The following is a 268,464-nucleotide window of genomic DNA, read 5'->3' on the forward strand; positions in this document are numbered from 1 at the left end:
TATTATATATAGCTGGTATGGCTGGAGTGATTCGGTGCGTGTGATAAGCGAAGATAAACGGCGTGCAAGACGTCAGCTTCCGTTAACTTCCGAAAGGGTAGATATCAAACAGCGCAATCAAAGAAAAAAATCGTTTTTAATTTAAATTCGATAAAATAGTAATAAGTCGCCCGAGCCGAGGCTCCCCAAACCTTCGAGCTTTGTTACCTTAAAAGATGTCTTAGGTTAGGTGCACTCTACGCCCTACAACCTTATACCCACGGAATCTGCAAATGCCATTTGGGCAGCAGTGATAGTCCTATAACAAAAACTTTTAATTTTCTGGTTTTCTCTAAAATAATCGACAAATTTTTATTATTTTTTTAGTAAAAAACTTTAAGATAAAGAACTTTAAAGTTATCAAATTACACTCTTCTTGTGCGCAGTTAGACCAAAGAATGAATTAAGTGATTGACGGTATCCCAATATAAAATATCCATGATGTATACGCTCTAGCCGCGAGACTCATGTGGTGATGTATATTTTACTGTAAAAAAGCATGCGCTATGCGCTATCAGCAAATTCTGTGAAGTATTAAATACCAATGGGCAAACGAAATAAAAAAAAATATATAGATCTTTAAGTGACGGCACAGATATTTTTTATTGTACCTTAGCAAGCAAATGTCGCGACTATTCAGCCACTGCTAAGAAAAAATGTATTTTATAATAAGATTTTCAATAGAACCGTTTTGAAACAGCCTACATGAAACGTTTCTAGATGACCTTAATAAAGTCGTCCGTACACCTTACGTGTGGACGTCAAGCGTTGCGCTTGTCGGTCTGTGGTCACCACTGCAACACCATAAGACCTCAGGGACCCCCTCTTCTGCGCTATAGGGTCTGTCCACTGCCACTTCAACTTGCCACTTCGACCTAGTAAAGAAATCCCGAGCATAGCTCTCATGCTTTGATGAGCGACTGAGAATCCGTCAAAGTCAGAGACCATATTTCATAGCCATTACTGAAAACACAAATGAAGTCAATCATTTATTGGTAATATGTCGATTACGTATCACATTCCTTGACAGTATATATACGATACGTTTTACTTATTTTATTATTTAAATGCTCGTTCCCTCTGCTCTGTTTGGGGCAGGGACGTTACAATGCTGGTGCAAATTTATTTTTAAATTTTTTATTTCTATTGCTCTCTTCCTTTTCTGTCCTCGCATCTTCCTTCCGTTCCTAAAATCCTTCATCTTTCATTTCTTCACATTCTGATCTTCCTTCATACGTCACCTTTCTTTCCCCGTCTACATTACTGATTCATTTGGTTTTTATTTCGCAGCATATATTTACTAGTTTTTTACAAATTTTTTTTACCCGACCTTTTTATATAAACCTTGTTCCCATTCCGAGTAATGGTCTGCTGCATAATCTCTGCAGAACTTTAGAAATGCATGACGATGTCTGACGTCGCCCATAAGGGAGGTGATACTTTTCTCTTCTACTTTCTTATCCACCTCAACCTGGAGATCAAGGCTGAAGCTTTTGCTTATTGGCGTTTGACAAATATACATATTTTTTTAAATAGAATCAATAGTTTTCTATTGTAAAGACTTATTTTAAATGATTATGTTGGAAACAATTGCAAAATATATTGTCTTTAAATTGCCACATTTAGTAAGATTTATATTTTCCTGTGAATTAAATTTGTATTGACAATAAAGAACACGCAGCAGGAAATATACTTTTTTAATTTTATTGTCTGCGTTCTAAAACTATTTGATCTACTGAATATCAAACTTTTATAGTTCCATTAATAGTCCATACATCCTGTTGTCGTGGCGGTCGATGCACCTGTCTGGGAAATCCTGTGTTTGAAACTTTGCCAAATCGAGACTTGCGTTCGGTAATAAGTTTACAAATCTATCAGGTACACTACTATACATTATAACCTAGTAGTGAAGGATTTCGACTTATAGTAGTAGGTCCCTAGTTCGAATCCGGGCAGACAGCCGTCTGTGTACTATATAACATTGCCAGATTACAAAAGGACACTGTCATTAGAAACTAGCACGTTATATTTAAAAAATTGTTTTTTTTTTCGCGCTATCTTCGCTATGTTTAAAACAACTCCATATTTATTTGAGATCTGTTTATTTACTGAATATTTAGAAAAAGTAAACAAAGCTTATTACAACAATTCTTTCTGAATTAAAGAGACAAAAAAAATTAGAAACAATCTTTATAAATTAACTGAATTCCGTTCAATAAGGACTGTATTTATTGATTATAGGTTTCCAGTAGCAAAATTGGTTTTCAAAATTGAATAAGCCATACCTTTATTTTGATTAATATTATTAAAATGAATTTTGATAGAGGCGCAAATTTCTTAATAAATTTTGACCGCTTTATAAGACACTATTGAAGTCTTGTCCGTCGAAATGCCTTTAGTTTAACCATGAACTTTATTGTTGTAGTGCTAATATAGTCCCTAAGTTTGTTGTTAAGGTAACCCCATAAAAAGTCCATAGGGATGAGGTCCCAGGCGGCCAAATGTGACTGAAACAGCTTCATGGTCTCTGGTAGTATAGAGTGACGCCATCTTGTTAAAACCATGTGTGTAAATTGAAGGCAGCATAAATACTACTGCTACTGCTGAACATTTGTGTGACTGCCACTGATTATTTAAGTGTTATTGGTGTTAATAACCCGTAATCGCTATCATATCTTCATCATTTCAACCGTCCGCATCATTCCGTTGCCGGCATACAGCAACCTTCTTGACTATGTAGTTGGTCTACCTAGTATGATACCACCCGCGCCGCGTCTTATTTTGAACTAAATCGGTTGGATATATCAAAGCCAGGTTCAAATATAATTACCAGCAACTTTCAATTTATGATTCTAATTATAACTTTTTATTTATTAAACGAGGTCTTTTGAAAACAATCAGACATTTAAAATTAATTTTTGTGAACCCAAAAACTTTTTACAAGCAATTATTACATTAAAATCAAGGCTCCCGCAAATACCGCTCATAATTGCAATGTAAGTATTACCCTCGCCTTAGGTATGCGCGCGGCAGCCTGCCGTCAAGGCCATCATTGCTAGCTAGCTATTATTGTCAAACGCACATGAGATAAATATACCAAGATCACTATATTGTATTAAAACAAGTAAAATATTAGGTACACTGATTTAATTTCTAGGTCTGTTTATCCATACGGCGGGTTTTACGCTTGAAATTATTACATATGGATATTACAAAAATTCGATAATTTTAGAAATTACACATCAGTCATAGCTTTAAAATTTTGCAAATCGATATCGTAAGATCTGTCCGACAATATCAATCTCATGTAGATGAGTTTACTGGCCTTTACTTCGGTCCCATCTTCTCTTTTTGTTATAGTTTACAATGATTCATATTTCAATTTGAGTGCCTGATTTTCAACTTTCTTTTTTTATTTTGATACACGGCAATTCATACGTGAGAACATAATATTTTATTTATGACACTCTTTAGAGACTACATAATAGAGTTGCAAGAGGAAATAAAAAAAAACTCCTCGTACAACCATCTAAGACTTCATTATCAACGAAGGAACCCACTTACTGACCTTACCACAAGACCTTACCGACCTTACCGAAGACAATTTATTAGATTTAGACTGAAGACTTTTTTGTCGTTTCTGAGGCAAAGGTAAAAACAATAAAACATACACAATTACAGATCACACTTCTAATGTTTTAATTTCACAATAAAAACTAACTATGTTATAAACAAAACGGGTGTACATTTTATATCAGTCTACTTTACAGTGCATTTTTTAAATATATTATATCTTTCTCTATTTATAAATAAACTTTTTAATCAACACATTCCGAGTACTTAGTTTAGATAATAATAATAAAAAAAAACCTATTAATATTAAAATTAAAAAATGGTTATGCGGCGGTGAACGTTTCGTATAGGAAAGTAAATAAGTACAGAATAAAGCGAAATATTTATAAAGCGTTAATTTTTTTTTAATTTATATTTTTACACAATTTTTGGACAATGCCTTATTTTAATTCATCTCATGAATTTTAAATACGGTGGTTCTTCTAATCAATTGTATTAAACAAAGTTAATTAAATCTACAAACACCTCTTCTGTAATCACTCGATACACTTTACAATTTAAAGTGGAAAAATGACTAATAGTGTTGTACACTGAAAACCGAAAAACACGTTCTAAATTTAGTTATTTGAAAAGTTAATTTTTGGTGTCAATAAAATCAACCTTAATACTAATGGCGTTTTAATTTTAGTTCAATCACAAAATTTCACCTTTTTATGAACAGAAAATTAAAACCAAAGTACTGTGCCATGACAAGCGAAATGACGAGAAGAATTTACGTCAAAAGAAAAGTTTAACATTAGTTGAAACTAAAGAAAGGTTAAGTTAAAAATTTTGCGCGGGAAAACTAATCGAGCTGTCAAATCGAATCGTCATGGCACGGGACTCGCATGTAACATAGATAATAAACCTACCTACATTGCACAAATCCAATTACGGCTCTTCAATTATCACTAATAGGATACGGGGCAATATTACTAGAGGGTACCTCGAAAACTTAACAGCGATCTATACTGCGTAAATTATGTACCTGAAATTTTAAATAATTAATTTTACAGATAAAAAAAATTACCGCTTCGGTATTGTCTTGGCAATACAGTGTTTTAAACGAAAAAATAAACATTACGAATAATTTTACACCTCAATACAACTATAATTAATTTTTGAACGTCTGCCATTAGTGAGATCATAAGAGGCACCTCCATATACAGTATAGAAGATTTAGTACGTTAAATTACTTGAAAGAGAAATTTCCGACTTCCTTCCTTATACTAGTAAATGCCTATAAAGTACAAGTTAATTCAAAGGAAGTTCAGAAAGAAAATCGGAAACGAAACAAAATCACAATAGAATTACACTAATAAAAGACCTATGTTAACCTAAATCTATGTAATCTAAAAAAATTATGCTACAAACCTTGTTAGACGCTACGTTTTATCGAATCTCGAAATAAATGTTTAGAAGATTTTAAATAAAACCTTTTTTTTGGTACCGATTTCGTTCGGAAATTTAAACAGGAAAGTAATTTACTTTCTGAAAGCATAATACTCAGGATTTTGTTTGTATCTTGTAAGGAAACATTCGAGATTCAAAGTAAACTATAGCAAATTAAATTAGTTACGCCATTTGTTGCATTTCTCCTACTCAGGGATTGCGAGATGGCATTTTTAAAAATATGATCAATAATACCATCTCTCAGTATTATGCAGGGTGTGTTAAAAAGTTGCGCGAATTTTAATTTGAAGTAATTTTTTCTTTTCATAAGGGAATAATTTTGAATACTACATAAGCAGATCACAGTACCAAGATGACGCGAGGATCAAAAGCCTCTAGCATATCTAAACGAAATGTTTAATGCAAAAATGATATCGTGTTGAGAACCCAGACCTCACATTGCTGGATTCTTCTTCAAGGTTGCCTCAAAAGCCGTGTGCCTCGAGAGTTGGGCATTCGTCGTCGCTTTATAGACTTCAAACTCTTTAACAACATTCATAAAGAAATAACCGCTAAGTCACGAGCAATATGTCTGCGAATTTCACGAATTTGCGGTTTAGATTCTAGTGAAGGGTATGTTTAGATGACACACCTCATTGATGTTAGTTTTTTTTTTAAAATCCAATGTTTTTAGTATGTCATAAAAATTAGTTTATTTTTAAAAATATTTTTTTTTGTGATTTTTAAAATTCTTCTAACTTAATGACCCACCCTACATTAAAACATACACCCTAATTACAAGCTGGAACAGAAAAAAAAACAATTAGTAATGTTGCCAGAAAAAACAATTTGATTTTCGAAAGCGTCACAAGAGAACAATCATGCAAAAGTACGTACATTCTCAAAAACTATAAAGCACTTTCGTAAATGATTCCGAAGAAAAAAATTCATCAATAAAATTAGTCAAATTGTAAAAAAGTAAAGACAAGCATCGAAGACAGTGAAGATAGACAACACTTTTAAAGTCTATAGCAAAAATGCAAAAAATATGTCATGATTCCTAACATCAATGCTTCTGCAGAATAAATTCTGTCAAATATTTTCAACTAAAGGTTTTACGCTATTTCAATATTTTGTAGTGGTGGAAGACACATTTAATGTAGTAGTGTTGCCATGTTAACCGTATTCATGCCTGTCAAAAATCTTTAAGAATAAAATTGATGATTTGTGGTCTAGAACGTTACAAACAAATATATACGAGATACACAAACTTGTGTATATTCATACAAAACCTTTTTTAAAATTTTCACAAATATCTCACAGTTTCTGATTGTATTACAATAACAATCAGAAAAAACATGTAGAAAAACTTACGAAAATATAATTGCTGAAATAAAAACTACACGATTATGCGAAAATATAAAATCTAACATTTCATATAACCAGCATGTTTTGATAATCCAGCCTTTATGGAAATATCTTAAACAAAAACTAATCGTAAGACATATCGACGATCATTATAACAAATCAACAAGCGAATTGCGCCGAACGAATTTTTTAAAAGAATAATAATAATTTGACAGGTGACAGTGCAAAAGGCGGGAAATCAAATGTCAAATTATTAATTTTTTAAGAAATCCATCCGAAAAAGTAAAACTGTCTACGATATTCAACAGCTCTTCAAGTCTGATATAAACTTGATAAAAATAAATAGTTCTCTTTTATATAAGACAGGTTAAATACACAAAACTATTCTACAGATGTATAACTAGACGCATGCTAAACCGATATAAATAACATAATAATCCGTAGTTTCAATATATTAGACATCTGATAACTTAATTATAATTTTTCACACTGCGGTTAAGAACCGCCTTTACACAATGTGTAGAGTGCATAAATATATATGTATATGTTACAGTTAAAACCATTTTTTAAAGAACTAGAATTAACTAACGCTCAAAATTGAATGCCAGTTAAAACTTTTTCATTCCGATCGCAGTTGCATTTCATAGAGACTATAACCAAAAAGGTGACTAAAAAGTCCCGCTAGTCTGGATTGGTTTAATTCATGCCTATTCCCATAGTAAATATTTTCTAAAAAAAAATTTGACGCAAATCAACATAGTGCAATGTTTAACAATATCATTAAACAAAATCGGAAGTTTAGTACAAAAAATGATATTTTCATCAGATCTGATCACACGATAATTCATTTTTTTGCACAACAGCAAATACACAATTCGAAAGAGAAATTATAAATAAACATACTTAATGAGCTAGTTATATTACTATTAATTGGAACTACTATTTTTTTAATTGCACAAAGGCAAAGTAGTCTCTGGTTTTTGACCTTTTGTGAAAAGTTAGACATCGTCGAATTATCATGTCTTGTATACTCCATTAGGAGTAAAAAGGATTAGATCCGACTAAAGTGTTAACAAAGGCATTTAATAAAATCTAATTCTAACGAAAAACAGGTTTTAACTGTGACATATAGATGGCGCACATGTCGAACGTATTTGGTTTACGTTTGACTCGTTGGGTTGGGCGTGTGAGTTCATCTGAGCGCGGTGTAGAGGTTGAGCACGCTCTTGTTCTCCTTGTGGGAGGGCGTCTTGGAGAAGACGTTCCAGAAGCGCAGCGTCTCGTCTCCGGCACCCGTCACTATGGCCTCACCGTCCGGTGATAACGCCAGGTATAGAACGCGATACGAGTGCCCGGTTAGCTTCGCCACCTGCAAGTAAAATTTATTTATTTTAAATAGGCACGCCAACAGCTATAAATAAGTTTACATTAGTTTCAATAGAACATATTTTATATTTTGCCTATTGTTGATTCTGACAGTATATGTCATCGCGTTCAAACGAGCGCCTAGGAACTTGACACTTGCTTTTTTCAAAAATCTAAAACGTTTCATTAATTTTCCTTATTAAATATCTCGAGATATTTGCCAATTATTCTCAAGAACCTGTCATTCAATTATTAAACCTTCAGCAAGTATATATATGGCTGTTAACAAATTTTTAAACATTTATAATATTTATTTAAAACATATATAATGAAAACGTGTAGTCAACTCGGCGAAGGCACATATATTTATTATTAGTCCACGTTATTTTCATCCTGCATTCACCCACTACTCTATTACTCTATTCTCCTTATCCACCAGCATCTGTACTGAAGTCATTGGTTCAAGCTTACTATACAATTTCGTTTTTCCTGCTCCAAGAATTTCCTTGCCCTCCCTTCACTAACGTGATAAATATGATTAAATTCTAAGTATAGCATTCGACATCACTCGCTGTATGATTTTAATCAGTATAATATTTTATTAGTAATATGTGCCTATATTTGTGACATAATTTTAATACAGTCCATATGGGACACATACACCAAAGTGCACAAATTTGTGACTACCTACACCCAATGCTTTGAAAAACACTACGGTAATAATATCAACCCAGACAGCTTCTTTACAGAGTTATTGTCATTAGACAACCATTGTTATTGGAAATTCATGAGAGAGGTACATATATGTCAAGTAGTGGACATCTTTTGGCTGAAACTATGTAAAAATGTTATTAAAAATTACAATTTGTTACGAAAAAATACCTGAGTCAACGATGGATACTTCCAAACGAGGATCTGGTTCTGCGAGTAGCCGTGGGTGGAGACCAGCTCGCTCGAGTGTTTGGACCACGCTAGATTGCACACCTGCGAACCTGTACATTAAAATAATATTAGTTGGTAACTTATTTATAATTAAAACAATAAATTTATATATAACAAATATTTTTTTATAAATTATGATTGTTTCAATGATGAACTAAAATATATAGTAATTCAAGTTTTTTTACTGTTAAGTTATACCACGAACTAAAAAGAATCGTGAAGACTTTTTGGTGTGTACCAGATTTAATCTTAAGGTTTATTTATTTCAAACATTCGCGCCAACTGCATCGCCTAAGTTTACATTAGTTTCATTTAACGAAGTACAGATTCAAATATTGTAATGAGCATTTTTGAGGACTAGTCAATATATCCAATAATTTAAAATAGAATCGTAAATTGGAAACGTAACCAGCATAAAAAATTATTACATACTCTGTTTATAATATATACTGCTAATAAAATGTTGGTAAAAAATCTCCTGTCCAAAACTAACTTTGAGTCAATTTTGAAAGTAATGCCGACAACTAAAATTTCAATATAGAAATGTACTATCAGAGAAGACATGTCAAGTATCAGGACGTAAATAATAATTTAACTTTATACATATGTATTACAATGTACAAGTCAAAATAAAAATACATGTTTAAATGAAGATTGATTTTCTTGCGGCCTACCTATAGTTAAGTATAAATTAAGCCAAGTTAGCTTTTAAGTGTGACAGCCCTCGCCATAATTATTCTTATATATCTAAGTTAGTAAAACTATTAGAGGGATAATAACATGTGTAAGTGCCTGGACGTACCTGTGTCGACGCACTGCATGGGCTGCGAGGTGAGCGTGTTCCAGAAGCGGATGCAGCGGTCGGCTGTACCGCCGCCCGACGCCAGCAGCCCGTGCTGGTGCGGGGACCACGCGATCGCCTTCACGGCAGCCACGTGCGCTGAATATGTCTGCACCGGCGATGTAGAGTGCTGCCGACGAACAAAAATATTGACTAACAGCTGATTCACTTCGTTATATCAAAAGTTATCGGTTTGTCATAGAGTAGTTTTTTTTGAGCATGAAAAGGACCAATATTTAGCCACTTCCGCACATGCATACCCGATGTAGTTTGGTTAATTTGATGTATAAACGCGCTTGTTCAGCTTGGCATGCTGATCTTAAATATTTAATGGAATCAGGCGTTACCTTGCGGAAGTCCATCCTAAGCAAGAAAGAAAAAAAAGAAAGCCTTTTCTTGCTAACGATGGACTTCCGCGAGGTAACGCCTGATTCCATTAAATAGTTTTTTTTGAACTGGAACTTCACTATTGTCCAGGGTGTAATGTGTAGGGGTAGAGGGCGCTTAGCCTCGAGCTCTTTTAAGGTAGCGGAGATCGAGGGCTCCCGGGAGAACCAAGGCTCGGGCCGCTACATACTACTACTTCACCAGACTGCGACATAGGAGCCCATCGCGCTCTTATATCGTTTTGATTGACGCTCCATGGATTGACTAGGCTCGACTTGGGCAGTTACTATATAATAATATATAAACACGATATAAGCTGATTGGCAAGCTAGAAGTTCTGGTTTTTGCGCTATAAGGTCTGCACATAGCGCAAAAACCGAAGTTCTGGAGAAAAGACCACGAACCGACAAGCAAAGCATAGACCGTCCACCAATAAGGCTAACAGAGGACGTATTTTAGTTCGTCGGAAGACGATGTTAGCCGCTTCCAACTCGTCCTACGGGACCATCTTACGTTACACCTAAAATGATGATGATGAATGATTAGGATTATAAATGTACCACCTCCTACTCCTAGACATTCTAAATTCAAAATATTTCGCATAATGTCACTCTCACCATGGACGTAAGTTGATAGGTCTAAAAATTTTAATACACATAATACAGGGTATAAAAGTGTGGACTTTGTTAAAATTGCACATTCATTTCGAGATCAGTAATTTGCAACTTTTATGTAATTCGATACCATCGGTGACTGAATGTTTAATTTAAATTCCGACGAGCGTTATAAAGACGCATTTACAGTAGCAATAAGTTATGTCGTGCTGAGAAAAAGTGTTTCAAATCTAGAAAATAATATTCAAGTAAAACTGAAACGCGCCATCATAACAGTTGATTATTATTCATTACATATATGATAAGCGATAAAGCGAGGTAACCAAGTGGGTTTCGCGGAATTTATTTCTACAAACAGTTTGAAAAACATCATTGATACTAAAAACTATTAAGTTAATAAAAGTTAAGAATAAGAAACGAAGAGATCCGTTAAAGAAAGAAAGTAATAGCGACATAGCCCAGCGTATTAGCAAGTTCAAGTGGCAGTGCACATAAGCACGCGGGTCAGAGGACCGCTGGTGCGTCAGGAGTGAAGACCACGGTTGTGGTGCAACATGAGGCTTCCACCTTGTAAAAGGTAGTAGTAAAAGCACTATTGGCAAGCCAAAGAATAATTCACCATATTATCCCCAATTATTACTTATTACTATATTGTTTCTGATACGTGTCCTCGGGGTCACGCTCCACAGGGAGGCCATTTTTGGGCAATTCCAATATAAACTCGACAAGAGTTTAACCCTTTCATTTCGGCCCATTTAAATACAGAAAAAAACAAATTCCTAAATAATTGCGTTAAATAATTATTCCAATGAGAATTTGAATTGCAGCTTTACATTATGTTTTCTAAATTTATTTATTGTGATTGTTAACAACTTTCTAGTAGTTTCTTCCTTTAATGTATCATTAAATTTCTTAACTAAAAACTGTTTTTTTTATGTGTTTTTTAATTTCTCGTAACTCCCCTGTCATGGATTGACAGAGACTTTTTACAGTAATAATTTTGTTCACAGGCTTTCATTCTTTGCATTCTCGTCTTTTTTCCTTCTCAACGTCATTCACCAACTCTTTTATACGTCACTCTTTCATGTCTTTTATTTCTATTGGCATTTTCTTTCGCATCAAAATACTACGGATGTTAAATTGTTTTGTTTTGTTACATTTTTATTTATTCGGCTTTCTGATATTTATTTAATCGTGTATATAATTCTATTTTGAGGGGGAGCATAAACATTTTATACAGATAACGACGTGTCATAACATAAAAAAGGTTGGTAAACACTCATACGTGTCTATTTAACATTTTCTTCAAGTTAGAATACAGATTTGCGTAAAAAAAAAAAAAACTTAAATGGCTTACCATAGACCAGACGAATAGTTTGTTGTCGTTGCCGCCCGATGCCAACGACTGGCCGTCCGGCGACCACTTCAGACCACAAACCTCTTGTCTATGACCTTGAAGTACGCGAGATGATTGTTGCGCTGGAAAACATATTATAACATAACTAATTGCACGCTATATGCTAAATAGAATGAACATTAGCTTCTCTCTATAAACATTTTATATGTATATGTGTATAGTAATTTATGTATATGTATGTACGTACACCCTTAACTGCCCTCTCCTTCATGTCTTTCATCTACATCCAAAGATTGTCTGTTAGAGATAGCCTAGAGCGATAAGACCACCTCTTCTAACATATGAATTGTATCTATTTTTTTTTTCCTTTTTTCCTCTATTTACTGTGTATGGTGTACAAAAAAATGTAAATAAATAAATAAAATTTCTGGTTAGAAATAAGTAGTGCCTGTTGTGTCAGTTATATTTGTATTGTTACTTTAATGTTTTTATTGTGTACAATAAACTGTTAAATAAAATAAATAAAATAAATAATTATAATTATAATGAATATTTATACAGGTACAATTTATCGACGTCTTCGGTGTCCCTTCCTAATTCTTAATTTTTGCCCTATATTTCTCCATAAAAAGAGAGCGTACAGGCCTTAATACATTACTAGAGCTTAGCGTTGACTAGGGTATACCTCTATACAATTTTTCTCCTTCGCCATTTGAAATAAGAAAAGTAATTATTTATTTATTTAGTCATTCAGTTATTTATTATTTTATACGTCCAAAGGGAAAAACACTACAAGTGACTAATATTATTAACATCCTTTATCCTTGTACAAGAACAATAGAAGAAAAAATATGAAAATAATTTATAGTTTCTGTAATTTAATTTTTAAATCCCGTAATCAAAGGTTTTATTTAGATACACATAGCTTTTTTTAATGCACATAACCTGTCCTATAGTAACTAAGATCGGAGTACCCTTCTTTAGACTACACGTACCATTAGATAAAAATCTAGAAGGAATGTCCATATTATTATAAACATGTCACGTATAATATTAAAAAAAAACATATTCCAATAATCGCCCCACCAATTTGTGTTACTGACATTAACGTGAATTGGAGAAGTTAAAATGACAATTGAGAATGTCATTATATCCTCAATATGTTAATACGTAGCTAATGTGTTCATAATAAAATTATTTAAAGCAGAGATGTCCTTTTGTGTGAGAGATCGGATCGTCCAGCGCTTGACCCACGCTGGATCGCGAGCGCAATGAGCATTTCCTGCTCGTAATCAGATGTCAATGGGTCCCTATACAGAGTTGCATAGACTGCACTTTATGCAACTGCAAGTTAAATACTCAAGAGATAACTAATATATTATTAAACAATTGATTTTATTTAAATTTATGACTTTAATTTAAATATGGAATAAAGCATGTACAAATTATGTAAATATTAGATATGTTCCTGTAGTCGATAAAAATATTATCGATAAAATCGTAAACCATTATGAAGTATTTATAAATATCCGTTTACTTTAATAAGTTCCTGTCCATGTCTGTCAACCTTAATATATCTACAGTGTTACTTTAATAACATAGTAACATTATTTTACTTTATATCAAATGATTTAATAATAAATACACAAAAATGATTTTTTTTTTTTAGAATTTTCCAAAGACACGTCTCCGGATATCCGATCTTAAAACAAGTCTTAAGAAGAGACTCTGTGTTTGGCACTAATCGGTGTAACATAGCTCCTGAAGATGCCCCGCGGAGGGATGAAACACGTGTTGAGTGTTTTGGTGGTGGCGGTTGTATGATTCGCATTGTTTGCCGCATGCGCATTTATCAGCGGGTTGGCGGGCGGTGCATTTCATTGCACGACTACCACTGCATGTGCGGAAGTGGCTAAATATTGGTCCTTTTCTTACTTAAGTCTTAAGAATTAAATAATAAAAACTAACGTGGTGTTCTCGTGTCGCGCTGCCTTATGTGTCGGTCCCTCGAGCCGGAGCTGAGCATATCTCCATTCCAAGCTAATGCCCCGACCCTGGCGATGTGTCCTTGCAATTTCGTAACCTGTTCACAAATGACATTCGCATAAAATAAAAAAAATCAGAAAATATGTATTATTACGATTTCACGACTAAATGTAAGAATATATTTGAATAAAGATTTAACATAAGGGATAGGTTTGAACATGTTAAATAATGGACAATACGAACAATGTGCCAGTTGACAGTTTATCTAGGACAGTGTGTAGGTGATTTGATGAACGAGGCGAGTCGTTCTATTTATGATGCAGCGACGTTTACCTTGCAGTATTAACCATTGGAGTATTTCCTAATATTACTGAATATACGATACACTTTATAAATATATTAAAAAGAAAATTTTTTTTTATTTAAATGTATTAATTGATCTTCCTTGGTAATAAATTGTATCTAGACTTAAAATTTCTGAATTCAGGAGGGCAGAGGCAGCATCATGGCAGTCGATAGACGGCCAATACAAGGCTGACAAAGCTGGCCACGATGACCAGTCTTGTGCTTCCCGTGTCCAGGAAGTTCCCTCGACTTTCCTTGTCTTTGTCGTCGGTCCACCAAGGAAAACGTGTTTTATTACATTTACTTTCAGGACATACTTATTATCTGACCGTATTCTATTCAAGAGATACAGTGCATTTTTATGGCCATTATACAATAAATATATTCTTTTACTAAATTCCACGTGTAAGCGGGATTGATGAATGTACGTTAAAAATACATCTTTTCAAAGTAGCTTTTATAGTTATAAAACATAAAATATTTCATTGGGCATGCTAAAAAGGCGTTACGAAATTACACTCACAAGACTGTTTTTTTTATTTATTTACAGATATAATAACTCAGTCTTAAATCTAGAAATTTAACGTTAACTTAACCTAGAATTAGACTGGTATTAATTGAGTGATCATTTGAAGGCCAAGTTAGATCAGCTTGGGCTGATTACACTTATCCCGAGAGACGCAGACCCCTCACTAAAGGCATTGCAAGCCACGCGGCAGAGAAAAGCTAGTGACTTATATACTATTACAGATTACTCAGGAACTCACTAGAGAACTGTAAGAACTAAAACATAGCGGCGTCGATTTCCGGTAACCCTACTGGCTGCAATGTTAACAACTTACCTCTTTGTTAGCGGCCACATCCCACACGCTGATGTGACCCTTTTGTGTGCCCACTGCCACGAGGTGGCCACGCTCGCTCCACGCCACCGACGTGACGGCGTTGCCCTCCGACGACAGATCACATAGCCGCGTCACCTGCAATAACCATAAGTCCGGATAAACTAACATCTACAATACATTCCTTATTAGCAAATGATATAATAATCAAGATTTGTTATTTCAATTGTCGTGGAAATTAAATACAAATGTAACAAGAATTACAATTCTTCTGACCCCAACACAAGAAGACCATGAGTTGGATTGAACCATTAACATTTAAAAAAAAATTAAAAACACAAAATGAAAAACCCCAAATCACACGCTAAAAGTATGACGAACTCCATTTATTGGCAGGAACATATACAAATGAGCGGTGCATTCAAATACCTAAATTGTATTTTGAATGTGACGTGACATGAATCTGGTATCTCACTTCGGACGTCATTGGTATGGAAAGGAGTATGTTTGGGACTTCTCTACAAGATCGAATTAGGAATGAAGAGATCCGTATACGAACTAAAGTAATCGACTTTGCCAAGCGGATTGGCAAGTTGTAGCGCCAGTGGCGCTCAACACAGCGCGCAGAACAATGGCAGCAGATGTCACCCACACAGTCCAACAACGAAGTGGAAAAATGACCTCGTTAAGGTCAACGGAAAACGGAACTATAGCCTCTCCCTTAAAGTTTTAATAGTACCTGTAGCGGCCCCTATGCAGTGTTATCCAACAACCATTATATACACATTCACATACATAGTTACAAAAAAAATTCTAAATTCTCATGAAGATGACAATTTTACAAAGACTAATATTATCTATATTTCGACAATGGAAATTAGTACCTAGGCATCTAAACATAGGTGTCATATTATCTAAAGCATAGAATCGATGGGAAGGAATTCAAATCTTTCCAGACTGGCGACCCCACGCTGGCGTATTGCGTTACCGTCTGAACAAAAACAAGCGTGCTAATTGATCTCTAGTAATAATCTGCAACCCATTCCCAAGCACTTTAACACTTTAAGAAAAATCACTTCGTCATTCAACCGTTTATATTATCTTTTTTAACGACAACTTGATTTAAATGTCATTGTACACTGGTAATCCAATCTTTGAAAATGAGAACATCTTTATTATTGAAAAAAAAAAAACAGTTACGCGGCAGTAAATTCAAAACGCCTTAGTTTCGCGAATGGTGGGGTGACATGTTGCGGTACATTGCAAATCCCATTTGAACAGCAGTGTTGTCCAGATAAAAAATCAAAATACTACACTTAACCTTAATACGACCGTAACAAGGTGCATAATGAAACTTTAGCTTCGTACAGAATGTCGTGAAAAACAAACTCTTAAGAAAAAGACGTTCAAAACAGAGAGAAGTAGAGGAATAAAAGTATAAAATAGTAGTAGTATCCCGTCATCACATGGAATATACCCTAGGCAGTGAAAAGAGAAAGAGTTTGATAGTAAATTACTTAGGCTGTAAAGAAACAGCGCATCGATTTAATGTAACTCCGAGTATTCACTCGCCTTTTCATTATATGCACAAAGCGGATTGAGTATTTAGGCCACATAGCCAGAAATATAGATAGCGACCACGAGGCCGCAACCTCATGCGCTGGTGCTATCAGGTCCGGACCACGATCGATGCTAAAGTAGCCTGAAGACCGGCACAGATGACGTAACATAGTGCGTTATAAACTGTTCAAAACGTAACGTTCTGTAGTAAGGAGTAAAGATCTCACCTGGCTCGTACAGGCGCTCCATAGATACACACAGCTACCAAGGCCAACGCTGAGCACATTCTGCGCAGACCAGTCTACCAAGTTTAGATAAAAGTCGTCCTGCAACTCCGGCGCATCCAGGACCTTGAAGGGTATTCGGGAGATCTTCCGCGTCGCTTTACGTGGTGAACGGAGAAGCTTCTGCGACTTTGCCGACACCGGCGACAGGCTGTAGGGCGAAGGATCAATGTTCTCCTACGACAAACATAAATACATACAATTAAAATGTTCAAAATTAGATAGAAACTGTTTTAAAGTAATAACACAGGTTAAAATATTATTTTTGAATCTAATAATCTCGCCCATGTAATGTAAGGATTGCACAAGTGTATGTATATATATATTATCAGTTTCAATGCATAATGCCAGATTATGCATTGATTTTTGTAAGCATCTTTTTATTTATTATATCTTTGTATTAGTTGTCCCTATGACGGGGGGCCGTGACATGTTTCTCCTGGTTTTTTTGTTTTATGGCGCCGTGCACGGTGGTGTTGCAACACTATAGCGAGTACGTAATCGTGCTCTAGGCCTCTTACCTTCTACATGGCCAACATCTATAAGCTTTTCTACTTTTTTTTTTACCTCGCCCGTGCTATATGGCCGATGTCATGTAATGTAATATTACAGAATATTTCATTAACTATTAATATAGTCAAAATATATATTAAAGAACAAATAAAAGTAAGTTACTAACGGTTATAGCCTAATCTAAGCTAGACTTTCTTTCAATATAAATAGGCAAAACGATACCGTTATAGACCAAACCGTAATACGACATTACTAGAATTTGAATTTAGAATCACTAACAATGCCCAGCTATTATAATTACCAATGAACGGTTACATTGTGAGAATCTACCTGATAAAGCTAGCCATAGACGTTACATATAATTCTCAGATTAAATTTGGTGCATTCACGTTGTATGTAAAATGTTTTAAAAAGTTTTCAAATTTCTTATAGCTAATTTATTCGCAAAGTAAATTTCATATAAATTGTCTCGTCAAAGTCATCCTGACTTGTTGCGCGGACGCATCATCGATACGAGATGCTACCAGTGTCGTTTGCGATCCGGATCACTTAATCAAAAGATATATGCAAGGAATTGGACCAATAGAGCTAATTCAGCATTAAATAATCGTAGTCGTATCGTAAAAGCTTTACAGGAGTCGCTGTCAAATAATATTTAATGCACCTTTATCCAAAATATAGAAATAAATGATGTAATGATAATACAGTATGCTAAAACTTTTTTAAAATTTGCCATATATGAAGAAATTAAATATTGTTTACTACCTGTCCATGCTGATTTTGTACCGCTAGAAATTATTGGCCAGTCGTATTCATATTAAAAACACAAAATTATCGCAAAATTATAGGTCGACAAAGCCTTAATTAAGTTCGACGGAAAATTGTGATAAAATCGTACAAATTGAGTAATATTATAAATTAAAGGTAAAACTGTACCTGTTACATTTTGGGACACGTGGCGTGGAACGGAAATTGATGCATGCAAGAAGCAAGAATGAAATGAAATAAGAGATTACATGAAGAATAAAAAGGGAATATAAAAACATAACGAAATGTGAAAAAAATTAAGTATTAGTAGTCTATGTCCTCATTATAAGGGGGTACGATAAGTCCAAAAAACAGGTCCAAAAATATTTAACTAAAACTAAAAGTTATTAACACACGTCTGCCATTATTGTTATTGTATTGATTGGATTCAAAAACTAACATGGAATCCACTTAATAGACTCTTGGTATATATCTCTTGATAACTAAAAAAAATAATTATCTTTACCATATCTAATGGATTCAGGCGTTATTTTGCGGAAGTCCATCCTAAAAGAGTGCTCTGTGTTTGGCACTAATCGGTGTAACATTACTCCTGAGGATGCCCCGTGGAGGGGTGAAACACGTGTTGAGTGATTTAACGGTGGTAGTTGTGTAATTCGCATTGTTTGCCGCGTGCGCATTTTTTATCAGCGGGCTGGCGGGCGGTGCACTTTATTGCACGACTGCTGCTGCATGGCCGAAGTAGCTATATATTGAACCTTTTCTTACTTAAATATCTTTACGGTATAATAAATAATAATGTAAATTGCAAGTAACATCGAGGTAGACAATATAACACATAAAACCTTAACTAAGAGTATAAATTAGATTGACTGTGTAAAACATAACAAATAAGAGTTATTTATAAAATTTCATCAACTTCTTATCTTTAAATACTCCAAAGCCGCACCGAAATTAGGCACTAGGAAGGTATAAATACTGGCCATAATTAGCGACAAAATTAAGAAATAAATGCGCACAGATCCGATTAGCAGTAATAGAATTCTGAAGACATCAAGCAAATCCCGCTACCGGCACAGAGGCGGCCAAATAAAGGAACTCGCAGCCCGCTGATTAAGTTCCCGTCCAAACTGGAGCGGCTGATGACCGAGATAAGCTCAAGATGGAACGCTGCGCGTAATTCGACGATTTTTCACGATTTCACCCGAGTCGGGCGCTGTTAGAAGTCGCCTTAGTTTTGTTTGAACGTCGAGTTAATGTACAACCTTTATTGCGTCCAAAAATAACGTAATTAAAAGGGAAATTTAAAATGTAAAAGAAGATCAAGGTCTTTTTTCTAAGTGTCACCACACACGCGATCCCATTAGCGAACAGGTTTGGTCGTGCCTGAAATTTGACCAGTTATCAACTGCGCTAAATCAAATACGCAATACGTAAAAGTTTTACTTTTATTTCCTTTATCGGCCGTTGTGAAGTGCTTACGTTACTCCCTGCACCGTGAGTTGTTGAAGTTTGCCGGACAAATTATTAAAACATCAATACAGTTGGGCATATAACGCAACAGTTATATTTAATTACATTAATAAGCAAATATGAAAAAACAAGGCGTAGAAATAAAAATTAGAAACGGTGCTAAAGTTACAAATGATCGTGCACTCATTAGGCACGGCGATATTAAAATGAACAAATTGCTTTCGAGCTGAATAGAAAACAAAAAAGTTTTGATAAATTGAAACTACTAATCTTTGGACGCTTTAGGAATTATATTCTTCGTTTGCGTGTCCAAATAAAATGTAAGCGAATAAACTTTTGACAAAATAGAGGTTCTCAATTATTCAACGTTCTGTATGGCTATTGGCAACTCACTTAGTCTGTTATATATTTCTGGCGTCAAACAGTACGAGAACGCTATGTTCATATTTCAAGTACTTAAAAACATCGATAACTCCTGCTTATTAGACATATTATACAGATCACAGGTGTAAAAGGGTGTATGCATAGCTCAGTTCTCACGAAACAGCTTTTAAGCTTTCATATCTATTTACACACAGCCTACATAAATCACTCTGAAATCATAGACCAATAAATTCTGTCAATAATTCTGCAGGGACAAATAGTAAACTATAATTTATTTTAATACGCTTTAATGCGAAGTATAAAAACGTATTTTTTACTGTGTTATCACTAGGTTATTTATTATTATTGAATACATTAATTTTTTGATAGAGAATAACTACACAACAATTTACAGCAAATTGGCTATTTGCTGTTAAATGATGTACGGAATATTCGTATAATACATTAACTCCTTTAAAGCTTTTACAGCGATAACCCGACGTCGTGTATAAACATTGTACTGTACCGCAATTTATAATTTAAAGCAGTCTTAGGCGAGACATATATTTATTATTATTATGTTATTTATCTATATATAAAGAATCAGCTAATTCGTCAGCGCAAAGAGGAAATGTTTGAAGCACCTGAAGCGTAACAGCGCAGTCCTTGAAGGTTCGCCTACCCGGTGTCTTTTGTGCGAGCTGAGCAGAAAAAAACAACTGAAAAAAAAACTGCGCCTCGAGCTCAGCCCGTGCGTTCGATAGCGTCTCGATTTGTCAGCGATTTTTTTCGCAACTCTTCAATTAATCATAGTCGTACAATTTCTATAAAACGCACTTGTCCAACTCTTTCTAAAACAAATAAATAGCACCTGATAAAGAATTTGGATCATCGAAGACCAGTGCAGAAAACGTAATATAGTGTGCCATAAATTACCAAAAAAAGTTCACGCTCCTCTCAGTAGTGAGTGATATGACGAAAGGAAGAAGAAGGAATTGGAACAATTCCGTGCGGTACCTTTGCAATGCATTCCAATTGTCAATTTTGAGTCTGTCCGGCACAGGTGTTTGCTAAAATAACACGAAGAACAATTATTTATGGAGACATAAAACTTGTGCACACGACATGTTTTGTTTATTGTCGTCTAAAACGACGTTACGTTGACAATTTGGACGTTAATTTTCGCACCGTCAAACCCGCCGGTAAATTCCGAGTAATTTACTGCAAAAAGTGCACAATTCTCGTTATGTCCGACCATCGAGCTGTCCGTGAACCCGCGTTTACGGCAGTTCCTAAGTAATCTAGATGAATAACACCTTCATAAAACTGCCGCGAATTTCGTGGATACGACGTGGGTTGCCGTCGCCTTATGCGTCCCGGACTAATACGCTCGACCTTTACCGACTCGAATGGAATACGTAAGCGTGGGTGAAAAGATCGGAGATGCCGCGAACAGTTGCCTTGTTTAAAGAAAACAACAAGTTGAAAGAATCGACCCGTCGCAGTGGGTGCGCATATTAGTTCGATTCAAATGCAAACAGAATTGGGGCGTGACGCCTACGTACTCCGAAAACACAAGATACGTGTACAATAAACATGAAAGCTGAACGTACAATAAATATCGCAGATAAAAAAGGGACTGTATAATCAGAGCAACAAGAAACCGAGATGTAAACCTCTAAAACGAATGTGTTTTAATCTGTGGATGGCAAAAACCCGAGATGCGATCGTGATACGGCTAAGAAGTCTATGAATGGTGAGAGTAACGGGACAGATATGAAGATGAAAGTGCATCAAGCGGTGCACGGTGATTAATTCTCGGCTGCCACTTAAGATATTGACTCACTAAACGCCCCGCCCCCACGTGGTCGATGGCACAGCGACCTTGGACCGTGGTTGAAAACGAATGCATATCATCATATTACGTAAGACGGAATTAGCCTGCAGGGAACTGCAACTGGTTTTGAAGATTCGCGAGCAGGTCCGTAAGCCGAGATCGAGGCGATAGCGACGGTTGGAGATGTGACTGTTTTGAGAAAACGGCACGGCGTATACACTTCTCATCGTAAAGAATAAATAATGCGAAAGTCTAGACAGTTTACGATGATCTTTATCGCGATGATGACTTTTAGGAATCTAAAGAATCAGTAATTACGCGGCAAGGTTAATTTCATTGTATAGGAAAATGATCACGATTCGAAAGCATTCACTGGTGATAACATACGATGTTATGACACTGAATAACCTAAACATTCGCCGGTTACAACATCCCGAATGCTTGCCTACAATTTGTTTGACTAATGTTGTTTTGATTAGGCGAATAGTGATTTTTTACACAATCTCATCTCAAATAAATTGCGTAGAGAACATTTTGAGTCATTAAATGTTAGTCACGTTGTCCGCTTTTAGAATCATCCGGGCGCTCACCTACGTGGTACGCTGGTTGCGGTGCTCTCGTGACAAAAAAAAAACTTAATGAGCTAGCTGCACTTAATTTCGGACAAGAGAACTATGATAAATGTTATTGACAGTCGTTCGTGGCGTGACGTTCGTCATCTTCGTACCTTCGCGGTGTTCCGCGGACAATGTCTTTCAAAACAAATTGCCCACTTCCCGAGTTACGAATGCTTTATTCACACGTAATAGACAAAAAAGTCCGCTCGAATAGACCGCACAATAGCACAATCGGTGGCGACGACACCTAGGCCACTATAATAGATTTCACTACTAACTCGGATAATTTATGCATGCAGGAATGAAACGAGTTCGTCTATTTATATTAATATTAATTATACGAAATATTTACTTATATTAACTCCGCAGACGAGAATATGTAACCAGTTTTCAAATAATTAAACAATTTTACGGTAAAGATTCGATAAATAAGATCTGAAGTAGATTTTAAAATATGTAACCTAAATTATTAAATAAGCCGTTATTGTGAATAGCACTATATTAAAAAAATCCGTACCATTGACTGTTGTTTCTTAATACAAAGATATGTATTTAATAGACAGAGACATTAGTGCAATAGTAAAAAATAAATGTAATAAAACGAGATTAGATTTGAATTGAGGCGTACAAAATGCATTAGGAGAATATTAAAGTAATGACACGACAGCGTTTTGAGAAAAGGTAAAAGAAAAATTTGAATACGACCAAAACCACAATGATGTAAGATGAATGAGCAATCAGATTCACAGTTCAACGACCGCGGAGAGCAGACGCATAAAAAGCTAGAAATCCACCAACTAGTGACTAGATCGGAGATAACAGATTGATTGGCGCTATAAATGAATGGCAGATTTTGTGACCTGGATGGTTCCGTAAGCAGGTCACGTTGGAGGTGTTGCAATAAAAAATAAACCACTGCAGATGTTCTCAAGACTCCTTTCAGGCGCGCGGTGCGGGGAGAATACAAAATCTCAAACACGGAACTCGTTTGAAATTAAACAAAACTTTTACGTCCCATACAAACAATGATAATGAATTCAAATGGCTGAGACGGACATAAGTCATCGGCGACTTGCATATTAGCATAGAAGAATGGCACTCGAGTTGTATTCAAACACGATTTTTTTAGTGTCTTGGTATCAGTGTACGGAAAATGCGTCTGTACTTGAGGAGGTCGGCGACCTCTTCTTATCATCGGCTTCCGTGTAACAGACACTTTCTTCTCGTCCCTCAAATGATCGCGTAACAAAAAATGTTCGGACCGTCATCTGTCGCAATGGCAGTTTTTTGATACGTTCACTCTCTCGCTGCGGTACTGGAGACCTTAAAAAACTTTCTTTCACCATCGCAATTACCGAAGCTTTACACTTCGACACCAGAGTGACGATGCAAGTAAATTTAAATACATCAAATTTATAAGATCTCGCATATCCGACTTCAAAATCGATTGACACAACAATGTCAACACACGCAACCCTATGGGGCCTCGGCAGCGAAGAGGATTCACAAATAAAGAGGTTGTGTAAATAGACACAAAAATTACGGCCATGTAGATGCCTCTCGCAAAATTCTCTCGCGTACCAGTAGATGTTGTTTCTGTAAACAAGACACTGAGTGAACACGGATGAGCACTTCTGATGACCGGTTCCACAGCTGATGAGGGCACGGGAGCCGCGCCGTTAGTACATTATTCAAACAGGTTGTATACCATTCGCTATTTCAAATCCAAATAAATATTCGCAAACCATTTAGCCAAAAAAAAACTACGAGTTTTGGTAAAAAAAAAATGGTCATAAAAATGCAAATACATTGTGCAGCAACATTCAGTTTTTGAAATATATTGACGTCCTAATCGAAAATGTTCATCGTCAAATATCAAATTAACTAAAATATAAAGGATATCAAAGCAGTCGGTGTTATTTATAACCTGCATATCTAGAATTCTTAAGTCAATTCAAAAATAATTTATTACACTGGGCACATTTGTGTGCATATATCTTGATATAAACTAAGCATCATTACGATGCAAATATTATGACAAGTTTTTTTTGGTAATGGCAACAATAATGATTGACAAACGAACATTTGTGAAGCAAAAGGCAGGTCGCTAGATGCAGATGGTGCTGGTCGTTAACGTCTAACAATCTTGCGATGCAAGATTATAATGTCATGATATTATGTCGCAGCTTACTGCTCAGTACATAACTGTAAATGAAAAATTTCACGCATCAAACCGCTGATAACAGAGAGACATCTGTGTATTGATAATACATTTGTTAACGTCACTCAGCAAACGTTTGGTCTGTGTCAATAGAAATTAAATACACGCCCATAGTAAGCGACGAGTTGCAGAAAAAAAATATTCGATGTAATTAACGCTACATATAGATAGAATTGTCTGTGGATAGTATGCTATTCAGACAATGGAATCCAAAACGTGACCGTGCAGCAATTCAGAGGACAATCTAAGACATAATCTAGATTATAAAAACACAACGGCAGCTAGTCAGTGTGTTCAAAAACAACCTACAAAGGAATCGATTTTACCAACTCGACAGTCGAAATGAAAAAATGCATTCATAGAAACAGATAATGCAAAAGTTACGAATCATCCCCTGCCAATGACCGTCGCCTAGACTGTACTTTTGTGTCTGTTTGGGCCGCGGCGCGCGCGCCAAAAAACTTTGATAATAACTTTTTGATGAGCAAACACGAATTATCGGCGCGCTGTATCATTTGGGTACGTTATTATCATAGATCATTCTTAAGTGTTACTTTGCGCATGTTTTAAGAGCTCTAATGTACGCTAACGTTTGAAATAATTACCGTCTATGTCCGTCGGTAGCGGAGCGATGTTGCTCCGGTTTTTGTTATACTTTTATTGCTATCGTGCACAGTGGACGCAATTTACCTTGGTTCGCATTGGCACGCCAAACCATTAACCTAATCAATTCCCTTGAGATTTGTTTCTCGTAGGAACCTTGATCGGAACCGTGAACCGATTATATTAAGAAACAGTTAAATTTGCCATGATAGTTCCCGATTAACATTAGAAGGCGAGCGGGGCCGCAATCACTTTTGGCACCGATGCAAAAATACGTCACGGTGTACTATTCGTGCGTTGAAAATTTCAATCACGGACCTGGTCCTGGCTGATCTCGAAGGGGATAATAATAAACGAGGCAGCATCGACACAAACCGACCAATGAACCCCGCGCCGCACGAATCATTGAAATGCGCGGCCGAGAAATTCGTAAATTGCAAAACGTCTAGACTTTTATCCGCTCAAGGACTGGCAAAAAGCGTTAGATGAACCCGCGAGCTGATTCGTCGCGCCTGCGCAGCGGCATGTCCGCGCTTTAATGTAATTGCAGGCGATATCGAAGCAGGCGCATTTGATTAATTTGTTATTACAATCGCGAGCATTGGTATTCAAATGCAGAAACTAATCTCCGTTTTTTGCACTTATTAATTAATCCAAGAACCGAACGAGTTGATACGGTTTTTATTCAATCAATGCGCACGGTAATTGAGAGTTGATTTTCCCCGTAATGTGTAAAAGAGGGGATAGTGGAAAAAAATGTTGGCGCGTGTTGATAACCTAAAGTTTTTATGGCCTGCTCGACACAGGTGCCGTAAAGTTTATAAACTGTCTTAAATGCAAAAACTGCTTTGATCACTTACTTAACGTGGAGTTTTATAATCTATTTATTGTTATATGGGTTTAATTAAAATGATAGTACATAAAAACGGAACCACGCATTCACTCAACACAGGTCTCTGGGAGTGTTTTATAATCGTACATCGTAACATTTTCAGACATCATATATTTTTTGCTTGTATTAATGATCTTCGGCAAAGGTTAATCACGTATCGTTAGGATTTATTAATTCCGGTGCCAAAACAAAGTGTCATTTGTTTAGAAATCACTTCATAATTCGATTGTTCGTTATAAATATCGACGATTGTTGTAACAAAAATGTTGCAAATTTAAATAATTCGTATTGCACGCAGGACGTTGTTTTGGATTCAAAGTATGCGCCGGCGGGTGCGGAGTTTATATGACAGGTATGGAGAATTGAGTCAGAAATGTCGATGCATTCTAAAACGAACCGAAATTTGTATTCAGATGTTAGTGCTCGTGTAATACTGTGGGTGGCACCTCTACGACAGATATAGAATTTCATGAATAGTTTTAATAGTTTTTGTTTTTTCGTCAGCTATCTGGCATAAAACTTTTCTTTCCTTGTGCCAAACATTTTTACTAGTATATACAACACTTGACGACCTGTATTTCCTTATCTGACATAATGATTTGTATAAATAAATGATTATACAATATTCATATTTTTTATGATTTAATTTAAATCGATTTAACTTTTTAAATTGCTGTAGTATATTAAACATAAATTATTATAAATATAATATTTAAATTACAACTTCAAATTTCTAGTACATAAGTCGATAACCTATAAATTGTTTTTAAACTATAAATTAGTAAATAATTTAAGAGATAGTGGACAGGATGTGCAGGATGCGCGTGCATTCACTGTCGTGATCTTGAAATAGCGTTCCTGATTTAGTTTTAAAAGGCCAATGGCAGCGGTATACGTGTAAATATTTGGTTAACGTCTTATTAATTGCAGCATGCGCTATTGCTTTGGGGAGCTATTTATAAATACCAATGAAATCATACAAGTATCTGCTCTTAGAAAAGGTGATAAGCTATGTCTAATGTATACGATGCCTAAGGTACGAGGACGATGTTACTTTCAGTCAAAAACTGAAAAAAGTTACTACAAAATTAGAAAATTTGAATGTAATATTACATGTCATAAGTGACTGTTTTTACTAGTTCTCTGAGATTCGAGTTAATTTTTTTATTGTTTCAATGTTCTGACCATCGCTGAACATCGGTGACTAACTAATCTGTATCAGGCGAGATATCAAACTGTAGTCCATAACATCTCATTTCTATTAATGCTCGACAAATGGAATAACCTAACATTTCAAAGGACTTTAATTTATAGATATAACTATACATTTTTTGATAGTAAAAATTAAAAATTAAAAACCTATTGTATTATGTGTTTTATATAAGGAGCAAAATATAACAATACTGATATAACAAAACAAAACAGACACATAAAAACGAAATAAATACATAAATCGAGTTAAAAGGCTTTATTACAGTTTATATACCACATGAATGATTTTTAATTTAATTAACAGAACGTACTTTGTTACAACTCATTTATGAAGGGTAAATAAAAAGTAATCCAAATAAAGTTTATTCGTTAACAATAAAATTGGAATTAATTTTTAGATTGGATTTTTATTTTTAACACTATGCTAACATGGGCGTCATTTTACGTTCATTATTCGTACTGGGAATCGCGCTCGAATCCACTTCTAGAGGCTTGCTGCTTGTATTTCAAAAATTGGAACATTACAGGCTTAACACCTTCAGAGATTTTTTATTACTTGCCTGCTTCAATGTTTTAATACATAAAACCTCAGCTAAACCTACCTCTCCGGTAAGGATATTATAGCACTGCGGTATGTCATTTTAACTGCAGGACCTCCTTACTGAGAACTTATCGCGTAATCTTCTCATCGGATTAGGAAAGGCGACGCACGGCGGTCTCTGTTTGCGCGTATATCGCTGTATAAGTACCATACACGTCACTGTCAATTCTAATTTCAAAAAATTAAGTTGTTGTTGACTTGTGATTATCAGTGGTGAGATTACCTAATAATACTTACAAGATTCATAATAGTAAACCAAAAACTAGTCGCTCAACGAGTCATGTTAAGGGCTTTAGTCGGGATTTTTCTACTAAATCGAATAAGAAATGATCGGCAAGTTGATATGTCAGTGAGGAGACCTCATAGGTTGTTGAGTGGAGACCACGGACTGATAAGTTCAGCGTAAGAAGTCCACCAAGACATCATCTAGATACATATGTATGAAAATGAAATTAAAAAAAATCTTTAAATGATACGTTGGGTAATAAATATAAAGTAAATTTCATGTCAATTCATTCTTTTTTTACAGTTTATTTCGTTTGAAACTGTTTTTAATTGTTTGTTAAAATATAAAACTTATAATTAACACTATAAATATATTAAAAGGACACTTACGTATATTATACTTAAAATTTGCGAAATAAAATACTAAATCATAAAATAGATGTTTTTTTTTCAGTTGCTAGTTATAAATACAGATAATAGTTAAGAGAAATCTGACATAATTTATGATTATAACTTTGCGAAAAATAGTTAAGAAAGTAAGTGAAACGTTAAGTTTTTTTTTCAGAGGAATCGACAGCATCGCGATCCTGTGATTGGCAACCTGCCAAGATCTCTAAAACAATTTCATATTTTAATGAACTCGTTGGCAGAGCATTAGACGACCTATCACCTCCGACACGGTTCCGACGCGGTTAGTTAAAGTTTTTACCACCGGCTTGACTTTTTCTATTAGCTCGAACATGTCGACAGCCGGCAGCAGAGCGAGTGAGCCGCAATCAACACGCGGCAGAGTGACGTGCGGCTAATGCATTCGGATGTTGGATTGATAAAAAAAAAACGCTAATTAAAAAAAAAACACGCGAATGTGAATGTTCCTTTACTTTTTTTTTCGCAATTCAATCAATTCCGATAAACTCGAATACCTAGAATCGATATCGACTTTTTATTTTCGGTACACGTTCGTTTTGATGCAATTTGTTGGAATTACACGGTCAATTAAAATTTGCGTTTTGGTAAAATTAAAGAAGAAAAAACTGTACATTTTATTTAAATGTATTCGTGTAAAAAATGCACTTACATTGCACTAAGTTTTATGTATAAACAGATATTGCTTAATATCCATACTGACTTGATTCTTTCATTGAATCTCCTGAAAAAATCATCATAGAATTACCACGCATAGAAAAGTCCGTTATTTTCGTCAGTTAGGTATACAGGCTAATTGGTTTAAAGTGGTGAATATATACTTCATTGACCAGCAAAAAGCTTAAAAGCTTTTACATCTTTTTCGAAACACCTTATGGTACCAATATTTTTATATAAGAATGCGACAAATCAATAACTTCTGTTAGTACAATGCCCACAGTGACAGACTGTAAACGTTAATTAATTATAATATGTAATATTTCGAATATTGTTAAAACATTTTCTTACTAAATTATCATTACGATTTTTGATTATTTTTATGTGGCTTCTAAAATATTGTGTAGCATTTTTTAATTAATCCGTAATTAAGTTTTCCACGTAAATATATACATGCACATATTTCTACATATACATATATTTAAATGTATATATAAAAAATTGTATATGTGTATGTGTGTATAGTAATTTATGTACACCCTAAACTGCCCTTACCTTCACGTCTCTCATCTCCATCTAAAGTTTGTCTGGTATAGATCACCTCAAGCGATAAGACCGCCTTTTGTACCTCTATATAAATAGTTTCTTTTATTTACTATCTATGGTATACAATAAAGTATAAATAAATAAATATGTCTGCCACCATTGATTTTGGGACAGGGTGTACTATACGTTAATTGAGAGCAAATAAAGTGTTCATCACCGTTTTAAGGCTTTTAGTAAATATATAACATTGGAAAGTCATCGGTTCTTAGTTCGAAAGGTTATTTAAAATTCACATCCATCAAATGATCATTGACATCGTATTAAAATATTCTCTTTTCCACGCGAAACGGGGTATATGGAGTTTAGCCTGTTATCGTCCAATCAGACTTATTAGGTCCCAAACTTGATTAAGGTAGATCCAGTTCTACGTTCACTGGTTCGACAGACACATTATGTTAATATTCGATTTCAAATCAACATGAAATGTAAAAAATTAAGTATTATCTAGTTGTCAACGCGCATGGCTGGTATAAGAGTCACAGAATGCCGATAAATACATTAAAATAATACCCATTACAGTTACATGGGTCCGGATATTATTAACGACGAATAAAAAAAGTATACAACACTCGATTAAGATTGTAAAACAACTCACAGCGCATTTTTTTTACGCTTCAAAAATGGAAAGACAAATGTAATAACACGAAGTGAAAAAACGACTATTTCAAATATTAAAAAAAAAAAACAAGTTTTTCTGCTGTCAATACTAAAGGTGTTAAAACTGATATTTCTCATATTTACCTGTCAAAAGTTAATGCACCGTTAATGATCGGTTACCATTAATATTAGATAAAAATTCTTTTACGTTTCATACATACGCCATCTTTACCATTGTGATATCAAAAACTCTCGACCTTCTAAAATTGTTAGTTTCCAATAAGTATTTATATATTTAACAATTAATTATAATTATTTGTTTAAAATGTTATTATTTGTTAAAACAAGCTACTATAGTTTAAAATTGACAATAATGAAATGATCGAATCAAAAATCATCGCAAAACATCTAACGCCTTCGATTTCAAGCTAATTATGCAAGCAAGCCCGACACGTCTCCGAATCGTAAAACGGAGCCCAATCGTTGCTGCATAACATTCGTTATTCTAAACGTTTGACCGTAAAATTTCAATAATTTATTATTTTAGGTCGTTGTCACCGGTCGAGTGATGTCAGGCGAACAGACAAATGACTGGACAGAAATCGTGTTGCGACGTTGAGGAGTGTAAAAAAAAAACAATGGCATTGTATCGCTCCAACGCGTAATGGACGTACGAAAAAAGATGCACACAGGTCTATCTATAAACATTCAAAATTAGGCAAAAAAAAAACGACGAGATTTGCATTCCGTGGAAAGAGGCGCATAAAAAGTACCGCGGCGTCTATTAGCATATCCTCATTGTCACCGCTGCGCTAAACGCCCCGCGCCGCGATAATTGACGCGCCGAATATTTTTGCACCGCGCCGGCAGGTTTTCTGTTTATTGACGCTAACTCGATTCTCAAAGTTTTTTTTTTTTTTTTTTAATAAATTATGAGTGAAGGGAAAAATCTTCAGACGTGCAAACTCACACGGGGACAGAATCCCGGACCATCCCAATATGCTTACACAGGCACTAATGGGCTATTCTCGTGCCTGCGCAAAAATCGAAAATTCCTCAATATATGCTGCAATCATAAACGCCCATAGATATATAATTGGGACGAGTGATCGCTCCTAATTTATGACCCGGTACAACATTATACATACAGCTGTCCCTTTTGACGCGACAGGCTACAGACCAGGAAGGAACGCGTAGTACGACCACGCACAATGTGGATACACCAAAGTTCTTTGAAAGACTGGCCGCTTCCATCCGGTCCTTGTGGACCATTTAGTAGAGGCATATATCCACCAGATGACGTTTTACGACGGAGATGAAATGGTAATGACAATAACTATTTTATTATTTTTTCAACACCCTAATATTCCCGATGAAACCACAAGCATCCTAACAGGATATAACCTGCAACCTACCACGCGGGTCTAGTGCGGATTGACAGACGTCACGCGAATATACCGGTTCTCTCGCAATCTTTTCCTTCTTCGTTTACAACGATGATGTTATATAATCCACACGAAATACATCGAGCAAGCAGAGTAAGTCATAGTAACCACTAGACAAGTGATCTACAATTTATGGTATACGTGGTTTTATTAGGGTTACTTAAAATTATATTGTTTATGATGATAATATTGTTCCTACAAAATTAATATAAATTATTAAAACAACTTCTATTTTAGTCTTTATATAAAGAGAGGTGTGACCTCTCTTCAGTATTGTTTTTCAAATGTTGTGATAGATTTTAAAAAACGATCCACATTCTTAAGATTATAGCGTTACCAAAACCGCTTTGCCGCGCCTTAGGTATGCACGCGGAGAGAAGAGGGGGAGATATACCCCGCCGCTCCGTTAGGTCAGTCCACCGTCAGTGTACGCAGCGACGACGCTCATGTTCTTTTTACCCGGCCCCCACCACGCCGCTCGTTCCTAAGACGCGACACAGCGGTTTCGCTAGCACCAAGGTTTGAAACCAAAGCATTGGTTGAAAGTTGAAAGGTTGCTTATGGTAGTGCTATGGTGTTGTTCTCCACTAGACAAAGTGCATATGCGGAAAATGCCTCACTTGAAATCTTGTGGCTTGACTTGCACCTGATAAGTACAAAATTATGATATCAAAGTTAAAAAAAAAATTAAATCTTATTTCGCACTGCTTGCGCTATTCACATTTAAATATTAAATATCTCGTCACGTTTTTACCAATAATTAAATAATTAATTAACAAACCGGACCATAGTAATGTTTGTATGGATAACAGACGCTTATGTAATCACCTAGACAGCCTACTGCCGAGGCATCCTACCTATAATCAGTATTCATACGATATTTATTCGTACGGTAACAATTTTCAGTTTTATCATTATCATTTTGAATTAAGAACGCGACAAATAGTAAGATTACTTTCTACTTGTGATAATATACATTTTAATCGCGAGGTAAACATAAAGAAGACCGACTTATATATATACTGGTAATAGATATCAGTCAATACAGCTCTTAGTTCAAACCTAGACACACATGACGACGGATACTTTATCTTACATTCGAGTTTATAAACTTTTTATCATTTTAGAGCACGTGGAAAAAGGAAAAAGGAGGAGTATAATCGTAAAAATATGTGAATTATTATAATATTTATACTATAAAAATTATATTCTAATAAAGTTTTTAATTATAGCATAATAGCAAAGTAACGGAAAAAATTTTAGATAAATGAATTCGCAAAGTTCACATTTAAACATGATGTCTCTAATTATGTTAATTGAACATCCTGCTACTACGAAAATTAGCGCTATTTGAGGCAACCGTTTTTTAGCAAACAACTCACATACTTTCACATACATAAATACAAACACATACAATCATACATGCATACACATTCACAATACTGTATGAACTTTACGACCTAGTTACTGAAAGAACTAGTAATAAATTCATAGTGAATTTGTATGCGGTGGAGGTAGGATTGACTGGAATAACTACGAAATTTCTCTTTCACCTGCTGAAGGATTTAGACCGGTGAAAAGTGAACATTACCTCATTTCTGAAGCAATATTAGTAGGATAATTTTGAATTTGGCTAGGCAGAAAGAGGAATCTGGTCGATTAAGGTGAATGCCAGTGTAAACACAAACTTGCTACACTGGCACTGTACCAGGCTTTGCTTCCTACGCAATGTAGCCCGCAAACTTCACTGTGATTCCGTGAAGTGATAAGAAGCTACGTGAAATTGTAAAATGGCATTACCAGAACATTCAAACCATGCACATAGAGGGATATAGCTACTGTGAAGAATAAATGAATTGCACATTCATCACATAGGACAAAAAACAAAAATATTGCATTAATAATTGAACCAAAGTATCACGCCGATTTCAAATAATGGTAAGAGATATATGATCTCTTTATGCAATGGAGATATTTGGAGGTGGACAGAGCAATAAAGAGTGAGCTCGAGACTCCGCTGCAAGATCGAATGATAAATTGGAAAAACTACAGAAGAACCAAGGTAACCAAAGTTTTGAAATGCCAGTGCAACTGACGGTTGTTGGAGCCGAATTGCTCTCGACTGGCAAATACGAGCCGCTAGATGCAGCAAGGATAGGCCCTCCATTAGGAGAACCGAAGACAAAGTCAAGGTCGCTGGATGCAAGCAGCGCAAGACCAGTCAACATGGAGATCTTTGAGGAAGGCTATCGGCCGACATTATGATAATGATATGCTTATAACAGTGTGTTGAACATAATTTTGTGAAACAAAATGTTTTGCAACACATGTATTTCGGCACCCGTAATTTCTTTACCAATGACGTCTTTAAATCGGGACAGAGGAAATTTCACAAAGTACAATTTATTTGGCGATGTATTGTGTGCAGATACTAAACATTATTATTATTTTTATTTAATTATTATAAGTAAATAAATATATATAAACCGTAATTATATTACTCATATTTACTAAGAATTGATCCAGGCAAGTAGTCTTGAAAGGTAACTTAGATGAGCGACTAAGTCCGAAATGTGTAAACATTACTGTATTAGCTTTGTAGACGTAGCAAACAATTCACTCGATTACCTACCTTATGTCACAGGGCGAGGGACGCAAATCCTATGGCCACATATCCTGTACATTGCCACGTTGTTACGGGTTGAGTGTACCATTTACCGTCAGGTGAATGTTCTCATCGCTTAATAGCATAAAAATATTACCAATTATAATGAATGTTGAAAAAACTTATAAATATTTATGAACTACGCTAGATAAACTTAATTTTGCCACGTGCCGGCTACTATATACATGTATTACGAGTTGCAATAATCCGAGTCGACGGCGTTTTGATAAACAATACATTACATTGAATGCTTATTAATACGTGCCGGGTTACTGAATAATGTGCAAATGAACAAAACAAACAATGGACATTCAATTTATGTCGTCGTGTTACAATCGCCACCGCACTCTTTCTGCTGCATAGGCAATATAGTACACCTAAGCCTTAAAAACAAAGGAAGCGTGCCGCTTTGTAACTTAGAAGGGTATATAACAACATTTCCGTATCGTATAGACTATCCGCAGATCGCATTCGCTGTTTGATGTAAGTCAGGGGTGTCAAACTCAAAAGCTGACTTGGCCGCAAAAAAAAACAATATTCATAGAAACAATTATCTTTATTTTCACTTATTACATTTAAAAAAATATAAAGTCAAAATATTGTTTACGTTCTGATATTTGACATGTTTTCTTTGATAATATCGTTCTAATATGGGGAGAAAATTTTTGACTGAGATTATTTTCAAAATAAACGTAACGTATGCATTGACTGGGCATAAATGTTACCACCGGCTTACGGGCTGAGAGTTTAACACCCCTGACGTAAATGAAACCGGAGTGGCAGACAGTATACGATATTGGTGCAGAAATTCTATCGAATAGCCGTGTTATATCGTAATGACTAGCGTTTCGCTGACACAGACTTCATTAGTGCCTTTTGGCATATTAACATTAGATTTCAGCACGCGCGACATACTCGGGTAGCAATAATACTAAGCGTAATTTTAGAAATGCACACTAATATACATATTTACAAGATAACTTAGACCTTCCTTTTTTAGTTTTGAATCTTGAATTAAAAATAACCGTTCAAAAGATTTTAGTTGATCGAAATGTATGGAACTTGGTAAGTGGATTAATCCACTTTTGCAGCGTTCATCTATGTTATATCATTTTCCTCTGCTTCTCAGATCAGCATTTAGGGCTAGTGGTAATTTACTCACAAACTGACTATTATGACCTTAATAAAATGTTCAAAATCATTGACAAATAAAAAGTGCGTGTAAATGATTTGAATATTGAATTTACGTTTTTAAAAATCCAAGTCACTCGGATATTTCTGAGAAATAAATTCTGAAGGAAAAATATTTTACAGTCAAATGATTCAACAGGATGTTTAATTTTTTATTAAAATTTTACTCCGGTTAATATTAATAACCGGACAAAGTACCGTACGCCGATTATTGCGTAAGATATCTTACATTAATTTCGCTTTATTTCATGCATAAACGCGGTCGGAAATATGCCAATCACGTCACAATGTTTATTCCGCATAAAAAACAAACGTCACGCGTTATACTCGGCCGTCAGTCGCGCAGGGCAAGTGCACGGAGAAAAAAACCGCTTGCACCTTCGGCCCGCAGTTACATTACGCACTAATTATATTCGCCGCGCTCTTCAATCTTTCCGAATCGGAAACGTTAATTAAAAAAAAAAACGTAAAATTCAAGTTCAAGTAACATTGACTTAAATTAACTGATTCGCATTGGACAGGTTAAGACGTCACGCTCTCTCCGGTCCGCATACGTGTCCAGTTTAATTTCTGTGATACAGATTAAAAAAGGGCGCACGGGCCGTATCACCCCATCGCGGTCCCTCGCAGTGTCCCGGAGTGAGAGTAAAACCGGCGCTTTACGATCAGGGCCGGATCGGAGACGAGAGCGAAACCGAGCCCCGACAACGAAACGACAAACACCGATAATAATTTAAACATGGGGTATGAATATTTTTCAATCTTTAGGGGCGACCTAAGCAAATATTTTCCCTAAAAAAATAACCAACTTTATCCGCTGCCGATGAACTTTGCGATAGAAAAACGAGGATGCAAAAACGGAATCAAAATAAACGCCTCGCATTAAAGATATTGCCGAGCTTTAAGCTCGCATACTGGCACCGCGCGTTCACATACTAATTTGACCCTAAAATAAAATCGAATGAAACAGCCTCGTTCCGAACTTTTATTTCTTTAGAATCGATACATCGCACCAAGATAATGTTAACAAGAGATTCGGCTCAAATTACAAGCATCACTTCACAGAACAAACTCAACTCGCAAAATAAGCCGATGCATTTAAAAAACCAATACGGTAGAGGTTAAAAAGGTCATGCTGGATTTGTAAAATGTATAACAGGTCATACCGTTTTAATTTCGCTACGTTATCGGTACGATCTTGGTGGGAGACCGGTAATAATCGTAAATTCGACTAAACTAAGCAGATCGAATACGAACGTATGATATGCAAAGTGGTTTTATTGCCTATGCAGAAAGGGTTCGCTAAGCTCACTTAAATGACTTATCAAGTTGTTAAAAGAAGGCATTTAACATCAGCGCGACGTGGCCGTAAATAACGTGCTGGCATCAAAAGCCGGTCCACAACGTCCGCCATTCAAATCCCGAAACAAAATTTATCGTCACAGCTCCATGATCCGCATGAAGGTATAAATCAAATGTGGAATATAAAAAAAAACCTCCTCGCCCCGCGGATTCGAGAGAAACGTGCAAATTACTAATTATTTTTTATTCGTTTTATTGGTTGCGGACTAAAATCGAGGCGCAATTAGACACAGCCAAATATGCACAGCGCATCGCATACCGTCCGTTAGTTTCAATAAAACCCGCTAATTACACATGCAATTCTATTCTCGTATTAGTATGTAAGAACGTATCGCACGCGGACCGGAGTTAAGGATCTTTCGAATTCTTTATTTGAAATTCGGTAACGCAACAGACCAAACGCCACCTTCATATCTATACAGGTTGATTGGTTTTAGGTGTAAAGGCATTAAAGAGGTATAGCTTGTTAGCAAAAAGCTTTTACGGCTATTTTCAATACTAATTTCTCGATTATTCTGAAAGATTTGACTTAAATTTATTTCTATTTAAATTCGACATGCTAATATCTTCCGGTAGTAGCAATCTGCAGAGATGGATAATAAACAATTATTAATTTAAAGTAAACCAAATTGTAAACACGCTTTTTAGTAATTGACAGCAATACATGGTGAATGTATGTTCCTTTAAAGTTTTTACACCAGTAAGCAATCATCCTGTATATCTGTGGTCCATCAACAAACCAAGGATTATGATTGTATAAAGACGAGAATGCAAATTTTATCACAGATTGCCGCATCTAATTAAATTTTAAGAATTAAAATATTCATAATATTCGATGATTAAAATGTGGGATTACAACCCAATTTCACTGTAACGCGTACGTAAAAAAATATGACGATAGAACGAATAAATTTTCGTTGAACACCAATTTAGTTTTTGGACAACTAATTTGAACTTTTATAGCTTGAGTTCAAACTAGAATTCTCGCAATTAGATATGGATTGACTCCTTGTCACCTAAGAGTTATTTAATCGATCATTAGCATTTTATAACTCAGGACGAAACACCGCCGTCATCGTCAAAGTATTTATTCTTTTTTTATGTACACAAATCTAGAGTAAAATAAATAGTATCTGCTACTTTTGTGAAACCGCCAATTTCCACTAATACGTATACATAAATAAAAAAAAAACTATTTCTAGTGATAAATCAACAATTTCGGGCATCGATCGAGCATTTTAATGTGATTGAAAACTGACTAAATAACACTCATTATAAATCATTATATTAATACTATCTTATTTTAGTCATAATTACCATATAAAAGGTCAATGAACGAACCACTAAAGTTATTGTAACTTCACTAAGTAAGCTGCTTAAATTTAAATGTACACCGTACAGGTAAACACAAGTGTTTACGCCCTTAAGGTAGGTAAAATATTGCTATAATTTTAAGAGCAGGCGCTCAAAGGGTTTTTTTATAGAAAATAACTTTTACCAAGGTCTTCTCTGACAATTGTTTTTAACAGAACAGTGCCACGTGTCGTTTACCTAACGAACGAATTTTCCGATAGCGTAATATTTTTTTACACAAAACTCAGCTGTTTCGGAATGTTAAATGGATGTCACTTAATGAAAATGCGATTTAACAACACAGTAATATTTTTTGTAAAGCTATATTAAATATATAGTCTCCACTGAACTAATCCAGTCGACTATCGACTTTAAATTCTAAATACAACGTGGTTAACATAACGGACTTGTTTACCAAAAAATATCAAAATAAATAACTAAAATTTTACATAGTAAACAAAAGAATTTGATATTTTCATAATCGCGAACCATTAAATTAGTTAATACAATAATTTTAATGTTTTTCATATAAACAGTTTGTTTTGTTTTAATTGTAAAACAAATTCTAGTTTAGTTAAGTCATAATTATAGAATAATTTTTATTGTGTTTTATTTCTCGACATACAGAGCTTTCGTGATTAGAATAAAGTTTTTTTTTTGTTATAATAAGAATGGGATACTAACCTCGGCACTGTGCACGGGGGCTCTAAACTTGAAGACCCGCGGTGAGTATGCCAGGGCAGCCATGGCGGCGGAGGCAAGCTGCACGGCGCCCAGCGCCGCTCGATTGCCGTCCGCGCAGCTTGCCGGCGGGCCCCGCAGCTCGTCGATCTGCGCGCCCAGCAGCTCATTGCGCAAGAGGCACGTATACGCGAGATGCTCGCGCCCACCGCCTCCGCCGTCATTGGCGCCACCCTCAGCCCGCGCTTTCTTCGCTGGCTGATTCTCCGAGCCCCGTCTTATTGCTGTAAATAAAAAATCATAACTATAAAATATGCAAAGCATGTATACCATCGAATGGTAGTTATTTTGTTTGTGGGGGAATTTTTTTAGTGACACTGCCTTATAACGATGAACATTGAGCATCGGGTCGTCTACTTAGGCTTAAAAGCGATTTACGTTTACCATATTGCTTTCAGTTCAAAAGCACTACTTACGCACATACATAATTCCCACTTAAAACGTTAAACGCCGCGGGGATCACCGGTGACCCCTAGCAAAAAAAACGTTCAGCTCTTCTTTTATGGTGTTAAAGACTTTTTTAACACTTAATACCGTGTGTCACTTGTGATTTTAATTAAAAAAAACTGTCTAAACCTCCTATTATGAAGTTATAGACCTTTTAAAAAGATATTTAAAAACGATTTACTTAACAGAACAAAAACCTGAAAAGGCGTGTAGGTCAATTTTAGTCAAAAACCCGCGGCGTTTAACGTGTTAACAGATGCCACCTGAGATACTCATCAAAGTGTCTCTGGGACGACATTATTTTAATTTTATATTGATTTAGTCTATACAAATTAATAAAATTGGAGTGTTTTTTGTAATAAATGAATATATATACGGTACGTTTACCACATTAACTTCTTTTCTAATTTTGGTCATTTATCTGTCTATTTGTACACACTATATCTCTGGAATGGTTGGACAGATTTTAACGGGACCTTTTCTGGCAGGTAGCTCATGTTATAATAAGTAACCTTGGTCACTTTTATTCATGAAATATTCTTAAACGAAAAAAAACTAAATCAACTAAATATTTTTTTGGTTAAATTCCACGCGGACGAAAGCGCGTGAACATGCTTCTGCTTCTATTTTACTTTCATTAACGCTAAATTTTTAAGAAGAAGAATAGATGTTTCCATTTACTCCGTTAATTGTATGGGAAAAGAAAAGTTCTATTTTTAATTTCCATGCACATTTTTTTCTATTTTTTCTTTTTGTAACAACATTCCTTGACAAAATTATTTAAAAAAGTTAATTTCGTTCTACCGACCTCTTTTTTGCGCTTAGCAACACATTGGGCGATACAATTTTATTTCTCTATATATTTTGAACTATAGATATCTTTGTGTCTTATGAACGGGTATCACTTAATATCAGGTGAATGACCTACTCGTCTCGTCACTTACTGGTATAAAAAAAATTACTTTTGTAATTTTACAGTTATACCTATATGTTGACTTTTGAGAAAAAAAAATTAGGTATGTTCCCAAAATCATAGTTTAGGTAATACTGTTGCAATTGAGAAAAAATGTATTTGTAGGAATATTTCAAAGAAAAATGGCTGGCTTAAATATACATACTTTTATATCCAGCCAATAGCACAAATATTATTAGTCTAAATAATCCCCCCAGTTTTACAAATTTGTATGTACATTTTTTTTAATTATTGTATATGTAAAAATAAAATTAAAACAATCACCATAAAGGTTATTTATGAAAAGTACGCCACTAACTAGACCACTTTTGTAATAATTTTTAAAAAATAAAAATATTTCAACGATTTCTTCTGATGTTGACTGTACTTCAAGAATTCTAACGAAATTATAAAATTATTGAATAATGCAGGGAAAACGAGTAATTTAATCTAGAGCGACTGAATGTTCAACATGTTACAAAATATTTATAAAAATGCAACCGAATTTTCTAGAAGGCGTGTACACTCATTAAGAGAACATTTAACGAGAATGTTTAACCTGACAGCTTACACAGTTCTTTTGAGATAAAACAAAATCATTGGAACTGGGTAGGAAATAGGTGTGTATTAACAGCAATGAACTAACGTAGTCCATAAATAGTATATTAACGCGCAGACGGCTTCGTCCGAGTACTGTCAGCGCCATATGCGATGGAACGTGCCGGCTGATTCATTGTGAGAGATATTCATCAACGGCATATAAACACCGTAGTTTCGTTACATATTTATAATTCTTTGTGTACTTTCCTTATCTGGTAAAAAGAGGACAAAACGTCAAATATAACAACAAAGAACGAAAGTAATTGAAGTAGCAGAAGCAGGCCGCTGGGTCCTTAAAGTTTCGGAGTGGAGACCATAGACCGACAAGCCCAGCGTAAGACGTTCACCTGTAAGATGCTCAATTGATTTTGTTAAGGTCTAAGTTTAGAATGCGTTGGATGTATACCTCTTCTAGCCGATCCTTTTGTTTATCTGTGGTTGCGGCCTATGTCCTGCAATGGATGAACAGACGATGAACCATTCCATTTTTAAAGAATTTCTTTACGTTGTCCAATATATTATATTTCAAACACGACTGACGAGCTTAAACTTATATAATAAATAAGTATGATTTTTTTTTTATGTCGGGATTCCACGTTATAAATTTAAATAATATTGATCAACTTTATATTTCCTTATTCTGTTTATGTTAATTTTTCCAGTGTTGCCACTATTATAATAAAATTACATTCTTTGACATAATGTCATTTTGCGAGTAACCAGCGCCATGTTGGTACCGGCTTGTAGAACAGTCCCCACCTTCTCCTCTTTTGTTCACCAGATGCAGGCTACCAACCGGTCGTATTCGAAATCTATGGGGCCCATATCCAGAAGTAGACTTCATACGAATGCAAAGATGATACAAAGTCATTTCTATTTAATAACGAGACGGATAGACCGAAAGTGTCCGTGTTGACCAAACATGTAATAAAATCAAATATTAAAATGTAGATTCGAAACTAGATGAATTAATTATTAGGCTTCAAAAATAGATCCAAATTCCAACTTTACGCAACAGAATATAGCGTTAATTACAACATTAATAATCATTTAAGATTTATTACAAATTACCTATAGTAGATTTTTTTTTTAAATCGTATAAATTCATATACAAATATATGTCAAAATCCTAACATAGTAAAATCTAATATATAAAATTCTCGTGTCACGGTGTTCGAACTTGAACTCCTCCGTAACGGCTTGACCGATTTTTACCAAATTTTACATGCGTATTCAGTATATCTGAGAATCGGCTACTATCTATTTTCCATACCCCTAAGTGATAAGGGTGGTCCACCCCTAAATTTTATTTTTAATTTTTTAGACAATTTTTTTGGTTTTTATTTCATTATGATACAGCATACAAAAATACATACAAACCTAAATTTTCACCCCTCTACGATCAACCCTTATCTTACATTTGTTAATTAAAAACTTTAATTTTTTTTGCAAAACAATGTTTGCGGGATCAGCTAGTATTATTATAATATTCCACTACTCCAGAATATATTTTTGTACAAATTGTACATTACTAAAATATCCATACAATATGGTAACACTATTGCAAATTATTTATCATTTAATTTATTTATCAATTAAAAATTATTTATCACTATCTGTAGCGATCGACACCGTAGCGCTATAAGTTATAACCTTGTCGCAGTTCAATAGAAAAATAAATAATACATATTTCAAAACGATCACTTTACTTATATTATTCATTATGAACAAAGTTTGCTAGGCAAGACTATTAAAAATGTAATAATATTTTCTTTGTACTGCTTTATGGCCATACGATATTTTTTCTTTGATTAGATCCTAACACATCTTTATTTGGTTTTAATTGACGTCAAATTTTTGAGAGCTGGAGACAGGTTTACTTGTTTAGATGTAAATATGATTATTTTTTTTTTATATACATAGCGAATCGTAGAACGTAGAATTCTATAGATTTATCTAATATATAAAATTATCGTGTCACGGTGTACGAACTTGAACTCCTCTGAAACGGCTTGACCGATTTTTACCAAATTTTATATGCGTATTTAGTAGGTCTGAGAATCGGCTACTATCCATTTTTTATACCCCTAAGTAATGAGGGTTGTTCACCCTTAAAATTTTTTTTTATTTTTTTGACGAAATTTTTTGTTTTTATTTTTTTATGATACAACATACAAAAATACATACAACCCTAAATTTTCACCCCTCTGCGATCAACCCTTATTTTTAAATTGAAAATTAAAAATATTTTTTTTTTTTTGCAAAACAACGTTTGCGGGATCAGCTAGTATATATTTATAAAGGTATGAAGATCTAACATAGCACATTATAATATGTTACAATTAAAAATATGTTTCGGTATGAATAGTACCACTACTTAAAATAAATATTTAAATTATTCAGGATTTCTCTGTTGCAAATATTATTTAGGTAAAGATGACAATATTAAAAAAAGTATCTTTGTAAAAGTTACCATAATGTAACCGTTTAAAAATATCAATCACAGGGAGTTGGGACAGTTCGGTGGCGACCCGGGAGACATTGCCAAAAATACCGGAGCGTGGTGACCACCACCACCGTCCACGAGTCGATTCGATGAATCATTGCATAATGTAAAATCACTGCGTGCTGATTCACCCCGCTTAGTTACTTGAACCAGGGGCTTATTGAATTAACGAATACATTTGCAAATGTTAAAGGAAAAAACATTTTTAATACAAAGCAACTAATGACGCTTACACGATTACGTGTTATTCGTCCTGTCTATAGTAATATATCTAGAATTTCATCAACCGAGTCGTCTTCTGCTTTACATAGAACTCTCCCAAAAAATTTCAAAAGACCGAATGTAAACAGCCTGCATCTCAACGAACTTATATCATTTGATACTGCGCTTACCGATCTGCAGTTTCCACTATAGTCCGCAAAAACATTCAAAATTATAAAAAGAAAAACTATAATAGATTACATGTTAATACAAGGAATAAAAATTTTATATGATATAAACTTCTAGTTTATATCTTCAAAAGTTAAATAAATCGTTTACGACACAAGTTATACGCGTGTATCATAAAATTTCACAATCAATTTCAGATCTGCCACTGGAGAGATTTACAACCAATATTCTATATTATTAAGAAAAGCATATTGTTTTATGCAAGAATACTATACTGATGTGTAGAATTAAATGTCAATGCTCACTCAAGAAGCTAATCATTGTCAAGCACTCTTTATAAAATTTGTAAAGAGCAACTGTTGAGTTTCTCGCCGGCTCTTCTGAGCAGAACTACCTTCAGAGTCGGTGGTAGCTTCCTGGAGACTACAATGTCGACATTTTATGTTGATCGACGGTTAGAAAGTGCTTGTGATAGCCTATTCGAATAAAGAATAATATGATATTGAATCTTAAGCCATGTGGCCTGACCACTACCACTTCAAGTGACCAGTCCGCTGGGTATATAGGTTATTTTCAGTCGTCTACGAATCTCCTCAAGGCACAGCCCTTTCCTTAGCTCGATAAACGACTGTGGACTTGCCAATGAGAGAATCAAAGTGAATAACCACATTTCTGTGCCGTTGGTTGTAGATCTTCGTATTTTGACTATGAATATTAAACGTGAAGTTATTTCTTACACCAACTTGATTCTTTACACCAACCCAGTAAAAAAGTTAGAAGAAAAACACAAAAGTTATACAAATCTATTGTTATATTAAATTTAAAACATCCTTAAAACATTAAAACGCGATATTTTTATTGTTATGTTACCAACGTTAGAAGCGTTTTTCAACACCTACTCATTAAATGAAATGGGACTGAGCAACATCTCAGTCGTACGTCGATATGACATTGTTATTCTGAAGTACCTTCAAACTTGTTGGTACAATCTACACAGAATCATGAAATGTTAGTCTTACAATACCTGCATTACGATAAACACGTAAAAAAAAAGTTAATTTCATGTGTAAAATACTAATAATTTTAAACACTTGAGTTAGACTTTTTATTAGCAAATTATAAATACTAACACTTCAATTTTATAACCGGTGTATAGCAACGCCTACACCGAAGTCAGAAATAGTCGCGATTGAACCTTATACAGGCTTCTATAACATAAATACGTCCATGCAAATTGTCAATGTAGTTCCAACTTCTTATAGCAGAAGGCGTTATCTCATTTTGTTATCGAGTACAAACTCGGATGTCAGACCCACTATATCAACGGTGGTGTTTCATGCAAAGTAGACTGGATTAGATTTAGGTGTATGCTAGTTTATGACCGTTTGAGAGTTGTTACCATCTATATTCCAGTCATGTTCCTAACAGTGTATATAGACGGTGAGTAATCCGAATCAAATCACAAATAATGTTCAGAAAATTTCTGATATTTAAAAAAAAAACTCAAATATCGTTTATGTGCTGGGGGTTCTTACAGTGTAAATAACTTTAGAGAAATAGCACACTTTGAGAATGATGTGTTCGCCTCAAGGCCATATCAATGTTTATTAAATATGTCATTTAATATATATTTATATATGGATGGTTTTAAGCATTTTAATATAGACAGCAAAAGTTTCAAAATATTTTTTTAATAAACGACTCGTCTGGTAATAAGAGTTCTTTGTCGAATGAATTTTTCCAAAACACATTAATATCTGACCATAATGTAATAATCCTACATAGAAATAAAATAATAAACATGTAAAAGAGTAATGAGGGATGTAGAAAAGGCGTTACAGAGCAAAAGGGAAAGACAGAAAAATTGTGGCAAGAATGAAAAGAACGAAAGATCATACGATGTATGAAAGACGATAATGAAAATAACAAGTATGTGAATAAATTAAATAATGTTGAATAGTCCCTGTCCTACACAAGATAGGGGATACGAGAAAAAAAAACAATCATCGTTTCATCCTGTAGACGCCCCCACTGCACGATATAGACCTCCCCAAAAGATATATATGGATAGATATACCATAATCGCCTAGCTTTGCAGGCTGGTTGGCGATCGCAGTGTGGTATTATGGCACGCAGAGGATGCTGCTGCCCATCGGCTGGAAACTTGTTAAAGGACAATGGTAATTAATGCACAAAGCGGAAATTATATTGCACACCAGGAATCGAATCCGCGTCGTGCGAACATCAGTCCTCTACCGCTAAGCTATTAACGCTCCTAACTGTGCCAAAAGGAATATTAATACTACCAAATTTCAAGTATCTTTAGTTTTATGGTTCCTAAATTATCTTGATGACTTAGTACATAGGCGGATATCTATTTTATATATAGATAGAAAAAAATTGTGGGTTATCCGATAATAAAATTCGTCGCCTATAAATGTTTCTTACCACCACTATTTCTTTTTAATTAATAAATATTCGGTATCATTAAAACGTAAATTTACCCCAAAAATAATTTCAACACCGACAGTAAAATAAATTTACTGTCTAAACCAGTGTTTCCCATCGTAGGGCCCAGCCCCACAGGGGGACAATTTGATTATTAATTCGAAAGTGAACTCGACACGAGTTAAACCCTGTCGCTTTAATACAAAAAAATGTATGTTACATAGGGGGCGTAATAATTTTAGACAGACTTAGGTAGGGCATGGAACATAGAAGATTGAAAAATATAGGTCTAGACTATATCTATATTTAGGTCATGATAAACACAAAGAGAACAATTCAAAGTAATAATTCTGATTCACCGCAACCACACCCGATATAGCGTTAAAACTTAGAAAAATACCTACTCACACATTGTTTGTTTGAATCATGTAAAAATAATACAAATAAATAAATCATTATGTTTTGAAAAATACTGATTAGTCATAGGCAATTAATTGACTAAAAATAAACTATACACAAAACTCATAACAAACGCATAGGTCCAAATTTTAAGAATATGTCTTTTTTGGTGATGCAAGTATATTTAAAAAATATATATAAATATAAATAGTTATAAAAGCTTCAAAGGGTCGAGTTTAAAACCTTTTTTTTTTGTCAAAAACACAGTATAAAGTTATCACTATAAAATATGTATATTTTCTTTGTATTGAAATGCGACAAGCCAATAACTTCTGGTCATACAAAGTCTGAAGGGATAATAAATGAGAATTGATTTTAATATGTGGTAATCTGAATTTTGAAAACGCTTTTTCTTACTACATTATCTTTACATTATTTATTTCTGAAACTATTGATTTTTGGACTAATCAGTCTATATTATAAAGATATATGCGAATGTTCGAAAATTTTTTGTTTTACAATTGATAATATAACTATCTGAAAATTGCCTGATTCTCGTCATTGGCAACAAAGATGAATTTACATTGACTGGAAATTTTATGCTGAATTAACAAGATGCAAAAAAACTATATCCGCACAACCAATAGACATCAATTGTATTGTTTTTAACGAGCCAAAGTACCGCCAAACGATTCCCAACGAGTTCCGGTTTGTTGCCCCATGATGTAACTTCCGTTTGATCATTTCAATTTAGTTAAACTGCAAATAGTCATAAATTCAATATCAATTCTAGACCTAACATACTATAGATATATTGAAGTATCAGAAAGAAATTTTTTTCTTTAAATCTTATTTCAATTTTCAAATTTTTGGAGGTCCCAAACGTCTTAATCGCTGGCGCTTTTTATGCTTCTACAATTTCAATTCCGCACACGTACCTCGTATCGACAACAACAGATGTATGTATGCAGATTTAAACAATCGAACGGATAAATTCTAATAATGCAATGCTGATGTATTTTATGATGTTACAGGCGATAAAGGAATACATACAGGAATACAAATATTAAAAATATAAAAATACATGTTTTGAATGTTCAGTCACAAAAACACAAGTATGTTTTATCAGACTAACAACAGTTATAACCAATGATAAAATTTTGACAAAACTAAAACTAACATAACAAAGGTCGTCAACATTGTTGCTTTATAAATCAAAAAATGTATAAAAAAGGATTGGCAACAGGTGTAAAAGCTTGAAAGATTTCACATCTGTATAACTCATTTGCTGTCAATAAATGTACACATCCTACATAATCTGCCCAAAAATCAATGGTTCCACAAATCATAAATAATGTAATGATAAGAAAAATTTTATGAAAAATCATTTTCAAAATTCGAATTAGTAAGTATTAAAATTAAAAATTGTTTACTATCTGCTTTCAATGACTTTGTACTGCAATAATTTACTGGCCTGTTGCATTCCAAAAGTTTCAGAGTGATTACTTTATACATGAAGTTTTTTTTATTCTCGTGCCCCCTGTTTTATTTGAGGCAGAGACGTCACAATGCGGGTGTATATAATCTTATAATTTTTATTTCTGTTTCTCCTTTCTTTGCTCTCAGATTCTTTCTCTCTTTTCCTCACATCTTTCATTCTTCATCCATTCTTTATGTTCTGTATCTTCTTTCACACGTCACCTTTCTTTCCCCGTTTACATTCCTAATAAGAACCAATATATTCTAATTTCGCAGCACATTTTCTTTATTTACAATTTTTACTTATACTTTTTATTTATTTATTTATTCAATACCACGTATAATTGACCTTACTCTTTTTATTACCATTTTCGTTTTATTTTCTTATAGTCTGGCTCTTCCAGACCCTTTATTCCAATCCTTGCTTTTGTTCCTAGCAATTGTGTACTGCACTACTCTGCAAAACTATATATATACATAAGACGATTGAAAATAGATTTAAAAGCTTAAAAGATTTTTGCTGACAAATGAGCTATACATTCAACACATCAAATCCTTTAGCAAAAAGACCAAAGAAGTATGTATTATCTCAAATATTTTCCTGGTGTTTATAACTATTTATTTATAAAAAATCAATAAAGACTTTTATTACAAGAGTTACTGTGGTAAAATAAGCAAGAGAATATGTTTTTATTAGGTTGTATATATCGTAGTCATAGTCAAGGAACTGAATAAGCGGTCGTATCTATTCCTGGATACAACGTGGGTGTTATTGAAAGAACAGACAAGTTGCTATATCGCGTATTGCCATATAACATTTCTTTACCGCCGTTTCAATCGTGATCACACGTCATCCGATATTTCATAACAAAACTACAACATGCATAGACATGTTCAAATCAATTAAAAAAAAATACTAAAAACTGCATTACATCACCATGACATAATAATCAGCCTGTGGCTTGGTGTGCTGTAATAATGTACTAGTCTATATATACACACACATTAATAACCGGTGCCTACGTACACGTTGGACATTCTCATTATGTTCATCTCGATCAGTGCATGTTACTAGTTCCTTAATAATTATAGAACATAACTTATATCACCAGAAGCGGCAGCGTATATAATAAATGCATGGCAACCGGTGCTCGTTTCTTAGAATTTTCCGCGTAGATTTTCCACAGCAATTATGCGTAATCGAATGCGCATGAATAGTGCATGAGTGAGAAATCGATTTCGTGAAACGATTTTATCTTAAAACCGTCGCGATGAAGACAGGTCGCGTTACGGGATTTTAGATATTTAATAGAAATCGTAGACGACAACCAGACATAAAATGTAGTATATGAAGTGCTTCTTACATATTTACATAATTTTATTGATCTGTTTTATATATGTGTACTGTTTTAAGTATGTGGATAGAAAAAAATAGTTTTTTTTTTGGCATTCTTCACATGACGAATATGTTATCACAATATGATCCAAATAGAAAAATAGTTTGAATAAATGAATTATCATTTACTATATATTTTTGGATATATGATTCTACTCTACATAATTATGAAACTAGATTATTCCTTTGGATACATCGCATAAATACAGAATTTACTAATAAATCGCTAACACTTGATGCCAACATAAACCAGTTTATAGAAAACAGATGACAAACATTAACCACAAAAAACAAAAGTACCAACAGGAAACAAATGTGTCGGCTTACCAAAGAAACGGTATGATAATGTCAAAACTGCTAGCAAATGAATCGAGCTTAACAGTGACAAACAAATTGAAAGGATGTAAAGGAGGCCGTCACCTGTAAGGGATCCACAATAATTTGATAAAAATTTTATTTGTAAAATTTCTACCCTAAAAGCATTATTTGAAACGTAAAACGCTATGTAAAAATACAAAATTTTTTATATAGCATAAAACTCCAGTTATATACCCTCATAATACCCAAGGTTAGTTCACCCAAGTCCAAGCAGAGATTTAGTTCAACGCACTCGAAGTGTGATGTGACCGGACATCGGAAGTACGCACCGAAATTGCATTAGAATACAACGGGCGCAGGAATAAGTAATAACCAACAGTTGCTATCTGCTCATACCGACTACGTTTCATATTAAAGTTCGATCACACCTTTTCCTTCCTGCGCGACGGCCATACATGGATCCAGACGTTATACTTTGCCGCTTTATTTGGTGAGGTACGTGACAAACCGACAGAGGTAATTAATTCGGACCTATCGCCAAATTCGTCGACATCCTGGCGAATGCAAAATTACGTTGAATTCTAACAGCGGTAGAGTTGATTTTTGCACATTTGATTTAACAGTCTTGTTTTCTAAGTCTAACCGGCGATCGCAAGGTCGCCACCTACATGGACACTGCCCACATCCATTTCTTCAGCGCTATTGAATAGTCGCAAATTAGGACGAACTGATGTAGCGAATAGACTTCCCCGTATTATACTGTTTAATATGACCTTAGAATGACAAACATTTATAAATATGTCATTACTCTTCACGATCTTTTAAATATAACTGCGAAACATTTCTGTAAACCCAAGGATGCATATACCATATTTAAAAAAAAATTCAGTTCTACAAAAAAATGTATGGATAAGTTTTATGACAAACCGTACTCAAAATGACTAATGCAAATAAAATTACTAAAACATATGTAAAACAATACATATATTAAAAAGGACACAAAGTTGAGGGAAAATGGAAACCACATTACCGCAAAGCGACGTAGATAAAAACTAGATAGGCAAAGTTTTTAAATGGAGTGCTGATAAGGCAACATCGCCACAAATTCACACAAACTGTGAGCGTCCGTAGATTATATTTTGTTAATATCAAGTCGAAGGTGAAAAATTTAAAGAAATCACGCACGACGTAATAGTGAACCGTGACACGGACGATATAAAGTGTTATAAGACCAAACGGCAAGTGGCATCGAATAAATCTGACCCCTTGAAGTGCATACAGTAAATAAAATGGATTTATCGCACATTCGAGCGCTTACTGATAATACTTGACATATATTAAATACGGTTACGATGATATTAAACGATTTGCAGATCCAAGTCTATCCTTGTTTTAAAATTTATACCTGAAGAAATTTTTCGTTTTAATGTAGCATTAGTAAACAGTGATCATAATTGTCTCTTCTCTAACAACATAACAGAAAAACTAATAAGTATTTTTCGATTCATTATAGGAGGTCCCTTTGTAGATCAGTTTTTTAATTAACATTATCGTCATCATCTTTTCAGCCCTAGACGTCCACCGATGGATATAGGATCGGTTTGATGCGACACTATATCTAAATTATTAAATGAACCTAGTCTTAGTTGACGTAGTGTATCTAAAATAGCATTGCAACTGGAAACCGTACGAAACGCTATTTGGTCAATTTGACCGGAATACGTTGCGCAACGCCAGTTAAAGAGTAATTGAAGTGTAATTAAACCTACAGTTAGAACGGAGGCTAACAATAGATCCTTACAAGTGTAGTTTTGTATACATTACTATAGCTTAGAAAGATTCATAATTATTTTAGCAATTTATTGCGCACGATCACAGTTATTCTAAGAAAATGAATACTAACCTATTATTGCCTTTTAAAACTTTACATAGAACAGGCAGGTACAGACATTGATAAAGAACATAAAGCGATAGCAGGTGTGTGGGCTGGCTTGATAACACGACCTAGTTTCCAGTAATTACGTCAACTGGAGCTACCGTTTCACGAGGGACTTTAGACCGTAGGTTACAACTCTAATATAACCAATAAGGATCTAGTAACAATATAGAATTGACTTGAACATTAACATGCGTTGAAATGTTGTAAAAACGCTATAGTTTTTCTGACGCTTACATCATGGTTTTAAAGAAATATGTAAAGAAAAACTAGTCAACTACTTTGAACAACACGTGTCGACAATTCACCCATTAATAACTAATACAATTATTTTTTGAAAATAAAGTACACTAAACTTGATCAGTTTACGAAAGTAAATTTTTGTATGAATTCAATTTCCAACATTTATCTGTCTCGCGTTAGTATTAATTTGTTATTCAAGCCTTTGTTTCAATTAAAATTACACAAATTAGACACGAAAATTACAATGCTGGTTGTTGGTTGTTTCATTTTAAATTAAATATGTACACATGAAGCAACATGTTCAAAGTCACCTCAATTGTTTAAGTTCAGTGCTCCGGCTGTTTGTACATAGATAACGAATACTTCACGGTTAATCAATAACGAACATTTAAAGTGTACACTTATTCCATATTCATTCTACTCGAGCTCCATGGTGGAACTCCATAAGAACTCCCGTCTCAAAGCGCAGGTCGTCAAAAGTAGGAGCGATATAGCTATATTTGAAAAGCTATTTCATATTAGTTTAAAACTATATATAATATGAGACATGAACATGTCCATTAAAACTAAAAGGTTATTCAAGATAACTATAATACCAGCAATTTTTTGCGTGACAGAATGCAAATCGTATACAAGACACTTCGGTATAGCACTAATAAATAATCCACATTGGAGGAGGTTACTAGACATCCAAATTGGGAATAAAGTAAAAGAAAAATGATTGTTTTTGGTCTGATAGGCATCGTTATTCGCTTGGCCGTTGCATGTTTCAAGAAGCACCCAAGGTTATGCCAACGGTTCGACGACGTAGTGGAAATCCCCTGTACTTGATCCAGAAAGAGTGCCTTGACTGAGCGGAAGAAGCAGAAAAGAAAGCAGAGCCGAATACGATTAAAATGGACGCTAGATTTGCAAGTGTTGAATTCGATGTAGCTTTAAAAATTTATCATATACCCATCGTTAAGTTTTATATTCTTACAGGATGTGTTTAATCAAAATTCCATCACGTATAAAATTATTTGGTAGGAGTAGGTAGGTAGTCCATTTTACGGAACTATTGGACAATCGAATATTTCTACTATTCAGAGAGAAAAATGTTTAAGAGCTGAATAGACGAAAAGGTACACAGAACAGAAATCTTAAGCGAGAAATTTCCCGCAATCATTCGGCATTGAAATCTTTTATCAAGGGATAATTGAAATGGTCGTCGCTTACCCATGGGGAAATTTCAATTATGTGGATAAATGTGATTCCAAAATGAGCATGGAGCTTTAGGTATGCAATTGTGTAGACAGTCTAGTCATTTCCTCGCACTGCGCCAGTAGCAACGCTAGGTCAGTAACGGTAAACTGCGCGAGCGGATTGCAAATAGCGCAGGCGATGCATCTTGCATCATCGTGCATCGTCGGGAAGTTCCTTAACCTTAGCATCGTTATCGGGAGCTATTAGGGCCACTCGAACAACGAATGCACTTCAGAAACAATATCGCGCACAGAAGCGACGTTTCTATTTTCCGAATGCATCGCTTATCGAGTCGTTTGTTGCGTTCGGAATGTTATCGAGTGACCCGAACGTTTCGTAATCGTTACGTTAATGCAACTATTCGTGGAACGTCTTGGCGGGTTTTTGTTTGTATCCGTCATCGTAACATAGAAATATTTTGTAGAAACATTGAAAATGTGAATATCATTAAGCTTTATCAAACACCAGAGATGATGCAAAAATACCATTGATATGAATCCGCGATCGGAATGGGCATATCGATTTATGATAACCAAAACTGTGTATATTATTTATCTTATTTCAGTATGTACCCAAATCCTTCGAATACTGGTAGATTGATCTCTACAAAGCCCTTGATAAAAACATGACAACTATTTTAACACCGTTTTTTGCAATGAAAACTCTCAAAGGACGATTTTAAATAAATTTCGAAGCAATCGCTACTTATATAGAAGCAACGGTCTCCTATTATCTCAATACTTTGGAGTCTCTAAAATTATAGAATAAAACATATATTTTGGATAATCGGATGTAAACCTCTTTACCTATTTTTATTATCGATAGATAGGCCACAACACTTATATTGAAAGGTATATTAAAGAAAAGAAATAATTTTAACAAAATTGGGTAATAACAAAATACTTAATTTAAAAAATATTTGGGAATTTCACAGATTAGCTGTTTAACTCTGTTACGATTCAATTTGTTAGCAAATGTAAGCGAAATAATTGAGTGAATCCTGCAGATCCAAATACTTTCTGTTTAAAATAAAAATTGAAAAGAGCATCAAAAGAATTAAGTGCACAGTATTCGCTTCCCTGCCTACAACCGAGCACATGGGAATCGATACATCTATTCCTCCCATGCAGTGTCGTTAAAACGAACTACGACCATTTTATACAATGGCAACTCGCATACAAACTGCCACTTGTCTCCTAACACACGAATAAATGTTATCTCTTACTATCCACTGAAATAGAAAGTTCAAAAACACTGTCTTCATTGTACCCTGCATCACTTGATTTAAATGTTAATGTAATACATTGTTCTATCCGAGTTTTTATACTAAGATTTCGGTGTTTCGTCAGTATCACAGACTGTCTTTACTTCAGAAATTAATATCACTTCCACTTCCGTAAAGATAGGAGTTAAAACAAGACCGACAAACATATCGTATTAATTTTCCAAAAACATGGTTAGTAAAATTTTTGAACCAAATGTTTTATAGATCCCTAATAACCCTTATCTATTATTAAAATTAGAAATATAGTGGAAAACAAGTAAGTAAATTTTACAAAAAATTTTGGGGCGCCAATGTGTTATAGAGGTTCCGTATACTTTTGACATTGGTCAAAAGTATTAAAAACCTCAACCTACACTACAGCATTGACTGTATCATTTATCTCCGTTGTTTTACGTTGCTGTTTATCTATACGCGTTTTATATTTAGTATTAAGACAACAACGAATGAACAAATCATTTCAAGCATCGCGCCCTGACAGAGTCATTATCCGCTGTACCCTGTAAGGCAACAAACTCATATTCTGCCGTGTTTGTTACTATTGCGACTTCTATATATTCTGAGATCTAGCTAAGGCTTGCTACACTACAATCGAGTAACTGTGGGTGGTTAATTACGAGCTCCGAAGCCATAAATCGCATGAAAGGAGTGTCTTACCATCTTTGCGTTCTTGTTCTTATTTCTAGTTTGATTCAAAGTAATTACGCTCTTCAAAGTACTTCTTATTAAATATTCTAATCTCGACTATAACTAGTTTAGTTTAGATTAACAAAGATGTCAAGGTTACACATGTCCAACAATTAGATATTTTATCAATAACATGTAAACATGCGATAATGTACTTGTTAAAAACGAGTACCATGAATAATAAGAAAAGGGTTTGGTTTACGACGTCTCTCACGAGAATATGTGATGCCGGTCAACATTTCGTTATTAAACCTTACTCAAAGCTAAAAACGACATTTATGTGACAAAATAAAAACGATTGAAGGGATCTCGCATATTTATCTCAGTTTTACGGCGGGCCGCTATTGGGCCTGCTAATCAAAGAGCTCGAACTTAGGCTGCACGTACGTATGCACGTATACGTCACCGATCGATACTCTTCCTTATCGAATACATTACTCCGCGCGGATCGAGTTTTTCGCAATTCTCGAAGAGCTCCAGTTTGAGATTTAAAATTCTAAACGCGAGGGAAATTTATTGAGACAAAACAGTACATAACAAATGAGAGCAGATGAGGGTTCGTTTAAATAAATTCAGAGGCGAAGCGACTTTAAAATGAAGGTAACGTTGAGACAAGCGGTTTTACGCCGGTGTGAACGTACCCCTTGTAATAATAGCAGAGGGCGTTCGTGTAACGTGGAAAACGGAAAATGAGGCAGGAGCCCAGATAGAGTGCAATGAACTTGCACAATTGTCTGACTTCGCCGATGACACGGACGCATTAGACACGAGGTAAACGCCCACGTGGGTGTCTAATGGCGAATATCGAATTTGGGACACGTAAAATATTAATTTATTTCAATGTTCTCTCGTTTTATATGCCTTACGTTCAATATTTACTTTCAACCCAAATAAAATCGGAATTTTATGAAATAACAAACAACTGTCTCCGATTTGCATTGCAATATTATTGAATATTTTTCGTGTATTTATTAAAAAGGATACAAAATCTAGATTCTCGTTCGTGCATTCGCCGCTCGTCTAAGGTTTTAATTAGAATATGTAATCGAATTTACAAAACATAAAAATCGTGCCGGCGCTTCATACGGAATAATCAAATGAATTCATGGCATTAGGTATTCAGAAAAATCCATGATTCGTGAGTGCATTGAACCAATAACGTGGCTGTGGACTTAGCCCGGTCGGTGATAGATTCGTCGCTGCTCGCGAGGAAATGCTATTCTTATATATTCCCCGATATAATAACAATAAAATCTTTAGACATTTTATCGATTAACTTCGGCAAAACGGTTCTGTTACGACTTGTGTTACTGGACGATAATTTTAAACAGATGTATATTTAGTGTCCCATAGATAATAAAACATTTACACGCGTTCCGGCACGTTAAAATGAAACAAATACAGAGGACAAAACAAGCAGTAATTAAGTATGCAAAGTTATGGAACCGCATGACACTTGTATACACAAGATCCTGGTCAGACCGCGGGCGACGCTAGACCTGTCAAAGTTCATCAAACGTAATCGAAATAGATGATGTCAGACATATCCTAGCTATTGATGAGACCCGCCAGCCAGCCTAGGTGCGATATGTTGACAAGTGATATATGTTCCATCTCAGGTGTCAAAAGCTCGGGAACTTGAAAAAAAAAACTGTGGCAATTACACGAGACTCGCACAGGCTCGGAGTCGTCTGGGACATTTATCATCCGGTTTTAGCGCTCCGCGACAATATCAAGTCGTCAAGCAAATCGATCACGATGTCACGTAGACATAGACCAGTAATAGATGGGTGTGAGGACAAAAACATTCGTAAGCCCGACAGTGTTGTGATAAGATTTCTCCCGTTCAACGTTTGTAACGTGTACACTTTAATGAGCATTTTATCGAGACGAATTCAACAATCGAACGTCAGAGAGAGTGCGCTTTCTAACATAGATTCTATATTATTATGGAATCAATAAACTACACTGAAAGAGACAGGTGTCGACGAAGTAAGAGGAATAGCTGTCAATCGCCGAGCGTAAATCTAATGCCCCGGCCGGTCAGCTACTGGTTTTTATGTATTAATTACAACTAAGTCGCCACCAGCGACACTGTAAGCAGGCGACGAAATTATGCGCAGGTATTATTTATTTGTCGAAACGCTTATATTTATTTTCATACTTGATTACTAGTAAGAGTTTCAATTTTTATTAATATTTCTTACATTGTTTTGGGTGCTTCAAATTTAACGATGTCGTCGGTTAATTGCGGTATGTTTAATACCAATAAATACGAGCTTAGTAATAGCTGGTTTTACTCAAAATTCAATTAAATTTAATAAAAAAAAATCATTAAATATCCTTATACAGGGGGCAAAATATTAGCTTTATTTGTCGTTTGTAAGAATATTTATCTAAATGAATGCCTTTAACGTTTATAACATTAATCATTTTTTTCTTGGACTTTCTTTTAACTGGCTATATCTTCAAGACTTGAACAACGCTTGAGCGTATTCCATGCAAACCTCGTCTTATCCTTCGTTCTTCCAATCTCTTCCTGCAATTCTCGAAATATGAGAACAGCTAAATGAAATATATATATTTTAATACCCAGTTCATGGTTAGTATACAAAGATTGACAATCACAGCTCCGAGTCCTTGACACGACGATGCTAAAATTTCTTGTAACTACGAATCGCCAAGTAGACTAACTTCTGCGGGGGCCTCATTGAGGCCCGTATTGATTTAACAAATCAAACAGAGGCACGGTCGGTAACTGCGAGCAGCCGTGTGCTAAGTCACAGATAATTTGTATTGACGTTACGCATTTGAGTGTCTTAAATCTATGTTAGTATTATTAAAATGTTTCGTAGATTAGCTTACGGGGCCCCCGAATAGACTGAAAACAAACACAGACAACGATATGAATTTTATAAATTCCTTTTCAAAGCCTTTTTATCAATAACTTTGTTTTTTTAAATCAAAATTGAACAAATTTGAAATTCACTCAATTTAATTGTATTTAAAAGAGGATTATTTGGCGATTACGAGAAATATAACTAGTTTTTATCACAACCACATATACGTACAGATATAATGGATTTAAAAAAAAAATTAAATCATATTTTTTAAAATGAAATATTGTGGGCCTTAATTGTGTTACATTCTAAATTTTAAACAGTGGAACAACGCGATCAAGAAATTTGGTTTCCAATAAAATTTTCCAGTAGCTGTGACATCGTATTGAAACCACATGTCATTAATATTCATATCTGGTAGAGCTCATAGACCGTATATATCGACCAGTTCCCACATTAGAAAACAATGTCACATTTGTTTAATTCTTTATTTTATCTAAGGTACGACTAATTAGTGTTTTATCAGTATAAGTTCCGTGCACCAATGGAACAAAGTATTGGAAGGCATGGACGCAATCTACTAAAAGCATACTTGTACTTAACAATCGAGGAAGATTTGTCAACTGTCGTAATCTTCGCACGCTTCAGCGCCTTCCCGGCCGCTTCTATTTCTCTAACCTACTTTCTAAAAAGCAACTCTAAATTGTTAACCACTTTGTTAACCGTTTTCGGACGGAGCAATTTACTTCAATTCAAACTCCGATAACTCATGAGATCTATCTCGAGTTTTGAATACTCTGTGAATAATCCAATCGAATTACAATTGCGAACGTGCTGATAAACGATAAAGCAGATATGGAGGTTAGAAAACATAAAAAAAACAAGAAGCTTAAAATCATTGCACGCTGTTGTATAGTAAAATATAAAAAATAACGACTCGAAACTATTTCTACGACGAAGACAGGCACCATCGGGTCAATAAACATGAAATGCGTCGACAAAAACGGAATAAGATTATAATTCGAGTGTGGCGATGACAAGCGAGATTGAATCATATGCAGTTGTCGTATTTATGCAAAGTGACCAGCTGATCTCAGGGTGGACTCGGGGTGAAGGCTGGTCAACTGGCCGGACGAGTTTCGACTAGTTTCGCAGCGCTGACGCGGACTAAAAAAATATCCGATTCAATACCGGTCACATACTGAACGATTAAGTCAGCTGATTGATGTGTTGTATGCTTAATTCTGTTACGTTCTATGATTCAATAGATAATTCGCCTAGTTACTATTTCATCTTTAAATGTACAGCATTACACGTGCATTACCTTTACAAGGAAAATTGTTATACGAACGTGTTTTGTGTAACATGTAAAAGAAGAAATATATAATGTTGTAGTAGAATGTTTATTATAGTATATATTGTCGATCACAAAGTGTGCTACTACTATACTTGACAATTTTGAAATATCAATTAGACTTTTACACATAGCAAACTGACGAAACATTAAAAAAAAATAAACATGTTTATGTCGCTGAAGTTATACACGAAACTTACCTAAGAAGACTAAGCGAATACAGCCATTTGTTTATAGTCAATTTGTACACGTGTACGTTAATGTATTAATAAAAAAATTCATCAGGTAGAAGTCAATAAAGTGCGTTACAAAAGACACTTGGAGAGACAACGAATACGGCCGTGTATTAATCGACATGTAGATGTGTATGTTCTCTTTATAAAAGATATCCAATTTGGAGTCGCTGAAATAACAAACGAAACACACAAAAGAATAAGCTATTACGCTCGTGTTATTTTTAATCGAAGTGAACACGTGTTTGTCTAGTAGTAAAAAATATCAAAGTTGAAGTCGCCAAAATAACACACGTAATACATCCAAGAAGAAAATCATAGCCAGTACGGTCATATTAGTTTTTAATCGATGTGAACACGTGTATGTTCTAATAGTAAAAATATTCAGGTTGAAGTCGATGAAGTTACAAAAGATACGTACAAAGGAAGACTAAGCCAATACGGCCTTGGTATATTTTAATCGATATAAACACGTTTTACTAGGATACTATCAGTAAAACATATCAAGTTTGAAGTCGCTGAAGTAACATACGAAACTACAGAGACACCCTACGCCAATACGAACGTGTTGTTACGTGAGTACAACACAGAGCATTAGTTCGGTTGCGCAACTATGTTGGAAAAATTACCGCCGTCGGTCGCAAAGGAAAAATAAAAGCCTGTTGACTCAGCTGATCGGCGCAATGAACTTCCGAGAACGGGCGAAGCATTTCGTTTCTGAAAATACCGTCCGCGCACGCCCGAGTGAATCACGCCAGCTGATCGCGATGAAAACACCGGGAACGGAATGCGCTTCCTAGTCCTATTATATATTCCATTTAAGGAGGCTTTATTTGACAATTTGCACGCGCACAAAGCCGAGTCGCAAAATGTGCAATGCGATGCGATGCGATGAAACGTGACGCCGATTAAGACATCCAAATAAGCAACGCACTTGCAATCGTCCTGTGAACATACTGCATTATGTGAAACGACGAATTTCTTACAAAGATAAACCTTTACACAAATACGTGATGAAAATGCTGTATAAAGTGCGGATACAAACAGGCTTAGTGTAACAAGTCCTAAAATATTACTGAGTTTTCTCTTTCTTCGAGTCATGTCAATGTTATATCGTTCACACAAAACATACATCTGCTGCAAGTCGAAGCAGCAATTTCGTAACCCCTACTATCACTGCTTAGTAACTGATATTATTAACAAAATCGTTTTTTTTATACTTTCAAAATCACCTATTTTTCTGATACAGTGTTTCACCATATGTCAAGGAGTAATTATTCACAATTTTAATATTCTGACACGAAACGTCGAGTGTAATATGACTACAAAGTGCTTGTAACTTACAAAACCGAGAATTGTTCAAATGTATGATAGTAAAAATTAGAACCCACATTATCTATAACATTTCACCCCTCCCCCCTCTCCAATAATAGAGATTGGAAGCTGACTGCATCAAAGACGCTACTTTCGACGACCTCAACAAGGTCATCTCATCTGCTCACCGTGGACGATTGTCTGTCCTACTCTGCGTTTGCCGAGCCGTGGTTTTAACTCGAAAACCTTAAGGCTCCAACGGCTATTTTATTATTCAGCGCTTGATGTAACCTGCTCACTGGCATTTCAACCTGAAAATCTACTGGGCTGTCGATGAATTTCCTTTATCTACTACATTCTTATTGTTAGTGAAATCAGAAATTTTTCTTTGGCTCCTATAAACAAATCTATACATGGAAACCACGTTGTCTCATTAGGGCAGTAAAATCAAATCCCAATAAATTATTCTCAACATCCTCGTGTAGTTAATGCATATTCTAAAGCTATAGAAATCAAAATAATAATCAACAGTATAAAAAAATCTATCAGAAATTTTCTAATCAAACATCAAATTAAATTACCTTTATACTAAATTGAAATTAATTTACACATGTCTACGTATGAAGTTACAAAAGGTTATGCAGTCAGTGGTCGGATTACCGGCAGAGCGTGGCGATAGTTACAATGACCTCTTTCTGCTCGTGTAATTTTGAAAAGGCCTTTTCTATGCACGAGGTCGTATGCTTACTGCCTTTCACATTTCCCATGCGGCTGTGTGAAAAGTATTTCGACAATTTAATTTTCACTTCTAACGTGTTATTCCAAGTGGTCTATTTTATTTAAGTTTTATTATCTTTACTTCTCTCACGTCGTTCTGGTCCGCAGAGTCACTTAATTACTACGTACGAAAACATAATTATTAGGTATATCTCATAATATATTTCAATGTACCTATATAATCCTTAATATTTCAAAAATTCACTCTTCAAATAACTCAGTTTGTTGAAGGTTGTTCTCCATTCAGGTATTTTAAGTTTAAGTATGCTATCGTAGCGGACTTCAGTATGATTCTAGTTTCTATGAAATTCTACACTTCAGGTATTCTTTTAACACAACGACGCACAATAGTAGACGCTATATATTATCCTAAGTCGACAACAATGCGAATAAAGATTGTAAGGTTCATCATCGTTATCATATCAGCCTAGAGAAGATGACGGTTCTTGCAGTGTCTGCATGCAGCGACTACCCGCGATCTTTATTATGCCGTTGGTCCACCTAATGGCTAACCTATCCTACCTGAGGCTTGATTACACGGTTATTAATACTAAAATAAATGCTTGTAAAATAAACGTATATAGATTTTATATCTAGAAATGGTAAGCTAGCGGGTTCGATTACCGGGATACAATCTTATATATTTCACACTTTGTACATTAATTACATAGGATTACCACAAAGAAGTTTCCAGAGGATAGGCAGCAGCGTCCTCTGTGTACCATAATACTGCGATCGCCAACCCACAAGCCAAGCGAGTGGACTAAGGTGTATTCCTCCATAGACACCTTCGGGGGAGGCCTTGGCCGTGGAGTGCGGTTCGTTGTGTTAAAACGACGACGACGAGATTGTACATAAAAAATATTTGGCATCTTTTTGTACGATTGTAAAGTCCATCCGGATACGTTTGATCTAGACTATACCAAGTTGAAACACGGGTTGGTAATGTGCAAAATAAATATGTTCTGGTTTATACCTTAATTTGTATGTTACCCAAGTACTTCATGCGAAATTGTTTTAGGAAATAGTATTTTGCAATACGCGGATACAGCGCTGTGCAGTCGTGAAATTGCGTTCACGGGCATAACGCAAAAATGACACTTGCGGAGTCCTGTGGACTCCTACATGCTCTTTACGCAACAAAAAGTAGTTTAACTAATTACCCTTTTTTGTATATTACAATAGTATTTATTGTTTTAAGTCGAAATGTCATGAAGTGGTCGTAATAGAAGATCGATCAATACGCTACAATGTAAAATGCGAATGAAAATCGAAGTCGAAGATGAAGAAAAAGCAGCGGATTTTACGTCTCATGTTCCGAATGATGCGTTTACAGACAATGAAGATAGAGAAAGAGCCACAACTGATGCATCTAGCAAGTTGCATCTCTCTTCATCATCATTAGCAACTTGGAAGGCGAAACAGATGTGAGTGATATTCCAAATTAATATCATGGCAGAAATAGATTCAATTGGTCTTGTAATCAACTATCTAAAAATATTAGTACATCTTTGCATAATATTCTTTATATTCCAAGTACTAGACGTAGTAATAATTCATAATTACTTGACCGTGTTGACGCATTTCAGCTGATTTTCATGATTACATAACCGAGTACCACTCGTTCTATCTGAAATCATTTAATAGGCTCTTCCAAAGGATATCGATATAGTACAAATGAAGAAAAATTACCTTGGAAAAAAAAGTTGTTTCCTTTGCCAAGAAAAATTAAAAAGGTTAAGTTTTGACACATATATTGCAATAACAATACGTTTGTTTTGTTACAATAATAAAATTGTTATAGTAACAAGTGAATTATATTTATTTTTCAAGTTTATTAGTCTAGAAATTACTATTTTCACTATTATGTGATATTTAAGGCTGAATTTCAAATGTAAGCCTAAAACTGTTTTTAAAGAACGTTCACATGTTATGTTTGTCATTAATAGTTAATATAATAAACCATAGCACTACTAAATAAAAATTAATATTTGCAATAAAGTCTCTGGCACTTCACGTAAAAGTAAACGTAAATTTTAGTCACCATACAAATTGAGTGTTAAGGCTGTACGAGACTGGCATGGTCAGTTTCAAACGAAAATGTATCGCAAAACTTATGATTCTATTTTTCAAAAATTTTGGAAAGATTTAGCCATCAAGTTTTTTATATTATGGACATAAAGCATTTGCGTAAGGAGCACTAAATAAGCGGATCTTCATTGAGATAATATTGTACATAAAAATTTTAACACCACCCATAATTATTCCTAATTGCGTGAAATGTACACATGCAAATATTATGCCTTGCGTTTAATATGTCCGTCATTATCAACTTGTGAAATTTGTGAGCAAACATTTGAAATATTTCAGTGACATCATTGCGAACAGCTGATACTGGCGGTACGTAGATCGACCCCGAAGTGGCCCCAAGAGTCGATTCAGGTAAAAACTTTTGTTAGATGTTGTGCGTTGGAAAAAATGTAGTAAATTGATTTTTGTAAGGTAGTAACAAAACGACAACATAATAACATCTAATTTTTATTAAATAATTATTGAAGGTAGATGAATAAAAAATAGCTAGTTTTAATTTGTTTGTCAGTGCATATAAATAAGGATACATTGACGGTACAAAGTAAGCTGTTAGTTGCGAGTTGTTTCAATACATTGAATAGTATTAAATGTGTTGAAATCAACAAAATCACATTGGCGACGTCGACAATGCTGACGCCTTTTCTTTATAAAATACTATCTCAGCTATTTTTTTCTCGTATCACATTAGTTGATAATTATTTTAAAACTTCTAAGAACTCGCAAACTAATTTCTCCTGATAACGCAAACAATATTTTGAAATGACTTATCGACATCGGACAATCAATCATATCATCATGATTTAATGACTTTAACATAACCAACACCTGATAACGTATTTCATTTATTTTAATAAAATATTTCACAGTTCTGGGAATACACAGATAAAAAATAAAAATGAATTATAAGTATCACAGATAAGTTAGGAGTAATGTTTTAATCTAACGCCAGATAAATAAACGTCATTTGCACTGCGGTTGTTTTATATGCTAATTTGTCAGTTTCAAATATGCACTCGGCTTCAATAAAACTTCGCATTTGATCAGATACAAAAAATATCAATCAAGTGCAATATTAGCAACAACTTGGTTATCTTGTACTCGATATTTGCAACAGATAAGTGTAGCTATGTAAATATGAATTGCAAAAGTGGTTAAAAATATTTGCCGATTAGTTTTCTTTACGCTTTATAACGTTGTCCGTTGCTATTAAAATACAATTTCATCGAACACACAAAAAGGCTTATTAACTCAAGATTTTCTACTTATTCTCATATATTTTCCTTTAAAAAAAATGTAATATACTATTTCGTATTTAAACAATAACTATATATCAGAAAAGATAATTGTAGAGGTTTTTTGCATTATAAAAATTCAATTTTTAAAAAAAGTAGAGGTAACTACCTACTATACCGGGCCTAACAAAAGAGAGGATATTTGGGAAAAAAAGAAAAATTAAATCAGTCTCGTCTTGACGGCGGACTGACGGAACAGAGCGGCCGATACTGTCCCCCGTCACGCTACGCGCATACCTTAAGCGCGGTACAGCGGTTTTGGTAGCACTATGAATCATGACATTTCATTTACATAATAATAGACTGAATGTGATGTTGAAACAAATTTACAGTGCAATTACATGTACCTATTTTTTATTATAGAACCATTTATAGAACCAAAACTATATTTTTTATTTCACACGTACTTCACTGGCAATGTGTGAGATGGATATATTTTATACACGACCCGTCTGTAAGGTGATTAATATGTATATGTTTTATTAAAATCTGTTAACGACGGATTATAAATCATGTTTTTACGACATAGGGCTCAGTAATTGCAATTAGATATAATACTATGTAAGATTTGAATGGTCGGTAACGCTAAAAAACACTTATTACGCAAGATGAGCAATAAGAACAAAAATCGCACGCACTGTTAGCGTATGATAAGGATTTCTTATCGCAAGACAATTTGTACAAGACGTTAGTGGAGCGTACGAGGACGTTATCAGGACGTCCTACAGGTTGCAAAAGCTATCAGTCAGTGTTTTGGAATGTTGCTGTACGAGTATGATAACATTATTGGCATTTTTAAACAAGGATATAATCCTAGGGTTGTCACTACTCCAAAAAAAATATTTTTGTACAATATTCAAATTATTGAAATTATAAAATTCAAATTTTAAAATACAATGTTTATGTAGTTCATTTGCCATCAATTAATGTATGATATGTCCTATAAAAAACAAAGGTTACAAATACAATAAATAACGTAATGATAATCTACTAAAAGCATTTTCATAATTCGTATTACTACATATCTAAATGAACCTTTGTTTACGGGAAACCGGAAAGTAATGTCGCTTTCTTAAATTAAATACACACGACTACATTTTTAACAAATTTTTTTTCACCTTCATTATCAACAACCTTTTGCCATCTAGTACATATATTTTCAATGACAGAGCAGTGAAAAGCAATCGGTTTTTCTGTAAAACATGTTGATAGAAACGACATTACTTTCCGGTCCCCCTAATATTTATCAGTGCAGAAAATCTGCTTGATTTTAATAGCCTGTAGCATTCCAATCGAAAAATAAATTATTGTAACATATTCCAGAATGACAACTTTGTAACTTTTTGCTAACAAATGAGCTATATATTCATACCTTTAATGCTCTTACTGTTTTAACCAGTCTGTATGCTTTTATATATACCTTCTTGCGTCCTATACTTACTGAGGGTCGCGATCCTTTTACTTATATGATTATATCTATACTGTAATCCATTAGATAAACAATAGAATTATTATTGATGAACGTTTGAGACTTGGGCAACAATTTGACCCGGCAGCGATACATAACTACAGTTGGAATGTGCGAGACGTTTTAACGCAGCATTTCGTTAAAATTTAAGAGCTTAACTAATGGCCTTCAATAATGGAACTCTTTCTAATGGATCGATATTTTCGTTACCGTGACGAGCGAGCCACGTGCGTATTAGAATAGACGCACGAGTCCCGTGCATTGACATCTCGTACTTAGAAACGGTTGGCGCTTGAAGAGTTGTTTTTTTTTTTGTCTTTACGATGAAATATATTCATTTCAAAGTTTGTACGTTCGTTGAGCCTCTCGTGAAACATGGTACCCATATTATCCGCTACACTGCTTCACCTATTACTGCACAGTGACAGTTTTTTTTTATAAGTACCCCCGTTTTCTCCCTGCCTTGCGTGGGGCAGAGACGTTACAAATTCGGGTGACCTGAGTTATTCAGTTTTTATTTTACATTCTCTTTCGTCATTCACACGATCTTTTATTCTTCACTTGCATAGCTTTCTTGCATTTCCTTCCTTCATCTTCAGTCCTAGATATCTCTGTTATAGTTACGAATTTTCAAAGTTATTAGTATAAAAATATTTATCATGTCTACAGGGTGATTGGTGATAGGTGTAAATGCTTTAAAGGAGGGAATGTATAACTCATTTAGTATCAATAACGTAACGGAACTAAAGTAAAAACGCATTTTAAAATTCGAACTACTAAACATTAAAATTCATTATTGTTTACAATCTCTGCAGCCTTGTATTGCCAGATGTAGCTAACGCATTCAAATAGATCCAGACTGATCACTTTATATAAGGTGATTTAAAATAGTTACAAACAATTTAAAACTCTTTTCTGACAAATGTTATACATTCACTCATTAAAAAGCTAAAGCTTTTACACCTATAACCAATCAACATGTACAAGCCAGAACGCTGTTATTTCAGACAGTATCTGCAGATGGCGATAGTAGTCGATTGCTTCACGATATCGTTTAACTTCGGGTAGTCAAGAAAAGGACCAATATTTAGCCTGTCTAGTCTAGTCTGTCTGTCTGTCTGAGTCTGACTCTGTATTTGGCAATTGGTGTAACATAACTCCTGAAGATGCCCCGTGGAGGGGTGAAACACGTGTTGAGTAATTTGGTGGTGGCGGTTGTGTGATTCGCATTGTTTGCCGCATACGCATTTGTCAGCGGGCTGGCGGGAGGTGCATTTCATTGCACGACTACCACTGCATGTGCGGAAGTGGCTAAAGCTAGTAGCTGAGCTGGCTGCTGGTTAGTTGTCATAATTAATCAATTAATAAGAATGAAGTAAGACTCGATATATAAATTAAGACTACAAATTTGTTATTGTATAACATATAGTAATTGAAATTACGTCGCACTATACTGTAGATAATGAAAATTCACAAATTTGGGAAAAAATAACATTTGGGCCAACCAAGTTTTGTCATGCTATGGTTTTTCCAATTACAAAGAATTTGCTTATTGATACGTACATAGATGACGGATTATGAAACGTTGTATCGCAATAAAACCTACGAGTAAAAAAATGAGACAGAAATTTAAAAAAAATATATTAAAACTGCACAAAATTTTTATATAAAATAAAAGAAGTCAAAGGCAACTGGACCCCCGTGCCTGTAAGAATGAAATATTTAAAAAGTTGCATTGGTTTCCTCACAAATTAAATGGTCAGGTATAATTTCATTTGTAATCGTCCCAAAATTAATTAATTCCCTCTTAAATTATAATGCTAAAATAGTTAGTTTTATACTCTGTTGTATTGCCTTAATTCGTAATATTCAGTTATAATTTTTTATTATTTCAGACTATTTTTCGTAAACAATATTTTTTCTTTTTTTATTATCTGCGAATTTGGTTACTGTTTCAGCCAGATTTTTAGGAATGAGATGTTCAAGTTTTATAGCGGTAAATGCAAGTTCGTTTAATTTATAAAATTGTCGAAAGACTTAGCAATTTTAGTAAAAATAAATCCGACGGATTGATTAGATACATTACTCGTTTCTATCAGAAAGTAAATAAAGGTAGTCATCATTATCATTTCAGCCGCATGTCGTCCATTGATGCACATAGGTCTCTTTCATAGACTTCCAATAGAAACGGATTGAGGCGGCTAGCGTCAATCGACAATTTTAACAAGACCCTCTGCAAACCTTGCCGATGGACTAAACTTGCCGCTTTCTCCACTCCGGATCCTAAGACCCCAGCGGCCATACCTTCTGTACTTTATGTGCTAAGGTAATAAAGACTATTAAAATTAATTGCATTTTTACAAAATTGTGCTTCATAATTGCGCAATGACGATATAAGTTGCGAAGGTCAGGGATATGGTTAACAATAATATATTAATAGAACGGCTCTCTTTGTGCTTCGGTAAAACCGCGATAATACGACAATAAAAATTATCAATAATTTAATGTAGTCATAATAAAAATTAAATTAAACATCAACTAATTGAGGCGCCAACTACGCGTAAAGCATGATTTTTTTTTAAATTCACTAATTACTTGTGTAACAACTATAATTTTTTATATAATGTAACTTACTCAAATTATTATCATCCGTGATCGAAATAGTATATGGAGACATCTTTGTGATACGGTAATTTGAAATTAGAATTTTATTTATTGTGATTTTTCCCTTCTCTGCTTAAATGTATTATGATATGTATATTACAAATTAAATGTTATCAGATGGGTTCCGAAATATACTCGAAAAAATCTCATACCGATTACCGACTTGGGTATAATTTAAAAAAATAAATTGTTACAAATATTGAAAATTACCCAGGGCTACAATTTTAATTACACTGTAATATTTTTTTCTCTTTTAATAATAAATTTATTTTGAATTTACATATTTTTACTCTTCTAGATCATGGATGCACAGACCGCCCGCAGGTCGAATACTGGTGGCCCGCCTACAGCAAAAATAATACTCTCGTACATTCGAAAAATATTGAATTCTATTCCAGATTATAACCAAAAAAAAAATTTAATTACTTATACTTCGCTGACTCGCCATCAGTTCATGATTTGCCCGAGTGGCTCTTAGTCTTAATAAGTCTGTGCAACCATGTTCTAGATATATATTATTTCAGACGTGGGTAGGGTAGGTATTGTTATGATTATAACTGTTTTTGCATTACGTCATTTTCAAATTATAATTACCTTCATATTTTTTGTAAATGGATTTACCATCGCCTGTTATATAAACGCCAACTGCAAGGCATACACCTCTCTCAAAGATATTCATGTATACATAATCGCCACCCTTGACAGGAGGGTTGCCGATCTTAGTATAGTATTATAATACATAGAAGACGCTGCCGTCTATCCTTTTGAAACTTGTTTATGAGCAGTGGCAATCCTAATTAATGCACAAAGTGTGAATTATCTAATATATAAAATTCTCGTGTCACGGTGTTCGAACTTGAACTCCTCCTAAACGGCTTGACCGACTTTTACCAAATTTTATATGCGTATTCAGTAGGTCTGAGAATCGGCTACTATCTATTTTCCGTGCCCCTAAGTGTTAAGGGTGGTCCACCTCTAAATTATTTTTTTTTGTTTTTTAGACAAATTTTTGGTTTTTATTTTATTATGATACAGCATACAAAAATACATACAACCCTAAATTTTCACCCCTCTACGATCAACCCTTATTTTTATTTGTGTATAAAAACTTTAATTTTTTTTTGCAAAACAACGTTTGCGGGATCAGCTAGTTTAAGATAGTATTTTCGGAATCGTACCCGCAACCTACAATCGCAAGTCTCAGTCCTCTACCACTGTGCTATCATTAGATATTGGATTTATATATAAGATCGTCGTAAGCGGATATAAAATTAAAAAAAATGATATTTCAAAATTGATTTACGCACATAATATTTTAATATAAATAAACACTTCAATCGTGGGCCAGAACACTGAAGTGTTTATGAACTGATCACTTATGAGAAGCACTAAACGTCGAGACCATTACAAACATAACATCGACGTAATACGCTTAAATTTAATTTTATTCATAAGCATTCACACAACTGTAAGAAATATAAATAAATAGAATTATGTATATAAATTGTTTTCCGATGAAATCACGGTAAAAAGTGACGTGAATAAGAGACGATTGGGGTCATCCTTACGACTGCACAGACATGTACAGACTTGCTCTGTGCATGTTCGTTGAGGAAAATTTTGAGAGACCACTAAAGAGCAAAGGATATAAATAGTATTGAACATTTACGTCTTTAATGCTACCTGATATGTATACGACACGTGTAATACTTCCAACAGTATTTAATACGAACAGCAGTTATAACAGCTTCGTCAAACTCTGGTATCGAATCTAATATCCACAAACTATTTCAAATTATAGAAAAACCTACCCCGGGATATTTAGGTCTCTCATAATAATATTTGGAGATTTGTGAGAAAATGCTAGCAAAACTACATAGATATGCATCTTTTATAGATGTACCGGACGCCAGCAAAGAAAACTGTAGAAAAACGACCTACTCTGATTTTTTAAAGTTACCTAAAATCGTAATAAAATTTATATACTCGTAAAAGTACTATGTTGTATTCCAATAATTATAGCTTATACCATTTATTTTTTTATTAAAACTCTATATGTAAATACTCCTCAAACACGAAGAGAGCCTGCCTAGGTGACATCGCATTTAGGTGACATGACATCCGTTACACGACACCTAAATATGGGTGACGCGACGACGAATGTAATAAAAAGACTTTGAAACAATGCAGTGAAGTAGTGTAATTTCATCATCCTTTCAATTCAGTATATATAGATTTCTCCTATGGCACAATACTACGCCCCATATTCAATTGCTTTATCCTTTGTGCGTGTTTGTATTAAAAAATATCTAAATATAGAACACAACATAGTTAATAACTGTTAAAAAATAATACCGTATCTTAACTAAAATATCTAAGGAACGTTTTAATGTTTATGCCTCGCCTATCTACTAACGCCATCTATTGACAGATGGCGGTTTTAAATCATGCTAAATGTATAAGCATCTATTTAAAAAGCTAGAAATCCAATAAGTTGTTGTTTATTTAATATACTTTCTATAAAAATAAAAGGAGAAAATGTTTGAGAAAATAGATAGGTCTTTGTATTAACTTTCCAATGGTACATTTGTGAAAGCCGACTCAAAGTACTTGAATAGCACTTACAAGTTAAGCGTAGAAGACGAATATTTCAAATTGCAATCAAACGCCAAAGCGCTAAGGTCTAAATTACAGTTGCGTTAATAATAATTGAACATGCTACGTTGCACATTAATAACATTAAAACTCTTCATGAATGCAATTAAGACAATAGAATCGTGTTCCGCTGGAAACAGAACTAATTAGTCTTTTACGAAAGATGAACGTTACATTGCAAATACAAAATGAATCAGTATATCTTATATACAATTGAAAAACACGCAAAATCCCATACGGAAGCGATTAAACGAAATACATAATTACGTCGCTGGAAAGATTTCAATTTCAACATAATTCAATAATTACCCTGTCCTATCATTAAACGTATTAAACTTATTAACACTCCATTATTTTAAGGCTCATTAGCAAATATAAAACTAAAGGTAAACAATTTTTTGATATATTTAATGTGCTTGATTTAAAAAAATTACTTTAGGTTCTATAGAATACAAGGAAGATGAGAGGATGCCTGGACTTTCGAAAGGTCTTGGCGCCACCGGAAGAATAAATTAAAAAATTATAGAAAATGTGTTTTTAAATAAATTTTTCCGAATATTGTCAAATTGTCAACTATCCAATTGGAACTTAAACAAAACAATTCAGACTTTTTTGACAGTTTTTTAGAAACCCGTAGAGTAATATACGGTCATCGATCAAAATATGTTCTTTTTAGGCGATCGACTAATTGCAATGCATAGGCTTTCTCCAAAGATCGCCACTATGACAGGTGCTGTGCTGCCCAAATCCAGCGACGTTCCTCGACCTATGTTGTCAGCCCACCTAGCGGGGGGCCTAGGCCATTATTAATACATAAAATCAATAAAAAATCTTTTGATGTCAGTTTCAATAATTGAAATATCGATAAAAAAAGAGATCCAAAATCACGTTAGTTACGGAACATTGATTAAATTAGCGAACCGTAATTCGACAGGGAGAAATTAAATGGAGAATAATTGACTTCATTGGCATCTGACCCTGGATCCTGCGATTGGTGTAACACAATCCTAATTACCATACCTAATACACGGATATTGTTACAAAGTCCCTACAATGACGAAGTTGTAATTCGATTAGCAACTTTGATCGCTTGAAATTCAACTTGGGGCGAATAAGCTACAATTATCTTTGATCAACGCTCAATTAAAAAAAAAACATCTAAAGAACCCATTTTATAAAACTCTCACAGAATTATAATCGTCTGTTTTTTTTTAATATGAGTAAAAAGTTAAGGGTAAATTCCTTACGTATTATATTTGATCTGGCAACATTTAATACATTCCATTATAAAAATAATTCCCAATGTTAACAATTAATAAGCAATGAACTAAAATAATGCAAAAATTGCAAAAACTTTGTCCACAAAGACAAATAATTAATCCTAACAAAACGAAATAAAACTACTAACAACTAAAATACAACAAGTAAAGTCTGGGTTGAAGTATAGAATAAATTGTGGAAAACATCATCATTACTCTGTACAGTACTTGTGCTTATATTACATAGACTTTGAGCCGTTAGGACAGCGCTATATCCGTGTAGCGTTAGATAGAAAAGTGAGTACGTTTTCAATTTTTATTAAACATGTTTAATCAGATGTTTTTCATCGTGATGATCTCAAAAAAAAAACTATAGTGATACCGTTATGACCAATACAAAACTATAATTCATTTGATAATTAAAAAAAAAATACAATGCACACGAAAATTGAAATAAAAAAACAAACATCAAACACAATCTAGCCCGATGTTATGGCTAATAACCTATTGTCTAATGCCTGTTCACAACCGGTGTTTGGGATGAACGGACTAGGTTATTACTAATCGATGAATGTTGCAACTTTAATAAAATTAGATACAGACAATCTGCACAAAAATGTTTTCTTTTTTTTAAGCCATTTAGTGTCCGACTGGCAGGTTGTTCACCTGATAGTAATAGCGTCGCGCTGGTCAGGTTTTTAAAAAAAATGAAAATGCTTTGCTGCATTTTATTAAAGCTTGTGACAAAAATTTTGGTCTCAAGATATCGTATCAATTTTAATTAGCTTAATTTCACAAGCTAAGAGGCAAATTAAACATATGCCTTCAATTGCATCTTACTAAGCTAACTTACTAGTATCTAATTTAAGGTAATTAAACTCGTTTTAATTAAAACAATGCCTACAAAACCCAACACGTAATTTAATTTATCTGTATTCTAAAATCTATACAAACCAAATACTTTCTATCAATAAGTGTCGAGTAATAAACAGGAAATAATTTCTTTAGATATTCCTCCATTGCAACATTTCATATTCTAGTGAATACAAATGCAATTAACGTCAAATACATGTAGTTGCGGGTAGAGAGAGGGCTTTTATAAAAGATAGCCGTCGTGGATGAGATACCGCAGAGAACTAGACTCACACCTGAGGGGCATCGCCCGCTACGTATCAAAGGTCTATGGTCCACAGACCGCTGTTTGCAGTTGCATTATTAAATTAATTGGATCACGTTGTAACTGAGAAAAATATACCATTACTTTCCAGTTTATCGTAAATATTAAATCTGATCTTTCCAGATTTATACATATCCATTTTAATATTTTATATTCACGGTATTATTAATAACATTACTGTGCCAAAACCGGTAAATAACGGAGTCAGAAAAAATGTCGCAGCACCTGTAATAAAAATTCGAACGTTACGTAATAGCCTGCAAAGTAGAAGCAATGAGAGCGAAGTATGCAATTAGCGAAATTTTTCAACCGTATTAAAATTTCATTCATTCAAAGTTATTTTACGCATTCGATGCGTATGTTAATCAGTCTTCCGAAAACAAGTTTCGTGAAATATCATATAATATCAAGCGGCTGCCAAAAAGGAAACTAGCTCTTTCATATTCGTCGGTGAAACACAAGGAACTGAAAAAAGGTGATGGGTAAATTGCTATGGAACAAAACATTTTCAACTTTGATTTCTAAATTAAGACAAATGTTGCAAATACATTCATAGACAGGAAGTAATAAGCCATAAAGAAATATTAAAAGAGTTTGCTGAACTTGAACATATCGTTTCAAAGGTTTTACTTTGAATTTATTTCAAGGTACCGTACGGTTGGACTAAGATTTTAAAGTGTAATAATGTATGTAGTATAAATAACAAAATTTTGTATTTGTAGTACAATATATCAAAATTTCTTGAATCTCCGAGTAAAAATTTAACCTAGAAAAAATTTCTATTCAACACAAAGTAATATTAAAACAATTTGTTAGGCTTCAACGTATCGTTACAAAGGTTTACTTAGAAGTAATTTCAAGGTACCGTTCGGTTGAACCAAGATTTAAAATTGTAGCAATTGATTACTTGTACATGATTTCAATTTTATATTCGTCCATGATAATTATTGCTTATTATTATGAAACTATTTAAATGTATCCTAGCGTGTACAATTAAAAATATTAAATTAAAAAATTAGTTGAAATAAGTACTAAAATTAAAAATACAATAATTAAAAGTTACATATAGTAACTATCAAAAAAAATCTAAAACTGGAAAGCGATGAATATTATAATTGTTTTATCGAATAAAGTACATTTAAGGCGTAAATGTCCTATGCAAGATTGTATATGACCTAGAATGCGTACGCCTGGCATAGATCCAGTATAGCTAACGTAGGCTTTGTAGGAGCTGTACCTAACGGATCTAGCCGGTTGCCCTTCTCTCCGGTTCTAGGCACCGCCTTTTGCTCACGGCTTGATCTTTCCCTTTTGTAAGTTTATACCGGGCTTCGCTATTTTCTAACAAGTTACTTGTTAACTAAGATGTTTGACTAAGAAACTTGTAGAATGAAATTTACTTCGCTAGCGAATATCGTAAACAAATATTTGCATAAGCAGCCCAAAGAGAAACATTTTGTATACTTTGTTAAATAAATTTTATTATACAGGATGCAAATGCTTTAAAAGTGTAAATATATAGCTCATTTAGCTTTGAAGCTTTCACACCTATTTCCAATCAACCTGTATAAAATGATCACTCAAAAATATTTTAGATTATTTGTTTTTCTTTTAGTCTAATAACTTCTGGTAATACAAAGTCGGTAGATATTTATAGCAAACAATAATTAATTTTAATACGTAGTGATCCAAATTTTAATAACGATCTTTTTTCAGAGCTTTTAAAATTTTGACCAATCCTGTATATTAAGTGTGGAGTAGTTAGCGTATTTTTAACATCTTCATTGAGAAGTAAACAAAGCGATGTATGTATTTACATATAAATAAACAGTAGATTTCTCTATCCTATATAACCTTTTAGATTAAGTTCATTCCCCACGGGTTTGAATCATTGCGAATTCTATCTGTAGATATGGTGGAGTGATCGCTCCCATGCAATCGATTGCCTAGATGTCGTCGCCCCCAGTTGCCGGCTACTGTCGGAGCGCTCGAGGAAGTATCGTCGCGTGAACTTCACGCTCCGTAGGGCCCAACTATTGGCTCAGTACACTCACCGACGTGTATGCTCTTTTGAAAACTATAGAACCCTATCTCAGCGACATAAGGTCTACGTGTTCCCGAGGGTGAAACATTTCGTCCGCAACTGTACCCAAAGGCATCATATTGCACGGGTGACTCGACAAAAAAAATGACATACAATAAGGACATAAAGAAAAAATTGGCAATAAAATATTACGACTAATTAAATATATTCAGACATCCTTTTATCGGGTTATATTATTTTAAAATAAGGAAAACCAAATATGAGAATTGGTAATTAGTAAGGACTAATGAATAAACACGATCGTCGCCTGTCCTTTCCTTCAAATTGTTTTGGATTTTAAATGCGAGATTTTGCGCTTTGACACGATCGTGTAGGTTACTGTAGGCCATGGACCTTTTGCTTGAGATTCCCAGACGCGGCGTACGTTAAGACACTGCATTACCGCGACAGATGCATTAGCAGATATGCTCTGAACGTGCTTCAGGATTATTTTATATGCAGACTATATTACAACTGCGATAATTGCTACTTAATATAAAACTAGTTCGTGGTATTAACAGAGGTTTTAGTCTAATCGCCCCTTGCATCCTGACCTCTGGTATCTGCAAATGTTACTTGGGCAGCAATGCGAGGTCAAAAAAAATTTCAGATATCAAAAAAAGAAAAGGTTAATACTACGGTGGTTACAATACACCTCACCCTTACATTTCAAATATCACCTTCCAACGGCCTGTATCTTGAATCAACGACCTTAACAAGAGCAACTTTCCACAATTTGAATAGACATACTACGCATCATTTCCCGGCACGTGGTCTTCATTCCAGAACAATAAAGTCCCAACGGCCACCTGTTCCGCATGCCATATTGCCTGGCTATTGCCACTTCAACTTACCAATCCGCTGGACTATCTCGGTTACTTTCACTCGACTACAGATCTAATCATTCGATCTCTTTCGCTCATTAAGAATGGCGTAAACTACATTTTTTCAATCCTAAGCACCATACCTAACTTAACATTGTTCTAGATTTTTATATAATATACGTACGTATATATTTATACGTTTTTGTATATATGTAATTAATCGTCTTCTAGGCTATATGCCTAACTTATATTTTAGTTAGATGCATTTTGTCTTGATGTATCTATTTCCTTTCTCATGGATTACTAATAGAACCGGTAATCGTTATGTGAAAAATCTTTTCAGTATCAAAGTTCGGAGGAACATTGGATCATGACGAAAACAATAGCGTGTTTTATAACATAGTACATTATACCGACACAAAAACCTCAACATGTCTAAAGCGCAGGCAAGCGTTAAATGCTAAGAGCTTGTGCGAACAATGGCTGTTTTAAAATGAAACGATACCACATTTAGAGCTTGAGTAAATTAAATTATTAGAATGAATCATGAAAAGGCGGATATCCTTGGACGAACCAAAGTTGAGTACATAGACCAGTGAATTGGCACGTAAATTGGAAGCGGACAGGCTACATAGCGCGCAGGACAAATGGCTGGGGACTTAAGGTTGTGAAGAGATCACGAATCGACAAGAACACCGAAGGATGTCCATCAATAAGGTGCACTTTGTTAGAGTCGTTGGAAGATGTTGGATGAAGGCGGCTTCCAACCAGTCGTCTTATTGCAAATCTATGCAGAAGGCCTTTATCTAACTGTGGATGCTCTAGAAATACATCTAACGAAAGTCAGTTTTAAAGCAAGCATGTCGTTATTTGTACATCTATCTAACACAATACAATGTTTTTATAAGTACTGCAAATAAAAAAATAATTAGGCTAACAAAGGCATATCAATTATATAATTATCTGAATATGATAGCAAAAGCGAGAATTAGTTAAAAGGTGATATATTAGGGGGACCAGAAACTAATGTCGCTTTCTTAAGTTAAATTCAAATGACTACATTTTTAACAAGTTTTTACTTATAATCAACAATATTGTCAACCTTCGTTGTCAACAACCTTTTGCCATTTTGTATACACATTTTCAATATATGGTATTGAAAAAATCAATCGGTTTTTCTGTAAAATATACCGATAGAAATGACATTACTTTTCGGTCCCCCTAATACAAATTTATAAAGTGAAATATAGAAGTATTTTCAAAAACTTATGTTAACTTATATGGTTTCAAGCAACATTGCATAAACATCGGAAATACTGAGTAGTTTATACAAGCATAAACAGCAAACTTCATACAAAGTCGATTCAAAAGGAAAAGCTTCAGAATATTCAAAGGGAATATTTGCGTTTTACTTGAGTTTCTTTGCTTACGTCTAAGAGGGTCTTTAGCATATGCTGTGAGGTCGTGCGCGACGCTTCTATGAATTGCAAATAGTTGCCACCACTTCCAAGGGCCCTGATTTATTTGTTCCCCTCATTATAACTATGAAACCTAATTACGCTAGATCACCCGATCTACGGCAGTTAAACTCGTTTCGATACGCAAGAAGGAATAACGTACGGTGAATTTTATTGTTGGTGCGCTATGAGCTCCGTTTCAATTATACGAGAATAGATAAATATTCATAATTAAATGCGATAAAACTAGATAATTAAGGTTGAGTTTTAATAATGTATAATAACATCGGTTACACGGACCACAAAGCACTGAGCGGCTCTGCTGTGGGAAGATACGCGACTATGTAAAGCATATTTCATTATTTCAAAGGTAATATTCTTGCATATTCTCCCACGATGTATTCTTCATATACCTACGTCACCTATTCAAACCTTTTAACGCGAGTAGAGTTTGTATATGGTAAATATAATACTTTGAATCTATACTGCGGCTACTATAAATATAATTTTTGAATATAAGAATATAAATCGCCTAAGTTCTCTAGGCTCTCTGGAACATCTTGTTAGACTCGCAATCGCAACAGACCAAGTTAGATTACATGAGAAGTACATTCAATTTATTACGAGTTTTTAATTGATCCTAATGGAACTGTTTATGGACATCCACGGCAAGGTTCTGCGCTGCCCGATCCCAGCGATTTCCAGCGACTTTAACAATGTCGTTGGTCTACCTAGTGGGGGGGTGTACCGACGCCGCGTTCACAGGCACATGGTTGATATCTATTAAAATTTAACTGTTGAATTTATAGCTTGCTCTTCCAGCATTCTGCTACCGTTTCAGGTGATACTTATAATGTTAATATAATAGATGAACTAAGAAAGGAACTAATATATAGCTACTTCCGCTATGCAGCAGTAGTCGTGCAATGAAGTGCACCGCCCGCCAGCCCGCTGATAAATGCACGTGCGGCAAACAATGCGAATTACACAACTACCACCGTTAATTCACTCAACCCGTGGCATCCCCAGGTTTTGTTACACCGACCAGTGCCAAACACTGAGTCCATAATAGATGATTCAAAAATGCTTATAAATGCTTATTTGAATAAGAATATTTAGAATTAAATTACAAATTTACTTTTTGCATACAGCATATATTGGTTTGACTTTGATATGCTAGGATAAATTGGGCAATCCGTATAGAAAGAGTTGTAAAGCCTCTTCTCTCCGGAGCTCACTTCCCAGCAGTGGGAACATTGATAGACTAGCAAAAATACACTACCGTGCTAACATCATATAAAGCTATGCTCGCAATTTCTCTTAATTAGAATTAAGAATAAGGAAATAAACAGTCGAACGAAGGTAACCATAATCCAGAGGATTTGCAAGTTAAAATTGGCAGCAGACAGGCCAGACCACATATCGCGCGCAACAGGTAACCACTGTGGCTTCAAGATTCATTGTGTGTAATTTCTAATAATTATTATACCTTTTTGCATTGTGTTTTTATATTGTTAATTTTTTATTGACAATTATCATAATTTATTACGAAGGTCCATAAGTACATATAAAGTAATGCTTATTTTATATTATTATTTTTGTAGATGGTTCATGATTATTCCTCCATTAAATAAATATAAAAAAAACATTTTTCTCCGGCTCCGAATCAACAAAGTTGACCAATTACCACCTACACAAGGTTACAACAGATTACACGTACAAGAAACCTCATTTTTAGCACATTCCCAGACCACACCAATAAAAACTCATTATAAAAACTTCATGTTTTTAACAATGCGAAACATAAAACTACCTACCTACAATATATTTTCGAACAATGTTCAGATTACGTAATCAAGTCTTAAGTATTTTCAACACTTAACGCGTAATGTTATGTTAAGTAGGGTTTAACGAGCTAATGTTTGTCTATACAGAAGAATCGTAAGGCCGAAGTCCGACTTCGTCGCGCTTCAGAGACCGCGTTCTATGTGAACTGATTTTCCCGTCTGAAAAGTTATTGACCGCATCGCATGGCTATATCTAAAATTGTTTCTTTTTTTTAATTCATTCGAATTTCGAATATGATGAAGATAAAGATTTTAGCTAATAACAAATTAACGGAACGCGGCTCCATCTAGCGTTTGTAGGCAGACAAAAAAAATGTTATCGAAAAAATGTTCCACCAATCAAAAGTCAATAAGCTAAAGTTATTGTCTTTTTGCTACTGCATTGTAGTTACATTGTAATGACAATGATTGGTGAAAATTTGTAATGGTGCTTTAATGATAGCTTGTATATTTATAATGAGTTTTAGTTTTTTTTTCTATTACCACCGTACCGGACTTGATACTTCTGCGACCGCCATCGCTATATTATAAATATACTTGACTAAAATTATTATCATTACTTGTTTTCGTATTCATTTGGTTAATTTTATAAAAAACAATAAATGTCCCTAATTAAACTTAATGTAGCATGTTTTTTATCAATATACTAGCTGATCCCGCCAACGTTTTTATGCAAAAAAATTATTTTTTAATTAACAAATAAAAAATAAGGGTTGATCATAGAGATATGAAAATTTAGGTTTGTATGTATTTTTGTACGCTGTATCATAAAAAAAATTAAAACAAAAAATGTTGTCTAAAAAATAATAAAAAAATTTAGGGGTGAACCGCCCTTAACATTTAGGGGGATGAAAAATAAATATTGTCCGATTCTTCACCCTGGCCGATATGCACGCTAAGGTTGATGAAAGTCGGTCGAGCTGTTTCAGAGCAGTACAATCATGCACACCGTGACACGAGAATTTTATATATTAGATTTCACTAGTCTACCAACCATACAAAAATTATAGAACTGACATGTAAGACATGGGTGTACAATGTAAAACATATTTTTTTAGGAATGTTTAATACAAAAACTATTATCAATTATGTGATGAAGTATTTCTCTAAGAGATTAAATCAAAATCCAGTACAGCCATAAAAGAATGAAAATAACAGACATAGGCCTGCAAAATAGCAAGTTTAAGTGGCAGTGGCGATATAACATGAAGGACTGAGACCTTAAAGATCTGAGTCAATACCATGGAGCAGTAAGAGCAACAAAGGACATTCAAACAGATCCTCAAGGTAGACAGACAACATTGTTAAGGTATTCCAGAAACACCTTTAACGAAGGCAGCTTCCTTTCATGTTGAAAATATATGTATATTCAACAGCTAAACGATTATTTATTACATTTACGATGAAACAATATTTACTTGTCAATTAGGTTACTAAATATTTATATTAATACAAAATTATTTCAATTTAATTGTTTTTGTTTACCTACCTCAAATATTAAACATGACTCAAACTAATTTAACCAACTTTAATCACTTTGTGGTTATGTATAAATTTTATGATTTAATGCACCAGTAAACAATATAATAATATAAAATAATATTTTGTTATTTTATTTTGTTCTAATTTCTGAAACCATTTATTCAGAAAGAAAGTATGGCTTTACTGGTGGTATTATTATATTATAACTTTACAGATTGAATAAGTTTAAGAAGGCATGGTGCAGAAGACACTTAACGGAAATCTTTTTCTAAGAACCTAAACATGAAGCTGTGTTAACCTTTTCTTTGGCTGCTCCAAAATAGTACCTTAATTTATTTATTTGAACTTTATTTTATATTAACCAATAGTAACAATTCACATATAATAGGCAAACAATATCAATAGGGCAGTCTTATGGCAAAATGTGATTTCTGCGGTCAACCATAGTATTGTTGTGCAATTTACAAAAAAAAAAAACATGTATATTATAGCAAAATACATTAAAAATTTTGCTGCTGAAGGTAGTATAGTAAATGTGGGTAAATACATTTATTTTTTAGCACCTCTAGAATAAAGGTATATTTATTTTTATATATATTACATGCCCTAAACAGGATACAGTCAATAAAAAATAGTATAATTTTTTTTACTATAAATTAATTAAGAAGCTAATTCATATTCACACCATGATAAACAGATTTGCAAAATATATTAAAATAATCTATTAATGTTGGTTCGTAAATTTGTAAATGAAATATTTGTATCTAGGTGACCTTTGACATCTCAACTAGCTAATATCAACCTACACCCACATATTACCCTAGGATTTAATTAATGTTATGAATTAAAATAATACCAGAGAAAGAATCTTGTTTATGTACTAAAAATTAAAAATGTGGCCAACATCACATGTTGTAACAATTCTTCTATTGTGGTTAGGAAAATTTATTCAACCCATTCTTTTGGTATTATTGCTGGTGGATGTGCATTTTTTATATACTTTTTTTGTATCCATTTCGCAAAAGAGTAATCTAATAACATGATATTCCATGAGAGACTTTAAATTGAATTATTTCTAGTTGATCTGATAAAGTTCCAAAACTATATTTGACACAATAACTATAAGAAACCTATTAATTTAAATTGGACAAAAAGAAATTTTATCTAAGGTTCAATTTAAATATGAACATTGTATGCTAATCAACTGCCACAAATAACTGTTTAATAAACAATATAATTAATATTATGAAACACTAAACTAAATTGTATATTTTCATAAAAAAATTATACAAATATAACAAACAGAACTGAATATTGTCTCATATAACAATTATGACAAAAACAAACAGAATGAAAGGGGAATAATATAAATATCTAAAATTTATAATACTTCAAATATCTAAAATTTATAATACTTCAGTATATAACTATCTTATTGAATGATAATTATTTGTTAATTAATCTGGTGTAATAATCAATAACAATTGTTTTTGTAACTAGTGTATAATCATACAAGATTATATGCAACTAACCCTTATGTAAAAAGATAACTAACTAAAATAGTACTTCATTCAAATATATAGTAAGTAAACATCTAACATATTTACATTACAAACAATGGAAACATATTGGTTAAAAATACAAACAAGAAAAATGCAAAAATGATGAGGGGTTTATTAAAAACTGAGCATACCTTGAAAGCTGGTCTGCCAATTATTATCAGGACGACAAGGTATGAACCTATCCATCACTTCGGGTCGAACATGCATTGTTTCTTTTCTAGCCACTGGACTGCACTGCTGCACCAGCCTCTTCTCGTATGGCTTACTGAACATTTTGTAAGAGTCCAACTTATTTATTTATAACGTGGGTAAACTAATGGAACAAAGGACTAGAATGTTTGTCCAGATGCAGGTAGATCTTCAACGGACCATCGTATCGATTTGTTGTGCACACACAGTGTTCTGCAAGACTACCGCAACACTCGACTGCTAAGAACCATTTGACTAAATTTGACATGCCCGATAGCGCAGCAGCGCAATTGATTATCAGATAGGCACTGCATAATATCAAACACAATAAAATTAAACTAATCGCTTATTGTTTTTGTATGCCCTATGATCGATCGATATTCACACAGGATTTAAAATGACTGTTCTAGTTATTATCAAATCGAAATTTGAAACTTTTAGATAGGATAAACAAACGCTGGATAGTGATGCGCGTGAATGAACAAAACAATCGAAATGTCAAGGTGTTGCAGCATCGATACATTACTCTTAACCTATTTAAAATTTCCTACACTCTTATTATTGTTTGTATAACGTAGAAGGTTTTTTTTCTATCATCGGATTTTAGTAATAAATATAAATATTCTTTTAGATATAAGCAATATTTAGTGAGACTAGTTAAGACCAAAACGCATAATGAGCACTATATTGCTTAGTTTCGGAAGCCAGCTTGTTATATAAAGACAAAACAAGAAACATCATAATAAATTAACGTTTTGCGAGCTAAGTAACGTAGTCAACTTGTTTAAAAAAGTATATATGGACTTTGTATCATTTTTACTCATTGCTATATCCACAACTCCACGTGGAAACGCATATTTTTCTTGTTTTTTTCCTTATAATTAACTACAAAACTTATAACACAGCCAGCGGCGGTAAAAGTTATCTATATTTTTAATCAGTTTTGATATCTTAACTTTCTTACTACCGATTACTTTCATCGATTCAAAATCGATATAAATTTCTGCTAATACATTACTACATAAATGTTGCTCTTAAAAAAATATATAACATTTGAACCCAAACGGCTATTTTGATAGATCAGATCAACATGTTTTATTCTCAACTGTTTTTCAATCAAGTACTAAGTGTCTCATCATAATATTTAAGTAATTTTTTTTACGGAAATGATGTAAAAAAAGTATGGAAATACTAAAATCAGACTGGTTTCAAAGAATTTGATACTTTTTGGCCAGGCTTAATACACTGGTGAGTATATTGACTTTTTCATGTTTAATAAGAAACCACCATGAATTAAATAGTAATATTTGTGTGAATATTTAAAATTTCGATATCAGTAGTTTTGACTGAGAAAATAAATAATTGGCGGTAGCGCCAATAAGTTTCTTTTCCTGTCACAATGCAGACAGTTAGTTGTTTTAAAACTGATTCAATGACTTTAAAAATGATGATTACTCTTTTTTAACATGGTGTGGTTATAGTTATGATAAATATTAACGTTTACATTTCAGAAATCAATTATAATAAAAATTATCCAGCAATATTTTGTGTTGCGGACCATTCGGCGCCTTTTACCTCTTTCCCCTCCTCTCGCTGCGAGCCTGTGTTCAGATCCAGTCCTCATGAGTAACAAATAAGGAGTGATCAAATCAAATGTCAAATGGTAGACGAATGATTTTCAAAAGCGTTCCTATTGTTTCTGTTGATATTAATACTGGTGACTCGAAGGCTTTTGTGTATTCATCGGAAACGAATTCTCGAACTTAACGAAATAAATTACCCCGATTTCGCCAGTTGAAAGAAGACGTTTGGAACGTCGGTAGACTATATGCGTATAAATGTACAGTGTCATGAGTTTAAAAAAAAATTCTGGCACGATTAAAGTACTACTTCGTCATCCAAATTATATCTCACTCGGTTTTTTTTTAATTATCATCACACAGTATAAAAAAGACAATAAAAGATCCGAAAGTTCAAAGAAAAGTTTAAAAAAATATTGCTAACAAGGTTTGAAATATCGGTCCGTTTGATTTACTTGTGGATTTATAACACGCTACGTGTAACATAATATAAGTAAACATCAACTTGAATTTGTTGTCTTGAAAAATTCTTCGATGCATGAGATACTGGCTTACACTTCAGCCAATGCTCGCTGTCTCGCAGTTAAGACTTGTAGGTTTGCAAATGGCTGATAAAATATAAAGGTCCGAGTAGCCACCACAATACTAATTAACCGACATAGTGCCACTAGAAATGACGAACATGGTTTTCAGCTATACAAAGTAGATCTGAAAAGTCTACCACCACATTTCTTTCAAAACATTGCAAAAAAAAGACGGTGATATACATTTATTGCTATATCGTTTAATGAAATATCGCAGTGTCCTCCTAGTGTCGGACTTAGATAAGTTAGAACCAGCGACAGATAAAAAGGTGGGCAAGCCGAGCGACTGCCCAAAGCATTTAAAAAATAAAATAATTTACATTAATTTTTGGCAAAAAGCATTACAGTATTAAAATACTAGCTAGGTACACAAGTGGAATGTTTCATGTGCGCTCTTTATGCTATTCCATATTTTGTATTACATTGTATTAGCTTTTAAGCAATTTCTTTTTACAGTTTATGTAAATTATATTTTTTGCCTTTTTTACTATTTTTTATTTGCAGTAAAATTTATAACTCTTCGTATGAAAGGGCACTAATACCCACGTCAGATACAGTAGAGGTCGTTAGTATTGCAACATATATCTAATTTTTTTTGATTGACTGTTATCTAAGTCAATTCAAATGCAATGTTGCATGCAGTTGTGCACATTATGCACAGCTATGAACACACATTTTAGTTTTTCTATTAGATATCCATTATTTTAATGGGAACTTTATGATAAAATATGATGAAAAACCTATATTTTTTTATTTTGGACGTAGGTAAATTGAATTGTAGTTGTTTAATAAAAACATATTCAAATATGCATATTCTCAGAAATTAAACATTAAAAAAACATACATGATCATTTTCATTAATTCTCTACTTTTTTAATTAAATTATGTTCCTGCTTATTAATGATATCAATGTTTTATATAATATATACATTGGTATACCTATTATACTTCCATAATCTTTGAGGTGTTCATTGTTATTTATAAAGTCATTTAATATTGTTTGTATATTCATATCTAGTATTTTAATATATATTTTATGGTTATAGCCGACATAATTATGGCGCTGTATGCAACAAATTACAATTGCCTATTAAGGCATACATATTTAATATCGTACAGCATTATATACATTGATGCACTTCATTTGCCAAGATAAACATTGCATAATTAAAAAAAAGACTTCATTCCTGTTTTGTCTTTATTCAATATATCCTTATAATAATGAGCTTCTTATATCATAATTATTTTATAATACAATATTGTATTGGTATTATTATACCTAGGATTCAAGCATAGCTTGACTAAGTAAAGGCAATAACTGGTCCTTATAGAGTGGATGTCTTTCACCATGTGTGATCTTTAAAATTTTCTCAGATAGTTTCAATTGTTCCAATGCTTTATGAAGATCCATTTTATACAGTAATATTTTTCCATACTTCAAATGTAATAATCCCAGCAATGGATGTCGATCACCATAATAAAATCTGTAAATATTAAGGCTGTCACAATACATAACCTATTTTTTACACAATTATAAAGCATAATTTGTCTGGTCTTGTAAAATATAAAATTTCGACATCGCATTCATGTTCCGCACCCCGAAATTTAAAATGATATATCTCACCAATTTACACACTCTAGAGGCAATGAACTGGCCCCTTTATTTTCAAAGTATTTGCATCTTTATAAAATAGTACACAATAGATTTATGTAAGTATTGTTTATTTTCTTAATGCCGATTTTTCCCTTGTATATCATTTACAGCATTCAAAATAACTATAGTTGCCAGCACTAATATTCAACATAAACAACTGTTTTTACATAATTAAATGTATTGTATCATACAAAAACAATTAACAATGTATTTTCTATAACACATAAATAATAAATATACAGCAAGTGGTGTACAGATTTGAGTCTGGCATTGTTCTAAGATTTAATGGAACCAATATGAAGTGAATAAGTTATATACAAATTCTGCAAGTTGAATAGACAATACGCTGGCCACATTTATCATTTCAATGATGATTGTTTTAAGAAACTTGGAGTGAATTCATAAGACGAAAAGATGTAACTCCTGTACCCAGTATCGGATAATGTTAGGCTGATAATGATGTCAATATTTAGTGGATTTATATACCTAAATACTAACCGAAAACAAGGGACAAGTCTCTCTGCATAAACACAAGCAGTCTCCCACAGCTGGACTTGTATGAGAGCATCAAATGCATGGTCCAATGTCTGAGCATGCATTACATTAAGTGGATGTAAAATACCTTCTTGCTTATCTAAACAGAACTTGCACACGTCAACATCTGTGATACAGTTGTTCAGAAATTGCTTTGATAATATTGTATTACGATAAATGTCACTTGTACTTATAAATTATACATATATTATTAATGTACTAATGTTTAAATTACATTGGTAAATATTTTTAACAGTTTCTATCACATTTAAGAGATGGAGAATTGTGAGACAGTTTAGGATTACAATTCAAGGCATTGGTTTTGTAATTGTTACAAACTTGTATATGTTTATATATGTATATATAAGTATTCTTGTATTTATGTCTATCGTAATGTATATATTTGTATGTATCTTTATGTATATATGTTTTTATATATTTTACTGTACACACTTACAGTAAAGTATATATTTGTGTGTGTATACACCCTAAACTGCATCTGCAACTGCACAACATCTCCATCCATAGGTTGTCTGGTAGAGATCGCCTCAAGTGATAAGACTTTGCTTTGCTTCTTGCACCATTTGAATTGTTTCTATTTTTTCCTCTACTTTTTGTCTATGGTGTACAAAAAGTGTATATATAAGTATAAAAAGTATATAAATAAGTATAAAGTATAAAAGTAGTATATATAATAAATAAACATAAAAATAATAAAATACCTTCCTAGTTTGAAATTGAAAATATATAGACATAATATTTGTTTGTAAACAAATTTAAATAATCAATGTCTTTCAAATCAATAAAGAATTTTTAACAACAGTTTTACATTGAAAATGTTCTTGAATAAATTAAATATACATTGATTATGTTAATAAAAAGGATACATGCCACAGATGAACCTTTCATTTTCTGTAAATGCATTTCAGTAAATTCCATTGCTTTTTTAAATAACTCGACAAGTTTCTCTGTACATTGTGTCCCACATGCATTGCATTCCTTGTCTTTTTCCAATATTTTGTTAACATCACCTTGTTTTTCGTTTTCATGTTCATTTGGAATACCTCCATTTTGATTCTCAGAGTCCTTTTCTATAATAGGTTTTCTTACAAGTTCACAATTTTCTTTCCAAGGTATATTGACAGGATTATCGCATTTTGGATTAGGACATTTCGCCGCATGTAATATTTTCAGCTGTGTATCATCTAAAATTTTTTTAATCATACAACATACAATTTTTTTTATACCTTACATTTGTTTAATATTAATTTTGTCATCATCATTTCAGTCACTCTTATATGGCAGGTAAGAACCCACCTACATCCAGCATATTAGCATATTCAAATATAGAGTATATATATTGTTAAACTTCCTTACTGATCGTAGGAGTAACTTAACATGAAAAAAGAATTTTTTAATTGTAGATCATAAACAGTTATGTTATTTTATTAATAAGATTTATATGGGCATTCGAAAATACCCGAAAATGAAAGAGTTTAATGAGACCACATAACAACGCTTGCATTCGGAAACATCATGCATTTAAAAAAATTAGTATGCACATCTAAAGCATTTACCCATGCACCTGTCACATTGGCACAAGAAGTAGTAATTCTCCAACAACTCTGTTTGCCTCTCATAAGGTGTCTTTAGGAGGTCAATATATGAAATACGTATCTGAAATATAAGGTATAATTAATTAAAGTTAAAAAAAATATGGCTTTGATAAAAAATAATTAACATTTTTAATCAAAGTTTCATCTTGACAAGTGACTCTAACCTTTACAATCAAAAACAATGTACCTCATAAATAAATTATTTATATTATATCAATAAATAAATCATTTATTTTGTTCGCCTATAATACCACTGTAAGAAAAGCATAAAATATTATATAAAATTAATTTATATTAGACTGTCTTGTTTTATTACTTAGACAATCATTTAATGATTTTTTTTTATTCAGTTATTAACAATTGGATATAACCTAAAATAATTATAGGGCTGTGAATGCTCACAATAGACAAAAATATTTAACTTTGTACTATATAATACGAATCTAAATTATTATTATTTCACCGTAAAATTAGCGAAATACAAGCACAGATCATAATTAACTAACCGGCATCTTAAGCATTATTAGGAGTGCTGTCATATATGTGTGCATTTCAATAAATGTAATGTTTGAAAAAAAAATTATTCGTTTGCGTGCTTTAAATGCGTATTAAATTGTGACTCGAGAAAATTTTCAACTTTTGAACAATTGCTCGAACTGTCAAGGTGCTTCTCGCCCCTATTATAGATATTAGTGTTAAAAAATATGTTTTTGTTACCTGGTTCCAATCTAAACTTGACATGTCTTTGATAGCTCTAATATTGATAGTTTTTCCTTCGAAGGTTGCCACTGCATTAGGGTTACAACTATGATCCACAATTGATGACGCTAAGTATATACCTGTACCAATTGAATTCATGTCCACATCCAATATAGTAAAGCTGTTGATCACCATCTAGGAAAAAATTAGTAATTAAAAAAAATCAAATCTTTTTGAATAATATGCTAATGACCAGGGTTCAAATAGGAATAATACAGTGATTGCATTGTCTTCCCGATTTAAAAAAAAAATTTTTAACTTTATGATCACCGTTATGCTCACTAATAGACGCCCAAGTAGCACATAGTTCTCCTCCATAGACTGAGCTGCCTACATCCAGCGATTTTAAGGGGGAAGGCTTAGTTGTGCACACTGGCTTGTGGTCTCCTTTTCTTCAACTTTTCGACCTCAAAGGCCGTTGTTCCCCACATATTGACACTAGAGGAGCAATACTTCAAAGAACTTCAGTAACCTTGGTTTTTCTATTGATCCCCTCATTCGATCTATCAGTAAAACTCCAAGCATAACTCAGTGTGACTTTAAGCCTTCTTAAGACCCACTGTAAACATCCATGTCTTTGTAATCTGTAAACCACTGATATTACGAATAGCACTTAAGTCAAACATTCTTTGAGCTATGTAATTGAGCTTGGTTCTAATAATGAATGCAGACTGACGACTGTGAAAGTTTTTTTAACAGACAATTGAATTCAAGTAATCATGAATAAAATTAAACAGTTTTCTGGAACTTTCTACTTACTCTTCCATACATTCCCATAAGCTCAACGGTGTTAGGTAATGATATATCTCTAATAAACTCAAACAACACCATACAAAGAGATGTGAAATGGTCCATTCGTTTCTGATCCTGTTTCAAATCTGGATAATCTGAAACAAATTGATATCACATTAAATTTATTAACTTAAATCAGTTATTTAAGATGGAAATAATGTAAATTCCAAACATGATCTAATGTTTTAATGTTTACTCACGGGACATTAAATCTTTCCACATGCGAAATGATGTCTTTGAATAATAGGCACGGTATGACTGACCATCTCCACGGTTCAGCCGGTTGATGATTTTTGCCAACATTCTAGCACCGTCTGGAATAATTTTTGGTGCAACTCTTTTCAAATTGGCACACTCCCACTGAAATGTTTTGCATAAATTATTGATTACATGGTAATTGACTCTAGTATATACAGATAGTATGGTAATTAGGAAAGGCTTTTAATAATGACTAGCGAATGTTGCAAAAATTATAATATTGTAGTGACAACATTAATCATTGTCAGTGGCATATTAAAAAGGGGAATTCCACAGAAATAAAATTGTTCATTTCATTTAGTATAAATATGGGTGAAGCTTGAATTATTAACATGGACCCTTCTGTTCCTTGAACTGTCAAATAAAGTTTAAAAGCCTTAGGGCTAACAGCACCAACTTCCTCAAAACAGTACTTTGTGTTATTACAACCTCAAGAACTACCGGTCCCAGAAAGAATTCAACAATTTGCTCATACTCATTGCAATAAAATTGTTATAATTTTTTTCTGGAAACCAGTAAATTCTAGTTCCTAAGACAATTTTTTTTTATGAACACTATTTCTTTGTGCACTACAACATCCAGCTTCCTGTCTTTGAGAAAATGCTCATTTATGGCGGATTAATAGCTTCTTTCCACAATTTGATAATAGTTTCATTGACAAAGTTTTATACAAATAGACTACAACAACCATGGTAATAGATAATTTTATAAAGTTTATAATCAATTAATGCATAGTGTATTGGATGCAAGCCACTTACAATCTGTCTTATGGGAAAATTATACAGGAGGCCTATGTCCAACAATAGACATCCTACAACTGAAATGATGATAAGGAGTTGTGTACCTAAAATTTTCACACCAATAGAAACAATATCAATTATGTTATCCATTATGTAAAGGCAACTTACTTTGTGCTCACCCCATGCTTCCTTCTGACACAGGCGTCCACAATAATGCACAAACTGACACCCTGAACACTTCAGGACTTTTAGCCTGTAAAAAAATTATCTTTATAATCATGAATGCCAATGAGACATCCAATCCTAACAATTCATGTATGAAATATAAATCTCACAGTATTTTGTTACTAAGTAATTATTTTTTTATTTATGAAATTTACTTGTTTTTATTCAAGTTCTGTTATATAATTATTTCGGTTATACTGTAAGTAACAATTTGAAACAAAAATGATTTAAAAAATACCAGATTTATTTTTACATATAGGTTATGTAATGTATCATAACCTGAGAAGAAATAACACATATTGAGTGTCTTCAATACTGTTATCAATTGCTCCGTGTACCTAAGAACATTCTTTGAAAGATAGTTTAAATATATACCTACTTTTGTAAACAGTTATCACATCTTAATCCCAACTCCTTTGAAGAAAGAATATAAACAAAAGGTTTTTCAGTCAGTAAAAGTTGCCCGGCTTTTATTGCCGCTTCTGTCGACCTAAGGTTATTCTTCATGTTTTACGATTAACTAATGCCCTATTAATGTACTTTTTTTAGTGTTTATAGAAAAAAAATATTTAACAGTTAAATTTAAAGCGCGGTAAAATTAAGGGGTAAATATCGCAGAAAAAGAGTACGCTGTTGCAAAGTTCACCCAAGCCCAGTGACTGAACTGATGAATACATTATTTGTTTTTTGAAATTATTTGGCTCCGCTACCTGTTAGGCTAATTTTACATTCAACATCGATTGTTATTTTTAGTTTAGTCGCGGACACATCCGCAAGTAGAACATGAAGCGAAAAATAAACCAAAACGTCCCTATTATTAGCTTTTCTACTTCATATTATCTCTATCTAAATCATAACAACTGAAACATAAAAAAGTTTTTCAATTCTGAAACATTGACATTGCAATTCTGTCACTAAGACAGCTGTTTAATGTTTTTATGCGATTAGATATTTGTACTCCAATTATGCAATTATTTTATTAAATCTTTATTTTAACAACTGTATGATTTTTAGTAAACTTTATTTATTAGAAACAGTTAATGTAGCTCTATGTGCTATAATTGTAAAAATATGTAAAAAGGCATGTATTTACATTTCTACTTTTGAAAGTTGGTTTTTGAGCAAAAAAAAACATTTTCAATTAAAAAAACTGACTGAATTTTATATGAACAAAAAATTCACGTAATTTCATAAAATACGAATCGGTATAAAAATATTCTCAATTATAAAAAAAATAAAAAAAGTGTAAAAAAAATAATAATCAGTCAAAAAATCTTTAAATCGTAAGTTTAATAAGAATAATTATCATAAAAGTAAAAGAATGCACCGTTATAAGGATCTATGTACGTAAACGCATTTTTAACTTGTCATCACGAGAGAATACTATTAGTTGGGCAGTTTTCAATACTGTCTGTCCAGTGAAAACAATATAGTTCTAAAAATAGAACATGTTATTAAATTAGATACTACATTTTATAATATGGCAAAAAAGTTTAAATTAATTTTATGAAGCAGAGCGTTTAAGTCAAATTAATACATTTCTGCGTTAACATAATGTATATAGTAAGGCTGAATTGCAAAAAAACTGGCAAAAAAGAAATATAGGACTTCTTTTCTTCCTGTTTTTAATGATTTATTACATTTTCTTTCTTTATCTACAATAAAGAGTAATTTAAGTATGATATGAGTATAGCGTGGAGCTACATAGGTACAAAACTAATAATGATTAATGAATATTTTTTTCTAAATTTTAGTAACAATAGTTATAGATCTTATTCTCGGAGTATTTACTTAATAACTAAATCATTTTAAGAGTAACTTTAGGAAAATAATCTATATGTATAGAACTGAACGTGTCTGTCCTTTTTACGTTTTTGGTTTTTGGTGTCAACTGTCAAAACAAAAACACATGCTTTTTGTCATTTTTGCTGCAATTTATAAAATGTTATACATTTATACTTAGGAAAGTTTAGTAAATAATAGAAGCTTACTAACACGATGTCTATAGTGTTAACTAAAGCAGCCCTAGCGTTAAAAAACGCTGAGAACAATTTTAAGGTTGTTAAATATGAATCGCACAAACCGAAAACGAAACAAACTTTGGTTATAGAAGACAAAGCCGAGTTGAATAATCAATCTGTAACACATTTAAAGAAGGATTTAGACCTAAAGAAAATCCGCCATGAAGTTGTAAAGCTTGGTATGTCAGGATTTGATGGCACAAAAAAGGAAAAGGCGAAAATAGCATTGGCGGTAAGTTTAGGAGCTAAACCACCAAAAAGAGAGTACATCAATTATAAAGAGTTAATGAAGAAAAGAAAAGAAGAAAAACTTAAGAAAGAAGAAGAGAAGCAACTAATGATATCAAAGACAATACTGCAGAAAAGTGGGAAGAAAAAGAAGAAAGGTTCCAATAATGATGTGGGTCATTTCTTAGACAATTATGGAAAGGTATGTACAATTAATTTCAAACTAAAAATGTAGTACTTTTGTTTTATTGGTTATATGGTGTAAAAACACTATAATTAAATAAAAAGAAGTGTATTCATCACTACAGTGATATATTTTTTGTACATTAACAACAAAATTTAAAGTAAGTGGCATATTACATGTAGTAACTTTAGGCAAAAAAGTTATATTGGTGTGATCAAAAATTAAGGTGAATTTTTCTATAAAATGTAAATTCTTTATTTATTCTTCAAATTTTTTTTCCATGTAACTAAATAAATAGTAGTAAATAAAACACACTTTTGCCAATGCTCTTTTCAGTTCTTCAAACAGTCAGAATAGTTCTTTTTCCGGTATAGCCTTTAAGACCTTCAATTCATTCATATCTATATAGACATATCAAAGAAGCATCTTCATATTGGTCTTGTGTGTTTGCTGAATGGTTAGAAGTATCATGAAGCGAAATCAGGCAAATTCATTGGTAGTGGAACAATATGAATTGAATTCTTGACAAAATGTCTCAGTGAACTAATGTAGTATAATATGGTGCATTATTGTGATTATATAAAACATCCTTCAAAATGGTTTGGGCTCAACCAAATGATATTCAAACACCATTAGCAGTCTCCAAATGTCATTCTATGATTTGTAAACACTAAATTTTCAATTTTGTTGACATGGCCTTTGTCAGTAGATGTTGATGGTTGTCCAGAGTGCGGTTCTTCTTTAATATATTCTCTGCCCGCTTTGAACTTGTTGTATCACATACAAGCATTTTTTCATGCTACACTTTGATCAACTAAAGCCCTCTAAATTTTCAACATGTCCACACAAGAATATTCATTCTGCAGACAGTCTAATGTATTCTTTAAGAGAGATAAAGCTTTCGACTAAAAGATGCTTGGCAAATGTTATAGACTGTCCTACCATCCTAGGTCCAGTTCTATTTATAAAATTTACCTGCCTATCTAATGCCTAGGAGTTTTAAATGACAATTTCACTTTACTTTTTGAGCGAGTGACAATTATTTTAATATTGTTCGGTAATGACATTGATTGTTTTTCAACAACTTTTTGAGAGGGGGGAGCAGCATAACCTACATTTTTTAAGCAATGTCTAAAAATTGGCAAAAAAAATATCTGCATTCTATTTGTCTAAATATGTGGAAAAGCATTTTGGTTGCTAGCATTTGCTTAAATATTTGTAAACTTTAGTGAAGACTTGTAATTGCAATTAGTCTTCAGATTAACTACACTAGCTATATAGAATACAGCTGCTGGTCGTCTATATGAAAAAATAAATGTTTAACTAAAACCACTTGCTGGTACAAAATTGACTCTTGTACAGATAAGTTAACAAGTAAAACCATTTTTAGTGTCATCATTATGATTTTAGTTCTAAGATGCCCACTGCTGGACATAGGCCTCCCACATAATTTTCCAACCATTCAGAAATCGTCTGCATGTTGTCTTCTGATGACCTTTATGAATTTACTTGCAAGCACTGATACATTTGATTATATTTAAACAATAATATTTCACTTGCACAATAGTTATTTAATTAAAAAACCTATGGGTTCTTAGATTTCTCATTATGTGCATTCTATAATGATTTAATGCACCTGATCTTTAAGTAAATAAGCTCCTAAATAAAAAATAATAATTATGAGATAATCATTATGCATTATCATAATCATTATCGTGTCAACTAGACCTCTTCAAGACTTCCCCTAAAGATAACAGTGATGGTTGATCTGTATCCAATAACTTAACTATGTCATTATCTACATAGTGAGGCACCAACTTACGCTGCTCACATTGATCTTTGAATTTTCACCATGTCCATCCTTATAGTGGAAATTAATAATCATTAATTTAATTTTTTTATTACTTCAGGTGCAGAAAAAGGATTTAAAAAATAAAAATACAGGTCCAGTTAAGAAGAAAAAGAAATAAATATTTTTAGTAAAAAATGTTTTTAGTTTTGAAGACAGTGTCAAGTCAAGCGTATCCATTTGATGCCAAATAATAATTTGTGCTCATAATATTATAGTGATGAAATATTATGAGGATAGATTCCCATGAAAGAAGTTACTTATATAGGGGGTAGTGTCTATAGTACCTAATGATGGTAGCTTCTATTGGGTGCTAAACAGTATTATAATTTAATACTGTGTTCCCATTTAAAGCCTAAATAATTACTGGACTTGCAAGGCAAACCCATACCCGTCTTATGGTATTTATAGAATGTTGAGTATTACATCCCTGGTGTTTTTTGATGATTAACAATTTATTGTTGAACAAACATATTTTTTTACAGTTTCCTTTTTAAATGCTACTTATACATTTATAGACGCATTGGTAATTCAATATTTCACCATTATCATATGGACAGCTGATAGACTCCTACAGCAAGGTAAAGGCCTTCAAAAGTTCTTCAGTTTTACACTGTCCATATCCAGTGACTTCGTGAAACCTTAACTATGTCATTGGTCCACCTTTTGGGAGTCATACCTACACCACAATGTATTAAACAATTAAACAAAGAAAATATGATATTAACACAGTGTACTTAAAGTTAGCAAAGTGAAATGTTAAATAACTAGAATAGTAAAGGTTTTGTGTAGTTAAATGTATGTTTTGCTTATACATTTAAAAATGAATTAATTTGCGCATGAGAATTCTTGATACAGTTTACGTAGCATACCATTTTTGGTGTACATCTGAGAGATTTAATTAATGTCCCTGAAATATATGATAACAGTCAGATATAATTGGCTTGCCGCGTGCCTGTAGAAAAAATCAATGTATCGTATTACAAAGCGATCACTTTAATTTACTGATTAAATGCAAAATAAAAGAAGTAATCTTTTCCGAGAATAATATTGACATTGCAGTTGTTAAATGACAATATAACTGTGTAGGTCGTAAACTGTAAAATTCTAGCAAACTGTCAAACGCGTGAAGTTCATAGCGTACTGTCAAATGCATGATGTTCAAAGCGAACTGTTTAAAAACGGGATGTCTTAATAGACATTTTTTTTAAGTTTCTACCAAATACGCAATTTAACAATTTATTGTCTGATATGAACCTCCGTCAAAGTAATTGAATTAAATTTTGAACGAAACTGATAAAGTAATTATCAAGCTATGGCGGAGTTCCTTTATATAAATAAATGTAATGTAATGAAACGGTACAAAGAACGCGGGGTAGACCCAACCTACGACTCAGGTGCAAAATTCCTGTATGCTTGCTATGAATAAAGCAGCAGGCGCTAATAGACTAGGCAAAAACTTTATGGTCGACGCGAATATTTTTGTAACTTATTGCACTACATTTAATATACTTATATTTTTAATTAGTGACAAGAAAAACGAAATTATATCTTATATAAAATATTTATTTTGGTTTACATATAAAAGTATCTTTTTAAAATTACAGGTATTACTAATTTGTACAAAAAATTATAAAACCTAATATATTTACAGTAATTTTATATAATGTCGGATATTCACACTGGATTTTTAATTGTATACTATATTTCTTTTAGTTTTTTCACAATCTTGAGAAACTTCGGCCACTTTATTTCCTTTTTTGAATACAGAAAATTTCCTTTCTTTGGTTCTGAAGCAATTCCTAATTTCACTGGTTGCTCGGCTTGTTTTGTAGAAATTTCTGGAATGCTAGAATCGGGATTTAGTAATATACCATTAGATATAATTTCTTTACAGCATATTTCTTCACGATCCGATTTATTTGTGCTGTCTAAGCTATAAAAATCACTTGTTGGGGACAATCTTGTAACCGAAATGTTTGAAAACGAATCACATTTCTCTGCGCTGCAGTTTCTCCGTGTGCCCATTGAAGAATAAGACTTGAGACGATTCTGTTTTGCAATTGCTCTTAAATATTCTTCGGATGAAAATGTTGTTGTGTCCGTGTCAACTACAGCAGGGAGGCAGGTCTTCAATTCTTCAGGGGAATCCAAGTCGACGGGTTTACCCCATTTGCGATCCAAAGCACGGAAGGCAACGCTCAAGTGCAAATGTAGCTCCATTACTACTAGATCTCACTGGGATAAATGCGACTACTACGAGTGATCGATGTATGACAAATTATTTTTGAATCATCCTATTTAAAGGCGAAAGGTCATTATCCCCACTACAGCAAAAGGGTTGATAATTATCACAAAATATTTTATTTAATTGACTCTCAATTAATTATATAATGAGAAAAAAGTCATTAGTTGATTCGAAGTTCATAAAGTAAATACGGGTTTCGTTCATTAATGTAGTGTGTTAGGTTAATTTTTGTGTTATCAATAGTAATTATAATGGAATCTTGGCTCTCTAAATCAAACCTATAATATCAGAGACTGACTAGAGATCATATATTTGGGAAATATTCTATTCTTCATATCAGAGATCCCGTTATTAAAATGTAATTTTTTTTCTATCCATCAAAGGTTCTTTCGTAAAAATCGCTTCGGTGACCGGTCCTGGGCCGCCCGCATCGAGCGACTTGAACGACTTTACTATGTCTGTGGCCGTTTGGCCCAAAAGGTACTCGAAAGGTGACCACGAGCCGGTAGACGCGGCGCGGGTATCCCCCCCCCCCGCGTCTTATTGGACCAAAGACATAGTGTGTTGTACTGGATGACAAACTCACTTTCAATGTGCTCGTCTAAAGAGCGTGAAAAAAAGTTCGTCTTCGGCTCTCTGCCCATTGCTAAACAGCAGGAATAAAATGTTACCGTCAAAAGCTGTAATTAGATTCGTCCTCATCAATGAAATTCCAGTACCGAGTGAAGAAAATCAATGCAATGATTAAAATTTTAAATTCGTAAATGTTTATTCTTTATACAAAATAAGATAGTATGTTTAAAAAAAAAATTAAAGCACCGATTAGTATGAATTAACCAGCATCTAGATCATAAATTTTGGTACGAAAGCATTTCAATTCAGAACCATTCTGCATGTTTTTTTTTTTACTTAATTTAAAAGCATTTAGTCTATGAAAAACCAAAATGTGTTCCAAGCTTAAATCCCGCTCAGTTGAGGAGTGCTGTAATAAATTATTTGCCAAATTATAAAGAAAATTCAAGAGAAGTAAAATAAAAGTGTTAAATATTTGATGTCAGGATATAATTTCAGTTTCTTTTTGTATAAGTATATATGAATTTAGTAGCGGTTCGCAAAAAAATTCAAAACTTTTGTAAAACGATTCCGAGTATCCGGTAGCCTAGTCGTTCCAGAATAAATAGAAGTTCGTTAATTCTTAAAAAATGATCGTGCAAATGCTATAAATAAAATAAAAAAATTAATAATAATGGAAGAGGATATCATTAATTGATTACATTTTAATGGCATTCCAATGAATTATAGGTAGCATTACAATAATTATCATTAATCCTTTATAGCACGGGTTTAATAATTAGCAATGTTGTTTACATTATAATGTTTACACATTACTAAATTGCAAAATGACATTATAAGATTTGAGTTTGCTGAGCGTAGAGTACGTTTCACCTAGACTTACCTTACCTTACTAACTTAGGTACCTACAACTTTAAACTATCCTAAATCTATGTGGAAAGCTTGTACAACTATTTTTATACGATATTAAAAACTTCGTAGAGTTATCGTTTCTTCAGCTATTCTTATAATAATATAATATATTATAATAATTCTTATAATAATATAATTTATCCTACATTCTATAAACATGAAATTGAAACATTACAATCACAATATTGAGTTATTATATTACCGCTATTTATATCAGATAACTTTTGGAACTTAACTATGTTTTTGGTCTAATAAGTGGGGGGGGGGGGGAAGCTACCCACGCCGCGTCTACCGGCTCGTGGTCACCTCTCGAGTACCTTTTGGGCCAAACGGCCATCGCCATAGTAAAGTCGTAGAAGTCGCTGGATGCGGGCGGCGCAAGACCGGACACCGAGGCGATTTTTGGGGAAGAAGGAGAACCTTTGATGGATAGAAGAAAATTTACATTTTAATAACGGGATGTCTGACATGTAGAATAGAATCGTGTAATATATACAGAATAAAGATATAGTTAACAATGTAATTATTTTAATATACATTTGTAATTTGTATATAAATATTTCCCAAATATATGATCTCTAGTCAATTTATGACATTATTAATTTTGAGAGCCAAGATTCCATTTATTTATAATATTATTATTGATAACACAAAAAATAACCCAACACACTACATTAATGAACGAAACCCGTATTTACTTTATGAACTTCGAATCAACTAATGACTTTTCTCATTATATAATTAATTGAGAGTCAATTAAATAAAATATTTTGGGATAATTATTAACCCTTTTGCTGTAGTGGGTATAATGACCTTTCGCCTTTAAATAGAATAATTTTAAAATAATTTGTCATACATCGATCACTCGTAGAAGTAGTCGCATCAACCCCAGTGAGATCTAGTAGTAATGGAGCTTCATTTGCACTTGAGCGTTGCCTTCCGTGCTTTGGATCGCAAATGGGGTAAACCCGTCGACTTGGATTCCCCTGAAGAATTGAAGACCTGCCTCCCTGCTGTAGTTGACACGGACACAACAACATTTTCATCTGAAGAATATTTAAGAGCAATTGCAAAACAGAATCGCCTCAAGTCTTATTCTTCAATGGGCACACGGAGAAACTGCAGCGCAGAGAAATGTGATTCGTTTTCAAACATTTCAATTACAAGATTGTCTCCTACAAGTGATTTTTATGGCTCAGACAGCACAAGTGAATCGGATCGTGAAGAAATATGCTGTAAAGAAATTATATCTGATGATATATTACTAGATTTGGATTCTAGCAGTCCAGAATTTTCTACAAAACGATACGAGCGACCAGTGGAATTAGCAAACGCTTCAGAACAAAGGAAAAGAAGTTTTCTCTATTCAAAAAAGGGGATAAAGTGGCCGAAGTTTCATGAGATTGTGAAAAAACTGAAAAAATTATAGAATGAAATTAATTATCCAGTGTAAATATTAGCCATTATATAAAATTACTGTAAATATATTATGTAAAAAAGATGCTTTTATGTATAAAACCAAATAAATATATTTCTTTTAGATACAACTTCGTTTTTTCTATATTCTATCTTCTGTATATGTTGTGTAATAGATATTACACAAATATTCTTCTCGACCATGAGTCGATTAACGCCTGTTGTTTTGTTCATAGCAAATATACAGGAATATTGTATTTCTATTAAATTTACTTAAGATATTTTTGACTAATGCCATAAAACTTTTGGAAAACTCTTTGGAGAATAGATACGGATGGGTTGTTTACCTCTTGAACTTCTTAAGTGAACCCCCACATATTTCAGAGTTTTATGTTATTTGAGATTATCACAGAGAATACAACAAAATTGATGTAAAATTATCATTTTTGGCATCATCTTCAATTACCGATCGACAAAATATGACTAAACTATGTCTTAAATTAAGTCTCTCTGGATAGGTGCTTTGAGAATGTGCGAAAATTTAACAATTCCGTAGTCCATTAAGGCTGTTAGTAATCAAGATGTATTACTTTGTTATGCGTGCGGTGGGTGCATTTTGACCAAGATTTATTAGGTATTTTGTCATTATAAATAGTCCGTTCCACTATTAATAATCAGAAAATGAATGACGTGGGGTCTACGGAATGAAAGTTTGACTTATTTAAAATATGAAGAAAGCCTAGATACTATATGCCCTATGAAATGGTTTGCATAGAAATTTAAGTATTAATTTAATATACTCATAGAAAGTTTACTTTTGCGTTTTCGATTCTAGTATTTTCGATTCCTCCTTATTTCGAATGTTATTTTACCAACTTTCATTCTCTCTAACATTTTATACTTATTAGTTTTTGGTGCTCATAATTTGTTTTGAATTTTTGAACTAATTTTTATTTATTCCAATAATTGATATTTTAATTAGTTTAAAATAAAACAAACAAACGAATTTTAGAATATATTTCATACTCGAGAAACAATTAAAATAGGTAAATTATTTACAAAATACAATCTATTTAACATAAATACAATAGTAATATTATGCAGGCAAGTTCATTTTTATAATAAATAAATTTAAACATCTTAATAAGAAAATAAAACAAAACAATACATTGTAAAGTAAAATATTACACGTACGGTTCAAAATATTTAATAGCAGTAGTCATAGGTTTTTCGTTGATATTGTTCGTTGCGACAGGATTCCTAACGCGCATCTTGACGTCTTTAGGTTTTAGTACATGCTTGTGGTTGGCACTAGGAGGTCTCATACTAAGGTAGTTCCTACTAGGAGTAAATATAGACTTAGAGCTTAGACCAGAAGTTTCTAGAAAGAAATCGAAGGACCCTCTTGTCTTTGTTGTGGTAGTCTCTGGGTTATTAATGATCATTCGCGGCTCGCATTTAACTGTGTTGTAAGAACCACTGTTGCTCCCCGAGGAATTACTAGACTCTATATCGGAATTCCTAACTGATTCAGTCTCTAAATTCTCTATATTCGAAAGGAGATCAGGTTTGTTGGACAGCTTAGCATTTTTTGCAAGCCCCTTGTTCACGCCGTTTTCGTTACTGTCATGAAAATTTTCAGATTTTCCGCTATCATTATCAATCGCGTTATTATGCTGGTTGGTATTATCAGGTACAATGGTGGATATGTGCTCGGTGACTACATCGGACGCTGAACCGTCGCTGCTTCCGGAGCTTATGCGATACTCTTCAGCGACTATACTCCCAAGTTCATCGTCTATCTTAAATTCTTCAAAGTCTTGCGACAAATCAAATTTGTCAATATCATCTAAATATTCCACTTTACGTGGATCCGCGTTTGCAGCTTGTGTTTTTATTGTGCCGTGATGGGGACTAAACTGAGTGTCCAGTTCGGTAAGATTTATTTGTTTGACGCCACATTTCACTCCCCTGTTGATTTCAGACAATATTGACGACACTGTGTTACCCATTTGAATCGAAGCACGCGGATCTATTTTCGGTTGCAGAGTATGCATGTTGAAATTAGCCAAGTAACCTTCAGTAGCTTTTGAATAGGAAGAGTGATCTTCGTTAGGTTTATCATCTTCATCGGGAATGATGATTTCAGTGACGTGCGGAAGTTTAGGTATATCTTTGTCGCTGATTTTGTTTTGTATTCTCGGCAAGGATATAACTTTGGCTACGCTATTCCTATGATTGACAGCATGTATCGGGTATTGTTCGCTGTGGATCTCTACCGTCGGCTGTGTAAGTAGCAACTCCCGTTTACCATTGCTGACTACTGGAACATTTATCTCTGAAATGGAGCAGTAGTCCGGTTCTATATTTTTTACATTTGCTACTTGTCCCACTTTTCGCATCTTAACATCTGCAACCCGTTGATTAGCCGCAACGGCTTCAGAGTCTAACGGTTCAGTCGTTAGTTTGACAGTGTTGTCAGCTTTCAGCTTCGTTGACAAGTTCTTTGGCTTGGGGGGCAGTGCAGGTGGAGTTCGTGGCACTTTCTTTTTGTTGAATATTTTCATAGATCCAAGATTATTATCTAATCTTGCTTCCATTATGTTATTTCTGTTTTCAATATTAGCAGCGATATTTTTAACCATTGAGCCTCTTATCTTCGGGATAGATTTGTCGATGCTTGGTACAGTGCGTGGTAATGGAGCGGGTTTAAGCTCATGCATAGATTTCGTAATTATTGGTTCATATTCGTTGCTGTAGATACTTTGTATCTCATATTGAAACCCTTGAGCTGTGTTAGGAACTTCGTAACTATGTTCCGAGGCAGTCTCCAGGCTGAATTTGACGATTTTGTTTGCCCTTTTATCAGTCCTTGGCAGTGTATTGTGAATGCCATTGGTTCTGATTTTGTCATCATAAGAAATACTATTCAAAGTAGAAAACTGTACACGCTTAGTTGTTGCTTTGGGGCTTGGTGATTCACTTGACTTAGAATTGTCATTACTGCTATCGTCTAAAGAATTTTGCAGCAATATTTGATTTACGCATTCGAGTACGGGATTATTTTTGTAAATTTCATTCGGAGGACTATCATCGGCGTCGCTCGTGCTCGCGTACCAATTTTCACTGATTTCAGTTACAGTTGCGTGTTTTGCTAAATTGGCTTCAACGTTATTATTTTTTTCATCCAATTTAATACCGTAATTATTTGTTGGGTTATTTTTTACACCGTTTTTGCACAAAATGTCATTCTTAGCGTAAATTATTTCATTATTTCGAATTCCATTAATATCAGCGATTATAAATTCATTATTTGCATTTGATTTATCATTATCTAATGAAACTCTTTGGTCTAATCCATCAGTGTCTTGTTCTGGATCACTTACATTACAATACCATGGTTTCTCATTGCTTTCTTCGTTAAGTACATTATTGAGAAAAAGTTGTCTGTTAGCTTTGATTTCATCTGAAGCTTGTCTTTTAATGCCGTGCAATCTTTCCATTTTTGTTGAATATGTTTTGTCAGAATCACTTTGAGTGCTTTCCAGCTCTTTCTTAGCCGCTTCTCCAATAAGTTGATCAATCTTTAAAGATGCTCTTCGGATATCATTTGCAATTAAATTAACCGTGGAATCGTTGTCATCTTGATTGACTTGATAACTCATGCTAATACATTCTTCAGTGCTACTGCTGTTATTAGTCTGATGGTTGTATCCCTTCTGAAGATTATCAGTGAATTTCCCATTATTTTTCCTGCCTGAATACTTTCTCGATCTTCTGAACACGTCGCGTCTAATGAACGCTTGTTTATTTTTGATAAAAGTACCTTTGCCGCCAATACTCGCAGTATTACCCTCTTCACTAGAGCTTGTGTTCCCATAGATTACGTCACTCTTCGGCAGCTGAAAGCTTTTACTCAGTCTCGTATTCTTTTGAAATATAGGAGGAGAATTCCTTTCGCGATAGCTACAGCTCCTTATAAACGTATTAGGAAATCTGGAGTCTGTACTCTCTAAACTCTGGAATTCTGGATCTGTTTCAATATTTGTTTGTTCACTAGTAAACCCAAGGAGCTGTTGGCAATTACTGCAATACGACTTCCTGGCTTTAAGTTTGATTATTTCTTCTTGTTGTGATTTTATTATTTTGTCCTTTTGATGGAGTGATATATTGATTTGTTTTTGTTCTCTCGTTAGGCGGGATTCTAATAGGACAAGAGAGCGTAGGACTAGTGCTAGTTGGTCTTGACGTAAACGTCTCTCTTGCGTGGCTCGTTTGTCGTGGGCAGCGAGCGCTTGTCCGGCTTCGACTAGTTGATGTCGTTGTTTCAAGACAGATTCCGACTGCTGTTGCAATGCACTCTTCACTGCGTCCAGTTCTCGTCGCAGCTCCATTGCTTCTGAACTGCTATCCATCTGAAATAAAAATATAACAGTTATAGATTACAACTTCAAATGAGATATGTATCCTATTTCTATTATGACTGTCAACGAACATTGTTTTGGATAAAGGTCAAGTACGTGTAAGACACGATTAAAATAACATTAGAATTGTCGCTGTCGTATCCAATCGCGCGTAGTGCTTTAGTGGCAGTTGCAGTTTCTTTAAATAAATTTGAGATTTATATGCGATTGCGCTGGAACAAAGTCCATTATGAATTTTGTTAACGAGGTCATTGGTTGCAGGCGAGAAGGCGAAAATGTATTATGAAATAAAATGAACTTTGTTTCTTATTTTAATTGCTGATTCAAAAAACTAAACAAAATTTCGGTGAATATTTTTTTTGCAATACAGTGACCTGAGGAGCTAATGTTTATAGTAGTTAATACACTTCACTTTATCACGCGAACGTATGATGATACGGCCTCGTTACCTTAACAATTTCACTCGCTTAGACACCTTTCAAACCGGAACAGAGTTTACTATTTTTTAATTGCACATTAATGCTTTGCGGTTAAGACAGACTTAGCATGTATACCGCAAAAGCAGATACTACCACAAATAAAACTCATTTTTATTTAGATATGTCTTTTGGAATGACGTTAATATCTCTTTCAATAAAATAGCAATCAAGAAATATTGACAAAAGAAGTAAAAAATATATTAATGAAATATAACTAATGTAAATTGATATTTCCAGAATTTACGCAGTGCAAAAATGCAAGTAATCATTTCTGCGACTTTTGCCCTTTTTCGACGTCAGCAGTCGACAACACGATGCGTTTGTTTACACGCGATAAGTAATTTTACTGCTCGTTTGTCGGGAAAGTTGAATGTCACCTACATTGTAAACTAATAACATTGTACTACAATAAACATTGCGACACGACAAAGAGTTTAAAGTCCATTGCATTTTTGATTTTACTCGAGCGTCAACTCGCGTACGTTATAACGTACCAGGTCTAGTGGATAAGAACTTATAATTACATTCGCTGCTTACAAGGGTGAACGAAAATCAAGATGAAACAAACATGTCCCGAGATCAAAACTTATAGAACGCGTTTAGATCCTCTGTAGATAGTTTTGTAATTGTACATTTAACTCTTTTTGTTTCTTCTTTGAACAAATCTAGAACTTTCCATAATGTCCAATTTAAAATAAGCTCATCAAATTTTACGATTGATTAAATTCAACCTAACCACGTTCGTTATCTTAATTTATTGCAAGTTTTTTCAACATGATCCAATAAAATCAATATCTAATAAATTATCAGTTAACAAATTACGTAGCAAGTAGGCTGTTGTGGAAAATTAGTATAGGAGTGTTATAGCTTTTAGAGTATTTTCGTCCAAGAATAAAAATTGAGTCTTCAAAAGAGGAATGAATAGAAAAGAAATATTGATAATTTAGTGCGTATTAATATTAAACTGTGATTTCTATTGGTCTTAGAACCGCTGTCATACGATTCTCTATATGAATATATAAAGATGTGTAAAAGTGCATTATGGCTGATAGTTAGGCAATTAGGACAATGTCATTATCAGTACACGTTGCGGGCGCTCGCCGAGCGACTCGTGAACGTTATCAAATGACAATGACCGCCGTTTCCTCGGTTAACTATACTAGACTCTGCTCCCTGCTTCCTTTGCGAGAACATTATACTATAGTTCAACTTTACTTAAGTTTAAGGCATTAGTAACATTGAAGTTCTTTCATGCTATTATTATTTTAGGCTATGTAGTGCGCAGGAAACATGGCCACTGCGGCCTTAACGTTCTGGAGTGGAGATAGCGGACCGGCAAACTCAGCGAAGAACGTCCGAGCACAAAGTAATTAGAAGACCATGGTAATATCGTTGGTAGATACTGAATGCAGGCCCTTTTGAAACAGTCCCATTGGAAATCTAAGCCTATGTCCGGCAGTGCACTTACTGTAGACGAAATGATGACGATCATAATATTTTTAATTAAGCTAATGTAAATATAGTAAGCTAATATAATATATGCTCTCTGATCAGACCGGTTTTTATTAATCGTTTCCACAATTATTATTTTCATATTAGTAATTTAATTCCGAAGTTTAATTATCATTTTAAAAATATTTCATATCGTCACGCTCCAAGCAATTACACATTTTTTTATTCTTGACTTATTGGCATTTAGTCTAGCCGGATTTGAATTGTCTAAAAGCACGAGGGCTCCCTCCGGCGCGGGCCGTTACTTTGATCACGTTACCGGATAGAGAGTTCACCGAGCTCTTAGGTCATTTGGACGGACGCTCTATACATTCATAGACGGATATATAACAAAAATAAAATTACGTATAGATTCGAGTATGTACGCAGCTTGTCACTAAAAGGCTGCACAATTTTAAAGTCATTAATAGAACTACGAAGCTTTTAGTTACAAAGGAGTTTTCAATATTCTTATTCAGTTCCATGTTATCAAGTTATGTATAAGATCATGATAAACTTTAACAAATACTAACTTCTATACGTTTGTTAGAAAAGTGAATTAAATGTTTAATTGTAATGATGTTTTGTTAATAGAGTTAAACACATTTTCAATACACGTATTCTTATGAGATTGACTTTGAAATGAGGAGATCCTTAGAAGAACCAAAATCATCGACATGGCGCGAAGAATGGCAACTGTTAGCGGGTGGACGCGTGCCTATACCTTGCAATGCCTATACTTTGCAATGGAAGTCTATTGGTGACGTGAGGATGATGACGACACATATACTTCTATGGTGATGTGAAAGTCAACCAAACTCCTTTCTAGTCATTAACAGATGGTTACTTTCTATTGGAATTAACATCTTCAGCGGGTTTCAGATGGAAGAGCGTTGTAATAACGTCAGAGTAACAATGAACTTATCTGAGCAGTGGTAGTCCAGGGGTAAGGACTGAAACTTGACTTATATAGGATTGCTCACCAATAAGTTTCCAGAGGAATGGCAGCAGCGTCTTCTGCGTACCATTATACAACACTGCGATCGTCATGGTTTATCCCGCTCATAGACACGTCGTTGAGGGTGGAAAATCATAATAATTAAAATTGATGCGATAATCACTTACACAGTATATAAACTATTTAGTATACAACTGTCGTGATAGTAAAAAACCAGGGTCATAGACTCCGTGACGGTTATAATGCGATAACGAATCATGTGGAAACTTGTTCTTTAATATCAAATATTAATTGCTTGGATGGATTATATTGTTGAACTAGCTTGAACCCACGAGATAAGTCTATGTATCCTTTTCGTCAGCCGTGTGTTTTTATGGAAATAATAATATTAATCTACTATTCTAATGAGATATTTAATTGTAAGCGTTGAAATTATGAAGAAATACAAGGTTCTTTCTTATAAACCACACTTCTTTTTAAATTATTTTTGAATTTGCCTAAAAATAGCTGTGATATATTAGCGACTTTTTAATATTTAGAAGAGTGATTGAACGCCTGTAAAGACTGAAAGATAAGAGCAAAAATAAAAGAACACGTGGAAAATTTATTAAAAACGTAAAAGTCCATTGCCCACAATAATCTAGGGGTGTACGAAAGCTATAAAGGGGTGTAAAATAAAACGACACGCTACGTACGACATTATTATTAAACTATTACCACACTCTGTATAATAGATGGCGTTGATTTAAAATATTTATCAACATTTATAAGCTCGTAACATCATGCAACGCTGTATCAGATATTTATTAATTATTACAAAATTAATCACAAAAGCCTTATATCATAGTTTGTTTTCATCTCATGAATTTTCATATTTCTGTCTTAATATCATATTGGATTTTTAATTTATTCACAAACCAATTTATGTAAAGAAATCGAAAAGAAAGTTTCCAATCGGGTAGACGATGCACGTGGCGATATATCGTGCCCCTTGACATTGCCTATACAAACAGCCGCCCACGCGCTCTGAATCTTGTTAGATTACTTCGATCGAGTGTTACACAGTTTCTCTAATATTCCGTAGATGGGTCCGTGGGCGTTGAGCGGTTTACGTTACATTCACAAATATTTTTTCTTTGTCCGCAACATGTACTCTCATATCTCGTGTTTAGAATACAGGTTGATTGGTTATAGGTGTAAAAGCTATAAAAGGGTGAAGTTTTAACTCATTCGCTGTCATTAATGTGTGGTACACCATATTCAAAAATTATTTAAGAAGTGTTTTCAAAATTCGGATAACCCTATTTTAAAATTATTTATTGTTTGGTACCTGTTCCTGAAGACATTGTACAAAATTATGGGCCTGTCGTATTCCAATAGAGTTTCAGAGTGATCACTTTATACAGGCGATTAAAAATGGGTGAAAAAGCTTTCAAGGCTTTTGCTGTGAAATGAGCTAAACATTCAATCCTTTAAAACTTTTTTACCTATAATCAAACAACCTGTAGATTTTTGAATTTCGTAGTTAGATAAAGCAGACGAGGTGTAATAGATATAAACATTTGTACGTTATGTACGTTTTTTTAAACCCTTTATAAAAGGCTAAGTTTGTCATTGATATGACGAAAAAAAATGTTGTATTCTTTATAAAAATTCTACCGCGCTTTATTGCATGAAATAGTATCATAAATGATTGATTTATAAAACGTGTTTTTGTTTACAAACACAGTTAATTAACAATTATGCAAACTATAGACTTTGATATCAACACGGTTTCTGTTTACGTAACTTTATGCTAGTGTTGCACATAGCGATTTCAATGTTTCCGTCGTAAATAAATCATAAACACGATAAACTTTTCATCACATCGTCTGCATCGCTTATATATTTTAACGTAAACATATACAGTGATAATTGATTTTAAATCATTAGCGCCCTAAGACGTAAGATCAATTAACACTTTTGAAAAATTGTTCTTATTAAAGTAACAATAGTATCCGCGTACCACGTATCCGTATATTTTAATAAAACATAGTCGTATTATTAGCTCGTAAATTTTACTCCCATTTCTCACTATTATTTATACATTTAATATATATCGACAACTTTTGTAAATACATGTTCTAATTTATAAATAAATAAAATTGTATGTTGTATGTTGCTACAAAACTACTTGCGCATTTCGGAGTATATATATATACATATGTGTGTGTGTGTGTATATGTATATATAAAATTGTAGAACCGTGGGGTGAAGGCGATATAAAGATGGTATGTTGGAAATGGATCTAAATGTTGTGAAGGACATTAGAGAAAAAAGACAATTGGAAAGGACGAAAGATGAGTATTAGATATTTAAGTTAAAAAAATATATACATAAAGACAAGAGGTTTCAATAACGGAACTAAAAAAGTATTAAATTATTAAAACATATTTTAAAAACCTGCCTAACTTGTTTTAATTTGGCTCAGTAAATGCATCTATAACTTACTAAGGAGGTAAGGAAAATGCTTCTAAAAGGTTCTCACTATAATTTATATAAGGAGGAGGGAAGCTTTGTCCACTAATGGACGTCGTACGGGTAAAGCGATGTTTTTTTACAATAATTTTTTTATGCCTGGTTTGACTTAAGATAGGCATTTATGAACATATAATAAATAACTGTTGTGTTATCACATGGTAGAGAATTATGGTTTAAGTAGAATTTACCGTCCGTTACTAACCGAAATTAATGAAGATTAAAATGATTGTATAACGTATCATTAAACGCTTTTAAAGTAATTTGGTAACTATTATATAAACGCAACGTTAACCCTTTAGTATTCGACTTAGGTGCGGTGGTGTCGTAAAAACACTTCATTTACATACGCGTCAGTCTGTGGCGTTTATAGAGAATATACCGAACATAATGCATCTTGGGAAACTGTACTAGGATTCTTTGGAACTAAGAATATGTAGTGGTTATATTTATGTTTCATTAATTTAATTAAAATGATAGTGTAGCCAGTAACATCGGGCAGCAGATACTTTGTTATAAATTTTATCTTTTGCTACGCTTGTTTCAATTATAATTTCGTAGTACAAGAACTATTTTCCAAGATGTAATAATGATCTAGATCAATGGAAAAATGCTTGAAATTTCTACTTATTATCAATTGGATGAATAAAAAAAGTAAATCTAGCTTTAGTAACATAGATATATTTGTTTTATGTAATAATTAATTTAAAAAACAATTTGTAAATGTTTTAATGGTGTACTTAAAACAAGTAAAGCAAATATGTCTTATTTATTTATCAATTTATTGTTATTGTACAAAAAAATTGGATAAGGAAGAAGAATGGTTCAGGACGGAACGGCGGTCTTATCGAGACAATTTCTTCCAGGCAACCATTACATTGTCTTGGTTAATAACGTTAATATCGGGCTGATAGAAGGGATTAAAAATCCGATATATATAAGTATTTAAACACAGAGTTACTAGAATATGTGCCATAAAAATGATTACATAGTTAAAATACATTATTTATATACAGGATGGTTAGAAAAAGGCTTTCAAGGAGATGTATGTATAACTATATTTTCTGTCAATTGATGTTTGGTACAGCCCATTCAAAAATCAATGGTTAAAAAAATGACAAATAATGTAATTATAATGCAGTAATAAGAAGAGGTTTACATCACTACCTGTCACTGTATTATTACACTTATTTATTTTGTCAAATGTATTTTTTGTGAATTATTACAATATTTATGAATTTTAAGTAATCCGTGAAAACATTGCAGTGTATAATAATCTAATACTAATAAAATGTTGCCTGAACACTAGCTTATTCTTTTTTAAATAAAGATTAGCCTATGATTATAAGGTTACGTAAAGCATCGCGTTGGATATAGTGGGATACACCCGATATTCCATTTTAACTCCACGAAAACCAAACATAACATGGCAAATTTTAGAGATGCCATACAAAATAGTCATTAATGCACATAGATAAGAATAAATAAGGAATAAAAAATATTCATAACGCATATATGTATTAATGTCTTCAATGTCAGTAGTTGGCACGGTCAACGGGTCTGTTTAACTCGAGTCTACAGTTTGACCCTAAACTTGACTTTGAGAACTTCGCTCAGCCAAGATTGTTAGCACGTACACATTGTTTTAAAAAATATATATTATTATTAACACGGCCATTTGTTAAACAAAACATTATTTGCTTTTTTCTTAATTAGGAAAAGGGGTAAGTGGTTGTTTTATAATGTTTGTATCCTGGGTATTCTCGGAACAAACGAACTATTACGTATTAAAAGTCATCTAAGGAGTATACGAACCTAATAGCTTGACGGCCTTTAAGTGTGGCGGAATGAGTGAATTAACAATTTGAACTGAATTTCCAGAGGCAGTCCTCAAGTTAAGTTACTATGAGGAAGTTTAAGTTACGTTTGGAAATCAATGATCGTCAACTGGCGTACTCCTATACACAGTAGAACATAGGCCTCTCCTGTTGAAATATATTTTCAATAACCTTAACAAGGTTGTTTGTTTACCTGGGTGGTCGTCATACATTGCACTTACGGGTCAGCGGTACCTATTTCAGAAACTTAATGCCATATGTTTTGAGCTTTATATGGATATTTTACGAAATTAGACATGTTAAAAATTATCAAAAATGGATTTAAAAAAAATACACTTACAAAAGAGTGGTCCGCGAAGCGGGCTATGTATAGATAATGTCTAATAAAAAGATACTGTTATCTCTGTGTTAAGCTAGTCTGTGCAGTAGCGCACGCTTTCTTTTCCTTATCTCGGACCTTGAATATTCATCGGACGAGACGGCGCGGACGAGTTCTGCTTACATGCATAATTCGTTAACACGCCAGTGTTTTGTAATTTTAAACGTTTATTTTTGGTAACTACCTATTGTCAGTCTGTTCGACACTAACAACAGCAACGATATTTCCAATTATAAAAGTTGTAACAATTTTTTTTTACAAAATTTTAAGTCAGTAATTTTAAGATGAAACAATTATTAAAAAAGTTTCGCCCAACGTGGGGCTCGAACCCACGACCCTGAGATTAAGAGTCTCATGCTCTACCGACTGAGCTAGCCGGGCAGTTGTACTACGATCCAAATAAATGGTTTAGTTACGACAATGATATCTTAAAAAATATCAGTTGTATAATGTCGCCTTTTCTTCTAATTAGCTTTGACAGGAAAAAAAACTATTTTCGAAGATTTTTAAAATAGTTTAGTAATTAAAATTACGTAACACACATGTTTTTTTTATCAAATAGATTCAGGCGTTACCTCGAGGAAGTCCATCGTAACTAAGATAGGGACTAATATATAGCAACTTCCGCTATGCAACACGACTACTGCTGCATAGCGGAAGTAGCTATACATTTGTCCCTTTCGTAGTACTTGTGTTTTATCCTCTCACTCATAGTTGTATTCATATCAAGATCACAATAATTGTGAGAATAATCGATGTCAGCAAACTCTATATTTTTACTACACTTTAATTTTATAAATAAAATAAAGTTTAGTAAAGTCTTTTGATATAAGATAGTAATTATTTTATGGATATCAGTAAATAAAATAGTAACCGGAAAGATAAATTTACGATCTAAACTTCAAGGTAACATGTTAAATATGCGGCACGCAAAAATCAACTCTTATCTGTATAGCAATAAGAATTAATTATGTCTTAATTACGGGCTTAGTTTTATTTGAATAAGAATATTAATATATTATGAATTAAAATTTTTTAACGAACTAGCTTTTGTACATTTAGCGGGTAAACGTTTAACTAAACCGGTCGTTGTGTCGCGAAAGCAACAAAAAGTCGATAGCTTTCTTCGCTGCCAATTTTTGTATGTGACAGCCGGAAGTATGGAATGGAATTTACAGTATTTGTTTTTTCATCATATTGAGGAACTAACGGTGCAGTCGTATCTATCGAATAATTTATGTCTCTATAATCATAGAATTACTTTTTCTCATTTCCTTTTGGGCTAGAGAGCGATAATAAAATCGATTTTTTTCTTTAGGTTCGACTTCTACATTTCCCTCGGATGGAAATAGTTAACGCTTCGTGTGCCGCTATATGGCGCCTGTCAGCGTCAGGAATGTTTTTTAAAAAAATGATAAATGAAATATTATTGTTTATGATCCTATGGTCTGTAGTACATTCAAAGTAAGCGACTTAAAACTGTATTTTAAAGGTGATTCGATGTAACGTAGCCTGCTTTATTTCGGGCAGATCTGATCCAAACGCACACGGGTAGTTCAGACAGATATGTCTATAGGCAGTTGACAGGTTAATAACGCGATTCGAGTAACAGCTCAAAACAATACACCGGTACACGGCAGCTTGTCTTTTAGCCCCTAGATACTCAATGTAAGGCGCGCCCAAAGATATCTATGTGGGATATACTATAATCGCCACGCTTAATAGGCGGGTTTGCGATCGCACTGTGGTATTATGGTACGTAGAAGACGCTGCTGTCCATTCTTTGGAAAGTTCTATGTTAATAATAGTAATCCTGTATAATAAATGCACAAAGTGTGAATTATTTAAGATCGTATCCCGGGAATCGAATCCGCGAAATACCGTCGCAAGTCTTAGTTTTCTTTAGCTGCGTTACTAATCCTCGACGCTAACAGTTTTCTAATCGTTTAAAAATCATTTGTTCATGACTAAATATAATAAGCAATTTGTTATCTGTCGTTTTTATCTAGACAGAGCGATAAATTTAATGTCGATAAACTACACGGAAAGTCCAGTTTAGATTGGTGGTAGTAACATTTAATACAAAATCTATCTGATTTTTAATTTTAATTTGACTTCAAGACGGAAGGCACTGATAGCTGGCTGCTTTCAACTGGTATTATTGTAAATGTATGGGAGAGGCTAATGTCTAGTCAGTGAACATCCTATGGTTGAAATGATGTCATACTTATCCCAAACAGTGTACTTGTGTGGGAACGAACCTACGAACTATATAAGTTAAAGTTAACTATGTAAGTTAGTCCTTCACCACTTGTAGTTACTGTAGATATAAACGATTCTGAATCTATGCTAGTAACACTGAAAATAATTACGTAATCTTTGAGTGTTAGATTTGCGATGATTCATTTGAATCTTTACGCCTGTGTAGATAGAACGTTATAGTTGTAAGAAATAAGTATAAATCTAAATAGGCTTCGCTTTTAATGTTACGCGTAACGATTTTCTTTCAATCAAACTTTACAAGTTTATTTTATAATAACTTGTCTGTAAATTTTCACTTGTACTTTGATCTAATTCTTCGCCAAGCCAAATATGTAGCAACAAAAATCAATGTTAAAATGTATGAATCATTGTAACATATGACTTCAATTCCCAGAAACATCAGACAGGGAGATGTAAAATATTTTAACTTGACCGGTGCAGTTAGCACTAGAGTGCAAATGATGTGTAATGCGTTACATGACACACGGTGGCCGTGAAGAAGGCTCCGGTGTTTTGGTTATAAAAACTTTAATGGTTCCGTATGACGAAATATTTTCTGTCGGCTAATTATAGTGGTAGGACTATTTTTTCTTTAGCTTACGAATTAGACAATAATAAAAAACCTATTGTAATGAAGACTAATTATCTTGAGTTTAAATTTTTGGTTGTTTTTATAACACGTTTGAATGTGTCATTTAATTATTTTGCTATTGAAGGAGGAGGTCGCTGTCGGTTGTAACACAGTATAGAACTAGAACAGCTGCCAACGATATACCTTCTGGAATTAAATATCTTGTAAATTTAAATTAGTAATGAATTAACATATAATTTTTACGTTCATTGAAAGTTGCTTAGATGACTAATAAACTTTATTATTATGATCGATGATCCACAAATCTGAATTAGCATCCGTGCGTTTTACATACACTTTTATGATTTTTTTGCTCACGTTTTTCATGTTATAGTGTTTAAGTAAAAAAAGTTAGTCTCTTAAACTATGTTAACGACGCCATAACAATGTCAATGAACTCTATTATTGTTATTAAATCAAAAATCAGGATATACATGTGGGAGTGAATCACGCAGGCGAATAATAGATGTAAATCTTTTTCAAACACTTTAATTTTTTCACGTCTTACATAGTTGACATCAACCGCACGACCGCCATCTTACACGAGAATGCCCTAATCCCTTCATACTCTCCATTCATTCATCAATCAACCGCTCACTTCCTTTACTCTTACGTTCCGTTCCCACACTCGGTCATCCTGACTCATTGACTGTCCTCAGTCAAACGTCTTTCTCTTATACTATTACAAAAATAAATTTAACAAGTTACAGTATACATCTGCTAAAGTGTAAAAAACTAATCTTAAATTATACAACTTCTACAAAATAAATGAAAATAAATGATAATTGGCCACCTTTTCATAAAATCTGCAACAGAAAGAGTTTTATTTGGTCCTTCATCGGTAGTATTTACCTTTTCAACTTCGTATCTGTCTTTGCATATAACTCTTGATACACGATATGGTCCCAGAAACTTTGGTTTTAATTTCATAGCTGTTCCGAATTGTGTTCTCTTGATGGCTACTAAATCACCCTTCTTATAAATGCTACTCTTCTTTCTCTTCTTATTAAAGTTTCTCCTGTTCTCTTCTTGAATTTGAAAAATTTGCTCCTTTGCCTTTTGTCTCTTTTCTTCTCTATTTTCCATAAATATATCTCTTCCTTCTTGTAAAAGAAGTTCGCGAAGCTTTATATCTTCTTTGATTTTCATCCTACTTCCAATCATCAACTCGTACGGAGTGCATCCTATACTTCTCTGGAAGGTGCTGTTTAAGTAGCGCTGCACTCTATTCACATGCCGATACCACAGGTCTGGTTGCTCAATGCACAACTTTGTGAGGACTGATATAATGGTTCTATGGATTCGCTCGACTTGGCCGTTTCCCCTTGGTACGCCTGTTGTAATCTTGATGTGCTCAATCCCCTCTTCTTCACAGTATTGTTCAAATTCCTGGCCTGTGAAAGCTGTACCACGGTCACTTATAATCCTATTAGGGTTGCCAAAATGCTGCTGATGGATTTTTAATTTGTCTATTGCCTCTTTGCTTGTTGTACTCTTTGTAGGAAAAATCCAGACAAATTTTGTGAAGGCATCCACAATAGTCAATAAATGGTTATACATCTTCTTAGTTTCCGTCTTAGGTCCAACATGATCAATATGAATTGTATGTAGAGGTACATCTTCTTTTTCTATAGGATTCAAAAACCCTTCCTGCTTACCTTCCTTCCTGGTAGCCAGTATACAGGGGATACATGTCACAATGTAGTCTTCAATTTTCTTGGGCAAGTCTTTAATATAATAGTCTTTATTAATCAAATCTGTCATCTTTCTTTTACTAAAATGTCCAATTCCATGTACTCTTCTTAATATCTCTGTTTCCATATTCTTAGGTATTACAAGTAGTCTTTGTGCAGTTTTGTAGAGTAAACCATTTTCTACGAAATAATCTGAATATGACTCCAGTTTCAGAATGTCCATGATAGCTTTTAGTCCTTCATCATTTTCTTGTGCAATTTTAATCTGTTCGTGCATCTGCCTTGTAATTATCCCTACATATGGTGGGTTTCGACTTAATGCGTCAATGTGTCTCATTTGGGAGCCAGATCTATGCTCTACCGTGTAGTTGTATTCTTGGAGTAATAAAACCCATCGTGCCACTCGTGTCACCAAGTCCTTCTTACGCAAAGTCATTTGAAAGGCTGCACAGTCAGTCACTATCTTAAAATGTATACCAAATAAGTATTTTCTAAATTTTTTCACACCTTCAATGACTGCTAGTGCTTCCAGTTCATAACTTGTGTATTTCTTTTCACTCTCTGTTGTCTTTCTACTAGAATAATAAACAGGATGTAACTGTCCGTCATCTGAACTCCTCTGCATGAGTATAGCTGAGTGTGCATATTTAGATGCATCTGTGTGTAGTTCTGTAGGTAAATCCGGATGATAAATCTTTAGTACAGGTTGCTGACATAATCTTTGCTTCAGGATGCAAAAAGCTTCTCTCTCTATGTCGGTGAATTGGAATGTTTCATTTTTTCTCAGTAGATTCGTCAGAGGTGATGCTATTGCGGCAAAGTCTTGAATGTACTTCCTGAAATATGAGGTTAAACCAACGAAGGAATGCAGTTGTTTTAATGTTTTAGGCTCGGGGAAATTCATGACTGCGTCAACTTTATCAGACGTAGGTCTCACTGTCCCGTCTTCAATAGTGTGCCCTAGGTAGTCCACACATGTTGTCAACAACTCACATTTTTTCCAGTTAATTTCAAGCCCATATTCACTAGCTGTGTTAAGAACTTCTTTTAATCTTTGTAACCCTTCCTCGTAATTTTCCGATAATATTAATAGATCATCAATAAATATTAATAAATGTCCTTTGGCAACCAAGTCTCGGAAAATTATATTAATATATCTTGTAAAATATTTGGGACAAATTGATAACCCAAATGGAGCCCTTAAAAATTCATATTGTCCTGCATGAGTGACAAAAGAAGTATACTTAATAGACTGCTCATCTACTTTTAGGTGGAAAAATGCATTCTTCAGGTCAAGCTTTGAGAAAACTTTGGCCTTAGCTAGCTTATCGATGTGGTCATCTATTACAGGAAGTGGAAATTCATCTTTCACCATCTTACTGTTGATTTTACGGTAGTCTACACAAATCCTTACACCACCATCCTTTTTCTTTACAAGAACAAGTGGGCTACAGTATTCAGAGAAACTAGGTCGTATTATTCCATTATCTAACCACTCGCTAACTTGTTTGTCAACTTCTTTTTCCTCCATCAAAGACAATCTTCTCGGACGCTGCGCCACAGGGATGTCATCGGTTAATATGATTTTCATTTCGATTGGAGCTTCTTTCATTTTGGTCGGAACATAACTACTCACCAAATGCTCAACTTCTTTTTTTAACCGCGGATCTGTAACCAAACAATTAGGTTGCCCTATCTCGCTAATCGCACAAATTTTATTTAACCATGAATTAGTATCTGGTGACATTACTAGTACCGATCCCTTATTGATGATTATCACTGCATTAGATAAAAAATCTTGCCCTAAAAGTAAATCGTATGGCATAACGGCGTTAGGCACAATGTGAAACACAGTTTCAAAACGTTGTCCATCTAGTTCAATAATAGTAAAAAACCTTCCGCACGAACTTACGCGCTTTTCACCAAGTCCAGTTAAAGTCACATTTTCACGCTGATACGTCGTTATTCCCAGATCAAAATATAGTTTTGAAGAAATTAAGTTTAAATCGCTACCACTATCAACTAAACAGTTTATATTTCTGCCGCAAATATTAACAATTTTAACAGATTTATTCCTCGTAGCGTTGTTGTTTACATTCGAGTTGACAGCTGTCATGACGTCACTAACCAATGTCTGCTCGTTGCCGCTCATTGGTTGTCGTTTACGGTCACCATTGTTGCTTAGATTGTTTCCGCCATACTCCTTCATTTCCTGTGACGTCACGTAGAACTGTTTTCTAGAATGAGCGTTTGTTGCACCTGACCCGCTAGCGCCATTTTGCGTTTGCTGTTGCCTATTGCACTGCATACCTTTGTGCCCAAACTCGTTACAACGAAAACATTTTAGACCTTTGTTTCGATGAGGGCACGCATCAGATGTATGGTTCATTTCTCCACAGTTAAAATAGCGCACAGGCCGCCTGTTCTGGGTCTTATCACGGTGATTCGCACTACTACAACTTACACTGGATCTTCGGTGTAAATTCTCCTTGTATTTTTCATACAATTTAAGCTTCTCTTTTAATTCAGTATAAGTACTTACGCCGTATAACAAAATTTTGTTACTTTCGTGATCTGTGATGCCTTCTATTATGTATTGTATTGCAATATAATCCGCTAACTTTCCTCGTCTGCCTAATGTCTTCATTTCCAACATATAATCATAGCAATTTTCGTCTTTTTGCTTCTTACGTTTGCTCATGATTTTGTGAATTTCTTTTGCATTTATAGTTTCCGGAAATTCTTTTCCTATAGCCGTCTTGAGTTCATCGTATGTTTTAAATGTTTTCTCGGAGCGCAACCACGCCGCTGCAGTCGAGATCAACGTCCGTCTTGCTAGTAGTAATTTTTGAGCCGATGTTAAATAAAAGATTTCTGCGTTGTCCTCGATGTCTTGCGTCCATTTTGAAACCGGGTAAGTTGGGTCGGTTCCCGAGAATTTCTTTATGGAATCTTCCATGTATAGCAGGTTATGCTGTAATTTGCCTCTGGAGTCTCCTTCGCTCCCGTCTTCGGATGTCATTCTTCTTTATATTTAAATGGGCCGTACTCGTGGTGATTTCTTCGTTGTGGAAAATGCGTCGTGTATTAGTCGTCTTCGTGTGGTTGATGTGTGGCTAACTGCTGCTCGTTACAAACCTCGTTGATGTCGTTATGCGATGGGGGTTGAGGAATAAAATACCGAAATATCGGCCGTCGTCGTCGTTAATATAACCTCAATCGCCTCGCCGTCGTTGAGTAATCTTACGCCGTACGCGCACTCCTGGTGTTTATTTCTATCCCGGACGAGCCCCCAAATTGTGGGAGTGAATCACGCAGGCGAATAATAGATGTAAATCTTTTTCAAACACTTTAATTTTTTCACGTCTTACATAGTTGACATCAACCGCACGACCGCCATCTTACACGAGAATGCCCTAATCCCTTCATACTCTCCATTCATTCATCAATCAACCGCTCACTTCCTTTACTCTTACGTTCCGTTCCCACATACATATACATATTTTAACAATTTCATTTTTTTTAGTTTATTAACTACATTGTTATTAATTAAGGATCAATTTACACAACAATATGTCTCAGATTTATAATTAAGTTAACTATTTAGACCGTCTACTGGTCAACGTTTACACTTCACGAAACGCGGTCAATTTCGTTTTACCACACAAATTCTAACAAGGAACATTAACCTAGTTTTGCCAATATCTATATACGCATAGAATAGATTTAAATTAAACTCGATTGTTGTTATAATTAGGATGCAATACGTTGTATGACAGCATGCCTGCAATAAACAATTCTCATTAAAGACAAAAGTAAACCTATCTAATGTAGGTAGATACAGGCACAAAACCCTATGGGATTACCATAACCATCATTATATTAGCCGTCCCATAGCTGAACATGAATTTCCCCATAAATTTCCAATAGAACCTATTAATAGTACGAAATTTATATAATTCATTTTGTTCGTGGTGTATATAGCTTTTTCTTGACTTGTTGTATCTTGAAAACAGTTATATCAAGATACTTTAGTATCGAATATTTTAGAGGATTTTTAATTACATTGACGCCAAGTTTTTTTGTGACATTTTCCTTCACCTTAATAATCCTTAATAAATCAGAACAAAGAGCAGGTTTATTCTAGAATAAATACGCGGACGATCTTGAATTGACATTGATGATAAACTGCAGAATATAATTTCTGATAATGTCTCGAATAGATTAATCGATTCCGTCATCACACGAATAAGCTATAACTAATTTAAATCGCAGATGTATGCAAAAGGAACCCCAATTATTTCATACGGACAGATCATGTATTGACAACTCGACCGTGACCAGCTTCATCGATACGCCGCCTATGAGTCAACGCGATAGAATCACATGGAAAGATCAGACGCTGCGTCCTCTGGCGAGGTCGAATATTTCTGTCACAAGTGGGAACTTTCTCAATTAGCCGACCAGTTACTGTTGACGTGTAGTTGCTTGTCACATGTATATGTAGCGATGATTGGGATCATTCATAAATTTGAAACCGGTTGGAATGACATATCCGTAATCTTTATTAGAATTTGAATTTATAGCATTCCACGCATGTATGTTTTATACCGTGGGCAACCTACGGCTCGCGGACGACATGCTAAACTTTGAAGAATTATTTTTGACTTCCTTTATTGGAATATTCGGAACAGCGTACTCATACGAATCATTTTATTCCACTTTTAATTTATGAATTTCAAATACCAACCGGTATTAACGACATCAGCATCTGAAAGGATTACTAAGAAGTGTTGTCTCAAATTAAATATCAAATTTTAATGAATTATCAAGAGAAGTGAAATAAATATGTAATTTTTTAACATTTAAACTAATATTTTGCACTTAAATTTTTGAATTAATAGTGCTTCTAGAAAAATTATATTTTTTTGTACATATTTTAAATTAAATACGTATTCGATTTCGGTTCGAGAAAATTTTCATACTTAAAAAAGGCTAGGATTATAAAAACTTGATGATCCTTGTTGGATATATTATTAATATATACTAGATTTCTATTCCGCTCCGTGAACTCATGGCCGACGAAGCTGTAAAAACCTTAGGGCTACCAGCACAAACATCTATTAAAACAATACAATACATTTCTATCCACTATTTATATGAAATAACGACTTCAAAAAAGGGCCGAGGGCACACCCTCTGGACCAGTGTTTCCTAACGTGAGCTGTCGCCCCACAGAGGTGCTATTTGATTGTTAAAGGAGGCAATTAGAAAGTTGACTCGACACGAGTTTAACCCTTTTGCTTAAAAATTAAACTTATCACACAGGGAGGCATAAGAATTTTAGAAAGACTAAGGTGGGGCATGGCGGAAAAATGAATGCAACATACTGTTCTGTACCAAATCCTATAATCGTTAGTAATAATTCCAATATTAACTATTGCAAAGTTAAATATTCAATATCCTATAATTGATTAGCTGATGGTAGAATAGTTGCAAGCATGATCAAAGTGATATTTTAAAGTTTCAAATAATACATAAATTTGAACTACAACCAAAGTAATTGAACGTAAACCGGGTTGCGTGAGTACAATGGGAACGTGCGACAATAAACAAAACGAAACGATATTTCTCTCGAAATAGCCGAGCGTGCTTCGTAAACATTTTTGACTTTGTAATATATTCTCGTTATGTCAGAATTTTTCCTCACTTGTAATACAATATATTGAAATGAAACACTTGAACTAATACACGTATGATCGATTATTCACGCAACTCTGTACAACCGAAATTTTAACATACGTCATTACATTGTAAAGTTAAATATTTTTTGTCTACACTGTATATTATTAGTTTGGATAATAAACATATATAATAACAGTACATATACACCGCAGGTTATAATGGCAGAACCAATGGCCGCTGTGACCTTAAGGTTCTGAAGTAGAGACCACGGACTGGCAAGACCTTCGACCTTGTTAAAGTCATTAGAAGAAGATGAGGGCGTTTCCAACCAGTCCTTCTGAAAAATCTATGGTAGAGGTTTATATTTAGGGTGGATATGGGAATAGGATACATATATATTGAAACCACATTACAAAATAGTTTTATATTATATTTGTACGGAATTATATTCCAGATACAAAAAATTATAACGAAGGTTTTGACGCTGTGAAATCGATTGTGTCTGACTTATCGGATTGATTCATATAAAATTAAATATCTGATTATATTAAGCCTGTTCGTAAAATATTTTTTTAATTTAAAAAATATAACAAAAGAGTACATTACCAGTTGCTGTTAAAAATAGATTTAATACTTTTTGTTAAGGTACAGTCAGGTATAATTGCCATTGTGACCTAACAAATTAATCAAATACTTGTGACTACAATGTTATTTTAGATTTACAAAGGGTAAGTTAAAATGTATCTAATGTGGAAGCGGTAAAGTTTATTTTTGAAAAGAATTCGTTTCAGGTCGTTATACCGCGCTGGTTCACAGGCCAGTGAAAGCACAATTAATAATTTTGTCGGTCAGTGAAAACAAAATCGGACGAGAGGTTGACGTGCGGTTTAAATAGTAAAGGTACATACACACTAGTTCGTACGAAAAGTATGTACATATATTTTACGCTCAGGTTTTACAGGCTGTTTCGTAGGATGTTTAGGGAGTGACATATCTGAATTAGAAATCGAAATAAACTAAATTAGATTGTTAAAAGACAGTATGGGATCGATGTCTATGATTTAAATTAAAGTTATTACAATTTTTTTTCATTTAGGATTAAGACATATCCTCTGACTAGCTTATGGAATTACACTTGTCATGTTCTTTGTTATCCTAGTTAGAACAAATTGAAGATGCGTGTCTTGTAAACTTAAACTTGTCTAATAACCGACTTTTTGCAACGTTTTAGTCAAGACCTGTCCGAAGTATTAATTATATTTTAATGGCACAGACGTTCCGTGTAAAAGGCGTTAAAGATCTAAAATTTGACGGTAAGGCATTTTGATCACAAATTGTTAATTTAAATAAAAATTAGCATTAAATTAAACAAAATATTATAATACGTACGAGGACATTGAACGTATTCTTAGATATTTTAAAATGAAATTAACCTATTAAATAACCGGGTCAAAATTAAATTCTACTATTTATTTGTACAAACTATTACGTTTTTATGGTGTATAACAATAAGTGACATTTCACAATATATTACGAGCTAAAATAGTATAACCACAATGTGTCATTGAATCTGTTCTCTTTTACACTATGAGGGAAATATCCTTGTTGTATCTGTAAAGAAGTTTTAGCAAGTATTTCAAATACCTCAGCAAAAACTTATGTTAAACAACTAAATAAAAAGTCTATCAATATATTTAGCAGAAAGGAATGGACATTGATTTAACATATGGAGGCTGGTGGTTAAGCTTTCTTCAGGACACGTGTCATAACTAGTGATGAGATGTTTTTAAAATACCAATGACGAAGACTGTATTGGTTTTAGTGTCTTCCTTGTATAAAACAAGTATTTTTCAAATATAAATGATATATAAAAATGGTTTCGTGTAAAGAAAACATTTAGCGATACCGACAATACTTGACGCATCTATTTTATCCTCTAGTTATTAATGAATATGTATTACAATTTTTATTTCTTTTTTTTTTGTGGTTAGGCTTCTACGATTTTTTATGAAGAAGATGTGTGTTTAACTATCACTGCAAGTTTCATTTATCATAAAATAAACACATTAATTCTCTCATCATCTAATATAAGTATAAAACACTATTCTTTTAGTTTGTGTGAGTTATTTAGGGCAATAACTACTCCGGTATTCTTCGGCGGCCTTTCTAGAAGAATGCTAAGAAATCTTGTATCTTAGTAAAATGCTTTTGTCAAAATACCGAGTCATTTACATGAAATGCAATATGTAAAACGGTGTAGAAAATAAATTCGTCAAGGCAATCAGGCCCAGCGGACCGATCAAATAGCACCGATAGTGTTCCTCGTTAGCGCGCTAATAATACCGGACCGGTAAAGGTTAAAAGTTAAACGCTGATGTATTGCGGCTGTGTTATCCTCTTCTTTTGATCGGTAAAAGGAAAATTATTTAAATATAAAAACCTTAACCACAAGGTCGTTTTTTAAGTGAGACATTTTAACGAGTTCAATATGCTGGTGTTATATATTTATATTGAATTTTGGACCTTATTGGTGTTTTATTTAGCGTTTATGATAAATAAATGAAAACTGAGTTTGCACAATGGCGATGTATTAGAGCCTATTGTATCGATTGATGAAGGTCAGATGTTTGTATGCCAACGGAAGAAAGTAGGGGAAGGGCTCGAAGAATGTCGATGACCGATCGCCTTGTTGGCTGTAGTTGTGTGCAGGTTATGTTAGCAGTTAGTCGTTATACCACGGTAATGGTATATTTGTGGGCCGGAAATAGCGCCCTTAATTTAGTTCTTTGTGTCTTATGAAAAGTGGAGGCAGGAAAAAAATTAGGTTTAATAAAACGTGCGGTATCTTCAACTCTACGTAAAAAGTAACGATAGAATTCTAATTTATTTTTCCAATAAAAAAAGAATAAAAGATCATCTGTTATCGAGGTTAGGAATTAAAAAGCGTTAACCAACATTCATACGAGTGATCATAACGTATATAATATTTCTTCTTTAATTGTTAGTTATTATATTTGATACTTTCACTTTTGAATGTTTTTAGATTCATTCATATGGGTTTATGTTCGGCGCTGTCAACTTTCATGGTTTATGCGAATTCAGAACATACAAACCAAGTCTTTGCACGTACTATTTACGTGTAAGCTGGTTTAGTTCCTCTATGCATGTACATATGAGATATTACTCTTCAAAATTGTTTATCCTTTAAATGTTAGAGTAGTCCGAACGGAATTGCTGTACTGTGCGCTATGTAAGCCTTCCTTTTGAACACACGGCAAAGCGATCTCTCCATCTTTGTTTAGGTTAAAGCCTCTTTCTTCTTTTGTAATGCACAATCCCTGTGTTGCTTATAATGTAGCCTCGATCTATTAGGGGGACCAAAAAGTAATGCCGCTGTCTTAAGTTAAAATCACACGACTACATTTTTAACAAGTTTTTATTTCTAATCAACAATATATTCACCTTCGTTATCAACAAACTTTTGTCATCTAATATACAAATTTTCAATGTCGGCGCGATAAAAATCAATCAGTTTTTCTTTAAAATATGTCAACAGAAACGACATTACTTTTCCGTCTCCCTAATATTTAGATGATCTTTATACATTGAAACTTTTATATTCGTATATTTTCTGTTAACCTCAGAATTTATAGGATCTTTAGCTATTTTGAAGGTTGCTGTGGATAAATTAAATAGCTTACTTGTCCTTATTTGTTTGATTATTAAGAAATGTGATGTCATGAACTCAATGGTCATTCCGAATGCTTTTGAAATAAAATATCTGACCTGTACTGACATTGTGTTGGTCACCTTGGAATGTATACTGAAGTCTCGTTAAACATTATATATGATGTCATTAATTAATTACTATAATGATGAGTAATCGATAAGAATATTAACTTGTTTTATTACATAGATAAACGATCATATCTTACAGAAGATAACAGGAATAAATACATTTAAAAAACTTTTAAGTTAAACGGTTTTTTGATACCCATATTGTGGTGGTTGTGGAAAAATATGTACCTAGTCCGCCATACTGGAACGGCGTCCATCTTGAATTTTAAATTTTGACATAATCATTGTGTTTTACTAGAGTAGCCCATTCATTTGATACCCATATTGAGGGGGTTAAGGAAAAATATGTAATCCGCCATTTTGTATCGGCGGCCATCTTAGATTTATAATGTTATTGATTTTATTATATTGTATTGTCATCAATCTGACAACGGGAAGGTGTTTAAATTTCAATTTCTAATTTTGACCCAAATAAATAAACAAATTCCGCACGGGTCGGACTAAATAAAACCGTTTAAAAACAGAATATTCAATTACAAATTAAATTTACTTGGACGAAAGGAATTATCATTAACATATATGACGTCCACTTCAAGGAAAAGGCTTCACTCAAAGATATCTACGATGATCGGACTTGCGCTGCTCACATTCAGCTACTTGTCGCGAACTTAACTATATCGTCGGTCTATCTAATGGGGGCTTACACACGCCGCGTTTTGGCTCGCGGTTGTCACTCGAGAACCTTTTAGCTTCAATGTCCGTCAGTTGGACGAGCAATACACTCTGCCTATTGCCACTTCAGACAAGCAGTTCTTAGAGCTACATCGGTGACCTTAGTTTTTTTTAGCAGATTTCCTTCTTTCTGATTCGTTTTCCTAGGGAAATTCTTTCTTATAAGGCTCACTGTAAACGACAGTTTCTAAATAATAAAATATTTATTATTTAATTAAACAAATATAATATATTTTTTATTTTTAGTAGAATGCAATTGTTTAATCGTAATATTTATTTAGTACGAAAGCTAAGGTCGAACATTTGTACCAACAATATGTCAGGTTAGACAAACATCGAGTCCAACTTTCACGGGTGCGAAGTTCGCAAGAGCATATCTAAAGTGTCCGGGTGAATTTTATTCATGACTCACGAATGTTGATCAGCCTTGGAAAGCGAGATCAATGTCGATTAATTACATCGCTCCGATTTCATTACGGTGAATTAATGATGGTACAAGAAAACTTTTAGAGTGGAGTAAAAGTAAAGCGGTGTTCTTATTTTACTTTACATCGTGTGTGAAAGTGCGTTTCGATAATTAGTATTAATGATAAATAACAACTCGATGTTGAAACCAAATATTATTTATGTATCTGGAACCATCAACAGAGTATACAACAAATTACACATAAGTTCACATAATTACAATCGTTACGCTTTCACCGCATCTACTATTATAGATGAACACAACATATCCAAACCAAATTTTAAATTGAGTAAAAATGAAGTCTAGTGTTCCATTTCGCAGACATATACAAATAAGGAAAAGAAGTGAATGTACAGTACATTTGTTGACAATTGGTATAAGGTACATATCCTAAATATAAATGGTTTCAGAAATAAAATATCTATATAACGTAATGGTAATATAGTAATAAAAAGCAAATTTCAAAATTTGGATTACTACAAATTAACATTAATTTGTACTGTCAGAAGTCCTGCCTGTCGGATTCCTGACAGACAAAAAAAATACATTAATTTTACTTAATAGCGATCAATTTATACAGGATGATGGGAAATAGATTTAAAAGCTTTAAAGGTTTTTGTTAACAAATCAGCTTATATTCACCCGTTTAAGTTATACAAATATAACTAAATTATTGATCTTGTCGAAAATCTCATTAAGTACATTGAACGTGTAAAATGTTTTATTTCTTATACCGGCTTATTAATTATTCTTTATTAGCCTTTTATTACATATCCTTAAGACACGAGTACGCTCTTAGAAAGATCCTCTCATGCCGTGTTCACAAAATGAGTTCATTTCGGTTTGATGGATATTAATTGCTTGACTCATTGATAAGACAGTGTTTGAGAAATAAACATTAAGATAACGTTTATTTGTTATTAATTACACCACATAAAACATATTTGTTTGTTCGTGCCCTTATGACATTTTAAATCATTATGAGTATGATCAGTCGGGAAATCGGTGGCTAAGGGCAGAGCGTAAGACCATTCGTAATGTCAAACTTTAAGGCCTATGGTTTGCAGTGGGCGTCCATAGGCCGATATGACGATGAGTATGGCCGTTGTCTAAGTGTTTTAATATCAACAAGAATATTGTGATAATATATAAGGCGATACAGGGTAATTATGAAAGCTGTTTGCTTTATTGGTCTACTTTCGCTTTTTTGCTATGTGCCCGATTTTAATGAGGGCAATATGGCATGTAATTCTTAAATAATAAAATATAATTATCACGTAGAAATCGTACGCACGCTTTTACATTTTTGGGGCAGTAGAAAATGTTGGGTTTCTACCTGAGATTTATGGCATCAAAATCAACCCATTCATAAACAAGGATGATAAGTTATAGGCGTAAAAGCTTAAAAGGGGTGAACGTATAGCATAGTAGATAGCAGGTTCGATTTTCGGGATACAATCTTATATGATTCACACTTTGTGCATTAACGATATAGGACTGCCATTGCTCACAAAGGAGTTTCCAGAAGATTCTGGAAACTCGTTTGTGAGCAATGGCAGTCCATGCCCATCTGGGCAGCGTCTTCTGCCCACCATAATACCACATCGCGATCGCTAACCCACCTGCCTATCGTGGCGATTATGGTATGCGCCTCAATGTATATCTTTGGCTGAAGCGACGACGACGAAATAACAGACAGTTTGACTTGAATCTTATGAAAGAAGCAAAGATTTATTTGTAAATTTTGCCCACCAGCAATTTTATTAAGGAGCAAGTTTAATATTTAAAACTATTATTTTATGATTACCATGAAGATTAGGAAAAGAAGTTAGTGAAAAACAATTCTTGACACCACTGCATTTTAAAATATCCAAATATTTAAGTCTAGGCACTTTTATCTTTTACATCGAACACATAAGCCTCAAACAAGAGAAAGGTTTTAGCATAGAATTCTGAAGGTCGGCAACATAAAAATAAACTTCGATAAAATATCTAAAAATAACAAGTCTTATTACGTTATTGTTTCGAGTCCAAGTGCTTACCACAATTTATAAGTTTTAATTAACAATATATTACATGAACCTGTTAACCAAAACACTGTAACGGTTTAATACGAAAGTAGATATATATATATAGCCAATAACGTCGTATATGAAGGTAAATTTCAAACCTGACCTTGTTTTATGGTCAATTTATAAATACATGAAGTTTTAAAAATAATTGGTACAATAAAGAATGGCACGGATATTGAACAGTGATATGGTTTAAAAATGGAAAATGAATTAAGGATAGGATACCAGAAGAGGCACAGTTAATCTTTTTCGAGAACCGAGAGACTCAAAGTAATATTGAATACTTAATTCTTGTAAGACCTTTCTATGATATTCTTTTACATAATAACAATAGAAAAGTAAAAGATAATTTAAAATGAGTGAATTATGATTATTTATATACCCCTAATATAAATATTAAAACCACAATTCGGGGTGACGAACCACACGTAAGTCCTGGCCGTGCGGTGGCACGAGCTAATTCTTCTAGCGTTTTTATGATAAAATGTTGTTGAGCTCCACTTCTAGGGGCACTATAGGGGGCAATTTGATTGTTAATAGGGGCAACTTGGAAGTGGAGTCGACACTAGTTTAACTTTTTCACTTATGTTAAAATATATATGTTAAATAGGGAGGCGCAAAAATTTTAAAAAGGCTAAGGTGGGGTAAGCAAATAAATGTTAAAAAATACTGCTCTAGACTATCACCGTTAAAATTATGAAAGTAGATGCATGCCTTTCAGTAAGTTTGACAAAAGGCGCCAAAGACCGTGGGGTAAGCCGGCATAAACCTTATCTTGTCAACGCAACGGAAGAATATCCCATGTAGGATGTTTCTACGAGACATTGTTTATGGTGTATAGGAATAATTCCACAAGAATATCTGGAGGCTAAGATTTATTTATTTACTTTATTGGAGATAAACAGAAGCAAAAGGCAGTAAGAAAGTACAAACTTAGAAGCTTAGGAATATAAAATTAGTTACAGTTGTTACCTTATATCTATCTCACTGAGACCATATAATGATTTATAGTCAAACAATGAAAAACAACAAACAAATAAAAATAAAAACAATACTAAACAGGGATCAAAGACTATTGTTTATATATTTATATAATGTTTGTTAATATATTTATATTATGGTGTAAATTGTATTGTATGTACTCAATAACTTCGAACGAAATTGTTTTTTAAAAGATACGAAGATATATCAATATCGCTAACAAATGAATTCTGGAGGTCACACATTCTGTATAAGGGTGCCCGTTGATAAAAAAAAGAGAGATCTAGAACGCGTAAGATCATGCAAATGACAATACTGATTTGAAAAGAAACTCGTAACTGTTTCATTAACTAGGAAACCACGTTGTAATTGTTTCTAAGGATACTTTAATGATATACCATCGGATGAAGCTTGTCTGTCGTATGAATAAAAAAAAATTGTGTGTTGATAACGGTTAATGGAATCTACCACGAAGACGGACCGTTAGTAGATCAATGAGTGATCCATGTTATGTCAGACGCGAGCAAAAAGTGAGATACGCCGGGACATGCGGTAAGTAGCATTTACATTAAGTTGACATTTAATAGAGACATTGATCTATGGGCGAGACTGGTTGTTAACCGCAATCTGTTACATTCACAAATGCACTGCACTTGTTTGTACCCTTTCTATTTTTTTTTATTAATTCTAATTTGTATCGCTGGTGTTTTTTTTTTACAGTATTTATCTTTCGCTTTAACTAAACGCAGACAGTTGGGAGAGGGTTGCCGCTATTTGATACGGATCTTTCTTCTCCCAGCTGCGAGGCACGACAGCGTTTTATATTATTATTATTACTTTTTTTTTTACAATTTTTTTTTTACACAATTTTCACTTACGGGTAAATACAGCTAAAATTTATACATATTAACAATACAATTTGGAATACACAATTATATATTAGTTGCTACATTATTTTATTTAAGTCGCTGCCCAAGCGCTACAGACCGTTAAATGCCTTGAGATTTATTCAAACTTTAGGTAATATGTATCCATGAGAATTTTACATCGATACTTTAAAAATATTAAATAAATGACAGGCAAATTTTTAAAATATAACTACAATGGCTTATATAAATAGTAAATCTTTTGTGACCAATGTGTAAGGTTTTACAATAAGACCAAAAACTTGTCAGTGCAGTCTGCTAAGACTGATAGTAATCGATAATTATTTTAATATGCAGTTTATCCGAATTTTGAAAATGCTTTTTTCTTACTATATCATCAAAACTTTGTTAATTTTTTTTTGGATAGGGTGTACTATACATTAATATAAAGTGTACGCTAATAACACAGCTTAAATACTTAATACCTCTATAGCAAAGCTGGTTCGGCTGATCTTAATCGTGTAGTTACCGCATAGGCAAAGACATTCGTATTTTAAGACTAATCTTTTGTGCACGTGTGAAAAGGCTTTAAATGTAATTCGTACAGGATTTCCTCCTCTCTTGTTCGGTACATTTTTTATTATAACGACATTTGTAGCACGCTGGAACTTTTACTGTATTATGTAACGCGAAGTAATGCCGTCATTGTCACTCCATAAGCACGCAACAAGAAAGTGTCGGATTGCTTGAATTATTAAAGACAGTTGATCTGTCACTTGGGGATTATGCAATTATTTTGTTATCTTGCGTGGGTTCTTTATTATGTTTATCTGGTGGTTACGAAATTGATTTAATCCCTTTACATCTATGTGGTTGTAACGACTGTAGAAAGATCGACGTAAGATATGGCGTGGGAATGCCCCCCCTATAGGACCAACGACATAATTAGGGTCGCAGAGAGTGGGAGAGAGAGTGAAGGCCTATGTTTTGACGTTTATGGGCTGATGAGATGAAGTAAGATTTCTTTATAAACCTTGTCACGAACGCAATTTTCATTACCACGCGAAACCAGTTCGGATTTATGAATCGATAATTTATTCCAAGAACCTACAAAGATAAATCTAAAAAAGGCATACCTTATAACAATATGCGAGGTATAAATAATGTCAAATTTAAAATCATTCGTTATATAACAGTATAATATTTATATTGACTGATACTGATTAACAAAACATTTTACATTAGGCACAACTTGTCTCATAGAGTTTTACGTTAAAGTGACATTTTGGACTAGTGTACAATGGCAAGCGTAGAGTAGGATATTTACCCATAATTCTGTTTAAATTCTGTCTACCACAGAAGACCTGGTTAAAATCGTTTGGAAAGCGTTGGATGCAGGCCGCTATGGGAGAAATCTATATCCAGCAGTGGAATATGATGGTTGCAATGATGATGACGCTATATAACGTTTATTGATACGTTTTTACCAAATACCTGATATTGATAATGGTAATTAACTCAAATGTAATTACGATTTCGTAGCTTTCTTATTCCGATATTTCTCAGGGTAAGACATGGCTCATTTATACTAACTTATTTAACATAAACTTAATGTAGATTTAACTAATGATTTGATTCTCATATTATTGTCACTACTTATTTACTAATTCACGTACTAAATTGATCCATTAATAAATATTTACTGAAGATGAAAATAAAAATATTGTAGGCTTTTATTCATGGTATAAGTGTACTTCCAAAATGCACAGCAAATTAAAAAAAAAATCGACGAATTCCCTACGGCGCCGTTGCATCGGAATGTTAATTAAATCTAGTCAGCCGACGTTGTCGATGCAAAAACTAAAGGTCAAACTGGCACGCGCTAGCATGCGCGTTCAATGGAACAAATGTGCTAGGGTTGATTTTTTGCTTTAAATATTAAAAACACGCGGCGGTTGAGGGTTAAGCGGAATAATATTGTTGCTAAGCGATGAATGATAAACAGAACGTACGTAGGTATTTGCTAAAGATGAGGTATTTATGGCACGGCTTTAATATCTTAATTGATAAAGAAGTATATTTAATAGATTAGGAAATTTTTTTAAAATTTAAATAGTAAATTTTTTAGTGACATAAACTGAAAATTATTGCATACCACGAAGTGACGAAACATTTAGAGCGTTTACTTGCTGGACTTATCTTTAGCCCTGCCAGTAGTAACATAATAATATCAAGTCTTTCGAACGTCATTATTCTGTGTAACAATGCATTTTCATAGCTACACATTAAAGGCTCTTTTCATTGGCCGTTAAATGAATTACCATACAACATACGGGGAGTCCCTGTACTCAGTCTAATTATTAAGCAAAGTAATGTAACTACTTAAGTTACCAAACTATTACAACTAACGAAATCGTCTGAGGGCTCATACATTGGTCGATACAGCTCATATTCAAGGTGCTGCAGATTTCTATTCACGCGTTATATTTGGATAGCGTGCTTTAAACAATAAAAATGGTCTACGTGATAATGTATCTTCTATTATTATCCTGCACCCCTCTTCTTCTTTTCAGCCGATGGATGTCTACTACAAGGGATAGACCTCCCCCAAAGATGGTCACGATGATCAGTCCTGCGCTGCCCGCATGCAGCGATTTCCCAGTGGGAGGTCAACGCACGTCGCGTTTACCCTATCCCGTCTATCGCGCACTTTTGCCATGTACTAATAAATAATAATGGCTTCTTTTTATTGTTTGTAATGACTCACCGCATGTTTTATAACGACTTACAACGAATGAAAATGACTTTATCATCATCATATCAACCGATAAACGCTGACTTCAAGGCTTTGGCCCCTCCAAAAGATCGCCACGATGTGCGGTTTTGCGCTGTTTGCATCCAGTTGTTGTCGGTACTCGAAGTGGAGGGCCCACCTAGGCGTTTATGAAAGGGAATATATATATATATATATATATATATATATTTATATATACACACACTTCGTGCACGCACCTGTTTTGCAGGAGCGACAAAATACTTGACACTTGCAATGAGCTTATCTATAATAGTAATTTATTTACACGACTACCATAGCAAAAAAAGTCCTGCCAATGTAACCATATAAATTGCGTATTTCAAATATCAAACGAGATGTGATTTAAAATTTAATGATTAACAGCCATAGCCTTTGGACGTCTGTAAAACCAAAATAACATTTGAGTACTTTCTAGTTTTCTCTGTGCTACTAAATTGCATGTCAATTATACTTTACGCGGGTACAAACAAAAATGGTTGGAACACAAGTGTAAATTAAATAAAAAAAAACTAACGTGGGCGTCACGTGGGTAGATATCGTCAGTGTACATGATAGGCGTTATCAGCAAACTGTAGAATATAACCCTTATTCATTGCAAACAGAAGCTGCTATGCGCCAGACCGTAACTGGTACAACGACGCTATTATCACTAACGGAAAAAGGAATTAACTAAATGTTTTAAATGTATATTCAACAAATTGTAGCACAGTTTGTTCATTCATTAATGCATATTATTATTTATCTTGGATCAATTGTACGTCAAGGGAAATATTCGTAAAAACTCCAATTTCATTGAAACTAGAATCAAATTAAGCTCCATTAGTTTCTAAAACGATAAAGCTATAAGATCGAGATACCATATGAATTGTTTCTTTCCCTCTATTTATTGTTTATGGTGTACAAAAAAGTGTTAAGAAATAAATAAATAAAATAAGACGCATCTGATTTGAGATGAGCCCACAAACAAACTAGGTAGGGTTCTTTTGCGAATAGTCAATTAATAAAAATGACAAGGGTCAATTATTACACCGATCCTGAATCTAAATTACGGGTTTTTTCTAATTTTTATATGCACAATATATAAATGGATCAATAGAAACAATTTCCTTTTTTATTATTGGTTATCTGATAATCGGTTTGAATTACAGGCGTGTATGGAAATCCTTCTTATAACATCGTAGATCAACTAGTCTACCATGTTATAGGAAGAAAAAAGTTGAAACTTCACCTTTTTCGAAAACGCATTATACGTAACGTGGGGAATCACCGTTATAAGGGTGAAATACTTGTTATACGAGGTACATACAATCGCGTAATACGAAAAAGAGTTATAATTGTGCCATACCGTACTATAGCTAATTTACTGTTACTCTTGAATTTTGTACATCAACAGTGAAAACGTTATAAGCTTAACGATAAACAATACAATATTATAGTATTATAATAATTTAGTATTGTTTTTTGTATGTAATACGTTTTCAACTTGCTATATATCATGAATATAAAATGACATTGGAAATCCTGAAGTTATACTTATAAGGATATGACGTATCAGTTGTCGTATAGAAACGGATGCAACGACATCCGTAAAGGAAACGTAATAAGTCATTAAATTGTTACGAAATCGAATCAAAGACACAAAGTTATACGTTTGACATGTTAGCAAACTACTTTTATATTTTTTTTTATTACTTAGTCAACGAATGAACTTTCCGTAACGGAAATTAAGATGATAAGATACCGAGTAGCGATACGTCAATAAAGTAGATACGTAATCATCTATCCGTATCACTTGATTATCCCATGACGTAATCCAATGAAGGTATGAAGTGAAACAAGTAAATTCTTAACCTTTAATAAATAGAAAATATATAAATATCGTTTATTACATAGAATTGCTTAGCTGGTTAATAACTTTTCTTATAAAATTTATAATTAAATCGTATATAGAGAAGCGAATGCAGCAATATTCCATTGTGACATTTGAAATAATATTTATAACAATCATTATTTTGTGCAAAACATATATAACTATAGCTATGGTAGGTAGTTGCTAATTGCGGTAAGTCCTAACCGAGATCGCTTCTGGAGCTGGAACATCATAAGTCGCGGGTTCGATACCTGGGTTCGATTACTGATTTCCTTCCTAAATAAAATAATTCGAACTATGTGTGTTGATTATGTGGTATTGCCACTGATCACAAACAATTTTTCAGAGGATGAGTAGCAGCATCCTCTGCGTCATATTACCTCACTGCGATCGCTAACCAGCCTGGCGAGCGGGGCGATTATGAGCTGAAATTATATATGGGCGTGAGTATGTGCGAAACAAGAAACTACACTGTTTACAAACTCTTCTGTGCCATGTATTTGTTTATAAGCTGTTCAATTTTAAACCTTTTGCTCGTAGAAATACCAGTTATTTTTACTTTACTATTCAATGTTATTTTAAGTAACTTTATTATCAAGTTGTTATAACGTGTGCATCAATATAATATACCGTATTCACTTATTTGTATTTAAAACTTGTAAAAAATCAATAATATTGCACAACACTAAATAGTTCGTAAATGAAGTTGTTTCTTCGATAAGCAACACTAAAGTAAATAAAGCAATAGAAAAAAAATTGTTATATTTGTTAGCAATGACCTCTGGTCTTGAGTTCATTAGTAAAGTTTACATTTGCCCCCGCTTATAATTATTCCAGCATTTGATAACAACGCCATTACCAAACAGCGTTTATAAAATTACCCCACAGCGGTTTGCGTAAACTAAACTTTACGGTGTATAGCACGCGAGTGTACGTCGAGCCTTGCGCAAAACACCCACATCTCTTAATCTTTGATCGTAGATACAGAGGGTTATACGCATGATGACTGAAAGCGATAGGGGAGCGCTGCGGTGGAACTACGAGTAATATAAACACCTATTATATACTATTCTCTTTAAAATACACTACTTAATCTACAAATAGGGTCCCGCATTTACTGAATATATAGTTTTGTCGCTTCAAAACAGAATTAAATCATTAAAATAATTTTATTCGCCAAGATTTGGATCGACCTGTCTGGGTCTTTTTTTCCTGATGAATTGAACTCTTGAGCCTTTAAGAGTAGAGTGAATAGGTTTCTTTTGGATGGGCGTGTACCACCTTCGTCTTCATCTACACTTTCCATCAGGTGAGATGGAAGACAAACGCCTATTCCTTTTCAACAATTTAAAACGAATACAACTTCAAGTGTGTTACCGAAACCGCTGTACCTCGTCATATGTAAGCCAGACAGGGGAGCATCAGCCGTCAAGGCGATTGGATTGAAATATCAAAGCTTTACTATTTTTATAGGAATTTGGCAAACCAATAACAAGAAGTACAAAGTCTGCAGAGACAGATAATAAACAATCATTAATATTAATATGTAGTAATCGAAAACGCTTTATCAAAATTGATTATTAAACGTATATATACGTCATAATATCATCAAAGATAATTATTATTTTCAAAACCATTTATTTAAGTGTACTGTACATTAATTGATAACAAATAAAGTATGCATTCACCCTTTTAAACATTCACGACAATAACCAATCTCTTTATATATTAATAATAAAAAATATTGAAAGAGGGTAGTTAAATTTTTTCGATTCCTTTTTATAAATTACAGAATCTATAATAAAAAAAAATATTTCTTTTACACCAAAACATTTCAAAGAACGCATCGTAATTAATTGATAATTGAACTGGTAACATTTACACTTGAGTGATTGTTTAATGAATTATTAACAAGTGTCTAGTTTTACATTAACGTTTTTGTATCATTGTATCAATGCTCCGCATCCTGTAGCTCTGAGAATATCATTAATGATTTCTTGTGAATATGTACATATCGCATAACGCCATCCGCAGGATCCTGCAATTCGCCTGTCGTTTACTCGATCGCAAAACGCCTTTGCATTGAAAAGGCGTATCGTTCGCGACGATGCAATCTCGCTAATGACACCCGCGACGACGAGAGCCCAGTTTCCCTGTCCATCTGTATTGGCTCATTACTTAACACTGGTAATTCGATCTCATGAATATATTAAACTTTACTGTTACTGGATCGAGTTGGTATAGATTCGCGGTAGGGAAAAATTCCTCGCCCGGTAATATTTTTTTTTAAATATACAAATATTAAACTAAGCTCACATTTGTACTTATATCCTATGGTCTTCACGCGTATCTTATGTCTGGGAGACGTCATACACTTGTTTACACTTTGTTTTCCATAGTACGACTAAAGCTTTGTTTTTAAGGTAGGGAAACATTCTGTTCATTTCATTTGTTTGTATCAATGGAAGTCTCAATTACAGTATTTCGGTGAACATTATTTGCGAAACAATCGGGCAGCTAATATGCCACATTCAAGTATTTTTGTCAAATTCGTACATTCGTAAATTTTAAATATTGTCTCACCTCTAAAAAAACCACAGAGCCAGTGACTACACGACAACTTGTCCTATTTTTCCACCTTTTTCAGTTTGTATTCACCTCTGAACCTTTTACTAAGCACATGGTTTTATATTATAATGAGACTTACTATACATAAATCACAAGTAAACAATGTATATCCGCTTTCAAATCAAATGAAGCCATAAAACGAAACGAATACTTACAAAGACAGTAACATATCGATATTCTAATTGGATAACGCAACGTACGAGCTCTGAGACGTGGCTGTAGCAGATGAGCTCTACATAGACAGGCTGCGTTAGTCTACCATAATGGGTCCAGTAAAAAGTTTGTCAAACCCATCTATTCACTAAAAAGCTTAAGGAATATTCGAATGACGAAGATTCTTGAAGACGTCCGGCTTTACTTGCATCTGTTCACGATATAATGTTCTTGGCCTTTTGAAGAGCAAGTGTCAAGTTCTTTTGCTGCTTCGCATATCATTTCTCTGCGCATATCTGCCTTCCGAACGCGTGTGAGAAGAGTATATATACATATATATATATATATATATATATTTATCCCCGCTAGGTAAAAGGCGTCTATCTGCTGATATGACGATTCAAGTGGGCCTAACTTGCTCACCAGGAAGTTAGGCCCACTTGTGAAATAAAAAAAAAATATTTTTTTGCTTTCAAACGCATCGTTCGAATTCAAAAAAATAATATTGTTTGTGACTGTCCCAGTTACGTAAGTGATGGTTAAATGTATCATTCGGTTACTCTTCTATTCGGTTACCAATTGTTATCTCATATATTGTATGTTTTTAAGAATCCCTGCCACCCCGTGGTTAATGGGGTTGGGTATAATTTATCACTTACATAAGTATTCATTCGTAAAAGTTTGCACAGGTAGACTTGACAGGTAGTAAATTGCGTAGAACAGATAACTAAATAGAGATAAAAATGTTCTGTTATTTATTGAATAACCATAAAAGTTATAGTTTTATTTCGTCACTTATGTCGTAGTTAAAACTTAACTTTTGAAGGCTATATACAGGAATGATTGGTTATAGGTATAAAAGCTTTAAAGGGGTGAATGTGTACATCATTGGTTAGCAAAAAGCTTTAAAGCTTTTTCTATGAGAATCCAATAACATCTGGCAGTACAACGTCTATAATGACAGATAGCGTATAATAATTAATTTTAATGTGTAGTAAATCGAATTTTAAAAACGCTTTTATTACTACATTATTATTACATTGTTTATTATTTCTCTAACCATTAATTTTTGTATAAAGTGTACCATACATAAATTTATAGCAAATGGGCTGTAAATGCCCTTTTAAAACTTTAACTCCTGTAATTAATTCTCCTATATATTGTTTGTTTTAATATGTTGCAAATTTTCTAGTAACATCTTTCAAACAGTAATAGTTTTAAAGTAACGTATGGCGCCAAATGAACTCTGATGTTATGGACATAGGAATATAGTTATTATAATAAATCATAGGCATAGTGGTCTGACCGCTACATACTACCGTTGTGTTAATTGTAAAACTAATCAATAGAATTTTGTATGAAAATAATTTTTAATGATATTAATGTGGAATTTTCTGCGCTAGATACTCTTTTCAGAGAAGTCTTGATTGAAATTGAAAATATATTTTTACACTTGGTCGCGTCACGTGGCATTGCCCGTAGGGGTACCGTACACCGTGCATATTGCACCGTTATTAACGTATTTTGTTTCGTTCGAGCAACGAGGTTAATGATTTTCCGTTATACTTTAACGTCGACCGTTTTAGGCGCTGTACGAATGATCTTCTCGAATTGGAACGTAATTGTTATTCATAGTCATTTATTTACTGTATAGTCTAATATACAAAACAAGTTTTGATATTCATATATAAATAAATAAATCTCAACTTCCCTTGGTCGCGCTATAACTTGAGAACTACTTAAAAGATTTTATCTTTTGTCATTAACGATTTTTCCCACAAGTATTTACGGGTTTATCGTGTGTTGGTTGCTTCGTTTAGCGCTGAAGCTCAGCTTAAAACTACTTACAGTAAATAAGCCCTAGTTTTTGAGAACCTCGACTCCATACATAAGGTTTTTCATTGTTTGGCAGCGAAAGTGGTAGCGCTCATCTGAATTGGTAGTGGGCCGTTAAGACCGAAAGATACGACCATTAGCCGATAGACGCGTTGGTAGCCGTCCACTACATGTAGCTGGATGCGAGCAACACAAGTCAATGTGGCGATCTTTGGGGTAAACCTATGCCTTGCATTGGTCGATTATGGGCTAATATGATGATAACGAAGGCAAAGGCTCCCAAGAAGAAACCTCTGTTTAGGCTGACACTCGAACTGCAGTTAAGATTTCGATTAGAGGGTGACTAAAATGGTCGAACTGTGGATCAGTTGCTAAATCAAATTATACATTTCATATATACAATATCATTTATTCTTAATTATATAGCGTATTACGCAATGCAGTAATAATTTATCCAAACTTAATAATACAGTCGCGTGTCAAGTGTCACTCAAAAAGTGGACATGGAACCAGTGTCTTGTCTGATGTCTGGAAGTCTTTGGTGGAGGCCTTTGTCTAGCAAAGGGTGTTCTATGGGTGAAGTGATGATGATGTATGAAATAAATTGTTTTTGCTCATTCTTAACATTGTAAAACATAAGAGAATTCTATATCAAATTTATTAAAAAAAAAAAACTTGACGTCACGAAACTATGCGTTCGTTTTTGCACAATGTCGATTAGTTGTCTAATCGTTAATGATCCGTCGCTAATTATTCAGTCTAATCGCGGCCCGGTCGTGCTTTACGCCTTAAATGTTACAATGAATACTCCAAACGGGTCCAAGGTTCAGCTGGCTTATGTAAATCAAATGTAAGACAATTGAACAAAAAACACGAAATAATAAATACTCAAAACATAAGTAGGTTTGTCTGTAAGAAATTCCCTTGAATGATAAGACCTTTCATTATACTTTTTTATGTTATTCTGACTCCGTTTTTCTTTCTAATGATACGTATATAATAAGCAGTAATAAATATAAAAGGACATGTTCTCTAAGAAATTAAATAATTAACAATCTGTAATAAACCGTTATAATAAATGTTCAATGCTGCAATTTTACTGTGATATCCCAGCGGTAGCGGGCTAAGACTTTTAAACGCAGGTCGCGGATTCGATTTCCGGGATACATACTTATGTAATTCACATTTTGTATATCATTATATAGGATTGCCACTAACAAGTTTCCTAAGGAGTGGCATCGTTCTCTGCGTACCATAATACCACACTACCATGGCCAACTAGCTTGCCAGGCGTGACTATTATGGCACATTCCCCCATAGATATCTTTTAGGGCGGTCTATGCTGTACAGTGTGCGTCTATGGGCTGCAACGACGAATGCCACCACTATCTTCCTATATACAAGGGACAACTCTTACACCGAGTTAAGCTTAGATGGATTTTCGGTGTGACTTTAAAAAAATTACCTAAGAATGATTACGAGTTTATAAAATACAATACTTTGTCTCTCTTGCTATGCAAAGCTAGTTAAAGATATCTCTAATAAAAAGTTAGTAAAGTGAGCGTGTTGAAATGAGGTATATCCTTAAAACTATTACGCGTTGAGAAATCATATTCTGAAACGTAGAATTGATCATCAAATTGTTTGTTTCATAAGCTTCATTTGAATAGATATTCTACTATTGTTCTTTATAGTTATTGTTTCAAGGAAGTCATCGATTATACAATCGTTATGTATTGCTGTGGTAACACCTGTAAAGGCGCGTCAGTTAAACAAATGATTAAGAAAACAAAATATTTCTATATCATGACAAATTACATTCTGATTAAAAGTGAAGACGTCAGGTATATATTTTAACGCCATAAAATATATTTACATAGAAAAAATCGTATCATCGTTTTAGTTGTCGGAATGTTGGACATAAGACTTCCCCGTGTAGATTTGCTATATGACCAGTTGAAAGCGGACTGCATCCAGCGTCTTCTGGGGTACCTTTAGAAAAACATCTGGGGGAGGACGTTCTACGCTGTGTTTGCTGATCCATGGTCTTCTACCCGCTATGTGGCCTGTCCACTAATTGCTTGCTACTTCTAATTGCTAGTCTGCTAGACTGTCTGTTACTTTAGTTCGTCTAAGGGTCGCCTCTCCATAGCTGGCGTAGAGGGACTGCAACCCGAAGCGATTGCCGTCACAAGCAATACACATTGGCGGTAGAACTACGTCTTAAGGGTTAACAAGAACTAAATTCCTTTAGACAGTCCTAATATCATACACTATTTCAACATATAACGGGCCTTAAAAGCACTAAGGTAAACTATCCTAACAAGGAAATAAAAGATAAACTAAGATGTTAAGCGGCTCTTTAATATTAGTAATTTATAACTAATATTAAAAAGAAAATATTTTCTTCTTTTTTCTAGCCGATCGACACACATTACAAGATATAGGCCTCCTACAAAGATCGCCACGATGACCGATCTAACTTCCCGCGACTTTAATTACGTCGTCTATCCATCTAATGCAGGGCGTACCCACACCGCTAGAAGCTCTACAAAATGCTATTTGGCATGTTATTTTTACAACAATTATTCAGTATTTAAATATAAAATAATACAATATTGCAATAACACAGCATTTAGGCCATACTTTTAAATTATATATAGTTAGAGCTAGTCACTCGCTTGGAATTCTGAGTAACAGTTTTCATCTAATGGAGTAATTGCGGACAAAAAAGTTTACACGAAGTAGATTGCAGGAAAAGAGGTATTATTATTTATAGGTTCTTAGAAGTAACGCGAACAGACCTCGCTCCATATGTTAGCGGAGTCTCCGACCTGTCGGGTCTAGTTTCTCGCGTGGAAAATTAGTCGGACGTTTTGCTGTAAACGGGACGAGTCGACATATGAGCTGGTCTATTTTAAGAATTATGTGGAACGGATTATACACAGTACTGTTATAATTATTAAGCACGGCAGTATATGCGTAAAGGGCTTTTAAACGAGACATACCTAGTCAAGATTCACTTAGCGTCAATATGGTTAATACATCGGAGAAATGCTTTAACATGCTCGCTCTTACGTGGACAGCTTACGTTTTTTCATCATCGAATCCACAGCCGCTTCAACTACGACTAGCTCGTTCATGGAGAGTCTGCCGTAGCGACCTATGAGTTCGACAGCGCCCCAAAGCCTAAGATCTTCGCTAATTTTAAATATGTCTAAGACCAGGCGTCCTCTGTGCACCGCCACCATTAATGCGCGGAATTTACAAATGCCACTTGAATATCAGCAAAAATCCGGTCCTAAAAACTGACCTCCTACAGTAGAAAATCGATTCAATTTTACAGAGTATTAAGTTGTACGTGGAAAAAACAGGGTTAGTAAAAAACATAATCCAATTTTTGTCAAAAATCTAGCTTAAATATTTTCCCTTGTAAGCCAAGAAAGGATGATACTGAACTCATTTCTTAGGGGGCCAAAAATATTTATTGGTCATGGTGTCGCTAACTAGAAAACATTAACAGAACACACTAGATAGTACAATTACAATAGTATTGAGCGTCTTATACAGCGACAATAGTCGTTACAGCCCATAGACGTCCATTGCAAGGCATAGGGCTGCCCTAGAGATATCTATGGGAATATACGATAGTCGTCAAGCTTGGTTAGCTAGTTGGGGATCGCAGTATGGTATTATGGTATGTACAGGACGCTGCTGTCCAACCTCAGGAAATTTGCAAGTAGCGGTAATCCTATATAATTAAAATTATATGATTAAAGAGTAAATTATATGAGATTGTATTCTCGTAATCTAACCCGCAACCGACGATCACAAGTCTTATTCCTCCACCGCTGGAGTATCCTACTGCTCAAGCACTATCATGATGCAGTCTTCCGTTTCCGATGTTACTTATTGTACATGAACTTGCTTAATGATGCTTTAACTAATGAAGATGTAACTTATGATTATCTCAACTATAGACGAGATTCAGAAAAATCATCAGTGTTATTTAATATGTACGAATGAGATTATAGAACAAATATGTTCGTACAGTTTCGGGATGAGAAATTGCGTTTAATCCACCATTTGTATGTCGAATCGACACATTGCGAGTAACGAGAACAGAATAGTAGAACTATCGACCGCTTCCTGCCGGTGATGCCAATGAGACCGAATGAAATCTCGGTTGTATAAGACGGTGTAATGCAATTTATGTAACGAAATACAGGTCAACACTTGTAAATTTTATTGTTTTATTATTATAGCATTTTGCATTCGCAATATCACGATTAACTGCAATGTCTTCGTAAGCATAAATTACTGTATTTAAGTAATTATGGGTCTGGTAACACAAAATTTAAAATACAGAGTGATGCGGCGAATGTACAGCTTATTTGCCAGAAAAATATTTAAAGCTTTTATATCTATAATCAAACACCCCGTATATTCACTCAGAAAAAAATATTATTTATTTATTTTTCTATTAGATTTCGACAGGTAAATAATTTCTGACAGTACAAAGTTTGCAGAGGCTGATGGTACACAATAATTAAGTTTTAATAAGCAGTAATTAGAATGTTGAAAACGCTTGTCTTTCTATAATATCATCTTTCATTACGCTATTTTTTCTATAGAGACCGTTGATTTTGTACAGATTCAAGTAATATATTACTTCTTTAAAGGTTACACTTATAACCAATCATCCTGTATATTTGAGTCCCAAATATGTTATCGAATTCGATGAAAAACTTACATTTTAATAATACAAATAACCAATGCAACCATAGAAGGCGATAAATCAACAAGAAATCTACAGTTATCTCTTTAATAAAAGATGACCCACTTCAGACGCACAAGATACCATGCGCTGTGTTCTCTAAATCCATAAATATAATGTTCGACACCATACCGATGTGAATAGAAAGCAGAACGGTCCGCCTAAACGGCGCGAGTGGCATTAAATCGATACGTGATCGATAAGCCATCGAGACAAGTGCATATATCGATGGAGAAATAATCGGATAGCTATTTGCATGCCGGTTTCACCCGTCGCGCCGTTGCCGGAAGGCCCGCATGGTAAGCGTTAGGCTGCGGGTATCGGCTTAAAGCCGTACAACGTTACAGACGGTGGACACGTGGGCTGACACGCGCACCTTGGTGGCAAGATACGTGTGTTTGTTTAATAAACAACACCTATCAGTTACATACATCGCCACTCAACTGCATTGTTACGTTAAATTCTATGATAATCTGATGACATTAAAATTCTAATTTTAAAACTGAGTGTATTGTTTACACTAGCAATCATGACCCTAACGGACTTCGTAGTGTCATAAGCTATTAGCCATTCGCATTTCAATACAAAAATATATATATTTAAACGATTCCGAAGTGATCATTGTAATTACATATATTTGATGCCAAACGATTAGCAACAAAAATAAGTTTTCTATTTTCGCGTTTTTGGAAAATCTTTAAAAATTGCCGTGGCACGGAACGATTTAATGTTATACACAGTACGGATGGATTGGTGTTTTAATTTACTATATGGTTACACTATTTACATGTTTTTATCTTACGAATATCGGAAAAAAATTAGCCGAACTAGCCTAGTCATTCTCGAGTTTTGTGCTAAGCAACACATTTTTATTTATGTAAGCAAGGTTTGTACGTTTAATAGAATAGTAATATATTAAGTTCAATAAAATCACGAGAGGCACAATGCCACAAGTAACCATAGAAGTCTAAATGTTAAAGATGAAAGCGTCGATAACAAGGCAGTAACCGACACGTGAAAACCTGATCTCTGAACGGCGCACACATAATTGGTAATTGCAGTCTTGAAAAACATGGCAAAAGACATTGCGTCGCTAGCTGCTGGATTCACATGAAGGTTCCGAGAATTAGATACGAAGTTACCGATTCCCGGTATAACACTAAGGCGATTTAGAAACTTGAAACAATGAGAATAAATTTTACACGTGTGTGTAATGTATTCTTGTGTAAATTTTCCACACTGTAGACAGCGTTGATGTAACTGCTCGAACAGTGTGCTCGTTAGATAAAAAGTCGTGCATATGCGCACGCGCAAGGACGAACACGCGACGGTCCAAATATGTTGTTATAAACGACCTATTACCGAAATACATATAATTGGGTGGTTTAGAAATATGTCTCAGTCTGCAACGATCTCTTGTTCTCCGGTAACTAAATCAGGTCGGTCATTTGACGCAACAAATTACAAAAGAACTAGTTTTTCCACTAAGCGATTGTCATCCGACCTTCGAAACTAAATATATGGACCCTGTTTTTGGTAAGCTTAATTTTTTTTATGTAAATTTTTAGGTAGCAATTTGCAATGTATGTCCACACAATACTATTTCATAATGTTATATAGAAAGTTCTCATATCTCCTATATAAATCTCGTCAATGATAACATATCAAGCGTACTTGTATTTTATCAGATAATTCATGAAAAACATGGAAAGTAAATTTCACGAAGAAGACACGACAAAATAGAAAAGGTAAACATGTTCGATATGATATCAATAGATCAGTAAACAGACGTCTCTCTGTCGGAGAGAAGGAGAGCTGAATTAACAAACAATGAGTCGAATTGAATGCGCGCGGAACATAACGAGACGATTCTTAACCACAACCGAGCGGTAAACGGACGTGTCTCGGATTACTATAAAGTAAAAAGAGCGTAACTATACAGTCCGATAAACAGGCGGAACGAATTCGAGATTGAAGTCATCGATGATAAAACTATCATTTAAATAGGCCCTAACTTGTGTGTGTATGTTAAGTAATCTGTGAAAACATTGCAGAGCGTAAGATATTTGTAGGTAAACCTTTTTTAATATACTTCTTTGTTTTCCAAATATAATTAAAGACCCAACTAACTTAATTACTTGTGAATTACAAAAGAGAATTCTTAACGCAATTTAAAATATGCTTATATACTTAAACACTACAAGAAAAGGTTTTAAGAAGAAGAAATATGACAATAGTTAATATAATAGGTTGTCAAATATCTCCCTTCCGCCTTTTTGTCTTTTGAATTTCGCGGCTATGTACAAAGCGCTGCAGAGCTCGTATCTGGCAATACTATACATAATTTGAAAGGTCTTGACATAACCTACAAAATGACGCTATGCATGATTAGTTTGGATATTGCGTTCAACAGTTATAGACGTGTAAACATGGAGTTCACTAACGCCGAAATTCGCGCTATTTTAAAGTTTTCCTTCGTTAAAGGCAAATCCGCTAGAGAAACGTTCCGTGAGATTAATGGTGTTTTGGGGGATGGTACTCTATCACTTCGAACCGCGGAGGAATGGTTTCGACGATTCAGAGCCGGCGAAAACGACACCATGGATAAGCCAGCCGGCGGAAGACCTGTGACGACAAATACCGATCAAATCATGGACTACATCGAGTTAGACCGGCATGTGGCATCTCGTGACATCGCCCAGGAGATGGGAGTTAGTCACCAAACCATTTTAAACCATCTGCAGAAGGCTGGATACAAAAAAAGCTTGATGTTTGGGTGCCGCATGATTTGACGCAAAAAAACCTTCTGGGCCGAATCAACGCCTGCGATATGCTGCTGAAACGGAACGAACTCGACCCATTCTTGAAGCGGATGGTGACTGGCGACGAAAAATGGATCACATACGACAATATCAAGCGAAAACGGTCGTGGTCGAAGGCCGGTGAATCGTCCCAAACAGTGGCCAAGCCGGGATTGAAGACCAGGAAGGTTTTGCTGTGTGTTTGGTGGGATTGGAAGGGAATCATCCACTATGAGCTGCTCCCATATGGCCAGACGCTTAATTCTATCATCTACCGCGAACAAATGGACCGCTTGAAGCAGGCGATCGACCAGAAGCGTCCAGAATTGGCTAACAGAAAGGGTGTAGTGTTCCACCAGGTCAACGCCAGACCACACACTTCGTTGATGACTCGTCAGAAGCTACGGGAGCTCGGATGGGAGGTTTTATCACATCCACCATATAGCCCGGACATAGCGCCAAGTGATTACCACCTGTTCCTGTCCATGGCGAACGCCCTTGGTGGTGTAAAGTTGAACTCAAAAGAGGTTTGTGAAAAGTGGCTGTCCGAGTTCTTCGCAAATAAGGAGGGGGGCTTCTACGAGGGAGGTATTATGAAGTTGCCGTCTAGATGGAAACAGATTATCGAACAAAACGGCGCATATTTGAACTAAATCCGATCACTGTAACACTTTTTATAATGCATTGAATAAAGAGCAAAAAAGCGGAAGGGAGATATTTGACAACCTGTTATATGATCTTATATCTCATATCTTAAGTAATCAGCCGATATCAAAATTAAAAAACCAAAAAAATAGCGATGTATATATGTATAGGCATCTTGCTCCTTCACTAGTCTCCACAATATTAGTAACCCTTTTTGTGAATAACGGTTTCACTGTACACTCTCGTGTAATTTATCTTAGTGATCACGTGATAATTTATTAACCAAAAACTCTTAAAAAAATATAACGTAAAACTTTTAAGTTAATGCTGCATTGATTACATAAAAACCCGTCAGAGTTTGTTGCGGTGTCTTCTTAGACCTGGGTCCAAGAGCTCAATATTATTCTATAATAGTTTCTAAAAAATTAAACTTTTCTTACAATCTTTTTATGACGTACATAAAAGATGACAGTAATTTGATCGAAATGGAAAAAAATTTAAATCACAATCATAAAAAAATTCCATGGCAAAGGTATAATAAAGAATAGTTCAACCGTTTGCAGACCGTTTCCAAGGAAGATTGCAAAAGCAATAATTATTAACGATATAAAAACTGCTAGACGTACAGACAAGCACGCAAATATCAATTAAGCGTTCCGAGATCCGCGAATGGAGTCCATTAATAATACAGCTTTCGAATAACGCGGTAAAAGTTCATTAAACGTGTACGTCGGAACAATAGGGGGCAGTTAACAGTCGGCTGATCCGGTGATCGAGCGAACACCTACGTACACAACGGCGAAAGTGATCTGTCACTCGGTCGATCATCCGGAGATTATTTTTCTGTCCGACGCTGGACACCGAACGTCCCATCGAATTTCAGTTCGTTTATTAATGCGACGAGAAAAAGTGTGGATCGCGGCGTGACTCAAACGAGTCTCGAAACGAGTCGTGTGGCCAGCGAAGAATATAAAGATCGGCATTTTTTAAAGGAATTCTTTTGACAGCATTGTTTTTTATTCTTTTGCTCAACGGGATTTTTTTTAATTTGGTATTTTTTAATATGAAGATAGTGGTGACCACTAAACTCTTATGATTTACGGTCAGAGTAACAAAAAGTAAAGAAACCGATATATAACCTAAGATAAAAAAAAAACATTTGAAGTAATTGCTCTACTACCCGCATTGGGGACGCGTTGTACTTCACGATTCGAATCCTCTTCTAGGCTAACACAAATAAAAGTTATGTTTTATATATATTTATATATCGCCAAATATGTTGGATAAGCACAAAACTTAAAAATTTTTACGTCTAATTCATTTGATTTAAATTTGCATTTAAGGAACGAGGAAGGTTCTTAAGAATATAACAATACCTTTGTTTTCCCATACAAATGAGAGTACATAAACACCTATTTACAATTCTCTTAGTCTAATTTTTCCTAATACTTTTATAGTGAAAACAGCTAAGGAGTGGAAAAACCTACCGGCGTCATTATTCCAAAAGAATTGTAACCTAGGAGTATTCAAGAAAAGTGTGAATGGGTGTCTTTTAGGCTAGCATGTATCATCGTAGACCTCGTCATGGCTTAACATCAGGCGAGACAGAGGTCAAATATTTCGCAATAATCAAACCTAAGAAAAGGCGTGTTAAAATTGAATTAAACACGAGATATATCATAAAGCATTATAGTATAATCACATTATTATTGTCTTTCAGTGTACGTGATAGAAATCTTATTTTTTGGTGAAGTGTGTAATTGAATAAATCGAATATTTATTTCATTGTTCTATTAGACCTTTGACAGTGAACCTAATAAACATCTTTAACGTAAGAGTGACGTTGAAAAATGTATCCATGTAAAACATTAAAGTTGTTACAAAAGTACATGAACCTTTTAATTTGACTGATAAGAGGCAGCGACCGTTAAATTGCATTTATGCTACAATCGTGAAAGTGCAAGAGCAGATCGTCACGTGCGATAATTGAGACAATTGACGGCCTTGATACAGCGGCACGGCACGTTAGAAGACGCTCGGAACAGAGCACAATCACGAAATCCAACAAGGTATTGGCCAACATCGAAACGAGGACACGAGGGCCATTTATCCAAACGCTCTATGGGATCTCACCGTCAACATTACTTGCGCAATCATAATTAGCGATCATAGAGTCGCTGTTTACAAACACCATTTCGTAACCGTTGCAATGTCAGTAGTGATATAATGATTGTTGATCAAACACCATGGAATAATGATACGTCTATCGTCTACCCACAACCCGTCACTGCATGCGATGGTATAATTAAGTTGCCATAATTGTTTTGTATGTTATTTATTTAAGACTAGATCTGCCACAAAACACGGTGGAACTTTCCTTTATAAAATAATTTATTTATTAAAACATCTCGTGGCTCTACAGCAAGATGTTTATACAAAGTGATTGGTTATAAGTGTAAAAGCTTTAAAACGGTGAAACTGCCTCATTTGTCGGCAATAACCATTAACATTTCAACTATTTCCAATCATCTTGTATAAAGTGATCTCTCTTAAATATGTTATTTTTTACTGGAATACGTCAGGCCAAAAATTTCTGGCTCTATGTCTATAGTCTATATGTCTATAGATACAGATAGTAAAGAGTAATTAAATTTAATATGTAGTAATCCGAGTTTTGAAAACGCCTTTCCTTACTGTATTATCAATATATTATTTCTGTAAAAAATTGCTTTCTATGTATATACATATATATGTGTGTGTATATATGTATGTATATGAATATATATATATATATATATATATATATATATATATATATATTTATAAGTACTACTATATATTTACCCTTTTTAAAGGTCTTACATTTATAACCAATCAGCCTGTTGATTTAATGAGACGACATTTAAAAGGCTAAAAAGTGAAAAAGATGACACTGGCCGAATAAGGCAACGCATAATATGAACAGCTGGTTCGCTGCTGATCTCAGGCAGATGACATTGTACTTTCTCTCGGATGCTGGGCCGTACTCTCCCGTGTCCGGACACGCCGCTTTTTGCATTGTTTTGGTTAATGCGATATTATTATTATCGCCGCATGAAATTGAAAGTTAATGTGCTATACGCGCCGGTGGAAAAATCGAAAGCAAATCGTTCAGCTCCTTGAGCCGATTTAATTTTAACACAACACCACTCGATACTTTCGCTTCTCGATTCGTAATCGAATCACATAGTTTATTATTTTGCGATTATAAAGCATCTCCTCTTCATGGCAATTATACGTTCATTATACAAAATTTAATAACCAACAAGAACATTTAAATATCATTTTCGACTACATTGATTTAATTTTTTATACAGATACATTATCGTGAATGACTTCGAAATTTGAAATTGTCTAAAAATAAAGGATTTTCTTCTTAAGTAACAATGTTAAGCTCGATAAGCGAATAAAGGAGAACATATGGTATTAGATTAAAAAAGATCAAATAACATTATTTATTCATTACTCGTGATTACTCGTGTAAGTATAGAGAATGCTAGAAGTTGCTAAACTGGTAGAAATTAGTATGAAATTGAGCTTCTTTATAATGAGTTCTTTTAACTCAAGCTACGCAAATGATCTGTGAAAGTAAAATAAATAAGAAATTCATTGGAATTTTCTGTGATCACTTTGAAGTTCTTATGACAATTAAAGTAATTGATTATCAATTGAGTTTACTTAAAAGTCCTTTACCCTAAAGTTACTAAGTTTTACATTTTTTTTTAACGATTTAATGATAATTTTGAGACATTTACAAAGTTTTCATTTTCGTAGATCACTATAAAAATATGGTTGGTTCCAGTGGGTATTCTACAAATTTCTACTAAATTCCCTTTCCTTTTTCCGACACTGGCAAACAAACAAACAAATAAATAATGCTTATCCTTGGCATTCGTATTTACATCGGTGAAGACTCAAAACGTTCATGCGAGATTGCAATCACACACACCACATGTCGTATTTCTTCTCTGTGTACGTACCGTCTGAACAAGCGTACGGCCGCGGCGCTTTGTAAGTCTTAACACGTTATAATAATATGGAATATGTAAGTTTTTAAAAGTAACATTTACAGTGCATTTTAAAATATTATTTGCCTACATTATTATTTAAGTCAGTTCTTCTTCACTATCAAAAGCAAATAAGTTTTCGTTTCTCTGCTTAGGAATTGTTAACCCTCATTTTTTTGATATGCCAACGTAGACCCTCGTCGAGTATTTCTAAGACTCCAGGGGTCCACTTGGACCATTTTAGAAAACATTGGTGTACACAGTTGCCTACAATAGTGGCAAGTAGAATGGTTTGACAATTTTTTTGTAATGAAATAGATAAATTTAGTTTATTTTATGATAAAGAAAAACTCACCCTCTCGCAAGGCGGAGGCGGCATTGTGGCATCTACTTCCGTGTAGATGCACAAAGTGGATTTCCTCGACAGCGAGTCGCTGGCCAGACTGCTCGAACTCGAGCCCGTTGAGAACTTCATCGTTCCGCCGCATTCAGACCTAGCAGGTAGATCCTAGGTCTATCCGGCTCATACAAAGGGACCAATCAGGTGACCTCCAACTGCACTTCCATGTGGTGTTGCCTGCACATCACACAAGTGTCGGCCACCTAGTCCCAACACCTTTCACCTTTCGTTCGCTCGAGCCATCAATACATTCGTATCAAAGGTGACGCCAGCGTCTGTGACGATCGATGCGTTCCAAAGTTAGCCGTGAACTTTTGAGGTTTCTTCCGTTGTAGCACGTTAAGATATTCCGACGGCCAGCTTAGCCTGCAACAATGAAATTATTTTGTTGTAAAATGTGTTTGTAAAAAAATACAGAAAATAATTAGGACAAATTAAATAAAAAAATTACAGACACGTCCGAAACTGTTAACAGCCTGTGAGTTTACTGAGATTATTATTTAGCGATTTCAGCAATGAAGTAAACAAGTTTCAATATACCTATTCGTAAATAGTGCACTAAAAAATCTTGTTCGATAGCAAGATACGTTTACAGACGGCAACTGTATTTAATAATATAAATATATATTTAAACAACTATTTAATTTATTAAAGTGCACTTTTATTGGAATAAAACAACAATCACAGTCTTATTCGAGGCGAACGTGCGTCAATTTTTCAAAGCGAGATTGTTTATTATAATTCTTTTTAAGGTCTTCGTCTTTTTATATCAGCGATATACTACGCTTATACGCGGTGATATTCCACTTTTATTTTTTTATTTTACTACTGCTAGACACCGTACTCTAAAATTACCAGGAACCACCATATGTAATGCTTTAATTGGAAGGCATCTCATACAACTCAGTTTTCACAATGTAGGAGACTTGACATTTACAGAAGATTTTTTTCATAAAAGCACAAATTACTACTAATGTATGTGTATTTAAATAATGCGTCAATGCCTCTAGCGATGTACCTACCGCCTGTCATTTCCACTACCTTATGGCGGTTCTGAAAACGAGAAACCATATAAAGAGAACATTATTCATTGTTACGTCGTTAAAACGCCACCGCCGTCCAATCGAGGGCATACGTAAGGTTATCTAGGCAATATGCTGGTAGGAAACGAAGGTAAAATCTTTTTTGTATCGTATTTTGTGAAGGAAATACAATCTGATTGGTTTAGGTAAATAGCTTTAAAGGAGTATATTTCTGGCTCAATTTCTGTTAATTAAAGCGGACCATACTACTACCTGAAAATCAATGGTTTTGGAAATATTATATAATTTAATGACAATAATATTAAGAAAAAGCGCATTTATAATTCGAAATACAATACCCGGGCAAAAAATATTGCACATCGAACTTTAGAAAGAGACAATAGGCTAATTTCGGCTTCCTAGAGCGTTATCTCTATCGCACGAAATATAAACAGTCCGGTATCTATTAGGAGCTGTTAAAATAAGTATCGTTTGCTTCTTTTGATAATTATATTTATTCTTTGTATATAATACACCAATTTTTCTATAAGTGGTGGCTTTAGGTTGGGGTAAATAAAATAATAAAAAAAACATGGTCATATTATGTTTACGTATTTAATTATTTAGGAAAACTACAACTGTACATAATAAAAAATATTACAACGATTGTTAAAATGACACATTGTAATAAAATCTGACCTCTTTGAGAGCACAGGTCGTAAAATGGGAGTAAATGAGAATTAGACTAATTATTAAATATAAATAATAATAATAAAAAATAAATAGTTACATTAATGTCACATATTTGTGACAAAGTGATGCCTTGATATATGGTTATAGGAATTAGTTTTATTTTATGACAAAAGAGCTGTACATTCACCCTTTTAAATTTAATAAATGTTATCACGAAATAAATAGGCGCCATCTTGATAAAACTGTGAAGCTAAAGGTTATTACCCTATCGCCGGACATCGAAAACGAACGAAGCTTTTTTGTTCGTCCGAAAAAATATGTAACAATCTTCCATTTATAACCTATCACTTACTTTATTTGCTTTGATGTTTTGATAGATACTAAATGTTAATTTTGTATAACATTTACGTAAAGTGCATTAAATGAAATCCAGAATATAATTTATATCATTTTTAATCGTTCTCTTAATTGACATTTAAAACCTTCCATCACTGAAAATGTATTTAAAATAAGAGACAAAAATTTAAATGCAAGTAGACTATTAAGCTTTTATTTTTTTTTTAAACTGTAAAGATCAAACCGCTGTAAATATCATATTACGAGGTCACCTTTTTAAGTGGTTGTATTGCTAAGGAGCACGAACACATTTAAAAGCAGATGACTCGGTATTTATTGTAACTGAGTATATGAAATGAAAGTCTAAAGTTGTCGATGTTATAGACGAAATATATCCGTGAAACATATTTTTAAGTTAAAATATCAAGTAGCACAAATGCTAAAAATACGATGTGTTTTAATCTTTTAATTTTTCATAGGTTAAAAACAATAAATACAGGATTATTTATTTCAATAGAAATAATAACATATTAACAATAATTTGGTACCACACGGTAAAAAAAACAAATAAGGTTTTCTTAGCCTAAAGAGTAATTAATTATGTTCTGGGACTTGTTTCCATATCATTACCACTTCAGCTGTGGAACGCTCATTGCTGGACGGTCCCGTAGATTTTTAATAAGACCAATTAGCAGCCTACTCCGAGTATTTTATCTGTAACCTTAGATGTAAACGTTCTGGTCTCCAAGCCAGAACTTTAAGGCTCTAGCGGTAATCCGTTCTGCGCACTGTGTAGCCTGCCAACTGCTACTACAACCTGCCAATCCGCTGGGATATGTCGGTCACGTTCGTAGAAAAATCCTGAGCATAACGGAAATGGCAACTGTGAGCTTGCCAATATGACCAGAAGAGAGAGACTATCACGCTCTTCCTCTAGTTTTGTCCTCGTTTTTAATACCAGTTGATAAACCTAGTATATGACGAACTAATAATGAAATGATAGCACAATACATTAAGTACTATCATCACTTGTGTGTTCAAATAATTTATTTACTAGATTATGTAATAATAGATATTGTAACAATAAATAGAATAATCGTTTGAAAATATAGTCTATATTTAATGTTGCGTTGCAACAGTACCGGTTGTACAGCTAAGAAAAGGATATACAAAAGATCGATACATTGAAATTACGGTAAATTGAAAACCCACTTGAATACGAAACTTGGTGGCCATTTGAACAGCGCGATTGTAGTAGAATGCCAGTTTCGAATCACGAACAGGATTCAAGGCTCGTTTCTTGTTGTCTCTGTAGCAATGCTGGGGATGTAACAGTGACGCTAAATATCGATATTTCATTATTTTTATTTTAAACGTTTTAAAATTATTTTTTTATCTAACAGTATTATTGTTTTATTTTTATATAAATACATTTAAAAAACTTTTAAATTAAGCGGTTTTTTGATGCCCATATTGTGGTGGTTGTGGAAAAATATGTACCTAGTCCGCCATATTAGAACGGCGTCCATCTAGAATTTTAAATTTTGACATAATCATCGTGTTTTACTAATGTAGCCCTTTCATTTGATACCTATATTGAGGGGGTTAAGGAAAAATATGTAATACGCCATTTTGTATCGGCGGCCATCTTAGATTTATAATGTTATTGATTTTATTATATTGTATTGTCATCTAAATTAAATGCGTGTATCAAATTTCAGATCAATCTGACAACGGGAAGGTGCTTAAATTTCAATTTCTAATTTTGACCCAAATAAACAAATTCCGTACGGGTCGAAATAAATAAAACCGTTTAAAAACATTTTTTACAAAATAATAGTTATCAATAGCATTTACGCAAGGTGTGTTTATGATTGGTATATTAACCATAGACGTCTGCTGTAAGGTATAGGCCTCTCCCAGGGGCCGCCACAGGGACTAGACATGCGTTGCCAGCATCTGGTAATTTTTCGCGATTTTGACTCTATCGTCGGTCCACCTAGTGGGTGACCTATCCACGTCGCGACTACCGGCTTTTGGTCGCCCACTCGAGAACCTTTCGCCTCCACGAGCGTCGGTCAGTTGCACAAGCGATGTACCACGCCCACTGCCACTACAGCCGAGCAATTTATTGAGCTTGCCTAGACGTAAATCTTTAAAGTGAACCAATTATTTAATTCTGCATTTAAGACTTGCGAAAAAAATATTTAAAATAGACAAATGAAGAAGTACAAGTGTCGGTTACGTCACGTATTTAAAAATAAACTTAACGGCATTTAACTTCCTCAAAAAATTATAAAATTTAAGAGCAGTTAAACTGTGATCAGTGATGCACTTGAGTTGTAATGTTTATTATGCCGTAAAGATAATAGCTGTTATGCAATAGTTAGAAAATGCTCAGGTCCGGTGCATCGGCGCCAACGGACGGTGACCACATTGCGCAAGATGGGCGATACAAAAACTCGCAAGCTCGGCCCACCATTAACTTGCGAGGTTAGTGGAATGTAATTTTCGGCCGATTATTCGAGTTATGCAGTCCGTGAGTTTAATATACACTTTAGACCGTACGAGAGTACGCTAGGTGCAAGAGAGTATCGGTGGGTATAGATGACTCATGAGTTATTTTATTTATATTTTTAGAAGAAACATACGAATGGTTTATGTATTTCAGAGCCATGTATGATCTCTTTTCCATTGTTAATACCTTTATACTTTAGAAGAAATACTTTTGATGACTGTATAGGCTGCAGCTCCTATACTGGTTCAATCAGGTCTGAACTGCGCCTGTTTCCACAGTAGCCGAAGCCATACATACGCAACGCCGAAGGTTGGCACAGATGACGTAACATAGTCCGCCGCAAACTCACGCATGAGAAGGCATACGTTCAATCTCTAGGGAATATATTTGTGCATGATAGCCTGTGCAACATTACCACATTTTTTGATATTGACATATACTGATGCAGAAAGCATAAACCTTTTTACGGTGACCAAACTCGAGGGCTCTCTCGGGAACTTTTCTTATCATTAGTTATGTTAGGAAGTCGTTCAGAACTCTTTCGGCTACGACTCCAAAGTTATTGAAACATTGTACAATCCTAAAAAAAACAGGATTACATGCCTAAAGTTTTGCTTCCTTAACATGTAAATGTATGCAAATAGATTGCAGGTCTATTTGCTTCCCGTTAATGGTTAAAGTTTCCTCTATGCTTATTTTGTAAATTCCTATTGCCATATTGTTTCAGCTTATACAGGCAGAATTTACGTATTCATATTAAGTGTGATTACGACTTAAATAAAATTACAATCATATAAGTGGCATTTTGTAAGTTAACGTAAATCTAAAATTAAAACTAATAAACTTTAAAAATTTATTAAAAATTTATGTTACGTGCATGTAAAATTATCCTACACTAAAAAGGAAACGATAGTTTGTTTCTTTTGTTATGACTAGAAATTTTTACCTACATAATTATGCTAGCTGTACCCGTAACTTCGTCTGAGTAAAATTTAAAAAAAAAAGTTAATTAGTTAATTAAGTTTTTTTTTTCGTTTAAGAATTCTTCTAAAGTAAAAATAGCCTGCCAGTATAATTCCCGTCAACATCGGTCCAGCGATTTTATTTCATTGGCCGGAACAAACAGACACACAAAAATAAAAAAATATTTTTGATGTATGTACCGTATGTATATTCTCATAGAAATGTAATAAAAAGCGGTTATTTTAAAATAAAGATATTTCAATTTAATTTACTTAACTTTCAGTTTACCGAAATTAACCTTGCTAATGATTTTGAACTGTCTAACTATTAACCAACCGTGTTCCAAAAAATATTTTTTTTAAAATAATTTTCTGGGATTAGTCACAAACTGCCTCTGATTCCCGATTGCTGCTTGACGTTGATTTGACACAACCTGTATTTAAAACATTATTATATAAATATTCAAAAATTACAAACCTTCATGTATAACATAATACGAAAAAATATTACCTTATCATCATACCAAAGCGAGTTGTACATATACACGAAATGAGAACGCATATAGTCGACCTTCGAGTAAAACAAAGAAATTAGCAACAACAAAGCGGTACAGAGGCATGGGAAAAACCGTTGCGACAACAAAACGCACCGACGCATAAGGAGCCTGCACCACAATAGTAACACTGACGAAAGAGAAATGCATTCTTAGACGTAGGAACTAATGTAGGTCGTAACACGAAACATGATCGCGAGGAACCTTCCGCGAATCAGTGTAGTTTCATTTGTTAAATTAATTTATGAAGTAAATCTTTTAAAATACATTGACAGAATAAAACGGACTTAAAGGCTCTTTCTATTATACTTTGTGTTTGGTTGGTGTGAAAGTTTTAAAAAGATGATCATATACCTCATTTGTCAGCAAAAAGCTTTTACACTTATTTCTAAACACCCTACATAAAGTTCATCTGTTTTATTAATAGATTTTTATTCTAGAATACGTCAGTTCAATAACTCCTGTAAGTACAAAGTCTGTAGGGACAGATAGGAAGTAACAATTCATTTAAATGTCGTAATGAAATTTTGAAAACGCTTTTTCTTTCTTGGTTACCATACATTAATTGAGGGAAAATTAGCTGTACATAAATATTTAACTTGACGAATCAATCTGTATATTTGATATATGTAGTAATACACAGAGGGTATACGGACAAAAGGAAATAAACGTGATTAAATGTCACTCCCAAGGATTAGAGCCATTAATATAAATCTTTTATATCGCTTATAACCCTTGCAGCTTCAAAAAATAAATAATTTATATTCCTAATAGAAACATAGCATTATTAGACATATTGTCATGGTACGACGTTTTCTGAGCGACTCTTTGTTAGTAAAGGTGATGTGTCATAGAATCCGGTTTGTGTAGAACTTACAAACCGTTTGATTTAAATGTTCTACAACCCTTCTAATTATACAGAGTAATTGGAAATATGTATAAAAGACTTTAAAAGGGGTTATATTAATTTGTCGTCAACCCGTGTAAAGTATTGTTACAAAGCACGAGTTACAGAACCCTCTAAATAATAAACACGGAACCCTAGTATCAAGAAGTGCCGTGAACACGCGTGACCTTGAAGTTATTTTAATTTTTTATGTACGGTTCTCGGAAATTCTAACCGAGTACTATCTTGAACTTACCAGAACCTTATCCGTAGTATAAATAGGTGTACTCCCCATTTCGACAGTTTCGTGTTGTTTTTTGAGTTATAAGATTAAAATCTACGGTTAGTGATATAAAGTGACTATTTGGTAAGTTATTGGACAATGATTTCTTGAGCGATTTGGAAGCGAAGTTTGGACTAAGCAAAAGTATACTTTGTTAAAGTAGGGTGACCATCTGATTTGTGAGTAAAGGACTCTGTGAACCAGTGGTGTTTCATTCCGAGTCAGAGCCCACAGTACGTAACAGTAAATACTAGAAGCGATACCCTATAATAAAAACGACCGTTTACAAAATTTGGATTATTACATATAAAAATAATTATTGTTAACTTTTTGTCCCTGCACACTTTGTACTGAATTTATTGGCTAGTTGCATTTTAATGGAAATAATAAATTAATGTAATATGTTTCGGAGTGATCACTTTATACAGGATTGGAATTAGATGTTTTTATTATTTACATATCGAAAACATTACAAAAAAAATTGCGAATACACCGAGCCGTTTTTGAATTAAGATTAATAACACATTTGGCAATTTCGATAAGAAATAAAATATTGCAAGCAATATACGTACGCGATCGTAGTACATCGTCATTGTTCGATTACTTAGATATTTATATATTACTATATGCAGTTGTTCAAAACCCTTCTATGACACGTCACGACACTTCATTATAAAACAATTGTTCTAGTGAATACGAAGCGACCGATGTTGAAACGCGAACAATGCACACTAATGGCGAGATGGTAATGCTTCTGTATAAATATGATAAACCGCTTTTCTTTCAGGAAAACTAACATTACACGCGAACGCACTTACTGAAAAGTGATTATCATAAAGCGGTGCGTATCGCAGGAAGTGAGCAAGCAAGTCTCGTTATTGCAGTTTAAAAAAATATTAGGCACACATTTATCTTCTCACAAATACGACTTCATTTATTTCTTTTCCTGTCCAAAGAGTTCTGCTTTGGAATAAACTTTCCCTCGGAATTAAAGTCGGCAATCCGTTAGGTGATCAAAAAGAAGGTTCAAGACCTGTTTGCTGAAGAATTGTCATAACTCTCTCAACTAATTATGTACATAGCATTTTTATATATGTTTGTATGATTTTTGTATATATTATATCTTCCTATTTAAGTATGTGTTTTAAGTACGCAAATTGTAAAAAAAAGTAAATAAATAATTTTTGTAGTCACCTTTAACTGAGCAAAAACTGCTATCTCTTCTACTTTCTTCTAATAGATGTTAATACGAGTATGACATACCAGCATTGTAGCAAGTTTTCACACTAATAACTTTATTATCAAAACTTCAAAACGATATATTGTCTTTGTTTCATCACTGATTATTTCTACGTTACTTATGTTTAAAGTTTCTTTCGCGTAGATCGATTTTTTTATACTCTGCTGCCCAAGTGGCATTTTCAGATTCCGTTGTTTTGGGGAATAGAACGCACAGGGTGCTTAACCTAAAACCTATAGGAAGCTTCGACTCGGGTCGCTATTGTGAGGCCACCAAGCTCTTAGATCGCTTAAATGGATGCTCCATAGACAAAATAAGCTTAAAGGGTCTTCTTGAGAGGTCTTTAGCTTGGACTATCACTCGAGGATAATACCTTGTTTACCATTTTGATTCAAGGACACCCTAGATGGCTGAACCTCGATTGGTCGATTGCTATTACCCGGCTAACTACTAACACTTTGAAAAGCATTAGCGATGAAAGAATTTAGCGAAAGATACTCCCAGCAACGCTATCTTGAATAATCAGGGGTTAGCGACCACTGTGATACACCCAGACCTCGATTCCGACGAGGCCAGTTGGCTTTTGAACGACTGTGATACAAGTAGGAAGTACATTATTTTTTTACTTCAATGTAATGGATAGTCAAAAAGAGTCTTCAATATGTGCAAAGTAGACATAAATGGGCCATTTTTATCGTTAACATTAGTGTATCTTACTAACAGTTTAAAAGAATTATCATATTTATTTTTTACTATGCTTAGTACAATTTATATTAATATTTTGTAATGTATAATGTTGGTGAACCTCCACTAGGTGGATAGACGATATTGTCAGGGTGACGGGAAGTCTTTGGATGCGGGCAATACAACACCGGTTACATACGAATCTTATGGAAAGGCTTTTGCCGTAAAGTGGGCGTCTATATCATGAACACATGTCTAAATGTACCTGAATTTCTCTTAAAACATATATTGCATTACTTGCGAGTGATAGAACATGAAAAATAAAATAGTTTCCTGACTGAATAAATATTTGCGTAATATTTAATCGAAGTTGAGTACAAATAATACATGAATAAAACAATTTTGGATTGATTAGGCATATTAAAAGGTAATCAGCAAACAAGTACACAATAATTTCTGCCTCATCTCCGCATAACTAATCTTGCGCAATATTGCTCATTTGGGTCAGACGATCATCTCCATATGTCCTAAATACCTCGTCAGTACCGTAAATAAAAGCCGAGTATGCAAATCACAAGTGCATTTCCTCCGCACAGCTCGGTGCCATGTTGGCGTGACTGCGCCGAAGTACGCGTCCAATCGCCCGGAACAGCACGCACACATCGTAATTAACAATAATCAATCACGCAAACAAAAGTGCACATAAGAAAATTCGTGAAGACCTAACGGTTTACCCTTTCCGCTCATATACAAGCGAATGATCACAAATCGAATTACCGGCTGACGTTTTAAATTACTGACCGTTATATGTGTGAGGCCTATATCCAGCGATGAACGTCTTTCGGCTAAAATGATTAAGATGATATGAGGAATTAGATCAGAGCATCCTCTGGGAGCTAGTGGTCATCAAAGCCTTTCATGAAGGCCTTAACGGGTAAAAAGATAAATAAAGAGCATTAGGAAATATCTCCATTTTTAGGAAAAAAATCTACTTGAACGTTTACACTTTATTATTATAGCGTGATGTTTGTAAAGATAGTTTTAATTTTCTTTCTGATAAAAGAGGACGGTGTTTCCTATCACCCGTAAAAATCACAACTGAAAAACAACATTTTTTTTGGAATGCGACAGACCCAAAACTTCTGGCAATACAAGGCAGTATGCAGGGAGAGATAATAATCAATAATTTATTTTAATAAGTAGTAATCAGAATTGTTAAAACGTACTTACCATATTACCATTACGTTGTTTACGTTATTTTTATTTATGCAGCTATTAATTTTTAAATAGGGCGCAAAATGCATTACTTCACAGCAAATGTATCTACTCATCCCTTTAAAGCTTTTACGTCTATAAACAATTAGATAAAGACCAAATAAAACCATTGTAAATCGTAGGTCACATGTTCGCAGTGACGTCATAGTTTTGTTATTAATTTTAACGACCTAAATCAGTTGTTAGTAAATATGAAAACCATATAATTGGCGATAAGGCCAACGTACAGCCTTATGAGTGGGTTATAAAAATACACGCCACCTAAAGCATAGAAACTATTTCTGAATGCCCCGTAAACTAACGTACAATTAACATGCCTCTAAGTTTTACGAGCGCCTTATGATGTCATTCGGTGTAGAAACTATAGGTATTTGAAAAAAAAAATTCGCGGATGACCGAGTCATATTCCTGCACGGATTAATCTCGAACTAATGTATTTTTTTATTCAATAACTATTCGGCCGTGCGTGTCGTATCGACGTTCGGTTTACGTAATGTCGTATCCCCCGGAGCTCTAGGTTCAACGACCAAACGCACAGGTCGGATGCGAAATAAAATATTCCCATCGGTTTCTGAGAAAACACCGTTTTTGAACGCAACCGATAATTGCGTCAATTAAACTGTTTGGGTTCTCGTTATTCGTATGCTCAAAAGGATTCAACTTCAAAATTTAAGGAACTAAAAAAATATTTCCAAAAACATCTTACAGGCTACATATTTGCGCTAATACGATACCATATCTTCACTACATAACACCCTTTACATCGGAACCTATACGTACAGTCTATATGTTATTGTGTCGTCATTTTAGTCGTAGGACATTCTCAGTTCGATGTAGTCCTTCCTATAGATTTTCAATAGAACCTGTTGGAAGCGTCCTGCGTCCAACACCTATCGACGACCTCATACATAAATGGCACCAAGAATTTTTTTTACACGAGTGGTATAGCACCACATAACCAAATGATTTCTGATAAGTTTGAAGAATACAGCAAAAAAATCGAACACGACGCATCGAACTAATACTGTAGCGATTTTAACAGATACTCTTAGAAACGTGTCAACCAACAAAAAACTTCATCTCATATATCATACATCATCGACCTGGAATGTTCTTACGACAAAGAACGCAATGCAAACGCCTTCACGAATTTCACGTTCACATAAGTAAATGTTCGTCATACATTGCTTTTCAGTGTTGCTATTAGCGACATTTTAATATCTTATCTGTTATCACGTAAGTTGCGATAAATGTTTGTATAGATACAGCCTCGTTTATAAACATTATGGTCGTGGTACGGATTGCACATCGTACATTCAAATTTTTTTTGACATCGCTAACGTGTGTGGTCCGCTTTATCTTGAATTCCAATCGGTCGAGAAAAATGCCAAGTGACGGCATTACATTATCAAAGCGAATAACCATTTTTTTAAATGACACGAAGAGATAAATGAGTTTAAAAGCTCACCATATCCGGATATTAATTTAATACGTTATAAGAAATCAATTGCTTTGTGTTAGTGACGCTTGCGAGAGGTAGTTTAAACTAAAATATTTTTTAAATGCCTAGGACACGTTGGACATGACCGCCGTGAAGTATTACATGCAGTCACCCTTGGCCCTGATGTAGCTTTTATTGTCAAATTTATTTATATTGTATGTCCACCTTGAGTGTACAAATAAGTCGATCACGACTCTATCCTTGTTAAGATTCATTTCAATAGATAACATATCTATTATTAGTTAATAAATTTGTAATTACCAAGTGTTCAGATATTTTTGATTTCATTTTTAAGTTTACTTTATTGTTCTGTTCACATACCTTACTGTTTTTTCCACCACAAAATAAAAACGATACCGCAAGAAAACTCCGTTTGGATGTAATTTTTACATTTTTGTTTCTTAGTGATAATTTCGTCTTGTTAGCTGCGTAATGGTATTTCCTATATTTTTATAAAGAGCTACACATTATAGTTTTTTAATCCCGTTTAATTATATTCTTACTTATATCTCACATTTTACCTTCTACAAATTAGGATACACAATTTAACATATTTTTAACAAAAAAGAGGAATACCAAAATATGGCTTGCATGATAGTGTACGGTTTCATTGTAGCTTGTCGAAGCCTGTAAAAGTCAAGTTTTTGCATTCACGATGCGACATGTAAAAGACTTCATATCTCCTTCTTTTCAGCCGATGAAAGCACTCTGCAAGGTATAGGCTTTCCTCAAAGATCGTCACAATGAGCGGTTCTGCGCTGCTCGCATCTAACGACTTGCCGCGATCTCGACTATGTCGTTGGTCCACTTAGTGGACAGCCTGCTCATGTCGTATATATACTCTAGAAGTTATGGGCCCCACCGGCAATCGGTTGCACGAGCGTTGTGATACTTCAGAGCAATACTTCTACCAAAGTCGGTGATCTTGGTTATTTTGCGGGTATCGCCATTCTAATTCGATCTCGCAGCGAAACTCCCAGTATAGTTTTCTCCATTGCTCTCTGAGTGACCTTGAGTCTTCCTATGAGGCCCGTCGTACGTGACCACGACTCGGATCCGGCACTAATGACACTAATGCATTATATACAACTATTTTATCCGATTATATAGTGGTTCATCTCTGTTTTCACGTTGTGCCCTAGCGTGAGTCCTTTCGCAGAAGCTTAAAATCGTAAACCTGATCGATAACTCTAATTAACAAATTTAAAGGTACTTCTGAATACCTATGGCATTTGGAGGTCCAACACTTCAACCCTAGTGATCAGTTACTTCAAACCACTCGAAGCGTCAGGAACATAATAATAAATAGAGATAAGACATCATCATATATTAGTTTTATTTCAAGAGTAATATTTGCATAGTAATAAAACTAATTCTGTCGATATCGCTACGTACATTCGGTCACACGTTTAATATATAATTGCTGTTAGTAAAGCACTTTAAAATTTAAAGTTACATACCGAAAGAACCAGTTTGTGGGGATGTTCTCCGTCTACCTGTACCGTGACAGTTGCATTCCGAACATACCACGGCGCCTCTTTGTAACAACGCCCGCATCCCGTGAAATGAACAACAGCGGGGTTCGCACTGCATCCGTTTCTGAATTTGCCGAATATTGTAACAACAAATGCATACGTTTATTGTAAATGTTCTCGTTTATACAATTAAAAGGTATGTTAGTTAACTTGACAAGGGTCTTTTAATAAGAGAAGAAAAAACCAAAGAAGAGTTCCTCCTACTCAGTAGAAAAATAGTAAGTAAAGTAATAGATAGAAATAAAAATGTAAACAACAAGAATCCAAAAAAAAAATAATAATGTAAAACAAAGTGATATTGTAATAATCCTATATAGAAATAAAATAATAAAAATGTAAAAGAGTAAGAAGGATGCATGAAAGGCGTTACAGAGCGAAAGGGAAAGACAAAAGAATTGTGGCAAGAATGAAAAGAATGAAAGATCATATGATGTATGAAAGAAGATAATGAAAATAAAAAAAATGTGTGAAAAAAATAAATAATGTTAAGTTTAAGTCCCACACAAGATAGGGGGTACGAGCGGCTCCCAATAGCGGGGCCATAAAAAAGGGTCTTTTAAATTATAGCATTTGCTGAATCCGCGGATATGACGTAACATGGTGTTCAGGGGGCACAGTCAAAGACCACTTTAAAGGTAACATAGATCGTAGCTCCTCGGTAACCATCGGCTTTAGCCTTTATTATTTATTACTATTTCACGGGATTGGTAAACCACCCTCTTTGAACCTTTGACCTTCAAGACAGTTATTTCTGTCCCCATGCTGCCCTAATTTATTTGAATCATAATTTAAAGAACGTACCTATTTAGATAAACTACCGGGCAAATGAGAGTCAAAGTATACTATATGTTATAATGAGATCTGATCTAGATATTTATTTGAAACGCTCGGACACCATTGCATGTAACATTGCATAAATTAAAAAATACAATCATTTCTTTATTTCACATTTTAAATCTAAACGAACAGTATTTAACAAGTTATTTCAAAGATAAATACATGGATACAGGGATATTTGGTTATAGGTGTAAAAGTTTTATAGGAGTGAACGTATGTTACATGGTATGATACATCCTATTCAAAAATCAAGTTCCAGAAATAATAAATAACGTGATTACTACGTATTAAAATTACTTATGTTCACTGTATGTCCTTGCAGACTTTGTTCTTGGCCTGTCGCATTCAAATTAAAAATAAATTAATGTAACATACTTCAGAGTGATCAATTTATACAGATGTTCGGAAAAAGATTCCTAAAAGTTTTTATTTTGTTGATAAATGATATATATATTCACCTATGTAAAGTTTTTACACTAACCAGTATAAACAATCAGAGTTTAAAACAGAGATATGTGAACTTTTACAACATAATAAACTCAACACTACATTTCAACATTTTAATTAAAATAAATTAATATTAAAAAAAAAATTATAAGTACAAACATCTTCCCAGGCATTCCTCAGATGACCTGTTCGAAAAAAAAAACTTGTTGATGCGTGAAACAGGCCTTCATAAACTTTTATCTAATTGAATATTAAATCCGACGTCGGATCTATCTAGAAGGAAATATGCGTTTTATCTAAACCGGTCTTAAGTAAATTTAAGTAAGAAAAAATAAAAACTTATAATGTAAGATGATTATAGAGGTTATTCATTGAAAGAATTTATGCAGTGTAAACTTGAGAACAACTTTAACGAAGCCGTATTTTTATACATACTTTATATATATATATATATTAAAACACACATTTAAAGCTTTTTACGCCTATTTCTCAACATTTCGTATGAAGGGCTCACTCTGAAACTTGTAAGATTAATTTTCAGGCTATTCACTCTTGATTGTACCAATTCTCAATAATAAATAATTGTTACATATGCTCTTCCGTATTTTGAAAAAGCTTTTTGCTACTATATTATTATTACGATATTTAATATTCCTGAAACCATTACTTTTTAGATAGGGTGTACTTTACCTTGATAGAAAATGAGCTATGCATTTACCCATAGAGCTTTTACATCTATAACCAAAAACCCGCTATTAACTCCGATCACGTTATTTCCTAGTGTAACCAAGTTATAAATCAGCGCTGTTATAACCTACAATGCGTAATGATCGACCAAAAAAGCAAGACATTCTTAGTGTTCATAATCTGAAGTATCCAGGCCGAAATAAGCACGCACCGTAGAAATGCGGTTGTCATTCCCGATCGCATGCCAACCGGATATCCATATACGAGAAAACAGGCCACACGCGGGTAGCCGGGTCGACCCACGTCGGCGTGCCGACCACTCTCAACTGGCATTACGGATTCTACGGCCACCGCTTGCCTAGTTTTAGAATATGGTCGGTCGTATGCCATGAATTTGTCATACCTTCCGCGTTGTCCTATTTATATTATCCAGTTCAACGTTTCGGCGTAATATTTTGAAAATAATAATTACTACGGGGACAGAAAAGTATTGTCGTTTCTATCAATATACTTTACAGAAAAACCCGATTGATTTTTACCGCTCCGGCATTGAAAATTTATATACTAGATGGCAAAGGGTTGTTGATAATGAAGGTGAATATAATGTTGATTAGAAATAAAAACTTGTTAAAAATAATTATAAGAATTTTACTTAAGAAAGCGACATTACTTTCCAGTACCCCTACTATTTTGTTTTCTAATCATATGAACGTAACATATTCGAAATGGATAGAATAATCTTATGTGACCATCATACTCAAGTTACATAGATGTACGATTTCAAAATTAATCCTCATTTTAGCTGAAGGTATTCCAATGCTTAGCATAAGCCTTCTCCATAGTTTTCCAATAGTACCAGTTGTATGCGGCCTGCATCTAGCGTCCGGCAACTTCTAGAAGGTCATCGCCTGTCCTTAAAACTTGAACCCGCTTCCAACTGGTCTTATCGTAAATAATCTATGGAAGAAATATTTCAATTAAGGGTAATTTCCTAAAACCTGGAAACATTAATACAATGTTTAATTGTGGTTATTTGTAAGTTCATTATTTATGACATAAACTTGTAAACTTGAAAAGGATGAAGCGATCTAAATACAATTTAAACAATCACTAACACGTGACGACATTTTGTAAATTATGATGTAATATTACACAAATGTGCAATGAGCAATTAGCCAAATATTTACTGAAATTGTTTTGATTAGATTAATCATCTTAAGATGATGTAAACGTTCAAAGACTTACCTAAATAGTACCGGTGAAAGAGAATATACGTACATTTTCAGAACATTATGACTAGATATATAATTAATATATAAACAAAGTTACCTCTATAAATAAATTTATAGAGGCAACTTTGTTTTTAATCCAGATTATCTCAATATTATCAGGAAAACACATCGTAAGTAACAGGGCTCTGGAGTTATGAAACGAAACCCGTATTCGCATTAAGAAAATAGTGACTCATATAACTCAGCATAGCCAAGCCTCTTGACTTATTCGGTTATTGCTTGCCAACCTTTTTTTGTTTTCGTACCTCTTAATAAATGTTTTCAATTACGAGCATCGATCTACTTATAACTCTATGTCCACAATTAAGAACGTATGGGGCATCATCCTCTGCTTTGGTGCAATGAAACTAGGATAGTAGATATTGACTTGTATTATGTTATGTAAATCCACAATAAAATTGAATAGCTCGATATTTCGTCTTACTTATTTTATGTTGATATGGGTGCTGTAAGCTCGAAGGCATTTACAACTTCATTTGAGCTGAGTTCACGGAGCGGAAGGGTCCGTGAACTTAAAGATATTTCGTCTAGAAGTAGTGTGCGTAAAGGAGTGACGTCAGAGATGTTTTGTTTCGCGTTTGGGAACGTTGAATGTTGAGTGAACAAGAGAGTTATTATATATGTAATGTATTTCACTAACCCTATCCTCATATTTTAGCTCTAGATTAGTTATAAACTTCATTTAAAATTAAACATGGTAGAGTTAAAATATTATAATAATGCATATATAGGTAAACTGTTATAACTTCTCAACATTTCCACGATTATGTGCTCAATACGATACCATGTGCACTTAAAATTCTTTATTCAACATAAAGAATTCTTTTCTTCGTCAAGGTGAATGCTAAATGATTCAAACCTGAGAAGAACAGTCGAAAGAAACTTACCGGATAATTTACTCTTACCACAAATGTGTTTTTATTGAATTTCTGGATTGAATTTCTGGATTTCTGGATTACAGGGATTCTATCGTGAAAGTAAAAGAAAGTTTGCCAATACAAAGATTTGCTAACCATATGAATATGAGTCTTATGTATACAAAAATTGTTTACATTTATGATGTTTACATTGTATACACCACCTTCGTAAAATCAGTAATGTCTCTCCGACACACAATACATCAATTATTTTTAATTCTTACAGGTTTAGAAATTGTAAAATTGGGTCCATAGTAAATTATAATCCAGTTCACATTGAGCAGTTAAAAGATCAGAGTTATCTTTTGTCAATTTTAAAAATAAATGTGTTACTTATTGATGACAATTTTTTAAGTGAATGCACTATTCACAGCACCGCGTTCAATTGAGTCATCGTGTAACTTGATATTGAAGATCTCATGGGAACTATTACAAGGCTGATAAGTTTGACCGATGGCTGTCGCTTGTACAAGAGTGTTATTTAGTCCTTTGTCTGTACTAATTTGGGCATAGGGCTGATGTATTTTTTCGGTGATCATTACTCATGTGAAAAGGTAACACAGTGCAGCGGCCGGCATTGTTTAAACCGCATTTAAGGTTTAGTATTCTCTCGGCGCAGAGGCAAATTAGATTTGTGCTCCAGTTGCAACGTGGGCGGGCCAAGGCTGCTATTATCGGCTTTGTTTTGTCACGAGCTGAAGCCAACAAAGAAGAGCGTGTTGAAACACGTGCTTCTTTCGGTAAAAGTATTGTTATATCGGTTAAGCCGGAACAAAGAGTTTAAACGGCCTCTCTATAATTTTAATTTCTTCGTGCGTGAATATGATGATTATAAATTCCTGTGGTTTGAATGAAAAAAAAAAGAAGTTATTATTAGTATTTTTTCTAACAATTGTTACAGTTTTTCTCTACTTAAGAACCTTTCTTGTACTTTAACAATGGTTTAATAATTGTTGTAATAATATATGAAACGTGGTCAAGTCGCAACCAGTTCTAACATCTCTCTTTTATAACTATAATTTATGTATTATCTGTCGTCAATTGTTTCTTAATTCCTGAAAGATTGTCTTATAAGTTTTCGTGATTTTCAATCGTTGTTTCAGAATGTTATTACCAAACTAAGACGTTTGGAATTCGAATAATATAATATAAATTCATAGGTCTCGGAATTAGGGCATCTACAGTCTGTCAAGTCGCAACAAATCGTGACACGCGTTTATCAACTAACGCCTTGCGATTAGATTTAGCCGATCAGACTTCGATCTGTGGGCGTTGCGCAAGTGTGCCCGAGATCGTGATCGACAGGACCGTGAAAAGGAGGTTCCTCTGTCACGTGCACTAATGATTCGCGTGCCGTATGTCACGTAAGTGTTGTATCCATTAGTTGAGATTTTTTATTTCTAATCACTGAAAAGTACATTTCAAATAAATGTTAAAGTCTACGAAACTGTAGTCCACAAACTAGGTAAAACTTGCATCTGTCGCTATATTTATTTGAGTCATTATGGTAGAAAATAAAAGGCGTTTTGGTAGAAAATAAAAGGCGCATTGTACGCCAGGGCGTTAGACAGAAATGAAGGACTAAAGACTAGCGCCGGCGACAATATTCTGAACTCCTGAAAAGAGAACTCTCTCCAGGATAAGTATCCTGCAGCGGGTTTAATCTTGAGATTAACCATCAACTATAATAACAACTATATATCCTTACCATTATCAGGCTTACGCTAATGTAATACTACTTAAGTATTAATAGGCGCATTAAAATTCCAACCTACTCTAACATCGCAAAAAGATTGACAGCCTCTGCTAAAGATCCCATTGGAAGCACCGTGACCCGGCCAAGTAAATTCTTCTTCGTTGTAGTATAATAAAGCCTTCGCCATTAAGGAGAAACAAGGAATATTTTTGTAACCATACACTGAACATTTAAAAAGTAAATAACCTTAATATGCTGTTTTAATAAATAAGATACTTTAAGCTATATGTTAGCAGGATCAAATGTTAATAAGATTTCGTATGATAAGACTCAGTTAGAGTTTTATCCCGTTTTTATGATACTAACGCATGGAGACTGTATTCTTCGACATTCCTATGTCGAAACCTCCGCGGAACACATGCGTTCAGTCAACATCGCATTCGTCGCTAAACAAACATTCCTCAATTTATTTCCATACCTCCTATCGGCCTTGCCACGTTCCATTGTTCAAAAAAGTTCGCTGCATTAACAGTAATGGACGTTGTTCTTTGTGAACCCGCCGTCTCATAATTATTCTCATATTACGCGTATATTGTACAAAGGGGGGAATGTTTGAATGGACTTTGTTCGGTCTCTATGCGCTTATGAGCCCCCGATGCTATGCACGCAGTCGCAAACAATAGAGGATTAATAATGTAAATCTGTTGACACTAGGCAGCACACGTTGCCACGTGTACACGGGGAAAACCACCCGTAAGATTTACAGACTATCCCCAGCTTAAAGTAGTACCGTAGAGATATAGAGTATGTACCTTATTTCGAAATAGGTGAAGCAATTTTTTTTACAATCATATTATGGATATACCATTTTAAATAGCATGTTCCGGTATAACCCACACTTCGAAATTAAATGAGCAAGTCAATAACTAAAGAAACGTACAATATTCTACAAGAATAGCAATAACTTCGAACTTCTGAAATTCTATTATAAATATAATGAAACCACGGAATCACTAAGGTAGTCCATATTTCATAAGTTTGATATTTTACAAAAATCGTTTATTTGCATTTGATGTACAAAGATCCGCGAACCATAATCGCTTGTTTGTAGCAACCACTTTTACAAAAAAAAAATGCAACCACTTAAAAACAAAAAAAAATGTATACTGTATAGTATGTCTAGTGGTCATTTCATAAATTTCGTCTCGTTATCCACGCTCGAAAGAAGTTTTTTGTTATCTATTCAAAATGTAACACACAAGCATGTCAACCTACCTGAGACGGACAAGTGCGGACAGGACAGACAGTCAGACACTTGAGTCCAAGCACTCACTTTCTCTTCATTCATCTTTATAAACATTTCATGACGATAACCGAATTAAATTATATTATCTTGTTTATTAATATTTCTGTTTATATATTAGCATTTGATAAATATTCTATAAATAGGCAGTGTTATTCATAAAGGGTCTGGTCGCTATATTTTTTATGATATGTTACGCATTTACATCAGTGACATATATGACTTTCAGAACTTTAAATAGGAATTATAATGAAACCGATATCGCTGAGAGAGACTATCGGCCGCTCCGTTCCATCAGCCACGCTTTTCTAAAGCAGGGTACAGAGGTTTCGGTTGCATTATAGTAATTAATTTAAAAAAAATAGTTTTTCGATTCACAATGAACATTGCTTTATTATATTTACGTGGCTCCTTCCGTTCTGTCCCTTCATGGAAATATTAAGCGACGTAAAAACTCGGCAGCCACTTTTATTGTTTTTTTTTTTTAAATATATATAAAAAATAATGGCCCCCGTTATTGGGGACCTCTAGTACTCCAAAATTTGATTTTGTAAAAGGAAATTCACATTTTTTTTGAATAATTCTTTACTTTTTTATTTCTTTAATATTTTTTTATTCATCATATGATCTAACTTTCCTTTCTTTCATTCTATAATTATCTAGCATTACCCTACATACTAATTTCCTTTCATGTACGGCAGCCACTTAATCCGCTGAAATATATAATGTAACGGTTTGTGATTTTACTGTTAAGAATTTAAGGCTGTTTTTCGTGCTCTACCGTCCCTAGGAACTCCGAAACCTTACACTGACAAGGATGTGGCTATAGCTCCTCAGTAAATATTGATGATGCAAGTAAACAGTAATAAAAATGACTAAAAAAACTGAACGGAGCTGAAAATGCCTACGGCCTAGCAGTATTTGTCAATGGTTGAAAGTATTCATTCTCCTTCTCAAATCACCATTCCTCAAGGTCGTGATCCCCTGGGCACGGAGAACTGTTGTTTCTATCGTCGCAGCACCATGAATATATAACATGTGACTGACAGATGTGAAACATCTAGCAAATTTGATTCGACTAACTAATAGGACTGCAACCTCTTAGATGTTTGCCCTCGACTTTTCTAGTAATCATCTGTTGTTCGAGGGTTTGACCATCCTTCCTGGCTACGTGGCCAAAATGCTCTAGTACTCAGTACTAGCAAATCGTTGGTGCAAAATGCAGCAAGTTTCAAGAACCTGATATCGAAAGCATTCACATGATCTCGATTGGAGCTTAAAGTTCACATGATCCATAATGAAGAAACTGATTGAATGAAATAATACGACGTATTAAAAAGCGGTGATAAATATATTTGTAATACCAGATCCTGGTCTAAAACGTTTGCGATGATTAACTAGAGATAGTGTTTGGTAATTTATTACCTACAGGGTTCTCGAATCGGTACACTGTAATATGCGCGCAATCTTACCGAGAATGCCGCTGGCTAAAGAAAGCTACACCCAGTAAAATGTTGCGCATTGATGGAAAAGTTGTCATGAAGTTAAACTACGCATTAAGTTATTTACGTTAAAGTTGTAACTTTTTTAATTGTTTTATTCCCTAAAGTAATTTTTAATAGATTTCATCCAGCCCGTGCACTTGTCTACGAGAAAGAAAAAAATAGGAGATACCTCATAAATAAACGAAGAAATGTGACCTTAAAATTAATTTCAAAAATAATTAATCAATTTTAAATTTAATGGCGAAATTTATACACAGCTGTGTAAATAATAACGAACAAACATACAGAGCCTCGGTCCCTGAGTTGAAGATCACGTTTTTTCACATATACAAGATTAAAACGATGCGATAGCGGTACACTAAAATGTCATAAATGCGAAAAGCGCACAAAGTGCACCGCCATGAGTAAAGTGGAAATATAGCCATTTTGAAAACGTGCACGGAAATTTATATCTTACGTAACCGTAATAAAGTAGAGAATTGTATCCTGAAATAAACCTTTCCAGTTTGATCTTAATTATTACTCCGTCTGCAATAGTGCAGTTATTTTTGGCAAACGTTTTTATCTGAAACACTTGACAAGATTCGAGGACGTCAGCTCTCAACTCGTGACTTTTTTGTAAACAGACTCTGTTATTAATTTTGGTTCCAAAATGAATAGGACATTTTATCACGTTTACCAGACCGAACTATGAGATAGTGAATTATTAAAATGTCACATACCTTCGTGTTTGCATGCACGAATATTGAGGCTATTAATAAGACTATGAAGAACTTTGTATAATATATGCTAATTCCGCACTTTGACAATAAAATTAACTCTAACAGAATATAGTGTTAAGTACAGGTTAAGAGATACTTTATATTTTTATTTAAGCAGGATAATAAGACACGACCTCTTCTCACTCCCTATGGGCAATATACAGTATGATTGCTTTTAAGGATTTATTACTCAAATGCGAGAGCAAATGATCTAGACATTAAATTGTCGAATCAATGTATACATATAGCTTAATGATTCTATAATAAAAAAGCGTTTTTAAAATTCAATTTACTATATATTAAAAATAATTATTACAGACTATCTAGGGGAAAGGATATCTTCGTTTTTAGGATATTTTAATGTATTTTTAATATGTAATTTTATAAAAAAAAGTATAGTCGTGTTGAATTTTTTTTCGTCTATTATTTTTGTGTGATTCATTTATTATCTGAAAAATTGGTAGACTCATCACTAAGAGATATAATTGCTCTAATATTGAATAATTTTTGAATTTGAAATAAAAAACGTATTAATATAAAAGTAATTTTCATTTCAGCGATATTATGGTATATTATCAGATATTTTATTTATGAATTATTTATCTACAATTAAGAATAAAAAAGATATAAAAAAGGTCATTAAAATCCCTTGGCTGTACGTGTATGTGTGTTGTATGTGGAGTGTAGGTAAAGTTACAATATAAAACTCAACAGGCCAGTGCGACGCAGTTAAATGAACGTAATGATCAACGAATAAGACATTTCCGTTTGCAATTAAAGCTTGAGTCATTATATTTTGTAATACAGTCGTTTATAGCTTTTGCATATGAAGTTGCACTTCATTATTGCATTAAAAAAAAAAAGATAAAAGCATGTTGGGAAATTTAACACGTTTTCGGACATATTCCACAGATAAAAAAGAATTCTGATAACATTTAGGTTTTTTGTTCGTTGTATTTCCGTTCGCTATTGTATCAGCTATACATTTTACGGTTTCGAAGTGTGAAGAAGATAACAGATTAAAAGTTTTTTTTTTCCTTCGAGAATCCGTAATCCTAAAGCAAAAACTGTTAACAGCCAGTGTTTTGTTTCTTTGCGGCAGTGAATGATAGATATTTTAACGAGCTTTTCTTCGATTTAAAAACAGAACACGACAAGTTAGTTGGTTCGTGCATGTCCGTGGAAAATCTACATAATAATTAGTTCTGTCTGACTCATGCCAATAATGTCGGAGTCACGGTCCACTGAGCAGAGGAATTCAGGCATCTTGAATATGATGTGCCATGTATAATGAATGAAAGCTGACGTAACTGTTATTTTTGTTGAAAATATTCATTCGCAAATAAATATTAATAAAGATAAAGAAATTCATTATCATTGAATTTGTAATAAGTCTAGAATTTTCTATTTAGATACGGCGATAAAGATAAAATTCTATTAGCAATTTACAAGAAGCTATCAGCTATTATTACTTTAGAATATTTTTTGCGATGCCGTTCAGGACCGATGTCTTGCATCGGCGGCATCACCGGAGTTCAGATATCGAACGAGTACGTGCGTAATTTCGTGCTATTTTATTCGTTCGATTATCCGCGCGCCAAAGCGTCGTTTATCTACTGTTTTTCGACGGTTTTAAAATTGTTTTATAACAGTATTTTCAGGGGTCAACGGTGGCTCATTTACTTGTTTTAAACCTGTTAAAGCGGCATTATGCTGATGTCCCTCAAACCTACTTACGTCTTGCAAAAATTAACGAAAATTAACTATTCATGACAACAGACGCTTAGAAATTATATTTTAAAATTCTTCATATTTTTAGTTCAGTGTAGAAATCTTATTGTATATAATTACTTATAAATGGTTGTTTCGAAGAAATCGCAATAATTTTTTATTTGCTTTTTCGTGATTTATTTGTTTATTTATTGCTTTACAATAAAAGGGTACATAAATAAATCTTATCTACACAATTGATCTTTCACCATTTATGTTCTTCGTATTACTTTTATTATAATAGAAGCTGAAATAACTCTGCCAAGGTCACCGACACAATTCACATGTAGTGATATAAAACGTAGCTCGCCACAAAAGCTCCCACCGCATTTACGTAGAAAGCGTGAAGATTTGGCATTTCGCGAGTCATCATTGTAGCTAGTTTATGATTGAGCATTTCGCGAGTTTAACGTCATTTTTGGGCTGCTTTACACCTGCGGAGTGAGGTGAAACGTCCGGTCGTCACGTACTGGAGAAAGTGCAGCGTGGTGTACCTGCGACTGGTCCCCAATTGGGTTACGACCTCGAATATCAACGGCCACGGGGCTTCTTTTTTCGTATCGCAAACCGACGCTCTTCCGAACCGGTCCGCGCCATAGCGACCGCGACAGCCAAGAACAAAAAGAAACAACACTATTTCCGTACGATTATGTGCTCTATGGTCCTTTTTTTTGTTTCAACAACCTCTAATAACTTGCTATTAATAAATAAACAAAAGCTTTATTTAGCTTTTGTTTAGAGTGGAGGTACACAAAGGTACAGATGGACGGACAGTTACCCGTGTAAAATTGGAATACTACAGTAATACAACGACTTTGTTTTATTATCCTTTATTGGCTAAGCATTTGACTTCTATCTCGCCTGATATTAAGCGATGACGACGTCCTAGATGGTACAATAAAGGTCCAAGAAACGAGAAAGAATAGCGTCGGTAGATAATTGTTTTGGGTTAATTAATAATTTATAATTTTTTATTCAATTATTTCATGTCTTATTATATTAGTATTATTTGACCGGTCATTTTGGCGATCTTTAGGCTGAGGCCTATGCCTTGATAATTATTAGTGTTCGTCAAAAGATTAATTTCAAAAAAGCTTAATTTGATTGAAACTAGTATTAAATTTTGTTCACCTATAGACGCATCCTTTATCTTAAAGCTACAAGGGTTACAAATGCGTTTCGATCTGAGAAGAGCTTACAACTGATTCAGTCGGTTTTATTTTGTGACTACATTTTAATTGTAAATTCTTTATAACAATAAATCGTTATTTTAAATAAATATTATTATTTAGTACTATTTAGACAGATGGCAATATAATTACAGTTTAAGAAAAAGTATAAAAAGCGATAATGACTTCGATAACCGCAATAGGGCCTGATGATTTGGCCAAACTATATACAAGAAGTCCTGTCCAAGCTAGTTTTAACTTTACTTTGGTGATAGAACACATTTTATTATTTTAATTCCCTCATAGACGACAAATATAACAAAAATTCAAAAAACATCGCACTTATGAATCTTACGTGAAAATTACATGACATAGTAAACATGGTGTTCAATTTTAAGTATAGCAATTCTACTGTGCTAATTAAGTCTAGTTCAAGATACTGGACTTCCAACCGGTTTTATTTTAAATCTGTTAGGGAGGCCTGTGTCCTGCAGTGAACATCTTACGCTGAAATGATGATGATGAAATGAGTCTAGATTTTTTAAACTCCTTGAATGTATTTATTTACTAATGAAATTATTTAATTTATTATCGTAAACTTTCCAAAAAAACAAGATTTCGTTCTAAACACAAAAATCGTTTATGGTTTTTTTATTTAAATGTATAAATATTTAAACTCAAAATTGCAAACACATTGAGTATTTAAAAAAAAATTAAGAAGGATATACAAGTTTTTTTGAGCACAGACTTGATATCAAAAATAGATTATCAAAAAAGTCATTAAAAAGTAATTCAATTAAGCTATAACTAATGGACACATTTAATGTGATTGAATATATTTCAATAAACAATTTCTTTATCACTAACATAAGAATGTATTGTGTTGGCTGTTATCTGTAATTTTCTTATCAGACCTTGGTTATGGCACATAAAAAGTTCCTGATAAGGGTAACATCAACAAAGAGAATTTAATTAGAAGTTTAGCTTATGTCACAATGTAAAATAAAATATAATAGGCCAATAATTCTTGGTGCAACAAACCAATCTAGACTGCTTACCATAATACAATTATATTACATAAATGTAAATTATTATTTTAAATGCTACTCAAAATCTTAGCTCTTACTGCATAAAAATCATACGGATTTTTTTTTAACAATAGATTTATAGCATATTTTCAAATTCAGTGAACTGTAATTTCTTCACATCACAGATCTTTCAAATTTACAAAAGCATTTCCCCTTTCTTACAGTTATGTTTTAGTAAATTTTAAAATGCATTTGACACACTTGCATACACTAATAATAATAATGAAATAAAACAGATTAGTAGACAGAAATTATAGCCGTGGAGTTCATAAGTTCAATTCCTAATCACCTTCTTTCATAAATATTATGATAGTGGCACAACATGAATTCTTTAATTTATGGAAATATAATCATGGAGTTATAATCTAGGCTAGTAGGTGACCTAGACCAAATATAGCCGAAATGTATTCTTACTTAAATTATTTTTTTAAACATATTTAAGAAAATTTATTTGTTAATAAGTTACAACAGAAACAAAAAATAAATAAATTACAGGCAACAATTTTCTATTACATTCATAAAGTACGATTTGTACAGAGATTATGATGTTAATTGTTTTTAATAAATTTGTTTACATTGACGTAGTTAAAAACGTAAATATTGGGGGCGAAGAACTTAAACATTACATAAAACAATAATAGTAAAGTATTATAAAAAGAAATAAAGGCTTAACTTTTTTCGAAACATTATAAAATTAAGTAATTGAATCAGAAAAGTACAGTAAACTCACCTTGAATGTTTCGGCAATCCGCGTTTAATTATTTGCTAACTTTGAAAACACAACTGTTTCATGCACAAAATCACCAATTGATAGTTTATAAAATGTCAACTAATAGGAAAACAATAATTTAGGGAATGATATTGATTTTAAATTAAAATCCAAAAAGGGCAAACGAAAAAAATTAAGTTCAACAGTCTCTGTGGAATGCTTGCATTTCGACTTAAGCCTACATAGTAGTTACCGGTGGAGTAAATCTTTGATCGTTTCAAATTAAACACAGCACCCGTTTTATGTTTTTGTTAATATAACACAATACACAAAGTTTCAGAAAGTTTTCATTTTATCGTTTACTGTCACTTGACGCAAAGCGCCACCGAGATACACGACCACTCGCAACCAATATCGAATCCAATATGGCGGCGGTTAAGTTATAATTGAACGAAGCGAGACCGAATGACCGAGTGAGCAAGCAAAAGTGAGTAACAACGTATGAAGTAAAATAAACAGTAAAATTTCTTTTGCGTTTCTTTCTCATCTATACTTCTATACTTGTTCAATGTTTATTGTTACTGCAATATAAAATTCATCTTATACTAAATAAAATAAAAAATAACTTATTACTACGAAGAAAGGATATGTAAAACACCTCTGACCTATTTTGACTTATATTTACGTACATATTTTACATTGTAATTAATATACAATTTTATTCAGTTTCAAATAATTGTTATACTTTCGCATTTAGTGCGTGTATGCCTGAATTAATTACTTATTAATAAAGTTACTATAGGCTACATATTTATTTATATGTGTATATATACGTATAATTTTATATTAACAATAAAAACTTATTGTGAAAATAATTCGATCTTGTAAACAAGAGTCATCGAATCAAATACGGTACCAGAAGTATAAAAACCGTATAATAATACTTATTAGAAATTTATTGCTGTCAAAATCACGATCATGAACTTTTTATACTAAACCTGGCTGAATATAAAAAAACTATTACCAGAACTACGTCAATGTGTAATAAATATTGAAAGGCATTTTGATTACTAATTACATCACGTAAAGTTGAAAATGTATTATCGGGTGATACAAGGACTCACTAAAACATATTTTGAAATGCTCCGTCAATTTAATCAAAAGATTTTGACGTATTATGTAATAACATCACAAAATTCAAGTGACACATAATGGGCATATATTTTTAAACACAAATATTTGAAAATTATGAGTTTATAAATCCAGATACAAAATTATTTTAATACAATGGCGTTGGATTTGGTGAGCATAGCACAACCTCATTACATCCCAGGGTAAGTGTATTATATGTGTAAATGTAGCATTTACGTATGCCTTCTTGTTCGCCAGTAACCATTAATTCTTCGAGTTGGGTCGGTGAACTTGGTTCTTCTGCGGATCTATTTATTAATTTTTTTCTCTAACGATAACGAAACTTTAAAATGTTTTTTTTTTTCGCTTAAAACGGCTCTTTTAGATTATGCGTCTTTAATCTTACTTAATACTTTTTTCAATATTCTGCGAAGAAACTCAATCATATCGATTGATTATTGCTAACGAGGGTCTAAAAATGCAAAACCCATCCAACACGTATGGGTTCATCCCCATAAGACATACCCTATATCGTTACAATCCAGTCATTTAGCTTATTTCTTCGCTCGTTTGTGTTCGGATGATTCATAGAATCTTTGTCATCAGAAGATGATTTTGCGGTGGTAAATATGTACATAGACTTACCAATAGCGAACTAAACAAGATATCATTGTCCAAGTATTTACTTAGTGCTGTTTATTAGTTGTTATATTTGTAATATTACCAATATTGTACAAGCCTTTTCTAAGGTAAACTGATTAAACCAGTGATAGCAAAACTTGAAGACGGGTTGTAAAAATTTTGAAAAATCATTACATAATTACGTATCACACATTATAAAAGTAAAAGTCTAAAAATTGTAAAACTTAGACGTAGGATGTTCACTCTTGGGACATGGGCCACTCCCATAGATTTCCAATAGGACCGGTAAGAAATGGCTTGCATCCAGCGTTTACTGATGACCTTAAGGAGGTCGCTATTTCATCTTGTTGGTGGAAGTCCTACGCTAGGCTTGCCATTTGACAGTTTCCACAAAACCCTAACGCTCTAGTGGCAATCTGTTCTGTGGGCTATGTGGTCTGGCCATTGTCAATTACTTGCCAATATACCTGATTTGATATAGTAGAACAATATCGAGCATAGCCATCTTCACTGTACATCTGTAAGTTTCCCGTGAAGCTCGAAGTGGGAGAACACTATTTAATACCGCAAATCATCACTGGTAACACTAATTGGTCATCTGAAGTGTGTAAGAAAAACGATTGAGAGATCCTGAGAAGATTGAAAAAGAATGTAGAAATAAAAAATAGAAAGTGAGGAAAGTTATGGAAGATTGTAAAAGACCGTATCCCTCCCGCGATAAAGGCGAACGAGGGGTTTCAAAAAGGAGGGGTATAAAGAAACTCTTTTTGGTCGTCGATCACAACTGAGGAATATTTTTATATTTTAGTGTTAAAGTTTGGCTTTCCAATTCGCAGCTAGGTAAATCAATTAATCAAACAGCACATGTATGTATGCATATACATTGGTGTAGGATAAAGAAAATGTTTTTATTACCTTTTTGTTTCATCGTTATTTGAGTAGAGATCAAAAAAAAATACAGTACCCGGCGATAAATATAGCACATCGACCTTTGGAATGAGACAATCTGCTAATTTCGGATTCGTAGAGCATCACATAGGTAGTATGGGACAGAGATAATCTCTGTCCCATACTACCTACTCGTATGTGACATTTTGTCAGTCGAATTTCATGCCACAGAGATAACGCTCTACGAAATTAGCCGATTGTTTCTTTCCTAAGGTTGATGTGCAATATTTATCGCCGGGTACTGTACACATAGTTTTGACCTGGTTCACACGGCTGCACATGTAGCATTAATAGATGCCGAGGGTGCATGGGGGAAAGGGTGCAGAGGGAGCTTAGCCTAAAACGTCTTTTAAGGTAGCTAAGCTTGAAGGCTCCCTGGAAAACGACTCAGTACTACCATTTTATCGGATATGGGAATCACATTCTTAAGTCGATAGGCCACAACAGTTAATATTTACTGTGTGTTGGCTCGTTATGCAAGTTTAATAAAAGAAAGATGAAAACATCGATCTTTTCAAAAATCGTTTTACGCAACGAAGATTTACATTTAAAGGATCATAACTCAAACTGTCAAAGTCATGCGTGACCGACTTGCGGCAATATTCACGGATGCCTTTGTCCACTGAAATTTTATAAGAGCTGTTGAGAAATAAACCTTTGACAATGATGCATTTCGGTGTAATGCGTCGATTGCTGATATTGTAATGTTTGGTAACAATAAGAAAGTCTCGGACAATGCATGCGTCGTGTAACAGACGTGATTACTCTAACATAAATAATAATTTTAATCATACGCCGCGTAATATGTTTATGTTATACAGAGAGGTACTAATTTCGAATAGTAATTCACGCGGGCCCAATGGCTATTGTAGCACGTTTATCATCATTATTTCAACTGTAAAGAAGAGTCTTATTAGGTGTCCTCCGTGCGGTTGGTGTGTGCCAATTCTCGCCATGCTAGGTATACGGGTGTAGAACGCTGTTTTTGTTTTAAATTTGTTCCCGTGATGCTGTCCATTGTCCGTCAATAATAATATTAGATTGAATAGAATTATTAGAGTATAAACTCAAACAAAAAAAGTTGTCTCTTACGGCAATCATAGAAGAGGATGGGGACTATATATACAAACTTTTAATAATTGCTATGTTGGTACTGGCGTATGCACACAGGATTTATTAGTAAGGGAATAAGCAGGTTTTTCAATGTTTTTATTATATGTAAGTGGGTAGTGATATTATATAATTTACAAAAAGTTAGCGCATCAAAGATCAAAACCAAGGCATATCAGCAAATTCTCTTGGCAAAGCAGTTCTGATCATGAGAGCTGGCCGTCTACCTCGCCGTCGCATGTATTCATACATTCAAGGTCGTTTCCTTGAGCGTCATGATTTTGCCGACTGGAAAGGAAAATTGTGAAGGATAATAAAAGGAAAATTTTCACGTGGTAAATCCCAAATGACGTTGAAACGTACTTTTTTTATTTCCATCGTGACATATATGACAGGACAATGTAATGTGTGTGAAAATATTAGTAAAGAGTTTTTATTTTTTGGTATTGCCCAAATTTAAGGGCTTTTATAGTTTTGATGGAATTGATCATCATCATCTCGGCTAGATTTGTTTTTCCAATAAGACTGGTAAGAGGCGGTCTATATTTAACGTTTTCCGACGATCTTAACCAGATCGTCTGACGAACTTGTGGGTGAAGGTTCAACGCTGCGCTGGACTGTCCATGGTCTTCATTCCAGGACCAAGCATTAGCGGCGATCTGTTCTGATGGATATGTGGCATTCCCATCGCAACTTCAACTTGCCAATCCGCTAGGCTATGTCAATTATTTTCTTTCATCTACGGATCGTATTTACAGTTCTGGAATCTCTAATCCGTGATAATAACGCTTTATCCTCAAAAGAGTTTTAGTTCAATCTCGAAAGGCACTGTAGATCATGTATTGTAGGTCATGTATTATTGAGAAAAATCGAACTGTGAAGAGAAGATAACTATATAAATTGGAATCCATTATGTTGTCTTATCTGAGCTAGGATACACCACCGTGTATCTTTTTAATGAGAAAAGTTTGACCAAGTGATCGTGCAGCCAACAAAAGGTACTTGAATGGCGACCACGAGTCGTAGACGCAGGAGTAGGCCCCTCACAAGTTAGACTGGCGATAGAGTCAAGTGAAAAGTTGCTGAACGCGGACAGCGCAACACCATTCTCCACGGAGATCTCTGGGTAAAGCCTATGCTTTGCAGTGGGAGTCTACAGGTTGTAAAGAATAAAAAAAGAAGTGATATATTCTTTTTTGACGCAAGATGTCGAATGTAAAGTTCTAGTGTGAATTTCTAGTAAAAAGTACTGCATTTTACGTAGAATGAAGGGCCTGGTATTGTAAGAAGGGCGATCAGATAAAAATTATAATACGTTGGTAGAATAAAGTTCGCTTAACACTAAACAACTAAGGTTTCTTTAAATTTTTCCTAGTGTCGACTCTAAATTCGAAGACAATTTAAAAAAAAAAGTGTTTAAAACTGTGAGGTCGTTATAGCCTAACTGTTTTGGTATTACGTTTAAAGAGACAAATATTTGTCTTTGGATACTAAAGATTGTGATAGTTATTGTAACTCAAAACATATATCTAGATTTTGAAAGTTATAAGTTTTTGTTCAGATCAATTGCTTAATTTTTATATGGTTATTAAAACACTTGTCAGCTATACAATAAAATATAATAATGTTCGTTATTTTAATTTCTGTACAGTTGCAGAAGCTTAAAATTGTATCATGGTGCATGATTCAATTTTTAAATGTAAACTGAAATAAAGTTTATGACGCACAAATAATGATTTTATAATTTTCCTTAAACATGATGACTTTAACATTAAGGATATACGTGCTGAGTTATCCCGATAATTATACTGTGTCAATTCAATTTGTCAATAATTATTTTTAAAATTTCTTCGAGTATATATTTTGCTACCTAATGGTTTATTTTTTCAATTACCTATGTGATGTGAAATAATTTGTGTGTCTTGCTTCAACTTGCTTATCCTCCGGACTATGTCGTTTACAAAGAGGAAATTTCCCAAACATAATTATGAAAATAATGAGAAAAAAATGTATCAACTCATTCCCATAAAGGACGACGCCTGGTATAGTCATGCACATGAATTGTACATCTTCTTGTGCAGCATTATAAAAATACGAAAAGGATAGCGGTCTCTCTCTTTCTTTCTTCGCCATATCCTTTCTGCAGAAGGCGAATATTTTCTGACGATTCTTCCTTCATCAAGATAAAAAGACCACCAGTTAAAACCGGTATTACTTTCACGGAGAGTCAACTTCATGAACCTGTCACCCTGCATTTGACCAGACCATGGTGTACCTGGTGACAGACTGTCCGGTATTTGGAGGACTTCGGTAAGTTCTTCGAACTCTCGTTAGGAGAAAGAATAAAGGCAAGTAACATCCTGTCACTGGTAAGCGACGAAAAATATTGCCCCATAATTCCTAAAGTTGTGCGGACGGAGTGTAATATGATATTATAAGACTAAGTAGCGTAAGGCAGGGTCGGATAAGCCCACAATACTGTGATTCATAAATAAAAGCTGGTTTAAACTTGTAACTAATACAGGTATCTACTAAAATGAACAAAATAAAAAAATATATATGGATGCAAATCGTAAATCAGTAACTAGGTCTGTGATAGCAAACTAATGTGATAGTTTAGACAATTCTGTGGTATCGTAGATAGAGAGGGATGAGAGAGGATATCCGAACGAAATGCAAAGAATGTGGAGTGCCAGATAATATGAAGAACGAAAGATAAAGAACAAAAGAAAATACGAAGTACAAAAGAAGAAAATAAACTGAAAATCAAAACCAAAAAAAATATATTTCACTATGTTAACAAAGTTCCTGTCTGTGAGATAAAAAAACCGGTAGTATAAACCGTGGCTTTATATGGATTACGTTTGACAGTTACACAGGGCATTGTCCGGAATACAAATATCGGATAGGAGACACATATGGGTCTACAACGCACAAGATACTGTTGGACCCCAGCGTACAGCATTCGGAGAGACTCGTCTTATCTGACCGAACGGCCGATGATTATCAGGTAAGTGCTATTTTTTTGTTATGAATAAATAAGATTTGCTGCTTCATTGGATTTGAAATGGCATGGCGATGAAGGTTCTCTGCCTACTATACACTGCCTACTTACACAGTAAGGACGTGGTCTCTATTGAAAATTTTTCCTGAGAATGTTGCATGTTTCAGCTCCCATTAACAAAATTGGGGGATTAGTTGCATGGCGTCCTATGCTTTGGTGGGTGGCGCATCTCGTGGGAAGACCTACTTAAAGCATCTTTCTGATTTTAGTCTCATGTTATTCCTTCGTTTATAACCAGTGAAGACATTTATTTATTCTTTGCTCCATAACATTAGCAACTCCTTTCTAGGCAATTATGTACGAATTATTAAGAAAATTGAAAAGGTTATTAAAACAAATATTAAGAACAAATTGTATAACAGTATGAAGAATTTTATTGAAGTTATAGCTTGAGAGTTAATTGCTTTAATTACTGTGTTAGATATATTAATATCCCACACTGAAATTTTGGACATAGGCTCCATTCGAAATCGCTGTTAAAGGAATACTGTTTATAAATTATTTTGGTTGTACGTTAGTCGAACTTTTGCACTTTGAGAATGACGAATGAAGAATCAACCATTATATCATAAACATAGCATTTAGGATATCTCATACACTTATAAATCCTTTGTAGTCAAACAATAAAACATATCTAAAATTGCCAATTATTTAACAATCGTTGAATGGTAATTCACAAATACCATTTTACTTTTTAAAAATACCTTGTCAAATGACACGAGCGTAATGTTGCCAGATCTTCCGACCACCGCAGACGGACATTGATGTCGTCAACGCGAGGTTTCGTAACGGTGACCCGGTTTACAAGCACCCTATGATACCGGGATTCGAAGGTAAGCCCACTTCTCTCTTATCTTGTACAACACTTTGGTCAGTACCATATTTTTTACTTCACGATAAGTCTGAATCGAAATAATAAATAAAACGACATCATTTTACAAATTTGGAGCACTAACTCAAGATACGAAAAACTGTTATTATCCAGATTGATTATACGTGTAAGCGCTTTAAACAGGTTGAATGTATTGTCATTTACCAGCAAAAAGCTTTCAAGCTTGTTTTCCTATTTTGATTAAAGTTATCACTTCGAAATATGTTAATTAAATTATTTTTTCTATAGTATAGACAGGCTTATCATTATGGTAGTATAAAGTCCGCAAGGACAGACAAGGAACAATAATTAATTTTAACAATTAGTAATCCGAATTTGGAAAATGCTTTTTCATGACGTATTATCAGTGTGTACCAAACAAATTAATTGACCGCAAATGTAATATTTTTACCATATATACACAAGAATAATAAATATGGCAATTTTTTAATAACGTTTTCTTTTGGCGTCAACTTAACACCTACAGATCGCATTTATAATATAACCATAGAATGTGAAAGATATGTATACACTATGTTAAATCAGCGTGAAAAGATGGCCAAAATTCTGATCTAATTTTTAAGAATATTTATGCGGAATAATTGCAAATGTTGTTATAATCTCTTTAAAAATTCATTGTAGATCTATTGTCTATGGACAAAACTTCTGCTCTTATTTATTTCTTATAATTTTTTTATATTTATTAATTGCTCTGTTATTCAGATTATAACGCGTAAAAGTTTACAGTTTCTTGACTATGTAATTTATAAAGTATATAATATATATCTTAAAATCTTTAGAAAGATGTTATATAGATCGACTAATTTCTTGTTGAATCAAAATTAGTTACTTGTGCCTCAAGTTTCTTTTATTTAATTTTCGCAGTTTGCTATAGCTTGTGCTAATTTATTTAATTCAAATAGTAACTTAAAATAGCGTTAACAACGATATAATAACTTCCACTGCCAATTATGTTTTAATACCATAAAACTTGATTGCAAATTGTCGTTTATTACTCTGCACATAACGGTGCTTCTGTATTTAGCGTTGTGTAACAGTTTCAGTTATAATTAATATTATCTTGCGCAATTAAAGGAACTACGTTTCTTAGCGAGTATAATTTTTTTGGGAGTTGGTAGGTGATTAGGTAATTATATGATGATATTGATACGTTTTGTACGCAATAATACGTGTAATGTACCATATTATTTTTATATACCATATAAAATAGAAACTATTCTTGATCATCAAAGAAAGGATCAAACCATCCCAACCTCTTTCTTAAAATATATGTATATATGTCATTTTATTAATGAAATTTATTTTATATCTACAATGTTTATAATATATTTTTAATAGTAAATCTTATTGATGTATGTATTTCAAATTTACTTAATCACTTTATAATACTTGAAATTATCGTCCATTTATATCGTATTTTATAATACAATGCTATGATTCTTTTGGCAATGTTTGGACCTCTTTTCTTATATGTATATACTATCTAACGAGATCGAATCAGGGATGAGGCGATCCGGAGAAAGTAAACGGACATCGGAATGGCAAGTTGTTAAAGTTGTCGGAAGATCTAGATGCAGACCGTTGATGCGACTAACCAGTCTTATTGGAAATCTTTAGGAGAGGCCTATGTCCAACACGACTTAGTTATATAACTATATAATTAAAAATACTGCATATATGTTTAACCCTTAAATTTATGACTCGTATTTATACTTTAAAAAATATATATATCTTGCAGATAGATAAGTACACTTCAATTCAGGAAAGAATAGAAAAAGAAATTATAATACTTTTTATATTAATTTATTAAAAAACCTTGTGTTGCAAATATACATCACTATGAATTTACTGTATACTGTATATTCAAAGTTTTAAGTAAGTAATTCAGTTTTAAGTAAGTCGGAAAATTACAGAAGTAAAACCTTTTACATAAAAACAAGCAAACCATGCACTTTTTTTTCGTACATTCCCTTGTCTTTGTTCACTTTCGAATTTTATTTTCGCGCTCTTCTTTCGTCCTTCTCAATTTCTCTCACTCGTTTCTTTTTATCCCCTCACATAACCTTTCATTCCATTACCATTCATTTATCACCAACTATGCTTATCTGTATTATTACAGTTACACGTTGAATTTTTACATCTCACCTAACACCTACTAACTAGTGGGATAATGTTTAAATTTTAAAAGAAATAATGTCGAAAAGAATGGCTATTTAATGATCACGAACTTAAGAGCTAACCGTAGATATCTACTTAGATAAGCGGTAGTGAAAGTTGCGGACGTGATAGCTACCATTTTGTGCTAATATTCTGTGATGCTATTTCTCGATTGAGTTGAATCGTAAATGCCACATCTAGCTATAAGAGACAAAACTCTGCACTGTCTAGCAATGTTTGTTTACATCTATATACGTACAGGTAAATCCCTAGACAAAGCAACCAGTGTTGATGATTCAGTATTGACTGTTGACTGGTGAGTCAGTGTGATTGTACCGGTTCGTATAGAGGTACCATAAATTATGCTTCAAACGGGACATGTTTAATGTTTTAGAAATTAGACTAACATGGTCACAGTAGTTCTTTAACAAATACCTACATGTACCTAATGATGTCCAATATTTTTCAATTTATTGATAAAATTATATTATATAATGCTTTTAACAAAATCTAACACGCAAGCTTAATTTCTCACGCTTAAATATTTTCCCACGGAATTTAAATATCGAGTTAATGAATCACATAAATCTATTTATATAAGATTAGATGAGTATTTTTTTTATTTTGAAAGTCAGTAAAAAGTTTAACATTGAAATTAGCTGTTAAATTGACTTCTTTAAAAGAAATTTTAACTTTTGCACAGCATAATAGAGATTGCAAAATTTTAAACTAAGAAATAAATCCTGTGAACAGTAAAATCGTGGTATTATTACGATGAAAGAATTCAAGCATTTCCTGTAAATTGAAGTTATTTTCAATTTTTGTTATTACTCAGTCACGACGAATTATACCAGATCTATATAACCTTGTATTGTATATATATCTAAGGCATAAAATGCTGTTACAACCCCAGTCATTGACTTCTATCATCGTCATGACTGTGGTCAACAATTAAAATATCAATTGCCGATATATTTAATTTAAATTACGCATTTCAATTTACGAATAATCACATCTGAGGTCAGCAATATTGTGCATAATCATAATAATTTTAGCCGTAAAACGTCCATAGCTGGACAAAGTCCTCATACATAACCAATTAGACCGATTTCCAGTATCCATCTATCAAGTATCAATTGTTATCACACATAGACTTCTGTGACTGTTGTATTAGTCCCATACTGATCAGCTTCAACATTTATTGGATCATTTCATAGTTTTGTTTCTATTTGCCTGTTACCGCAATTTGTAAATAAGATATGAAATAATGTCTGAATATGTGAATGCCAAAAATATAGTATTGTAGCTTTCATCGCTAATGCTTTCTGAAACGGGTTTTTCAGTTGAGCTGTCCAGCTCTCTTGCCATCTAAGCGTAATACTAACCCTAATTAATGAACTAATTTTTTTTTATTTACTTTTTCTTTTTTTATTGAATCTTCACGCCTCAGACGTTATTGTCCATGCCTTTATTTATTTCAAAATACAATTATCGTTTTCCGGTTTTGCTCTTGTTCTCCCATGTTTTGACTTCTTAAAAACAGAAATTTCAGTTCAAACTATGTAGTTTACATTAATTGTACTTTACCTGAAGTATTTACTATATTTGCCTTAATTTTTTAATATAAATTACTTTTTTTTTTGTTTGGTTTTGTTGTTATATTTATTATAATAGTGGTATTGTTTCATCATTTTTTAAATAAACTAATGCTAAGATTTCCGTATCATTTCTATTTGTAACGCCCTGACAATGTTCAGTACGGTTTTTCACTCCATATTGAAAACGAAGTTTCCTATCGGACTCCCTTTTGTGGGATTGCTAAGCGGATATTATCGTCGAATCACATCTCTAGCTTGGGGGTTCCTTGGCCTAGTCACTTCATGAATCTCGGCCACATTCCAGTCTGATAAAATAGTAGTATGTAGCGAAGATATCTCAGGAATCTCTCGAGTTTCGCTACCTTAAAAACATTCTTAGACTAGTCGTCCTTTACGCCCTGCAGCAGCAGTGAGATTCCGGTCCAAAAAAAGAGGTTCTCTTTCGAAAGTTTATAAGTAAGTAAAATGGTGATCGACCTGCTCGTAAAAAAACTATCTGTCTAACTTCTTAATTTTTTAAATTTAATTTTAAAGTTTATTAAATTTAGATAGATTCATTACACATTGGTTACTAAGCAACATAGTTTTTATATTATGCAGTTAGGTGCACAGGTGTTTATAGTTCGAATCCATTAAGGCCTGTCGGAATTTGAAACCGGAGGTGCTTTAATTCCTGTTGTTGGTTAATGACCTCAGTTATACAATTACTTGATCCAGTTTTCGATACTTGTAACATGTAGTGGGTGCTCTAGTTTTTGATAAGATACAATAGCATTTATGTAAACTTTACAACTTCGTTTGGTCGACACTCGAATAAATTTACGTTCAAAAATATTTGATGAGATTGAGATATGTGGCTTTGTTTGACAATAATTATTAAAATTATTTTTAAAATATACTCCATCATAATTATTTCAGCTATAGCATGTTCGCGGGTGAACATAGGCCTCTCCAATGGATTTCCAACGAACAGGCTCAGGTTCTGCTTTTAGCGTCTTTCAACGGCCTTAACAAAGTCATCTGTCCACGGTCTGCCCGTAGTCTTCACTTCAGAGCCTTAAAATCTCAGAGGCCATCTATTCTGAGCGCTCCTTTCCTACCATTTCAACCTGCTAATCCATGGGATTATTTATGTTACTCTGATTTGATGTCGTACAGAAATCCCGAACTATGCCGTCTTCATGGCCGTTCTTCATTTGTCGAGTGGTTATGAGAAACCGTTTCTGTGACATAAGGTATACTTATCTGGAAGCATAGAGTAGCAATTCCAATTAATCAATTAATATTACCTCATTAGGCAAAAAATATTTGTAATTAATTAATAAAATAAGGAATGCGTTGGTGTCACAAAAAAGTTTGTTGACACTTATTGAATGAAAACAATGGCATAGCACTTTCGACCGGTTTCACCGTTATAACAATTGCGTAACTCTATCGTAATATAATTTTTATTACGAGAATAGTAAGGCGCGTTTTCTCCAATTGCGGTACTGTTAAATAATATATCAATAACTCTATTCTTGTGTCTTTGCCCTCTTTTTTAATTTAATTTGTTTATTTATTACTGGCCATACGCAATATAACTATATATGAACAATATAGTGATAATTTTGCATGATTGATTAAGCTATAAAATCTTCTAAGGCTGCCAACCCCAAGCATCACAGAATATAGTCTGAATATAGATATATATGAACAGTGGAAGCCCAGTGGTAGAGGACTGAGACTTGTGTTCGCAGGTCGCGAGTTCGATTCACGGAATACAATATTAAATAATTCACACTTTATGCATCAATTATATAGTATTTCCATTGCTCACAAAGCTTCCAGAGAATGAACAGTAGTGTCCTCTATGTACCATAATATCACACTACTGGCGCCAACCCACCGGACAAGCGCGGCTATTATGGTATATCCCCCCACATATATCTCTGTGGGACGCCTATGCCTTGCAGCAGGGCGTCTATGGGCTGAATCGACGATACATATACACATCTATACATACATAACCTAACAGGCGCTATGAATAAGCAATTCGAATTTTAAAAAATATGTTATTCCAAAACAGGTGTATTATTATGTACTTCTTCTTATAATCGTTTCTTCATTTCTAAATTCGAAATTCGTATCCGTCCTGAAATTAGTGTAACTGCTTCGATGTAATCAGTGATAAGCTATTACCATACCATCCTTATCATCTGCTTCCCTCGGGGCTTTAGTAACAGAGGTTAATGTTTTCACTTCATCAGCGGATAGGTGATCGTCCAAATGGTATTTTTCTACCGTATACGTATTCTGTCCCGTAATGTTCCAATTAAATAATGTTGCTGATGCTTGTACGAAAACAGGATATTTAGCCACGTGAAAAACTTGAATCTTCAAGGTTGATGTCATAAACACAAACGATTACAGTTGCGATTTATTTATCAATATTGTAAACATAACCTCTACTGGATATTGTATTTTTTTAATTGAACCTTCTTCAAAATATTCGAAATATAAAAATAGATAAACATAATCCGTAAAATCGTTTTCAAATTACGGCATTGTGCTTACATATGTTTATGTCATAATGAAGATATATTTTTAGACTTATATTTATAAAAAAAATAATGCTCAGTGGATTGAGTTTACTTTCTACATTTATCTATTGTCTAATGTCTGTTGTTTTGATCGTAGTAATTTTCTAAAATTATCGTGTATTAAATCGGTGTAACTAATCGTTTCACTTCTAATTTCTATTGCTCTATTTTTGGGCAGTTGTTTGTATTTCTGTTGCTTAAGGCATCATATTTATTAATATTAATAGACTTGATACGATGCATTGATAATAAGGATAAAGGGGTTCACGTAATGTAATATAAAAATCTTGTTATATGCATTCTCGTCATTATCATCATTTGAGCTGTAGGAAGTTTACAGCTGGAGGTAGACCTCCGCCATAGATCTTTAATAAGTCCGGCAGATTCTTAGCACTGTGGCTGCTATCTCTGCCAGGAATAAGCGGAGTTACAGGGGACGGCCGTGACTTGCTCTTTTTATCATAATTTTATGAACCATGTGCCGATTTTCGCCACGATTGACATTTCCGGGTAGACGAGTGATGTTTTTTCAATTAAACTTTTTTTTTCGGCGAACCCACCATGGAGTGACTAAGCTTAAAGGCCTCTTCGAGGAGATTTTAAACTTGGGCTGTCACGTGTCGAAAATACCCGTTAAGCATACCGATACAAGGGCGCCTGCGGGGGTCGAATCTCGACTTAGTTGCTATTGTCTGGCTAGTAGCACTATTAACACTTTGTAAAGCGCTGGTAGAAGTGACTGAAGAAACTCCAGCAACTCTTCTGTCTTATGTGATCGAGGGTTAGCGTGCCTTTTGTTATACTATTCGACTTCGTTTCCGACGAGACCGGCTGGTTATCGAATGGCGACATTAGGTAGTGCAAGTTGCATGAGCATGCTCTTTTGCTAGGGAAAATATTCTTCGTCTTTTACAATGACGAAAAGAGATTGGCCGATACGATATGCGCCGGAACCGCCGCCTAAATGCATTCTATGTATTATCAATTCCTGTCAACGGATCGTTCTGTTATCAACTCAATAAAGATTATCGAATAATTAGAAAGAATTGATAAATACATTTAAATAATCAAATTTTATTTAATTACAACAAAAAAATCATTAGAGGGGTTTTGAAAAGAAATTCTGGTAACGAGATGTGTTATATAATATTAAAATAACATTAATGTTTAGATAATTTGTCTTACATTTAAAATTTTTAATTGCATAGTATACTACTTATTTGTCAAATGAACGTTTGTAATTTCTCAATAAGTTGGTACATGTAAGTTGAGTTGACAAAGCTAAAATGATTTGATTTTTTTTTTCTTGATGACATACTAAAAATAATTTATTGATTATATATAGAATGTCATCTGTAGAACGTATATGGATCGAGTATTTTGGCCACGTTTGAAATGCGTTAATTGTTAATTTATCATTTTATTTAATTACGAGAAGTAACCCAGCGCCTAATACGTACATGTATATATTTAATTACTCATAATTGCAAGGACAGATTCGTCGGGGGCCGTATTTGGATGCAATTAATATTCGTTATATATGGAATCGGTTGAACTTATAACAGCATTAAATATATGGACATGTTATTTCTACTTATTACAACATAAATATTTTTACGTGTACATTGACGACAATCATATATGTTTGTTTTTTTTTATGCCAGTAGATAGCATTTTTATCATAATTAATGCAAAATTTAGAGATGTCAGCTGGTCTTAGGAAAATAGTCAATTGTTGTGGGTTACATCTTGAATTTGGACTTGTGTGGTAACTCAGACATTAGATCAACGATTCGATAATTGATTAATTCGTGGTTCAGCTCTCTCAAAAGCACAGATAGTCTGCTTCAGTAGTGGTCCGAGATGAAGAGATAGAAACATTCAGCTGATCATCATCATATTATCACATGCAGGACGTCCACAGATGGACATAGGCCTCCTTTATATATTTCGTCAATCAGATTTCGAGTTCTACTATCCACCGTGTGGGGGGACGTTCGTGGTCTTCAATCATCGTCTGTTCTGATCTGTTCACTGTCACTTCAATTTGCCAATTCAATGAGCATGCCGGCTAATCTATTTTCGTTTACGAATTCATGCCTTATTCGATCTCGTAGTAAAATCCCGAGCGGAGTTCTCTTCATGGCTCGTTAGGCTACTTTGTACTTGCCAATGAGGTCCAGAATGAGAGACCACGTTTCAACGCCGTAAGTCATCACTAGTAATATACATTTATGACCTACATGTGTGGTCATATTAAATGATATAAAATTGATTATAATATAAGAATATACTTGTATGTATTTGAAAGTAGCCTTACTATGTTCGTGTTCAGTTGTCTCACAAAGGTTCCGAGCCGCACGACATATGCAACGCTGAGAGTACACACGCCCGTATAATTATATCAAGAATAAAACGGTACGCGACCTTTACACGCTCCAATTACGTCTAACCGTCGTGTAGGATTCGAACTGAACGAATAACGGATAATGAGATTAGAAGACAGCCGCGAGCCAGCCTAGAAACCTTCGTAGTCAATGAGTTGACTAAATCAAATCAGTTTCAAATACACCGTCCTAGTTTATATGTACAAATACCAGGAGTAATTTCAAATATTATTCTCATCTGCTACGAATGAGATTAGCAACATACGGAAACTTCCTAAAGCTTGGTTCATTTAATCTTATTTTCTACTGTGGATTATTTACAGTGATCATTGAAATAACTGGTAATACAAAAATAAATTCATAATGTAAATGTGCCTTAATTAGCTAGATATACTCCATCGCTTATTGACAACTAGTTCTCTGTATATCTAAATTATAAATGTCAAAAAAAAAGGTCAACATGCTCATTTAAAATCTTAAATTAAATTAATATACAAATAACGACTCGCTGAGGATATAGCCTATTATAATCCCAAAATCTATTAGCACCTAAAAACGCGATAGTGGATAGCTGTATCCACTATCGGAGCTGTCCCACGGTCGTTAACACTGTTGGACTTATGTTTGTTTGTAAACAAAATTTGGAATTTCTCTCTGTTTACTTGACGTGCTATGGAGCAAACCGTAAACTAGATTTCTAACTTCTCTGAGAAGTTTGGTTTGTTTACTTGCTTTTGAAGGTTATATTATTGAATTTAAGAAATCATTTTCGGACCATAAAATCCAATATACGTCGATTTTTGAACAACTCAGTATGGTGACTTTATCTAGACCTACCCTTATCTTATCCTCTATTGTTCATTCTGGACATCCGAAATCATTGGAGTATTTTATGAGACCTAGATAAACATACTCTTACTGTTCATCTAGTACTATATTAATATTTCTCTTTGTAACACAGGTAGAGTACTTTGTATTTAATTTGACATTTATAGTAAGACACGCGCAAATATAGGTAGGTTTGGTTTAGTAAGAGGGTTTTCTTTAGAGTACAGTGCTTCGACAGCTTCATTGCGTACATGGCCATAGTCAATGATAATGTTTTACGAACTGACGTGTCAAATCAGATGCCGGGTACTGTATAACCTGTTTATATTTTCTTCGAAAGATATATATCATTCTGCACTTTTCAGTAAAATTAAAACAAAAAACTTGTATGAGATTGACAGCACATGTATTTCATAAAACATTAAAGATCTCTTGTTACGTTTTTGTTTTTTAAAAGCTACTTTACAAATAACATGCATGTTTATTAAGCATCCAATACCATGCTATTATGCAGCTATTTAAAGGCTTGTAGGTTTAATAATGCAATTTTTATAGTTTATAATGATTACGTAAAACTTTATTCAAGAATAACTTAGGCGTTCGACCTGATTTTGTAACTGAACTGTAATTTGAATAAATAATAGAACAAGTTATATTACTACCCACGGAATTTAATAAGCCGTTGTCAAAAGCAAAAAGCTTTTAAATATTTATTTATATTGCGTTGAAATGTAAATATAATAATGAGAAAGTGTAGTCAAAGACGTCAGATAATGAATGTGTCTCGAAGCATCACGGTCCAACACTTCAGAGTCATTAGGCGTGTCATTCATTAACTGTGAAGTGCATATCATAGAGAGGAATGTTGTAAATCCGCTTTTGCGATAGGTTTCTTGCCGCGGTTGAACGCGCATTTCGGTCAACGGTACACGGTGGCGGCCACGGAAGCCCTATCAGAGTACGAAAGGACGCAACTAAACCAACGAGCGGCTAGGAACCAATTGGAAAGGGTTGTGGACTTGCAAGCCGGGAAGGGGCAACCCTGGGATTTAGCTGACAGATTTGTAAGTTTTTTAATATTAAACAAGTCAAAAGAATTATCATGACCAATGAATGTGAGATTGAATGATATTTTAGAATGTTATTAGCGGAGTCGATTAACGTCTGAAATTAATACAGTAAATGTATCAATAATTGAAAAATTATGAATAAAGTCTAATTCTTTTAGCCTTAATCTGGTTTGGTAAAAAATGGAAAAGAATGAATGAATGTATAATCGGTGTAACCGTTAGAAACACCTCTCACATTAAGCTTATTGATTTGAAATCGTTTTCGTTTAGTCTGCGACCGCGGAGTTCAAGCTGCCACTGGTTGTGGTTAGACCGGAATGCGCGGGAATTTTACGTGATTTGCCAATGGACGAACCTAAATTGTCACCGCCGTCACACGCCATTAGTCCATATTTTATGGATAACGAAGACTCGGAGAAATTTATCAAAAAAGGTTAGAGGAAATCAATTAAGAACTTTAAATTCTCTATACTACAATCTTTCTTAGGTACATTAAATTGTACAAAAACTTTCGCTACCGGTTTATTTTACAAATAATCTTTTTCATGTTTTTGTTAGATATTATTAACATTTTTATCAAATATTTATTTATTAAATATAACTACTACATAACACAGCTATATAACAGACGATTTTTAACGCTTTTTATATTTATATACAGAGTATTGTTAGAGCAAGTATAAATCGCTGCCTTAAAAAAACAATTATAAAAACAAATCACAATTCGTCAATTATTTTTATTCATATTGAGATTATGAAAAAATATAACATATTTATTATTTGAAAATTACTTTTAAAAATCGTTTCTTGAATCTCTTATTCAATGTAACTGTCAGTTTTTAATAATAAATAAATACAATGACATTTATTGTCAAATACATTCGTTAGGATCAAAAGTAACTAATATAATCTTTTGATTCGTAAATTTAAAAATTAAATGTCGTATTCTAAAATTCATTCCTCTTATGTTCGAAATCAAATCTGGGGATACAATCCTTCTGAATCAACACGTAAGTAAGTTTATATGCGTAATAATCCTTTCACGGATCATTCCTCGGCTGCATAATGAAAACAATTTATCTTCATATATAATTTTTCTTATCTATAAATTGTTGAATGTATAAGGAGCAAGTCATATTTGTATTTTTATCAAACCATGTGCAAAAATCGGCAATCAAAATACTCTACCATTTGTTCTAACAGTTTTAAGGAAATTATATATTTATAATAAGTTATATGAAGATCTTAAGTATAAGAGAGATATCAAGCATTCTTAAAATACAATCATCTCAATCTTTAAACAACGCTTTAAATTATTTTTTAGTGGTTTGTTATCGCAAAATGACTCTTTTTCGACAAGACATTAAAAAAACAACATCGTCTCCTTAATCTTCTGTAATGTATTTAAGGAATACATCCTTGCCACACATATCCTATCATACCATACATGCCATATACATCCTTAAATAAATTGTACAAAGTTGGGAAGTTAAATATGTATATTACAATAGATTAAATGTTAAAAACAATATTTTTAAATCTCAAATTTAATTTTTAATTGTTACAGGATACACCGGCCATGTACCCTATGGTTACCAGCGATTCGGCGAGTCATCGAAAAAGCTCACCAATTCGGCACTTTGTGACTTCTCATCTAACTACAGAAGAAGACAAAGTACCGAATGGGCACCTGTCAACGTAGTCAAGTTAGTATAATGTTAATTTATTTAATAACATTTTCATATAGTGTTTTTTTTGTAAAATATAATGCTATTGCTGATTAGTACATAAAATTACCGTTATAATATTTCGAGTAAATTATATGAAATATTATGTAAAGTAGTGAAATTGAAGAAAAATATAATGTACATATGATAGACAAAATACACGGAGTCGGAAGAATGGTTTTGTTTTTCCAAATATTTACATACATGATATTTTTATGTTAGTAAATAAAATACAAAAGTAGGTTAATAGTGAAAGAACGTTTTTTGGTGTTATTTATTTCTTTAAGTTTAAACGAATATAATAAAACAAGAAATTTTAATTAATAATTCTAAATAAGAAATATGAAACTGTTTTATGTTGCAAGTGCTTTTGTCTACAAAATATGTTAAAAAATAGAACTGTCATTCGTTTGTCAAATCGCTGTGATTACGAATTACACACATCTTGATTAACATTAAAATTAAATAGTCGAAATGACGAAGAAAAAACCCCTTCCCAATCTTTCTAAAGAAGAAAAGATGGTAATGGTAATATCGGAGATAATACAAGAGTTACTTATCGCGCATCGCCAAGGAAAAGATGTTAACCTCAATAAGATGAAGACGAGGATCTCGTCTAAATACGGCTTAGGAACTTCGCCACGGCTTGTTGATATAATAGCGGCAGTACCGGCGGACGCTAAGAACATACTTTTGCCTAAACTTAAAGCGAAACCGATTCGCACAGCTTCTGGAATTGCTGTAGTTGCCGTGATGTGCAAGCCTCACAGATGCCCCCATATAAATTTTACGGGAAACATTTGTGTGTACTGTCCAGGCGGTCCCGACTCAGATTTTGAGTACTCAACTCAGAGTTATACTGGCTATGAACCTACATCTATGAGAGCAATAAGAGCTAGGTACAATCCATATTTGCAAACTCGTCATCGAGTGGAACAGTTGAAACAACTGGGACATAGTGTTGATAAAGTCGAATTTATTGTGATGGGAGGCACCTTCATGAGCTTACCAGAAGACTATAGAGACTACTTTATAAGGTAAGTATCATTACAAAATTATTTTGATGGTATTTATTGTTTTAGACATATATGTTTTTAATACCATAAAAGATTAAAATATTTAATGATGATGATAATGATGCAGTGAAACCTGTGAATTTTCATTGATAGTTGAATAACATATTTTTGATATATATCACTATAAGTTTTCTTTTAATAATTTTTACAGAAACCTTCATGATGCTCTCTCTGGGCACACATCTAGTTGTGTGGCAGAAGCTGTGAAGTACTCTGAGAAGGCAAAGACCAAGTGTATTGGTATCACAATTGAGACCAGGCCGGACTATTGCCTACAAAGGCATATGAGTGATATGCTTAATTATGGATGTACAAGGTGAGTCTTATATCTATAAAATAAGATTTTGGTAAAATTAGTTTTTAGAGAGTTTTATTAATAATTGAATTCATTTACAGGTTGGAAATTGGAGTACAGTCAGTGTATGAAGATATTGCCCGTGATACGAATAGAGGACATACTGTCAAAGCAGTTTGTGAAAACTTTAACTTGGCAAAAGATGCTGGTTATAAGGTAATTATGTATTGTATAAAAATGCACAAATGAATTAATAGTTTCATATGTATTGACAAACATTCTCTCTTTGTATTTAGTGTACAAAGATTTATTCACAGTAGTAGATTTACATAAATCTGGGTGAAAAATATTAGGTTTTTCTCTGGAAAGTCAAAACAAGAATTTTACTGTTATAAGTACTTATTATGTTGAAAAATAATTAAAATTTTTAATTATTATTAAAATTTGAATAGTGGTTAATTTCATAAATTTTTTGCAAACAATTTGTTAGAAACCTTTTGGCAGCCTTCTTTATAGTATTTATATTTAGTTTATGGTTGTATTGATAATTCTATCTATTTCAATCCCAAGCTATCAGTTTTTTTTTTCAATAATAAATAAACTGTAATAAATAGTAAAGTATTTTCTTTGCAGATTGTTGCGCATATGATGCCTGATCTACCAAATGTTGACTTTGAGCGTGATGTTGAACAATTTATAGAGTTCTTTGAAAATCCTGCATTCAGAGCTGACGGGTTGAAAATCTATCCAACTTTAGTAATAAGAGGCACAGGTCTCTATGAACTTTGGAAGACAGGGAGATACAGAAGCTACCCTCCATCAACCTTGGTTGATCTGATTGCAAAGATCTTGGCACTTGTTCCCCCATGGACTAGAGTGTATAGGTAAATAAATTATTAATCTTTAAACTTGTAAAGGTAATGTTTTTAATGTCATGCTATAGTAAACCAGCTAATAAAAGTAAAAAAAAATGTTGACTAGGTGAGCTATGTATACTTAAAGAAGTCTGAAAATATATGTTGGATAATATTAATTTACTGGGAAATTGTCCTTCTGATATAGCAGGGGTGGCCAAACTCCTAGATAGTTTGAGCCATTGTTTGAAATTTTTCATAAGCTTCAATTTAATATGCATTTAAAACACACACAAATCCTTTTTCACAAAAAATTTTATTTATTGAAATTATATGACGAAGGTACAAAATATTTGTATTAAAGTTAGATATAATAGCATATGTATATGATAGCACTCATAATAATACTTAAGATACCAGTTAGTTAATTAGGATCAGTGTTTAGATTTCGCTAATTTTATGGTGGAATAATAATTATCTACACCAGTAATTCTTTTCGATTTCCCAGGAGCTAACAAAGGTTATATAAATTTAAATATTGAAATAATTTGACAATCAATTGTAGCCAAAAATAATCGTTCAAAGATTTGCAAGTGGCTAGCGAGCCGCAGTTTGGCTACCCGTGTTATATAATATAGCATATTATATAAATTTCAATATGACGAAATAATCATAATTTAAATAGATAACATATGTCAGTCATGGCAATCATAATATTTGTGTGGGAAAATGATGCAATGTGATACAACATACAATTAATAGCAAGTAGTTTTAATTTGAACCATAAAAACTTGAACATGTGTTGAAAAAAAAAACATGAAAAAAAGGATCATGTTTTACAGAAACTGCCCCCATTTATTATATTGTATGTCATTGATATTTAATAACAATATATTTAAGTTAGGCCTTATTACAAATTTCAACAATTCATACAACAAATACACAGCTGTTAAAACATTACGTAATTTGTAATTTCAGAGTGCAACGTGATATTCCAATGCCTCTAGTATCATCAGGAGTTGAACATGGTAATTTACGAGAACTGGCCCTTGCTCGTATGGCTGATTTGGGCACAGACTGTAGGGATGTTAGGACAAGAGAAGTGGGAATACAGGAGATACACAATAAAGTTAGACCTTATGAGGTAATTTTTTTGGCTATTAATGACAAGCACTAATTTTTTTATTTGTTTCACAACTTAAAATGTTAATCAGTCTTGCTGATTAAATTACTTTCTAAGGTTCTCTGCTAAAGATTGCCTCAAGTAACAAAGACAACCTCTTGTACTATATGAATTGTTTCCTTTTTTCATAGTTATTGTCTATGGCGTACCAAAAAAAGTAAATAAATAAATTAGGACAGAAAAAACTTGTGTGATTATCATATTAAACACAGTATGTATTAAATTATTTAAATGTTAATAAATTTAATGATTATCAATAATTGAAAAAAAGGACAAAATGTGCAAGTATAAATACATTTTTTTACAAACAAGTCTTATATAAATCAAAATCTTTAAGCAGTAGAAATGAAAGGTTTATAAGAGTATTTCATCTTTTGTCTACAGGTTTTACTAAACAGTTGTTTTTCTTTATTAGTTTTTATCTTTAAATAGTCATTTTTTGTTGTTTCTATTATTAAGTAGTTATAATGAGATATTTTATCTTAGGTCTCAATGCAATAAGTAAAAACTTGGAGTTGTGCTCAATTTTATTAATATGACATAGTTTATACGGCCTGTGAAGTTGTCTTAAAAGTGCTTTATGGTTAAAAAAAGTTTGTTACACTGGATTCCATGTAAAACAGAAATTGATGTGAAGGAAGTAAGACATGGCTAACCCATACCAGTGCCGTTTTACTCAGGAAAATCACAAAGGGACACTCTTTGATCTGATCATTACTGTAGTCTAAAAAATAGTAAAATAAAAAGGAAAATAGAATTAATAAAAAGAAACAGTAAAGAATATAAAAATTGTAATAAATAAGCAAGTAATGTTACAATAAGTAATTAATAGCAAGATTAATAAGTAAATAAAATATAGTATAGTACATTAGAAAATAAGACTGCTATTAGGTGGTAGAGGTTTGGATGAAGACATAAAAAAAGGCATTTGGCAGTAAGGTAATAAAACTTTATAACATTGGTGTTCTATTTCTAGGTAGAGCTAATTCGGCGCGATTATGTAGCGAATGGAGGTTGGGAGACATTCCTCTCATATGAGGATCCTGATCAGGACATTCTTGTGGGTCTGCTCAGGTTGAGGAAATGTGCTTCAGCCACTTACAGACCTGAGTTAAATCCTGGTCCCAATGCAAATTTCAAACAATGTAGTATCGTCAGAGAGCTGCATGTATATGGTTCAGTGGTTCCGGTAGGTTGTGCCTTGCTTGTATAAGACGATTTGCTTTTGTAAAAACTTTTTTATTTTCACTATGTACTGAATCATCTGATATGATAACTGTGCACAAAGGAGCTGAACGCTCATAAGCAATCAAAAAATTGTAGTGAATGAAAAGCAAAGTGGCAATCCAATGTAATTAATGCACTAATTGTAAATTATATAAAACTGTATCTCCAGAAATGAACACGTTGCCTACAACTGGAAGTCTCACTCATCTAGTTCTTCATTTTTCTATCTATTTTTACTAAAACCTATTTATTTATTCTATGTTATTGTTTAAAAGCATCCTCTCTAGGAATAATTAGATATAATTTCCATTTCAATACCTTAATTTGGTTTGTGGTCTGTGTCACTAAGCTAACTAAAGCTTGCTAAATCTCGACTTACTTTTAAGCAAACTGTTCATCTATTAAAAAATATGTCATACACACAGTTACATGTATATTTAACTCTTGGGCATTTTACTCCTCATAATTGCAGTTTTTAATATTTTTTTTATAAAATTATTATAAATTTGTTGGTTTTGATAATTTTTTTTAAGTATTCTTCAATTTTCAGGTAAATGCTCGAGATCCTACTAAATTCCAACATCAAGGTTTTGGTATGCTTCTCATGGAGGAAGCAGAGCGTATCGCTCGCGAAGAACATGGCTCCGATAAAATCGCAGTCATATCTGGTGTTGGTACAAGGAATTATTATGCAAAAATTGGATACCATCTTGAAGGACCGTACATGGTCAAAATGCTTGTTTAAAAATAAATGCCAATTTATATTGATTTCAACTTGTTTTTATTTATAATCCTGAAGTAAAATGTTTTCATGTAATGAATGAATGTAAGTCAGTTGCTTTTACAGGTTATAACCTTTTTTCAGCTATTTTTTTCGAGCACAAGGTTAATAATATCCAGTGACAATTTGTTATTATAAGATTTCTTATAATTTAGCTTATTGTGAAACCCAATTAATATAATCTTTACTATTATAGGAACACTTTACATTCACTGATCTAGATATATTGAAAATTTACGACGCCCGTAACGATTATTAAACGGAGTGTTAAGAAATTGAAATGCAAAGAGAAAAAGCTTTTATTAATTCTTTTTCCGTATTACAGACCCGATCCTCCATTGTCCATCAATCCCACAGAAATTTATCACAAGCACGTCGGCATGCTACCAAATTACGCGGGTCATGTGCCAGGATGTATATTCAGGTAATGTCAATTTTACCGCCCAAAATTTACAATGTGGCGGAGATAGTAGCATTGATAGAGTACGTGTATTAAATAAACTTATCTATATATTTTTTAAGATCTATATTATTTTTTTAAGAAATTGAATAATTTTAATATATTTATTTATTATAGAAATATATTAAAGCCATTTCGAATTAGACTAAACTATAGATATTTTCATTATTTTATAAAAAATATTTTTAAATTATTATTTTTTTACAATTTTTGATAAACACAATTTACCAGTAAAGAATACTATAGCGATAATGGCACTAACATTTTATGTATATACTGATACCATTATACATTTTATACCGTGTACCATTACGTTATTATGGTTATAGGAGTAACAAGTAATGGAATAAAATAAAATTGTTAGTATTACAAAATGTAACCTTTTGGTTTATAACTAAAAAATATATATATTTTGCTTAGTCTGATATGTAAATACTAAATGCATTTATTAAAGACATTCGTTTGATGTGCCATGGCCTAGTGATAAAGGCCTATTATTACCCAAGACTTGCAACTGGCATATCCTATGGCAATAACTAATTCCTATTGGACTAGTTTAGAAATCCGTACTGTGGCCTTGTGTACCAACACTGGCAACATAAATGTCATTATAAATAGCATTTTATACAGCAAGCTTTAAAACGTTTTTCATATATTTACTCATTTATTTCAGGTTCGGCAAAACATATGGAAACGACACACGAGACGCTAAACGATGGTTACGCGGAGATTTCGCTTCTTGAAAATCTAGTGTTGCAATATCTAAAATTTTTGGCACTAGTTTCTCCAATGATTTTTTTATAATTTTTACAATACTCAAAATGATTTTTATATAAAAGTTCTAACCATATTATTTGTTTAATTTTATCACCTGTATTATCAGTATAACAAGTAAACAAAAGGGCTTTTTTTAATTTTTGATAAGTAGGTTTTCACAAGTTAAGATAAATGATTCAATCATATATTGATTTTTAATGGACAAATTAATAAATATTTTATAAATTAAACACAAATTTATATTAACAATATAAATATATATATTTAAGATTCATAAAAATGTTAAACCTTACAAGTTATACATAAAATATCACAATTATTTACAGTATACATTTACTTCTCGTTCCAGCTTTTAAGTAACTTTTCAGTTAAGGCAAGATTTTCGTCTTTCTGTGAACAAAGTAAGAGCTGTTAGTAATACTAGATATTAACTTAATGTCATTCTTTGCATTTTTCACATATTTTTTTATTTTATTGTCATTACAATATTGAACATTATGAATTGGAAAAATATAATTAAGAACTAACCATCTTAGTTAAGACACGCCCTATCTTAACCATATACAATCAGTTTGAACATCGAAGTAAAAAATAATCTTCTAGAAAGTATGAGACTAAAAAGATGAATGAAATGTTGAAAGATGAAAAAAATGTTACAGTGTGACCAATGGAAACTGGTTAACTTTTATAAATGTGAGGTCTTTGATTCGATATTTCTTTGATAGTTTTGACCTTTTGTGAAAAGTTATACATTGTGGAATTGTTATGTTTTGTTATATCTGTATCTTTAGTATAAGGCAATCGACTATTATCGCCATCTATCGGTGTTAAGTATATATCGTTTCAATGTGTATATATTGCAGATTTAAGTCTGATCATCACAACACTTTCCATTTACCTTGATAAAGCAGAACCTTGCGAAGTTTTCACCGAGATTTTTATGTGCCTCCGAGTAAAATGCACTAGGAGGAATAGCTAGCACTCCAACCTCTTTCGCGAACTTCTTGGTGAAACGGTAATCCTTGTATTTATCCGATTCCGTCGACAGATCGATTTTACTATCTGTAATGGAAAATAGTAAGTAGTAATTCTTTTCAAATATATTTTGGAAGGTGCATATGATGTAAACATTTTTGTTTATTGTGGTGCGCGTGATTAAAATTTTTAACTTGTTTTGTACATTGTCTCCATAAAAATCTAAATGATATATCCATACCTCTATTTTACTCGAGACTTTTCCTGACTGATTATATATATATATATAAAGTTAGTACATACTATATAGGTATAAGTATATATACATATATAGGTATATATACATACACATATACATATATAGTATGTACTAACCTTTACTTTATATTACCGTGTTTTATCATGCCCCTGAATTAATCTGAAATTTATCTTAGATAATAAAGGACTGCATCAAAGTCCATACAAGGTGATAAGGAAGTTTATGAGTTCCTATAGCTAAGGGATGTATTGTTACTTAAAAGTAATTTACAAAAAAGAAAATAATTTAACAAAACAAATTGTTTATGCACATTCAAGCAAGTATTTATACAAACCATAACCATATGTGTTCATAAATTAGATTTTTACTTACAATTAAGATTAAATCAATTTAATTTAAATAACATATGATGTGATATGAGGCTGATATATGTATATATTTTTTCATATGGTGTCTTTATGTAGTATATAGTATGAATAGTTGATAAGAGCAGTCATTATAAAACTTGTTAACTTTGGCTGGCTTATCTGAGCAACAGAGTTGGATTTCTTATATATGAAAGCGTACCTCAGTCATCATTAAATTCTTAAAGGTGCTTTGGTCTTATAATTTTTCTGTAACTCTCATATCAGAAGAATTTCTATTTATTTCCTCTATAGAAGTAATTTTTTTGTTAGTTAAATTGTTACTCACCCAGTTTACTCCAATCAGCTATAATGAAGTATCCTCCATCTGGTACAGTCGGGTTGAAACCGTTTGCTCTAAGCGTCTTCACCAGGAAGTCTCTTTTGGGCAACAGTTCTTTAGCCAGAGAGAAGAAATAGCATTCCGGCGAGTTTATTCTGGACAATTCTATTTCAAAGGAACGCGCAACTGCTTCCTATTAAAAAAATATGATTGATAAATAGCAGATAAAATGCAGGCATAAAGTTTTATAGTTAGACATGGGTATTTTGTACAAAATATTACAATGTCATCTATTTGGCTATATTCGATTGGTCTGGTCGCTTTTAGCCTTTCTAGTTTTTACTGCTTCTTTAGATTTGGAGCTCGCGGATTTTGGACCAGTGATTTGCGATTGAAGCGGGTTCAATTCCCGGGATAAAATATAATTTATACATTATGCCAGTGGCGTAGCTATGGTATTTGGGGCCTGGGGCAGATTGGGGCTTGGGTGCTCCCCCCCCCCCCCAAAGAGTCTAAATAATTTCAAAATTCAGAACAAAATGTAGTTAACATATCTTTTTTTGGTTCAAAATAATAATCAATATATATAAAATAACATTAGATCTTAATAAAATTTATTGGGAAAATTTATAAACGAACATTCCTCGCTTTTTGGCCTGCAAAGTCATTAATCACATTTCAAAATCAATAGTGTCGTCTAGTTCATGTTCTATTGACATTATTGCAAGATTATTTAATCTATTTATCATTAAATAATCTTGCAATAATGTAATAATTTATTATTTTGTCATTTAAGGCCCTTTTAAAAAACACTATGTGTTTTGTGAATGAAAAGGCTTAAACACTGTGTATATTATAATTCGTAACCGTTTATTTTTTTTAGTGTTCATATTATTTTACAACTTTTTTAGCATAAAAATAGTAAAATTCGATATTATTTATGTTATTTACTTTAATTTATGGTTTTCATTTTTCTTTTAACATTTCATTATTCATCATTCAAAAAAAAATTCCAAAAAATTATTTTCAACTATGGTGCCCCCCTACTTGTGGTGCCTGGTGCGGCCGCCCCGCTCGCCACCCCCTAGCTACGCCACTGCATTATGCATTAATTATATGCGATTGCCACTGCTCAAAAGTTCCAGTAGCATCCTCTGCGTACCATAATACTACACTGCGATAGCCAACCCGTCTGCCAAGCGTGGTGATTATAGTATATTTCCACATATATATCTTTGGAGGAGTCCTTTGTAGTGGGCGTGTCTATGTACAGTTGTACAAGACAATGTCGTTGAACGATCACGTAATAAATTAAAAAAAAGTTTTTTAAACTAAAACATTGAAAAACCAGTGTAAAGATTTTTTTAGTAAGTGAAGATTGGAAATTAATTGCAGTAGACATGGTATTAAGAACATTGTGATTTAAAAACCCGTCTAAATTTGTTGTAAATTTTATTCAATACAGGGCTCATTTGGTACCTTCATAGTTTTATTTTAAGTTAGAGGTATAGTGACAACTCATAGAAGAAAAGGTAGGTTTCTCTACGGTGCGGATCTTGATGAAGAGAAAAAAAAAGAAAGAATCCAACCTGTGTAGGCGTGGGGCAAGTGTAGACACAGTTCTGGTGTACAACCTGAAGGTTCCTCATAAGGTTGGCAGGACAGTAGGCCCAGCCGATCTTCCAGCCGGTCACGGAGAACGTCTTACCCGCAGAGCCCACGGTGATAGTTCTCTCCCACATACCGGGCAGAGTTGCTGTGGATGTGTTAGATTTTTAAGTTTTTTGTAAATTTCCTAATCACGTCAAATCAAAGTTTTTACACTAAATATGGGTTATTTTAGCTTTATATACGTATGTCTCTTATTTATAAGAAAAATAAGATATAAAATGATAAATTGCTAAAATAAACCTGTAAAGCAAAGTCGCTTAATACATGTAAAATAACTGTAAGCAAACCATCATTGTTAACAAAACAAATATATTTTATTTTCAAGGCAAGTAATTTAAGCTATTTTATATAAAGTTCAATAAATTAAATTCGATGATTATTTTTTTTTTAAATATATTTTGTAATGTTTTCTTTTTTGGTAATTTTATGATGTGAATTCCAAGGTTAGGTCCAGCCTTCCCGTCCACGTAAACTATTACACATTTTTGTAATTGTAACAGTCTTTTTAATAGAATCGACAAGAAAATAAAAAACAAATATATATAGTATTCAATACATACCTATCCTTATATGCTTATTAGGTTCATAAACCATCCATTCATAGACTTCATCAGAGACACAAAGTACGTTATGCTTCTTGCAAAGATCAGCAATGAGCTGCAACTCATTCTTGGTGAACACTTTGCCGAGAGGATTGTGTGGAGTGTTCAATATGATCATCTTCGTGCGATCTGTGAAGAGCGAAGCTAGCTCTTTCTCATCAAGCACCCAGTCCGCCGAAGTCATGTTTTCCTTGTTTGCTTTCTGTAAACAAAGGACATAGTCTTAATCATTTTAAATAAGACGCCCACGCAAGGCATAGGCTTCCTCCAGAGATATCTATGAGGGATATACCACAATCACCACGCGCAGGCGGATTGACAGTCGCAATGTAATATTATGGTACGCTGAAGACGTCGCTGCTTGTCCTCTGAAAACTTCTTTGTGAGCAGTGGCAATCCTATGTAATTAATGCGCAGTGTGAATGATATAAGGTTTTATTCCGGTAATCGAACCCAATCACAAGTCTTAGTTCTCTACCGCTTGACTACTAGGTAGGATCAATTGAAAGCAACCTGAATGGAGTTTTCTGACGATCTTAACAAGGTCGTCTATACATTTTATGAATGGACGTTCTGCGCTGCTCTTGCAAGTCTGTGGTGTCATCTTCAATCCAAAACTCTTAAGGCCCCCGCGACCCTTTTATGATAAATGTCAAAGTTATTTAACGGACACAGTTAAGGTATAACTGTCGCTCTGACCGAAAAGTGAACAGTTTTCTTGTTTGACAGGCGACCCGCCTTCAAGAGCGCAACTGCAATGTCACCGCGTTGACAAACACCCATACGCCCCGCGACAAAGCCTAAGAAACTCTTTACGTAATTCTATCACAAAAATCCGCACGGTATAGCCATGGGGTTTACATCACATTAGTGTTTCCTTTAATCAGGATACAGAATCTCCGGATTTCTCTACGAGAATTAAGAGAAATCAGAAGTAAGAAGATTTGTAGATGAAATTAACCCACATAGCCTAACAACTTAGCAAGTTGAAATGGAAGTAAATAGGCCATATGGAGCGCAGAACAGATGGCTTCTGGGGCGTTGTGGTTCTAGAGTAAAGGCTACAGAGCGAAATGTGCAACGTAGGAATCCCAATCTGAAATCTTCGGGCAGCAGTGCACGTCTTAAGGCTGAAATAAGAACCCCTCTACTACTCAACCTTGTTTTAATACGTAATATTATGAATTTAGAAAATGCCCTTTCTTCCTGTACTATCATTACATTATTCATAATTTTTAAAAATCACTGAATTTTGGCTAGTGCGTACCATACTTTGATTGTCAGCAAATGCATTATTCACCCTTTTAAAGCTTTTATATCAATAACCAATCACCCTGTACAATAAAGGTAAAATCCGTATTTTCCTTGCGAAAGCGTATAGGAATTTATTTGACTTAAACCCGAATTTCGAAGATGTGAGAGTGATGTGATAATAAAAGTAGAAATTTTAAAGTAACTCAAGTTAATTGAATTGGGCTTTGGAAAGATTGGAGGCTAGCGTCGCCATAGCGAAGAAGAAAATGAACGAATATCTATGTATATAAAAAAGCTATTTTTAAGATATGTAAAAAAGTTAAAAAAAATCAAATTAATTGTATTTTCTGAAAACATAATTACGAAATATATGTAATGAAGATTACAAATTAAAATCATTTATTTTATTTAATAAAATATTTCTTTAAAATTTGGTGAATTATAATTTGTTGTCAGTAATTTAAAATTTAATAATATAAAAAGCGAACATTTAACAAGAGCCACTAATAACATTTCAAAGAGTCGCACGTGGCTTGCGAGCCGCAGGTTGTCTACCCTTGATATATGACTTTAAGCTCGAACATTTTTGTCAAAAAAATTCGAAAGAATTTCATCATAATATGTAACATTAAGATGTCTATAATTTTATCACAATGACACGCCACAATTGAGATCACTTGCTTTTCACATGGGTTCAATAGTTCCTACTGATAACACCATAACTATGTAACGTTATCTTCATGAAAAGATAGAATATCTGAACATATAAATGGGGTAAACAGATATAACTTCAACAAATTTTAGGACAAAAAAGATTTTTTATACTTGGAAGTGAGCAAAGTGTGCTTCACCTAATAAAAAGTGAGACGTAGAATACAAATACTTGAATCGCAACATACATGTGTGAGTCAAACTATGATCCTATGCCATTTAAAACCAATTATGAGTATACAGGGTTATTGATTATAGGAGTAAAGCCTTTAAGTAGGTGAATAAATCGCCTATTTGTTGGTTATTAAGGTTTTTAAACTGTAATCAAAAATCAAATCATTTCTGAAATAATAAATAACATAGTAGGATAAAGTGTTTTGTACTGACAGAAAATATTGATTTGTCCCATTCTAATAGAAAAAAGAAATTAATGTAATATATTTCAGAGTGATCACTCTATACAGGTTGATTGGAAATTAGTTTCCATCCATTCACAAATTTAAAGTTTTTACAACTATAACCAGACATCCTGTATAATCATCAAAAACATCGCTACAATAGCACATGATTGAAATGAGAAACTTATCATGCAGATAAACAACACAAATAAATCATCTGAATATATGATTGGTTACATATCAAAGGTTGTTTTGTTGTCTAATATAATATACATTCCCTTTCCAATTACAAAAGCATTACAATTATAAGCAAATTGTTGGATTCCTGGGTAAGATTCTATACTTGACACTATTAAATTATCTACCCAACACTAATTTATACCGCTGTGATTATTTTAGAACAAAACCCTGTTTAGGAAAGAGCTATCATCATCATCATTTTTGCCCATAGACGCCCACTGCAAGGCAGGATTGCCACAATGACCGGTGTCATGCTGCTGCATTCAGCGACTTCCTTTGATCTTGCCTATATCGTCGATCCACTTAGTGGGAGACCTACATATGCATCTACCAGCTTGTGGTCATTATTCCAAAAACTATCGGTTGCAAGAGTGATCCAGCAATTATTCAAGCTATGTCAGTAATCTTAGTTCTGTAGATCTCTTCATAGAGAAGCTCTGAGTATAGCCTTCTCATTGCTTTTTGGGTGACCTTGACCCTTATGAGTTCCATTGTTAATGACCATGTGTCAGATCCGTAAGATACCACCGGCAACACAAACTGGTCAATGACCTTCATCACCAGTAAAACTTGAATAAATTATGATAGTTCTGCCATTTCTAATTTTTATCATAATTATCTTTAATTATTATAAAAAAACTTTAAAGAATCAGAATTAAATATTTTCCAGACTTACAGGTTTAAGAGCAATGAACTTCGGAATACCACCAGCACATTTGATCATAAAATCATAACAATCAAAGAATGGTTCAATAACAATCACTTCATCGCCAGTGTCAACATGACCTGTGAACAATGGTAGTTTTAAAACAGTATAGTTCATTCTCTATAGCATATAACATTGGATTATAAAAACATTGGAAAATGTTATAAAATATTATATAACAAACAAGACAGAATTCTTGTTTGTGAAAAATCAGTGACTTCAGTATATTATGTCTAAAAAATGATTGGTTAAATATATGAAAGTTTAAAATGGGTAATTGTACAGCTCTTTTATCAGCAATAAGCTTTAAAACACTCTAATTCCAATTACACTGAGAAGTGATCACTGAAATATGTTAACTAATTTATTTGATCTTTTGGAATGCCAATATGGCTGGCCAATAAATTTAACAGCACAAAAGTCTGCAGAAACAGATAGTAAGGAATAATTAATTTTAATATATAACAATCTGAATTTTGAAAATGCTATTTTATCATTTTTGTATAAGGATTTATGTACTATACATTAACTGCTTTAAAGCTTTTACACAAATAAACAATAATCTTCTTTTTGGAATTTTCATCAAATGTAAATATCAATATAACATAACACATAAAACAATGAATTTATTGGGAACCAAATGTACAGAATCAGTAATTACTTGAAATTTAACTGTTTGTTTATCAAACTGAATATATTATTATATTATATCATATTTAAATGTAGTGACTCAAACCAATTACAGTACTATTGGTTTTAAATCTGCAACTTATAACTTCATAAATATATATAATCATGCTACTACTATAGCAAATATACAGTGTGTTAAAAAACATTTTATAGTTTACCCAATATTGCTGAATACAGAGCTTCATATGCACCACTTGTTACCAGAATCTCATTCAAAGGATCCAATTCTCTACCAATCAAAGGAGAGTACACTTTAGATAAATTCTGAACCAACCTTGGATGTCCCTGAAAATATACATACAAACTTTCTTGTTACATTAATTGGAATGAATAATAATATAAAATATTAATAAATGTGTCAAAACATATAAAATATATACATAGAGACAATAAACCTTAGTAGCAATAGTCAAATATCTAATAAGAGTTTAATAGTGTATTACTTCCTAATTCTACTATTCACATACAAATTTCAAATGAGTGGATTTCAAGCCACTTGTAACTAATTTATTTGATGTTTTCTCAAAATAGTTAGTCCAGAAAAATAATTTAAAACTCACCAAAAAAGCAAAACTTAAAGAGGTGCAAATTATGCAAGAGGTTGATATTTTTTTGATAAATATTATGTTTCATATTTATCTAAATGATTTATGATAAGTTTATTCTATCATTGTCTAGACAGACATTTATTCAGCAAGCTTGAAATTGTGTTTATAGTTTCAATAATTAAAAAATTATGCAAATGTTACCTCAAACATCTTTTTTTTAGTTCCTGTATTAGGCTTTTTTTGATGAATAGTTAGATAAACTTCAAAACAACTACACAATTTACAAATAAAAATGTTTTTTATTTCAATAAAAAGAAAAATAATTTCTCTAGATGCCATAATGGCTAAGTCTAATTGAAATAATATAGCGTAACAAGATAGAAATACAAAATGGAAAGGTTATCTAATGTTACATTAAATTAGATACAACTTACAAAGCCTCTGGTATATTGCATGAGTAATGGATTGTCACTTGTGGCAATGTCCGCCAAAGCTTTTGTAACATGTTGTGGTGCATGGTAATCCGGAAATCCTTGGCCAAGATTCACTGCAGGTTTATACTCAGCTGCTAACTGAATATACTCAACCCTGTGGGCACCATATTTTTACTATCACATAAAGCTATTGAGGATGTTTACACATCATATCACTAGCAAAAATGGTACTATCACTAACAATCTAATGTTATAATTTTGTTATACACTAAGAATTAATGATTTATCATTTTTTTTAGTAGCAGTAAATAGTAGTTAGCATATATTAGTTTTAAACAAAAATTTGTAATATTGTATAATAGTAAATTTGTTGGTATGTTATAATGATTATGAAAGTATCACGCAATGTTAATCGCATATATTAATTTTATAAGTCATAAAATAAAGTTATAGTACATTTTAAAGCAAACGTAATTAGTCATGAAAACTACATTTTAGTGTATAAATAAATTTTAGACGCTCATTATGTAACATAAGACTAAAGTTTCACTTTATAACAGATGTATGCGCCCAAATGCAAAAGTATTTATGATAGTTGTATTTGAACGTTGTCTGATCAAACTTCACTTACCATACACTTTTCTCACCAGCTCCATATCGGGCAGGAAGACGAAATTTATCACTCATAGCAACTTTTGTATTTATTTTCTTATTCGAAATAACGTTTACAATTCCCAGTGGACTCTCAATATGTCGGTTAAATGTGAGCAGTAAACGTCCCGACCTGAACATTATAGAGTAAATGAATAGAACGTCAAGTTTTATAAGCACCTCTTATCTAAATGTAAATATAACCTTATTATCACGTCATGACAGTTTTATTGAGTCCGCATTGTTTTATAAACGTTAGTTTAAACTCAACTCATTAGAATAACTTACGTAATATTTTTTAGTTAGAAGCCGGTTTCAATTTTAAGTTTCTTTGTTTTTATCGTCTCTTTACGTCTCGTGCGTTGGTAATTGACATTAGATAAAAAAATATTATCAACAACTAAAGTATTGTTTCTGATGCCTGCGGCTAAAATGATAGCCTATTTATTTTCCATTATAATCATCAATTGGGTTAAAAATCATAAAAGATATTTAACAAAACTTTTTTTTTATTAAAATTTATTAGTTTAAACTTGTTCACTTAAATTACCAATTTAAAATCGAATATTTCAAAAAATATCTGCCTAAACCTTATTTTTACGCTCAGTTAAAATTGAAGCGCCTTCAATGAATAATCACAAAAATTTTGCTTATTTCTTGAAACCGGTCTACAAGTAGGAGTAGTTAACCGTCTTACAGCACTAGTAGATAAAGATATCCATTTTACTTTCTTATTCACAACATTTTGTTTTAGTCTTATTCTGATACGAAACGTTTCTATAAAAGTGATGATGAGTTCAATGTACGGTTTTATTTTTATTTAAAATGCTTTTTAAGAATAATGAAATTGTATCTTATAACATTTTGGTAGAAAGTATATATAAAGTCGCATCTAGCAAATTACCTGTGTCAAAGCAAATAATCTAATTTTTATAATTTGTTATTTACCCTTTCTTATCGCATGTTTATAATATTATTTTTCTCATTATACTTAGAAAAGTAACAGTGTGTTTTAGTATGTTTTTACAATGTTTTTAAATACTGATTTAGCAGACAATATTTAAATATAAAAAATTTGTTACGGTGTTACTAGGTTTATGCCCATAAAACTGTTTGGGTAAGGGCCAATAGCTTGTTTCTAAAGTAATATATGAACGGTAATAATTTTAGTATGAAGTTCTATGAATAGGGTAATAAAATTGTAAACCACGAAGTTTAGGTTCAATTTTATACGTATATCCGAACAGTACTGGTGAAATATATTTTAGAAATATTGATGACAGGCAGCTTTTCATAGACTTTATAGGGAATCCCACTTTTTTATTAAAAAATTTGTAGAGTTTGTAGTTGCCACAATTCACAATTTATTTGTAGTTTGCCGCATTCGCATTTATCAGCGGGCTGGCGGGCGATGCACTTAATTACACGACTACTGCTACATAGCGGAAGTAGCTATATATTAGTCCCCTTCTTACTTAGTTCATAGACGTTCAGGATTCTTATTAGAGTGTGCCTGGAAGAAGCGAGCCTCAGATCAATAAGTAGATATAATCAGACTAAAGCTATGGTTCGATTGCTTTCGTTTGTATAATACATAGATTAGAGAGATTATCAAGCGATGTAAGTTGCAATAGTTAATGGAAAAAAGGTACAGTCGTTCGAAAAACAATCGGCTTCATCGCAATCGAGGTCTATTTATGTATCATAGGCTTCACAAACCGATGACGGCAATTGTCTATCAAGAATAATTGGGGTTCCGTTTAAAAAATAAACATACAACAATGCTATCTAGAAAGATATAGATAGAAGCTTTGTTGCTTGTTAGAATGATATAGATAGTAGCTTCGCTGGAGTTTCGTTCGTCACTTCTCCCAGCGCTAACGCTTTCGGAGTCGTAGCAATTTTAGTTAGGTGGCAACCGATAACGACGAGGTTAGATTCTCACAGATGTCCTTGAGTCGAAATGCTAAACGTTTATTATCGATGAGTGATAACCCAAGTCGTGGTCCCTCGTGGGCATCTTTGCATCTAGTTTCTCAGAGACTTCCAATTCTGTCGAAATTGTTTTGGTTTTTCTGGTAGCCTGGTAAATTAAAAGAGGTTTTAGGCTAGCGCCTTCTGTATCCGCGCAGTCTGCAAATACCATTTGGTCAGGAGTGCAAGCCTGATAAAAAGGTAAAAAAATGCATTTTTGAGTTTGAATATCTAATTACTATACAAGTTACTTTCAAGTAATATATCTAGGTACACATTATTCAAAAATCAATGGCATCAGATATAATAAATAATGTAATGATAACAAAGTAGGAAATAGTGTTTTCATAATTTGAAATACTGTATATTAAAATTAATTATTGTTTACTAGCTGTCCCTATAGACTTTGTACTCTCAGAAGCTATTGGTCTGTCGCTATTTAAAGTGGTTTTAAAGGGATCACTTTATACAGAATGATTGGAAAGAGGTGTAAAAACTCTAAAGCTTTTTGCTTACAAATTAGCTGTACCGTAATTCACACATTTAAAGCTTTTACAGCTATAACCAATAACTCTGTATATGTAAGTTTCATTGTGTGGAAGGTATTTCAGCATGTATCTTACTAAATTATTAACTACACATAATTTAATTTTGAACGTTGCTCGGAACGGAAGACGCACTGTTTATTATTAAATATAGCAGACTCTATTAGGTTATTTCTTCATAGGGGTTCTTACAACGTTTCCATGCCTTGCGGACAAAATTAGTTACATAAACTTGGGTATTCAACACTAAAGATACTTAGTGACTTGAAGTAAATAGTATGCAAATGAAAATATAGATGGAAAAAGTAGGATGGGTAGGAAAAATACGAGTTAAACAACTACCTATTAGTTATTACTATTAACAATTAAAGGAAAGTATTTTTGTTTTTATTTTCAGCTTATAGCAGATAGACGCCCAAAGCATAGACCTCCAGCATAGATCGTCACGGTTACCGATAACAGATAGACTCCGAAATCATTGACAGTACTGATCGTCACGATGACTGGTCTTCTGCAGTCCGCATTCAGTGACCTAAACCAGGTCGTTAGTCCACCTAGTTGGGGCTACCCTCGCTGTGTCCATCCTCTTTTTGTGGTCGCCCTTCGAAAACCTTTCGCCTACTGCCACTTTCGACATATTTATTAATTTCTCGTCTTATTGCGTTATATATATGTCAATAGCAACCGACCAAGCCGAGGCTTGGGCGTTTTAGGCGCCCTTGCGTTGGAATGCTAAGCGTATATTATCGACTCGACAAATGCCTTTAAGGCAGCAGTGACAGTCCGGTCCAAAAAAGAAAATCTATGGGAGAGGTCTAAGACCAGCACTTGACGTCCGATGATAAATTTATTGTGATGATGATGATGGAAAGTATTACACTACCAATTCTAGTTGCCTATCCGTTTTTGGACGCTCTACCCATCTGACTTTTTTATAGAATAACATTCAGAAAGTTTGAAAAAGTAGAATGTAAATTCTATAACCTAGTTCCACCATCTCGTTTATATTACCAAGCATTGAGACTCCCGGCGGGTATGCAATCCTTTGTTCATTCCCGTATACGTAGGAACCGTATAACATTGTCGTTTTAATGTTTCCTGGAAGGAAGTGGGACGCTTTCCCGTGTTTTCTTTCTAATTTAACTTGGTTTTTCTTATCATTTTATTACAGGCTGCTATCGTAAAAATTGTAATATCATTTCACATCAGGCGAAATCTTAACAGGCAGATAATTTGTCATAGTAGAAAAGACATCGTCATAATAATTTAAAAAAAGGAATGATCAAAATTTAAGTTTAAATTTGGAATTTGGTAAATTAAGTTACAATTAACATGCAGTCGTATGCGTATTAAAAAAAAATGTTGCCTATTTTACAGATACTATTAGAATTTTCTATGTTTTCTTCTGGTATAGTTTTTAATGATCTTAAAAAAATTAAATATAGAACTGAGATATCTCATTATTTCCTATATACTACCTATGAATTTAGGAAACTATAAAGATCTAACCATTCATTTTACTAACAAAGTTACATTATTTGAAAAATTTCAATATATTAGGCATAGTGATTTGTAGTCACAATGTTTCGTCGTCCCGTCAGCCCATAGATGTCCACTGCAAGGCCTATATCGTAGACGTCACGCTTGGCAAGCGGGTTGGCGATCAGTGTGGTATTATGGTACGCAGAAGACGCTGCTGCCCATCCTTTGGAAAAATGTGTGAGCAGTGGCAATCCATCCAGCAATAGATATATAATTAATGCACAAAGTACAAACTTTGTATCCCAGGAATAGAACCCAAGATGCTGATGATGGAAGAAAGGCGAAGAAAGAAAGAAGGTATAAAAGAGCAAAACGGAAGATATTGTGAAGGACAAAAGTAAAGAATGGAAGATATTGTGACGCGTGAAAGAGAGTGAATAATAAAGAAATAATAAAGAAAAGACTGAAAAAATTATTGAACAATAAAGTCCCTGATTCCAAAAAGTTAGGGGTACGAGAGGCCCCCAATAGCGGGGGCCATATAAAAAAAGAGAACCCAAGACGCTAGTGCAAATCTTAGTCTTCTATCGCTGGGCTACCACTACCACTGCTCGTGTATATACTATAATTCATAATTATTATTTATGAATAAAATATGGAAGATCTTGTTGGGAATTTACAGTTATAATGAATTAGAATTTAGAATAAGATGTATACCTTTTTAATTGATCTATCGCCGTGTTTACTCAATCACGTACGCGGGATTATTGTTGGGTAAAACAGTAAACAATGATTGCATACAGAGCATTATGCATTTAGAGATATTCTTCGGCAATAAATATGTAGCAAAGAAATTCTATTAAATGAACCAAAGTCCTAGAAGATAGCTTGCCTTTAAATAGTTATAATACAGAACGAGGTTATATGTCTTCTTTAAATATTATACCTTATAATAAGGTAGGAAAGATATTAAGAAAATATGAGTTTCCTTATATGTTCGTCATTCCATTAAGAACGAAGCTCTTGAGTTTTATTATGAAACAGAATAAAGTATTACCGCAAAGAATATTTATTCAGATATTAAAAAATAACCTTTTAAATTTATTGAAAGACAATAATAATTAAATCCTATTTGAAGATAATTATTATCTACATAGGATAATTTACAGTGGTCACTTTTATACCTTATGAGAATAATATTAGATTAGTTCAAATTTATAGAATTTAGAATCAGATTGAACTCCTTTTAATAATGTAATTATAATAATAAAATTATGTCATTTATAGCTATAAGCTACGAGATTTCCAAATGCTCTTTGATCTAAGAAGAGCCCATATTAAGATGTATTTTTATAGACATAATATATTTTATTCAGTTGTAGAGCAATTTATTCCAAAGCTTTAAACCTCTTTCCTTAAAAAGAATAAAGAAACAGAAAGAAACAAAAAAAATAATAAACGATAAATAATAAACGGCCTAGTAAATATTTTTAGTCTTTTTCATAAAAAAAGGTAGTGATTTAGCACGTCTTATATTCAGTATTCGGTAACTTATTCCACAACTGAAATGCCTGTGTGGTAAACGATTTGGCCATAAACGAAAATTAATGCGCCAGCATTTTTAATTTAAGATTTTGTGATCCTTCACACTGCTATAGGTGTTTTTCTTCTTTTTTAATTTATAATAAATTACACAATAATTTAGAGACATTATTCGGGAGTGTATATAATACTGTAAGTTGCTCACAAACAAGTTACTAGAGATATGCCAGAGATATGATATAGAGAAATGCTACAGATATATCTGACATTTTTTCTTATCTAAAACGCTCGAATGGTTTGTTGTTCTAATATTAGACATATAGAGAGATATAAGACTTTTACTCAAACAAATACGTAATAACTAAGAAAATAATGTAAAACATATTTCGGCTTAGTTCTGATTAGTAAAGCGATCTTTAACAATAAAGATAATTACTAACAGAAAAGCATCAATTTTCATTAACTATGTACGTTAGTTGAGAAAGCAATTACGGTAATCCGATGAATGTTTTAATGAATGTATTGAAAATAAAGTATAAAATGTTTTATACTTCACTTAAAAAAAACGACGAAACTAACTGGTTTCAAGTGTAATAAATTGACACTACACTTATGCGATGCCGTGAAGGACATTAGAGTCCGTGTCTTAGTTTATTGTGTTTAATATTTCTGAAAAAAAAAAATCTCACGTTTTTACATATTACACTCTCTTAAATTATTTCCTAAATTAAAACGTAAACTATTTAAAAATAAATTGGAGTCAACTAATTGTTTATAAATCATTAATGACTTGTTTATTTTTAAAGACATTCGAATAATGTCAAGCAATGAAGGACTCGGTTAGACGATTCCACAGCATGCCTTGAGAAGTTTTCTATGTCCTGTTTCAGTGCCTTAGGAAACGAATTTTTGATTTATATTCATTATTGTTTGTCTGCCTTTCAGATATATTATGAGAGAGCGTAATCGAGAACGGAAGACGTAAAAACAAAGAAAGGGATAGAGAATATGGATAAACATAAAGTGAAACGAAGAGTGAGAAGCACCAGAGTGCGGATGAAAGTTAGATTAAGAGAGGGAGTGGGAGACAGAGAGTGAGGAAGGAAAAAGATACACACGAAAGATAATGGCGAGATGGAAATGGGGAGGGAGACAAAGACAGATAGAGATAGAAAAAGAAAGAGTCCCGAGCTACACGAAGCTGTAAAAGTTGAAAGCGCTACCACGTAACTTTGTCTGAATATATTTAAATGTGGGTTTGTGGAATACCACGCTTAAATAAATATTTTTTTTTAAAAGTAATATGGCACTGTCATATAGACTTTTTGGGATAATTATACTCTGTCATTTACTTACAAGAGAAATGATCACAATTTCTTTCGCTCTTAAAACAAATTCGAATTTAAGGGAACATTTTTTAAGCTACTCTTTATAATAAATATAGTGATTTGATGCGCAGAATTTGTATTTCAAAACTCTGCTTAACACCGCAACTTTCGGGCATATCATATAAGATTTACTGTATACAATCGTAGGCTGTTACTTCCTTATACAAAGAGTTTACACATTGAACAATGTAAACATTGTAGAAAAATAAAGAACGATAACCTAAACTCGGCCAGTCGTTTATCAAAGTGAAAAATTAAAAGAAAATAGAGAACAACAAAACAGTAGCAGTTTTGTATTTATCTCACAATGAATGACTTCCACCTTGTAAATATATTGTACGTGGAAAACGTAAGCGGAATTATTCAAAACCAGTCTCGCGAAATGTTCTAGAATATAAATCATACGCTGCACACACGTAAATAGCTTTGAAAATAGTGTAACATATATTGGAAACACAGTAATAAATTTTTTGTTAGCACATTTTAAGGTCTTTTTAATTGCAGGCATTCTTTGTGTTCGTAAATGCTAATCTGGAATAAGATAACCAAATTTCAATGGACCCTCCTCAATGGATTTCCTTTATTTTTAATTAGTGTTTGAGATCACGTTTACGGATTTTTCTAAATTGATTACTCGATTTGCTAAATTAAAATAAAAAGAATTTTTTTTCGTACTCGTTTTTTTTGTAATCTGTATAGAATAGTAATACATTATACAGGATGATTAGTTATAGGTGTAACAATTTAAGGGTTAATTTACATATCAATCTAAAGCAAAAATCTTCAAAGCTTTTACATCAATTTCTAATCGTCTTGTAGGAAGTGTTCACTACTTTAAGGCTTTTAAAATTTACCTAATTATCATGTCAGATATACAAAATATATAATGTTTTTGTGGTGCGGTATCCCAGCGGTAGAGAACCGAAAATTACGATTGTAGGTCGCGAGTTCATTTTTACAACCTTACGTAATTCACACTTTGTACATTAATTATATAGGATTTCCACTGTTCACAAGTTTTCAGAGGATGGGTTGCACCATCCTCTGCGTTTACCTAGCGTGGTGATTGTGGTACATCCCCTCATAAATATATTTGGGGGAGGCCTGTTTGTAACAAATATGTAAAAAGGAATAGAAAACTAAAATCTTCATTAACAATAATTATTGCATGACACATATGTTATATAACCGGCAATTGTTTGCGCAGCTATTGTCTACAGATGTCTCTAGAAATCCGTATTAGGTTTAGGGACAACGTCCAATGCAGATATTAAGGGCGGTGTCATACTGAAGGATTATTAATAATTTTATTTATTAAGGATTTTCGAAGGACCTTAGAGTTTTGTACGCGATATTATTTATCTATTACTTAATGGTTTTCGGCTTGTTGTTTAATATGTGATAACATATATAAAGTGGTTGTTTATAGGTGTAGAACCTTTAAAAGGGTGATTGTATAACTCGTTCATCACCAAATAGCCTAAAAATTGGTGAAGCTTTTACGCATTACTTTGTTTGTTATTTCTTTTATATTATTTGACAGTACATAAGCTTCATGCACATCATCTGGTAAAATTGTAACATAAAGACATGGTATAACGAATCAAATTTATTTTTTTATTTTGTTTCACTCATTCAACAGCGCAGTCGTGTTCACATCTGTTGTAGAATAGATCACACAGTATAAAGATTTATTACGCATGAAATATATGGAAATGACACTGTTTTTTTTGTATGCGATAGATCAATAACTTCTAGCAGTACAGTCTGAAGGGAGAGATGGTAAACAAAAATTAATTTAAATAAATAGTTATCGGAATTTTTCGTAGCTATATGGAGAACACCTCTAATTTGCAAGTGCGCGGCTATCGGCATTTATGTTGATTATGATTAAAGGGAATAAAAACACTTTTTCTGACTATATTACTGCCAAGTTATTTATTATTTTTGTAACCATTGATTTTTAGACAGGATTTAATGTACATTATTTGACACCAATTGAGAAATATATATGGAATTTTTTTTAGAACTATTTAAAAAAAACAAAATATTATTTATTTAAACTATCTCGATATATTGTCATCCGATCAATCGTAACAATTGTGTAATAGGTTTGTTGCGTCTGACAAGCACCGAAACAATTAATTCAGAATATATTCGGAATGCGTCACACTATTCATAATTTTCCCTATAACAAATGTATCATTTTTTTACAACAACAGCTATAAACATTTAATATATTTATAAATAGAGTATATAATACTGACATTAGTATGATTCGTTCTCTTTCTTTTTAGCCGATAGACGCCTAATGCAAGGCATAGTCCTCTACCACAGATAGCTAGGAGGGCCGACCTTTGGTTTCTGAATCCTGTGACTACTAGAGACCTTAACTATGTCGTCAGTCCACATTTAGGCGGAGGGGGGGGGGTCTACCTAAACCATAAACCTACATAAACCATACGAGAACCGCCATAGAGCGCACCAATGATCTGCCCCGGTCACTACCATTGCAAACGAGCAATTCTTCGTGGTACATCAGTGACCTTGGTTCTTCTGCGGTTAAGCATTAAAGGAGTAAATGTCAAGTCAAGTCAGCAAAAAGCCTGGCAGCTTTCACACTTATCTCCAAACAATCTACTAAAATAAATGGAATCAGGCGTTACCTTGCGGAAGTCCATCCTAAGTGAGAAAAAGACCAATATTTAGCCACTTCCGCACATGCAGTGGCAGTCGTGCAACAAAGTGCACCGCCCGCCAGCCCGCTGATAAATGCGTATGCGGCAAACAATGCGAATTACACAATTGCCACCGTTAAATCACTCTGTGATGTGTTAGTGGCTAAATATTGGTCCTTTTCTTACTTAATCTACATAAAGTAATCATTCTGAAATATGTTACTTTACTTTTTTAGGATCTTACAGGAAAATGAGGTGAATAAAAAGTAATTTTAATATATAGTTAACCGAATTTTGTAAACGCTTTTTCTTGTTTTTGGTTCTTAGATAGGGTAAACCGTACATTGATTGATAGCAAATGGGTTATACATTCACGTCTTTAAAGTTTTTACATTTATAACCATACAACCTGTGTAATTAATACAATATCTGTCGGAAAGCTAAAATTTTTGTGCTCCTGTAGGATATATTAAAAAAATGTATTCGAAAAGAAACTTAATCCAAGCCAACAGCATTAAAAATGTATGTATTCTGTTTTAGTATACATAGAAGGTTAAGAGGTCATTGTTTCTCCACTTTATTTCCCTTGAGGACAAACGGCAACGCCTCCGCGTTGTAGGTAATCCTAAATTACTTTCCAGGGAATTTTTCATTAAATTTCTTACGGATGTTTCCTTATACAAAAGAGCAAAGAGCGTCTTTTAATTTAATAAAATATGCGCGTTTTTTCTGGATATTTATAGATAAAAACAGAGTATTTGATTCTTTATTAATTCATATTATATATTATCTACATTCACTGTCGTCATTCGCGTACATTATAAGAAGTATGCTAAAACAGCCCACATCAAACTCAGACGTCTTTTCTTTCTTTCGAGGCCAATTCTACAATATCTTAAATGCAGTAAAGCGATTTATTCCCAAGCTTTCTTATAAAAAAATCCTTTATACTGTAATAAGATTTTTATACAATCTTTTGTACTTCAGAAAAATTATGTACCTTAATTAAAGATGAATTAATATTAAGGGATTTCGATGAAATTAACCATTCAAATTGTTTTCAATGTGCCAAAAGACTAGCATTAAGTCGGCCAGGATTTTGCATATTTGGGGCATTATTAATAACATTACTTGATTATAACTGTCCAATTATTTTAAACTTTTAATCCTGATTTGTATGAAAGAAATCGTATTTCTTTAATATTGATGGATCATCCATATACAATACAATATACCTATTACATATACATATACAATAACATTATTTTTAACATAAGGATTTATTTCAAAATTATTAATTTTTAGCGGTTTTCACAGCAAGGTTATTAAGAAATTAAGAATGATCCTTCATACCAACCGACGACACTTTTTCGTTAATTCCGCCACGAATTTTCAAGTTTAAGGTTGTCAATTGTTTCGACTTATTGTATGTAAAGAACTTTTCTTTCAATCTTTACCATAGCTCTACAAAAATGGCCATTGTTAAATTACTTGATGAGACTAAGTTTAATTTTGTTAAATTTATGCGAGATGGTGCGCAAAGTGTAAATAATATAAAATTATATCCTCGGAATCGATCCCGCGACCTACGATCGCTAATTTCTGTACTCTACCGGTTGGATACTAGTCGTTTACATCTAAAAATTTCTAGATATTTTAGAATATAAAAAACAGACGTCGAACGAACCGCATATTTTCCTTCGAGTTAGAAAAACAGTCACTATAAAGGGACTGGCTACGTGACATGACTCGTTTAGGACTCTTGATTGTATCCAAATCGACAACTTTTGAACACGTTTGATCAATGACTTTGATAAATATTTCTGAATAATATAAACTTTAGAAACAAAAGAATCAGTATTATTATCAGTACATTATAAAATTATATTTTATTTAAAAGACTAGTATTACCTATTTTCTTGAAACCTACGTTTCAAAAATGTTTACTCGTATGATGGTATAGAAAATATTTTGTACCAGCAATAAATATTACTTAAGAGATCAGCATTTAACAAGTTATATAGCTTCAAGCGGTTCACAGGCCATGTTTTCCGACTTCAACCTTTTACATTATAATTAAAGAACAAAAAATGTATATTTATATTATTTAATTTACAATACAAAATATAAGGTAAATTGTGTGTTGTGTTGTCTACTACAGATGTGAAAGACTTCGCTGCTAATACAATAAAGTATAATTATTTAATTATAAATTTTTGAATCAGTTCGTTGTTTTGATTTTACAATTATACTGGATGATAGGTTATAACAGCTTGAAAGGGGTTAATGTATTGTATTTGATTTTAATTAAAGCATGGTAAACCCGATCCAAAATCAATGATTTCAAAAATATGTACTCAATGATGTTTGCATAAATCGGATAACAGCATTTTAAAATTCATTATCATTCTATTCCTGAAGACTTGATACTGCTAGAAGTTATTGGCCTATCACATTCCAATATAAAAAATAAATTAATGTAACCTATTTCATAGTGATTACTTAAAAGCTTTAAAGCTTTTTGCTGACCGATTGGCAATAAATTGATACATTCATAGCTTTTATAGCTACGACCAATCAGCTTGTCTATCATAAATATCGAAGACTTGAAAAAAACAAAACTAAAAAAAAGATATGTTCTATAACGAACAAAAAGTTCACGCGTCGAGAATCGAAGCCATGACATACAGTCGTAAGCCAAGGTCTTAAACCGCCAAGCCCACCGCACCCTGGGTATGTAAGGCTGTAAAATATTAATAAAGTTTTGAATGTGATTGTTTTTGTTCAGTTTCAACGACATTTATTTCGTGTTTTGGTCAACTTCCACATATGTTCACAAAGGAAACAAAACAAGTTGAGATAAATTTTCCCCGGCCTCCGCGCGAAGTTTCTTTATTTCATCGCGAAGTTTTCTTTTTCATTGCTCGCATTCACTGAAATAACTTTTCTTTGGAATCAAGTCAATTTAACCGAGATTAAATTTATAATTCTAGTAAAAGACTACAGTTTACGTTTATTAATCTGTTATAAATACAATTTGTATATAAATTAGTTCTTACCGATTGTTTAGTAAATAATATCACAACAAATCGTAATTTCTCTATTCCGTACTAGATGGCGTTGGTATACATCGTGACAATATCTAATATATAAAATTCTCGTGTCACGGTGTTCGAACTTGAACTCCTCCTAAACGGCTTGACCGACTTTTACCAAATTTTATATGCGTATTCAGTAGGTCTGAGAATTGGCTACTATCTATTTTCCGTACCCCTAAGTGTTAAGGGTGGTCCACTCCTAAATAATTTTTTTTATTTTTTAGACAATTTTTTTGGTTTTATTATGATACAGCATACAAAAATACATACAACCCTAAATTTTCACCCCTCTACGATCAACCCTTATTTTTATTGGTTAAATAAAAACTTTAATTTTTTTTTGCAAAACAACGTTTGCGGGATCGGCTAGTATAGATATAATAAGTAATAAGATATAATAAAATATAATATATAGATATGATAAAATAGTATAATAAGAGTGGAGACTTGAAATTTAGTAGGAACATTTATTTCAGCGAATAGAGATCAGCTAGAAAAAAAAAAAGATTTTAGCGAATTCCAACCACAAGAGGGGTATAGAGGTTGTTCATTAAAACAATATATTATCTTACTGAAGCTCTTCTACTTTTTTCAGCCTAGACACCTACTGTAAGGCATAAGCTTCTTCTAAATATAGCCACGATGACCGGTCCTGCGCTGCTTGCATCCAGTGACTTAATTATATGTCGCTTCACCTAAGGCTCTAGTGGGTATAAATTACCGATAGTATATAGATGGTTATCCGAGTGACATTATTTTGTAAAATTAATTAGGCTAGATAATAAAATTTAATATTTCTCTCTACATTTTACACTTTGCGTAACGGTCGGAGGACAGCTGTTATGATCTTTTCGTCTCGTATTTACTGAAGTTATAAAGAAAATTGCAATATAACGAGTAAAAAGTTTATAAACAGGTCAAATTATGTCTCTGTTATAAAGTTGTTTAATATATAATTTAATACGTATAATTTATATAAATAATAAAGCACTGCAGATATACATAACAAGATAAAGAGGTTTTGTCGCAACCACACAGTTATAACGCCACGAATGATAAACGCTTGGCTCGATAATGCGAATCAAATATTTTCACAAGTCCAGAGAACTTCATAAGGACTTCCAGACTTGCTCGACGGTTCAACTTCTTGAGCTGATATAAATCAAGTCAAACTAACCGTCACGTTTGAATTTGTGACGGTTGGATGAGCTTTTGCAAAGCATGTCTATGTGGCAGTTGCAGCTGAGCAGTGGTAGTCCTGTGGTAGAGGACTGACACTTGCAATCGTAGATCGTGCGTTCGATTCCCGGGACATGATCTTATATAACTCACACTTTGTGCATTAATTATGTTGGTATTGCCACTGCTCATTAAACAAGTTTGCAGAGGATGGGCAGCAGTATCCTCTGCGTATTATAATACCACACTGCTATCGCCATTCAGCTTAGCAAGCGTGGCGATTATGGTATAATCCTCTATAGATATCTTTATGGGAGACCTTTGCCTTGCAGTGTCTATGGGCTGAAAAGATGAAAAAAAGAAAAAAGTGTAGGTGGCATGATTTTAAAACCATGGTCCTATAACTTTAAAAAAGGTAAGCTTTGAAAAACAAATTATCATTGTCTACAACAGAAAAGAAGACACTATTAGTAACAATACCTTTATCGATCGTAGAATATTCGTGTACCCTCATTTATCATGAAACAGCAGGGGTCAAGCGTCAGGGAAAATTTAATTAAAAAAGTCATGACTCAGCGTTAACGAATATCAAATATCTCGATCGGAATTAGATGGACTATTACAAAACCAATCCAATCATTGGAATCTACCAACGATCGTGTTTTAATCTTAAGCTGGTAGAGAGAATCTTGTTACCGTTTATATAGAATGTCACTTGTTACAAGCATTTGTATTGATGTTCTAACTAATGAATGGATCATAATATTTATTACACGTAAATTCTCAGCGTTATATGTATTTACAGCACGGTTGTTGGGTCCAACGTGTTGCAAGGAGTTGGGCCGAGTTCGGTGTTCGGGGTTGATAATTGCGCATTTGTAAAATTTCTATGAAAAACTGTCATCTTCGGACACTAAATTTATGGGCCAATGGATTTTTATGTGGAACTGTCTCAAATACCGTAAAAATTCAAACCAACTTGCGATATAAAAGAAAAAAAAATAAAAAAAGTGTTTTTCTATAAATATATGTAATGTAAAAATTCTTACGTATGATTAGAACTATTGGCAAGAAATAAATTACTGAATCGTAAATTCTTATTTTAATTATATTTACCATAGAGCTTACAATCATTTCAGTTCTTGGTTTCATTATTTATATACTTATAAGGCACGCTATTAAGTAGAGTTGGATGACGGTGTGTTTAAGCAACATTTTCACATTTTCACAAAGTCGAAATAAACCTTTTTTTTTTGTTAGGAATCAATGAAAGGAATATGAGATACGTGACTCGAGTTGTATATTTACTGTAATGGTATTAGGAACCATGCAGGCTCCACTGAACTTTTCAGACTTCCCCGACCCTTTTTAAAGGGTAATGTAGCTTCCTTTAAAATCAACCTTTGACCTATTTATTGAATTTAATACTTACTAAAGTATGGTATAAAATAGACGTGACTCGCGCTGTTTGATTTTAAAAGACGAACTGAAAAATGAAGTCAACTCAAATTGTTACAGATTTTATGAATAACTTTTCTTAGTTATCTTTTGTTTAATTCAATTGTTGGAAAATATTGTAGGAGGAAAGGATCATAAGTATTGTAAAGTTTTCTTACTCATAATACTTTTCGTATTTTTAAAGGGTGATTGGTTCTGGGTGTGCAAGATTCAAAGAAGATAATATACAACTCATTTGTAAACAAAAAGCTTTAAAGCGTTTATATCTATGTTCCATCATCCTATATATCACTCTGAAATATGTTACATTAATTTATATTTTCTATGGGAATGGTACAGGCCAATCGTTTCAAGTAGTGTAACGTTTTTACGGACAATAATTAACAAAAACTGAATCACAGAGACTCTGTGTTTGGCACTAATCGGTGTAACATAACTCCTGAAGATGCCCCGTGGAGTGGTGAAACACGTGTTGAGTGATTTGACGGTGGCAGTTGTGTAGTTCGCATTGTTTGCCGCATGCGCATTTGTCAGCGGGCTGGCGGGCGGTGCACTTTGTTGCACGACTACCACTGCATGTGCGGAAGTGGCTAAATATTGGTCCTTTTCTTACTTAGCATGGACATGGCAAGGTAATGCCTGATTCCATTAAATATTTTAAAAACTTTGTCATTACGTTATAACTTTTTAAACCATTGATTTTAGATAGAGTGTACCATTAATTGACGGCAAATGGACTATACATTCACCCTTTAAAAGCTTTTATACCTATAATTTAACGAATTTCAAATAATCGGTTTCTATACATTGCGCCGCTCTATCTATTCTTCTGCGCGTTTGAAGTGGCAGTAAGTGGGTCTCATTAGTCCACCCAACTGCCGTTGAGCCGAAGGTTTCTCGTGTGGCGACAATGAGCCTGTAGATGCGGCGTCAGTGCCCCCCCTACTTGGTGCAATGACGACATAGTTTATGTCGCGGAATATCACTGGATGCGGGCGGTGCAAGACTGGTTATCGTAGCGATCTTTGAGAGATGCCTATGCCTAGTAGTGGGTATATATCGGCTGAAAATAAAAAGTTCAAAATATGTACGCAACAGAAAATTGGAACTGACAATGTTCCATTATATTTTAATTTTTTTCAAGTTTATCATATATTGATTGGTGAGTTGGGTCGGCTGATCCTCTATAAAAATCGCTATTCACCGTTACAAAAAATATTCGTATTCTCTTCGGTCTTAACATTCTAAAATAGTACTAGTGTAAAATATTTATAGTTGGATGTTAGAAATTCCAACAATTTCATTATTCGAAAGAGCCGGAGATTCAATTTATAAACAGAAAATAACATTTTATCGGCATTTAAGATAATTGAAAATATTTAGGCTAATGATTGTTCGCAATTTTCCTTATCCATTTTATTCGAGCCGGAGTTTTCGTTGCTCAATTATTAATGTAAAAATTGGTCTTTTACATTTTTGTGTTGTGTTATCTTTTTTTTTTAAAAGACAGTGCTATATTTTCGTCTCTATTGCTGTAATATTATTAATTTTAGCCGACACAGGCTAAATGCAAAGCATACCCTCTTCCGAAGGTCGTCACGGTCATATAGTGGGTGTCTACCCACCACACCGCGTTTACCGGCTTGTGGTTGCCTCTGGAGAATCTTTCAACCCTAATGATCACTTCAAATGAGCTATACTTCATCATTTGCTCATTGAATCAATTGAATAAATTGAATCTCCGGCTCTTTCGAATAATGAAATTGTTGGAATTTATAACATCCAACTATAAATATTTTACACCAGTACTTTTACGAATACTTTTTGTAACAGTGAATAGCGATTTTTAGAGTGAATCAGCCGACCCAACTCTCCAAAAAATCAATATATGATAAACTTTAAAAAAATTTAAATATAGTGCAACATTGTCAGTTCCAATTTTCTGGTGCGTACATATTTTGGAGTTTTTATTTTCAGCCGATATATTCCCACTACAATATAATAATTATACTTCGAGTTACGTCAATGACCTAACTTCTTCTGTGGATCTCTTTCTTCACTTCTTCTAAAATCTTTTCTAGAAATTGAGAAATTGATTTTTTTATTTCTTTAAACGCTTTTAAAGATGCTCTGTTTTATCAAAACAATGTCATTTTGGATTGTTTTAAACGGATTTTTTGATTCGATTAAATTATTCTACCACTTGAAAAGATTTGCCTAAATATATTTTTTTTACATACAGACATCTTATCTTTAGGTATCTCACAATATACTTATTAATGAATAATGGGAAGTGTTTTAATGATATATTTCATAATTGTGTGCTCCCCAAAAACGAACCTTGTTTAATGACGTCATTCCTCACAAAGTAATATTGAATGTAATTCAGAGATGCTAAAAAGGAATCTGTGACTGCATTTGTTTAGCAGAAACGCAGTTCGTTATAATGAAACTATCAAATATCAGTTGTCTGCATTATTTCGTTTATTTTTATTTATTATACAGTATTTATCGGGAATATTATTTTACAAGCAGATTATTATTATTGTCATAGACGCCACTTTGTTCATCTGACATTAAACGTCAAACAAAAAAGCAGAGACGAGCAATTCTTTTAGCTACATCGGTGATCGTAGATCTTCTGTGGTTTTCTAGCATGGTATTTATAAATTACCCAAAAGATGGAAAAAATGTATCGAAGCCGATTGTCAATATTATGATTTACAGGTTTTACTAAGCGATTAAAACTAGTTTCATTAAATAGTAATTCTAAAAATGTTACAAAAGATGCACTTTTAGTGGCGGTGCTCTAATTAGAACGTAGAAATATTGTTTCTGTTTTTAATAAACCTTTAAAGAAAATTGTATTTATAATAAAAACGAACTCAAGTGCAGCTCTTAAACATATTTAGCTTCCAGCTATTCAGCTAAGGTTCTTTTAAGTCCTTACGTCCATAGTAGCTTAGTAAAGTTGCTTGTGCGGAAAAAACGAAGGCAGATGAAAACAAATTACGTCAGCACCGGATTAGCCGGCGCTTCGTTTCCTTAATGCATGCAAAACTTTTGCCATTCGAAAACTTCTTCTTGTTAGGCACTTTACCGACCTTGTTTGATGTCTCACAATACTTTCAACACCTCCCCGAAACTGGAACATATATGTCGTTGAGACATGATGTCGTTGAGGATTTTATTTTTGAGGTTTACATATTTTAAAAATAAAGAACTAAAACAAGCTCGGGTGATATTGCATAAACGTACATACAGCGTGATTATAGGTGTAAAAGTTTTAAGGGAGTTGATATATAAGCTTATTGGTCAGCAAAAACACCCTGTATATAGTTATCACTCGGAAATGTTATATTAATATTTTTTTATTAGAACGCGACTTGCATAACTTCAAATCGTAAACAATAATTTAATTTAATTGGTTGTAATTAGTATTTTGAGTCACTCGTGGAAGGGAAATGTACTCCATAATAGGCGGAATAGAGTGCCATGGATAAAACTAGTCAGCTCTGTCACCAACGCTTAGCAGTGTAGTCACAACCTTCAGTCATTTTTAAAATGACAAAGAAGGATTTTATAAAGTTAATAGTTACGGTATTTTGTAAAATAAATGAGTATTTCTAAAGTACTATTTCATTTTGGTCATTCTTGACACCAAAACGAAGCGTTACGTTTTTATTTGTGCAGCAAATGAATCATCATAATTATTTCAGCTGGAGAACGTCCACTGATGGACATAGGCGATCTATAGATGTCTAATAGGACTAATAGAAGTCAGCTTACATCTAGCGTCTTCCGACGACATTAAAAAGGCCGTTTGTCCATCTCGTAAGTGAATGCCTTACTCTGCTTCCCGTTCCGTGATCTCTACTCCAAAATCTTAAAGTCCCTACGGTTATCTGTTTTGCACGCTATGTGGCTTGCCCACTGTTACTTGTTACTTGCAAATTGAATCAAATGAAAACTTTAGCCAATAATAATAACTAAAATACTATAAATAATTATTAATCAAAATTATTTACGCAATACTTAGGTGTTGGGAAAATAATATTTTTGCTTATTAAAAATAGGTTAAAGCACTGAAGAGATTAGTTAGTTTATTAAATTAAAAAAATTAAAACTAAGCCTTTTATATAGAACGTAATAATAATCAATTAAACTCGTATAGTTAGTCGATCCGATTGTTAAAAAATTGTAAAGCGTAGTGCCTGGTCTTTTAATAAAATATTTCCAACATAAAAATCTAAAAAAATATTTTATTATTATTATATATATATTTTCTTTACTACTAATTTTATATTATGAAAATAATTGTTAACAAATTTATAAATAATTAAATAAATGAATACCAAAAAATAATCAAGAAGAATGTATGCATATATTGTTTTATTTTTTTTTACATTTATATCAGTAACTTCTATATATCATATTAATACGCATATATAAGGTATAAACATTTCTTTCATAATAGTGTTTCTTTACTACTAATTTTATATAAACGTATAAGATTAATTATAATTTGCACTTAGAGGGCGAACGGAAGAATGCTTAGATATTAAAGCAAGTGGCGCAAGTTAATTAAAAATTTTGCACGGCACAAGGTCGTTCCGTTTATCAAGGCGGAATGAAAATTTAAGATAAACTCGGTGAAGTTTTCCCCGCATATGCGGGAAAACCAGCGAAAGAATTTCTGTTTTCAATTAAAATTTTTTAAAAAGTTTAACCCGTATGCATAAGGTACATGGCTGTATGTTGGCAGATTTATATTTTTAAATATCTTAATTTCAAAAAGTAATAAACGGTGCGGGGAGATGGCGGTTTTGGAATCTCTGAACCGTGTGTCTCAATCACAATGTTGCAGTGATGCAGTGAACATCTCGCCTTCGTCGAAGCATTATTAAGAATAATATTTCTCACGTAATTACTCGCCGACAATTTTGTTTACATTTTGTTATTCGACGGATAAATTATGAATCAATAGTAAATTTAAATCGATCTTGCTTGCAGAGGTTCCTCGAAACTGCTTCAGCTATTAACATCTTACGGCCTGGTGGTCGATCTTCAAGGTCTTCCGAAAATATTGAACTTGTTGAAAGAAATATATATGAAAATTCACAATATTTAATACGGAAAACTGCAACCTTATTGGGCCTTCCAAGAGCGATTATTCATGAAATTTCTTAAAAGAGCTGAGGTTTCTGCTTTTTAAAATTCAAATTCTTCAAGAACCGAAAGAAAGTGAGTCTGTTTCACACCACAATTTTTTTAAACTATGATGGATCGTTTTCCCATTGTAAATCCTATTTTTAGAGCGATGCGGTTTATTTTTACTATAATGACCAAGAAGCAATATTGTTCAAGAACAATTAAGCATAAATCTCCAAGAACCTGCAACCTCCGTTTGGTAATAAAAAACAAAAGAAAATAATGTATTGTGATAAATGTAACATTTGTGATATAGATAAAAATTATATCGTTAGAATAACTATTGTAATAAACTGTAATAAAAATACTGTACTGTGATAATTGCAGAGAGGATGAGAGGCCACGCAAAGAAGGAAATTAAGAATAAATAAGAAAATGAATGAATGCTAATATGAAGATTGATAGAAGAGAATAAAAATAAATAGAAATGAAAAAATATATAAGAGGCAAAAAAGTCCTATTCCCAAAAATAAAATAGGGTGTACAAGGTCCCCAATAACGGGATTGATTAAAAAATCTCTTGTTTTGAACATCAAAAACCATTGTATACGAATGGATAATTTTTTTCTAAAATACTCGGAGCCAGAAGACAAATGTCAATAGTGAGAATTATCCACGCATAATTACGGTTTTCTTTTTGGGGAATCTATAAGCTCACTTGTTGCACTCATCCCTCGAGTAGTTCCAACAGAAAGTTGCCACTGCACACACAGCCAGAGCTTCGATGAATTTGCTTCGGGAAGCTTTCCTCTGCAAACTGATCAGTCGCATCAGTCGCTGCCGAGGTCACCCCAATTAACTCCAATCATTTTCTTATGGGGCTACATCAAAGAGAGTTTACAAAAATAATCCCTAAATTCATGAGAGTTTGATAGAAAATATTCGCTGAGAAACCAGCGCAATTGAACCAAGTATAATATAGTTTAATATAATATAGTTTAAAACAAAATAAATATATATAATATAGTTTAATGTTTTTGTTATTAATTGTAGGTACACGTGTTATCTGGTATTTCGCTTAGCGGAAAGCGAATAATGTATTTTATTGTTTGACAACGAGGTTACTGAAATGAGGTAACTTATATAGTTGTTTTAAAGTTAAACCTGTTATTTTTTGCTACGAAATTTGATATGGACTAGTAAGCCATGGATTGACTTATTATGTTCGTATTGTTGAAAAAAATTAAGGAAATGAACGTTACGCGGTAATTAAATCCAAATCGCTAAATTAAATGAAGCGTACGAAACGCAATATCTGTTTCTGTTAAATATTTGCGATTTTATAATTGTTTCGACAAGGCAATGAAAGTTTAATTAGAATATAACGATATACAGGATGGTTAGTTATATATGTAAAAGCTCTAATGGTGAAATGTGAAAGCAAGCTCATTTGATGTCAATTAATGTATGGTACACCATATCGAAAAATCAATGGTTACAGATGTAATAATTAATTTATCATATTTCACAGCGATAACTTTATAAAGCGTGATTGGAAATAGGTGTAAATGCTTTAAAGCTTTTTGCTGAGACACAAGCTATTGATAGCCATTTCTACATCGAAATTCAATCATCCACAAAGGTTATATATTCTTATGTTTTGTAAAGGAACGCGATTATAAACAATGCACAATAAAGGTCCGGCGTGAGGAAAGGTACCGCGTAAGCTAATATTAAATAGTATCTCAATGAATTTAATTTAAATTGAAATCATAGTTTGGAGTTTGATTCTCCGATGGCGCACAAAATGTTGCCACTGTTAACAATCGGTAAGGAAGTACATCGCAGGGGAACCAGCATACCTCAGTTAAAAAATATAGAAGGTATATGACATGCACCAATTCTCACTCGCCGGAGGTTAGTATCCCAGCTGTGGGATCATTTCATAGCTAATAATTACAAGCTAAATAGCATTTCGGGTTAAGCCTAATAACAGCTTTTTCCTTGTATATTGTATCCTAAATGAATGACGGTGGTGATCAAAACTATTATTACAGGCTTCGATCTCGTTAGAAAATGGAGGGAGGAAAATCACTTCTTTACAACACAATACGTGAACTAATCAAAATAACTCATGTTTTGCAAGTATATTTATAAGTTTAAATAACAGTTTCTTATTTAAAATAGATAAAAGAATGACTATGTTGCAATCAATTAGGCGAACAAAACAAGCAGAAATAACCGCACGAATGCCAAAGCTAATTGGCAACATTGCCAAGAAAGCAGTTGTGTAATGATCGTAATTTACTGTAATTAGCGGTACTGTCTGAAAGTTTTGAAACTTGCCGAAACAACCCACAGGTCGCATAGTTATTTGGCAGACGAGAAATTCACAGTTTTCACTGCAAAGTCTTACGTTAACAGTGGAAGAGCAAATTAGAATAAGAGCTAAAGGTCGGGAATCGGAAATTAACTTCTTTATCTCAATAGTCGTTCTTGTAGATAAAACTCAACTAAATCCAATACATTACAATATACCTTACAATATACCTTACAGTGTTGTCGAGGAGAATAAATATATACAGAACAAAAACATCGACTCATAACCAATAAATAAAACTTTAGTGGATATCTGTTAAATTAAAGAAAAATACAAAAAGCTTATTTAATGCCAAATTGGAAGTATATGTGAGAGCCGAGGAAGAAAAATATTGAGTATTTTCTTTAATAAACATCACGATTTAAATGATTAAAGTTACATTAAAATTAATTATGTTTGTATTCCTACAAGTTCCCTACACGTCACTGGAAGTAAGTGGCTTCCAAAAGGTCTTATTTAAAAATTTTGTGTAGGGCTTATTTACAGTGAATGTACTGTGAATAAAATTATGTTAATGCTGAAGACGTAAATATTGAATAAAATCGTATAAAAAGTCTCTAAAATGGTTATAAAACTTTTACTTTTCAATTAAAAGCAAATAAATAATAATAATAATAAGATCTTTTATTGGGACTTAAAACGAACAATAATGTTTACTTATTACTACACTTATATATGAACTAAATTAAATTTTTTACACATATTTGGTGTACGCAAAGGCCACCTCCAACCTATTCCTTTCTACTCTATCTCTGGTTACTCTGCTTTATGTTACTCCTGCAACTTGCCTTGTGTCATTGTCCCACCTTTTTGTTTGTCTACCTCCTTTCCTTTTTTCTTCCCTCGGATACCACTATTTTCTCCACTTTTCCTTTCCTTTTATCATATTTCCTGACCACTTCCATTTAAGTCTTTTTATTTTTATGGTTACGTCTTGTACCTTAGTCGTTTTCCTGATGTCAATATTTCTTATTATTTCTCTCCTCTATACTACCATGTTTCGCTCTATTGCTCGTTGACAAGTGGCAAGTTTATTACTTGAGTTTTTTTGTGGCCCATGTTTTGCTTTCGTACATCAAAATTGGTAAGATGCAGACATTATATAATTGTCCCTTTGTTGTTTTATGTATTTTTTTGTCTTTCATAATTTCCTTTAAGCTCCAATATCTATTCCAACTGTTAGCTATTTTTCTCTCAATTTCTTTGCTTATGTTATCTTTAGGTGCAAAATCAGCTATCCAAGGTACATTATATTCTTCAACATAACTAATTTGCGACTCTCCTACATAAATGCAGCTTTTGCATCCATTTGTCATTACTTTTGTATTTTCGGGATTTAATTTCAGTCCTTTTTTCTCACTTTAAAAAGCCATTTCGTTTATTTTAGGTTATATTTTCGTCGTTTTGCGAATAACACAATATAGCAAATCTTGTGTAATCTTAAATGTGTTTTAATGCGAATATCAATATTTAAACCCTGGTTTCCCTAATCAAAGATTCTGAAGATCTTTTCTGAACAGGAAAGAACAGTTTTGGGGACAGTGGATCACTTTGTCTTACTCCTTATTGTATGATAAATAAAACAAATAGGTAAGCTCAAAAAAAAAAAAACAAAAAATAAAAAACTACTAAAAAATGACATCAAACGAATGGAACAATACGGGAACTCTTTGTGAAAACTTCTAAACGCCTCATGTCCACAAGTGAACGTGGAGAGAACAAATTCACCGAATTTAATTAAAAGCCGACAGAGGCTTTACTTTGGGCGAAGCACAAAAGCTCTACCGAATTACTTTACGCGAATTTATTTATTTAGACACACTCCCTCTCTGAGTTTGGTGGAGTTAAAAATTATTTAAGACGCCTAAGTCTCGTTGAGCCTTCCCTTGAAACTTTATAATGTTGTTTTCGAAAGTTTGGGATGTGAATTTTCTTCTAACTTTTTCTTTTATAATACAAATGGACGAGACGTATAGGTCGTTCACCTGTGGTACAGATAATATTGCAAATGTTATTTTGAGGTACATAGACATATTTTTTTATCTCATTTGTCCCAATATCACAATAGCAACTGATTTTAAGTATTGCAAATTTAAACTATTGAAATTCTATTACTTTTATCATTTGGTATTTATAAGATTGATAATATCTGTATAGTAAATATAGTATCGCAAAATTGTATATAAAGAATTATATATTTAGTAAACATAAAGAATATTTAAGAAAAAAAGTCGAATCATAATTGTCTTGGTGATAATGAAGATGGATTGACTACATAAAAAGGATATAAAATAGAGTGATAACAGAAGATTGTAGAGGAAGCGCAAAATTGAGCAAACAAATTAAGTGGTTGATTTTGAATCAACAGAAACTAAAATTTATTCTTTTAATGTACTGATTGTGTTGACCTGACAGACGTCGATAAACAAATGACATGTCCAATCGTTGTGTTTATTCCATCACAATTTTTAGTGCATTTGCGTTATCAATAAATAAATTCGGAGTCAGATGAAGGCACACGTTCAGCGTTTTTGTGATAAATCTCGAAAATACATGTGATTCACAAATTGTATGTTATAAGCCGCCTGTTTTCATGATTGAAAAGCGTCAAATTATTTTTTTACGCACTAGAATTTCCTATCCACAACTTTCTATTCCATTTAGAACTAATGATATAGTGTTTTTGATATGATTTACAATAAATGCTCTAATTTTTAATTATGATTAGTAATATCTAAAACTGCACAACTTATAGAAGATTAGTTGGTGTTTTATACAAATATGAGAAGTGGTAGACCAGTGGTAGAGGACTGAGACTTGCAATGGTTGGTCTTGGGTTTGATTCCTGGGATACAGTCTTATATATATTAAAATTCACACTTTTTGCATTAATTGTACAGGATTGTTATTGTTCACAAACAAGTTTCCAGAGGATGGACAGCAGCGTCTTCTACGTACCAAAATACTCTGTGATCGGCACCCCTCTGTCAAGCGTGGTGATTTTGGTATATCCCCCCATAGATGTCTTTGGGGAAAACCTATGCCTTGAAATGGGCGTCTGTGAGCTACGACAAGAAGTAAAAGGTTTTGTACATCATCATACTAGTTTGTTAACAATTAACTTTACCATATTATATGAACTATAATTTGCAATCAATTCATGAGTTTTAAATTCCAGTGCTATCCAGCTAACAATGATGGCGTCGTAGATTATAGTTAGTATTGTAATTACAAGCTTTTGTGCTTACAGTGGATGCATTATGAGGCTACTATCAAGCTATAGTTCAATACCCGTAATTCTCTCCAAGATTTTTTACATTGTAATGTAGTAAACAACTGGTAATTCCTACTAGGGTCTCTATCACCTCTAAAGAGTGCTTGAATATTTTCGACTTTTTGAAGACAGTCGAAAACTTGAAGATACTAGTGTTCATCTGGTAGCCGTAATTTAGTACCGTGATCCGATTAAACGCGCACCACATTTGACACCATTGTATATCACACCATATAAGTGGCCAATAGTCAAAATAGATGATGCTAGTGCTAGAATGCTAGTGAGAGAAGGTCCCGATAATCGGAATTGAGCAAAAAAGACGAAAATTCTAAGATTACGAAACATAACAATACATTGCGCACTATATATGATCGTTAAAAATATAAGATAAGCAATAACACTCCATGTATTTATTACTTTTATAACCAAGTGCAGCTTTGTCACCGTCTTGTTCGTTCGAAGTAGCGCAATTATAATCCGTCTAGACAACGTGCCGACAATGCAGCGTACATTTACACATGCTTCTTAAAGTTTAATTATTGAAGTCTAAATGTCTAAAATTTAATAATACGTGATGTGAATTTGTGATGCTTTTGGGATATATTTTGTTTTAACTATGTTGTTTACACGGTTATATGAGACTTTATTATGCTATTCTTGTATATATAAGCTAATAGGTGTAAAAGATATAAAAGGGTGAATATGTAGCAGATTTGATAGCAAAAAGGTTTAAAGATTTTACACATATAATTCTATTACTTCGTATTAAGTTATCATTGTGAAATATATTTTTTTTCCTTTGGAATGCTACATGGCATTGACTTCTGGCAGTATAGTCTATAGGGACAGAAAGTAAAAAGTAATTAGTTTATATACATACATAAGCTAATTATTAATTTACACTTATTTTTAATTTGTTATCATATCGTCATGGATTTTTGGATATTCTAATTCCATAGGATAATTGACAACAGGCGAACTATATATCCACTCTTACTAAAACTTTACACTTATGAATGATCATCTTTCATGTACATCCAGTTGTTATAATATATGTTCTTATTTTATTGTCTTAGTGTACGTAATTTTGAATGTTAACTTTCCACACCAACATTTTCCTTCACCCCTGTTACAATTGTGTTTATGGAAAAATATTATTTCGGAAGGTCGCAATTAGCATAATTGTTGGATATTTAATAATACAGGTAACATGTGTACTATTATTTTGTGAACAAATTTTTAACAAATTGTAGTTGTTATAGATAGTGAATTGTTACTTAAATTTTTTGAGTATATAAAATTAAAAGTTATTCATGTCTATTCTTATACTAATGTGAATAATGTACCGGTTTGCTGCCCAGGGTGGGGTAAGATGAAAAAAAAGCGAACTTAGAAACAAAATAAAAGTATATTTAAAATAAAAGGGAGTAAAGAGCAGTAGATCATTTCTTCCGAAACAAAAAATGCAACGTTACAGTACGTAGCTAACAGAAATGTTTTTTCATAAAAATATAAATTATAACGTGATTGACATTAGGGGGACCGGAAAGTAATGTCGTTTTCTTAAGTTAAATTCACACGACTAACAAGTTTTTATTTTTAATCAATAATATATTCACCTTCGTTATCTACAAATTTTTGATATCTAGTATACAAATTTTTAAATGCCGGAGTGGTAAAAATCAATCGGCTTTTCTGTAAAATATATCGACAGAAACGACATTACTTTCCGTTCTCCATAATAATAAAAATTGAAAGTTATTATAATGTACCAAAAGATGGGATATTGAACAAAAAGATAAATATATGCCTAAAATTATTTGGTATATGTACATGAATCAAAGAACACCGATCAATGTGGGGACACGTAACATTTGTTCTTGAATACGTGACTATGCATAGAGAGCGAGAGGGCCAATCTTCGGAGAAATTTAATTTTGTTTAACTTCGTCGGTCGTAAAGTTCAAAAGATTTGTTCAATAAACTAACTTGCATGATTATTTTTAATGATAAATATTATAAATTAATTAGTTAGTACTATATTTTTAAAATTTAATATTAATTATTAATTACTTACAGCTAGAATAAGATAAACTTTTGTAAAAAATATCCATATACAGTTTTATTAAATATTTAATGGAATCAGGCGTTACCTTGCCGAGGTCCATCCTAAGTAAGTAAAAGACCCATATTTAGCCACTTCCGTACATGCAGTGGTAGTGGTGCAACAAAGTGCACCGCCTGCCAGCACGCTGATAAATGCGTACGCATTTGCACGACTACTACTGCATGTGCGGAAGTGGCTAAATATTGGTCCATTACTTACTTAGTTTTATTAAAAACAGAGACTAGCTATAATAATAAGCGATGCTAGCCTTTATGGCACAGTATACACAGTTTATCTGCAATCATAATGTCAGCCTATAGATGCCCACTTAAAGGCATGCCCCCCTCCTCAAAGATCGCTTCGAGGTCCTGTCTTGCGATCATGCGATTTACCGCGACTACCCTGTCAGACAGGCCTTCATGACTATTTCATTTCCTGGCAGAACCGTGGATAAAAAGTAGATTGAAATAATGTTTGATCTTTCTGATTAGTTTAAGTATTTATCTAGTATTTCTGAAGAAAAAGGCAGTATTTCCATTTTTTTTTACTATTTTAATGAATATCTTCATCTACAAAATATAGGATTGCGTATTTAGAATGAAGTCTATCAAGTTCATATACGGTTAACTTTAGGTTATTTTATAAAGAACTTGAATTGGATTCTGTCTCGACGCCTAAAACCGTTGCGATTAGATTTTAAAGCGAATAAAAACGTAAAAGATGGAGTGACGAAATGACAATTACGCGCTTGAGTTCTTTACTTTCTTATATTAAATTTCTTAAATCTTTACATAGATTACAGTAATGTAAAGGAGACCATATGAACCCAAAATGATTTGACAATTCGATCCAATATAGACGATGAAAGTAATCTCGTTTGTTCGTTCTCTTAATAAAAATTGCAAGCGAGATGAGTGGTCTGACACGCATACAAATCAATGGTGTATATTAGTCGTTGCATTACAATGAGTAACATGATGCGTCTGGTTTATGCTCTTCTATATTTTTATGTATGACTTTTAAATATGAATGATTTAAATTAGTTAGAAAATTGCATAGCAAATGCGCTGGAGGCATTGAAAACTTTTTGGATACCCAAGATCACGTCATAGGTCGGAATAGAATAAGACTTTATTCATATTACAAAGGAGTGCCCTCATATCTTCGTCATTTAACGACGCAGAGATGAAAATAGAAAAGATATCATCATAAAAAACATCATTATAAATTTCTCCTGCTGGGTTATTTAGGCTGCGATAATAGAGACATAAACAAAAAACCGTATTCGTTATATCAAATACCAACTACTAAGTGGAAGCCGATGATAATAGATCGAATCTGAAATGAAATGAAGTTGTGAATTGAATGAATTGTCCTTCTGAAGTGACAGTGGGCTGTGCACATCGGTCGTGTAAGAGATGGACATTTTTTTATGGTCCCCGCTACTGGAAGCCTCTCGTACACCTAATTTGTTGGGATCAAGGACTTTATTTACAAAATGAGTATTTCAATTATTTTTATTCTTCACTCACTCTCATACATCTCAATTTCTTTTGTTCTTACCTTCTATCCTTCATTTTTTTGTTCTTTCATTCCTTCTTGCATTCATCGCCTTCCTTCCATCATCTTATTACTCTTAGGTGGCTAGATACATTTCGTTTATTCTTTATTTTATTACTTATCCTATTTTTTATATCACAGTTTTCTTTTTTGAGTTTGACTTTTTTAATACGTTACTACACTTTTCTTATTCTATTTTAGTCTATTTTCCTATTATTAATTGACTAGTTATTTTATGTGCAGTTTAATCGGTACCTACTTGTCTATACTGTTTTATACCTATTAACAGTATCCCTCACCACCCTGCGAGCAAACGATATGAATAATGAGCGAAGGTTGTCGTCGCTCATCATTAGGGCGATGCTCTCCATATCTACTTTAAGTCTTAAGTTGTTTTAAGGCCATTGGGACCGAAAGGTTCTAGAGTGGCGACTACGATCGAGTAGGCGCTGCGTGGGTGATCCCCCACTTGGTGGATCGACGACATAGTTAAGGTTGTGGAAGTCATTAGATGCGGGTAGCACGAGACCGATTATCGTTGCGATTTTTGGGAGAGTCTGTGACTAGCAGGAAGCCTCCATAGGCTGAAAAGGTGAAGCCGATAAAAAAAATGTCTATTCACAACTACTATATATTTGAACTAGGATATTAGAAAATATACTATCAGACGAAGATAGGTAATAGGTTTCAACATGAAGGCACTCTAAGTAAGTATTAAGTAAGCTATTCTATGTTATTAGCATACTACCTAAACTAGTGTGATTTATTGCTGGAATGTATATTGCAGTGTAAAGTAATGTGTTGGCTATAACAGTGTCATATTCGTATCATCACTTTTCAATATTATTATCGTTGGTTATAGCAGGCTAAACTTTTGATATGATTTCATTACCGATATTACCATCAAACAAAGTAGCCCAAAAGCAGGCCAAGAATCATTTATTAAAGCGGTAAGCAGAATCGGCATCAAATAGAATCGTACCTGTATGTTAATAGATATTTTGATTACCGTTGATAAAGACTGCTGCGTTTGTTCGATAGAATATAGTGCAGGCATAATTTGTCTGAAACATATAATTGTATAAAAAACGGACAAGTTCCAAAAAATTAACCAATTTAGGTTTTTGTTCTCTTTTACTTTTTAACAACACAGAGTGTTAATGTGATGTATCAATATGTTTTTTTGGACTGGACTTTCACTGCTGCTCATGTGATATTTGCAGATTCGGCGGGTTCAACGCTGCAGCGCGGAAAGCGCGTATCCTGAGTCCTCTTTTAAGGTGGCGAAGCTAGAAGGCTCTCGGAGGATCCTCGGCTTATGCCGCTATTTATTACTACTTCATGGAATTAAGATATTGTCACAGCGTTTAATAAGAGATAAAATAATATTTGTTCACAATTCATAATTGTTTGTGTTTGTTCAATAATTGCAACGGTAATATATTAATAATTGCAAAACTTTAATTATTTTATTTGGGAAATAAAATATAAAAATTTTGAATAAATAAATGATTAATGCTATGGTAAAAGGCTTTTATAAGTAAATCAAAGAAGTTTTAAACCTTATTATGGATATATTAGCATGTGCCATAAATTATTTAAGAGCGATATAAGAGTTAGAATGCATTTTTGTACATAAAGTGAAGATTCCATTTACTGGTTGCCACTGTTTTAACTAGATACGTTGTCATTGCCTTAAAGTAGATCCATCCAAATCGCCACTCAACTAGATTGAGTAGACTATTCCATGAATATAAATGATTTGTGGTTACCCGCTGCTTGCCTTCTATTGAAAGGGATAAGTAAGGAGACAACGCTTTCTTTTACAAGATGATACTTACTATAAAAGTTTAATTTGATAATTAATCAGGTTTCATTTCAAAGTTTAAAGGGGTCAATATTCTTACAGTGGTCTCACAATATATTCATCATAATATTTTGTACGTAAACGATAACTGTAATTAATTCATTAAAATAGGGGTCATCTATAGTGTATTTACAAGGCACCGTGAAAACCTGTCTGTACCAAAGTTTCGACTGCAAAATGTCTTAAATTTATAAGCGGCAAAATTTTATTGGACTACCATTTATAAAATAAAAAACGCGTATTAAAAGTAAATTGTATATATGTAAGATAAAGTATATGTATAAATCTGTATTAAACTTTATTAAAAGATGTGTTGTTGTTGAGTTTCTTTCTGCTTCTTCTCCATGACTATAACATCTTGAGAAGCAGAGTAGTCAAAAATAAAATAAATTAAAAAAAATCATTAGTTGACGATCAATAAGAGTTCTGTTAAAAGTTCCTACGTTGATTTAACAAATTTAATCTTTTATGTTTAATGTTTCTTTACGAAAACAGTACCGATTTTCCCGGGAAGTGTCACATATATGAATGTATATAACATGAAAACTTAAAACAAAAATAAATTTGATGTATTTAGCCGGATCCGACACCGTGACGATCTTTGGCAATGCTTTGCAGTGGGTGTCTACTAGCTGACATGATGTTGACGATGAAAACTTTGCTTCATTGAGTTAGTAAATCTTTCTGTGGGCTTTAAATGCATCTTCCTCTTCTAAAAGTGCGACATTCTTACGAAGGTAAGAATAAATAATTAGCTACGCTCATCAAATGCATTTTCAAATCTTATCTTTTGATTAATCAGTTCGAAACTCAAAACGAAAAGCAAAGCGCTGTCAAACGCAAGAAAATTATAGTGAACTGTCAAATGCACACTTTCAATTGTTTTTGTATTTATTATATTATCATATGAAAGTTACACCGACATTTTCAAGGGAAATAGGGATTTAATTTTATATTTTAGATATTGTATATGTATATTGTAATCTTCCATTACCTTTATTTAATATTAAACGTAAAGCAAATGTAATGATATATTTTTGTGTCCGAATAAATTTGACTGTAAAAATCTTTGGTCTTTTACAATTATATTAGGAAATGTTTTTGACAATCTTTTTATTTAATGTCGTCAGTCTCGTTATATTTACGTGATTTTATATAGAGCTAGTCGTGGATAACATTGCATTTAGTACAACACTTGGTGGCAGATATAAAATAAATATTTAATTTTTATAACATGTTCCGCCATAATGGTTAGCAGTAAAATCTACATGTAAAAATGCGTTACCCTTCTGACAATGATGTAACTTACTTATAAAGTCATATTTTTAGTCAATTTACACTTTAGTTCGACAATAGGTAATGATCAAGATTCCACCGCAGGTTTTGTCTGTCTTGTGGGTGAACGACCTTCACCTTAAGGCTCTAGCGGCTATCTGTCTGCCACGTTGCCTGACTATTGCCACTTCAAGTTGACAATTTATTCGTTTGTCTTTCTTGGTCCAAACTTGATCGAAATTCTAAGCATATCTCACTTTATGATTCGTTGAGGGACTGTCAACTGGCCAATAAAGCTCAAAATTAGAGACCAAGTTCGAAATGCTTAACGTGTATTGAGTTTCTTTCGTATTATATTTGTTGAGTTCCAGGAGGCAAGCCTAGAGGCCTTTGCTCCTCCTTTCTCTATGGGATGTCTTCACAAGCGTTTTAAAACTCGGCAATCTTCAATTTGGTAAAAAATCTAAGAGGCTGAGCCAAAGCTCCCCGAAGAACCAGGGGGACTTAGATACGAAAAACCATGTTTACCTTCCTCAAGTTATGTCATTTTTAACCAGTTGGATCCATTCCTGCCTCTAATGCAAACTGTGACTTTTTTTATCAAGAAAAATCTTTAGTAAGCAGTACAGTCTCTTGGTATATATACGACTGTAAAAATTATTTAAAAGTCAGTATGACTTTCACTGTATAATATTAAAGTGGTTTCGAATATTCATGGCATTTATATGTTTTACGTATTAATGGAAGAAAGAAACTAAATAAATACTGCAAATCAAAGAGCAGAAATCACAGACTGAGACAGGAGATAGGTTTTATCTTCATCCGTGTGTGTCGGGATCCTTTTATCGCTCAAGAATATAACGTTACACTTTGTGAATTCTCCTGTTTGCCTGATTTCACTATATCCACAAAATAATATTTATTCAGCCGCTGGCCCTATTGATTTACTTCCTTTGTCCGATTCGTGTGTCTCTGTTCAAAGATCTTAGCTATTCTGAAAAAAAAAAACGTAATTTTAAAAGAAATATCTGCTATAAACAACTGGGTTAGTATTAAGGAAAGTAATTTACAATAAAATTAAAAAAAAATTATTATAAATAATTATTGTTAAATTAAAACACACAATAAGTAAAAATACTTAGTCTGGCCATAAATACTGTTACTATTCAAAAAAAGAAAATATTACGTTTGAATTTGGAATCTGTCATTTTTATATGATTGCTTGATGTGTTTTCTTATTTTCGCGCCATTATATTGTTAAATATTTTGTTATATTAAAATGGAGTGGGGTGATAAAGAGAACCGAATCGCTGTGATTGCCTTACATAAAGTAGGTATGGAGAAAAGTGCAATTTTTAAAACCCTCCACCCGCTTGGTATTAGTCAAATGTTTGTTTACCGGGCTATTGATAGGTACAATGATACCTCCTCTGTTTGTGACAGAAAAAGATCTGGCCGTCCACGTACCGTTCGTGTGAAAAAGGTGATTAAAGCAGTTAGGGAAAGAATTCGAAGAAATCCTGTCCGTAAGCAAAAGATTTTATCTCGGGAGATGAAGATAGCTCCTAGAACCATGTCACGTATATTAAAAGATGACTTAGGACTTGCAGCCTATAAGAGACGTACTGGTCACTTCTTAACTGATAATTTAAAGAAGAATAGGGTGGTAAAATCCAAACAACTACTTAAGCGGTACGCAAAGGGAGGTCACAAAAAAATTTTGTTTACGGATGAGAAAATTTTTACAATTGAGCAGTATTTTAATAAACAAAATGACCGTATTTATGCTGGAAGCTCTAAAGAAGCTTCGCAATTAGTAAACAGAGTACAACGTGGGCATTATCCCACTTCAGTGATGGTTTGGTGGGGTGTTAGCTATGAGGGGGTGACTGAGCCATATTTTTGTGAAAAAGGTATTAAAACGTCGGCACAAGTTTATCAAAATACCATTCTTGAGACGGTAGTTAAGCCTTTAACTAACACCATGTTCAATAACAAAGAATGGTGCTTTCAACAAGACTCGGCACCGGGTCATAGAGCTCGATCCACCCAATCTTGGTTGAAAACTAACGTTCCGGACTTTATCAGCACTGAAAACTGGCCGTCGTCAAGTCCTGACCTAAATCCATTGGATTATGATTTATGGTCAGTTTTAGAGAGTAAGGCTTGCTCTAAACGCCATGATAATTTGGAGTCCCTAAAACGATCCATTCGGTTGGCAGTGAAGAATTTTCCTCTAGAAAGAGTTCGTGCTGCTATTGATAACTGGCCTCAACGTTTAAAAGACTGTATTGCAGCCAATGGAGACCACTTCGAATAAACATTGTATATTTTTAATAGTTATATATTGATGTATTAAACTACGCTCACTATGAAAGGAATAAATGTTACGTATAAAAAAAAATCGTGCTTTTCTTTATAACAATATTTATGGCAAGACTAAGTATAACATCTGTGTTTGTTTTTTCTACAAAACAAGAGCTTGGGTACGTCTCTTAATTTCGTTTTTTGTTTCTTTTCTGTTCGCTCTAACATTTTCTGTTCATTAGACCATGTTTCCAATCTAATACTTATTCATTAAGCTGTAATAAAACCTTTTTGTTTTTTCGTACATAAATACTTGCTATTTAAGTACTATGACGTTAAAATGTATTAGCTAAAAATATAAATTAGGTGATATAAAAATTACGCACTTTTATAATCTTTTAAAAAATTTGTATAAATAGAGTGATAGGTTATAGGTGTAAAAGTTTCAAAGTTGGAATCTATAGCTTATTTGCTGCTAACTAATGGTAGAACTTTTCTAAAATGAATGGTTTTAGAAATAATAAATAACTTCATGATAATCTATAGTAAGAAAAAGCTTTGTTCAAAATTCGGATCACTGCGTATTAAAATTTACTATTGTTTACTATTCGTCTCTTCAGATTTTGCATTGCCAGAAATTACCGGCTTGTCGCATTTCAGTAGATAAAATAATCAATATTACACATTGCAAAGTGATCACTTTAAACAAAGTGATTGGAAATAGTTGTAAGAGATTTTTATTTAAGTGGTTTTCTCCGACTTATGAGTTATATATTCACTCCTTTAAGCCTTAATTTAGAAACTTTGTATACATTTTTGTATAACTGCGAACTTAATGCCGAAGACATTCTCTGCCAGTTAACCGATTGGGCAGTGTAGAGATAATAAGGATAGAAGAAAATAGTTATTATCATAATTAACGAAAAGTAAAATAAAAAGTAAGAGAATCGCATAAGAACAGCTTATGTAAATATACTAACTACAATATAATATTAAATATAAATATACCATAATATATATTTATATATATATATAAATATATATATATGTATTTAAATATTTTCATTTACTACTGATATAAAAATAATACAACCTAACTATGAATCTAGATTCCGAATGTTCTTCGACCTTCGTTTTTAATTCGTAACGACTCCTGATCATCCTTATATCGTGAGAGAGCGCGTTCCAAAGAAGAATAGCGTATTGTGAAGGAGAAGTGAGTAAAGTCGGTACTGTTTGGAGGGGACATCTATGTAGAAGATTGCACGAGGGCCCAAGTATTTTTTGGTGTGTATTGGCTACGAACTGCATTTAGGATGTTAAGTCAGCAAGTGAAGTAGGAGAAAAGAGTAGTTAGTGTACGCAAAGAACGGCGCTGTCAGATAGGCAGTCATTTTAGCTGAGAACGGTAGGAAGATTTATGGTTGAATTTGCGGAGATTAAAAAAATGAATGCAGTTATTTAGATGGCGGTGTAGTTGTTGAGAAGGTCTGCATTTAGATCAAAATAGCACACATCGACAAGTAAATAATAGGGAGAGTAAGTGATTGCACAAGCATTGCCTTAGTTTTGGTAGGAAGAAAGTGTTTTATTATAATTGACAATAAATTATTCAGACAAAATTCAAGGGTAATCAACCTCAAGAGTACAAGTTTCGTCTTCGCTCTCCAGGCATTGGACGTCACAGTAAGGTCAGAGAACCTCACTAAGATGGGCAGCTGACGCTCCTTGCCTTTGGACCCACGCCTGTGGCAGAAAGTAAAGGTGGAGGCTGAGATATCTAACAACTCCATTGGCTTCTTTAGGACGTTGTGTACGGTGGTACGACAATATTCTCTCTCTGTCGCCGGTTCAAATCCTGGGATACAACCTTTTACAATTTACACTGTTAATTAATTATAGAGGATTGCAAACAAGGATGTGCAGAGCGTAGTCTACGTGCCATAATATCACATTGCGATCGCCAACACGCCTGCCAAGTGATTATGGTATATCGAACCATAGATATCTATGGGAGAGGCATATGCCGTACAGTGCCGTCCGTCTATAGGTTGAAACGACGCGGTGTCTGTACAGTACTGTACTGGTACTTAAGAATCGAAGTAAAATTTTTATCCAATTTCTTCTGATTTTATTTCTGTGTTTGAAAATATGGAAATGAAAAAATGAAATTATGGTCTCATTTTAAAGCTTATGAAAAAGGCTTTTAAAATAAAAATATACATCTGTTTTTTATTTATTCTTTAAAGATATAATACACCATTTATTAATTTTGAAGAGATGAGTCGATTCAGATGCATGCGAGAGTAGCTATTATTTTTCATAAGTTGTCTATTTATTATAGTAGAGACTATAGTAAATATTACAGAATTATGAAAACATTATATATAATATATCTAAATAACTGCATATTACACATTAAATATAATTGTAAAGTAAAGCACCAATAAAACTGCTTGTTATACTTGGTACTGTAGACAACGTATTTTGAACTATAATGAGGTTATGCTCTTTAAAATAATTTTAGTGAAAATTGTTTAAATGACTATAATAACATTTATTTTAATGACACAAGAAGTTCATGATGCGCTACTAACGTTGCGACTTTGCGTCTGGAACATCAATGTGACCGCAGTTATTATTTATAAAATTAATTAAATTTACGGAATGAAACATTGACGGCTCATACGCCGGTTCTGTCTTAAAATGGATTATTGAAAGAATATAAATAACATTAAATATAGAATTATGATCATTGTATAATATTGGGATTGACTTTAGCGGACTGTATTTAATTAAAAGGCCTTGGTCCAGAGAATGAATTAATTTATTAAGAATTAATTTTACAAGGAAGGGAAAACATGTGTGCTCGGTGGCGGTAGGGAGCAGAGAGAGCACAGATAAAAACATATTTTATAGATTCGCCAAACCATAGATAAGATCTTAACTAAAACATTTTTTGTTGGTACTATTGCCAACAATCATTAATCCAAAGCTTTATGCTTCGAAATATATATACATTGTTAAATAAGTCTTTGAAATACAAAATAGTGATTGACAAGTCGACAACACATTCGCTTATTAGTTAGTTACTGGATTATATATTGTTGTTTATTGAAACACGTAAATATTTCGAAAGCCGTGATTTTTTATACGTGATATTTATCCTTTGATTATAAATTGACGTCGTCCTGACTTACCTATGAATAATTCATACGAAATTAAATAAGTATGAAAAAGTTATTCAAAAAACTTTATAGCGTATAGTTATTTAAACTTTATAGCGCGTAAAGATACAATATCGCCGTGCTTCTCCTATACGGCAACAGGCTACATAAAATTAGCCGTGTGAAAAGCAAGGGTTCCCATGTTTAATGCCACAAAATCTTTACCAACCCCCTGGCAATTTATTCATCAACATTGCAAATGAAATCCGCAATATTCTTTTCATATTAGAATCTTATGCAATGTATTAGTAAGTCATTAAAAATTTAAGTATATCAGTAAAGACGTTTTCAAGCATTGATGTGACCAATGGAAATTAAGATTCAGTTTTATATATACAGACTTGTGCACATATCTCTCTCTTATTGGTTTACTGGTAAAGAATGTTTATTACCATTAAGCTAATAAGTTAATAGCTAATTATCTTTAAAACGAGAATGGCGAATCTAATTTTAAATGTTTATTAATTTAAAATAAGTATAAAAAAAAAACAAATCCTAGTTTGTTTGTTATAAAAATAATACGAAGTTATTACTAGACGCATTGTAGGGATCAAGTAAGCGTCATTTTTCAGGTCTGTACGTAATGAAAGCTTGCTGTGAATCGGTTTATATTTTTTATTAAAAAGCCACAGTTTTATTAACAATAATGATAGAGAAAACATCGTCAAATACGTCACTATTAATTTATAATTGTTATTAATGTTTTATTATATATCACAAAATTAATAATGTATTTTTTTTTCAAATTATATAATGCTTAATTTGTAAGCGTTGAATAGAACAGTTAAAAAGATTTAAAACTAATAATGACGTATTATAACAAATCTACATAGATAAGTTAGTTACAAGACAATATATGAATTATATTCTTTGTAAATACCTCGTGCTATGAAGGGATCTATGCTCGGGATTTATCTACTAGATCGATGTGAAGTGTGCAGATTCGGAGAAGTAGGAAAGCTACCAAGATAACCCTGTGAATGTGCAAGCTGAAGAGGCGGGTGAAGACAGGACATATATTACGTAGGACAGAAGGTCGTTGCGGCCCTAAGGTAGAGGAGTGAAGACTTAGGGTTAAGCGTACTTTCACGATCTCAACATTAACAGATGATCGTGTTAAGGTTGACGGAAAATGTTAGATGCTTCTAACACGTCCTGTTGAAAAGCTATGCGCGAGACCAATGCCCAGCAGTTGACGTTACGACTAAAATGATTATTAATATTATGCCGTGCCGTGAGTAGACAACTTGTATGCCTCCTATATTATTTAAATATAGCATGTTCCCTATCCCTATATGTGACCCTATCCCGAATTTTATTTTAGCTATAAATATCGTGGCTACGCGTAAACTCAAGTAAGGCTCGAATATACGGGCTAATCTGTTTAAGCTTATATTTTAGGCCCGAGTAAAGTTACGATAGAAAACCAAGAAAAATATTGTGTAAGATATTTCTTTATATACCATAGAGAAAATTGCATATAACACTTGTCTTGTCTTACATAAATCAAACACTAAAAATATGTACATTACATCGATAATTATGTCATTATATCACTCTGTAATACTTTTCATTTCATAATATTTTTGCTATTGGATTGAGAGAAGCCAATAACTTTTGATAGTGCAATACCCGGCGACAAATATTGAATTTCGACTTTTAAAAAGAGACAATTGACTAATTTCGGCTTCGTAGAGCGTTATCTCTGTCGCACGACTGTCCAAACGTCACATAGGTAGTGTGGGACAGAGAAAATGCGCTAATATGCCGAAATTAGCCGATTATCTCTTTCCAAAAGTTAAGATCCGTTATATATTTAAAACAAAAGTTCGAGAACTATTGTCTGAAGAATCGTCGTAACTTCTTTTTAATTATACAATTATTTATCCAAAGAAATCACGATCCTCGGTAATAAGAGATACGATGCAAGGAGGAGATATTATCCTTTTTAAGTGTGTATATTAGAAACTAAATAATAGGTATAGTGGTTTCAACAACATGGTGCTACACACTATACGGTTAAAAAACACATCTTCGTGATTTCGTTTCTGAAAATTGAAAATTCGTTATGGTGGTATCTCCTGGTCATCTAGGTCACTAAATTTTAACCCCATGGACTTTTCTGGGTATCTGAAGGGTTAAAGTCTACGAAACGAACTCAGTGACTATCTTTATCTCTCTCTATCGAAAACCTCTTTCGTGAAGTTACAGATATACACATAAAATAACCAGATCAGATTCCAAAAATTTGCCCGACGTGATTGTTAGCATTTAGGTAACATAAATTATAAGATATAAAATTCGCATAATTTTTCTTTTCAATTATATTAAAATTAATATTCAATTATGAATATTTTTATTTATTTAAATTTAAAATCCAAATTCCGCTACCAGACATTCGTTATTTGCGGATGCTGGCAGCGCAAGATCGGTAATTTGGCAATATGTAGTGGAGGCATATCCAAAGAGCGTCTATTGGCTGAAAAGAATAAATAAATATAAAGAACTTTATGCGTTTTGTACGATTCTTCTTCTGCTTCTTATCTCAGCATCACTCAAGCTTTTCTGGTACAGAATGCCTATAAAGAAAGCATTACGTAAGCCATTATAATTATATGAAAAGCGTAAATATAAATAAATGTACGTTATAAATTGCTTTTAATGTTCAATTTCTTACACAAATTTTCAATTTTGAAATTGGAACTGTAACGAAGCTTATGGACACGATAAAAACTAATTTCCTTACTAACAGGACAAAGGAAGACGATAAGAAATTGACTGCACTGGAGTTATTAGTTAATAACTTTGATAATATCTTTATAGACTAATCACGGTAATGCGGTAAAGAGATTGCTTTTTACAAGCCCCGGGCACATTACGAGCGCTCTCAAAATTTACGATTAGTACACGTGTAGCTGACGCCATTCCTTTCGGCTTTTATCTCTCTCGATGAGGCGATTAATTACAGAATAAAGACGGTGTAAGATAACATAAATTCGCATCTTAAATTTATAATGCTTTTTTAATTAACTTATGCTTTTAATAATCAATTTGGCGTGTTTATTTATTTATGTATAAGATCACGAGAAATAATATATGGCGGACAGATGACTTTGTTAAGCTCGTGAGGAGATATTGGAAGCACGCCGCTTCCAAGTTGTCCTATTCTATAGCTATGCCTGAGTTGAACAATATACACACTTCTTTGGACTTTGTATTGTCGTTATCTGCAAGACCTACCTAGGAAGGGTCCCACAATTGGGGTTTACAATACCGGGATTCCGGGATCCTGGACGATTCTTGTCCGGTATTCATGTAAAAAAACCGATGTTTTGGTATTACATTAGGCATTAATAACAAAACGTAAGATATTAATATTATTTCATAAATACTCTCAATTCAATTATATTTTTTGCTTCTTTAATTATATAATGCCGTACGAGTCTGTTACATGTAAAATGTAACATACAATTTAATATGTACTTATTTTTTGCTTCCAAGTTTTTTGTACCTATCTACTCCTACTCTCTATGTAATAGAAAAAATAATAGTTACTCATTTCGGAACAATATTTATTGGATTTCATATATTATTTATTAACAAGTCAATATAGCAACTGGGATAGTCCCGAAATTTCAAATTTCAAATATCAAGTACTGGTATTTAGATTTTAGTATAGTTTTGTAAGCCCTACCCACAATACTTTTACAACAGTAGAGCGGTAGATTTTTGTTTGTTTAAATCTTTGAATGTTTTTGTCGATTGGATTAGTAGGTTATAATCACATGCTACCGCATAAACAATAACAACTTAACGGTTAAAGTGCTGCGATAACAGGTTCCCTGTTCGATCTCAGGTTACTGACACTTGGTGATATTTTATAACATTAATACTTAGTACAAAAATCTTATAGTGCAGCGGTAACATAGCGGTAGAGGATTGATACTTACGATAGTATGTCGCGAGATCTATTCCGGGATACAATCTTATATAATTCACACTTTGTGCAATATTTATACAGAATTACAACTGCTCACAAACAAGTTTTTAGAGGATGGACAGCAGCGACCTCTCCGTGCCTTAAACCACATTGCGATTGCCATCCCGCTTGCCAATCGTGGCGATTATTGTATATTCCCTAATAGATATCTTTCGGTGAGACACGTGCCTTGCAGTGATAGACGCTATCGTCTGATACGACGACGAGATTAAATATGTAGCTATAACTTTTGCAAAAAAAATCAGTTTTAAAAATCGGTTCGATCATATTATTATAAAATCTTTTAAATTGGCTTTAAAGAAATTAAATGATAGTTTTTAGTGAAACACGATTAACAATATCCATTTTTAATATCCTCATTATGATTATTTTAGTAAATTGTTGTTTTAATTGGAATCCATGTAACCAAGTAAATTCCAGTAGTAATGGACTTGTAAAAAAGTTTTGTGAACCGAAATAAATAATAAAAAGAAATTTTATAAACAGTGAAAGCGTCGAAAAATTGTACTCCTATATATATACATTTATACCACAAAAGGTCATTACATCGTAACTCGATATAAGTGAAAAAAGAAATGTCGTGTAATAGCAAGAAACTACCCAGTAATTTGTATTGTAAAGAAAAGTAGGGTTACTTTTTTATATGTAATAAGACGTAAGCTGTTACTACTCTACATTATAGCCCACGTTTATAGTCCACATATGATAAAAATATAAGTTACAAATGATTTTAATAATATATTTATGATTGTTAATATATAGTACACTGATTAATCATCATTCAACTGTAGTACTTCCACTATTGGACGTGGATTTCCAAGAACACCGATTGGATGAGAATTCAACGTCTTCCGATGACCTACCATGTCCTACGCTGCTTCCACACCAGAACCTCTGGGTCCCGGCGGCCACGTATATAATAAATTAGCTTATTTCTGTCAACGCTTTGAAATCAAGATGTAAAACATATTAAATAAACCTTACAGGTTACTTTAAAAATCGTATTATTTCGGTGTAAAACAGATGTGAGCTTCGTTGTAATTTTTTAAGTATTTGAGTTCCATACTTACGACTTATATACTAACAACAATACTTTATTAGTTATTTTTCAGCGTTATAAAAATTATAAATACATTTATTATTTTTTTAACGTGTTGAAACAAAAGCTTTCTCTGTGAGAGATGGCACGGACAATAATCCTCAACCCTACCCCATCTCCCACATTTATCAATATTGACACAGTGGAATTATGTTACAATCGTACGACGGATGTAAACGAATATCGACCCGGATAATCCGAGGAGTTTTGTTTTATTGAAAATGTACGTTAGTAATTACTACAATTGTTTTAGAAAATAATTGAAGACATCTTTGTTTTGATAATGACACACTCGCCTCTATCTGTGACGTAACAACAGTTTTTAAACGAAAAACATAAATTGAATACATTTAGCGTTATATTAATTTTGACAATTTTGTAAATAACGTTATTGACAAGAAATAAAAAAATGTATAAACAAAAAGAAGTTAACAAGTAGGAGCGGCAGATAGCGCTATAATATGTGGCGCATAGATCCTTAAGGTTTTAGAACGGAGACCACGAACCGGCAAGGGTAGTGCAGGATGTCCACCCACAAGGAGAGGTTTTTAATTTTTTTTTATTTAATCTATTAAGCATAGCCAAAGAAATTGACAATATTATATACAAAAAACATAGCAATTAAAATTACATGTTCAAATGCTATTTCCCTTTTTTTCCAAAATACAAATTTGATCTAATATAAATTAACTTCGTATTCGTATCAGCTCATAAGCGCTCACTGCAAGACCTAAGGCCTCCTCCAAAGCTATCTATGGGGAATATACAGTAGTCGCCACGATTGGCAGGCAGGTTACCGATCGCAGTATTGTACCATGTTATGCAGAAGACGCTGTTGCCTATCCTCTAGATACCGGTTTGTAACCAGGGGTAATCCTATATAATTAATACACAGAGTGTGTATTATATAAGATTGTGTTCCGAGAATATCCCGTTTGAGTCCTTAACGTAAATATACATACCTACCATACCATACCATTTTTTTAAAAAAGTTAGTAGGTAATTAATAATGTTTAATTATCTATTTCTTTAATTATAATTGTTATTTTGGACCTCAAGTCGGTCGGGTGACCTTGTTAAGGTCGTTGGAAAACGCTGGATGCAGGCATCCAATCGGTCCTATTGAAGATCATTGGCATTTGAAAACATAGACCTCCATATATATATATATATAATAGGAGCATAGGAGGTCTATGTTTAGCAGCGAATGTTTTACGATTCAAATGTTGATGAAACGCAACACAACACAACTACTATAAATGAAATTATTATTTTTATTTTCTTAATTCGGGACAGCAATTATGTGAACAATATGTTAATCAATACTGGTTCATGTTTTAATTCTAACTTAAAGATTATTAAAAAAAATGTGTAAGGTTATTTTTAATATTTATAAACGTAAATACATGCACATAAATGTTTGTAAAACTGTTTTAATATTAAATATGTAAATGACGTGATGGTAAAAGACGCTACTACAAATGTTATTTTTTTAGTTTAAATTCCTTAAATTGCACCGACAATAACGTTCAGAAAGAAATTTCATATGAAACCGCAGGATATTGCAAAAGTTTCTTATGTGGATCTTTATTACATTCTAAGGGTAGAGGATACTGGCCGGTTTTAAATCAAAATCTCTAATTTTGATTTTTTTTCATAGGTACTGCTTACAATATAAGTAATATATCTTTATATGAATACTATTTTTAATCTGTATTTTATACGAGATAAAAAATATTTTTATATAAAAATGTGCAAATGTATCATTATAATATTTTAATACTCTATTATGTTGTTTAACATTAAAAATTAGACGTTTGGGTTTTTTTAACGTTTCTTTATTTACTTTTTAACAACATCAAGTTAACGTAAACTGCATTACGATGACTGTTTATTTCATTCTTTTAAATAATTCTTAATATATGTGCTTCATAATAGAGAACGGAGTACAAATTTTTTTAAGCGAAGGGTGTGAATAACAGAGCAAATGTATTTATCTCTCTCTTTTATGGGGCCGCCATTTTTGTTATGTACGCTTTGTATATTGCGAAATTAATATTAAAATCTTTATTATTTTATATGTGTTACATATTGCGTTAAAATATAATTATGTACAAAAACTCTCTTAGCTTGCACTACATGTTAATAAAACTGTCTTAAACCAAGCTATACAGACATATAAGCATAATCAAATAATGGAGAATATTACTTGTCAAACGGTATGTGAGGCACAGATGTGGAAAAATATTACATTATACATATTACACCCTTCATACCGCAGACGCTTTGTCTAGAACTGGAATTATTATATCCATTTTGTCATATTGAACTTTTTTAATAATTTTAAATTTTATAGATATTATATATATATTATATTATAATAGATATTAATAAGAAAAGATAACAACGATATAATGCGATATAATTTTAAATTAGAATAGACAATTTGAATAGTTTTTTTTTTCTTTCGTACGCCTAAAAAGACGAATACATTTAGAAATCTTTTCGTTAAGTAGAATTTAATTCATAAGTTTTTATTAATTAATTATTAATATTAATAAATAATTAATTTAATTTCATAAGTAACATTTTTATATGAGGACATATGAAGATCACAGTTTTCTGTAACTCTTAGAAAAAAACTTTCGAGAAGATATGACGATTACAATAGCTTCAACTTGAAGGCGTATTTTTTAAAACATTTGGTGTTGTTGGGAAGAATGTTCTAGAAGATCTGAAGAACACTTTGACGGTGTAATTTCCCAAAAATAAATTACATTCTTTCATTTTTTTAATTCAAAACGTATTTTATACTAAATTTAAAATTTAACTTTGTTATGGCACCACCCGTATGATATGAATTATTTATATCATAGTAATTTTTTTTGTAAAAAGTTGACATTACAAACACAATCTTCTTTACACTTCAGAAGTTTTTTTAAAGACAGACAAAAACGATAAAATTGTTAAGATCGATTACTTATATTAATGATTTAATTATAAAGCAAGAAAAGGACCAATATTTAGCCACTTCCGCACATGCAGTGGTAGTCGTGAAACAAAGTGCCCGGTCGCCAGCCCGCTGATAAATGCGTATGCGGCAAACAATGCGAATCACACAACCGCCACCACCAAATCACTCAACACATGTTTCACCCTTCTACGGGGCATCTTCAGGAGTTATGTTACACCGATTAGTGCCAAACACAGAGTCACCTGAGGTAACGCCTGATTCCATTAAATATTTAATTATAAAGCAACAAATAAAAGATTTATAAAGTACGATAACATCCGGCTATAAAAAAAGATAAAGTACTTGAAAAAAATGTTTATTATTAATAAAAGCGTTGTTCCAATTTAATCAAGTTAATGCGAGGAAATTGTCCGATTTTTCAAGTCCGCTCCATTTAAGCGTGGGTGGCCCCAGAAGATTTACAATAATGGGTATAATCTAAGCGTTTTGTCCGAAAATCATTAATCATAAAGGCAATGAAAGCGATGAGTGGTCCGAATTGAACTGAAAATATGAAGTATGGTATACATGCGCATTAACCATAGTATTAATGCATGCGTATATTAGCGATTTAATGCTGTATTTTATATTCAAGTAAATATCACAGTTTTTCATTTATATATACAAAAACACATATAAAACATATACCTCTTTTATTTTATTTTGCCATACTAATTGTTTTTTAGTTAATTTACTTGAAATGAACATTTAAACAGATATATTCAATTAGATTAAGAGACATTTTCGAAGTTTGCAAATGCATGTTAAAGTTATTTAATAAAAAATTCATAGCTTTTGTAACTGTTAATGAAAATGTCGATTGGAAGTTTTTAATATAATTGTACTTGTAGGCATTGCTTATACTATGTTTAATAGGTTTAAATACTTAACTAGATTTAATTATCAAGCTAGATATATCAAAGAGTACTGAACTTTTTTTGATGTTCTTTGATTCATTTTATACTTTCACCTTTTCTCATAGGGTTACGCTTTTCTACGTCTATATATATGTTTATCAATATTTGTTATTATTAGGAATTCAAGGGTCATTTTTTGCGAGCGTTTTATGTTGATGGAAAAGGAACCAAGAACCCAACCTGACACAGGATTATCCACTTTTAAATAAAAATGGTCTTTTTTAATAACCATTACAGAAAAATTTAACCTAAAAGAACTTCGGAAAAACTAACAAGAAAATTTAAAATGTACGCGCAACGGACAACTAATCATATATTTTAGCGTCTAGTTAGTCAGCGAAATATAAAAACAGTTGTCCACCTGAATTCTTTGTTTTGGTACTGTGCTACTAATTTTATCACATAATATTATAAGTTGATATTTGGTTGGTTTGTGATATCCGGCTATTTAAATCGTGCATCATATATCAAGTGTAGCATTTTAATCTTGATTATACAATATTTAAGTTATTATTACGAAATAATATATGTGTATATTTTCCTTTATGAAATTTCACAGTTTTACGAAGTGTTTTTTATTTCTTGCTTAAAGTGTTTTGTAAAGGAGGATATTGTCTATGTACAAGTAGGTAATAGTTGTAGCTACATATATTCAAAGTAAAATCTTATACTACGAATACACACGATGCGTTGATTCATAATAATAAAGATTGTCATTGGAATCTGGACGAAAGTATGTACTTATTATTAAATAAATTAGTAGATTGCACATTGAAATATAATAACATTACCTGGCCTATTAACCAAACCTTATTAACTAATTCACATCGTGTTACGTTCTCCTGAAATTAGAATTATTGACCACCTGTATTAACAGCGTATACAATGTCAAGTGTAATGTGAATCTAATTGATCACAGATTAACTTAAACACTAATATATCGTGTTATTACATAATATATATTGAAGTAATCAATTGAGTAGTAATAGCCCAGTGGTAGAAGACTTGCATTCGTAGGTTGCAGATTCAATTCCTGGGATGTATTCTTA

General features: G+C 33.3%; 7 protein-coding genes and 1 non-coding gene across 10 annotated transcripts; 3 read left to right on the forward strand and 5 right to left on the reverse strand.

Annotated features, from left to right (window-relative positions):
• Window positions 1-7,212: 7,212 nt before the first annotated feature.
• On the reverse strand, window positions 7,213-84,588 carry fzr (fizzy-related). Its single transcript, XM_068772461.1, has 9 exons — window positions 84,135-84,588; window positions 39,243-39,523; window positions 16,875-17,108; window positions 15,091-15,225; window positions 13,886-14,000; window positions 11,918-12,039; window positions 9,521-9,689; window positions 8,659-8,768; window positions 7,213-7,780 (listed from the first exon to the last, which is right to left on the reverse strand). Exons 1-9 carry the CDS (start codon window positions 84,274-84,276, stop codon window positions 7,604-7,606), a joined length of 1,485 nt encoding a protein of 494 aa, XP_068628562.1. The 5' UTR covers window positions 84,277-84,588; the 3' UTR covers window positions 7,213-7,603.
• Window positions 84,589-87,569: 2,981 nt separating this feature from the next.
• Window positions 87,570-93,792, reverse strand: Smyd3 (SET and MYND domain containing, class 3). Its single transcript, XM_068772581.1, has 9 exons — window positions 93,314-93,792; window positions 92,878-92,962; window positions 91,912-92,071; window positions 91,679-91,806; window positions 90,878-91,054; window positions 90,122-90,221; window positions 89,432-89,749; window positions 88,509-88,671; window positions 87,570-87,840 (listed from the first exon to the last, which is right to left on the reverse strand). Exons 1-9 carry the CDS (start codon window positions 93,439-93,441, stop codon window positions 87,636-87,638), a joined length of 1,464 nt encoding a protein of 487 aa, XP_068628682.1. The 5' UTR covers window positions 93,442-93,792; the 3' UTR covers window positions 87,570-87,635.
• Window positions 93,793-94,832: 1,040 nt separating this feature from the next.
• On the forward strand, window positions 94,833-97,403 carry LOC137929779 (uncharacterized protein C1orf131 homolog). The gene is made up of 2 exons (XM_068772885.1): window positions 94,833-95,385; window positions 97,278-97,403. The coding sequence occupies exons 1-2, from the start codon at window positions 94,933-94,935 to the stop codon at window positions 97,335-97,337; spliced, it is 513 nt and encodes a 170-aa protein (XP_068628986.1). The 5' UTR covers window positions 94,833-94,932; the 3' UTR covers window positions 97,338-97,403.
• Window positions 97,404-103,379: 5,976 nt separating this feature from the next.
• Window positions 103,380-183,707, reverse strand: LOC137929384 (uncharacterized). Its single transcript, XM_068772299.1, has 3 exons — window positions 183,301-183,707; window positions 155,565-155,975; window positions 103,380-106,780 (listed from the first exon to the last, which is right to left on the reverse strand). The coding sequence occupies exons 2-3, from the start codon at window positions 155,682-155,684 to the stop codon at window positions 103,550-103,552; spliced, it is 3,351 nt and encodes a 1,116-aa protein (XP_068628400.1). The 5' UTR covers window positions 155,685-155,975; window positions 183,301-183,707; the 3' UTR covers window positions 103,380-103,549.
• Window positions 114,760-114,832, reverse strand: TRNAK-CUU (transfer RNA lysine (anticodon CUU)). The gene has a single exon. It is a non-coding gene; the product is annotated as a tRNA-Lys (tRNA).
• A 5,669-nt stretch (window positions 183,708-189,376) lies between the features above and the next one.
• On the forward strand, window positions 189,377-210,127 carry LOC137929834 (CIMIP2 protein CG18335-like). Its single transcript, XM_068772947.1, has 8 exons — window positions 189,377-189,420; window positions 189,982-190,120; window positions 190,911-191,007; window positions 201,507-201,682; window positions 201,959-202,121; window positions 203,256-203,394; window positions 209,157-209,255; window positions 209,965-210,127. The coding sequence occupies exons 1-8, from the start codon at window positions 189,377-189,379 to the stop codon at window positions 210,032-210,034; spliced, it is 927 nt and encodes a 308-aa protein (XP_068629048.1). The 3' UTR covers window positions 210,035-210,127.
• On the forward strand, window positions 203,846-208,818 carry Elp3 (elongator complex protein 3). The gene is made up of 7 exons (XM_068772362.1): window positions 203,846-204,452; window positions 204,643-204,807; window positions 204,888-205,002; window positions 205,420-205,670; window positions 206,619-206,784; window positions 207,800-208,012; window positions 208,601-208,818. The coding sequence occupies exons 1-7, from the start codon at window positions 203,890-203,892 to the stop codon at window positions 208,793-208,795; spliced, it is 1,668 nt and encodes a 555-aa protein (XP_068628463.1). The 5' UTR covers window positions 203,846-203,889; the 3' UTR covers window positions 208,796-208,818.
• Window positions 210,128-210,330: 203 nt separating the features above from the next.
• Kyat (Kynurenine aminotransferase) lies at window positions 210,331-220,265 on the reverse strand. Of its 3 annotated transcripts, none has more exons than XM_068772430.1 (10): window positions 220,183-220,265; window positions 219,875-220,027; window positions 219,244-219,397; window positions 218,420-218,546; window positions 217,542-217,651; window positions 214,221-214,464; window positions 213,579-213,745; window positions 211,996-212,182; window positions 210,967-211,130; window positions 210,331-210,458 (listed from the first exon to the last, which is right to left on the reverse strand). In XM_068772430.1, the coding sequence occupies exons 2-10, from the start codon at window positions 219,928-219,930 to the stop codon at window positions 210,402-210,404; spliced, it is 1,266 nt and encodes a 421-aa protein (XP_068628531.1). In that variant the 5' UTR covers window positions 219,931-220,027; window positions 220,183-220,265; the 3' UTR covers window positions 210,331-210,401. The 3 variants fall into 3 exon arrangements, with proteins under 3 accessions (XP_068628531.1, XP_068628532.1, XP_068628530.1); XM_068772431.1 differs by lacking the exon at window positions 220,183-220,265 and adding an exon at window positions 220,099-220,154; XM_068772429.1 differs by lacking the exon at window positions 220,183-220,265 and having other exon boundaries at window positions 219,875-220,081.
• Window positions 220,266-268,464: the final 48,199 nt, after the last annotated feature.

The sequence above is a fragment of the Battus philenor genome, unplaced genomic scaffold (genome assembly GCF_028537555.1).
Source record: "Battus philenor isolate CCGP_79_NKW_IND1 unplaced genomic scaffold, ilBatPhil1.0.hap1 SCAF_5, whole genome shotgun sequence".
In the NCBI taxonomy this organism is placed as follows: Eukaryota; Metazoa; Arthropoda; class Insecta; order Lepidoptera; family Papilionidae; genus Battus; species Battus philenor.

Bases quoted from the DNA above. Each gene is read 5' to 3' on its own strand.
- fzr (XM_068772461.1), bottom strand. From the start codon at position 84,276: ATGTTCAGTAAGCCATACGAGAAGAGGCTGGTGCAGCAGTGCAGTCCA. The intron at 15,226-16,874 runs GTGAGATCTTTA...TGGTTATTGCAG, and splicing joins GGAGCGCCTGTACGAGCCAG to GTGACGCGGCTATGTGATCT. The intron at 12,040-13,885 runs GTTAGTTTTTAT...TATGTTTTCCAG, and splicing joins GCGCGACACGAGAACACCAC to CGCAACAATCATCTCGCGTA.
- Smyd3 (XM_068772581.1), bottom strand. From the start codon at position 93,441: ATGAAGAATAACCTTAGGTCGACAGAAGCGGCAATAAAAGCCGGGCAA. The intron at 92,963-93,313 runs GTAGGTATATAT...ATTTTTTTACAG, and splicing joins TGTGATAACTGTTTACAAAA to GCTAAAAGTCCTGAAGTGTT. The intron at 90,222-90,877 runs GTAACAAAAACA...CTTATATTTCAG, and splicing joins CAAGTTTAGATTGGAACCAG to ATACGTATTTCATATATTGA.
- LOC137929779 (XM_068772885.1), top strand. From the start codon at position 94,933: ATGTCTATAGTGTTAACTAAAGCAGCCCTAGCGTTAAAAAACGCTGAG. The intron at 95,386-97,277 runs GTATGTACAATT...TTATTACTTCAG, and splicing joins TCTTAGACAATTATGGAAAG to GTGCAGAAAAAGGATTTAAA.
- LOC137929384 (XM_068772299.1), bottom strand. From the start codon at position 155,684: ATGAAGTTCTCAACGGGCTCGAGTTCGAGCAGTCTGGCCAGCGACTCG. The intron at 106,781-155,564 runs GTGAGTTTTTCT...TTTTTATTTCAG, and splicing joins CGCCTCCGCCTTGCGAGAGG to ATGGATAGCAGTTCAGAAGC.
- LOC137929834 (XM_068772947.1), top strand. From the start codon at position 189,377: ATGGTGTACCTGGTGACAGACTGTCCGGTATTTGGAGGACTTCG. The intron at 189,421-189,981 runs GTAAGTTCTTCG...TACGTTTGACAG, and splicing joins CCGGTATTTGGAGGACTTCG to TTACACAGGGCATTGTCCGG. The intron at 203,395-209,156 runs GTTAGTATAATG...TCCGTATTACAG, and splicing joins GCACCTGTCAACGTAGTCAA to ACCCGATCCTCCATTGTCCA.
- Elp3 (XM_068772362.1), top strand. From the start codon at position 203,890: ATGACGAAGAAAAAACCCCTTCCCAATCTTTCTAAAGAAGAAAAGATG. The intron at 204,453-204,642 runs GTAAGTATCATT...TAATTTTTACAG, and splicing joins TATAGAGACTACTTTATAAG to AAACCTTCATGATGCTCTCT. The intron at 206,785-207,799 runs GTAATTTTTTTG...TTCTATTTCTAG, and splicing joins ATAAAGTTAGACCTTATGAG to GTAGAGCTAATTCGGCGCGA.
- Kyat (XM_068772429.1), bottom strand. From the start codon at position 220,035: ATGTTCAGGTCGGGACGTTTACTGCTCACATTTAACCGACATATTGAG. The intron at 214,465-217,541 runs GTAAGTCTGGAA...CTTTGTTTACAG, and splicing joins AGTTCATTGCTCTTAAACCT to AAAGCAAACAAGGAAAACAT. The intron at 211,131-211,995 runs GTGAGTAACAAT...TTTCCATTACAG, and splicing joins AGCTGATTGGAGTAAACTGG to ATAGTAAAATCGATCTGTCG.